This window comes from Papio anubis, chromosome 18 (genome assembly GCF_008728515.1).
Source record: "Papio anubis isolate 15944 chromosome 18, Panubis1.0, whole genome shotgun sequence".
NCBI classification, from domain to species: Eukaryota; Metazoa; Chordata; class Mammalia; order Primates; family Cercopithecidae; genus Papio; species Papio anubis.
The window spans coordinates 72,411,085-72,689,517 of NC_044993.1; the positions used below are offsets into that span (position 1 = coordinate 72,411,085).

Below are 278,433 nucleotides of genomic sequence, written 5' to 3' on the forward strand. Positions count from 1 at the left end.
CACAACCTGCACCTCCTGGGTTCAAGCGATTCTCCTGCCTCATTCCAGAACTTCGGGAGGGCGAGGCGGGCGGATCATCTGAGGTTAGGAGTTCGAGACCAGCCTGACCAACATGGTAAAACCCTGTTTCTACTAAAAAATACAAAATTAGCTAGGTGTGGTGGCACACGCCTGTAATCTCAGCTACTTGGGAGGCTGAAGCAGGAGAATCACTTGAACCTAGGAGGTGGAGATTGCAGTGAGCCCAGATCACCCCGCTATACTCCAGCCTGGAAGACAGATCAAGACTCCATCTCAAAAAAAAAAAAAAAAAAAAAAAAAATTGGCTGGGCACGGTGGCTCAAGCCTGTAGTCCCAGCACTTTGGGAGGCCGAGGTGGGCGGATCACGAGGCCAGAAGATCAACTCCATCCTGGCTAACAAGGTGAAACCCCGTCTCCACTAAAAATACAAAAAACTAGCCGGGTGTGGTGGCGGGTGCCTGTAGTCCCAGCTACTCGGGAGGCTGAGGCAGGAGAATGGCGTGAACCTGGGAGGCAGAGCTTGCAGTGAGCCGACATCGCGTCACTGCACTTCAGCCTGGGCGACAGAGCGAGACTCCGTCTCAAAAAAAAAAAAAAAAAAAAAAAAAAAAATTTTAGTCTTGCTATGGTTCCCAGGTTGGTCTCAAACGCCTGGGCTCAAGCGATCCTCCCACCTCAGCCTCCCAAAGTGCTGGGATTACAGGCCTGAGCGACTGTACCCAGTGTTAGCTGGGTTCTGAAGACAAAGGGTTTCTCAGAAGATGGGAATACAAACCGGGCAGTGGATTTCATCTTTCAGGATCTGGAAGATTCATGGGTAGTGGCCACAGCTGTGTTCCCTATAATAACTCTACCCACTCTCCCACCCGTATACTAGGCCCCTCGACGCTTCCTCCTATAGCAGCAGCTTCTAAAAAGGTCTTTGTGTTGAAACCACTGGGGCTCTGCCCAAGAGGTGACTCATCCTGTGCAGTTACTGAGAGGGCAGAAAACCACAGAGGCGGTGGGAGGGGCAGGCAGGGAGCAGGAGGCAGCAGGAAGGGCCTGTGTTACGGGCATCACATGCAACTTAAGGAAAATGAAGAAAAACGAACACTCCACAGCTGGGAAAACGCATGATTTTTCTGTGCAGCGGCACAAAAAATAAAAATAAGTGGTTTTGAATTAACTGTGGCTACAACTAGGATATGAAGAACACACACATGCTATTAATCGACTGATAAGAATTTTTTTTTTCTTTTTTTGAGATGGAGTCTCGCTCTGTCGCCCAGGCTGGAGTGCAGTGGCGGGATCTCTGCTCACTGCGACCTCCGCCTCCCGGGTTCACGCCATTCTCCTGCCTCAGCCTCCCCAGCAGCTGGGACTACAGGCGCCCGCCACTACAACGAGCTAATTTTTTGCGTTTTTTAGTAGAGACGGGGTTTCACAGTGTTAGCTAGAATGGTCTCGATCTCCTGACCTTGCGATCTGCCCGCCTCCGCCTCCCAGAGTGCTGGGATCACAGGCGTGAGCTACCACGCCCAGCCTGATGATAATTTTTAACAAAAAGTTGTCTGGGCGCGGTGGCTCACACCTGTAATCCCAGCACTCTGGGAGGCGGATGCGGGCAGATCACGAGGTCAGGAGATGGAGACTATCCTGGCTAACATAGTGAAACCCCGTCTCCACTAAAAATAAAAAAAATTAGCTGGGCGTGGTGGCGGGCGCCTGTAATCCCAGTTACTCAGGAGGGCGAAGCAGAGGAATTGCTTGAACCTGGGAGGCGGAGGTTATAGTGAGCTGGGATCCTGCCACTGCACTCCAGCCCGGGCAACAGAGTGAGACTCTGTCTCCAAAAAACAAAACAAAATGAAAAAACAAAAAGTTTCTGTAGGCTGGGAGTGGTGGCTCATGCCTGTAATCCCAGAACTTTGGGAGGCCGAGGTGAGTGGACTGATTGACTCCAGGAGTTAGACACAACATGGCGAAATCCCATCTCTACAAAAAAATAAAAAAATTAGCTGGACACAATGGCGTTTGCCTGTAGTTCCAGTGAGCTGGGAGGCTGTGGTGGGAGGATCACCTGAGCCCAGGAGGTCGGGGCTGCAGTGAGCCCTGAGGCTGGTACCACTGCACTCCCGGATGACAGTGAGATCCTCGCTCTCCTTCAAAAAAAAAAAACAAGGTTTTGTAGAGATAGGGTCTCACTATATTGCCCAGGCTGGTCTCAGACTCCTGAGCTCAAGCAAACCTCCCACCTCGGCCTCCCAAAGTGCTGGGATTACAGGTGTGAGCCACCACGCCTGGCCTTGGTTTTTTTTTCTTTTTTTTTTTTGAGACAAAGTTTTGCTCTTGTTGCCCAGGCTGGAATGCAATGGCACGACCTCAGCTCACTGCAACCTCCCCCACCAAGTGCAAGCGATTCTCCTGCCTCAGCCTCCCAGGTAGTTGGGATGACAGGCGCCCACCACTACGCCCGGCTAATTCTTTGTATTTTTAGTAGAGACGGGGATTCACCATGTTAGCCAGGCTGGCCTCGAACCCCTGACGTCAGGTGATCCACCCGCCTTGGCCTCCCAAAATGCTGGGATTACAGGCATGAGCCCCCACGCCCAGCCTGGATATTTTTTAAAGTAGGTAATTTTATTTCCTGTTATATAAAAAATGAAAAGAATTATACAAACAATGTATGTTTTTGTAGGAAAATCGGTGTTAGGTAAAAACAGAAAAAATTTTAAATTACAAGGCTCTGTCTATAGGGTCAGTTAAAAATTGTGTGACGGGCTTCTGGATTTGTATGTGTGTGCGTAGAGCAGATGTGCGATCATCTTGTACACAGTGTTTGTAACCTGATTTATTCACTGATTTATATTGAAATGCCTTTTAACACCAACAGGCACATTCTACCACTTCCATTTTTGGCAGGTGTGTGTTCTGCTGGGAGTGTGTGGGTAGAGCACAGTTTGCTCAATCCATTATCTCTTTATGGACTTTCAGGTTGCTTTAAAATGTTTGCTATTATAAAAAGGCTAGCCGGGCGCGGTGGCTCACGCCTGTAATCCTAGCACTTTGGGAGGCCAAGGCAGGTGGATCACCTGAGGTCAGGAGTTCAAGACCAGCCTGGCTAACACGGTGAAACCCCCGTCTCTACTAAAAATATAAAAAATTAGCTGGGCGTGGCAATGTGCGCCTGTAATCCCAGCTACTCAGGAGGCTGAGGTAGGAGAATTGCTTGAACCTAGGTTGCAGTGAGCCAAGATCGCGCCATTGCACTCCAGCCTGGCAACAAGAGCGAGATTCTGTCTCAAAAGAAAAACAAACAAACAAACAAAGCTGTGTGCGCATACGTCTTTGTACATCCGCCTGCTGGCCTCCTGCTCTCCAAGGATGTGGTCATGCACTGCTAAGTGACTCTTCAGAGGTTGTCCCAACTTACATTCCCCCTAAAAGGGGGACAGAGCCATTTTGTAGAACTCTCAACATTTCTTTTACACTTTTTTTTTTTTTTTTTAAATGAGGCTTTTTTCCCCTTTACTTTTATTTTTCAATTTTTTTGGGACAGGGTCTTGCTCTGTCACCCAGGCTGGAGTGCAGTGGCACAGTCAAGGCTCACTGTAGCCTTGACCTCGTGGGCTCAAGGAATCCTCCCATCTCAGTCTCCCGGGCAGCTGGGAACACAGGCACGTGCCACCACCACATTGGGCTAATTTTTGTGTTTCTGTTGTAGAGATAGGGTCTCCCTATGTTACCCAGGCCGATCTCAAACTCCTGGGTTCCAGCGATCCCCTCTCAGCCTCCCAGACTGTTGGGATTACAGGCATGAGCCACTGTGCCTGGCTATATTTCAGTCTGTTTCTGAGCCAGCACCACAGGTTTTTAAACTGGTGTTGTGGTGTTACGGTACCTTCTAGTATCTAATATCTGCTCTCCCTCTTACATCTTCCTTTTCAACATTTTCTTGGTTATTCCTAATTTCTCCTTCTAGATTAATTTGAGAATCATTCTGAATCACCTACACACATATTTATTTTTTGGTTATGCAACTCACCTGTCAGAAAGCGCCAGGTCTCTGCCCCTTAGCAAGGGGCCATTTTTTTTTTCCTTTTAAAGATGAGGTCTCAGGCCGGGCACAGTGGCTCACATCTGTAATAACAGCACTTTGGGTGGCTGAGGCAGGAGTGCCACTTGAGGCTAAGAGTTCGAGCCCAGTCTGGGCAATATAATAAGACCTTACCTTTGCAAAAAATCATTAGCTCAGCATACTGTTGCATGCCCATAGTGCCAGCTACTTGGGAGGTTGAGGCAGGAAGACTGCTTGAGATGGGGTCTTGCTCTATGGAGATGGGTCTTGCTCTGTTACCCAGACTGGAGTACAGCAGCATGACCAAGGCTCACTGCAGCCTTGACCTACTGGGCTCAAGCAATCCTTCTGCCACAGCCTCCCGAAGCACAGCGACTACAGGTGAGGAGGCCCAGCCCCTAAGGTTGAGTTCTTGATTTCAGTGAGAAGATGCTCAGGGCTAGACTTGGGGTGACAGAAAACTCATCTTGAGGAAGTGAAGAGTCCTCTGATGGGGCTTTTGGGGCTGGATGCTGAAAAACTCTTATTTATTTATTTATTGATTTTTACATCTTTTCATTTTTATTACTTAAAAAAGTTTCATTTTTTTTATTTAGCTTTCTGACTCTGTGCTTGTGCCTTCAACATTTTCACAACGATTTTCTGCTCCTTGATAAGGAAAGCACGCTTGATCCTGTCACGAACACATTTAGCACACATGGAACCACCATAGGCCCTGATGACATGTTTCTTTGTTTTGGACAATCTCATAAGAACTTTAGGTCTTACAGCACGAACCCCTCGAAGTCTGCCTGGGCACAAACCACGTGCAGATTTTGGTGCTTTCCCAATCTTCTTAGTATAAACAATTCTATTACCAGGGGTTCGGGACAGCCTAGTTCTGTTAGAGGCTGTATTGTAGGAAAGCCTACGTCGGTATGTCAAACGCTGGACCATTCTGAGTACCTGCAGACAATGTCCCCGGAAGAGCGAAAATTCTTATTTATTTGTATTTTTTGGAGACGGCTCTGTTGCCCAGGCTGGTGTGCAGTAGTGAGATCTTGGCTTACTGCAACCTCCATCTCCCAGGTTCAAGCGATTCTCCTGCCTCAACCTCTGAGTAGCTGGGATTACAGGCGCCCACCACCACGCCCCACTAACTTTTGTATTTTTTTTTTTTTTTTTGAGACGGAGTCTCGCTCTGTCGCCCAGGCTGGAGTACAGTGGCGTGATCTCGGCTCACTGCAACCTCTGCCTCCCGGGTTCATGCCATTCTCCTGCCTCAGCCTCCCGAGTAGCTGGGACTACAGGCGCCCGCCACCTCGCCTGGCTAATTTTTTGTAGTTTAGTAGAGACGGGGTTTCACCGAGTTAGCCAGCATGGTCTCGATCTCCTGACCTTGTGATCCGCCCACCTCGGCCTCCCAAAGTGCTGGGATTACAGGCGTGAGCCACTGCACCTGGCCAACTTTTGTATTTTTAGTAGAGACAGGGTTTCACCACGTTGGCCAGGCTGCTCTCGAACTCCTGACCTCAAGGAATCTGCCTGCCTTGGCTACCCAAAGCACTGGTATTACAGGTGTGAGCCACTGCACCCGGCCCAGAGAATATTTTTATTTAAAGATCATTGGCCAGGGGCGGTGGCTCATGCTTGTAATCCCAGCATTAGTCTAGCCCTGAGCATCTTTGGGAGGCTGAGGCGGGTGGATCACCTGAGGTCGGGAGTTCGAGACAAGCCTGACCAACATGGAGAAACCCTGTCTCTACTAAAAATACAAAAATTAGCCGGGCATGGTGGCACACACTTGTAGTCCCAGCTACTAATGGGGCTGAGGCAGGAGGATCGCTTGAACTCAGGAGGCAGAGGTTGCAGTGAGCCAAGATTGCGCCATTGCACTCCAGCCTGGCCAATAAGAGCGAAACTCCATCTCAAAAAAAAAAAAAAAAAAATCATAGGCCGGGCGCGGTGACTCACGCCTGTAATCCCAGCACTTTAGGAGGCTGAGGTGGGGGGATCACCTGAGATCAGGAGTTCAAGACCAACCTGGCCAACGTGGTGAAACCCCGTCTCTACTAAAAATACAAAATTAGCCGGGCGTGGTGGTGCATGCCTGTAATCCCAGCTACTCAGGAGGCTGAGGCAGGAGAATCTCTTGAACCCGGGAGGTGGAGGTTTCAGTAAGCCGAGGCCATGACATTGCACTCCAGCCTGGGCAACAAGAGTGAAACTCTGTCAAAAAAAAAAAAAAAAAAAAAAACACATTTACTTCTGATTTAAGAGAACCAAAAATTTTCAGATGGGCATGGTGGCTCACACCTGTAGTCCCAGCACTTTGGGAGGCTGAGATGGGAGGATCACGAGGTCAGGAGATCGAGACCACCCTAACAAGGTGAAACCCCATCTCTACTAAAGATACAAAAAAGATTAGCCAGGCGTGGTGGTGGCAGGCGCCTGTAGTCCCAGCTACTCGGGAGGCTGAGGCAGGAGAATGGCGTGAACCCAGGAGGCGGAGCTTGCAGTCAGCCGAGATAGCGCCACTGCACTCCAGCCTGGGTGACAGAACGAGACTCCGTCTCAGGAAAAAAAAAAAAAAATAGAGAGAGAGAACTAAGCATTTTCAGTGGTGGGGACTTGGGGAAGAGAGATGAATTTAAGTCTATAAAGCATGATCACAAAATATGAACGGAGCTGAGAAACATAACATTTTAACTATCAGCGTTTTTGTTGAATGGGCCTGCATAGTACTAGGTTATAAAGAAATAAAAGAACTACCCGGAATACAGCGCAGTAGTATCTTGGTCCCCGACCTGCTGAAGGTGTGACGGTAGCAAAGTGAAAGGTTTCTGTGCACGTGCTCGTGATCCGTGCTGCAGGGCAGCGTGTCTTTGACACGACTACCTCTCCAGGCGAGTCTAGTGAAACGCCGTGTGGCAGCCGGACGTGTGAGGCTACCCGTGGGTCACCTTTGAGCATCCCACGGAGCAATGACTCGAGATTACAAAATGAAGGCAAACACGGGTGTCGTTCCTCAGCTGAGACACGAAACAACTCTCACGTCTAGGTACCAATATGCCACAGGATTCCCTTTTTAGACATGTTTTTAAGATGTACTTCCCCATCCCTCCCACGATCGAAGGGCTCTGCTTGAAAATTAAATTCAACTTATGTTTTCAGAATTTGCTTTTCGGTGAATTTCTTCTCTTCTCTTCTCTCTCTCTTTCTCTCTTTTTTTCTTTCCTCCGTCACCCAGGCTGGAGTGCAGTGGCGCGATCTTGGCTCACTGCAACCTCTGCCTCCTGGGTTCAAGTGATTCTCCTGCCTCAGCCTCCCAGCCTCCCAAGTAGCTAGGATTATAGGCACCCACCACCACACCTGACTAATTTTTATTTTATTTTTTTTGAGACAGTCTTGTTCTGTTGCCCAGGCTGGAGTGCCGTAACGCAATCTCAGCTCACTGCAACCTCTGCCTCCCGGGTTCAAGCGATTCTCCTGCTTCAGCCTCCCAAGTACCTAGGATCACAGGCGCCCACCACCACACCTGGCTAATTTTTTTGTATTTTTAGTAGAGATGGGGCTCCACTGTGTTAGCCAGGATAGTCTCGATCTCCTTGATCTCGTGATCTGCCTGCCTCAGCCTCCCAAAGTGCTGGGATTACAGGTGTGGGCCACTGCGCCCAGTCACACCTGGCTAATTTTTGTATTTTTAGTAGAGACGGGGTTTTGCCATGTTGGCCAGGCTGGTCTCAAACTCCTAACCTCAGGTCATTCATCCACCTCAGCTTCCCAAAGTGCTGGGATTATAGGCATGAGCCACCGTGCCTAGCATTCTTGGTGAATGTCAAGATACATATTGAAATAAACGGGCACAGTGGCTCACTCCTGTAATCCAAGCCCTTTGGGAGGCCAAGGTGGGCGGATCACGAGGTCAGGAGTTCGAGACGAGCCTGACCAACAAGGTGAAACCCCGTCTCTACTAAAAATACCAAAATTAGCCGGGCATAGTGGTGCACACCTGTAATCCCAGCTAAGGAGGTGAGGCAGGAGAATCGTTTGAACCTGGGAGGCGAAGGTTGCAGTGAGCGGAGATCGCGCCATTGCATGACAGAGGGAGACTGTCTCAAAAAAAAAAAAAAAAAAAAAAAAGAAATGACCTGAGAGCATAGGGTCTTCCAAAATCTAGTAATCCAAGTCAGGTATTTTAGTATTCCATAGAATGAGATCATCCTTCCTTTTATATGTAAACAAAGTTACACAGTGACTGACTTTTCATGTCAAATATAAAATCAAGACGACAATATTCTGGACTCAGAATGTCAGAGCAATGGCCAGGTAAGTTCTTTCACAGGGCGATCAACAGGCTTTTGGTAACTTTCACAACTCATGGACACTTTCCTGGTGAGTAAAGTAACACATTAAATCCAACAGCCGGTGCAGTGGCTCATGCCTGTAATCCCAGCACTTTGGGAGGCTGAGGTGGGCAGATCACCTGAAGTCAGCAGTTCAAGACCAGCCTGGTGAACATGGTGAAACCCCATCTCTGTCAAAAATATAAAAAATTAGCCGGGTGTGGTGGCGGGCGCCTGTAATCCCAGGTATTCCGGAGGCTGAGGCAGGAGAATTGCTTGAACCTGGAGGGCGGAGGTTGCAGTGAGCCGAGATCGTGCCACTACAATCCAGCCTGAGCAACAGATCGAGACTACGTCTCAATAAATAAATAAATAAATAAAAACAAAAAATCCAAACCTCCCCTCTCATATGTCCGTTAGGCCAGGCTCACCAGCGAGAAACAATTCAGCTCTGGCTGGTTGGTTAGAAACGAATGTCGACACGAATCAAAGATCTCGTTCTTCTGCAATACCGATCAATTTGTTTCCTTCCCTGGGAATGAGGGGGCAGTATGAATTTCCAAGGAAAAAGGCTCATTTTTGGTCTTTTTTTTTTTTTTTTTTTTTTTTGAGACGGAGTCTCGCTCTGTCACCCAGGCTGGAGTGCAGTGGCCGGATCTCAGCTCACTGCAAGCTCCGCCTCCCGGGTTCACGCCATTCTCCTGCCTCAGCCTCCCGAGTAGCTGGGACTACAGGCACCCGCCACTTCGCCCGGCTAGTTTTTTGTATTTTTTAGTAGAGACGGGGTTTCACCGTGTTAGCCAGGATGGTCTCGATCTCCTGACCTCGTGATCCGCCCGTCTCGGCCTCCCAAAGTGCTGGGATTACAGGCGTGAGCCACCGCGCCCGGCCACTTTTTGGTCTTTTATCTTAAGCAGGCAAACAGTTGGGCACTGGGCACATCCCTGGCGGATGCCCTTCACAGCTAGTTCCCAGGTACAGGCAGGGACCTTGCATGGCTGTGGTTACCCAGGGCTGGCAGGGGGCAGTCGGAGCTCCTTCCATTTCCCACAACTGCCCGGCCACCCAGATCTAAAACGCAGAGAGAGGACGTGCAGGGGGTGGCCCTGGAGTTACAAAGCTGCCCCCGAAGCCTGCTGGACGGCACACGGGTGGAGGGAAGGACATTTCTTCATTCAGGTGTTACATGTGGGGCGGAGAGATCCGGACACCAGCTCGGGAATCCAAAAATCAGGTTGAAAAGCAAGGCTTCCTCACGTTTCTGTGAAAGGGACTGCTCGGTTCAGCGTCCACATGAAACAAATCCCAACTAGTTGAATACACACTGATTTTCAAGAATGGGTAAGACAGATGGGGAAATGTATATATATATTTCCCCATCTGTCTTACTAGTACATATACATTTGTATTGGGATATATATACATACACATATACAGATATATATATAAATTTATATGGTTGGTACCAGCGGAAGAAAAATGAAGATAAAACTAAAACCCAACTTAAATGTCCCATCCTATGAAATATCTCCCTGGGAAAAATTATTCTCAAGTAAACTTTTATTCTCTGGGCGCATTCTTAGGAGTTTACACTGGCTTCTGAAACTTCCTAACCAGCCCCAGCCTCTGACTCCCTCTGGTTGCACTGAACGGGGGGCCTGCTAACCGTGCCTCAGTTCGCTCTTCTCAGTAGACAAAGGGTCCTTGCTCTCAAAACATGAATGCTCTAACCTCAGGCAGGGACGTAGAGACACACCTGTGCAAGGGCTCACTGGGACTGTGCATTTATCTGGGAATTCATTTCCTGGGGAGAAGGAAAGGTGATGGGAAGGCTGGCTGGGGAAAGGTTAGGGAACAGGGGCCCAAAACTCCCCAGAGGCCTGGGGAGGAAAGGGCACCCAGAAACTTAAACGAAAGGCAAGTTTTGAATCTGGTTGTTGATAACAAGAATCGAAATGCCTTAGGCCCTGTGTGGGAAACCCACCGCACAGAGGAGCCATCTTGAGGAAAGGCCCTGTCGCATTTCACGTGGCATGCCCCGGATCTCTTGCCCTAACAGTGGCTCAAAAAAAAATGCAACAGGGTAATGATGTTTTGGGCTCTAAGGGTCTCCGCAAAGACTCATCCCCCTCATAAGCAGATTCTAGCCTCTGGGTTTCACCGCCAGCCTATCCCGAGCAGTGCTTGGCCCAACACCCTGCCCCGGGGTGAGCGGGCTTACAAACCGCTCACGTGTGAAGGTTACGTAAAAGCAAGCCGCCCAGCTCCCCTGCAGGCAGGCGGATGGACAAACAGCACTGCTGGGACCCTGCTTGGTCATGGAGAAAGGACACACGGTCTGGGTGAGTCCCCGAATCACTGTACTGAGTGGAGGAGGTCATAGGAAACCATGTATGCACTGCAGGAGGCCATTATGCAAAGCTCTAGAAAATGCAAATCAGGCCGGGCGCGGTGGCTCAAGCCTGTAATCCCAGCACTTTGGGAGGCCGAGACGGGCGGATCACGAGGTCAGGAGATCGAGACCATCCTGGCTAACACGGTGAAACCCCGTCTCTACTAAAAAATACAAAAAAAAAAACTAGCCGGGCGAGGTGGCGGGCGCCTGTAGTCCCAGCTACTCGGGAGGCTGAGGCAGGAGAATGGTCTAAACCCGGGAGGCGGAGCTTGCAGTGAGCTGAGATCCGGCCACTGCACCCCAGCCTGGGCGACAAAGCAAGACTCTGTCTCAAAAAAAAAAAAAAAAAAAAAAAAGAAAATGCAAATCAACCTACAGTGACAGAAGGCAGATCAGTGGTTACCTGGGGACAGGTGGGGCAAGGAGGGGTCAGAGGGGGGTTACACAGGGCACAGGGAACTCTGGGGTCTGGGCATCTACACTGCTTGGACTGCAGGGATGGCTTCAGGTGTTCATACATATTTCAAAACTCATCAAATTGTACTCCTTAAGTATGTACAGTTCAGGGTATATCAATGATACTGCAATAAAATTCTCACCCACAGAAAGAAAAGAAAAAGCAGCCCAAGGCGAAAAAGTCGATCCTGTGCCCTGAGCACAGGCAGTTCTGAGGTAAGACCGATTTCCCACCAGGCTCTTCTTGGCCTTTCGAGAACTTCAGCCCCTCTCTGCTGTTTCCTGTTGCTGGCATCCACTTTCCCATCTCACAATATTTTCTCCTGTCTGGTCTCCTGTATCTGAAACCCACTGCTACGGGATCCCCCCACTTTCTGGAAAATGTTCATTAAACAGGAAACAAACCCACCCTTTAAGCATCTACCTTTCTTGCATGAAGCTGAGTAACTCACCATCTGCCCTTACGCGCAGGCAGCTCAGCTAGACTGCCCACAGCCGCACTGTCCGGTATGGAAGCCTTGGCCACATGTTTACATTAATTAAAATAAAACACAGCCGGGCATGGTGGCATGAGCCTGTAGTCCCAGCTAATCGGGAGGCTGAGGTGGGATGATTGCTTTGGTCCAGGAGTTTGATACCAGCCTGGGCAACATGGCAAGATCTCATCTCTAAAATAAGTAAATACAACTAAAAACCCAGTTCGTCAGTTCCATGAGTCACACCTAAAATGCTCAATGGCCCTATGTGGCCAGCAGCTACTGAAGTAGACAGCACCAAATACAACATTTCCATCATCCCAGAATGTTCTGTCAGACAGAAAGGCTGCTCCGAAGAGACAGTTCTTGACCTTCAGGAACTGCACAGTTCGGTGAGATGTGCGCAGAGGCAGGGGAAGCCGGCTTCCCCTTATCCACACACACAGATGACCAGCATCTCCGGGTGTGCCGAGAGAAACAACAGGCTCAGGCTGAATGAACCAGAGGGTGCCGGCCCCTTGTTGGCAGGGAACGGCTTAAGTTGTGGAAGTTGTGCCAGTTCCCCAGGCAGGGGCGGGCAGGGTGGGTGATGGGGGCTTCTCTGCAGGTGCACTGGGGAGGCAGACACCAGCAAATCAGGCAGGGACGGGAAGTGGCCAGGTAAACCCCGAGAGTGGGGTGGGGGGAGGTGGTCTAGCTGGCAGGAGCTGCAGGTCTGCAGGACGGGGGGCGGCCAGAAGACCAGAGGCAGGTGAGGCTGGTGACAGGTGGGCCGGGTGGGGGATCACCTGGGGGAGACAGCCTCACTCTGTCCACCCAGTGTCCTGGCCCACCTTGTCACTCAGATCCCCTCATGTTATCGGCGTCTGAGACGTCCAGTCTGCCTCAGGAGAGCAATCAGCTAACGCCCCTGCCTGGAATCCAGCGTAGCACTCAGAGACCAGCTATGCTTTATGAGGGTTCTCTGGGCTGGCGAAGTGGCGGGGGTGGGAGTGGCCAGGAGACCCTGGGATGGTGGTGACTGGAAGCAGAAAGCAGCAAAGGAGATGAAAAGTGGGGGCATTAAAGAACTCCTGAGGCCAAAAGAACAGCAGGACCTAGTGGCAGATGGACACTCAGGGTGACAAGGGGAGCTCGGGACCCCAACTTTCTTTCTTTTTTTGAGACGGAGTCTCCCTCTATTGCCCAGGCTGGAGTGCAGTGGCATTGCGATCTCGGCTCACTGCAACCTCCGCCTCCTGTGTTCAAGCGATTCTCCTGCCTTAGCCTTCCAAGTAGCTGGGATTACAGGCGTGCACCACCACACCCAGCTAATTTTTGTATTTTTAGTAGAAACGGGGTTTCACCATACTGGCCAGGCTGGTCTCAAACTCCTGACCTCATGATCCACCCGCCTCAGCCTTTCAAAGTGTTGGGATTACAGGCGTGAGCCACTGCGCCTGGCTTTGGGAGCCCAACTTTCAACAGAGCAAAGGAAAACAAGTCCAGAGAGCCGGCACTCCATGCAGCTCCTGGCGATCTTCTGCAGTGATTTTCATGCACTAATAGCTCATCCTCCCGCCCTGATAATAAATGGGAACCTGGGGAAAGGGACCCATCCAAAAATCATGTGCCCCTCACCTCATGCCCATCTGGCACAGATTAAGGATCTAGCAGGCTCTGCACGCCATGGGTCTTCCTGCTGAGGCCTGAGGACGTGCCCCATGTCTGGTCCCCAGGGCCCATCAGCCAGACCGACGCACAGCTGCAAAGTGACTGACGCAATGGTCAAGGTCACAAAGAGCAGAGAATGAAGGGCCACCGCAGAACATAGGACACAACAAGAACACAGGGACCCCTGAGCCCCTCACACAGCCAGAGAAAGCAGTGTGGGAAGACGCCCGCACTTGGGACGCTGGGTGAGGAGTGTTAATTCTGCAACCTTTCTGGACATTATTTCAAAACAGTTTTTAAAAACTTAAAATTCAAACAGATATTTCATTTAGAAATCTTAATTTTGGAAGAACTGACTTCTCTCAGCTCTTGGCCCCGTCTGACTGCTGCCAGTGTGGTCCAGGAGCTCCCGCAGCAGAGGGGCAGAGGGGCAGGCTGCGCCCAGCAGACTCCAGGCCACTTTGGCCTCTGTCCCGTGTTCCCTCTGGCTAGCAGGTACCTCCTTCTCCATGGTTCCTACAAGTATTTGTTCCACTTTTAGGGAGACTGCTGTACTCCTGGTGAGTGGTGCTGCTACACCAGACCAGCTTTCAGAGGCACCTAGGAAAGGCAGCTCTGGCGGCCCCATTTTGATAGCTTCATTTTAAAAACATTTTTATTTTTATTTTTATTTTTTTGAGACGGAGTCTCGCTCTGTCGCCCAGGCTGGAGTGCAGTGGCGCGATCTCAGCTCACTGCAAGCTCCGCCTCCCGGGTTCACGCCATTCTCCTGCCTCAGCCTCCCGAGTAGCTGGGACTACAGGCGCCCGCCACCTCGCCTGGCTACTTTTTTGTATTTTTTAGTAGAGACGGGGTTTCACCGTGTTAGCCAGGATGGTCTCGATCTCCTGACCTCGTGATCCACCCGTCTCGGCCTCCCAAAGTGCTGGGATTACAGTCTTGAGCCACCGCGCCCGGCCTAAAAAACATTTTTAAAAAAACTGTTCTTAATATCATAACACGGCAGGAGAAGAAATCACACACTCTGGCCAAGCAGTGGTGAATTTACTATTCGTCATATGAAAAACAAGAATAAAAATTCCTGATGCATCTTAATTCATTTATGGAAAAAACTTCCTGCAGATCATCTGGGGCGGAGGCAGAAAAAAAAAAGAGGAAAAAATGGCAGACTGATCATCTCTGTAGAGCAGGATGATGGTATTTGTTTTCTCCAGCTGAATCCTGCCCAAATACTCTAGGAAATGAATGAAATTTATTTATTTATTTATTTAGAGACAGAGTCTCACTCTTGTCGCCCAGGCTGGAGTGCAGTGGTGTGATCTCAGTTCACCGGAACATCCTCCTCCCAGGTTCAAGTGATTCTCCTGCCTCAGCCTCCCGAGTAGCTGGGACTGCAGGCGCCGCCACCACATCCGGTTAATTTTTTTTTCTTTTGTTTTTTTTAGTAGGGACGGGGTTTTGCCAGGTTGGCCAGGCTAGTCTCGAACTCCTGACCTGAGATGAGGAGGTCAGGAGTTCAATGTCAAATGTTGGGAAGCTGAGGTGGGAGGATTGCTTGAGTCCAGGAGTTTGAGACCAGCCTGGGCAACATGGTGAGACCTCATCTCTTGCCTGCCTCAGCCTCCCAAAGTGCTGGGATTACAGATGTGAGCCACTGTGCCCGGCTGATAACTTTTATTTAACTAGGAAAAAGTAAGTTTTGGATAAAACTGTCTTTCCTTGCATCCTTTCCTTACATAGCATCAAATGCTGAATGATCAGCAAACATCATGATCTGGTCTTGTTGAGAGAACACCCGCTCCAGCTGCCGCCATGAGCCTGGGGGCTGTTACCAGCAGCAGTTTCTTTAGGGTTAAGAAGATTTTAAGGCAAATAATGACTCCTAATACTCACATGTCATCGCTCACACCTTATTTCTCCTCTTGTGAGCTAAGCGGTTGATCACTACGGGCTAAGGGCTCTTTGCTGCCCGGGTAAGCACGGCAAACGTGGTGGCTCTGCACAGCCTCCTCTGGAGCTGCACCGGATGGCGCATGTGGAGGCAGCATCTGCTCCTCGCCAGCCCCCACCCCGTTCGGCTGCCGTTTCCCACCTTCTTTTCCACTGAGAAAGAACTTGAGGGATTTAAAAAACTTTGTAACAGAAACTGCACAACCAGAAACTGCACTGTCTGGTAGGTGGACAGCAATGTCCGGTGCCTGCCGTCCACGGTGGCCCTGAGAACCCGTCAAGGGCTCTGCCCTGACTCTGCTACATCTGCCTGCCCACAGTTCTCCAGGCAACCAACAGCCAGTGATGGTGCTTGGATCTTGAGATGAAACTGACTTGCGAAGTCCGCGGCCACTGCAGCCCAGCGAGGGGAAGAGGATGGACCCAGGGTGTATGGCTCCTGAGGGCCGGGCTGACACTCAGGCTGGGGTCTGCAGACTCCACGGCTTGGGTCACTCTCTCGGGAGACCCCACCCTCTCTAGCTCCCGTCACTCCCATACACCCAGCTGCCTGGTCTCAGAGCACACTGGGAATCACTGTGGTTATTACCGGCAAGAAGATGGGAACAGGGATGTCTGCTCTGCTCAGGCTTTTTCAAAACCCTGCAGATTCTGTCTGCTCAGAGGCTGCAGTGGCTCAGGTTACTCAGCTCTGACTAAGCCTTCTTGAGCTGAGTGGCTGGGGACGGAGCTTCTGCTGACAGCTCACCCAGGAGCTCCTCTGCAACAAGACATGCCTGCAGCGAGTGACGTCCCGCTGCCCTCTTATCAGACACACGTCTATGTGATCACAAGTCCCTGCCTAGACAAGACGCTGACCCACGGGGCGCAATGGTCTACAAAGCTGGAAATGAAGGTCTGCTTGATTCAGTAGAGGAGGAGGCATGCCAAATGTTGACAGCATCGAGCCCTTTTCCTTAGTTGTAAGGCCCTCAGGTCTTTCCAAGGGCGCACTATTAGCGTTTAATCACAGCCTCCATGCTGGCCAAGCATTGGTTGGCTTCAGGGCTCCGCTCCGAAGCTCTCCCTGCAGCTTCTCTAAAGAGCTGGGGCAATGGTGGGTCTCAGACTAAAGGCGATAGCTTTGCAAACCGCAAGCACACCCGCCAGCTCAGTCCAGCGGGAGCCCTGGGGGAGGGCAGATGCACTCACGGCAGCTTACATGTGAACCGCACAGAGCTGGGCAGCGCCTATCCCATGCAGAGCTCATTTTTAAGCGGCAAGGTTATAATTTCTAGCCTTAACGTTGTCCATCTTGATTTTCTCCTGTCAGTTCCTTCTCGTCCACTATACTGACCACATAGGTACAAGGTGAAAGAAAAGAAACCCACCTGAAATCTAGGTCAGGCCACTGAGTGTGGGAGAGAAGTGGAGGGCAGTGCCCAGCAGAGCAGGGCAACCACAGCTCCACAGCTGAGCGAGGGGAGCCCTGGCACTCCAGGCTTCTGGGGAGCAACCCTCCGGTGCCTGCAGCTGCCTGACATGGAAGCAAGCACCCAGGCCAGCGTCGGGTTCACTCTGCATCCTGGCTGGGCACTTCTGGGGTGGGTGACCTTGGTTCAGCCCCTCCACTTCTTGGGACAAGTTTCCTTCCCAGTAAAATGCCTACAGTCACCCTGAGCTCCAAAATCCATGAACCCTTGCGTTCCCTTAGGTTGAGAACTTTAACTCAGTTTTGCTGGAACCGCGGCATTCCAATCAACACACAACCGCCTCCCGACAGACATGACCCAAACGCAATAGAAACCGCAGTAAAGGAGGAATGATATAACATACTGTTATTATTTTTATAAACACGCTTTAAATCAAACTAGGCCATAAATCACCTTGGTTTCAGAAAAAGCCAAAATACTGACACCATCTTTTATTTTCCTATTAAAGTCAAGAATGTGTTAATCCAAATTAATTGAAAAGGAATTGAAGCTCATTTCCTAAGACACGTCTATTCATAAGTCAAACAGCATTACCTAACTCCTAGAATGAGGCAATTTCTGGGCTTAGAGATCGGCCTAGTGCAATTCACTCCTTTGATGGAAAATCAAACCCCAGGCAGTCGACAGGCCAAGGTCACAGAGGCAAAGTAGGGATGGGAACCAGCCTCCCTGAACCTGTTTCCCACAAAGGGCGAGGCTCTGGGCCCACACGCAGGCAGGCCGAGCTCAGTATCTGATGGTGAATGAAGGTAGCGAAGTGGAGCTCCCCACAGGGCACGGCTCTTGTAACTGCTTCACAAATAAGCGATTTCCAGGTTATGGAGACATCCTAGTACAGAATTAAACGCTTCCAACTCAGACTTTTAACTCCTCAGAAGCCAGAGTGGTTTCTCAGCCCTGCCTACATCAGCTAACAATCTCGCCAAGCAAGGCACCAAGGGGCAAAGAGATCACCTCCAGAACTCGAGCGTTCCTTCTGCTGACAGAGGAGCAGCCCGCCTGCGGCCTTGTTCTGTGTTTACATCAACCACCCAATTCACCCATGTCACAGACCTTCAAAATGCGGGCTTAGGGACAAGGCAAGGTCTCCAACATCAACAGACGGCTGCAGCACCCTAAGAACACCAAACATTCCTTTTCCAGGTGGGTTTAGAATGGCAGCCGACAGAGGTAGCACTTGGGGTCGGGAAACGGTTTTGACTGAACACACGCACGAAAGCAAAGGGAATTGGCATGCAGAGGTGGGTGGGGAGGGGAGAGTGAGGCCTGGCTTTGAGGCTGAGCTCTCGGGGATGATGCCAGGCACATCGGGTTTGGGGCTGAGCGTTCAGGGCTGGGGGCCCGGAGGAGGGGGCCAGGGCCCAGGCCTGGGCGGAAAAGGGGGTCCCCGGGGATCGGGGTGGGGTCCCGGGGCAGGCGGGGGGTGCTCTAGGGAGGTGTCTCACGGCGGGCACAGGGGGTGGGGAAGTCCCGGGGAGGGGGATGGGGGTCCAGGCGGGTCTCGGGGCGGGGTCTGGGGGTCCGGGGCGCCGGGGCGAGGTCTGAGGTCGGGACAGGTGTGGGTCCCGGACCCGGGGCTGGCTGGGGGTCCGCGACGGGGATGCGGGCGGGTCCCGCGGCCCACGCACCTCCTCCGCCTGCCTGCGCAGCGCCTTCTCGCGCTCGTACTGGGTGAGCAGCTGCTCGTTGTCCTCGCGCAGCAGCTCCAGCTCCACCTCGTGCTCCTGGTTCTCGCTGAGCACCGAGTCTAGGTTCTCCAGCACGTTCACCACCAGAGGCATGAGCTCCTTGACCACCTCCTCGTCGTAGCAGTGGATGAGGCGCTCGAACTCGCGGTAGATGGAGCCCGCCAGGCCCGACACCCGCTCCGACATCACAGAGCCGGAGCAGTAGTCGTCCTGGTACACCACCACGCCGCCGCCCTCGTCCATCTGGATCTCCATCATCGCGGCCACCGCCGCCGCCAGCGCGGCTCGCTATCTGGCCGGCGCGCCCGGCCCTCCCCGGCTGCCTCAGGTCCCGCAGGCCGCGGCCCGTCGCCTCCCGCAGCTGCTGTCGCCTCAGGGCTCAGCCGCCGCCGCTGCTGCCGAGGAAGCGCCCGTCACTCAATCGCCGGAAGTCCCGCCCTCCAGCCAGAGGGGGCGGTGCCCGCGCGCCCAGCCGCAGCCGCGACGCCAGGGGGCGCAGGGGCCGTGACGTCAGAGGAAGCCGGGCTTCGGGCCGGAAGCTTGGCTGAGGAGGGCAGAGGGAGATGTTCTCCAGGATGGTGGGATCCGCGGGGCGGCGGTGGTCGGTATCCCCAGCGCGCGGTACCTTGAGCACGTCTCCGCCACCCTGGGCTTTCGGTGACCTCGGTCGCATCTCCGGGCTCTGCACACGCCGGCGGCTTTAGGTGAAGGCTCAGCGCCTGCGTCTCCACCCCGGCCGCCCTGATGAGCCTGCGTTCCCTACAGCACTGCGCCCCGCTCAGTCCGCGCCCAGCGCCTCCCTTCCCAGTGCCTCCCCTCTCCTAGTGCCTTCCGCAGTCAGCTGGCTCCCCCCGGGATTCTGTGAATGCACCCTCACCGCCCATCTCATCCTGAAACCCAGCAGCGTGGCCTCCTTCCTTTCGCCCACGTGTCCCTAACGCACTGTGTGACTGCTTCAGATTTTCGTGTTTTTTTTTTTTTTTTTGAGATGGAGTTTCGCTCTGTCCCCCAGGCTGGAGTGCAGTGGCGCGATCCCGGCTCACTGCAACCTCCGCCTTCCGGGTTCAAGTGATTCTCCTGCCTCAGCCTCCGGAGTAGCTGGGATTACAGACCAGCTAATTTTGTACTTTTAGTATTTGGTATTTTAGAGACGGGGTTTCGCCATGTTGGCCAGGCTGGTCTCAAGTGATCCGCCCGCCTCGACCTCCCAGAGTGTTGGGATGACAGGCGAGAGCCACCGCGCCCGGCCAGATTTTCGGTTTCTTTTCAGCTATGTGCAATCTGTTTAACCCATCCATTGGGTTATTAATTTCAGCGATTTTTTTTTTTGAGACGGTGTTTCGCTCTTGTCGCCCAGGCTGGAATGCAATGGCACGATCTCGGCTCACTGTAACCTTCGCCTCCTGGGTCCAAGCGATTCTCGTGCCTCAGCCTCCTGAGTAGCTGGGACTACCGACGCGCCATTAACGCCTGAATCTTTTTTTTTTTTTTTTTTTTTTTTAGTAGAGACAGGGTTTCACCATGTTGGCCAGGCTGGTCTCGAACTGCTGACCTCAAGTGATTCACCCGTCTCCCTTGGCCTCCCAGAGTGCGGGGATTACAGGCGTGAGCCACTGCACCCAGCCAATTATTCTATTTTTGTCCTATTTGATTTCTTATATTCTAGCAGTTTTGATAGGCTCTTATACTTCCAACCACGTATTTATCTTTAAGCTTTGTGTGTGTGCCTCATAACTACAGTATCTGCAGCCTTTGCAGGTCTGATTCTGCGTGTCATCCTGGTTGACTCTTGGCTCAGGCTCCCCTTTCCCCCGTTCTGAGCTACTGTCCCCTGGACTTTTGTCTCTGGAAGTGCTTGAGGCCTGAACTGAAAATGTGTTGCTCCGTAAGATTTGCACTTTATTTTGCTGGGCAGGGGGACACCATGAACCCAAGACTTTGAAACTGGGAGCCACAGATGTATTGTGAATTCTGATGAAACCACATCAGTGACTGCTTAATGCTAATAGGAATGGCCACTTACCGTTTTTCACCCACTGAAATGCTCATCAGTTCAGATCCTCTCATCCTAACCTGATTGCACCTGAACAGTAACTCCCGTAGCTGACACCCTACTGAATTTTTTTGGTTCAGTTTTTAGAGGCAGGGTCTCACTCTGCTGCTCAGGCTGGAGGCACTGGCATGATCAGGGCTCACTTGAACTCTTAGGCTCAAGTGATCCTACCTCAGCCTCCTAAGTAGTTGGGTCTACAGGTGTGCACCACCACTGCTGGGCCAATTTCAAAAACATTTTTGTAGAGGAGGTCTCACTATGTTACCCTGGCTGGTCTTGAACCCCTGGCCTCAAGCGGTCCTCCCCTTGGCCTCCCAAAGTGCTTAGATAGGTGTCAGCCACCATGCCAGGCCCTATTGTGTTTTCACATTTTCTCCTTGCAACGTAATTTGCCGTATAGACGTTCAACCATCCCACTAAGAGGTTTCAGTCTCAGATTCCAATTTCCTGGGATCCCAAGTGACTTAATTTTGCCAAATCTCCATTTCTTTTTTTTTTTCCTGAGATGGAGTCTCACTTTGTTGCCCAGGCTAGAGTGCAGTGGCGCCATCTCAGCTCACTGGTACCTCCACCTCCCAGGTTCAAGCCATTCTCCTGCCTCGGCCTCCCGAGTACCTGGGACTATAGGTGCGTGCCACCACACCCAGCTAATTTTTCTAATTTTTAGTAGAGACGGGGTTTTACCATACTGGTCAGGCCGGTCTCAAACTCAACCTCAGGTGATCCACCCGCCTCAGCCTCCTAGTGTTGGGATTACAGGCGTGAGCCACCGCACCTGGCCCCAAATCTCAATTTCTAAGCCTGCAAAACAGCCTAAAATATCCAGCTCATTAGGAATGTCAGCTAATCCATGAAAGGCACATGGCACCATCTCCAGCAAATAACGTGCAATAAAGGCTATGGAGAGTTGTGAGGTTCTATAAAGTGAAAATGACAAGGCTGGGCAAACAGATGTAATCTATAATCCTTCCTGGTGAGTAAGTTAGAGCAAGCTTGCATTCTGGGGGATGTTTAAAGCTTCTGCTTTATACCTTTGAGAAATCTGAGCCCTTTGAATTCCTGAGGTAGCACACTAGGAGCACTGCTACCACAGGGAGAGGCCAACAGACTCGGCCATCAACTCAACTGATTAATTATCACTACCATGATTGGGCAGATTTGTTACTTGAAGTTGGTTACAACAATGAAATTATAACAAGATGATATGCTGGGTAATTCTCGACGCTTATGGAATCATACAGCTGGCCTGCTCCTGAAAGGCGGTGCTGAATCAGAACCTCTTACAGCTGGGCACAGTGGCTCACACCTGTAATCCCAGCACTTTGGGAGGCCGAGGAGGTGAAACCCAGACTCTACCAAAAATAAAAATAAAAAATAGTAATAATCAGCCAGGCGTGGTGGTGCATGCCCGCAGTCCCAGCTACTTGGGAGGCTGAGGTGAGAGGATCACTTGAGCCTGGGAGGTTGAGGCTGCAGTGAGCAGAGATTGTGCCACTGCACTCCAGCCTGGGTGACAGAATGGCTCTGTCTAAAAAAAAAAGAAAGAACTTCTAGTAATAGAGGAGTTGACTTCCTTTCAGATTTGGAAATATTATTTGGGATGCAACTTTTTCTCATTAAAAGACCTTAAAATGTAAGATAGGCTTGTAAAATGTAAGATGTAAGTTTCTAAAATTCAGCTTTAATTTCTAAGTATCTGCCCTAATGCCTGCTAAGAAGTCACACAGTTCCCTGTGATGTTCCTCTCATCTTCGTGAGTTGAGTTTTAGAGAGCATCTTTAGATAGCACTTTGTAGCCACACATAAAACAGGAATATTTCAATGATGATCTTCAAGATGGTAAGGATTATGAGCGCAGAAGAAATTAAGCAGCCAGCACGGGAGGAGGCATCTACACGCTCACAGGGCACACCACAAAGATCATATGGCAAAGTTATCTGCCATCAAAAGAGCCTGTGTATTCCTGGACAAGGCACAGGGCTTGAGGTGGCAACCGTTCAAGGTCTGTTCTTCACACCCTCACCCTGTACCAGGTGGCGCCACCCTGCATCCTTCTAGACTTGGCCAGTGCCAGGCCTCTGGAGACAGAGGAGTTGAGACTCTCAGAGGTTTCCATGCTTGCTGATGGCTTTGGCAGCCGCTAGAAATAGGAAACTTAGTGTGTCATTGCCTAGCCGGGTTCTTGGAATTCGCTCTACACCCTGTAGATGAACAAGTGGAAATGGTGTTTCAGTTAATGCATGTTGGTTTTCTTTCTCAAGCGTTGACTTTAATCTCATCTGGCCCCGATCTAGCAGGCAGAATGGTGTGGAGCCTTCTAGAGAGGGACTCTCAGGCTCACAGTCTGAGACGTTTACCCTGAATCCACATAATGCCTGTAAGGATATTAAGTATGTCTGACGACATATGAAAACAGCTAATACATCAGAAGGAAAGAAACTCAATTTTTTTTTTCTTTTTTTGACACAGGGTCTTGCTCTGTGGTCCAGGCTGAAGTACAGTGGCATGATCATCACTCACTACAGCCTCAACCTCCTGGTCTCAAGTGATCCTCCTGTCTCACTCCGCCTCCAGAGTAGCTGGGACTACAGGCATGTACCACCACACCCGGCTAATTTTAAAAAGTTTTTTTGTAGAGACAGGGTCCCAGTATGTTGTCTAGGCTGGTCTCAAACTCCTGAGCTCAAGTAATCCTCCCACCCTGGCCTCCCAAAGACTAGAGGCCCGAGCCACCATGCCCACCTGTTTTCTTGACAGGACTTGAACATGACAAGCTCTCTGCTTCTCCTCACCTACGCATCGCAAGCCAGGCCAGAGGCAGGTTCAACACTTTAAGGATATGTTAGGACAAGTGGTATACAAGGGGAAAAAAACCCTTCACTTAAGTTACAGAAACAGAAAACAAAACTGGCTTATTCCCCCAATTATTGTACTCAAAGCTTTGAGAAGATTAATTTTGGCATCCTCTGGCTAAATGCAAAACAACAAAACAAACAGGCAAACCCTTTCAGCAAGAAGAGCTGTGGGGGAAGGGACTGTAAGGGACACACGCAACTGACAGCAAAGGCTCTGAGCACATGATTGCTAAGTTTAATTCAACTGTTACACCCCATTCTGCCTTGTAAAAATAACAAAACGCTCCTATCAAAATGACATTGTGATGTGAGTACAGGCTTTTTGTTTTGGTATAGCTCTAGAAAAATGTTGGCACCGAATGCACTTAAGAAAAGTGTTAAGGCTTAATACAAATACAGAGACAAGTCATTTCTCAATGCAGCTTAGAGGGTGAGAACAGGATGCTAGGTTTTTAAACCTTCCAAATACAGGCAGTCCCCAACATACAGACGTACAGAACACCTCCCAAATGCAAATGACAGCCACAGAGCAGGACTTGCATGTGCAGGAACTCCTCTTCTCCCAGTGACCAGACTAAGCACTCTGAATCCCGCCCCACAGCCTCGCAGAGGGAAAGGCGGGACAGATGCGAGAAAAGTAACGTCAGGGGCTCCGTCACAGCTGCCCAGAGGCTTCTGCTAAAGTTCATATTTTCCTCATTCCCATCTCTGGTTTCTCCCATCACCCAGAAGTCCCTGCCAGGGGCAGAAGTAAAGAGTTTTTCCTCTCACCTAGTGGACAGCAGGGGCTGGGAGAATCACAGATCCCAGTACGGTCATGTCCTATTTCTTCCTGGCAATCTGATTTGGAATTCGTGAATCATTTTCTCAATTAAAAAAAAAAGTTATAAATGGTAGTTCATTTCCAGCATTAAACTGTTTCCTTTTAAGTTGCATCAATGACTTTGAAGCTAAACCACGTGAGGTGTATGCAGAGTCACGCAGAGTGTTTCTTGGCTCCAAAGTCTACAGGCAATCAAAAGGGGGAGCTGTCTTTGGTTGACAAAGCCTTGTGCAGACCCCTCAGCGTGCCAGGTGTAGGAAGGGGAGCTTGGCAGGCAGCGTCTGCAGGCACTTAAGCACTGAGGCAGCGTGAGCCTCACTGGACATGGCTGCTGCTTTTCTAAAGTTTAATAATGATGATGTTTCTAGCACCAAGCATTAGCTTTGTAGGCACTCAGAGCAAAGCTGCCACCACCCAGACATTCTCCTCTGTTAACAGATGCCCACCCAAGGAGAGCATGAGAACTGAGCTTGCAGCCCTTTAGGGAGATGGGGAGGGGCTTCTGCCTGAAGATGAAAGCAACACCACCTTTGCCATCCCATTAGCTGAGTGAGCAAAGCTCAGGGAATTGGACAGGTGTGACTTTGCTACTGAACTCTTTCATCTCCTGGCCTAAGGTCTGTAGTCTCTTGCGGAAGCTTGTTTGTGAGTTAGATCCAGAGGTTCTATAAAGCTTTGTAGAGGGTGGCCTACACAGCTCTTCTTCCTCTTTGGTGTACCTGAACAACTGACTTTTTTCTGGAAAGGTGTCAGAAACAGACCAGAGTCAACAATCATTTATGTAAAGCTGGTATTTAAAAATAGCTTTTTAGATATTATTAAAGAATTCCAACCTAAGAACCCAAGGTTCCCAAGCATCTCTTCTTTCCACCAACCAATTAAGGAATAAAGACAGACACAGGAAGAACTTAAATAAGCCACTTACTCATATGTATCTGAATAGATTTGGAAAGTCCCGCAGAGGTCAGTAGGCCTCATTTATGGGAAGAACTGTGGCTTGTGAAGGGAACTGTCTACCTCATTGGAGAACAACAGAGGCCTAGACTTAAGGCTGATAAGAGGGAAAAAGGAAGAACTCACAAGCAAAACTGGCATGTAAAGGACCAAGACCAGCCCTCTGACATGAGATCAGATCAGGCCGAGGTTTCAGATGGCAGGAACTGGGCACTTCAGAGGGTCAGGGCACCAAAAAAATCTTCCATAAAGCAGAAGACAGATAACAACTATTTGGTTTTTTGAAAGCTGCCGAGGAAAAGCAATCAAGATGTTTCAAGAAAAGACTGCAGAACAAATACGCTGGGGGTAAAACAAAGTGGGGACGCTGGATTTAGCAGCCGTGATCTCCAGAATGGAAGCCGTTCTGCTAAGAGGGCAATATACTGTTAGTGTTTCTGCTTACGCCTCCTCCATTCCACAGCAGCGGCGGACAGGTTGTTTTGGTTTCTTTCAGTCATTCCTAGACATCCAGTCAGCTGGCAGACTGTTGATCCAAGGACCATGCCCTGCCCCACCTCCCCACCCTCACCCCCCTTCCAGTTCCTCTCAAACCTGGCCTACACACGAGCGATGGTTAGGGGTGCCCCATTTCATCCCCACAGAGGCACCTCCCAGCCGTCTGGAAGGCACGGGTCTCCAGGCAGCTCTCAAGACGGCCGTGGAGACGCTGAGCAGCCAGGCTCACACACGACTAACCCTCTTCCCACCCCGCTCATTTGGGCAAAAGGAAATGAAAACATTGCTACCCTATCTCTTGAGTTTCTGGTCTGGCTCCGGGTGGAGCAGTGGCTTCTTTTAGTAGAAGGAGATGCTGGATTTGCCTCCCGGTGGGTTTAGGACCTTGTTGTGAGAGCGAGGCCGCGGCCCCAGCCGGGGCTCGTGGCTGTCGACTGTGGGCGTGGGCTCCTGCTCCTTGGCGAGGCCTGCTTCTTTGGCGCTGCCTTTCTCACCTGGCTGTGCTCCAGCTGGGATGCTTGTTGCTGCTGTGGGACACAAAGTTAGCACACCATCGCATTAGAGGCAACCCGTGACCCTGACAGGCAGGCTGTGGAAATAAACAGTGTGTCATAGAGCAACTTGCAAGAAATTCACGCTGTAACTGGGAAAGAGAAGACAATACAGACAGGCTTTTCATCTGGTACCAAAACAACTCACTGCAATTAGCAGATGCAGTTTTGAAATGGGCATAAAGTTGGGGCTTGCTACTGTAAATACTCCTAGATTTCTTCCTAAGTGAATTGTTTCTTCATACTGCTTGTTAGACACCATTTCTTCCATCTCAAGCTCCCTGAGAGTGACCATGAGGAGGAGAGCAAATGTGTCCTAGCCGAGGGCTTAGCGAGGCAAAGGCAGGCCCTGTGGCTGTTACCCTGGACTTTTCCAAGGTGAATGAAATCCCACAAATCTTGGTCATTAGTTAAGGGAAATGGAGACCCACAGGCAGAAACCGATGCCCACGGTCAGGCTGAAGAGCCGCAGGGAGAGTCGAAGTCTGCTGCTCAGCCTGAGCAGTGGCTCGCTCCCCTGGGTGACCCACCATGGAGACACCCGCCTCCCCATCCCCCACCCCTCCCCGGGCCCCTCTCTTCTCGATTAGTTCTGCCAGCTCTGCGCTTGGCCTTGAGTTCACTGTAAGTTTGGGATGCCTGCCCTTCACTACACAGATCCGTTTCTGGGAGACGACCCCATGGCCCTGGGCCTAGGCTGATGAGCAAGACCGCAAAGTCCCAAGGTTTCATCCCAGCCTTCTTCAAATGCTGAATCCTCCTGCAGTGGACACACCCGAGCTTATTTTAATCAGGTAGCCTGGAAGGTGCAGAGAAAGACCCTCATTCTCAGGGGACACAGCAGCAGCTCTTCCAGAAAGAATGAGGCCACTCAAGAGAAGGGAAAGAAAACACAAGCTCACCTGTCAGGTCCGACTGTGGTTCTTCTCCTTCACATAAGAAAACATGATCCTGCAACAGGCAAACCACCGAGTCAAGACTCACTCAGAAAATTTTACCCTCATTGAAATGGACAATGAAAACCAGGGCATATAATCTTTTAATTTACAAAAATGTTTGTGCATCTGACCTCAGTCCCCCCAAACCCTCTACAGATTATTCTGAAACAAATGTGGTATTTCATTTATCCATACATATTTCAAGATGTAGCTCTTAAAACATCCTCTAAAAAATAACAATAACACCCTCAGAACTCCAAATATTAATGATTCCTTAAATATCAAAGTCAATTTTTTTTTTTTTTTTTGGAGACAAGAGTCTTGTTCAGTCACTCAGGTGGGAGTGCGGTGCTGTGATCTCGGCTCACTGCAGCCTCTACCTCCTGGGCTGAAGCGATCCTCACACCTCAGCCTCCCAAGTAGTGGGGACTACAGGCGTGAGCCACCACACCCGGCTATTTTTTGTATTTTTTGTAGAGACATGGTTTTTGCCACGTTGCCCAGCTCGCCTCAAACTCCTGGGCTCAAGTGATCCGCCTGCCTCAGCCTCCCAAAGTGCTGGGAGTATAGGCGTGAGCCACTGTGCCCAGCCTCAAAGTCAAATGTTTAAATACTTGGCATAATATTTTCAAGGTTCATCCATGCTGCAGCGTGTGTCAATGCTCCATTCCTTTAATATTCCACTGTATGGACAGACCACATGTTGTTTACCCATTCATCTGTGGATGGACAACTGAGTCATCCCCGCCCTTGGGCTACTGTGAATAATCCTGGTGCAAGGATCTAGTGTTTGACTCCTTGTTTTCAAGTCTTTTGAGTACATACTTAAGAGCAGAATTGTTCGGTTATGTGGTAATCCTGTTCAACTCTGAGGAACTGGCAGTATCCACAGCCACTGCACGCTTTTCCATTCCCACCAGCAATGCATGAGGGTTCCAGTTTCACCGCATCCTCACCAACTTTTACTTTCCATTTTTACATCACACGATCCAAGCAGGCATGCACTGGCATTTCACGGGTTTCTGATGTGCATGTCCCCAGTTGCTAATGACACTGCATATTTTCAGGTGTCTTTTTGGCTGCCTGTATCTCTTCTTTGGAGAAATGTACATTCAAGTCTACTGCCATTTCTGAATCGGGTTTGTTATTTTGTTGTTGAGTTGTAGGCATTCTTTATATACTCTGGATAGTAACCCCTTATCAAATATGATTTGCAAATATTTTCTCCCATTTTGTGGGTTGCCTTTTCACTTTTTTTTTTTTTGAGACAGAGTCTCACTCTGTCTCCCAGGCTGGAGTGCAGTGGTGTGATCTTGGCTCACTGCGCCCTCTGCCTTCTGGGTTCAAGCAGTTCTCCTGCCTCAGCCTCTCAAGTAGCTGAGACTACAGGCACCCGCCACCATGCCCAGGTCCTTATTATTAGTAGAGATGGGGTTTCACCATGTTAGCCAGGATGGTCTTGATCTCCTGACCTCATGATCCACCTGCCTCAGCCTCCCAAAGTGCTGGGATTACAGGCGTGAGCCACTGCGCTCGGCTGAATTGCTGACTTTTAGGACATTTCTGATCTGGCCAAAGTTCAGCTTGTAGTAAAGCCCCCAAAGATACTTCCCAAAGAGATGCTCTCTTGAAAATAACTCAGACAGCATGGCTGGGCACAGTGGCTCACGTGTGTAATCCCAGCACTTTGGGAGGTTGAGGCAGGTGGATCACTTGAGGCCAGGAGTTCAAGACCAGCCTGGCCAACATGGTGAAACCCCATCTCTTCTAAAAATACAACAATTAGCCAGACATGTTGGTGCACGCCTGTAATACTGGCTACTCGGGAGGCTGAGGCAGAATTGCTTGAACCCGGGAGATAGTGGCTGCAGTGAGTTGAGATCGTGCCACTGCACTCCAGCCTGGGCGACAGAATGAGACTCTGTCTCAAAGAAAACAAACAAACAAAAAAACCCAACCAAACCTCAGCAGAGTCTAACGGGTCCTATGAGACTTTACAATGGAAAGAGATGTCGCTGCAGAGACGCCAGCACAAGAGAGATGTAGGGCAATCTAAACCAGGCTGGCCGCAGTCGACACTCTCATCCAGTCATGTCCTCTCCTTTCTGTTTACATTTCCATTTCAATTCTTCAATGGGCCATCTTCCAGCATATAAACCGGTAAACGTGCAGCAGTTTTCTAAGCTTAAGTAACTCCAGAAATGGTTACGAATTTTATTTTAAGAATTTTCTGCTTTAGGGAACTAGACCATATCTTTTAACCACAAAAAAGGTAGAAAAGTGAATAAACATATTAAAAAATATTGCTAATTATGTTAGTAATAAATCCTGGCCTTTCTTACTGACGAATGGTGGCTGCAGTAAACCCTAGAAATGTTATGCCACCACTCAAACTAATGTCCAAGCTAAGGCAGTGCAGGCTCTGGTCCCAGGGAAGCTGAGACTGGCCTTAGGCAAGCCTTCCACCATAGCCCAGGGAGGCTGCAGATCTAATCAATCCCTGCTAAGGCCATGCCCGAGGTCACATTGCTCAGGCGTTCCTCTCCTTTCCAGGTCACTTATCTTATTCTACTGATGCCATTACTGGGTCAGAGGCGTCAGCTACGCTTTAGTCAAGTGCTGACAATCTGCACAGGTAACCAGTTGAGGACCTCAACTGTGTGGGGAAAAGCCCATCAAAAAAGAACTGTCGCTTTTCCTTTCCAAGATGAAACAGGAAGAGTAGAAGACGGACAGGGCCCGGCTCCTCTGCTGCACGTTCTGTTCCATCTCTTCTCCGTGCCCCACAGCGCTGCAGTGAGGAGCCGCCGCAGCCCGTGGGCAGTGGGCATCCGCCACCGGCACAGGAGCAGCTTCCCCCACGGCTTCAGTCAGCACAAGGCTGGACTGTTTCCTGGGTGACGCAGGGGAACTTCCAAACTCGATGACTAATGCTTTTGCATCCAGGACGATCCACGTCACCCACCATGATTCTCCCTAAAAACATGTCACATCTGCCTTGGAGCCTTTTTGGAAAGAGTACCTGGCATACCTGCTGCTGCTCTGTCATGTCGGAATGCAGTCCATACCTTGGGTTTGTTTGGGTGTGCCAAGCGTGAAGTGGCAGTAACCGGAGACCCAAAAATGTCACTGGTCTTCCCTCCAGGTGGGTTCAGGTGCTGTCGAGTTTGCACGGGGGTTGATTCGTCAAAGATACCACTTCCTTTACCCCCTGCAGAAACAATCACAGAACACTGAGCAGCCAGACGTCCATCGGAGCCCACCCCACACCTGCAGGGCTTTACAGACCTCCTCTCATAGTAACCCCTAGTGCCAGCCCTGAGCTCCAGGCCAACAGGGCAGGATGCTCAGACCGAAACCCCTGAAGATCTATGTCAAAACCATGGCTGTATCAGGGGCCTGCCTGCAGCCCTCATGTCTAGAACTGAGCTGATCTAGGATGGCCTCTAGAGGTGAGATGGCATCAAACTGCAGATTTTCCCTCTAGAATTTCCTTAACTTTGAACATTTCATGCTTTCCTGTTGGTGCTCCTCACAAAACCCATGAAGAGTTCTTCAGTAGATTAAAAATAAACAGCTAAATGTTTAAGTCACACAGATAGAGTTTTGAATTTAATAACATGCCCTATTCAAGGGAAATCTGCCACCCTGAAAATATTTATTAGTCATTCTTCTGACCTCATTCTGGCCGGTACTTCCAGTGACTAGATATGTCTGCAAATTACAGACACGTAACATCTTTGTTGCCAACTGTAAGTGACTTGATAAGCCATAATGAAAGTGTGCCTCTAAGATGTAACTTCCTAGTAGCAGGTGACTAAGGGATAGATGTTCAGCATAAATACCTGTGCCCAACATTCTACAGAAAGATGGCTACCCTGTGGGACCAACGGACCACCTCTTCACTTAGCAAACGCCAAGCACCCGCTTTTGACAAAGTGCTAAACGGAGGTTGGTGTCATTAAAATCATGCCCCTGGTGTACCAAGAACTTACAATCTAAAAGGAAAGATGATGCATTCTGCTGACTTGCTGTGTGATCCTGTGAAAGTTACTTGGCCTTTGTGTGTCCCCCAGTCCTCATCTGTGGAATGGGGTAATAAAAGGACTCCCTCACAGGACTGGAAGAAAGCTCAGTGAGTTACTGTAGCCATATGTCAAATGCTTGCAACAGTGCCTGGCATGGAAATAAACATGTTAACCCTATTTTCTTTTTTTTTTTTTTTTTTTTTTTTGAGACAGAGTCTCGCTCTGTCGCCCAGGCTGGAGTGCAGTGGCCGGATCTCAGCTCACTGCAAGCTCCGCCTCCCGGGTTCCCGCCATTCTCCTGCCTCAGCCTCCCGAGTAGCTGGGACTACAGGCGCCCACAACCGCGCCCGGCTAATTTTTTGTATTTTTAGTAGAGACGAGGTTTCACCGTGGTCTCGATCTCCTGACCTTGTGATCCGCCCGCCTCGGCCTCCCAAAGTGCTGGGATTACAGGCGTGAGCCACCGCGCCCGGCTTTTTTTTTTTTTGAGACGGAGTCTCGCTCTGTCGCCCAGGCTGGAGTGCAGTGGCGCGATCTCAGCTCACTGCAACCTCCGCCTCCTGGGTTCACACCATTCTCCTGCCTCAGTCTCCTGAGTAGCTGGGACTACAGGCGCCCGCCACCACGCCCGGATAATTTTTTTTGTATTTTTAGTAGAGATGGGGTTTCACTGTGTTCGCCAGGATGGTCTCGATCTCCTGACCTCGTGATCCGCCCACCTTGGCCTCCCAAAGTGCTGGGATTACAGGCGTGAGGCACCACGCCCGGCCGTTAACCTTATTTTCTATGCACTCATAAAGAGGTATCTATACGCCCTGTCCAGTGAAAACACAAGGGTGCAAACCATCCATACAGCATGCAATGTTTTCATGTAAAAGCGGGGGGTGTTCTTATTTGCTTTTATATGAAGAAAAGCGGTTACCTACAGGGGATACCGACACGTGTGAAGACACAGGACTGCGGGAATGCAGGGGCTCAACACTGCTTAACACAGTCTCCTTTTTTTGTTTACAGAGTTTTGATCTTTTGCATTTTCTTTTTTTTTTTTTTTGAGATGGAGTCTCGCTTTGTCGCCCAGGCTGGAGTGCAGTGGCGCGATCTGGGCTCACTGCAAGCTCCGCCTCCTGGGTTCACGCCATTCTCCTGCCTCAGCCTCACAAGTAGCTGGGACTACAGGCGCCCGCCACCTCGCCTGGCTAGTTTTTTGTATTTTTTTAGTAGAGACGGGGTTTCACTGTGTTAGCCAGGATGGTCTCGATCTCCTGACCTCGTGATCCGCCCGTCTCGGCCTCCCAAAGTGCTGGGATTACAGGCTAGAGCCACCGCGCCTGGCCGATCTTTTGCATTTTCTGTTCTCGAAAAATTAAATTTTGTAAATTGATTTATTTAACTTAAAGAGAGTTTATTCATGTGTAATGACTGAGGACAGCCCACCTGGAAACACCGACCCCAAAGGAATGGAGTCGGTGTTCTGAAGTAGGGACATTAGAGTTTCATTTATATAGGCAGGGACAGAGGAGCTTTTAGCAGGACTACAACTTTTTTCACACACAGTGTATAGTTAGAGCAATCTGGTTACAGGAAAAAAATACATTTTTAACGGTTACTTCCTAGTGTTAACAATCCACACTGCTCCACAGAAGCAACCAGATGAAGAGCCCATGCCTGCTTGTGTGGAGATGAGGCTCGGCTGGGGGTCTGTGCACCTGCTCATCTTCAGACCCTCCTGAGGGCCCCACTGCGGGGGTGGGGCCTAAAGCAGGGTGGCTTTCTGGGACACCAGTTCTAGGAGCACAGAGCACATTGACAAGGAGGACTGTAACACAGTACAGCAAGTGGGGGCTCGGGCGGGAGTGTGTCTGCCTTTTGCAGGTGATAAAAGAACATCCGGCGACATGTGGGACTCACCCTGCAGAAAAATGTGTACATTTTTCATATGACTTCATGGTGTTTATAAACCTTCTGAACCTCAGCCATGGACCTCCCAGGGACCCACAGTCCCCAAGCTTGAAACCTCTGGGCAGGGAAAGCAGCACAGCACGGTGGGGAGAGTGTCCTGTGGCCAGACTGCCTGGGTCAGAGTCTCTGCTCAGCTGCTCATTAACTGTGAGACCTTGGACAAGTTATGTCAACCTTCTTTCATCTCCATCTTCTTAACTGTAAAAAGGTAACAAACAGTCCAAGTGCGTCGGCTCACACCTGTAATCTTAGCACAGTGGGAGGCCAAGGTGGGAGGACTGCTTGAGTCCAGGAGTTCAAGACTAGCCTGGGAAACAAGTAAGACCTTGTCTCTACAAAAACATTTTAAAATTAGCCTGTGGTCCTGCTACTCAGAAGGTTGAGGTGGGAGGATTGCCTGAGCTCAGAAGTTGGAGACGGTGAGCTGTGATTCTGCCACTGCACTGAAACCTGGGTGACACATTGAGATCCTGTCTCAAAAAACCAACAAAACAAAATAAAGTAAGAAATAATAATACCTACCTAGGGTCACCGGTGAGGCTTAAACAAGTAAATTCAGGTGAAGTGGTTAGAACAGTCCTGGCCTGCTGAGTAAGCCCTTGGCAATGCTGCGGGGCTGTGTCAACAAGCCCGTCAGGACCACGGGGCGGGGCGGAGAAAACTATGTGTGCAACCCCCAGCCCCCACTGCATCGTTCCTGGCTGTGCTACAACAGCTTACTTTTTTTTTTTAAACGTGACTCCAGCTTTTTAAAATAGAAGATAGTTTTTGGCCAAAGACACCACTCATTTAAAAAAAATAAACTGTGAAAGATAACACAGAAAAGTCTGTAAGACATTAACTATCACACATAACTACAGGGTAGACACCAGGTAACCACTGCCCAGGTCAATGAGAACAGTGCCCATTCCCAGAAACTCCTGTGTTCCTTCCCTCTCACCCAAGGTTACCACACGCCTCAATTTTGTGGAAACCACAAACATTTTTACCACGTATACGTGCAACCCTAAACAATGAACCTCTGCTTCTGACCTTCTTAACTAGGAGGTCATACTGCATATGTCTGTTACCATTTTACTTGAAAAATAAATTCAGCTTTGAAGCAAGAAAACATGCCTAAATTCACTAATAATTGAATATAACCTCGAGAGATGTTTTCTCCTCCTGCTAGATTTTCGATTTCCAAGGGCTCTGTGTTATTTTGTTTTTAAAAATATCATTTATTTATTTGGGAGATTGGGCCTCGCTATGTTGCCCAAGCCAGTTTCAAACTCCTGGGCTCAGGCAATCCTCCCACCTCAGCCTCCCAAAATGCTGGGATTATAGGCATGAGCCACCGCACCTGGCCTACAAGATTTGTTTTAAAAAGCAAAACTAAAAGATAAATACTATTGGTGCAAATAAGCACATACACAAGATAGGTAAACACCGGGCAATGCCTTGAAAAACTGGTTGGAAATATCTATCCATATTTTAAACTCATATACCATCTGATCCACCAATTCCATTTTGAAAAATTTATCCCAGTGGATACATTCAGGAGGTCAGTTTAAGGCATGGAATCTGGAGTCAGAAAACCCCCGATTCAAAGGCCAGCTCTGCTACTGACTAGCTTGGGATTTATGCATGCCAGTGACCTTTTCCGAGCCTCAGTATCCTCCTCTGTGAAAGGAGCAAAACCACCTACTCCTAGTTACAGCAAAGACCAAATGAAAAATACACATGCAAAGCACTTAGCACAGCCCCCGGTAAATATTAACAATTCATAGATGTCAGTCATCAATGCTAGAAGAGGAAAAACAATTCACGGAACATCTTTTTTTTTTTTTTTTTTTTGAGACGGAGTCTTGCTCTGTCGCCCAGGCTGGAGTGCAGTGGCCGGATCTCGGCTCACTACAAGCTCCGCCTCCCGGGTTCCCGCCATTCTCCGGCCTCAGCCTCCCGAGTAGCTGGGACTACAGGTGCCCACCACCTCGCCTGGCTAGTTTTTTGTATTTTTTAGTAGAGACGGGGTTTCACCGGGTTAGCCAGGATGGTCTCGATCTCCTGACCTCGTGATCCGCCCGTCTCGGCCTCCCAAAGTGCTGGGATTACAGACTTGAGCCACCGCGCCCGGCCTCACGGAACATCTAAACCAGGCGACCAACACAGAACACAGAGACTACTGAAGATTCACTGAAACACTAAATGGGAATTGGTAAATGTCCGATGGCTATGATGTGGTCTGTTACACACACACTCAGCCTCTGCATACTTTTCTCAATCAGGCCGTGCAACTAGAGGGCTGTGGGGCTAGGTCTGTGTGACTAAGTGTAGAAAGAGGGCAGGACTCCAGATCTCGTTGGGTGGTGACCAGTTTCCCTTTCAGGCTTCCCTTGATAATACATCATAAACTGTCTTCGAAGAACACTGGAGGGATAGAAAAACTTGCAACAACCGTGAGAAGGACCGTGAGAAGCAGGAACCTGGCATGGGGAGCCATGATAGCTGACACCACACACTGTGACCAGGAGTGGAGGCTGGCTCACCAGCTGCAAGGGGCTGGGCTCCCCCCGGGCATGAGACTATGTGGAATGGGCAAAGTAGTACCACCTGCCTTCCACAGAGCGCTCTAGGGACAGCTCCAGACATGACTCTGCTGAGTAGCGGCCAAGTGAGCAGACTCATACACCTGGAAACACCTCAGTTAGGATTCTGTCTTGCATGCGATGTATTATTCTGCTATCCTTTCTAAAAAGGACATGCAGGAGTCCTTGGGCCTAAATTCATAAACCGGAAACAATGAGAATGTTAGTCACTTAATAAAAAACACTCACTTCTCTAACTACATCCAAAAAAGCAACCAAACAGACCAAAAACAAAACAAAACAAAACAAAACAAAACAAAACAAGGCAAGCAGCAAACCTAGCTTCGGCTGGGCACAAGGGTGCATGTCTGTAATCTCAGCAATTTGAGAGACCGAGGTGAGCAGATGGCTTGAGCCCAGGAGTTCCAGACCAGCCTAGGCAACATGGTTAAACCCTGTCTCCACAAAAAATACAAAAAAAATTAGCTAAGCATGGTGGCATACGCCTGTAGTCCCAGCCACTCAGGAGGCTGAGGAAAAAGGGTCACCTGAGCCTGGGAAGTCAAGGCTGCATGCAGTGAGTCATGATGGTGCCACTGCACTCCAGCCGGGGCGACACAGTGAGACCCTGTCTCAAAACAGAAAAAAAAAAAAAGAAAAAACTAGCTTCTGGATCTACTGCTTTTTTTCCTCTACATTTGGTCAGGAAATATTGGTACCCCAAAACTGGGTGAGGTCGGGAGTGGAGCTGGCTCTGATTCAGGACCTGCCTGACACAATGACACCTCAGCATGGCCTCTCAAACCTTCTAAGAATGGAAGAGACCGTGCTTTCCCCTCCTGTACAGACCGGGGAAAGCCATTCAGGTAACCTTCACTGTGCGATTATTCAACTGGACAGTCTATCAGCCAAGAGAAACCTTTTTCTTTCTCTTTTTTTGAGACGGAGTCTAGCGTGATTTTGGCTCACTGCCACCTCCGCCTCCCGGGTTCAAGTGATTCTCCTGCCTCAGCCTTCTCAGTAGCTGCGATTATAGGCATGCACCACCATACCCAGCTAATTTTTGTATTTTTAGTAGAAATGGAGTTTCGCCATGTCAGCCAGGCTGGTCTCAAACTCCTGACCTCATGATCCACCCGCCTCAGCCTCCCAAAGTGCTGGGATTACAGGCATGAGCCACTGCGCCCAGCTGATAAACCTTTTTTTTTTTTTTTTTTTTTTTTGAGACGGAGTCTTGCTCTGTCACCTAGGCTGGAGTGCAGTGGTGCGATCTCGGCTCACCGCAACCTCCGCCACCTGGGTTCACACCATTCTCCTGCCTCAGCCTCCTGAGTAGCTGGGACTACAGGTGCCCGTCACCACGCCCGGCTAATTTTTTTTTTAGTAGAGGTGGGGTTTCACTGTGTTCGCCAGGATGGTCTTGATCTCCTGACCTCGTGATCCGCCCGCCTCAGCCTTCCAAAGTGCCAAGAAACCTTTTTCAAAGAGTCCCTCCCACTGTAACCACCAGGAGGTGGGGTAAATACTGAAGAACTATGTAGATGTGTGCTGGATCAATTCTTTCTTGTTAAGAGTTTCAATCCCACTGATGATCCGATTAAAACACTTTCCCTCCCTAGGAAAAATGTTTAAATGCACAATAATTTGCACGTAATTTCAGGAATCTCAGAGGGGTCGATGGAACAACTGGGAGCGGCTCCCTGGCAGGAACCAGAAGCCCTTGTCCACCTTTGTGTCCTCAGTGCCTGCATTCAACCAGAGTCTCCAGAACAGATGGAGAATTCAAGACTACTCAAGCCACCTTCAAGAGAGAAAGTACAAATCAGAACGTTTTCATTTTGGAAGAACTCTGATGACAAGTAATTACCTGAACCAGAAAATATGGGAAAGGCTCAGTATAAAGAAACAGAAAATATTTTCAAAAGAGAATCGTAGAGGCCAAAGGATTAAGGATTTCCAAAGGCCCATACCTGGAGGATTTGTCCTCTTGGGTATGTTCTGAGGTTCTTCTGTTGGTCCAAAAATATTAGATGCCATCCTATTAGGCCTGCTGGAAGGAGTAGCTTCTTCTGGACTTCCAAAAAGATTGCTCGATTCTCCTCCTGGGGGCTTCATGGCCCTACAAGCACAGAGTACATGCCAATTACTGATGGCAGCCCTGAAAGCTTGTCACTGTGCAAGGATTTTGGCACAGCTACACAGGGTAAAAGTATTTTGTTTTTTTCTTTTTGAGACAAGGTCTTATTCTGTCACCCAGGCTGGAGTGCAGTGACGTGATTTTGGCTCACTGCAACCTCTGCCTCCTGGGCTCAAGTGATCCTCCCACCTCAGCCTCCTGAGTAGCTGGGATTACAGGCACCCGCCACCACAGCTGGCTAATTTTTTGTATTTTTAGTAGAGATGGGGTTTCGCCATATTGCCAAAGTTGGTCTCGAACTCCTAACCTCAAGTGATCCGCCCACCCTGGCCTCCCAAAGTGCTGCGATTACAGGTATGAGCCACCACACCCAGCAAAAGTATTTTCTTAACATCTACTAAGAAATCACACACCACCATTAGTTAATACTGGTATGACTAGTTTACAGACACCAGACTTTTCTTACTGCTCTTCAGGTTCCCTTAAAAGTATTCTTTTTTGTTTTTTTGAGATGGAGTCTCGCTCCGTCGCCCAGGCTGGAGTGCAGTGGCACAATCTTGGCTCACTGCAACCTCTGTCTAGTGGGTTCAAGTGATTTTCCTGCCTTTGCCTCCCGAGTAGCTCAGATTATAGGTGTCTACCACCACACCTGACTAGCTTTTTTGTTTGTTTTTGTTTTGTTTGAGACGGAGTTTCGTTCTTGTTGCCCAGGATGGAGTGCAATGGCGCGATCCTGGCTCACCACAACCACCGCCTCCTGGGTTCAAGCAATTCTCCTGCCTCAGCCTTCTGAGTAGCTAGGATTACAGGCATGCGCCACCACACCTGGGTAATTTTGTATTTTTAGTAGAGACGGGGTTTCGCCATGTTGGTCAGGCTGGTCTCAAACTCCCGACCTTCGGTGATCCACCTGTGTCAGTCTCTCAAAGTGTTGGGATTACAGGTGTGAGCCACTGCACCCGGCTCTTGAATCACTTTTTATTGCAAAACTTAAACTTAAAAACTAATAAGCAATTGCCACAAAGCTCTATTCCCAGAGCACCCTCTACATTCGCAAACCAGTAAAATGCTGAATTCAGAACAACTGGAAAAACTTTTTAAATGCATTTGAGAAAGGCTTACTGAAAGTGAGATTTAAACCAGTGAGTGGCTCATGCTCTTTCACTGTTCCTAAGCGACGGGACTGTCTGTGATCCCAGACGTTTAGAAACGAAGTCAGACCTCTGTATCCACAGGCTCTGCTTCCATGGATTCAACCAACCTCAGATCAAAATGTCAGAAATAAAAGGATGGTTGCATCTATACTGAACATCTACAGACTATTTTTCTGTCATTATTCCCTAGGTAATACGGTATAAGAACTATTTGCATAGTATTAGGTGTTGCGAGAAGTCAGGGACCCCGAATGGTATTATATGTAACCTTGTAACCTAGAGATGATTTAAAAGTATATGGGAGGATGTGCATAGGTTATATGCAAACACTACACCACTTTATATCAAGGACTTACACATCCTTGGATTCCGGTATCCTGGGGGTCCTGGAACCAACTCCCGCAAGATACCAAGGATGACTGTACTTGAAATTACAGGGCTCAACATCACACAAAAACTATGATACGAGGTTAGATCTCACTGGAAAGCTTTGCAAACACTGACCACTCAAGGTTTAGTTAACAAAAATAACACTTTCTCCTCAAAAGAGCTAGAAAGAGCGCTGAGGGCTCCTTGTGATTGGATGTGAATGGAATTCTCAGATCTCCTGCTATAAAGCAGGAAGGCAGAAAGTGCTTCAGTCTCCGCCTGCAGAGACCCATGGGCTGGCTACTCTACCCTAGAAGCCAAGCGTGTGCTGGCGGACCTCTGAAGTGGTGCCCAGGGCCCCTGTCCACTCAGGAGGTTGGGGGAGGTGGATGCCAAACTTCCTGTCAGCAGTCGCCATTTCCTGGAGGATTTGAGGAGGGAGAAAAAAAAGACAGGTATGCTTGAGAAAAATTATTTTTTAAAATACAAAAATTAGTCAGGTGTGGTGGAATGCGCCTGTAGTCCCAGCTACTCGGGAGGCTGAGGGAGGCTTGAGCCCAGGAGGTCAAAGCTGCAGTGAACCATGATTGCATCACTGTACACCAGCCTGGGCGAAAGAGTCAGACCTTGTTTCAACAAAAGGAAAAAAAATAAAGGGTGGTTGCGGGGGGTGGGCGACTTAACAAGATTTTAGGTGAGGTGCTCTGATAGTGGCCATAAGGCCATCTGACTTCCATATCCATTTTTGAATCACACAGCCCTGGTAATTCTGCATGCTTTCTTTTTGAGACGAAGTCTCACTCTTGTTGCCCAGGCCAGAGTGCAACAGCACGATCTCGGCTCACTGCAACCTCCACCTCCTGGGTTCCAGCAATTCTCCTGCCTCAGGCTCCCGAGTAGCTGGGACTACAGAAGCCCACCACCATGCCTGGCTAATTTTTCTATTTTTAGTAGAGACAGGGTTTCACCATGTTGGCCAGGTTGGTCTTGAACTTCTGACCTCAGGTGATCCGCCCACTTCAGCCTCCCAAAGTGCTGGGATTACAGGCATGAGCCACTGTGTCTGGCCTATTTTATTTTTTTGAGATGGAGTCTTCCTCTGTTACCAGGCTGGAATACGGTGACGCGATCTCAGCTCACTGCAACCTCCACCTCCCAGGTTCAAGCAATTCTCCTGCCTCAGCCTTCGAAGTAGATGGGATTACAGGTGCGCATCACCGTGCCTGGCTATCGTTTTGCATTTTTAGTACACATGGGGTTTCACCATGTTGGCCAGGCTGGTCTCAAACTCCTGACCTCAAGTGATCCGCCTGCCTCGGCCTCCCAAAGTGCTGGGATTACAGGCGTGAGCCACTGCGCCCAGCCAATTCTGCATGATTTTTCTTGACTAGTGTAGCAGGTCTAAACATGCGTGGGTCTCTACAGCTCTCTCTTTGGAAATAAGGGATGAAGGTCTGTAATCTTTAGAATTGAACAGAATTTATCATCAAGTCTCATGTGAGCTGAGCATGAGCTATAATTCCTTTTACTGACTTATTTGAAACATGGCTCTTCTCTCAAGCCCTCAAGGTGCCACAAACTGTCAGATCCAATTCCAGGCAGATGTGCCTTGACTGTATGCTCTCTAGGACTCTTTCCTGACCCCACACTCCCTACATTCACAGTCTCCTGTCTCCTCTGCCTTTCACCCTTGCTTCAGTTCAACCTGCACATTTCTTGAGCACCACCATTGGCGATCCTTCCCCAGACGCTGCAGATGGAGTAAAGAGCAAGTCCGCACTCCGGTGGAGCTTCACGTTCAAACAGGAGAGCTGGAGCTATGCGCAGGTGGTTCCAGGCTCCGTGTGAGTGATGTGACAGACACTGGGTGCCATCAGGGCTCCAAAATTCGGAAGAGGTGAAACCCAAATTGAGTCTGTGGCCTCCATGTGGAAAGGGTACCAATGGGCACAGGAGGTGAGTGGTAGTTACTTGAAATGACTAGTGTTACTTTGGGGTGAAAGGAAATACAATATTTAACATTGTTCTATGTGCTTTTCTGAATTTTATTTGAAAACAAGCAAAGAAAAAAAAGTGGTACCAAAGAATGTTTTAGCAGAAATTATGGCACATACAGACCTAGCCCCAGGGAAGGGGCAGCGGCCATCTCAATCACAAAGGCAACAGGTCCTACTGCAGGTTTCACACAGACTGCAGGGCTGGGCTGCCTCAAAGGGGTCTCGGATGAATGGAACTGAGTGTTCAATAGACCTTTCAATCAAAACATCCCAACAACAATGGCGCAGTGTGGCGTTCTCTAGGCTACAGGCACACTTACCACCATGACCCTAGTAGGGGGAGGGGAATGCTAGAACTCACACATTTGGGGACAAATTCACAATGTGGGTGGGGGGTGCTTCCCAATTGTTTTTTGCCTCTTGTGGTACCCCTTCAATATAGTTCAGTGAAGATATTCAAAACACACAACAGAAGCTCAAGCGCACAGGAGAAGAAAAACTTCACACAGCTGGAGTGGACTGCAGCACTGGAGAGGGAGGGAAAACCTGTGTGGCCCTCCTTGGGGGGGTCTCCATGCTCCTGACCCTCTCTAACAGTTCGTCCCCGAGCTTCAGAAAGGATTAGGGGACTGGTCAGTCTTAAAGAGAAGCAGTGAGAAATAAACTCAGATTAAATTCCTTACAAATATAAATGTTACAACTTAAAGGAAGATCTCAGGTTAATCATGGCTAAAGCATAATGCTGTTACAAAATCCCTTTAACACAAGATAATCCCTCAGTAAGAAAACAAGAGATGTAAGGTCTCAAGAGAGGAAAACCTGGCTGGGTAATCTTACAGCCACCACTTGATTCCCTTCACAGCAAAACAAAGTGTGACGCTTACAAGGCACCCACCCTGCAACTCAACCCCGTTCAGATGAATGGCAAACGTGCAACTTCTGGTGGACCCCAAGCAGAAGCTTCCAGTGATATCTCATCATTCCATTTCAGACCTGCTTTCCTTTCTCACCATCCTAAAAGGAAGATCTTTCTCCCTTTCCCAACATCCTGTCCAGAAACGAATCCCCCAAACTAGTGTGAATATGACTTTAGCATGGCACCTCTGCAGCTAACTTCTGGAGTGTGAAAGTCAACATAAAAACATCGGTGTCACTCAGGGTGATAATAAACACCATTATTTACTGGGCAGCCAGTGCCAGGCGGCACAAACAAAAAGAAACGTACTAAATGCACACAACTGGGACAGGGCTGGGGATGCAGTTCCTCACACCACTAGTGTGGATGGTGCAAAACCCTGGCCATCAGGAACCAGAAACCAGAAACCAGATTCGCTCTGAGCACTACAGTGTAAACTTCTGGTCCCACATTGGTGCAGACCTAGGTGTGAGAAATAATCACTGTTACATGGATTAAGGGCTGTTTTTTTTTGAGACAGAGTCTCACTCTGTCATCCAGGCTGGAGTCCAGTGGCGTGATCTCGGCTCACTGTAAGCTCCGCCCCCCAGGTTCACACCCTTCTCCTGCCTCAGCCTCCCGAGTAGCTGGGACTACAGGTGCCCACCACCACAACCGGCTAATTTTTTTATTTTTAATAGAGACGGGGTTTCACTGTGTTAGCCAGGATGGTCTCGATCTCTTGATCCACCCACCTTGGCCTCCCAAAGTGCTGGGATTACAGGTGTGAGCCACCGCGCCCAGCCAGGGCTAATTATTTGGTTACGAGTATTACTGAATACTGACCTAACTCCCTCAAATCTAAAGGGTTTTTTTTTTTTTTTTTGAGATGGAGTCTTGCTCTGTCGCCCAGGCTGGAGTGCAGAGATCATTCTTGGCTCACTGCCACCTCTGTCTCTGGGTTCAAGTGGTTCTCCTGCCTCAGCCTCTCCAAGCAGCTGGGACTACAGGCACACGCCACCATATCCGGCTCATCTTTGTATTTTTAGTAGAGACGGGGTTTCACCATGTTGGCTAGGCTGGTCTCAAACTCTCAACCTAAGGTGATCGCCCACCTCAGCCTCCCAAAGTGCTGGGATTACAGGCGTGATTCACCGCGCCTGGCCAATCTAAAGGGTTTTTAATTTTAGCAAGTTGGAGCAATTCTTTTATTTGGTATTTATTCGATATAGTATTTGTCTTCACTTGATCTTAGCCAAAAGACCGAGAAGCAACATAGTATTTGTCTTAACCCTCAAGGGACCCACATTCTCTTCTACTTCTCTGGCGAGGCTGTGCCACAGAGGGGCTCATCACACAGAAAACCTCAGGCATCGGACGACCCAAACTTCACAATGCAAGCTCACTGCTCCAGTGGACGAAAGACCCTGTAAGCTCTGCTACTCTAACTTATGTGAGTCCCAGTACCCAAGGAGTGCTTTAAAAGTTCAAAAACACAAGAAAAGTGTGCTGAGCGTTCCTGGCTATTAAACATGAGTCAGGAAATCTTTGTCCCAACCCACTTCTTCCTACAGCGAAGCCCAGGAGCGCCGTCCACCTTCCCCGGTTGAAGATTAAAGGAGCTAGAACTGACTTCCCCAGACACCCTGGCACTTTCCAAAGGAAGCGGACTCACATGAACTAGTGGAAGCGCGGTCATGGGCATGGCACAGGCCACACACACACCAGGGACACTTGGCAGGGAAATGGCCACACACACACACCAGGGACACGTGGGCAGGTGGGGAACACGCATACACACACACCAGGGACACGGGCAGGGAACACGGCCACACACACACCAGGGGACACGGGCAGGGCACAGGGCCACACACACACCAGGGACACGGGAAACACGGCCACACACACACCAGGGACACGGGGTGAACGCGGCCACACACACACCAGGGACACGGGCAGGGCACAGGCCACACACACTAGGGACATGGGCAGGCACAGGCCACACACCAGGGGACACGGCAGGGAACACACACACACACACCAGGGACACAGGCAGGAACACGCACACACACACACCCAGGGACACGGGCAGGCACAGGCCACACACACACGAAGGGGGGCACCGCTAGACACACCCCACAAACACACCGCCGCACACCCCTTGGGGACACCTCCCCCCAAGGAACATGGACACGCACCCCACAGACTGGGCCGCACCCACGGGCACACCCCAGCCCCGGGGAACCCCCCACGGAACGCACCCCACGGAACGCGGACGCCCAGGCGCGAGGCAGCGCAGCCCGCCCTCCACACAGCTTTGTTCCCAGAGCCGGGGCGCCCCTCCCCGCCCTCGGCCTCGGTCGCGGGCAGCTCTCCACAGCCCGGGCCTCGGCGAGCGGCCCCTCGGGCTTCGGGCCTCAGTCGGGCGGCGGCGGCGCAGAGAGGCGGGCGGCGGCCCCGGGGGCCTCTGTGAGGTCGCGTCGCCCCCCAACCCCACCCCAACCCCACGCAACTCGTCGAGGCCCAGGGCTCGCCCGCTCCCGCCACGTGGTCGCGCTTCCCGCCTGCCTCCCGCGTGCCCCGCGCCGCACCTGGAGCCGGCGCGGCCGCCCTCGCTCTCCGGGCCCCGGAACATGTCGACCGCCGCCACCCTCAGCTCGCCGCGCGCCGTTCCCGCCCGCCCAGCACAGGTACCCAAGGCCGCCCGCCAGCGCCCATTGGGCGCCAAGACGCCAATCATCCCTCCGCAGCCTATCGGGACGCCGCCCCGTCCCTCACGCCCACCCCCCGACGACTTAGGCTTTGAACGGCCGGCGCCGCGCCCGCAGCCGATTGGGGCGCGACGCTGCCTCGCGGGAGCTGGGAGCCTGCATTGGGCGGTACAAGGGCCCTAGCGGCTGCGCCCGGGAGGAAGCCCGGCCTGGCGGAGCCCGCGCGCCGATCGCGGGGCCTCACCTGGGCCACACCTGCCCACCAGGGACGGCCCGCACAGGTACGTGGCCCTGAAGAACAGGCACAAACGACAGGCCTTAGATCAACATTAGTATGTATTTATGCACAATAAAAACATTTACAAGTTGAACTGGAAATTTAAACAGAAGTTTAACAGCTCTTATTGGCATTGGGGCCAACTAAAACACCTTTATTCCTGAAATTGGTAAAGAATAAATAGCCATAATTTTGCTAATATGGTGGCCAAAAATAACCAGGAAAGGCAGGTGACTTGCTTTATACACATACAATCTTCGTATATGCATATTTATAATCTATAAAACAAATTCACATCTGAAACGAGCGGAGGCCTCGCTATGGCTTAACCGAAAAGGGAGAGAAGCGGGGCGGGGCGCAGGAGGCAGGGCCAGGGGCTTGGCTCCCCACACCTCACCCAACCCAAGGACACACGCAGCCAGTGATGTCACAGAGAGCCGCCTGACACCCGCCGTAAGGGTGCGCTGCGGGCCTCTTCCTGGTTGTAAATCACTCTTCCTTGCTTTTTCCTTGGAGACTCAAGTTTCTGTTTTTGCTGCCCAGGCTGAGTGCATGCTGATCTCGGCCTCACCGCAACCTCCACCTCTCAGTTCGCCAATTCTCCTGGGCCTCTGTGCCTCCCAAGTAGCTGGGATTACAGGCGGCACCACTACTCTAGCTAATTTTGTATTTTTAATAGAGACGGGGTTTCCATGGCCAGTCAGGATGGTTCCTTATACCTCCTCACCTCCTCAGACCCAGCCGGGCCTCCCATGCTGGGATTACAGGCGTGGGTTTCACCGTGGTTGTGGCCTCTTCTTCTCCTTGTTTTCTTAACACAAAGTGTCGAATTTCCTGACAAATGCATCGGCTAGAGCTCAAGGTTTAAAGAGAAAACAAAACTGTCTTCCTCCTCCCTCATTCCTGGTGTCTTATGCCCCACAACTTTCTTTGCAGAAGAAACGTTGAATTCAATGCTGTGATCTAATTAAAGATGCTATTAAACTAAAGAGGTTATCCACCAGAACGAGAGCCATGGGCCTCCTCATGCCTGTGAACCTGGAGGTGCGGGCAGCTAAGGAGGCCAACTACAGTGAAACGCTTCGGGCCAAGACCCCCCACCGGAGCTGGCACCCTACAGCTACAAGATACAGAAGGACAGAACAGCCGGTGGGAAGCCACTAATCCAGGGTATCCCAAGGCGTGCAGTGCCCGGCCACTCATACATCCATAAATAATTCCCCAAGGCCAGAGGACTAACTGCCCTGGACCACAGATGCTCTGTCCCAATCTCCAGAAAAGGCGAATCAGCAAAGATCCCAGACAACGAAAGAGGGATTCGCGAAAGCTTTTTCTAAGAAACTGATCTCATCTTAATTACAGCATGCTCAAATGCACAAAGGAAGCCACTGGCTCACACTCGATAATGCGATCACCTTTCCTGGCGCTGCAGAAGATGCAGGAAGTCTCTGTTTGGATCTTTTGAAAATTCTAGCCTTTAATAGCTGCCTAAGTGTTTGGCAGGCTATTAGTTAAATATTCATTTAGGCCATAGAGAAATGCAATCCACTTGTTTTCTGCAAGAAGAAATGGCTGTTCACTTCCTTTAATGTGCAAGGAAATTTTAGACAACGGCCCAGGTTATTAAATAGAGAGAGCAATCCCTTCTGTGAACTACCGCTTTTATTAGCAGGAGACGAGTCAGCCCATCCTCCCCCTTAACCCATCTCCCCACCGGATGTTAACGCTGCAGTCACGGCTGCTCCTAATTGAAGTTCATCGCTTGGAGCAATTCGCGGTAGGTGCTGTCTAAAGAGCCCATGTGCCAAATCCCACCCCAAAATCAATTCTCCTACCCTTAGCTAAGCAGTGCCTCTGACAAGCAGCCATAAACCCTCCTGTCACTGGCAAAAGCACACGGAGCTCAGTGCTGTTAGGACTTGGCATCCCTGGTCCAGCCTGTGGGAGTATGAGAAAGCTAGCAGTGGTCTGAACTCGGCCTGGTATCCTAACCCTCTAGAGACGCAGCAAAGCCAGATACACAGAGGAGATCTCCTTGTCTTCTCTGGCTCAATGAGATGCTAATTTCGGAAGCTGGTATATTTAGCACAAAACACAAGCGCTGTGGTTCAAACACTGCTGTCTCTCTCCCAATCAAGGGGCACCACGTTTCTTTTTTCACCCCCAAGAGGTTTAGGACTGTTTGCTTAAGATCTCATGCCAAGGTCTGAAGGAGGGAAGCCAGCCTGGTAAGTAAGAGCTCTTAAGAAAACTCTCGAGACAAAAGAAGGAAGCTCTTGCCTGGAAGTCCACTGTCCTCTTGACGTCCTCCCATTGGTGCAGTGCAGGGCCTGCCTGTGGGTCTACAGTGGCTGTGGTGGGCTGGTGAGACTGCAGGACAGAGGGCATCCACCTGCTTGTCCACACCAAAGGCCTTTCCCTCCTCTTTTCACCTTCTCCACTGTGGATGAGGAGAGAAGCAGTGGAGGGACTAGGGCTGGCCTTTGAGGGCCATGGTCGGGAAGGAGGAATGGTAGGGAGGAGGGAGAGTAGGTCCAAGTAGGAAAGCACAATCAATCCTGGATGCCGCGGGGGATGAAATGAGGCAGGAGGGGAAAGATGGCGGCACAGGTATGGCCTGCCCAACACCTCTGTAGCAGCTCCAGGCCACACTGGATGTAGCTGGACGGTGACTCATGTGCTTGGAACTTCTGAGGCTGAGAAGGCAAAGGGGCCCTTGTTAGCTCTGTCCTGGGGAAAGACTGGATGTTGGGCCGTCTGCAGTAGGAATGCTGGCCACCCGAGAGGGCGCAAGGAGGGAGACCACCACTAAGGCATCCATTTGGAGAGGTCTGACCACATCCAGATGTCTGAGCCCTCGCCTGGGTGTCCCAAATGGGAAGGAGACACAGAAGTCTCAAGGCAAAGGGATGCAAGGGACGGAACACGTATGTCTGGCATGCCCACACCAATGCCCGTGAGAGACACTTTCCCTGCAAAGGCAGATTTGTCTCAAGTGCCAAACAGTCACACATCGAATTTAAGGACTTATCGAGAAACTCTTCGCTGTGATCATATTAGCGCTTAAGAGTCAACCCAGGAGGGAGAAATGACACCTTAGATCACCTGGGAGCTTGCAAAGGGACACAGGAAGGAAACCAACTACAGAGGGGACTTCGTTCTTCCTCTTCCATGTCTCCTAATCCTTAAAACACAAGAAAAACGTTTCCAACCACCTTAGCAGGGTCCCATGTAAAGTCCACACAACCTGCATAGTTCAGGACTCTTCCTGCCCCCACTCCCTGGTAAGAGTCCGAACAAAACCTCTAGGGAGGGGAGGCACCAGCCCAGGTCCCCAGGACTCCGCAGAGCAGCCCCTACATCGTATCTTCAGCCACAGCTGCCTTGGGGTGTGACACCACCGGCACGAGCCCAGGCCACATCCAACTGTCCTGCCTGTTACAGTCCACAGAGGGCACAGCTGATGAATGGCACAGGTTTGGCAGAAAGCAAGCAGTAGGGGCTGGGGTCTCCCTGCAGAGAGGGAGATCACAGCTCCTAGTGCACAGCAACTACACCAAGGCACACATACTCCCTTGTCTCAGAAGAAATGCCACCGGAATGTCCAACACAACAATTGAGGCAGAGCACGAGCTGAAATGGGATCACTATGCAGACCCTAACATGGGCGTGAAGAACGGCTCTAGCACCACAGTGATTTCTAACGCTGGCCCTTCCCAAGAATTCTCCTAGTCTCCTTGGATGCCGCTGCCTGCTGCTTGTAGGGAAGCAGCTCTGCGGCCACGTTCCTGCCTGTTGCACAGTCTGGGCTGCAGAGATGCCTCTGTTCAGACCATCTTCTGGGGCTGCTGGGCTTGATCTATTTTTCTCTAGCTCGAAGAGGGCTTTATCTGCCACTGGGACGTGTGGTCACTGGGACAGGTCACTGACAGCTGGGCCGCCTCCACCACCATCAAACAGAGCTTCTCGGCGGCCAGGCTCAGCTGGCGGGGATAAATCCTTGGGCCAGGTCGCTATGAACCGGCGGAAAATGTAATCACGCTGTTTCGTTCATCATGCATACCAGCTGGGAATCCACAACCTGCAGGAAGAGGAGACAGGAAGAGCAAGTCACTGCGACTGGCTGGCCCTTCAGTGGAGGGCGGGTCCCCACACAGGACGAGAAGCTCTGTCAACTCCCGCCATAGGAACCCAGCCATGGATGGCAGCCCAGGGCTCTGTGCAGTATTTCAGAATCACCTGTTGCCTACCCGCACAATCTTAGATAAGCCAGAGAACGCAGGTGTGCCTCCAGCAACACCCTGATGAGCTGGACAGGTGCTGTCCCTCTGCCCGCCTGTAGGACCCTGGCGTGGTTACACCCAACAGGTGGCGTACAGCAGCAGACACAGGGACTGAGGCCAGGCTCATGGAGACAGGACAGAGACAGCAAAGCGCGAGCAGACACAGGGACTGAGGGGCTGCCCGCGAGATGCAGACAGATGAAAAGGCACACAGGGATCTCAGCGCCCGAGACAGGCAGGGACAGACAGTGCGCAGCATGACCACTGGTGGACTGGGGGCGGCCGCAGACAGGTGACAGACAGTGCGTGAGCGGAGACAGGGACTGGGGCAGCCCCATGGACACAGACGCAGAGTGAGGGGGCGGTGGGAGGCTGTGGCAGAAAAGCCTAGGGACTGGGACTGAGGCTGGAGGTGGAACACAGGAGGAAGGAGGGACAGGGGTTGGGACGGAGACGGTGGGACACAAGAGGGAATGGACCATAGATGGAGGGAATGGACCCTTATGGATGTGAGGGCACGTTCCCATCACAGACATGAGGACAGGTGGGGGCACGATCCCGTCCGAGTCCCAAGCACATGGGGTAAGGACACGTTCCCATCGGTCCTGAGGACATGTGGGGAGTATGTTCCCGTCAGAGACATGAGGACACGTGGGGAGAACGTTCCTTTTTAAAGAAGCAACAGGCATGTTCCCTGAGACAGGAAAAGGCTTTGACTGAAAAGTACAACCAAGGTGGTGGCCATGACCCAGTGTGTGAGGCAGCATGGAGCTGAGGAGATGGACGGGAGGGCCTCGGCACCAGGATCTTGTCCCATGAGCAAATACGTGGAATGTGCCGTTTTCACTGCTTATCGTCTGTGTCCTGCTCTAGAGTAGAAGCCTCATGAGGACAGAGGCCATTGTTTGCACACAGTAGACCCTGCGAAAATATTCCTTAATGAACTGCATGACACTGTGAATGCAAGAAGTCTGGAAAATTCTGAGTAGAGCTATGGCGTTAATGAAATTTTATGCTTTCATTATGGGAAATGTCAGACAAATTAACATTTGTTTTCAAAAGCAGAGCAAAGAGTCATTCTCCTTCCCCTGTGTGTCCATCATCAGCTCCCACCCCTTTCATCCCAGGGACACCCAGCTCTACCCCCACCCCTCCCCTTCACACTAGCCCTTTCATCTACAAATGCCTCAGACCATTCTTCCAGAGGACGACGATCAGCTGACACACACACTCACGTTCTGAGTGGAGGGCTCTAGGGAAAATTCCATGCTAAACGCTGACTTGCTCTTTCTGCAGGTGAATACGTGTTTGCATTACTCGCAACGGGCAGCGTTTCACAAATACCAACTGCACCCTTTCTCTGCTACTCACTCCCATGTGCCATCTGTTGCCCAGGATTTCATTAAAGGTGCAAATTCTGACTGGGGTGAGGCTAACACTCTACATTTCTGACTCCAAGGGGCTCCTGTCACTGGGCTGTGGCCCGTCCTTTCACCAGCAAGGTCCTGGCATGCTGCCTCAGGGCTCGTACACAAGGCCCATCTCCACAGAGCCCAGCACTTAGGAACATGCGCACAAACACAGGAAGAGACAGAGACCGGCTTCTCGGGAAACATGAGACTCCAAGGCGTGCTCTGAATCATGATTCTGGGGCCAAACAGGTTTGAGAAATGCCACACACTGTGAGATGGAGATCTACTCTATTAATTGTGTCTATGTGTATTATTTGGTTAAAATTTTCAGTCGTATCGTATCACGGCTTGGCTTGGAATTCTCCAAAGCCTGCCCATGAGTTAATCATCTCAAGAGTCACGAATCTCATTTGGATACTGGGTAGCGGAGGTGTCCGTGAGAAACAGGTGTTTTGAGCTTTTTTGGATCCAGGGTTTCCCTCAAGTATCTGCCTACAAAATCCTCAAGGAACACCTACCAATGTCCCAACATTGTGGGGACTACATTTGGGGAATGCTGCTCCAGGACTTTCACATGGGCTAAGCTCATGTAGGTGACCTCCTGGACCTGGAGTTCCCTCTCTGTCCATAGAGCCCTCACACAGTTGCTCACACACCTGCCACTCTGCACCTTACAACACAGTGAAACGGGCCTGTCTTCACCCTGCAAGCCTGACCTGCCCACAAATGCCACGCAAACCATGTGGTGGAGGTCTTGGGGGCTACAACCAGATGGCCTGGCCAACAGCAAGAGGGACGCTGCACCTGGCCAAAAGAGGAGAGTCACAAACCACGTTTCGCCTTTGCATCAAGAACCTGCCCCAGTGACTCCTCCTATCACTACCCTGGGCGTGGGAGAAGCGTGAGGACAGCAGAGCCCGTCTCAGCTCCCCTGCACCGCAGCTCAATGTGACAGGGAGACACTGCTCAAAGGTCCTGCTGTTAGGATGGGAGCACCGACAACACAACTGCTGCAACCACCCCTTACTCCTCCACAATGGTACCCACACCTCAGCACCTCACAGCCGGTGAAGGACAGGTGACATCCCCACTTGGCTCTGGCTGCCTTCAGAGACCCTGCTCTACACACCAGACCAGGGCTCCCAGTTCAGAGACCTGCAGAGCTCAGCTGTGACTAAGTCTGTCATTCTGCATGGGGGGACGGGAGCCAGCCTAGCATCCCCAGATCTCTCCATTCTCAGTAGTCACGGACCCGAGTGTGTACGTGCTGTTTCCTGATCTTCCACTCTTGGCAAACAGCTCTTACTAACCCACAGGTGTGCAGGAAGAGTGCTGGCAACCCCTGGCACGAGGGGTGGTGGTCAGGTGCAGCTGTGAGGTCAATGCACTCACCTCTGCGACATCAGCCAGGGACCTGGACACAAATGAGTCCCGCGAGTTTCCGTCCAACAAGCTGGGGCCAAGCAAGGAGGTGCCACTGTTGGTCCCAATGGGAGTTGGCAACATCTTGCGGCTCTTCTCTGGGGAGATGAAGCTTGCTGCAGAGAAAAGGCCAGAGGAAAACACCCTCAACCCTGTTTGGTCTGGACCAGTCCAGCAGAAGGGTCCTGAGGCTGGGGGCAGCCAGGCCAAGCCCCGGCCCCAACCCCAGCCCCGGCCCTGGCCCCAATCCACAGACTTGTGCAAAGAGCTTCCGAGAGATTCAACACGCCGTGATGAGCTCTTCTCGTTTAACACGCCTTCATGCATACAGATGTACACCTTTTCCATGAGTCCCACGGTCTCCCATTCTCACTGCCATCCCCACCCCCATCACGGTGTCCCACCCTCACTGCCACCCCCCAACCCCATCATGGTCTGCCACTCTCACTGCCATCCCCCACTCCCATACTGTCTTCTGTGTGACTAGTCTTATGCAGGTTGTTTCCAACTTTAATTTTTTTTTTTTTTTTGAGATGGAGTCTCGCTCAGTCACCCACGCTGGAGTGCAGTGGCACAACCTCGGCTCACTGCAAGCTCCGCTTCCTGGGTTCACGCCATTCTCCCGCCTCAGCCTCCCGAGTAGCTGAGACTACAGGAGCCCGCCTCCACACCCAGCTAATTTTTTGTATTTTTAGTAGAGACGGGCTTTCACCATTCACAGGATGGTCTCGATCTCCTGACCTTGCGATCTGCCCGCTTCTGCCTCCCAAAGGGCTGGCATTACAGGCATAAGCCACCATGCCCGGCCTTTTAATTTTTTTTTGAGGCAGGGTCTCGCTCTTGCCCAGGCTGCAGTGCAGTGGTGATCATGGCTCACCGCAGCCTCAAATTCAGAGGCTCAAGCAATCCTCCCACCTCAGCCTTCCAAGTTGCTGGGACTATAGGCATGCACCACCACACCTGGCTCATTTTAAAATTTTCTGTAGAGACAAGGTCTCTCTATGCTACCAAGGCTGGTCTCAAACTCCTGGCCTCAAGCTATCCTCCTACTTTGGCCTCCCGAAGTACTGGGATTACAGACATGAGCCACTATGCCTGGCCTGTTTCCAGTTTCTCATGATTCACATGTGACTGTCGAAACATCAGCACTGCTACATGTGACAAAAGGAAACACTTGTAGGGTGCTGGGTCCCTCCCAGCACCTCCCAGACCCAAAGTGCCCAATGGTTCAGGGCTGTCAGGCATGGTGCCCATCATGCCGGATGTGCCCAGCCACAAGCCCTGGCCCCGTACAACTGTGGGCGCGAAGACCCCAGACATCTTAACCGGAGCTCTCTCTGGGCAGGCTACAGCAGCAGGTGTGTCTTTGCCTATGACACCCCCTTCCGGCCACACCTGCTACCCAGTGGGCAGACGGACAGGGGGGCAGGACGACGAACACGTCCTCTGAACTCTCCGATCTGTATTCAAGAATGCGCCAGGTGGCAGCTGGACCATCCACTTCTGAATACCTTACTGACCACAGAAAGAGAAGAGCCAAGAGAGTGCCAAGATACCATTTCCTTTTCTGCCCTCGAGAGAACCCTAGTGGGGAGCGGCCAGGCTACCTGAACAGACTGGGAAGGCACACAGAACACAGCATCTGGGCTCACGAGAACGCTCTAGGTCTCCATTGGGTTGTGGGTTACCAGGCTGTACATGCTTGCCACAGCTTGGTGAACTGTACACTAAAAATGTGTACACCCACATGTAAATTACACCCAAAAATATTAACTCAGAAAAACACAAACACTTGAGAAGTGAACAAGCCAACAGTCCTCATGGGAGTTTGAGTAGAATGAGAATCCAGCGTCCCGCCGAGCCCAGCCCCTGCTGCTCTGGGAAAGGAGACAGGAGTCCTGCCCATACACTCACCAAACAGGCTGCTGAGCGAGGAGTCGGTGGAATCACTGGGGTACCACTGGGGGTCGTGGGTGGGAGAGGCGATCCAGTGTGGTTGGGGGCTGCTGGACGGGGAGGGAAGGCTCTTGGAACTGTCACTGCCGTTCAGTTTCGCTGGAGAAAGGGGGACCCCTTCACCTGCCAACCAAGACCCCAGATCAGAAATGCCTTGCTGTGGGCGGTGAACGGCACCTCGCTCCTCCAGCCCACCACGGAGAAGGCAGCAGGGCCACAGGGCTCTGCCCTGCTGAACCAGATAGATGGCATGGCTCTGCAGATAAGGAGCACAGCACCTGCAGAACAGCTCTGCAGGGCGGAAGGGCGCAGCACAGAGTGAAGGCGATAGCAGTGGCCACCACGGATTCCACATGAGTCACCTCATGGCACCCATAGCAGCCCTGGGAGCTGTACCTTATTCTCAACTTACTGCTTAGGAAAGGGAGGTTCAACAAGTTGGGGATCTGCCCAAGGATACATGCTAACACACTGTGAACTCACAACTCTCTGAACCCACAGCCTGCGTCGCACCAGTGAGCAACAAACCACTGCTCCCAGCAGCTTTGTCCCAGACAGCAGGTTGAGACCACAGCCCACAGGCCAGTCCAACTGCTTCATAAGCTGTGCAAGACCCGCAGGCTGCCTGCTCAGGTTCAAGATCAACTAGGAAAATACTGTGTGATCCCCAGGCTGAAGAGTGCCTGGGGGCCATCCCACTGTCTCGCCTGAAGGTCAGGAGCAAGCCTACCAGGCCATCAGCTGCCTCAGGTCCCACAGCTACCTTATCCACCTGCAACGTCCCTGCCGGAGCCAGACAGCACCTTGTAGGTGGCAGGTTTTCAATTCGTAAAAATCACAAACTGGAATATCCCAGGAAGTGTGGCAGACACGGGGCAGGAGATCAACAACTGATGACAGGAAGGGCTGGGAGGCCGCCCTGCCCTTACCGTACTGACCGGAGCTGATGGCGATCTCAATGATGGAGTCGCTAATGTGTGTGGCAGGCTCGCCCTGTGACAGCGCATCCTCAGGCGGGCCGGGCAGGGAGATGTCGAGCAGAGCAGAGACATCTGGTGGAGACAGCCGGGTGCTGCAGCTCTCTGACGACGACAGCGGCGTGGACAGCCGGGCGCTGCAGCTCTCTGACGAGGACAGCGGCGTGGAGACGCCATTCTGGAGAGGGGCCTTAGGCAGCTCAGATAAGGACAGAACAGGCGAGCCCTGCTGGGAGACAGGAATTTTTCAGACACAACCAGGTCTACCAGAACCCATGACAAAGGAGGAAACACCAGCTTAGTCTCCTAGCTTGTGGGCAAATCAATAGGGTGATGAGCGCCGCAGTCACCTCATCCCTCCAACTCAGGAACACACTCGGGGAATGTATTTCTCCCAAAAACACTCTGTATGGCAGAGTCAGAAGGTCAGGTTGCAGTGACCTGGACCTGCTTTGACCGCTGCCAGAAAGAGAGTGGGGGCTGGGGGAGTTACTAGCTGACGGCCTCCTCCTCCCAGAAAGCTGAGCTCTTCCAGAGCTGGGTCTGAAACAGCCTGCCTCGGAGAGGGGAGCAGGGAAGTCTGAGGTGGCGGACAGTCGTATTCTTTTATCCACCCTGGGCAGTTGGCCCGGCAGGCAGAAGAACAGCAAAGCCACCGCACAATCTAGGAGAGAAGCCAGGCCACTGCAAGACTGCAGGTGTCAGCTCACGGCACTGCAGGGAGTCCTGGGGCGGCTGCTTTGCCCAGCAGCCCAAGAGCACACTCTACCTGGAAACCGTCTGCCACTGGTTCCTGCTCAGGCCTCGAAGGGATGCTGACGAACGGGTCGGAGCCCTGCAGGAACAGCACGCCCATGAGCAGCTGCAGGGTGCACCAGATGCCACCCATGCCCTCGCCCGCGACCGGGTTCCAGAAAAAGAGGTGTTCCATCCCCCTGGCCTCCTAACGGCAGAGGGACAGTAAACGGATAGGAGTCTGAGATCGAAAACGCTGAAAGGCGACTTTCAGGTGTGGGTCCTGTACTTGCAATTTTTTGTTGCTTCCAAGAGTCAAGTAAAGTCCTATGAGGAAGTCAACTTTGTAGCAGGCAGGGCTGGGCTCCCTGGAGTCTTAACAGCATCAGCCCACCTCACCCTCCTTGGGGCTGCTCTGAAGTGGCCATGGGAGGCCAGAGAAACCAGGTGCTTAGAGCCTCATAAAGGAGCAATGGCCAAGGCCATGCAGGCTGCTATCTTCCCAGATGAAAGAGATGCTCAGTGTTGTGGGCTTGCTGCTGCCAGCTTGGTTACAGTCACTCTCAGATAGAGCTGCGTTTCCACACCGTCTCAGCTCTGGGTTCTCCAGTGCCACATGGCAAGCCTGACCCCAACTTTCCTTCAGTGGCTCTCGACGCCCCTCCTGCTTTGTACTACACAGAGCTTGCTCACGCCATGGCACCCCTGGTCCGGAGACTCTCCTCCAAAGGCAGAGCTGGAGTCCAGGGTGATCTCAGCCCCATGGCTTTGGTGTCCACACCAGAAGTTGGTGGTAATGCTGAAAAGCCCTTCTAAACATACTCACCCCCACAGCAGGGAGGGCGTCTCCATCCTGGTGAGTTCCAGTGGAGTCCTGCCCCGAGATGGTGCCCGTCACCTCGTCTGAAGACAGTGGAGAGATGCCAGACAAGCCCTCGGTGTCCAAGGCAGGGAGGGGGTTCCCAGAGAGGATGCCGGCACTCGTAGCTGCTAAGTCGATAGCACCTGGCAACAAAAAGGACGCTGCACTTCTCTGCTCTACTGACAACCCATGAGATGTCCCAAGAGGGCTCAGGGAACAGCTTCTCCCTCACACCTCATGTCAATGCAAGAGCCAAGGGCTTAGATGTTCTCGGTGAAGGGTAATGAGACATTATGATTTGGAGAAGAAGACATTCAAAAAACCTGGTCACAAAAACATCCCTCAGAGGCTCACTCAGTGGCTGTGGCCATGCAGGTACAGACTTACTGGCCAGGTGACTCGTGGCCTGGGGTGGAAGGACCTTGGGCACGATCGGCCGAGACAGAGCTGCTTTGGTCAGAGAAGACTGGATGGGCCGGAACGAACCTCTCCCTGCGAGGGCGAGGGCAAAAGCAGACATGTCGAGCCCGCCCACCGTGCCCTCACAGCAGGATGGGGCCGCAGGGGGCTTCCTTTACCGCCACTGTTGGGGGGTGTGGGAGCCGAGCCAAGCTGGAAGCCACTGAACATTCCAAATGTTAATGTGAGGAGTCAGAGGTCACACAGGCCCCCAGCATGACATAAGCTCTGGCACCCACCACTGTGCCTCCCAGGAGCGACTGGAAGGCTGCGGTCACCACTGTCATCCTGTGGAAATGGCTCTTTAAGGGTGACAAGCCCCTGAGCTGAGGTACAGGCCCCGGGGCAGTCAGAGCATCAGATTCTGGACTAAGATGCTGCCACTGCAATTTGGTTTTATCTTGCCAGGCTTTCCACAGTTGAAAACCGACAAGTAGGCAGGAGAAAAAGCAATCGACAGCTGTAAGTGTCTTGTGATAAGTCAGTGAGAGATGTGGAAGTCAACACTGGTAGAAAAGGGAAGTCACAGTATGTGCTTCACTAGAGGTTTCTCCCTGTGTAAGATCTACTGCAAGGAACCAAGGTCCCCACTAAATGTACAGACTGGTGGAAGCATAATCCATATACCCCAAGAACACATCCACTACATAAAATGGCTGACAAGACGTTACGTATACATAGCAGACAAGAGACGCAACTCGAACCAAGCCAAGCACCTCACACAAGGCCATCTGAGGCCACAGACGAAGGGCACCCTTTGGACTAGCCGCCTCGCCCGCCACCGCAGCCTGCGGCCCAGCACATAGGGCACACTAGGTATTTGTCGGTAGAATGAACAAAGGAACGCCTGAAAATAAGCCATGGAAATAAGCACCCATTGTTTCCAAAGCCAGGGCCCTCATGTGAGGAGGAGGGACAAGCTACCGCAGAAAAGCTCAGGGTCCTTACCAGTTACGGAAGAGTTAGACAGGATGGAGAAGGAACAAACGTTGTGGGACTGGTTTTCCGATGGTCTAGGGAGCAGTGTTCTCTGTGGGAAAATGGTAAACAATCAAGGTGATCAAACTCCCATGCCAAAAAATCACTCCCAGTTACAAAGGAATGTCCCAAATAAGAGGGTGCCCACCATAGCCAGGTGGGGCTCTTCTTCCAGAGCCGATGACACAGGGTGTCTGGGACCGTCCCAGACAGTTAGGACCTGTGCACCCCAAGCCTCAGTTAGGTTCTCTCTGAAACAAACCCAGGTAATCAAACGTTTCCCAGGGAAAACTGGAGGAATGTCACAGTGATCCACTTTTTTTTCTTTGAGATGGAGTCTTGCTCTGTCACCCAGGCTAGAGTGCAGTGGTGCAATCTTGGCTCACTGAAATCTCTGCCTCCCAGGTTCAAGTGATTCTCCTGCCTCAGCCTCCCAAGTAGCTGGGATTACAGGCACTCACCACCACGCCCAGCTAATTTGTGTATTTGTAGTAGAGACGGGGTTTCACCATGTTGGCCAGGCTGGTCCTGAACTCCTGACCTCAGGTGGTCCACCCGCCTCAGCCTCCCAAAGTGCTGGGATTACAGGTGTGAGCCACCGCGCCCGGCCTGATCCACTTTTAATCCAGAACTTTCTTCTGGATTTGGCTGGAATGCAACTAGTCATATAAACCTGTTTATAACCACTGGACATGGACTTTTATGAGTGACACTCCCAACTCTGGGCTTCCTCACACATGGGGTAAGGAAAATAAAGTCACTGCTTGTAACACACAGGCACCAAAGGGCATGAAGTGCTCCTTCACAGGGCTTTTGTGTGTGAATAATTAGGCCGAATGTGCTACAGCAGGTTTGAGTGACAAGGACAACATCTGAGAAACCGTGTTCATCACTGAAACTGCTAGTGATCAAGATAAAACACGAACAGAAAAGTGTCTCTCGACCTACAAGTGTCTGAGGCGCTTCGGCCTCTGGGGGTGCCGCTGCAGTTCCCTGACCCTCTGAAATGCCCCAGGACACTGGCATCGGAGAGACTAGAGAGGAGGTGCTACTAGAGACAGCGGTACGCCGCAGCCTAGTAGCATGAACTTTCATTCCAAAGGCTACACTTTTCATAGCAGAGATCGATACATTTTTTCCGTAAAGGGCCAGGTAGGAAATATTTTAGGTTTTGGGGCCATACTTAACCGTATCCGTGTGGAAAACAGTAGATAGTACAGAAATGAATAATCATGGCTGTGTGCCAGTAAAACTTTATTTATAAAAATATGATGTGGAAAAGAACACATATTGTATGATCCCATTTATAGGAAATGCCCAGAACAGACAAATCCATAGAAACAGAAAGTGGAGGCCGGGCGCGGTGGCTCAAGCCTGTAATCCCAGCACTTTGGGAGGCCGAGACGGGCGGATCACAAGGTCAGGAGATCGAGACCATTCTGGCTAACCCGGTGAAACCCCGTCTCTACTAAAAAATACAAAAAAAAACTAGCCGGGCAAGGTGGCGGGCGCCTGTAGTCCCAGCTACTCTGGAGGCTGAGGCAGGAGAATGGCGTGAACCCGGGAGGCGGAGCTTGCAGTGAGCTGAGATCCGGCCACTGCACTCCAGCCTGGGCGACAGAGCGAGACTCCGTCTCAAAAAAAAAAAAAAAGAAACAGAAAGTGGATTTGTGGTTGCCAAGGGCTGGCGGGAGAAGCAACGTGAGTTCACAGGTGCCGGGCTTCCGTTCTGGGTGGTGACGTTCTGGGATTAGACCATGGTGATGGTCGTACACCTTGTGACCACTGAGTCACAAGGTTTAAATGGGCAGACATTACAATACGTGAATTCTCCATCTATAAAGCTGCTTTAAACTAAACAAAACAACAGTCAGGCTGGAAGTAGCCCCTGGGCCATAGTTTCCAGCCCTGGTCTTAGTCTGAACAAAGAACACCCAAGATTTAGCAGGCATCTTTCTTCCCAAGACCGTCCATGCAATCTCTCATTTGTAAATACACTAATCTCAAGGGAGAAAGAGATTTCTAAGAGTCTAACAAAAGGAAACCTGTGGATTAATCCAAAACAACACACATCCATAAATTTCTAAGGCCATCATTATCTCAGACTTCCCACCTCACTTTCTGTATTTTTATGCTTCAGAATGCCAAGCTCTTCTTCTGAGGTGCCTGAGTCCCTGGCTGTCCCCCAAGCTTGCATACGGCATCCTCAGGGACCCGGGGAGCTCATGAGAGGCCCGGGCTCCAGCGGACCCACATGCCCTGGCAACTGCTCCACCGACTAAATGTTTATAAACAGCTGCTGAGAGTCCATGAATACATCCCAATCTGCACATTCTTTGGACTTGAATCCCTGTAACTGTCTTTTTTGCAAGTGGATTTCTCTGTTGTTGAAAGATTACCTTTACTTCTGGGTACCATTAAGTTCCCTGCTATTACTTGCATTTTTACTCTACTCACAAGAGGGAAGGAAGGGGCCGGGATTTCCCCATTTTACACCATGAAAACGCGAGAAAAGGAAGAAGCCCTGTGTCCCGGTTGGCCCAGCCACGAGGCCACATGTTCAGACTTGACAAGACCCTGACCTGGACCACCAGTGGCTTCCGCAGGTGCCGGTTCCGCAGCTTCCGGGGCTTTGGCAGGAAGAAATCCGACTGCATCTGTAAGGAAGCAGCGTCCGGCACCTGAAGGTGCGCTCTCCACACCATGGGGACGCTCGCACATGGGCGGCCCGCCCCACACACTCACGCTGATGGAGCTCAGATGCTGGCGGAAAGTCAGCTCCGCTTCTTTACTGGGAGAGAAGAGCTTCCCATGTCGGCTGTTGGGTGGCAAGGTTGTCGGGACGGCAAAAAGGCCGCCATCTGAGTCATTGCTTCCTGTGCCGGAGGGACCAGGCACCAAGAGGGGTCTTGGAGGGTTTCTCAAACCTGGCAGAGGAGAGGAGAGAATCAATGTGACAGCATTCACCTAGCAACAGGTCCAGGGTCGCAGAATTCTGTTGGTAAGAAAGTCAGAAAGGCATTCTCTCGGCAACCCGTTCGGTTGTCTTGAAAGGAGAGACCTCTATCTCAGTCCCATATAAAGACTGATTTTCTATCCTTCTCGCTGAAATTCTTGTTCCCATTTTGAGCAGACCACTGGTCTCCTGGATAGGACAAAAGCACTTCACCATTTCGCTCAGTGCTCAGGAGTAAAGGCAGATAAGACACCAAAGATGTTCGAGGGCTAGAAGAGCCTTCAGGGTCTCTAGTCAGTCAACTTGCCTCGTGAAGGGCCAGATAACCAATGTGCACTCTGTAGATCATACTGTCTCTGGGGCAACTCAGCCGTGCACTGTAGCACAATAGCAACTACAGACAACATGTGAACAAATGAGTGTAGCTGTGTGCCAATACAACTTTATTTGTAAACAGCAAGCAGTGGGCTGGATCTGGGCTGCAGGCCTATAGCTGGCTGCTCCCTGGTCTAAATCTCGAGTGTTTAGAAAACAGACCCAGAGGTAAAAGAACAGGAAATACGAGCGAGTTAGTCTTGTGGGACCCTGCTACATGTCTTCATCATTGTCAGGGCTGCTGTAAACCACCCTGAGAATTCACGGTAGGCCAGCCTGGCCAACATAGCAAAACCCTGTCTCCTAAAAACAGAAATTAGCCAAGTGTGGTGGCACATGCCTGTAATCCCAACTACTCGGGTGGCTGAGGCAGGAGCATCACATGAACCCAGAACATGGAGTCTGCAGTGAGCTGAGATCATACCACTGCACTCCAGCCTGGGCGATGGAGCGAAACTCCACCTCAAAAAAAATAAAATTCATTCATAGTAGGGACTGGCCCCCTCTCACAGGACCCCTCACCTGGCCCGCTCTGTCACCCAGGCTGGAGTACAGTGGCACAATCACGGCTCAGTGCGTCCTTGAACTCTTGGGTTCAAGTGATCCTCCCACCTCAGCCTCCCAAATAGCTGGGACCACAGGTATGAGCCACAACGTTCAACTACTTTTTTTTATTTTCATATTTTGTAGAGATGAGGTCTTGCTATGTTGCCCAGCCTAGCTTCAAGTGATCCTCTTGCCTTGGTCTCCCAAGGTGCTGGGATTATAGGCATGAGTCACTGTTCTGGGCCTTATTTTACCTTTAAAACTCACCTTTTTTTTTTTTTTTTTTTTTTTTTTTTGAGACGGAGTCTCGCTCTGTAGCCTGAGCTGGAGTGCAATGGCTCTATTTTGGTTTATTGCAACCCCCGCCTTCCGGGTTCAAGTGATTCTCCTGCCTCAGCCTCCTGAGTAGCTAATTTTTTGTATTTTCACTAGAGATGGGGTTTCACCATGTTGGCCAGGCTGGTCTGGAACTCCTGACTTCAGGTGATCCACCTGCCTCGGCCTCCCAAAGTGCTGGGATTACAGGTGTGAGCCACTATGCCCAGTCTAAAACTCACCATTTTCAAACTTAAAAATTTACCACCCTAACCATGATAATCTGCTTTATTATAAAAATACTATGGGTTGAAAGCGAGTGAAACTGATGCCTCAGGAAACTGGTCGTGCTTGTCTTGGAGTTTTATGTACCAGGAACACAATTTATGATCCCTGAATTTAAATTATTTCCTATATGCAGCTGGCAGAGGGGCACACTGGGGACTGGCAGACTGTTCCATCGTTCTTTCCGGGACTTGTGTTCACCTGTTGGCACCTCCCCTAACTGAAGGATTCTCTATTCTGAGGTTTTACATGTAAAGAAAAACAGAAAAATAACAACCTTCTCAGGGACTTCGAACCAACTCAGCACATTAGTGAGGCTTTTGCTGGCACCATAAAGCAGACATCAAAGTGACCAGCCTGGCAAAGGCCGGCTTCTTGCCAGCTTCTACACCCCGGGACCCCACAAGTCCTTCGTGACAAGCCCTGGCGTCGCCCTCCCCATGAGGAGGCAGTGATTCTGTATCTTCACCATGTCAGCTGGACTGTGGCAAGCTGGACAGTGGGGTCAGGCCTAGACACACCTGTGCCCTCAGCTTCGGCACGGCCCCTGAAGCCTGAGAGGATGCCATCAGGGCAGCCCAGGCACAGGGAATGTGGCTGCCACAGCCTCACCTGAGGAGCAGGGTGCCGAGCTGGGCGGGAAGGTCTTGCTGCTGCGGAGGGAAGCCTGGTTCCGAGGGCAGCGGGGGCTGCGAGAGCTGACGGTCACCACCTTCCCTGGGGGCGTCACTGACTGCTCCTCCTGGATGGGCCTCACCGAGGCTGTGGAGACGGCGTTTGCTTCCAGAGCCTGGGGCGGAAATGGGCCAAACAACACCCAAACTCAGCACACGAGAAGCGGCTGCTGCGTGCCCTGGAGTAGGAGGCGAGATCGCCATGGAGCTCAGAGAGCACAGTGTCATGGCGGCAAAGGCCAGGGCCAGAGACGCCCAGCCTCGGTGTCCCCAGGGTCGCTCGGCAGCTTGCCAGTTTTAAAAGTCACTGGTCAGGTAAGTAATGAAAACCACTGCCTTCCTCACAAGTACCTTTCCCCGTGCTACGGTGGAGGTGGGAGGGAGGGGACCAGCCCGAAGTGCCAGCATCGGCTGCGGGAATAGGTGCCGGATGGCAAGTGTTAAGTGTCAAGAACTCAAAGCTATATTAAAAAGTCAGCACGAGACTGCAGCAGCCTCTCTGCTTGTGAGTCAGAGGAAGGAAATACAGGTCAACTTTCTAGAATCAGACACAAGCACAGCTAAAGAGCACTCTGCAGGGATGAAGCCCAACTTTGGGGGGTGTGCAGGCCCACGAAGCCCAACCCCAGGGGATCTGCAGGCCCGTGCCACAGCCCGCAGAGCCTGCTGCCAAGTCCTGGGGTCCCCGCCTGGCTCACCACAGAAATGCCACCACCGCTGAGAAGACTCGGCCAGTACCCCAGCCTCTCGGCTCTCCTCCTCCTCACTCTCCTGAACACCCCACACATTCCACCTGGGGCAACCTCCCTGTGGACTAAGAAGCCCTCCACCCCGTGCTCTCAGCACAGCCCTACCCGTCTGCTCACTCAGAGCCTTCAGCCCCTAGTCCCCATACCCCGGCCTTTCCCCAGGACCCCTCCCACCGCATGACCCTTCCTATGCTGCTCCTTCCACCTGCGACAGCAGCTCAGCAGCCTCCAGCATCTCATCTCTGGGGCTTGGGCCTTTTGGGGCGCTTGTCACAGCTCCACCAGGCAAGAGACAGTCCAGGGCCAGGTGCTGCACCTGGCGGTCTGTCCAGTCTGCCAGGCCCACCCAGAGTCAGCCTCCGTAACTAGCTCCCAGGGGATGGGAATGCCTTTCTACGTGGGATTCCTACCCGCTCTGTGTCCCAGAACTGCTGCCTGAACTCTCAGGAGCCTACCCTGGCCCCTTCCCTGGGGCACCCAAACACAGGCGCTACGTCTCTCCTCAGCCCCTCCCATGAGCCCACCAAAAGCCAAACCTGAAAACCCTTCTAAAGGCACTGTCTTTCTGGTCACCGCTTACCCACCCTGGTGTCCCCCCACCACACTACCCCCGAGCCACTTTCACCTCAGGCTTGGCCTCAGAGGCGCCTGAGGTTCGGGCTCAGTCACCACCTCCCCTGTAAGAACTTTCTTTCCCCCAGCCCCCATGATGCTCCCCAGGCACATCCGCACATTCCTGCCACCTGTTGATGAACCAACTCTCCGGGGCAAGCCCTGCACGGGCTGGTGGGGGCGGGAGTGGAAAACCAGCAGGAGGCATGGGGAATGCAGGCAGAAGTGAGCATCACTTAGAAGCTGCAAGGCGGCCTGTGTGGAGCAGCAGGTGTGTGGGGGCTCATGAGGGCCCAAGTCCCAAGTCCCCCCAGCACAGGCACATGTGAGCCTCACACACATTCTGACCATGAAACAGCACTAAGGGGTGCACAGTGACCTGCAGCTCCTGCCCCAGCCCATCCTTTGAGCCCCTCACTCATGTCCAGCAGCTTGCCAGCCCCTAAACAGGCTGTTTCAGCACGGGCCTGCCGTGGACCTTGCCCTCTAGGACCCGGAGATCCTATTGGACTTGGGGGTGTGGGGTATGATTACTCCTGGGTGCGCCGTCGGCTCCACCAACTGGCCTCCCTGTGGTAAGGGACCCTTCCCCAGGCTCAGGGACCACCCACACACTGCAGGGACCGTCCTGTCTGGTCCCCAGCTCCACTGTTCTGCTGCGGCACCACATCCCTGCTCTTCTGTGACAGCCTCTGACTTTGCCACATCTGCACAGCTGCTGGGGTGGTCTTTCCAGAGCAAGAACGACACCCGTCATTCCCTCAGTGGAAACCTGTTAACAGTGATCAGATGAGCCAGAAGGCCAGCTCGGCTCCAGGCCTCACTCTGTCACCCTCGGTCCTGTGCAAGTTGTCCCTTCAGCTGCACGCTTGGGCTTGGCAGACTCCCAGGAACACAAGGAGGCTCACGAGGTACTGCCTGCCTGTTGGCCGTCCTCTCCCACGCCCCACACAGAAAAGAGCACCCAGGCCACTCATCACTGCACTTCTGGAGCCGTGCACGTAAGTGGGGACACTCAAGAGCCTGAGGATCCCTCCGCGAGGGAGAGGAACGTGGTCTGTGGAGAGCCTCTGTCTCCCGGATCATCTGGGTCCTGGCCTCTCCCCGTTCCTTGAGGTCCTGCGGGCTCCTGACCCCCTGCCACAGGACCCTGTCTCTCTCATCTGGACCCCACCCATGCTGGCCCTAGCTACCCAGCAGGGAGCCCTCCAAGGCTGGGCCTGGCTTCCCTTGGGCCGCCAGAGGGACTGGGCTCCAACCCACTCACCAGCTTGGGGTTGACCTCGGTGGAAATGAGCTTCAGGAGGCAGCTGAGGAGGCGCTGCTTGTGGAGGGTGGTGGGCGGGGAGCCGGGGCGGGGGTCCTGGCGGCCGGGCCCCAGCCAGTCGTACTCTAGCTGCAGCTTGCTGGGCTTGCCCATCATGAGGTAGACTTCGGCCAGCGTGAGGCTTTCGGAGGTCTGCAGGTTCCAGCCCTCCTCACGGAGCTGCTGGGCCAGCCGGCTGGCGGGGACCTCCTTTGGGGGCCTGGCGGCAGGCTGTCCCTGAGGCGGCGGAGGCTCCACGGGGCTCCCCTTCTCCTGGAGCTCCTCTGCGGGTGCATCTGCCAAGTCTTTAGTGCAAACATCCAGCAGGAGCCCGGGGCCGGGCCTTGGGGACGGGCCAGTGGGAGCAAGGTCAGCAGCCTCCTTGCTGACAGGAGCCAGCACCTCAGGGGAGGTCACCCCGCCCAGAGGGGGCTGCTCGCTCCCAGGCCGTGTGTCCGCACAGCGGCACTGCTCGGGGACAATGAGGTCCTGACAGGACTTCAGGTAGCGGGGCAAGGGGTCTAGGAGCGAGAGCTCGTCCTCCAGGTCTGGGAGCTGGCCACAGGCACATGGCAAGGCCCCTGGCTCCCGGGTGGGACTGTCCCTGCCTTCTGCGGGGGTCTTCTCAAGACATGGCCCGGTGTCCTGGTGCCTGGGAGGAGGCCTGTCGGGAGCGTCCGGGCTGCTCAAGCTTAGGGCGGCTCCCTCCCCGGGGGCGCTTTCGGGGGAACTCTCTCCGGAGCTCTGTGAGGCATCAGCCACAGGAGGGGGCCGCCCCACACCCTTGCCCTCAGCTCCACCCCGCGGGCATTTCACCTGGCCCCGGGCAGTGCCCTGCCCACTCTGGATGCCCAGGATCTGGGCTGGGGGCAGCACGTGGGCGTCCTTGGCACTCTGCTTGCACCGGCCACCCTCCTGCCAGTGCACTGTGCAGAAGGCCTTGGAGTGCACCACGCGGGCCACGCCCGGCAGCGGCGTCAGTGTGCAGTTCTCGCCTGGGAACAAGTGCAGTGTCACCTTCTCCTGCGTCAGTGCAGAGCATGAGTCCTGCAGCTGCCGCTCCTCGAGTGTCTTCCGCTGAGTGCCCGTCAAGGAAGGCCCACGCTGGCTGGCACTGAGGTCCGGATGCTTACCAGGCACATGGCTGCAGACACGAGCCATGCTCCCCACTGGCATCCCCCAGGGTATAAGTCATGCCCCCGACCCGGGGCTTTCCTCACACCACTACCCAACAGTGCTGACCTGGGCACTTAGTACCTTCAGGAAATTCACACCTGACATGCACCACGCCTACGTGGGGAGTGGGCAGGGCCAGGAGCCAGCCATGGACATGAAGAAGGCTGGGCTGACCCTTGGTTGTTTTGCTCAACCTGCTGGCAGGAATGCTCCGGCCACACCCCGTGGGCCAGACACAGGCCACTGCCATCGTGGAGGGCTGGCTGGGACTGAGTTCTAGCACTGCAAGGCCACAGAGGGGGCTCCACACCCACGGAATAAGGAGTTCCAGGTTATGGTTCCAGAGGTACACCATGTCACAGCACAGCTGTTCTGCCCGTGGGGACCATGACGATGACAAGCACAGGGAGGCGAGGTCCGTCTCCGGCAGCAGAGGCAGTGCAGCCTGGAGGGTTTGCCGTAGCTGGAAAAGGATACAACTCGCACCTCATGGAGCGCCCACTTCTGCTTCAAGAACTCGATGAGGCTGGAGACCTTTCGATGCAGCTCCACGATCATCCTACAGAGACAAGAGACAGGAGGAAGTGAGGCTCGTAGAACAGGAAGGGAACCATCTGAAGAGCCGCTTACAGCAAGAGGGCGCCAAGAGACAAAGGACCTCCGGAGGGGCACCCGGGAGCGGGCGTCCGCAGTGCCCTTGGCTCCTGTGGCTAAAAACCAGCCTTTCCAGCTGTGATGGCCAGAGAGTCACACGGAACTAAAGGAAACATCTTTGCCAGCAAAAGGTCTCTGCCAGGATGTGGGCGCTGGCGCACAGCCTCTGCCTAGTCTACGAGCTCCTTCTGGCTTCCAGGGCGGGCGGGCATGGACAGCGTTAATACATTCTGAGGGGAAAGTATTCGAGCGGAAGAAATGAAGTACTGGCATGCTATGACGGGTGAACCTCGAACGCATCACGCCCAGTCAAAGAGGCCAGGCCCAGAGGCCTCTGCGTGTGGTTCCATTTCTATGAAACGTCCAGAGTAGGCAAGTCCACTGAGACACAAAGCGGACTGGGAGGTGCCAGCGGCCGTGGGAAGGTGAGCATCGAAGAGTGAGTGCTAAGGTGCACGGGGGCCTCTTCTAGCGTACGAAAATGTTCTGGAGCTGGACAGAGGTGGTGGCCGCAGAACACTGTGATTGTGTTAAATCTCACTGAACTGTACACTTAAAAATGGCTAAATTTGCCAGGCATGGTGGCTCACGCCTATAATCCCAACACTTTGGGAGGCCGAGGTGGGTGGATCACCTGAGGTCAGGAGTTCAAGACCAGCCTGGCCAACATGGTGAAACCCGTCTCTACTACAAAAATTAGCCAGGTGTGGTGGCGGGCGCCTGTAATCCCAGCTACTCGGAAGGCTGATGCAGGACAATCACTTGAACCTGGGAGACGGAGGTTGCAGTGAGCTGAGATTGTGCCATTTGCACTCCAGCCTGGACCACAGAGCAAGACTCCATCTCAGAAAAAAAAAAAAAAGAAGCTCAGGCTGGAGTGCAATGGCGCGATCTCGGCTCACCGCAACCTCTGCCTCCCGCGTTCAAGTGGTTCTCCTGCCTCAGCCTCCCGAGTAGCTGGGATTACAGGTGCCCACCACCACGCCCATCTAATTTTTTTTGTATTTTTAGTAGAGACGGGATTTTACCATCTTAGCCAGGCTGGTCTCAAACTCCTGACCCCGTGATCCACCCGCCTCGGCCTCCCAAAGTGCTGGGATTACAGGTGTGAGCCTCCGCAACCCGGCACCTCAATTTTTTAAAATGTACAAATGGAAAAGAGTCCATTTCCACGGTGGCACCTTGTGCATACGCAAGCCACGAGTCTCCAAGAAGTGGATGGGAGAGGAACAGTATAGGCCTTATTGGGGGACGAGAGGAAGGCTCTGCAGTTCCTCTTCTCACCGCGACATCCCCTCCACCATCCCTGCCCAGGTACAGGAGTGCAGCCCAGTGCTCCCTGGACTCCAGTCACCTCCAGACTGCCGTGTCCTTGTGTGATGACAGAGCATGGGGGTGGACCTGCTTCTCCTGGAAGTTCCTTGAGGGAAACACACACACTGCTTCCAGTCCTGCTCAAGCAGTTGGGACCCCTCCGCATGACAAAGGCCATGGTACCTGAGGCGCGGGTTCTGGGCGAGGCTCTGTACGCGGGCCCAGGCGTGGTTGTTCCGTGGCTGTAGCTCTATAGGGACTTTCAGAGGCAGGCGCACTGGCTTCTGGTCCTCTTCATCACTCAAGCCTGCAATGGAGAGGAACCATGAAAGTTTAGTGTAGGCCAACCTTAAGGTAGAAAACCAAGCGCTTGGCCAGAAAAACCAGTGAAATCAGCTGTGAGCAGATGACCTTGCAAACAGAGGCAAGGACAGTAGAGAAACCCCGGTGAAGAAACTCCAGTGCGGCTGCTCAGGGGTTTGCAAAGGCCACAGACTGGTCCAGAGAGGTCATAGGAGACTCGATCCTGACAACCACCGACCACTCTGCTGACTGCTGCCATGGCTCTGAGCTCAACTTGACAGAGTGGACGTTGGGAGCACTTCAAGTTCAAGAGTGGTCCATGTGCAGCCCTGGGATTAAGCAGGGTCAGACACAAAGCAGCTGTGGCAGCGACGCTGTAGCTCAGCCTGCCCGCCACTGAATGGGATGCCACGGGTACCGCCTCTGGTCCTGGGAGTGCCCATCCACCTACCATCCGGATCGCAGAGCTTCTTCAGGGCCCGGCACATGGGCGCTTTGATCCGCAGGTTCCGCCCTTTGTAGCGCACAGTGGTGGCCCTGGGAAAAGAGTTTTGAAGGAACGCTGAGGCCTGTGAGTCAACAGAAGGACGGAAGGGCCAGCACACAGAGAGGCGCTGAGCCAGGCCAGGTGGGGCCTGGCCAAACGTCCACCCCAGCCTCTCAAGCCCACGTAGGACAGTGGGAGGACACGGTGACAAACAAATGGTGACTCTGCACATCCTGCTACTCTCCTGACCACACTTCAAACTCCAAGGGACAACTGCTGTGTACAGAAAATGTGCTGTGCCCTCCTGCCTTGGTGACTGGCCTGGCACAAGCTGATGTCCCATTCCTGTAAAAGCCACTGTCCTGGGGTCCCCTCAGACAGCCACCCTTCTCTCCACTGCCCCAGCTCTGTGCAGTCCTCCCACTTTGGGCCCTCAGAGCAGAAGCTCAGTCCTCCTCCCCATGACCTCTCAGTCTACCTTTCTGTGACCTCTCAGTCCACCTCCCCATGACCTCTGTGTGACCTGCTCAGTCCACCTCCCCGTGACCTCTGTGTGACCTCCCAGTCCACCTCCCCGTGACCTCTGTGTGACCTCTCAGTCCACCTCCCTGTGACCTCTGTGTTACCTCTCAGTCCACCTCCCCGTGACCTGTGTGACCTCAATCCACCTCCCCGTGACCTCTATGTAACCTCAATCCACCTCTACATGAACTCTGTGGGACCTCAGTCCACCTCCCCATGACCTCTGTGACCTCTCAATCCACCTCTCCGTGAACTGTGACCTCAATCTATCTCTAGGTGATCTCTGTGTGACCTCTCAGTCCACCTCCCCATGACCTGTGTGTGAACTCAGTCCACCTCTCTGTGACCTCTATGACCTCTCAGTCCACCTCCCCATGACCTCTGTGGGACCTCAGTCCACCTCTCCATGAACTGTGTGACCTCAATCCACCTCTAGATGACCTCTGTGTGACCTCAGTCCACCTCTCCGTGACCTCTGAGTCCACCTTTCTGTGACCTCTGTGTGACCTCAATCCACTTCTAGATGACCTGTGTGACCTCAGTCCACCTTTTCGTGACCTCTATGTGACCTCAATCCACCTTTCCATGACCTGTGACCTCTAAGTCCTCCTGTCTGTGACCTCTGTGTGACCTCAGTCCACCTCTCCATGACCTGTGTGTGAGCTCAGTCTACCTCTGTGACTTCTCAGTCCACCTCTATGTGACCTCCCTGTGGGGAGTTTCTGATCTGAGAGAAAAACCAACTTGAATTCCAAGGAATGGACCCCAGTCAAGAAATGGCTCTGGTCAGTGGCCCACTGGCTGGTGAACGACAATGGGCTTGTGTTTTACAAAATGCTCAGGGCATGTGTATCTTGTTTTTATGGCTTTCTGCCTTAACCAATTTTAGCAATTCACCAACTCCCAGTTGCACATGTCAGGTAGGAGAGTTGCTGCTTCTGTATTTGCTATTGCTATTCAATTTCTAAGAAATAGTCTATGAAAAAAGCTACAGAACACATACAGCGTGATTCTAAAGATGTGTAAAAAATTACATTTTCATCTCTGTGTGTATCTATATTTGTACCTGTACAGTTACTTATGTAAATTCACTAAAAAAAAAATTCAGAAAGATATACATGAAATGACTGTAAATGGTGAGCTTTGATGAGATGAGCAGGATGGAGTGGTGAGGAGGGTCTTATATTTTATCTATGTATTGCTGGAAAATTGCTTAAGACTTGTATTTATGTACTACTTGTATAGTTTTAGAAAATCTTATTCCAATACACTGCTGACCAAAATTATCAAAACACGAACGAGCGTCTGAAGCGAGTGCTGCGTGGGAGGGACTCTCCAGATGATCCCTACAGTTTGGCTGGAAGAGCAGCCTCTGCTGAGCACGGGCATCTGATGGGGAGAGCCAGTTCCAGCAACCTCAGACAGGAAAAAGGGTGACACCACAATCTCCATATCCCAGTAAACAAAGCTGCAATCCCCTTCCTTTTAAAAGGGTCCTAGCTCTAATTTCAGCATTATGCAGTCTCAATACCCCACACATTTTACCATCACCCCAAAAACCTAAGGCTTTAATCAAATCTTTAGGGCCAAACAAGCCGGGCACGGTGGCTCACACCTGCAATCCCAGCACTTTGGGAGGCCAAGGTGGGCAGACCAGCTGAGGTCAGGAGTTTGAGACCAGCCTGACCAATATGACAAAACCCTGTCTCTACTAAAAATACAAAAATTAGCCAGGCGTGGTGGCATGCAGCTGTAATCCCAGCTACTCGGGAGGCTGAGACTGGAGAATCACTTGAACCCAGGAGGCGGAGGTTGCAGTGAGCTGAGATTGCCCCATTGCGCTCCAGCCTGGGCAACAAGAGTGAAACTCCATCTCAAAAATAAATAAATAAATAAAATAATAGTGGCTCACACTACTATTGTAGGCTTAGCTCTTTGGGAGGCCGAGGTGGGTGGATCAAGATGTCAGGATATCGAGACCATCCTGGCTAACATGGTGAAACCCCATCTCTACTAAAAATATAAAAAATTAGCCGGGCGTGGTGGCGGGCGCCTGTAGTGCCAGCTACTCGGAAGGCTGAGGCAGGAGAACGGTGTGAACCCGGGAGGCGGAGCTTGCAGTGAGCCGAGATGGCGCCACTGCACTCCAGCCTGGGCAACAGAGGGAGACTCTGTCTCAAAAAATAAATAAATAAATAATAAGACCAAACAAACAGTGAGGTCCCAATGGGCAGAAGGGTGGGGGCAGCAGCTGGGTTTCAGTAGCTATGGAAAGCTCAACAATCCCTCGTGCATGACAGCTACTCTTCCGTCTATCCATTAACCATGCCTCCACCCACCCACTCATGTGTCCATCCATCGATCCACTCACGTGTCCGTCTGTTCACCCACGCGCCCACCCAGCTACTGACTGAGTGCCTTCTGTGCTGGGAATCAAACACAGGATGCCAAAGAACAGAGTTGAGCTTGGGAAAGCCTGACCAAAGAGGCAAGAAGACGGCAGAAAAAAAGCTTCATGCCCTCAACCGCTTTCTGACTGTACAGATTTTCTGTCTTGAGGGATAATTTAGAGAGGATGAGTCCCCAGAGAACAACATGTTCTACTGAGACAAAATTCTTAAACCATCTGAACCCAGGTGAAATACACAGATAAGTGCCACAGCAGTTTTATGAACATTAATGGTGTCAGAGCAGGGCTGCAGCAGAAGGAACCAGGGGGAACATTGGTCAAAAGCAGTCAGTAAGCATGGAGTCAATTCTTTTTTTTATTTTTTATTTTTTTACTTTTGAGACGCAGTCTCGCTGTGTCGCCCAGCCTGGAGTGCAGTGGTGCAGTCTCGGCTCACTGCAACCTCAGCCTGCTGGGCTCAAGTGATCCTCCTGCCACAGCCTCCCAAGTAGCTGGGACTACAGGCACCCACCACCACCCCTGGCTAAATTTTTGTATTTTTAGTAGAGAAAAGGTTTCTCCATGTTGGCCAGTCTGGAACTCCTGACCTCAAGTGATTTGCCAGCCGCGGCCTCTCAAAGTGCTGGGATTACAGGCGTGCGCCACTGCACCCGGCTCAAGTCAATTCTAAAACAATCTCCTCCAATGAAGTGCTCTGGAAACAAATGGACGTTCCCGCTCACCGTTTTTTACTCCATCTGCCCCAAAACACAACAGTAGTAGGCAAGATTTAAACAGCTGGTGGAGCTGTGTCATGTGGCACCTGTGTTTTCAATAATCACATTTTCCGTTAAACTGCTATTTTGTGACTTCCTTTTTTCTTTTTCCTTCAATAAAACTAAGTGCACCCTTCTGCATTCATACGGAACCACTATGAGATTACAATCCTCCGTCTTCTTTTCTCAAATGGAAGTTCTACGACTAACCTGAGGCTGCGGCACTGAACAAGATGAAGAGCCATGTTAAAGTGCGAAAGTCAGGAGGACCCTTAGGCCTGGTCACAGTCCCGGGACATGGTCCACACCTCCCAACCCTCGCACCAGCCTGGAAGCTGTAGGACAGGCCAGGACTTTCCAGACAGGCCGGCACAGGGGTTGAAGAGGTGCTGCCTATAGAATAACCACAAGCTGACCTCTAAGTGAGCCCTCAAACAGCCCTCATACACCCCTGCATGAGTAGCTTTTTTTTTTTTTTTAAAGGCAGACTCTCACTCTGTCGCCCAGGCTGGAGTGCAGTGATGCGATCTTGGCTCACTACAACCTCTGCCTCCCAATCCAGGGCCTTAGGCGATTCTCATGCCTCAGCCTCCCGAGTAGGTGGGACTACAGGCATACACCACCACGACTGGCTAATTTTTGTATTTTTAATACAGATGGGATTTCACCATGTTGGTCCGGCTGGTCTCGAACTCCTGTCCTCCAGTGATCCACCCGCCTCGGCCTCCGAAAGTGCTGGGATTACAGACATGAGCCACCACGCCTAGGTGAATAGCATTTCAGAATAGAAACATCATTGCAGAATAGAATAGCATTTCTGAATCGAAAAGAGTAATTCCTCTATGTACACGGGAACCTGGCTTTCCTTTCTGACAGATTTATTTTCTTCTCTGCAAAGCCACTTGATAAATCTAATAAGCACATGCTAAACTTATGCCTCTGGGTCTGTGAACAACGTAGTAAGCTTCTGTTTTAGGTTAGGCCTTTACTCAATTCATTTAGTCTTTAGTTTAATTTTATAATTCTAAAATCAAAACAAGATTCACAGTTAATTGAAACAGGTCTGCATGAGAGGTAGGGGCAGCAGCAAGTCAAATACCCCAGTCGCCCTGGGGCTGAAATCCAGGGGTGGCCTCCCACAGGCACCTCACTCATTTTCCTGATCTCTCACCTTGACAGGTTTCCTGTTTGTTCATAAATACGAGTGTCTGCTGGTGAAAGAATGGTCACAAAAGTTGACAGAAGAGAAGGTCCAGAATGGACCCACATGGCACAGCCAACTGATGTTTGACAAGGGTGCAAAGGCCACTCAGTGGAGAAGGGACAGTCCTTTCAGATGATGCAGGTTGACACCCACAGGCAAAAAGCAAAGCTCCACCTACACTTCACATGGTACACAAAAGTTAATTCAAAGTAGATCATGGATTTAAATGTAAAACTAGAAAATTTCTAGAAGAAAACACAGGGGGACATCTCTGTGACCCTGGGTTAGGCGAAGAGTTCTTAGATGCCATATTAAAAGCATAAACCCAGAAGAAAACAGTGACAGACCTGACTTCATCAAAGCGAAGGACTTTCACTCTGTGCAAGACAGTAAGTCAACGAAAAGACAGGCCACAGTCTGGGAGGAAGTATTTGCAGATGGAGGATCCAACAGAAAACTTGTGTCTACAATGTACAAAGAATTCTCTAAACTCAAGAAGAAGAGGCAGCACAAGATACGAACGGGCACCTCACCAAAGACCCACAGATAGCAAATAAGCAGGAGAAAGACGCTCGGCGTCATGAGTCATCAGGGAAACACATGAAATCCACAGCACGATGCCACTCCACACCTACTAGGGTGCCTTTAGCAAGACAAACACTCCGAACACGCTGAGTGCTGGGGAGTGTGGGGAGCAAATGCAACTCTCCTGGAAGAGTCTGGCAGCTCCACGTAAAGCCAAACGCACACTCCCACCTCCTCCCCCGGGACCGAAAACCACGCTCAGCTCCATGTAAAGCCGAACGCACACTCCCACCCCCTCCCCCCGGGGCCGAAAACCACGCTCACACAAAAACCTGGAGGCACAGCCTGGTAACTTCTTCACCAACACTAACAAACTGCCAACAGCCCTGGGCACCTCCACTCGGAAGGGATAACAGAGTGCGACATGTCGACACCGTGGAACACGACCCAGCAGGTCAAAGCACAAGCTGCAGCAGATCCACAAGTCACCACGCAAGAGCCTCGAGGGCACACTGCTGAGTGGGGACGCCCATCTCAGAAGGCTGCACACCACGATTCCCTTTAGATGGCTTTCCGGAAAAGGCAAAATTACAGGGAATGGAGAGTGGCGCAGAGTGTGCCCGGGGCAAGGTGTGGGGGAGGGACAGAAGGGGACTTCGGGGTTGCTGGCAGTGTTCCGTATCTTGACAGCGGTGGCAGCTACGCAGATCTACGAATTTGTGAAAACTTCTAGGACTGTAAGTGAAGAGGCCAGTCTACAAAGACTAAGCCTAGGATGATTCCAATGTGACGACGACACTCTGGGAAAGGTGCAGCTAGAGACAGTGAGAGACCAGTGGCTGCTGGGGTGCAGCCAGAGAGAGAGACCAGAGACTGCTGGGGTGTAGCCAGAGAGAGAGACCAGAGACTGCTGGGGTGCAGCTAGAGAGAGAGACCAGAGACTGCTGGGGTGCAGCCAGAGAGAGAGACCAGAGACTGCTGGGGGCACTAGGAAGCAACAGGCAGAGCACAGGATGTTCAGGGCAGCAAACTGCCCCCGTGTGATGCCGGAAGGGTGGGCACATGTCATTACCCATCTGTCCAAACCCACAGAAGGCACAACGCTGAGTGGGCCTGTAAGTAAACTATGGACTCTGGGTGATGAAGAAGGGTCAAGGAAGGCTCATGAATTGTGACAAAAGGACCACACAAATGCAAATAGTTAATAACACCTGTAATCCCAGCACTTTGGGAGGTCAAGGCGGGAGGATAACCTGAGGTTGAGAGTTCAAGACCAGCCTGGCCAACATGGTGAAACCCTGTCTCCACTAAAAATACAAAAAATTAGCCAGGCGTGGTGGTGGGTGCCTGTAATCCCAGCTACTGGGGAAGCTAAGGCACGAGAATTGCTTGAACCTGGGAGGCAGATGGATGCAGTGAGCCAAGATCGCGCCAGTGCACTTCAGCCTGGGTGACAGAGCAAGACTCCGTCTCAAACAAAATAAAACAAAACAAAATAAACCAACACAGTGTTAATAACAGGGGAAATCATGTGTGGGGCAGGGGAGGGGCGCAGCTCTGTACACAATTTTTCTGTAAACTTAAAACTGCTCAAAAACTAAAATGTCTTAAAACAAACTTCCAGAACTGTATGACAAAAACCAAAAAGAAAAAAAGTTAAAATACTAAAGCAACAAATGGGTCAGGTGCAGAGGATCATGCCTGTAATATCAGTGCTTTGGGAGGCCAAGACGGGAGGGTCACTTGAGCCCAGGAGTTTGAGACCAGCCTGGGCTCTTTTGGTTTTAGAATTGTAAAGTTAAATTAAATTAATAGAGGCAAAATCCCACCTCTATTTAAAAAAAAGGAAAGAAAGAAAAATAACGTACACACCACACCACACCACCTCCAACAGCATCCCCATCTCTTCTCCACAGGGAACGAGAGGCACAGTTTTACCCAGAACAAGGGGCTCTCCTGCTGCAAACTCTACACTACCTTCCTGAGACAGTGGGAGCTACTGGAACTCCTCCTGTGCTCAGAGCCAGGCCTGGCCCAGCCCTCCAGCCTCAGCTCTGCACGCTTCCTCTCCCCTCCCCTCCTGAGGCTTCCATGACCCAGTTCCTCCTTCCCACCTTCCTTTCCCTGGGCCAGGTGATTCCCCAACTCTGTGTGTGGCCCCTGCTCGCTTCTTTCTTTAAGACCTTGGCCACCACCTTGGAAAAGCCTTCCCTAGATGCCCCAGGCAGGTTCCCTTCCTGCCAGTTGCCATGTCTGCACCCACCTGCCACGTGAATTTCACGGTAACTTTCATCCCCAGTTACTGTACATGCCTACACCACACACTAAGGTGACCTGCTCAATGGACCTGCATCAGCTGCCACACCACAGCTGTCACCACTGCATAACCAGCACCCATTCTTGTGCCAGGCACACACAGGTACCCAGACATTTCCAGAACCAATGATCACACTACTCAGCAGCCCTTCTGCCCCAGATCTCTCTATGGGTGCAGACAGAAATGTTTCCTTGCTGGTACCATGCTGTTCCAAACTTTTCTCCGTGTCTCACACCTCTCTGGAGGATGACAACACGACGGGTGAGGCTGTGGCCCAGAGAGCCCGGTGAGCGTGGCCAGGTCCCTTAGTGCAGGCTTCCACTCTCGCCGGGGCCTCCCGCAGCACTCTGTCCAGGAGCCAGCACTGCCTTCACCTGCCATTTGCCAAAATCCTTGGCTACACGGGCAAATTCTCCATCAGCGCCCACACCTGAGCCCACCCTTTCTTTTGCCACCTGCCCAGTCTTTTCCAGACAAAATGGTAGCCAGGTGGGCTCCCTTGACACTGGCTTCTGTAAGAAAAAGGGCAGTCAATCTTGCCATCCTGCTGACAGGCCCACCGCCCAGGCCCACACTCAAAGTCATCTCAGGGCCCCTCCACTGCGGGAGCACAGCAGAGGATGACAGCCGACACTCAGCCATGCCGCCTTCTGGCCAGCATGCCCAACATGTGGCCTGGAGGAGCTGAGGACCCACGCCAGTCTCCCTCTTCATTTGGTTCTCAGAGTGGCAGATGGCATGACTGTAAATGGCACCAAGCGTGCTGCGTAAGCTCATGCCACATTTCAATGCCGCTGTCCACGCACCTGCTGGATGAGGCTGGAGGGGCGCTGCTGTACATGCTACTGAGGACAGACATAGCCCAGGCCCATGCCTGCTCCTTGCCCTCCCTCAGCAGAACCACCTGAGGGTTTTTTTTTCTTTTTTTTCCCCCCTCCAGATGGAGTCCTCCTCTGTTGCCCAGGCTGGAGTGCAGTGGTGCAATCTTGGCTCACTGCAACCTCCGCCTCTTGGGTTCAACCAATTCTCCTGCCTCAGCCTCTCAAGTAGCTGGGATTACAGGTGTCTGCCACCATAACTAGCTAATTTTTGTATTTTTAGCAGAGATGGAGTTTCACCATGTTGGTCATGCTGGTTTCAAACTCCTGACCTTGTGATCCACCCGCTTTGGCCTCCCAAAGTGCTGGGATTTCAGGCAGGAGCCACCGCACCCGGCCAACCTGAGGGTTCTTTATACCAAAAGGCACTTCCCCTCTGCACACTTTAGCGAGCACCTCTAGTCCTGCAAGCCACAACCCTGTCATCACTCAGGAAACTACACAGCCCATAATCAAAGCCCCCCAGTTGTCCCTAGAATGCCCTTTGTAAGTATTTCCTTCTCTTTTCCTTCCTTGGTTTTTGTTAAAGGCCCAAGACCTCAACAAAGCTACTACCTGCATTTGTTTGTCAAGTGTCTCTGGGCCCTGGGAACTGCCTGTGCCTGTGTCATCAGAAGGAATCTATTTCTTAAATAAGTTCTCCTGCAGATGGCGCTGCAGATGCCCACCATGCCCCCGCTGAGCAGCACATCTGTGCTATGGCAAAAGGAATGCTCATCGGACAGGCCACACCATGCACTGTCCTCAAGCATAAAACAAAGATCCCAGAACTCTGGCTTCATTCCATGAATCATGGAGGAAACGAAATAAAAGGTGAAGTAAGATTTGCCCCAAGTCCAGATCCTGGGGCAGTGTTTTCCCTCACGGGACAGCCCCTTGCCTACTGGTTAGGTGACATCAGAAACTATCTAAGCCCTGGATCTTGGGCCTTCTGAAGACAGTTCCTCCAATGTGCCCAGTGCTGCTCAGGCTAAGCCAGATACTGCCTGAGGGAGGTAGAGCAGGAGCGAGAGTGGGAAGGAAGCAGGGCTCTGACGCTGGGAGGGGTGCCTGGGCAAGGTGGTGAGCACCCTCCCCATGGCCGGTGGCCCCTGGCTGTACCCTAGACCCACTCTGGGAAGTCTGCTCAGTGTTGGGGCAAGCTACACTTTCTGGTGACTGTGGTCACCCAGTTACAGTCGTTGGCTGCAGGCTGGTAGCAGCTCACACAGAGCCTGGGAATCATGCCCAACACCTGCTGTGCTGGGACTGGACGGAAGGCCTGTGCTGGCCCAGCAGGCACTACTCCCACTGGGCCAAGGAGGGCTCCCAGGTCATCAGACACAAGCCTAGGGGAGAAGGGCCAAGGGGAAAAGCAACCAGAGGCCCAAGGCTAAAGTGCTATGGATGGAAGAGAGATGGGTAAGGGCTTCAGGAGTGGGTGCAAGGGCAGGGCACACCCACAAAGATCGGGGCCGGTTGTGCAGACCCAATATCTGGGGTTCAGTGAACTGGGAGCAGCCAGCCAGGCTGCCGGGACAGCTCTGGTGTGGTCAGTGGGCGGGACAGATCTAAGACGGGATGGCCACCCATGAGGACCCACACCAGGTGAGAAATGCACATGCACAGAACCCCACCAGGCTGTGCATTGGGAACCCCTAGGCTGTGGAACGGGAACCCCCCCAGGCTGAGGAGTGGAGACCTCCAGGCTGTGGAGTGGGGACCCCCGCAAGCTGTAGAGCAGGGAACCCCCAGGCTGTGGAGTAGGGTAGCAGGTCCCTGCCCTGGAGTGCAGCCCAACAGCAGCAACTGGGCAGATGTCGACCGGACCATCAGGGGCCCGGGTGTTTGTGTGGCCAGGAGAGCACGTACCCTCTCGGGAGTCAGGTGTGTGAGGGAAGGAGAGCAGCCAGTCGGAGACAGAAGCATCCGGGGCACGAGAAGGCAAGGAAGCTGTCAGAAGTGGCCCAGAACACGACAAAAATGCAATGGAAAGAAGAGGCCCTAGAAGCTGGGGTCCAGCCCCACAGCACGCACAAAGGTGGAGGAAAAGGAGCACAAAAAGCGGGGCCCTGAGGGCTGCGTCGAGACCACAACGGCCAGCCAGAGACCCTCAGGAAGGAGGGGGCCAGAGAGGGCACTTCCTTCCCTCCCTGGGGCAGGTACAGGCTTCGGGCGCAGTCATCGCTCCCTGGACCCAGCGTCTTTTGTTGGGACTGAGCACGTAACTGACAGGTGATGAGGTTTTAGCTCGGAAGGTCCCCACTGAGAACATTTCAGCTTCTGCATTTTAGAGGATAAACACAAACACCCAGAGAAGTGACGTTTCACACGGAAACTGGGACTTACCCAACCTGAATGAGTTCATTCAGCTTTGTCGCATTCTTGTCATCCATACCTTTAAATGGAAAAAATAAATAAATGAGACCATGATGTAGTTAGGAGCAAAGCCACTGAAGATTCCCATACAATTCTGCTCAATATAGACTCAAATCCCATTACCAAATATAAAGTTCCTCTGGAATAAAAGCCCTACGGTAGCTGCAGCCCCTCCCTCAAAGTCACACATTCGAGTCAGCTGCCCTGGTCGCCCCCTGCTCACCTGAAAGACTAGCACACCCCGGCCTGGCCCCCTCCCCAGGCAAGCCCACTATCCAGCCTCTGCCCTACTGATCTGTCCTCCCAAAAGCTCCCTCCTAGGTCCCCCAGCGCCGGCCTTCCACTCATCCCTATGTGCCTGGCTCGATAGCTGCTTCCTGCAGGCACCACACCTGCCCGCACACACTTCCTGCTGGGCTCGTACTGACAGTGTCTGGTGATGACCCTCCGGCCCACAGTGTGGAACTCCCAGGGCACCCAGAGTCCGCAGAATGAAGACTCTGACACCCTCTGAGTTTCCCAGAGCAGAAGCCCCATTTCCTGTGACCTGCTTGGGACCCTTCACTATCTTCAAGATGTGCAAGAAAGCAACTACAGTACGTTAACGGGAGAAACTTGGTTGTGGGTACTTGGGTGTTCATTGTAAAATTCTTTGAATTCTTCTGCATGTTTTGGTGAAAAAACTCCACAAATGGCCAGGCTGAAAACCAAAACCATAGACAAAACTGTCAAAGCAGCCAGAGACAGACAATGCACCTGGCACGGAGGAATGAGGACACAGATGACCACTGACCCCTCTCATCAGAGCAGCACAGGCTAAGAGGCAGCAGACAACGGCGTCAATGTGATGAAAGAACGAACCCGTTAGATCAGAATTCTCTATCCGGCAAATACATCTTTTAAGAATGAAGATGAAATACAGAGTTTTCAGATAAATAATAACTAAGAATTCACAGCCGGCACAACCACATGGAAAAAAATAAAGGATGTTTTTCAGAAAGAAAGGAAACAAAGCCAGATGGAAACGGAACTTCAGGAAGGAATGAAAAGCACCGGAAAGGGCTCTCGTCGCCAGGCGAGGCACCAAGAAAGGAACCGGTCATGGAAACCGGCCAAGCAAGGCATGCCACGGGGTCACCGTGCCCCACCTCGCCTGCTCCCGGATGAAGGGTTGGAAGCCTGGGAGCAGGGTGCCCCTCACTCAGCAATCGAGTCATTTATTTTCATCAAACTTGAGCATCCTTATGAGGCAGGAGAATAGGGTCTAGAGGCAGGGAACCTAAGGCCAATTCACACTGACTTCCTAGAACTAAATCAAAAGGAAAACCCCAACTTTCACACCTAAGTAACAAAAGGACCAGACTCTACTCCCTTTGCAATTCCCTCCCCTTCTTTCTGCATGCCAGATGGGAAAATGAAAGTATCTCTGATTGGTGGCAGAAAGCAGCAAGCAACCAGACATTTACATAGGAGTGTAACTTTGTACCTTCACTGCAGCCTGATTGGTTGCTTTCAGCTGGGGAAAAAGTCTTCCCAAGACTGGGGCCAAGTCTTCCTTTGCAAAGAAGTGTAACTTTGTAACCAGTTTAGTCTCTGATTGGTTGTTTTCCACAACCAATCAGACGCTTGCATAGGGTGTAACCTTTGTAACTTCACTTAAGCCTCTGATTGCGAGCCACTACTTCATTTACATAGGGTGTACAGGGAGCAAGCCAATGGGAAACCTCTAGAGGGTATTTAAAACCCAGAAACTTCTCTAAGAAGGCTCTTGAGCCCCTACATCAGGGCCCACTCCCACCCTGTGGTGTGTACTTCGGTTTTCAATAAATCTCTGCTTTTGTTGCTTCATTCTTTCCTTGCTTTGTTTGTGCATTTTGTCCAATTCTTTGTTCAAAATGCCAAGAACCTGGACACCCTCCACCTCTCAGAAGCTCTAGGTCGGAAACCAGGAACAAGTAGTGGTGCAAAAGGACCAGGCAACAAGGAGTGGATATGATTAAGACGGCGTTTTCCTTTCTCTGGGGAAGATGAGAGCTGGGAGAGCTGTGGTGTAAACTCCTTGGGGCCTGGGATGCTTCCTTCCCGAGGCTGAGAGAGCGCAGATGAAAGGCAGCAGGAATAGGCATGAGGAGCTGGGACACAAGGCCCATGGACATGGGTGCAGGCTGGGACAGGCAGGCTGGAGGAGGGAAGAGAAGGAGTGGCTGGATCCACAGGGGACAGACCCAGTGGGGAAGTGCAGGAGGGCAGGGCCTCCCACACACAAATGCCACACTAGATTGCAGCAGCCACTCCGCAGGACACAGCAAGGTGTGGAGGGACAGCAAGGGGTCAGAGTGTGGCGCAGGCCGGGCACAGACAGGGCGACTACTCCATATCTGTCCTCTCAGCCCCACCACCCACCTTGAGCTGTGATATGCTAGCTGGCGTGGTGGCGCAGTATCCCACAGAACCTGTGAAGCAGCCCCGTGGGTGTGCACCCCTGCAGTGCCCACGGGACAGCCCAGGCATACTCTCTTCTGTGAAGTCAGGCAGAAGAAGCAGGGCTGAGGGACACTGGGCACAAGCACCTGGTAAGGCTACATGTCCCTACCTAGAGATCATGTCAAAAAAGTCTAAAGGGAACCTGGTCCTGAGGAGACGACTGGAACAAATCCAAGCAAGGCCCTGAGTGAGGAAGGCCTGGGCGCGTCGCAGTGTCTCAGAAGCCCTGGCAGTGCGGCCGCTCTACGTCAAAGACACCGAGGGAGACTCCACAGTCACATCCAGGGCAACGGCCCTTGACAGAAGCCCTGACTGATATTTTGGGATGTTTTAGAAAATCTGAATATGGGCAGAAAATTAGGTAAGATGACTGCTCCTGTTTGGTAAATGCTGAAAGTCTAGGTGTGACCATGGCATCAAGGCTACACAGGAGAAATGTGCTCTGAGGTGAGCCGGTGGAGGTATTCTGGGCTGTGGCGTAACATAGTCGAGTGGAATGCAGAGAGTGTGGACACGTGTGCACGCGAGCACATGTGATGTGCATGGTCCAGGAAGACAGCAAATGTAGCCAATGTCAGCAACAGGTCCTTCTAAGCCAAAGAGCATGGCCGCCATCATATTCTTCACCTCTTCTATTAACATTTTTTCAAGATAAAAGTTAGAGGGAAAATAGAAGCAACTCTGGGCACTAGAGCCCGAAAGTGACAAGGACAGGACGAGCCGTGGGCAACCCCACAGGCAGCGTACTCACAGCCCCCGATCTTCTTGCGCAGCTCGCCATAGCAGATCAGGCCATACAGTTCCTGGGACGACTTCTTCAGGCCTCGAGAGAACACTGAGAGACAAAAGAGAAAGTGGCTTTAGAGAAGGGAACAGGAGGCGCTGCCTGACTCGGGCGTGGGAGCCACGCCGGGCTCACGTGGTTTCTTGGATCTGCTCCCTGTACCCTGGTCACGCAAGCTGTCAACCACAGGGGACACTGGGCAGAGTGTATAGAACACGGTGCTGTGTTTGCAATTTTCAAAATAAAAAGTTAAACCAAAGTGGGGGGTTAGAAATTTACCCCTAATAGACAGAGGAAAGGTCCCCTGGAGGAGAAAACACAACACCCAGAACAGCTGGTTCTCGTGGAGGCAGCGGATGTGGCCAACACTAAACCTGTCATCCATCTCTGCACACAGGTGAGGCCAGCGGCTCTGCAACCTGGATGCTGCCTTCCTGCCTCACCTGTGCCCTCCCGTGACAGTGGATCTACACAGCCCAGGCCCAAGCGGGAAGAGGAGCCAAGGACAGGTGCTCACCCCTGCCTGACTTCTATTCTCCTTCCTCAGTAAGAGGCTCTGTTTTTTGTTTTTTTCTTTTCTTTTTTTTGGAGACAGGGTCTCACTCTCTCGCCCAGACTGGAGTGCAGTGGCACGATCTTGGCTCACTGCAACCTCTGCCTCCCAGGCTCAAGAGATCTCCTGCCTCAGCCTCCCAAGTAGCTGAGATTACAAGTGCACACCACTATGGCCTAGCTAATTTTTGTATTTTTAGTAGAGACAAGGTTTCACCATGTGGGCCAGGCTAGTCTTGAACTCCTGACCTCAAATTATTCACTTGCCTGAACCTCCCAAAGTGCTGGGATTACAGGCATGAGCCACCACGCCCGGCCAAGACCGCTGTTTTATTTGGGAGGCAAACAGGCTGGGACAGGACAGCTGGTTGTGGCTACATCACTGGAAGTAGTGGAGACTTCCAGAAGCCTGCTTGAAGAGCCTGATTTGGGCAGGAGGTTTCCCTTTTCCCACCCCTCTTTCCTCAATAGTCACTGCCTGGAGCTGTCACCAAGGACAGCCAAGCACAAGAACAGGAGGCACCTGGGTCCTGCCTGCCCTGGGCGCCAGCCTCTAGGTGTCTCTGCCACAAGACAGCCAATTCTGAGGCATTTGGGCCACTGCTATTTTGCATTTTGTTACTGTATTACACCAGACCTAATCCTGCTAGGGAAACCAGGTGACAACACAGTCCAGGCCCCTTGGGGTCACTTCACAGAGCAGGGGTGAAGGCCATCGTCCCCTCTACTCTCACAATTATCCTCTCTAGTTCTCTCCTCAGAGACCTGTTCTCAAGGCTCTAAGACTGGTAAACGGAGAAACAGGCTTTCAAGATACGAGGAGGATTCTGGACCATGGTACACTGCTAAGTACAGGCCAGCTGCTCTCAAAGGCTCTTCTGAGAGAAAGACCTAAGGGCTCATCAGACTTTTTTCTTTCTTTTTTTGAGACGGAGTTTCGTTCTTGTTGCCCAAGCTGGAGTGCGGTGACGCAATCTCCGCTCACTGCAACCTCCACCTCCCGGGTTCAAGGGATTCTCCTTCTCCTGCCTCAGCCTCCCAAGTAGCTGGGATTACAGGCATGCATCACCACATCCTGCTAATGTTTGTATTTTTAGTAGAGACAGGGTTTCACCATGTCAGTCAGGCTGGCGTCAAACTCCTGATCTCAGGTGATCCGTCCGCCTCGGCCTCCCAAAATGTTGGGATCACAGTGTGAGCCACCACGCCGGCCTCATCAGACTTTCTTAAAGGAGCCCATGACTCAGGAAGCTTTAAGAGCCACTATTCAGTAGACAAGCAAAATGTGGCCATCCACCCAGTGGAAAATTATCCAGCCATAAAAAGGACTGGCACACACTACACCACAAACGAACCCTGAAACCCAACGCTGAGTGAAAGGAGCCAGGCACAGAAAGACATGTAGCATGTGATCCCATTTCTATGAAACGTCCGGAGTGGAACGATCCAGAGAGACAGGAGGTAAACTGAGGGCTCCCAGCACCAGGGTACAGGGCTTCCTTCTGGGCAGTGGATATATTCTGCAACTAGAGAGCGGCAACGGCTGCATCACCTTGTAAGTACATTAAGAACCACTAAGTTGTACACTTTAAAAGGGTGAATAATATCCCCATTTCTAAAATATGTTTTTAAAAGTCCACTATTTGAAATGACAAAAAGAGAAACACCCACAACCCAGAGAGAAGAAAGCAGCACCAGAAGCAAGACAGTGCAGACGAGCGGCCCCTGGGGAGGTGAGACGTGGGACAAAGCAGGGCCTCTGGCAGTGTCCCTGATGCCCTGCCTGGCCCCACGGCCTCCGAGGCGACACCTCATGTTTTGTTCCACACTCAGGGACAGGAACCAAGCTTACCTCATCCAAATTTTGAGTTTGTGACACAAAATCTCCACCGAGCAATGGACAGCAGCAGGGAGCCGCAGATGTGCATGGAAACCACAGGAGATTAATACAACGAACACACACGCAAGGCCATGGCTCCCAAGCTGGGGGTGGAGTCAGTCCCTTTCACGCTCCTCACTTGCCACCACTCTGCGTCTTACTCCACCCGACAAGTCAGACAAACCCATGATAAAGTGCGCGCGGTGCGCTCTTCCAAACCCCAAAGCACAGGCCGGGCGCGGCGGCTCATACCTGTAAGCCTAGCACTCTGGGAGGCAGAGGCCGGGTGCGGTGGCTCATGCCTGTAATCCTAGCACTCTGGGAGGCAGAGGCAGGTGGATTGCCTGAGCTCAGGAGTTCAAGACCAGCTTGGCAACATAGTGAAACCTCATCTCTACTAAAAAATATAAAATTAGCCGGGTGTGGTGGTGGTGCGCACCTGTAATCCCAGCTACTCGGGAGGCTGAGGCATGAGAATCACTTGAACCTGCGAGATGGAGGTTGCAGTGAGCTGAGATTGTGCCATTGCACTCTAGCCTGGGCAACAGAGCAAGGCTCTGGCTCAAAAAAACAAAATAAAACAAAACTCCAAAGCACGCTAAAAATACATGTAACATAAAAAAGTTGCCACTCTGTTTGATATGCATGCCACTCTGCTTAATGTGACAGTCCATGGGGCCAGTCACTTCACAGTGTCCTGGTGGCCTCCAGCTGGGCAAGTCAGCATCGGGTGCCCCAATGCCGCTGCACGCTGGCACGGAGGCAGGCGGCCCTGCTGAAGAGAAAATCAGGGCCATCAGAGAACTCGGGAGAACAGTGAGCTCAACAAGAAGGTGGCACATCATGTGGGGTCAAGCCAAAGATGCACGAAAAGGAGACACCAAGGCTGCAGGAGCCTGCTGTGTCAGATCAGGAAGAAGGGGAGACAGGGAGAGAGGGAAGCACAGAGGCCCACACGGAGAAGGGGAAAGGACCTGTGTCGTTGGGTGTGACCCCCAGAGAGGTGTGAGGGAGCATTTACTCTTCACCCTAGACGGAGAGAAGGGCCAAAGAGGAATGAGGCCTCCTCACACCAGGAAGTTTAGGATTAGGAGGTTGTTTAACAGAGAAACCACCTTAGGATTAGGAGGTTGCTTAACAGTGACAAAATTAAAAAAGAAATGTTTGCTTTGACTGCCTTCTGAAATAGACTTGGCAGAAAGCTTGGGTTGGCAAGTAGAATGTGCATTTGAACCTCAGAAGAGGAGATGAGTCTACGCCGGGAGTCTGAGGGTCCCAAGACGCTCCCCATCCTGCCCGCCGGTGGTTCAAGCAAAGCACGCTGGACTGAAGCTCCTGGAATCCCATCCCTCTCTCTATACCTCGTCTACTAAATAGCTGCCCAGTCCCCTCCACTGCTGGCCACCTTCCCCGTGGAGAGCTTTCCAAGACCAGCCACAGTGGATGGCAGATCCGCTCTCATGGACTGACTTTTTTTTTTTTTTTTTTTTGCGACGGAGTCTTGCTTTGTCGCCAGGCTGGAGTGCAGTGGTGCAATTCTCCTGCCTCAGTCTCCCGAGTAGCTGGGAGTACAGGCGCGCACCACCACGCCCGGCTAATTTTTGTATTTTTAGTAGAGATGGGGTTTCACCATGTTGGCCAGGACGGTGTTGATCTCTTGACCTTGTGATCCGCCTGCCTCTGCCTCCCAAAGTGCTGGGATTACAGGCGTGAGCCACCGCACCCGGCCTGTTGTTCAAAAGGGCACTAATGAACAGTGCAAAGGACAGACGACACAGGAAGAGGCTGACAGTGAAGTCAGTGCTGCGTGCCACTCTGGAAGGCACGAGGCCACTCACCACAACCTGACATTAATTACAACAGTCTTGGATGACAGGATCCAACCAGTGCTGAGATTTCAAATCAACAAGTGAGCTGAACATGAGAAGACCAGCATAGGCATCAAATATAGGACAAAACGGAATTGATGTGCCATAAATAGGTGAAGTCAGCAGAAAATCTTACGTTAATGGTCACACGGATACAAAAGCAAACAAACAAAACCACATCGGCAGCAGACCCGAATCAAGGGGTGCCCCTAATGTGCAGAGACTAACAGCCGTTTCCATGAATCTCCAGAAATAGCAACAATCTCCCAGTGAAGGTTCTTCAGTGGAGAAGTTGTGTGGTGGGCAGGGAGTGTCTGCGGCCCTCAGGGCTCTGCCCAATCACACAGGGGAGCTGGGTCCTGGCTCTTCCCAAAGCTCTGGGCAATGATGATGCACCATGGTCAAGATGCCATAACCCACCCAGAGGACACCACACGAATGGCCAAGGCAAGTACTTTAGGTCACCACGAGGCATAAGCAAGGGCACAAGGAGTGGCAGCATGGCCACAGTCCAAGTACCCCGGGTCAGAATGTGAGATATCTGAAAGAAGGGTCAGAAGGCAGAGGGGTGTCCTGGGGGTGCATCTGGAAGGACCATGCTGTGCGTGAAGCTGCAGGAATGAAGAGCAGGGCCCAGCACAGGTACGCTGCTGGAGACGTGGTTCTGATAGGCAGAGGCAGGAGGCGGCTAAGCCTTCCGGGGACAGAGATGGTGATGGACAGAGCGTCATCCCGAGAAGCCACCAGCAGCCAAAGGGTGCTCTGAGCCAGAAGCCAGAATTGTACCTGGGGATGACTTGGTCCCGTGACTAAAGAAGGGCCTGCACAGATCTGGGTCCCAGTATAGAGGGCGAGAGGCCTAGGGAGGCTGGCCATTCCCCAGGCAGACCAGCGCCAGGCACGGTGCCTGCGGCCCAAGCCCCTCGCCGGACCATGGTGCTATCATTTGCAGTGGAGACCACAGGCTTCAAGTGAGCCAGGGACCCAGAACTCACACACACACAGAGCCACTGGAAACCCACAGAACATAGCTCAGAAAAGCAGTGGTAAGAACCCTGGAGCACAGGATGCCACTTGCTGACAACTTGGTTTGACTTAGACGGCACATGATCAGTCAAAGCTCTGCAAGGCAAGGAGCCCCACGCCGAGTGGCTGGTGAGAAAATGCCAGAAAGCAGGTCCGGCCGGCTTGCTGGAAGCTGCGCTCTGAGCAGAAGCTGGCCCTGCCTGTGGGCACCCCCAAGCCTGGCCCGCGGCGCACTCACCGTGGTCAAAGTCGATGTACTTGGTGATCTTGTGCCAGGTGCGGTAGTAGAAGTGGCGGACCTGCTCCTTGTTCTTCACCATGCTGGCTGGCTTGCCTTTCTTCTTGTACTTCAGCGCAATGTTGTTCTGAATCGCTTCAAAGTCTTTCCCATGCTGGAAAATAAATTCCATGATAAATGTAGAGGGGTTAAAACAATGTAGCTTTCTGTGCGAGCTGGACCCTTTCCAAGGTTCCAGGAAAGGAGAAAGGAGGCAGGCTGTGGACCAACAAGCTGCCCTTCCCAGCTCTTATCTGTGTATGAACTTCAACTTCGATTCCCTAGAACCTTAGGTTTTAATCAGGATAAAGGAGCAATGGGACCAGGAACAGAAGTATCAGAGCACAGGGATACCAAAGAGGCAAGCACCCTAGACAGGAGAAACATAAAGCTCATCACTTGGACAAATGGCTTAATGGCTAGAGTTCTTCAGAGACCATGAAATGAGACACCTCCATGAAGAAAAGCTCTGGAAGAGAAGCAATGTAGTCATTACGGCATCTTAAAGAACATATCGGAAACATCCTCACTGCTTTAATCCGACAAAAAATATTCCATATTCAAACAAGGACAGCAAACGTGAACATTTAGTAAGTGAACTGCACAGAATATACTGATTATACCTGGAGGCCAACCCTTCTTTAAATACTTCTGTGCAAAAGCTGCGTGTGACTTAGACTTTCAGAAAAGAACTTGTGTTCCACAGAACAGCCTCACCTCAGTGCTGCTTCAGGCACTGCCATAGAGAACCGAGTGTCTGATCATGTCATCAAAGCCAAGCTCCTAAGCACTGGCAGGGCTCCGCAGCAACCAGCACTCTCAGCGCCCAGGCCTTGGTTTCTAAATACCACTTTGCAAAGGGAAGCTGGGCTCCCAGGAGAAACAGCCGACTGCACAGCAGTGAGCAGCCACTGAGTCTGCAATGCCTGACGGCACCAGCACATGAGAATACACTGGTAGGCGATGGGGACGTGAGAAGAGGACATGGGAGCCAGCACGAGGCTCCCAGTGGCCAAATGGGGTACCAACAAAGTGAGAAAGCCAACAATGGCATGACGGATCATGACCCCCAGAAGAAAGCCAGCATCTGCCAGTCTACACGGTGCAGGTAACAGAGTAACTACACATGTGGGGGAGAAGACAGGGCTCTTCTGGGCACAGGACTCCCACTCAGCAAACGCAGAAAGAATAAAGGAAACAGAAGGTCCTCACCGTGAGCAAACACCACAGTAACAACTGCTTCGGGGGAAAGCCAGCGACGGCCGCTGAAATCAGTGGGAGCAAAGAATGATGAGAAACACGGTATTTACACAGCCTCAAAGCCAACCCAGCCATGGTGAGACCTGGCGGAGGCCACCTGAGGGCAGCGACCACGGCAAACACCACTGGGACGGAGACAGAAAGAACACAATGGGCCGCCAACTGGATGCGCCAAGAGGGACACAGTATCACTGTTGTGGAATTCTTGATAGAAATGTGTAACACGGAATCATGAGGAAACGGCAGATCAACCCAAACTGACACAAGGGACATTCTACAAACCAACACGCTGTGAGTCTCCACAAGTGTTGAGGTCATCAAAGACAAAAAAAAAAAAACCATGCAAACAAAAAACAAAAACCCAGGAGCTGTCCCAGGTTACAGGAGACAGAGGAGTTTGGGCAGCCGAGTATGGTGCAGCGTTCTGGCCAGGCTGGACCTGAGTGGGACCCTAGTTACTCTGAATCCCGCCTGCAAAGGAGCAGGGAGGGCCGTGTCTGTGCTCATATCCTCACTGCGGCCGCCGTAACGCTGTGGAGGCAGGGTGGAAGGGAACTGCTTTGTGCTGTTTTTGCAACTTTTTAAAAGTCTGAAATGTTTCAAAATGAAAAGTTAAGGGAGCCAGGTAGTGGCTTGTGCCTGTAATCCCAGCACTTTGGGAGGCTGAGGCAAGGGAATTGCTTGAGCCCAGCAGTTTGAGACCAGTTTGGGCAACATAGTGAAACCCCATCTCCACAAGAAACTTAAAAATTAAGCCAGGCATGGTGGCACATGCCTGTAGTCCTAGCTACTTGGGAGGCCGAGGCGGGAGGATCATCACTTGAGCCCAGGAGGTCAAGGTTGTAGTGAGCTATGGCACCCCTGCACTCCAGCCTAGGTGACAAAGCAAGACTGACTCTCAAAAAAAGATGTTTTTTTTAATTAAAAACAAAAAACATGCTGATTAAGGGGTAGTAACTGGGGAGTGGGATCCTCAGGGAAATGGGAACCTGGGGACTGGCAGGGGCTGGCCCCCAACCCTGTCCATCTCAGAAGACTCTTGGCAACTGGGGGAGCGTGAGGTGACTGGAGGGGCCGGAGGGGAGGCGGCACTGTGCTTGGCACATTGACACATTTTAGGATCTGTAACGCCCAGCAACACAGGCTGGACGGGGTGAAGACGGAAGCTGCTGTGGGCTGGACGGTGGGCCTGGAAGGCTGGCACCTCAGTCTGGGTGCAAAAATGAAATGAAAAATTAAAAACTTTAGAAAAAGTAAAACTTATTCATTGTTTTCAAAAGGAATGGCAGGTAAAGCATAAAGAGGCGAAGCAGCATGAAGGGCTTTCCTGCAGGGTCCAGGCAGGCCCAGCCCTCCCCACACTCCCTGGGCCTTGGCGAGAACCATGATGAAGCAACTTGATGGCTTCTGCATGTCACTGCAGGGTCGTCTACTCAGAGGTTCCCTGAGAACCCGGGTTCCAGGCCTCCTGCTCGCCTGTTCTTAACCTCTGCGGCCTCCTAAAGTCCCAGGGCATCTGTGTTGCGCCTGCCGTGTGTCTCCAAGGCAGCAAGCCCCACCAGACTTTTTCTTATTCTCAGTGTGACAAGACTGCTCTGTCCTGAGTCAGGAACCAGATACATAGATGCTAACAGCAATGAGAACAAAAGACAGGCAGGGCTGAAAGTCTGAGGAAGCTGTCTGGGGTGAAGAGACATCTGCAGTGTCCACAGAGCTGTGGAGATGGTAACAGGCTGAGGATGCCCCCGGCTGCCTGTGCACAGACGGTGAAGGCGTAGGTGGGGACAGAGAAGGGGAGCACCACGAAGCACAGAGGCCAGAGCAGAGGCCGCAGTCATTGTGCAGACAGTGAGAAGGAAGCACAGGACGCTGGCTGTGTGGCTGTCAGGTAGGAAATCAAGAACTGTATGGCAAAAACAAGCACGGACGATGGACGGATATAAGCAGGAACAGGAACATGAAATGAAGTCCGGGCTGGGTCTGTGCAGACCTGCCACAGAAATGGAAGGGTATTCAGAGGAAGGAGGCCAGTGCCCTGCCACAGGTGAATGCCCTCCCTGCCACAGGGAGAAGTCTGGACGGGCTGTAACTGGACAGGCGCCAATCTGAGCATGCCCAGCACTGCCCAAAGTAGGGTGGGCAGGGGCACCACTCTCGCCTGAGGAGCAGCTGAAGCAGGAGAGAATTCAGTCCATGATCAGGAGTGACCAACTGAGGCCCAGTGACGGCCGTGGGGTCCCTGCATCCAGTCGGGCCCCAGCCAGCCTAGCTGCACCCCTCCCAGGGAGGCATCAAAAAGGCAGCAGTGGCCATGACAGCATGGCAGGAGCCGCACTTCTCAGAGCAGAGGCCTGTGCCCAGCCACCGTCACCCCACAGCTCCAGGGTTCAGTCACACCTGCCACTGGCCAGTCAGCCATACATCAAGACCCCACCAGAGGCCCACATTGTTTTGATGAGACTCACAATGCAGAAATAAAACGTGTTAGGCCACATGCAGTGGCTCATGCCTGTAATCCCAGCACTTTAGGAGGCTGAGGTGGGCAGATCACCTGAGGTCAGGAGTTCAAGACCAGCGTGACCAACATGGTGAAACTCGGTCTCTACTAAAAATACGAAAATTAGCTGGGCATGGTGGCAGGTGCCTATGATCCCAGCTACTCGGGAGGCTGAGGCAAGAGAATCGCTTTAACCCGGGAGGCAGAGGTTGCAGTGAGCCGAGATTACGCCACTGCACTCCAGCCTGAGCAACAAAAACAAAACTCTGTCTCAAAAAAAACAAAAAACAAAAAACAAACACGGTCCTCTCTCTTGCCCTCGCTCTTTCTCACATACATACTCAGATACGGAGAACCCATAGCAGAAAGCATTACATGATCAGAACAGCCAATTATTAATTATTATTACTAATTCAGGACTTCAGAACTCCTCAAAAAGCATCTGCCCGACAGAAAAACTCTAATGAGCACCTTAACCCAATGGGAAGGAAACGAACTAAACTGCTTGAATAAAGGTAAACGGGGGTCATTAACAAGGAACTCCTCCTCTGCTACTTTTTTTTTTTTTTTTTTTGACGGAGTCTCGCTCTGTCGCCCAGGCTGGAGTGCAGTGGCCGGATCTCAGCTCACTGCAAGCTCCACCTCCCGGGTTCACGCCATTCTCCTGCCTCAGCCTCCCGAGTAGCTGGGACTACAGGCGCCCGCCACCTTGCCCGGCTAGTTTTTCGTATTTTTTAGTAGAGATGGGGTTTCACCAGTAGTAGTAGAGATGGGGTTTCCTGGCTTCTACTTAGCCAGGATGGTCTCGATCTCCCGACCTCGTGATCCGCCTGTCTTGGCATCCCAAAGTGCTGGGATTACAGGCTTGAGCCACCACGCCCGGCCTCCTCTGCTGCTTTTAATGGACAACCACATCTCCTGCTCCCGGGCACCCAGACCTTCTTACAGAGGCTACAGTCTTGCCAAGGAGGAAAGGCCACGCCACAGGAGTAATTGTTTCAGGCAAGAATCAGCAATGGTTGCTGATTCTGAAAATATTCCAGGAATCGCAGGTCCTCCAAGACCAACAAACAGCTTAAAGGCACGACTTGGGGCTAGAATCTATACAAAAACAGCCTCCTTGCTGTACTCTAGAATCCTCAAAGGGAAGAAAAGGAACACACGAATGTGTTTAAATGACTTCATACCTACTGAAACGGGACTCATGCACACTACTCTTCGGACAGTCAGAGTCAAGCCACACTGTCACGGCAGTCGGGTCCACCTGGCGTGGACAGAACCTAACCCCCAGGGCGGGAGCGACCCTGGCCACGGCATGCACCGTAGTCAAGTCTCACGCCCACGTTTATGGGTGTCTCCTTTTCTAATGCCTCTCTAAACACCTCATTCCAGAGCCTCCATTTCTTTCTTGAGCATTCTGGTTCCCAGGCTTGACAAGACTTCTCCATCACTCCAATTAATTAGCTACTAAAAGAATAAGGCTCCTGGGAGGCCAAACTAGGCAGACTGCCTAAGCTCAGGAGTTTGAGACCAGCCTGGGCAACAAGGTGAAACCCCATCTCTACTAAAATACAAAAAATTAGCGGGCATGGTGGCCTGTGCCTGTAGTCCCAGTTACTCAGGAGGCTGAGGCAGGAGAATTGGTTGAACCCAGGAGGTAGAAGTTGCAGTGAGCCAAGATCATATCGCTGCACTCCAGCCTGGGCAACGGAGCGAGACTCCGTCTCCCCCAAAAAAGGACAAGGCTCACTGATCATGAACCTACTTCTAATATTGTATGCCAAAGAAGCAGTCTGAAGTATGAAACGTGCACACAGATGTTTACCACAGAGTCACTTGCAACAACAGAATCTGGAAGGATCTCAGTCGTCCTTAACCACACAGGAATGGCCAAGCAGAGCAGTGGCTGGCCAGGGCCTCGAGGGCCACCCTGTCCGGTGTAGCTCTTCAACTCTGCACTGCGGTGGCAGCAGCCGCAGACAGTACATCCACCCTGGCCATGGCTGTGCCCCAACACGATGTTTTTACAAAAGCAAACAGTGAGCACACAGGCAAGGAGAACATTTACAGGCGTTAAAAAAAATACAGAGCAAAAGAACTATGAAACACCATGAATAATGCAAGCAATGGTAATTAAAAAGTATGCTCACAATAATTACAAGGATTTAGAAAACAATAATGCAGGTGAAACTGGCCAGCAGGGAGCACGGGCATTCACTGGGCAGTGGGGTCAGAGAGTGACTTCTCTCCATTTTTAGGACTTTCCATTTTGTCTCAAGTCAGCGGCAACATCTCGTGAGGTTTCTCAGCTACGCTGGCCCCCGAGGCAAACACTCCCTTGTGCCTCCCCTCAGAGGCCATCCCTCCTAAATCAGCCCACTCAGCACAAAGGGAAGGCCCTGAGACAAGAGGGCCTTCAGTCAAGAACATCTCTGAGAGACAAGCGGTGAGAATATCCAAAAGGAAATGAAGGAAACACACAAAAACACCTCCTCACAGACACCTCACCAGTAATAGCTTCTAAAATCTCAGTGAGGAGATAAAATGGCCAAGGTCAGTGGGCAGGGCCTGGAGCCCACACCAGCCTCGGCCACTGCAGGGGTCCCCCAGGAACCTGCGTTCTAGAATCTAACAGCAGAGAGGAAGCACGGGGAGCGGAGGGCAGGGCTCTGAGAGGGATGCCCAGGCTGCCTGGCCGTGCCTCTACAGCCTACTCACCTCGTACAGCCCCTCGAAGAAGGTGTTCTTGTCCTCTGTGCTCCACGACTCCCACTGCCGCCGGACCTTTTTGCCTTCTTCCTTCTCGCCACCAGAAGACCCTAAGTTCCGGGAGGAGGAGCGCGAGCCCCCTGCAGGGGCCGCAGGGGCAACCCCAGACACATTTCCAGACGATGATCCACCACCTTCAGCTCCTTGGAGAGAAAGCACCGTACAGTGATCTGTTCCCGAAAGCTGGCGGGCCGGGCAGGACAGAGGGCCAGAGGGAGGGAAGGGCCCACTGCCCTGAAGTCCCACTCCACACTCCTCAACTGAGGACACTGGCAGGCAGCACCCAGGACCCACGGCGCCAGCGAGGCTGCTCAGGACTGCCAAGATCTTTACCTGGCCAAATGACCCTCAAATGCTTTTACAGTTAGAAAAGGAGCACGATTCTATGTGAAACCGTGTACCAGCACGACACTGCAGCTTAAGACACACTGTCCACAGTGCAGACAGAGATCTCTTCCATCTGCAAAATGAAGCCTCACGTCACATTTCGTGCGTGTTTCTTTTGCAAATGAGGTTTTTGGCTGAAATATTCTTACTATCTTTTCAAAAAAGTAGGTTGAGATTCAAGCTCAAGAAAACATTTAAACGTGTACAACACCACCTTCTTTTAGATTAAATCAGTGCTTCGGAATATGAACCATTTAATGCCTAAGAATCTTTAGTCTTAAAACTCCTTATCCTCAATCAATGCCCACCAACAAAATGTACTGTTCTCAGAATGACCTGGTAACCTTGCAAATCCTACTACAACATCAGTCCCCAATCTCATGCCGAGTCCTCTGAGACCAGGCAAGGAGGGAAAAGCCCAAGACGACCCCAAGGAGGTTTCAATCCCCAGCTGTGAACTGAGAACCCCGGCCAGGCTCCGCCGAGACCGCGGGCAGAGATGTGGCAGGAGTCAAAGACCGCAGATGAAAACTTTTCATGGCCTGACACACTCCTCCCACCCATCTCAGTTCCTCCTCACACTGGGAGCGGGAACTGTCAGGGTATCCCTGTGATAACCAGGGTTCTCTTTATATGGAACTGCAGGACCACAAAAAGTTGGGAAACCTTCAAACTCTGAAACAAAAACGTTTAAAAATCAAAAGCCAGCTGGGCGTGGTGGCTGACTCCTGTAATCCCAGCACTTTGGGAGGCTAAGGTGGGTGGATCACTCGAGGTCAAAAGTTCGAGACCAGCATCCCCAGCATGATGAAACCCCATTTCCACTAAAAATATAAAAATTAGCCAGGCGTGGCCAGGTGCAGTAGCTCACGCCTGTCATCCCAGCACTGTAGGACGCTGAGGTGGGTGGATTACGAGGTCAAGAGATCGAGACCACAGCAAGACTGTGTCTTCAAAAAAAAAAAAAAAAAATTAGCCAAGTGTGGTGGTGCGTCTATAGTCCTAGCTACTTGGGAGGCTGAGGCAGGAGAATTGCTTGAACCCAGGTAGTGGAGGTTGCAGCAGACCAAGACTGCACCACTGTGCTCCAGCCTGGATGGCAGAGCGAGACCCTGTCTCCAAAAAAAAAAAAAAAAAAGGCAAAAGCCAAGCAAATGTAGATTATTGTAAAAATGCTTTCCTAAGGAGATAACCACAGGCTCTTCCGTCCAGATCCGCTTGTGGGTCGACCCAGAAGTGGGCCGTGCCTGGACAGCCACATGCAGGCTGGAGGCTCAGTGCCTCACCCGGTGGTGGTCTGTCTTCAAATTTGGAGGCGGAGGTTGCAGTGAGCAGAGATCGCACCACTGCACACTAGCCTGGGCGACAGAGTGAAACTCAGGATAAAAACAACAAAAAAAGAGCTTAAAAGAGAAAAAAACCTCAGCCTCTCAGTCGCGCCAGCCCCATTTCTGGTAGTCAATGTCCGCATGCGGCCATCATTGCAGAGAGAGCTACCAGACGGTGCTGCACCTGAATGTCCAGTATTCACAGCCCGCTGGCGTGGAATAAACAATGCGTTCCAAGCGTGTTCCGCCCAGCCAGCTTTCCGGCTGCTCCATTCCCATCCTGCACAGACAACAGAAACAAAACTCAGGTATGCAAACGCTCTGCGCTACAAACTAGGTTAATCAAACGCCTGACATGTTATCTGGCCCTGCTCATTTCTCACCAAACCTGGACTTAATCAACCTGGTGCTTCCCCAGAACCTGGGGCTTTCACAGATGATGGACAGGTTCAGATGCCATTGGAAACATGACTCTTCAGTACAGGAGCGTGGATTCCTCACGTGGAGTCACTTCTGCAAGGACTGCCTGTCCACCTCTGCACCACCCACAACAAAGGCTTGCAGAGCCATTTTCAGGTTCCTAAGAAACACTCGCCAAACTATATTTTTCCAAGACCACAACTTGCTAACCGGCTCTGCCATTACATATCAGGTTTATTTTTGCCAGCCCATGTTGACATTAGGTATATTTGAAAAAGTAACAGACATAAATTTCCTAAAATTCCATAATCCAGATGTCTTGCTAAATCTTACTGGATCACAGCACTGGTGATCCAAGACAAGGAGAGTGAAACAGTAAACACTAACAGAATGGAGTGTCTGAGCTGGACGGGTTCTCAGAGGTAGAGAGGAGGCAAAGGCACACAGAAGAGGTGAAAAGAAGGCACAACAGTAAAGGCAGCTCTGACGAGGCTGGTAAAACAGCACCCATTCCTCAGAGGAGCAGGCCACCTCCCAGCAGCCCGAGGCAGGTGCGAGGTGCTCACCCTTTCCTTCTGATGTTTTAAAAATGACACATTCTCAGTAGAGAAAAGTAAAGAAAGATGTACATCCAGAAAAGAAGGCAGGCCTGAGGTTGGGAGTTCAAGACAAGGCTGGACAACATGGTGAAACCCTGTCTCTACTAAAAACACAAAAATTAACTGGGCGTGGTGGTGGGCGCCTATAATCCCAGCTACTTTGGGAGGCCGAGGCCGGCGGATCACTTGAGGTCAGGAATTTGAGATCAGCCTGGCCAATATGGTGAAACCCCGTCTCTACTAAATATACAAAATTAGCCCCGTGTGGTGGCGTGCACCTGTAGTCCCAGCTACTCCGGAGGCTGAGACAGAAGAATCACTTGAAATCGGGAGGCAGAGGTTGCAATGAGCCGAGATCGAGCCACTGTACTCCAGACTGGGTGGCACAGATTGTCTCAAAAAAACAAAGCAGATTGCCAGGCGTGGTGGCACACACCTGTAGTCCCAGCTACTTGGATGGCTGAGGCAGGAAGACTGCTTAAGTCCATGAGTTCAAGACCAGCCTGGGCCACACAGGGAGACCTTGTCTCTACAAAACAAAACAGACAAAAAACTCCCAAAAAACACGACAAGAAAGCAAATCGCCCCAAGTACATTATTCTAGACTTGGAATGCTTTTTTGGTTGTTGTTGGACAAGGAGTCTTGCTCTGTCACCCAGGCTGGAGTGCAGTGGTTCAATCTTGGCTTACTACAACCTCTGCCTCCCAGGCAGTCAATTCTGGCACCTTAGCCTCTCAAGTAGCCGAGATTATGGGCACACACCACCACACCTGGCTAATTTTTTGTATTTTAGTAGAGATGGGGTTTTACCGTGTTGCTCAGGTTGATCACGAACTCCTGAGCTGAGACAATCCACCGGCCCTGGCCTCCCAAAGTGCTAGGGTTACAGGCATGGGCCACTGCGCCCGGCCTAAACTTGGAATGCTTTTTAAAAAAGAATCACAGACTTCAAAGCAGAAATGGACGGTGGCCTCTGGTTTACCCCTAAAATTTCAGATGCAGAAGCGGCTTCACTGCTTGACCTCGGCTCACTCAGTGACTACAGCTCAAGCGAAATGAAAATAGAAAGTGAGACCAGAGACACCTGGTGGAATACAACAATGGCAACTTGGGCAAGGTCACCCTCAGCTCAGAGAAATTCAGATGAAAACAAAAGGTGATGACTGAAGGAGAAGACAAAGAAGCAACAAGAAAAATGAGAGGAGAAAGGCAAGACATGGAAAGAGAAAACGACGTAAACAAAACTAGGTGGGCTTCTCTGGGTGCAGGACACCCAGCGAAAAGCAGAAGGCCAAAGCCAGGTCCATCTGTGACTGTTGTTGAGACCACAGAGGCTGAGCATGGTCTGCACAACGAGGAGAACCATCGAGAAGCCTGCAGGAAGTGGGGTGCAAAAGCAGGATCCCCAACAGTGTGCTCTTTGAAAGCAAGAGCCGTGTGGGACTCTCCCATGCCCAGGCCTGGTCCCAGGCCTCACACATGGCAAGTGCTCAGTGACAGCACAGGGTCCCATGGAGCCCAGATAAAGGGCCTCCCCATGCTCCCTCTGCCCCTGGGCAGCCCCAGACAGCACATCCCAGGCTGCTGGGACCCAGGTTCTCCCAAACGGAACCTGCCTTCCTGTTTAGTCCACGTCAGTGCCACAGTTCTCCAGAGGCCACACTGCTACCTAATTTCCCCTTCCCATCTGCACTGCGTACTTCTCAAGCCAGCTCTGTGCTGCCCAAGTAGACAATTTCAACAGCCTCTTCTTGGGGCTCCCAAACCCCAGCACCTGCCGAAGCCTGCTGTGCAGAGTGTGCAGTGAGGACACAGCCATGTGGCCCCAGTGCACTCTCCCAGCTGCTGACCCCTCTACCTAGCTCCAGACAGGCCCTACCACCTGCTCTTTGCAACACGTCCTCTTCCCCATCACATGTCCTAGGTTGGCCTGGAATGCCACCACCTTTACCCCTTCATATCACCTTAAAAAGAACAATTATCCATATCTTTCAACTGGGGAAGCTGAGGCACGGGCTGAGTAGGTCACCCACAAAGCCACACGGCTGCTCAGTGCCCAGCAGGCCTGGAAGTAACAGAACCTGCATTTAAATGGCGCCTTTAAAATGCATTCAAATGCCCTGCTTCTTCCTGTCCTCGCAATGTCCTGTCCTTGCAATGTGTAGCTATCTCCATCTTACAAATGGGGAAACTTTCACAAGTTATTAATAGCGATATGTCATTTAAAAAAAAAAATGAAACAGGGAAACTGAGGCTTTAAAAGCCCCAAAGTCAGTAGTCAGCAAGAACCCGGCAACCTTCTCACTCGAAATCCAGGCGTTTCCCATGCCGTGCCGTCAGAACAGCTCCGAAAGCCAAGCAGCACACACTGTCCTGTCACAGAGCTGGAGGATCAGGGTCGTGGTGCGGGGGACACCGACCTCAAAGTCCCTCCCTCAGTCTGGAAAAGGCGAGAATTAAATGACTTGCCCAAAGGCACGCGGCTAACAGACAGCCAGAGCTGGGCCTTTGGAAGATGTCTGTCTCTGGACGTCAGAGGTCAGACGCAAAAGCCCAGTGACACCCTGTCGTCGTCTCTAACATCAATTCACTGTCCTGGAGCACTCTTTCTGTGGTTTGGTGAACTTCCTTCCGAGGGTTAGGAACAGTAAAATCAAGAGTGACAGAAGACCCACTAACTGCGAGGAAGTCAGTGACTGGTCTGGAGGTGAGGGGACTGCAGTGAACACACACATCTCCCCCAAGCTTCACTCATTCTCAGCTAGAAAGGCACTGGCGACACCCGCTCGTGGAAGGGCATCTCCAGACTGGACCACACCCCAACCCCAGCACAGGGACACGTCCTCACGGCCTACGTCTGCAGCATAAGAGTGCAGGGACCCTTCCCAGGAGGCCAAGGATGGCGCAGAAACTGCAGAGGTCCGACGCATCCACCTCCAACTCTCCTGAGGCATTCTGTGCCTCTCCTAACACAGGGCATTGCATCAGATGCTGGTGCCGGCAGCTCCGGTCTTGGAGCTGGAGTTGTGGCTGAAGGCTTTGTGGACACCATCTCCACCAAGGTCACACGGCAGGATCCTTCAAGCAAGCCAAGTTGCAGGCAAGGTGTCATCTCAGATGAGTCCTGAGCCTCCCCTACCCGCCCTATCGTCATGCATGCGCAGTGCTGTCACTCCATCCTATACGACAGGCAGTCAGTGAGCAAACGGGGACCCCTCCCGACCTCACATCATCCCATCAATCTAAAGATCTGGTCCACACTCCAGGCGTGCCTGCAAGAGCCCTGGTCAGGGTCGCCCGACTCTGAGATGTTCTCTTTCAGGTTCTGAAGCTGACCTGAAACCTGATGGTCTCCACAACACCCCCTGGGAGTCACTCACACTGTCCCCCTCTCTGCCGGGACTCCCACCCTCAATGCCTGCAAAGCTCAGCGTCCTCCTGCAAGCTCCGACCAGTACCGTCTCCTTGAAGATTCTCCCCTTCCACAAATATTTGAAAGAAACACAACTATAACTCCACTGTTTCTATAAAAGCGTATGCCCTCTTCATCAAACACCAGAAGATTTCTAATTGTATCCTGTAAATATTTCACGATATCCCAACGAAACCGCAAACTCCTGGAATGTCTCATCTTTTCCGCGTCTCTAATGCGGTTCTTTAGTGTTAAAAATGCTGCTGTGCCAGGCGCGGTGGCTCACGCCTGAAATCCCAGCACTCCAGGAGGCCAAGGCGGGCGGATTGCCTGAGCTCAGGAGTTCGAGACCAGCCTGGGCAACATAGTGAAACCCTGTCTCTACTAAAATACAAAAAATTAGCCCAGCGTAGCAGCGTGCGCCTGCAGTCCCAGCTCCTCAGGAGACTGAGACAGGAGAATTGCTTGAACCTGGGAGGTGGAGATTGCAGTGAGTCGAGCTCGCACAACTGTACTCAAGCCCAGGCGACAGAATGAGACTCCGTCTCAAAAACAAAACAAAAACAAAAAACAAAACCCCGCTGCTGTTACCAATGTGACAAAGAGCTTCTACACACCACTTTATACAACGTTAATTTTCACATTTCTGATTCAGATATCTGGAAGCATCTCCCTGTTATCTCGATATCCTTATACAACCCAAAACAAGACACAAAAATGAAAATCGAAAAGTCTACTTCATTAGACAACTTCACAACAACAGACACCACAGAAACTAGTTTTAATATCAAAAGTATATAGGTATTTGAAAAGCAGCTCAGCCTTCAAACCAATGTTTAAACGTTGCCTTACCTACTTTATCTTTTTTAGTTTTGTTTTGGTTTTGAAAGAGGGTCTTGCTGTGTCACCCAGGCTGGAGTGCAATGTCCACAGCTCACTGCAGCCTCCAACTAGCAGCCTCAGGTGATCCTCCCACCTCATACTCCTGAGCAGCTGGGACTACAAGTACAATCTTTTATAAGACATCTTTTTGAAATATCTAGAAACTACAATCAGTACACAGATTATACAAAATATAAAGAGCAAATTGTGCACAGTTGTTTACCGATTCCTACACACAAATGACTGTCACTTCAGACTACACTACCCTATTTTGGAGATGGTGCATTTCCCCATCCATGATGGAACTGCAGTTCTTCGGAGTGAGTGAGGGGGGCTAAAATAAGCAGAGGCTCTCTGTCCCCACCCCCAGTGTTCTCTCATCCCATCTGCCCCAGCAGAGCACCAGCATTCCTGGACTTCTACTCACCCCACAGGTAGGCCCCTTACCCCGCCAGCCTGTGCAGCCTCCTCCTGCAGTCCTGTAATCTTGAAGCTGCATGCATTTTTCATGGCAGAAACACCAGGTGCCTGTTAAACACCTTATGGCTTAAGGCAGGTGTTTATTTTTATTTTTATTTATTATTTATTTTGAGACGGAGGCTCGCCCTTGTTGCCCAGGCTGGAGTGCAACAGCGCAATCTCGGCTGACTGCAATCTCCGCCTCCCGGGTTCAAGCAATTCGGAGGCAGGTGTTTATTTTATCCCAAAGATGGACCAGTTTGCCCAGGGCCAGCCGGACCACGAACTGGCCAAACAGGGAAAGGTATGAGGACCCTGTCTTGTGACCGACGTCTTTCAGATGATTTCTGCGGCTCTGGGCCAAAATCTCCCGTGTGTCCCAGGGTCACGTGGATGGTGTAGTAGACCTGAAGGAATGTCTGTTTTGGGATTTCTGGCCTGCAGCTTACCTTCTGCTTAGGTTGAGCACGTGACTTAAACAATCTACTTCAGGTTCTGCACTCATCTAAAAGCGAAATTACAGAGATGCAAGATGCCTGGCACACAGGCACTAAATCACAGCTACCAACCCTTTATCAACGCAAAAAAATTTAAATTTGAAATTGTACTAGGAAAAAAAAGCATTTTGCATTGGAGCCAATAAACAGTCTCTTCTTACAGAGAAAGAAAACACACTCGCATGCACAGAAGTCAAGCAAGGAGAGACTTTCCTTTACTCCACAAGTCCTTTCTTCCAGATTCACTGTGAGAGTCTCCGGCCCAGAGATTGAAACTGGCAAGGGCAGTAAGTAATCAACCAAAGGAACTGCCAGTGATTGAGCTATGTATTCCTTAGGCATAATCGAAGTTACATCATTTCCAAGTGAAAAATTGAAAAATGAAGTATTGATCGTTTCCTCACTGAAAGATGCTCACCACTCCAGATGCAGATTTCTCCAGAATGTAAGAGGATTCTCCCCTGAGCATTGCTCTGAAGGTGAGCTAAAGAGTGTTGCGTGGCAACTGCCACCACCCGGCCTTCTTTTCTGACGGGTAATGGAAGTGACGACTGAGCAGAGGTCTCTCCAAAGACTGGTGTCAGAGGCTGTCCTGGGCAGTGAAGTGCCTCCCAAGGCACCGAGGAACCTGAAAGCAGAGAGCAGCGGACAGGCAGCCTTCCTTCCTGGGAAGCTCCGAGGCAGACAGCGGCCAAGAAGTTCTGAGATGCAAAGGAGACCCACTTCCTACTCCTCTCCCAAAAGCCACCATTACAGCTTAGTTTATTATTTGCTTAAAGATATATTTGCGGCCGGGCGCAGTGGCTCAAGCCTGTAATCTCAGCACTTTGGGAGGCCAAGACCGGCGGATCACAAAGTCAGGAGATCAAGACCATCCTGGCTAACACGGTGAAACCCCATCTCTACTAAAAAATACAAAAAACTAACCGGGCGAGGTGGCGGGCCCCTGTAGTCCAAGCTACTGGGGAGGCTGAGGCAGGAGGAGAACGGCGTAAACCCGGGAAGCGGAACTTGCAGTGAGCTGAGATCCGGCCACTGCGCTCCAGCCTGGGCGACAGAGCGAGACTCTGCCTCAAAAAAAAAAAAAAAAAAAAAGATATATTTGCTTGTGGCCAGGTGCAGTGGCTCATGCCAGTAATCCCAGCACTTTGGGAGGCCCAGGCGGGCGGATCACGAGGTCAGGAGCTCGAGACCATCCTGGCTATCACAGTGAAACCCCGTCTCAACTAAAAGTACCAAAAAAAAAAAAAAAATTGGCCAGGCATGGTGGTGGGCGCCTGTAGTCCCGGCTACTTGGGAGGCTGAGACAGGAGAATGTTATGAACCCGGGAGGCGGAGCTTGCAGTGAGCTGAGATCACGTATCTGTACTCCAGCCTGGGCCACAGAGCGAGACTCCATCCCAAAAAAAAAAAAAGAGATTATTTGCTTGCTAAAGTGGGATAATGGATATGTCAGGAGGAGAACAAATTCTAATAAATTTGCATCTTATTAATATTAAAACATAATGAAAAGTCCCACGCTTCTCTAAGCCACACAACGGGACAAGAAGCAGAGAAAGAAGTGCCAGCGACCTGAGCGTGAGCCAAGCTCAGGAAACGTTCTGCACTTTAGCAAGCCACTCTCAACCATACAAACAAAAGCAAGCCTCCCCTCATCCCAACTGCCAAAACTCTACCTGATCACTAACGTCTTAGCAGCACTTCACTTATTCATACTAGTAGCCACGGACACGTCTGAGAGTGCTTTCACACCAACGCGCCATTTCATTTTAGCAGCTGCACTTCAAGGGGCTGAAGCAGCTGCTCTCGTTCCTTGTCTCACAGGTGAGCACACCCGACAGAGAAGCATCTCCAAGAGGGTGAAGGGGCAGAGCAAGGTTGGAGACCAGGGCATGGGGGACGAATGCCGGCTGGACTCGAGGTCCAGGGCTTCTGAACCATGAACAACAAACCTTTGAAGGAACCATGGAGCTTACGTGAGCTTAGACATACCTGTAACTAGCAATAAAAAACTAGTAACAAGCAAAGCCACTCATGTTTGCCAAATTGATCAGCAACTTTCACACCAAAATAAATTTATATGAGGCAAGTTTTAAATTCTGCAACGTGCTAAGTTACCTTATATTTACATCTCTAAATAAGTATACTTATGTCAGAATTCTTTACCAATGTGTAAGGCCATGATTCCGGAGGCCAGCCTTCTTTGGTTGAGAATGAGGCAGGAGAAGTGGGCTCAATGGAACACACTTGGCACACATCTCCAAAGCAGGTTCTCCATTAGTTCCTAATATATTTCCTTTCCAAAACTACCAGGACCATTCACGGAATTTAAACGAACATTTCCCAAGGAAGGAAGTGAAAGATTTTTTTTTCACGTGAAACTCACTGGAAGTTGATGTTATATTTGCTATTTATACAAAGTGCTGCACATGTGGTCGGAAACAAAAGGAATCAAAGAGCCATTCACCTGTGTAAGGAAAAGCACAAGGCTGAAATAGAAACAAAAGCAGACAACAATGAAGTACTGGCACATGGAGAACAAAACTAACATGTCGTTTTCTTACTATCTTGGTAGAGACCCCAGCTAAGTAGCAACATTCGCCATCACCTCAGAATACAAGGGCGAACACTACAAACTGTTGCTTGTTCACGTCCATCGTTTTCATCACTCTTTCCTTTCTTTGGCACAGAAGTAAACTCCAGTTGCAACTTAAAGGGCCCCATCTCTATGCCCTTCCTACTTTCAAGCCAGGAGCTCTTGAAGAAGAGGACAGTGAGTCCAAGTCAGACCCCAATGATCCTTTCTCCGCTTCTTACCCATCTTCCCCCAATGAGTTTCAAAAGCCTGCTCCTTTAGTGCATTGCCACCGCCTGATGTCTGGGAAAGAGACACAGCAGGTACTTTTTTCTCTTCCCCTTTCCCAAATATTGTCCGCTGTTTGAAACAGACAACCATAGAAAACCATCAGTGATCCTTTGGGAAGGAAACAGCTTTAAGGGATATCTTCACTCCCCCCAAGAAAGGATATTCACTGCCTCTTCAAAGAGTTTAAATACAGAAAGTCGCAGCCTCTTCGAAGGAGAGAGGGGACACATGCCTGATAAGTGCCACCCAAAGTGAGGGCCTCAGTGCAGGCCGCGGGATGGGTGAGCTAGGGTGGAGCCCGGCTGGGGCGATGGGTTCCTCTCCCCCGCGGCACACCCCGGAGAGGGGCTGGGGTCTCCCAAGGTGACGGGTCGCCCTACCTTTTCCGCGGGGCCCCGAGCCACCGGCGTTGCCGCTCCCCAGGGCGCTCGGAGGGTCCTTCCTGGGCCTCTTGCTCTGCGGCCGCACGCTGGACCGGAGGAAGTGGTGCTGGTCCTGGGGGCTGCCTTGCGGCGGGGAAGACGCCTGCGGCGCGCCGGGGGGCGCGGGGGCGCCGTCGGCGCCGGCCCGGGGGGTCTTCTCGTCCCTCTTTGTGCCGCTGCTCTCCTCGGCCGCGTCTGCGCCGCCGGCCCCTTCTCCTTCCAGGGACTCCTCATCGGCCGCCCGCTTGCCCAGCTTCTTGAGCCCGTCCTCCCCGCTGCCGCCGTCGCCCAACTTCACTGTCATCCTGCGGCCGGGAGAGGGGAGGCGGCCGGTGAGGCGGGCGCAGGCCGGGAAGTTTAGCGGCCCCGACGCGCTCTCAACATGGCCGCCGTTGTTTGTTCCAAATCCCCTCTCGGCGGCTCGGCCCGGCCCGCCCGAGCCCGCCCGAGCCCGCCGCGGCCCCTGCCGCCCCCACGCCGCCACCCCCGGCTCTGCCCACCGGCCCGGGACCCTGCCGGGCCTCCCCGGACGCCCCCTGGCCGAGGCCCGCGTCCAGACGCCCAGGCCGGCGGCGGGAGGGCGCGACAGGTCGGCGGACCCTGCCCGGCCCCGGCCCCGGCCCTTGGGGCTATGGGACCCCCGGAGCGGGCGCGAGTCCGGGCACGGCTGCGGGTCCGGACCGCCGCGCCGCCCGCAGTCACCTACCCGGCGGGGCCGCGGCTCATGGCCTGGCCCTAAGCGCCGGCCTCGCTCCCTGCGCCGCCTCGGCCGGCCGGACCGCAGCCCCAGCCCTAGCCCCTCGTCCCACCCCCTCCCCGCCCCCCGAAAGGCGCGGGGCTCCCGGGCCCCGCGCACCTGCCCCGCGCGCTGGTCCCCAGGGTTGGCCCTAGAGGAGGGCGGAGGAGGCCGGATCCACCCTGGGACGGGAGAAGCGCGGGCTCGCCTGCCCGCACGGGGAACTCCATGGTGGCCCAATGCCGCCGGCCCGCCTGCTTATTTTAAAACACACGTAAAGAATAATCAGCTCCGGGTCTCCGGGAATCTTCTTCCCAGGGTGGGAGATGTGAGCTGCTGCGAGGATGTACCAGTCAAAAATGCTTTTGCAACAAAGGAGCCTGTTGCATGGAACAGGTTGGAACCACCCGGGAAAGTGACAGCCCAGTTATGTCCGGGTCCAAGTGCAAGAAGCGGTAGAAGACATGGGTGTGAAAACTCTTGGCAGCAATTAATAAAATTATTACATTAACTTTGCTACCCACTGCCCTGTAAAATGTCAACAACAAAATGCAGTGACTAAAAATGCTGCAGCCCAGAAAGCGGAGCCATTCAAAAATAAACTCAGAGAATCAGGTACACACCAACCGCTTCAGCCCAGAAACAGTCCGGGACGGGCACGTGTGAGGAAGCAAAAAGGCTGAAGATTCCTCAGCAGATACTGACCCTGCGTTCAACACAGCTGATGAGAACGGGGGCATTTCCACTTCCAAGGAACACACGATCGAGGCACCACCACTAACCACGAAATACAGGGACGCGGGCGAGGACCTCTCTTTCCCAGAGATGGGGAAATGGCTTCAAAGTCGCACTGATGCCCCCACCCTGAGGTGCAGATCACGCAAGGATCCGTGGCCGTTTTCTCCTGTGGGAACTGGTCTAGCGAATCCCTTGAGTTCACGCTAGTTTGTAAAAACTCTGCCAAAGAACAAAACCACCCACGACAAACACCCCAACTGAAGGCACTTCGTGGCACAGGACTTCCCACTCTTCCTCCTCAGCCCACCCCTTTCTACTCAAGAAGCCCAAACCCCCAAAGACCTCTTCTCGGGCTCCAGAGAACCCCGCTGCCCAGGGGCCTGTCCGCCCGCACGCCACGCGCGACCCAGGCAAAACCAACTGGGCCCCCAGAGTGAACTCGCCCGCTGGCCGGGCTCCACTCCCAAGACGCCGACCGAGCACGGGCACGCGCTCTTCGCCGCCGAAAGGACCGACGCCGTCCCGATTTTACCCTAAGGCCAACGAGCACGGGGATGGCCTCCTCTTCGCGAGAACCTCCAACCAGACTGGACCGTTCTCGGAGGCGCAGTCTCCTCGAGCCCCGTCCCGCTCCGCACCGGCGCGCGTCTCGCGATGGGGACGCAGAAGCCTCCTCGCCCCGAGGCCGGTTCTGGCTGTACCGCGCGCTGTGGAAGCGACGCCTCCCCCGCGCTCTCCCGCGCCGCCCCAAAGGACCCCCTGGCCCGGCCTCGCCATGACAGCCCCAGCGCCCAGCTTTGGTCACCTTTTTCATCAACGCCGAGCGGCAGCCTGGCTTCCCGGGGCCTCCCCGGGTGCCCGCAGAACCAGCCGGGCCGGGCAGCCCCGGCCCCCGAGCGCCGGCTGCAGTGAGGCGGCGACGCCTGGCTGGTCGTCTGCCTTGGGAGCGACTGGCCGAGCGGCGCTAGCCCCGGCACGTCCCTTCCGCGGGCCGGCGCGCGGTTGACGGGGCTGCGGGCGCTGATACCGCCGCAGCTCAGCCTAGCAAAGCCGGCCCGCCGCGTTCAGCAGCAGTTCCGGCTACGGCGGCCGGTGGGGGCCGCACGGACTGCGCGCGGGGGCGGGGCCGGGGCGCGCGGGCGCGCGGGGCGAGGCGACGAGCGCGGGGGCGAGCACGCCCAAGGTTTCTTCGGGCGCGTCTCCGCAAAACGGCGCCCCCATTGGCTAGGTCTGGGCGGGCGCGCTCGCCCGGTGGGCGTAGGGGGCGAGCCCACGGCGCGAGTACTGTTGTGACGCCAGTCTCGCGACCTTGCGGACTGTGCGTCTCTTCGGATTGGTGGACAGGCAGCCAATAGGCCAGGGCTCGTGCTGTGATTGGCCGCAGCCGTGTTGACGGATGCATGAGAAGAAAACGCCGTGGTAGCTCGGAGTGTGGAATCGGGCGCGAACCCGAGTTCTGAGGAGAAGTGTGGAAGCGCGTCCGAGGCAGTTTCGCGCACCCTTTCCTGAGTGGGGTGTGTGCTTCTGCGCTACGTTAGCGTGGCCGAGCGGTGCTGGGCACTTGGTCATTTTCTTCATAGCAACAAAGCAGAGGGGTGTTTTTCAAATTCTAGTGTGGTTTTTTTTTTCTTTTTTTTTTTTTTAGACGGAGTCTCGCTCTGTCGCCCAGGCTGGAGTGCAGTGGCGCGATCTCGGCTCACTGCAAGCTCCGCCTCCCGGGGCTCAGGCGATCCTTCTCCCTCAGCCTCCTGTAGCTGAGACTACAGGCGCCACCGCACCAGGCTAATTTTTGTAATTTTTTAGAGACAGAATCTCGCCATGTTGCCCAGGCTGGTCTCGAACTCCTGGGCTCCAACGATCCGCCCGCCCCGGCCTCCCAAGCGCTGGAAGCCCAGGCGCGAGCCCCGCGCCCGGCCGCCAGCTGCTTTCTGGGGGGCGCTCCCTGCCTTGCTCCGTTCTGTGGAGTCCGGGGCCCGGCAATGGACACAGGCGCTCAGTCACCCAACAGCTCAGGACACTGCCGAGCGCATCGACTTTCCCAGAAACGCCTGACCCACGCCCTCCACTCCCAGACTAGAAAAGCGGAGCGCAGCGAAGGCCTGGGCTGAGACCGCCCGGCGCTGGAAAGGGCCCGCCTCGGGATGCACGGGAGGGGAACACGCCCAGGAGGGGAGGATGCCGCGGTCGATTGGGGCTGTGACAGCGCGCCCTCAATACGAAGGGGACCCGGACGCCGGCCCTGCGCCGCCGTCTCTCCTAAAAAAAGCTCGTCCGGCTTCTCTCTTGCAGAACGGAATAACCCGGCCCCCGGCGCTCAGACCTCGGAGCCGCACGTGCGTGCCCGATCGCCTTCGGCTCTTTCCGGCCGCTCGGGGCGCTTCGGGCGTCCTCGGGGCCGCCTCGCTCACCTTCGGCTATTTCCGCGTTCCTGGCGCGCCGTTGTCCCGGCAACGCGCGGCGGCTCAGCGGCCTGGCAGAGGTGAGTGGCCTCAAGGGCTAGGGCGGCCGACCCAGGTCCTTAGGAGCCAGGCGGGGGTTTGGGGCCGAGGATCTGACCGGTGGCGGGCGTCGGGACCCTCCTGTCTCCTCCCACGATCCCGTCGCCGCCGAGTCCCCGCGGCCCCTCGCGGGTGCCATCGAGGGTCCCATCGAGGCTGGGGCGGGCTTGGCGCGGGGTCCAGGTCGCCCCCGCACGGCCTCGAATCGCGGCTGATTCCGGTCGCTGGGAGAGTCCCTTTGGAATGGGCGGGGTGGGGAGGTGGGCGGCGCCATCACATACCCCAGATGAAGCGGGACTAACGAGAGGAGCAAAAAAAAAAACATTCTATGCTTGGTCACACGCTGGGTCGGCTCTGAGGGTCGCGTTGCATCAAACCGCCAGCGCATGGCTTCTCGATACCGTCCGCTGGATGCAACGAGGACCCTGCGCAGACCGGAGGCTCTGGATTGTGGCCCGGAGAGCGAGGCTTTGTAGGGTGGTCCCGGGTGCCTGCCCCTGAGAGTCCACCGTGGAGCCCCGTCCAGGGGTTCCCTACTCGGCGTCACAGAGGAGGAAGGCTACTCAAAGCCCTGTGGCCCTGTGACCCCGTGCCGCTTAGCTGAATGGGCTTAACAGATTATTTCCAAAAGCTGGTTTAATGGAGGCACTTGTAGAGGCTCTGGAGACGCTGGACGCCTAAAAGTGAGAGGAGTACATCAGTTAGAATAAATACAGTTTTTCTCTGGTTCCCCAAAGTTGATACATCTCCCAGTTGTATGTTCCGGAGACTGGGACTTTGTTTCAAGGAAAGGAAGGGTACTTGTTTCTGAACTAACGCTATTGCAGATTGTCATCAAGTACGTAACTATTTTATTGGTAGCCATCTCTCCTCCTCGTGTCAACTTTTATAAATTATACTGATAATACTCATTTTGGGAACTTGTTAAAATGCAGGTGAAAGGAACTATGAAGAATTATATTAATGCATTGTGTAAAAATGGAACTCATTCAGTCAGGCCTGCAACCCGTTTCTTATATTAATATCACAACAGGAAGAATCTCTCTCCTTGCTAATACGCAGCTTCATCCGCGCAGGGCCTGTTCTGTGCAAGGCACTGTTCTGAGAAGCTGGGAATACTGGGTGCCTCCGGCTCTCTGGGAAAGATAATATGGGGGGCAGTGTGTGAGCAGCGAAACTCACATTTACAGTAAAGTCTAAGTGCAGCCACGGAGAAGCCCAGCGTTGTGTGGGGACACTGGGCAAGAAGCACAGGACAAAGGCAAAGCCATCAAGCCCTGAGAACTCCCTTACCCAAAGCCGGGCGGGAACCTTGAAAAACCCCAAGCGGGAAAGCAAGTAATTAGGACCATTTGCCTTCATAGTTAGTACAGAGTGTTGTACTAACGTATCACTCATTTTTCAGAGAAATATTTTCACCGAGTAAACTTGTTAGATACTAATTTCCCATACCCCAGGATTTGTAACCTTGGCTGGCTGCAACATGTTAAAACTCTTTTTTTTTTTTTTTTTCCAAAACCGAGTTTCGCTCTGTTGCCCAGGCTGGAGTGCAGTGGTAAGATCTTGGCTCACTGCAACCTCTGCCTCCTGGATTCAAGCGATTCTTGTGCCTCAGCCTCCTGAGTAGGTGGGATTATAGGCAGGCACCACCACACTCAGCTAATTTTTGTATTTTTTAGTAGAGACGAGGTTTCACCATGTTGTCCAGGATGGTCTCAATCTTCTGACCTCGTGATCCACCCACCTCAGCCTCCCAAAGTGCTGGCATTACAGGTGTGAGTCACGGCGCCCGGCCAAAACTCATTTTAAGAGGCAATTCCAGCTACTTGGGAGACTGAGGCAGGAGGATCACTTGAGCCCAGGAGTTCAAGGCTACAGTGAGCCATGATCACACCACTGCTCTCCAGCCTGGGAGCCCTGTCTCTAAACAAAATACATATTTTTTAATTTAAAGGTTTCTTTTGCTGTTTTAAATTGCCCAGGTTTTGATCTAGAATGTGTGTTTGTTTGTTGTTTGGGTTTCTTTTTTTTTTTAATTTATTTTTTGAGACAGAGTCTTGTTCTGTTGCCAGGCTGGAGTGCAGTGGGGTGATCTCAGCTCACTGCAATCTCTGCCTCCCAGGTTCAAGCGATTCTTCTGTCTCAGACTCCAGAGTAGCTGGGATTACAGGCGTGCACCACCACAACTGGCTAATTTTTTGTATTTTTAGTAGACGGCGGCGGGGGCGGCGGTGCACGTTCTCCATTTTGCTCAGGCTGGTCTTGAACTCCTGAGCTCACACAATCTGCCCACCTCGGCCTCCCAAATTGCTAGGATTACAGGCATGAGCCGCCGCACCCATCCTGAATAATTTTAAATGGTGGCAAACATTTCTACAAATATGCTCTTCTCTGCCAGTTAACTTCTCCAAATTGACTGAGGTGTAAAAAAGTGAGAGTAACCAGACTGTCACTTCATGTATCACCCTAACCTTCCTGAAAAGGGACAATATGTATATCTTTTCCAGATCTGAGAGGAAGAATGAGAGCGATTAAGTTCACTTAACTGATCAAGCTCAACTTCTCACAGCTGCTGCAGCTGTGTATTCCTGACTCTCTAATGGAGGAAGCCTTCTGTCTTCTACCACCTGTGAGTCAGAGGTAGCGGACAGTCTGATTTTATGCTTTACTGGAAATTAAGTACTGGTTTTTTTCTGTACCAGTACTCTCTTCTGGAGCAGTTTGCTTTTATCTTGTTTGAAAATGTTGTTTAAAAGGCAGCGGTGACTCACAGCTATAATCCCAGCACTTTAGGAGGCCAAGGCAGGAGGATTACCTGAGCTCAGGAGTTCAAGACCAACCTGGGCAACATAGTAAAACTCTGTGTCTACACAAATTATTTAAAAATTAGCTGGCCATGGTAGTGCATGTCTGTAGTCCCAGCTACTTGAGAGACTGAGGTGGGAGGATCACTTGAGCCCAGGAGTTTGAGGCTGCAGTGAGCCGTGATCACACCACTGCACTCCAGCCTGGGTAACAGAGCGAGACTTGGTCTAAAAGGAAAAAAAAGGCAACTACAGAAATAGAACTTGTCCTTATTGTGACTGGAATGAAAGTTACTGAGGATTGCATGTGTAGTCTAGGCTGCAGGGCTTTTCTTTCTTTCCTTCTTTGATGGCCATGAGTTGTATTCGTCTCTGTCACACAGCCTGGGTGATTCCGAGTCTAACTACTTCTCGTCTGCATTTCTCCCTGTTGGAGATCTCCTCGCATCAGGTTGTCTGCTCAGTCCACAAGGCATTTTCAAGTTGCCGATGGTCTTCCAATGGTAGCTTTGGGATGCTTCCCTTTTGTCATTCCATGTATAGTCATTTTGTTTGTTTTATTTAAAACTGATTGGACTTGGTCATTTTTTTCCCTGCAGGTTTCAGCGCTGAGCAGGCCTGAGTTCTGTCATGGCCCTCTATTTTGACCACCAGATAGAAGCCCCAGATGCAGCGGGGTCACCCTCACACATCAGCTGGCACCCTGTCCATCCATTCCTGGCAGTTGCTTACATCAGCACAACCTCAACAGGCAGCGTGGATATTTACCTGGAGCAAGTGAGTGCTCAGAAGCAAGGAGCCTGACTGTGGTAGCTTCGGGCCCACGTTGTTTGTGTTGCTGTTGTTCTCGTGTATGTGCATCTGTGAGTGTGTGCACACATGTGTGTGCATATGGGTATGTGTGTGCGTGTGTGTGTATATGCGTGCATCCCTATGTGCGTGTATGTGTGTTGGTGTGTGTATGTGCATATCTATGTGTGCATCTGTGTATGTGTGCGCACACGTGGGTGTGTGCATATGGGTGTGTGTGTGCATCTGTATGCGTGTATGTCGGGGGGTGTATGCGTGTGTATGTGTGCCTGTGTGTGTGTGTTCAAACGAACTCTACTCTAGGTTATTCATGAAGAAAACAACATCCATCAGGCTGGGCACAGTAGCTCACGCCTGTAATCCCAGCACTTTGTGAAACCAAGGTGGGTGGATCACTTGAGGTTGGGAGTTCGAGACCAGCCTGACCAACGTGGAGAAACCCCATCTCTACTAAAAATACAAAATTAGCCGGGCGTGGTAGCGCGTGCCTGTAATCCCAGCTACTCGGGAGGCTGAGGCAGGAGAATCGCTTGAACCCAGGAGGCGGAGGTTGCAGTGAGCGGAGATCACACCGTTGCACTCCAGCCTGGGCAACAAAAGCGAAACTCTGTCCCCCCAAAAAAAAGAAAGAAAAAGAAAACAACATCCATCATCAGTTTTCACAGATGTCAAATCCCAGTATTATGAAAGCCCTAGTACGTGGGCAGTTCTTTCACCCTAGCTATTTTGGTGGCCTGGGGACGTGTTTAGGAATCCTTAAGGCTCAGTAGCATTAAGCCACTATCAGTTCATGGTCACCACCAGAAATGGCCCCACAGTGCTGTTTGTGGATGCTGAGGCATCCTCCTCTGTCAGCACCCTCCTTCATGCTCCACAGTGGCCATTTGGAACTCCAATCATTTCCACAAACTGGGTGGCTTTAAACAACAGAAAGGTGCTCTGGCAGCTCTGGAGGCCAGAACTCCAAAATCAGGTGTCAGCAGGGCCCGCTGGCTCTGAAGGCTGAGGGGAGAGTCTGCCCTAAGCTGCTGTCCTGCTCCTGCTGTTCCCAGCAAGCCTAGTGCTCCCTGGCAGGCAGATGCACTGCTCCAGCCCTGCCTCTGGTGTCATCCGGCCTTCCCTTCTGTGTGTCTGCATCTCTTCTCCTCTTCCTAAAAGGACACCCGGCATATGTAACTAGGGCCTGCTCTAATGACCTCACCTGAGCTTACCCACATCTGCAAAGACCATGTTTCCAAAGGAGGCCACGTCACAAGGACCAGGGAATAGGACTTCCACATATCTTTGTGGGGACACAGTTCACCCCCAACAGAAACTTTCCCCAAACTCCTCAGACTTCCATAACCACCCTCTCAGTGCCCATTGCACTTCCTACTCCACAAAGAAAATGAAGTGCCGGGGGCGGTGGCTCACGCCTGTAATCCCAGCACTTTGGGAGGCTGAGGTGGGCGGATCACACGGTCAGGAGATCGAGACCATCCTGGCTAACACGGTGAAACCCCGGCTCTACTGAAAATACAAAGAATTAGCCGGGCATGGTGGTGGGCACCTGTAGTCCCAACGACTCAGGACGCTGAGGCAGGAGAATGGCGTGAACCCGGGAGGCGGAGCTTGCAGTGAGCTGAGGTCGAGCCACTGCACTCCAGCCTGGGAGACAGCGAGACTCCGTCTCAAAAAAAGAAAATGAGGCCGGGCGCGGTGGCTCAAGCCTGTAATCCCAGCACTTTGGGAGGCCGAGACGGGTGGATCACGAGGTCAGGAGATCGAGACCATCCTGGCTAACACGGTGCAAACCCCGTCTCTACTAAGAAATACAAAAAACTAGCCGGGCGAGGTGGCGGGCGCCTGTAGCCCCAGCTACTCGGGAGGCTGAGGCCGGAGAATGGCGTGAACCCGGGAGGCGGAGCTTGCAGTGAGCTGAGATCCGGCCACTGCACTCTAGCCTGGGCTACAGAGCCAGACTCCGTCTCAAAAAAAAAAAAAAAAAAGAAAATGAGGTTTCCTCCTCCACTCACTCTTCTGCAGGCTCCCTGTTGCCACCACAACTCCACCCAAGCAATGACAGTCATCAGTTGCTTCTCGGTGTCACCGCCTGAGTGTTTCAGGGTCCTTGTCTGTACCACATTCCCGTGAAGTCCTCTAGGAAACATGCCTGAGAGCACAGGGGTGGGGTGTTCCCTGCCCGACCTCCATGGCTTTGCCAGCTCTTCCTCCATTTCCAGCCTGTGAACACCATGGCCTTCCTCTCTGTTGGTCAAGGCTTCTCTCTGTTTCTTCCTCCTGTGGTCTGAGCATCCTCAGTGGCTTGCAGACACACATCTCCTGCCTCGGCGTTCCCTCTGAGCAGTAAGCTTAGAGACCCAGCTGCCTTCCTGACATCTCTAGGATGTTTCAAGGAGATCTCAGACTACACAAGACTGAACTGAAATTGTCCCCCACCCCTCCCCTGCCTCATATCTCTTGCTTACTGAAATGGGTACCTCCTATCTCAATGAAAGGTACCTCCTTTATCCTGGTTTCTAGAACAGGGACCTGGGTGTGACTGTTGACATCTCCCATTCCCCTACCTTGTAACCCGTCACTAGATCCTCCCAGTTTCTCCCCCGGAACCTCTAGCGAGTCTGCCGCTTCTTGCCCTCCCAATCACCCTTCCCTCCTCCAGGCTCCCATCCCCCTCTCCTGGACACCAGTACAACTTCCTACTGCTGCAGCTGTGCCCTCACAGGCCTCCTCTACTGTACTCCACACGGCAGCCAGGCCTGGCCTGTCCTGGCATCACAGATGGAATCACTCCCTGCTTCCGCCTCACCTGCCCCGCGCTGCTCTTTGGGTGAACATGGAGTCCCTGATGTGGCCCTCAGCACTCTGCCATCTGTCACATCAGGCTCACCTTCTTTGATGCCAACACAGCCTTCCACAGCCTTCCTCGGCCTTCCAGCCCTGCATGTGCTGTGCCCCCTGCATAGAAGGCGCTCCTTCGTCCATTTGCGTAATTAATGCATTAATCCTTCAGGTGAAAGTGGCTAAGCGGCCTCTTCCTCAGGAACTGCCCCCCACACGCACATGCCCTTGTGGCCCGGTGCAGCGCTGGTCTGCAGCTTCCTTGTTGCTAGCAGGCTCCTCCGTACACTGGCAGCTATGGGAAGGCTGTGGCACCTTTAGGGCTTAGTCCAGCCCCAGCACCAACCCCAGTTTTGCCCATGTTTTTGGGTAGATTCTCCCTTGCAGGAGCCTATAACATGTATTGTAAATGGGATTCTTTTTTAAAATATTATTAAATTCCAAAGTTATAGCAATTTTAGATAAAATTGTTTAATTTAGAAGATCTGAAGCATACTATTGTAAAACTAGTTAGCAGCATATTTCTGTGCTTCCAGTTGGCACAAGGAAAACTTCAGGATTTCAAAATAACGATCTATCGGACAATGATGAGATCACAGAAGATGGCTCCTAAGCCCAGTGGAACAACTGGGGGCAAACCAAGTTAATCTCTGAAAACACGCATATCTTCCCCAAAGCTGCTGCTTTAGAAAATTTTAGAAAACAGCACATGGCCGGGCCCGGTGGCTCACGCCTGTAATCCCAGCACTTTGGGGGGCCAAGGTGGGCAGATCACGAGGTCAGGAGTTTGAGACCAGCCTGGCCAATATGAGGAAACCCTGTGTCTGCTAAATATACAAAAAGTAGCCACCATGCCTGGCTAATTTTTGTCTTTTTAGTGGAGACAGAGTTTCACCGAATTGGCCCGGCTGGTCTCGAACTCCTGACTTTGTGATCTACTCGCCTCAGCCTCCCAAAGTGCTGTAATTACAGGAGTGAGCCGCCATGCCCAGCCTAGACAGAAGTTCTTAAAAGTAGCTGTCGCTTTCTGAACTGTGGGATTTTGCCTCTTGTCCAATGCAGGGGGAGTGTGTGCCAGATACACATGTCGAGAGGCCATTCCGAGTTGCTTCCCTGTGCTGGCACCCGACGCGGCTGGTGCTGGCTATGGGCTGGGAGACTGGAGAAGTGACAGTGTTTAACAAGCAGGACAAGGAGCAGCACACGATGCCCCCGACACACACAGCCAACATCACCGTGCTCAGCTGGAGCCCCAGTGGAAACTGCCTGCTGTCTGGGGACAGGGTGAGTCAATGCACGTGAGACGCTGTTTTCAGATCTTGGCCTTTTCTGACCATGCTCAAGAGTATGAAAGATAAAAATACGTGAAACGTGTTGTTGCCAAATTCAGTTGATCTTGTCAGATGCGATTGTAGATTTTGTTTTATATTGGAAGCAAGGCTTGAAAATTTGCCGCTCTGTGGCAAAGGTGTGTCTGCACCTTTGTAAGTGAACTTTGCTAGGAAATACATTCGTAAAGATGAGATAAGCACCCAGATTCTGTCACTTTTCCCAAAGCCTGTTTGTCTAGCCCAGGGCTTCTTAACCAGGGTTGATTCTGTCCCCCAGGGGACATGGGGCAGTGTCCAGTCACATTTTCTGTTGTCACAATTTGGGGGGAGAATTCTGCTGGACCCCAGTGGGTGGTGGACGCTGCCCACCATCGCACAGCGTGCAGGACAGACCCACAGCAGAGTGACACAGTGCAGAGCCACTGAATCACAAATGTATGGCAGAAATGTTATAATGTGTTTACTTAATTAACCACAGGTAACACATTCACATGTTCCAAGATTCAAAAAGGGTAACAGGCATCCAGAGTGAAGACTGAGCCATGTCCTGTCTCCTCAGTCCCCTGGCTGCTGCCTTCCAGCACACACGGCTTCTTACCACCTCTCCTGCTTCTTCAGGCACACACAAATGCATTCTTTCTCTCACTTGAGATTTTGGAGTTTCTACATTATGGGAGGAATTGAAAGAACAGTGCAAGGACACGCATCCACCCTCTGTGTCTATTCGCCAGCCATTCCCACTGCCAGGTCTGCTTTCCCTCTTGCTACACGGGTATTTTTCCTGAGTATTTGTGAGTTTATCACAGATATGATGCTTCAGCCCTGCATATTTAGACATCACTCTCCTAAGGCCTAGGGCATTCCCTACACAGCCACAGTAGAGTTCTCACACTCCAGGAAATGAAACAGTGACAGTGCTCACATCCAAGATGCAGTTTATATTCACATTTCTCCAGCTGTCCAAGGAATGTCCTTTAGAGCAGGATCCAGTAAAGGCTCATACATTGTATTTCACTGTTATTTCTCTCTAGTCTCTTTTTTTTTTTTTTTTTTTTTGTGACGGAGTCTTGCCGTGTCGCCCAGGCTAGAATGCAGTGGCACATTCTCAGCTCACTGCAACTTCTACCTCCTGGGTTCAAGCAATTATCCTGCCTCAGCCTTCTCAGTAGCTAGGATTACAGGCGTGCACCACCACACCCAGCTAATTTTTGGTATGTTTAGTAGAGATGGGGTTTCACCATGTGGGTCAGGCTGGTCTCAAGCTCCTGACGTCAAGAGATCTGCCTGCCTCGGCCTCCCAAAGTGCTGGGATTACAGGCGTGAGCTACAACATCTGGCTAGTTTTTTTAAATCAAGAACAATTCCCTGGGCAGTCGATTGGTTAGTCTGCCTGCATTCCTTCCTTTTTTCCTCCCTTTCTTTTTTTTATTTTCTTTTTTTGGTCTTTAGTGAAATTGACATTTTGAGGATGTAGACTGGTTGTTTTATAGACTGTCACTCAAGTTGGCTGTGTTTGTCTCCTCATAATACTTTCGTTTCAAACATTTTTGGCAGAAATATCGCATAGAGGACATTGTCTTCTGATTTCCTCATTCTTTTTCACATAAGTGGTGGCGTCCTGTGCACACTGTCATGTTTCTTGCTTTTTTCATTTTACGGCGTATCCTGGTGATTCTTCCATATGGGTAAATAGTGAACTTCCTTGTTTTCTTTAAGCCGGTTCTTCATTAGATGAATGTTATAATTTATTGAACCAGCCCCTATTGACTAACATTTCGGTGGTTTTCAATCTTTGCTAATTAGACAGTGGAGCAGTGAGTAACCTGGTGCTTTTGCCATTTCGCACACGTGTACATTTAGAAAAGCACTGAGAAGGGGGTGCAGATGGGTCCAGGGCATGCCCTGTGGCTTAGCAGATGCCCAAACCACTGTCCTCGGGGCCTGGACCAGCTCATAGTGCACACCAGCCTCTCCCTAGAGAGTTGCGTCTGAGTAGCAGAACTGCTTAGAAAAGTAGTATCTCGGAGTGTTTTCATCCAGAACAGTTCCCTGGTGGGTCTAAGTGTTTCTTAGAATTCTCATTTATGTTTCTCTTGCTATCAAGGATGAATATCATTTATAGGAGCCATTTGTGTTTCTATTTCTGGTCATATTATTTGCCGATTTTTTTTTTTTTTGAGATGGAGTCTCGCTCTGTCGCCCAGAGCTGGAATGCAGTAGCCAGATCTCAGCTCACTGCAAGCTCCGCCTCCCGAGTTTACGCCATTCTCCTGCCTCAGCCTCCTGAGTAGCTGGGACTACAGGTGCCCGCCACCACACCTGGCTAGTTTTTTGTATTTTTAGTAGAGACAGGGTTTCACTGTGTTAGCCAGGATGGTCTCTGTCTCCTGACCTCGTGATCCGCCTGTCTCGGCCTCCCAAAGTGCTGGGATTACAGGCTTGAGCCACCGCGCCCGGCCATATTAGCCGATTTTTCTATCAGGTTGTTCCCTTTTTCTGGATGACTCTTCCATTTTTCTGTTCAATTCCCACCTAATGACATTGGCCTGTCCCCAGATTTCTACTTCCTTGGTGATCTTTCCTACTTCCTGCAGTGGAATCGTCTGCCAATCCCACATTAGTATAAAATAACTCAGGATCATTGACTTTTGTAATTCTCAGCTTGACTGTATTAAACAACTAAGCCAGGCATGGTAATATGCACCTGTAGTCCCAGCTACCTGGGAGGCCAAGCCAAGAGGATCACTTGAGCCCAGGAGTTTGAGTCTAGCCTGAGCAACATAGCAAGTCCCCATCTCTTGTAAAAAAAAAAAAAAAGAGAGATAGAAACAGCTAGCAAAATAGATCATCCAGGCATAAAATGAAACCCAGGTATCAGTTGATCAAGTCTTGTGAGTCAGAATATTTAAGAGCAGAAATGCCTAATCCTTCTAAGAAAATCTAAGATTGTGCTGGAATTAATTTAATAATGAGTTCAAGCAGGAAGAGAAGTAATAACGAGGGAACAACACTCGGAACTCCACACCGCAGAGACATCTCTTCCCCAGACTTGATACAAGGGGCTTCCCCTTCGCTCTTCCACCAGAAACCCTGTTGTGGTTACCAGTGGAATCAGCCCAGACCAGCTGAAGTTAGAAGTGCACTTAACGTGAGGCCACTGGGGTATCCCACAGTCTCCCAGGAGAACACGGCCAGGTTAGGACGGCCTGCTCCTGCTCCCTGTCCCAAGTCCAGACTCAGGGAGGGGCCCCAAAGTCCAGCTCGGGCCAAGTGCCCACAGTGCACCAATCAGCAGTAACCAGGGAGGCAGGCGATCCCTAGAAAGGGATATCCCCCTGAGCGTCCTCAGAAGTCCCATCAGTAGAGAAGAGGAGAGCATGTTAAAGGGGCCAGGCCACTCATGCTTTCTCGGGAGCTCCTGCGAAGCCAAGTCTGAGGGTCAGGTAAACCCTCACCTGATTCACACCCTGATGTGGGGCCAGCCAGCCTTTAGCAAAGCTTCTTCCCAGTGACGTGCCGCTGGAGAACCAGCACTTTAACTCATGCTTTGATACCATGATGCGCCCCCAAGACGCTCATCCACGCACATCACTTTCCCATTAGTCCCTTAGTCTACTTAACTCTGGCTCTTCACAAGGAGAAGCTGGTTTCTCACCTTTGGGGTAGCTTTTCTTTAGGGTCTGACTGTATAAAATTATACTGTGTGAAATAATGTAGAATTCACAGATGGTGGAGAGACGCCCCTCAAGAGTGGTGAGAGGTACAAAAAGTGAAGGCGGAGAAGACCCAAGGCTGGACTCCGGGGCAGCTCAATGCTAGAGTCAGGGGTGAGGAGCAGAGGGTGCAGCCGAGGAGGTGGAGGTGCCTCAGGCTCAGTTCTACATCTTGTACTTCATGCTCATATTCCAGGATCGTTGGGCAGAAACCTAAGGATCAGGAATATTTGATTCATTGTGTCCTGTGACTTCCCTTCCCCTGAGTTGGTGGAAGTTGAGCTCTTGATAGTAGACACCCGTCCCTCTCTCAGACGGAGGGTTTACTTTCATCAACCTGAGCAAAGATCTCTGCTTTTGGGTGCAGGTGCTCTAAACATTTGCGTCCAACAACCTCTTCCCCCAGAGCAGCAGCCTAGAAACTTGGACATTCCAGGTGGCAGCCTAGAAACATGGACATCAGCCTGTCTGATGAGGTTCAGAATGCTGGTTAAGTGGTCAGCTAGAAGCTTGTGTGTGCTGATAAAGATCTCTAAAGTCACTTGTGCAAAAAAAACAAAACAAAAAACTAGCAGATGACACGTGAAGGGCACAGGAATGAATGCCCCTGAAGATGTGGTATACATAAAATGCTTTGCAGACACGGGAGCCACTGCAGTCCTCAGCTCCAGGGAGGAGGCTGGGAGGGGGATGGGGGATCATTCATTTTCATTTCTATCGTTAGGTGGGGCTTTTTCTCAATATGCAAGCATTATTTTTAAAATATTTTTTAAAAATTTACTAAACACAAAAACACCAATAGTGGGTTTTTTGTTTGTTTTTTTAAGCACTGTCACCCAGGCTGGAGTGCAATGGTGGGATCTCAGCTCACTGCAAACTCTGCCTCTTGGGTTCAAGCGATTCTTGTGCCTCAGCCTCCCAAGTAGCTGGGATTACAGGCGTGTGCCATCACGCCCAGCTAATATTTGAATTTTTAGTAGTGACAGGATTTCGCCATGTTGGCCAGGCTGGCCTCAGACTCCTGACCTCAAGTGATCTGCTCGCCTCGGTGTCCCAAAGTTCTGGGATTACAGGCATGAGCCATTGTGTCTGGCCTACCAATTGTGTTTTTATTCTTGTCTTCATCAAGCTGTTAGTCAAGAATCATATAATATACACTGTTTCTATGACGTGTACTTATATGCCATATGCTATTTTAGATCTTGCAAAACCTTTCTTAGAGGTTTCTTGTGTAGGTTTCCTTTTTTTTTTCCTGAGACGGAGTCTCACTCTGTCGCCCAGGCTGGAGTGCATTGGTGCAATATCAGCTCACTGCAACCTCCTCCTCCCGGGTTCAAGTGATTCTCCTGCCTCAGCCTCCCGAGTAGCTGGGACTACAGGCACGCACCAACATGCCCGGCTAATTTTGTGTTTTTAGTAGGGATGAGGTTTCACCATGCTGGCCAGGCTGGTCTTGAAATCCTGACCTCATGATCTGCTGGCCTTGGCCTCCCAAAGTATTGGGATGACAGGCGTGAGCCACCGAGCCCAGTCTGTAAGTTTCCTTTAAATCTGACATTATGTGAAAATCCTCTTCCTGTGTACAATAAAAACCATGTTATCCAGCATTTGGGGAGATTGGAGTCAGTGCTGCCTGAAAGGGTGGTGGGAAGAAGAGCATATTGTGGGCTAAAGTGTCCCCCAGTTTTGGGCCAGGAAGCGTCCCCTGGGGAGTCGTTGGCATCAGAGCAGAAGAGCCATGCACATGGACTCAGATTGAGATGCTGCCCTTGGGCACCACCTAACTGCATCCCCCAGTCCTGGGAGGCCCCGCCAGCTGTCCCCATGGAGCCATCTTCCCCTTCCCGGATCTTCACTCGCACTTGTCTGTGCCGCGCATTTGCGACTGTGATGATTTTAAATTGAGTGTGCAGTGTACACGGCACGAGGACTTCGCTTCTGACCACATTCTCCAGTAAACAACCGCGGCTCCTTGGAGAAATGGCTGATTCCAGGGCTGGAACAGAAAAATGAGCCTAGGCCAGGTGCTGTGGCTCACACCTGTAATCCTAGCACTTTGGAAGGCAGAGGTGGGAAAATTGCTTGAGCCCTGGAGTTTGGTACCAGCCTGGGCAACATAGTGAGACCCCATCTGTTTAGAAAATACAAAAATTAGCTGGCTGTGGTGGTGAGCATCTCTATTCCCAGCTACTTGGGAGGCTGAGGTGGGAGGCGCTCACTGGAGCCCTGGAAGGCGGAGGGCTTCAGGATGGAGTGATTGCACCACTCCATTTCAGCCAGGGTGACAGAGTGAGACCCTGTCTCAAAAAAGAAAAAAAAAATTGAAAAATGAGCCTAGGTAATCTTAGGGCACCAGAAAGGAAGTGCTCACCAAACCCACGTGATGGGGGCACATCAAAGTGACACAGAGGCCAACTAGAGAGCTTAAAGCTGGCACGTTGTGAGCAGCAGAATATACGAGGCAGCCTTGGATGGTAACCCAGCGTGGAAAGTAAATACCCATGTGTCCACCCTGATGCAACACAGGATTGAATGAATGAGTTAATGGTGGTGAAGAGGCAAATCTCTCGTGCTGAAGAAGCCCAGGTGGTTTACATGGATGCTACACCCCAAGGGTGGAGTGTGACTCCCAGCCCTCAAGTGTGCGTTGCAGAGAGTGACTTCTTTCTGAACAGTACAGGATGGAGGGGGAGCCAGGGAAGAGCTGCTTCACAGTTGAGAGACCCCACAAGTACAACCTCCACCAGGTGGTCAAGGTCAATGCCGGCAGTGACAAGTCATGGGGATGCAGCATGCAGAGAAGGCGCCTCAGCTTTGTGTTCCTCCTCCCCAAGCCCTCCACCCCAGTCAACTATGAGGAAAACTGTCAACAATCCCAGTGGAGGGGCATCCCATGATATACCAGGCCAGCAGGTCTCAAACTGTCCAGTGCCTTAAGATAAAGAGCCTGAGACGCTGTCATAGCCCAGAGGAGCCCGAGGAGACACGGCGGCCAGATGTCACATGGTATCCCAGCCTGGCCAACATGGTGATACCCTGTCTCTACAAAAAAATACAAAAATTAGCCAGGTGTGGTGGTGGGCACCTTTAGTCCCAGCTACTCAGGAGGCTGAGGCAGGAGAATTGCTTGAACCCAGGAGGCGGAGGTTGCAATGAGCTAAGACTGCACCACTGCACTCTAGCCTGGGTGACAAAGTGAGACTCAGTCTCAAAAAAAAAAAAAGTTTATTTTAAAAACTTGAATATATAGCAGTTGCTATCTCTAGGCATGAAGATGTGTAGATATTCTATAGGAGTTTCCAGTTCTTTGTTTAAAGACTTGAATAGTTTGAAATTTTTATGGTATATACACAGTAGTTTTGTAATTTTTTTAAAAAGAAATATGCATCCTGTTGCACAGTTTAACATTTGCCTCCCACCAGTCATTCTGTCAGGACACCTGTCCTACCACGTGGTGTTGGGTCTTTCCAGCTTGGTGTCTTGCTCTTGTGGAGGTTGGACCAAAGGGGCCGAGTGCAAGGGACGCCCCTGCTGAAACATGAGTATGGGAAACCCCTCACGCACTGCATCTTCCGGCTCCCCCCTCCTGGCGAGTAAGTGTGGGGCTTGCACCATGACCCGTGCGTGTGTTTACATCAGGGGGAAGCGGGAAGCGGGCTGCTCCTGACCCAGGAGGGACCCCAGCCCTGAGTCGCTGTAGGAGAGGCGGAAGAATCTTGACTTCGTGTCATGTTTGCTTTCAGGGACCTGGTTCAGTTGGCAAAGGCAGCTGTGAGCGGTGATGAGAAAGCCCTGGACATGTTTAACTGGAAGAAGAGCAGCTCTGGAAGTTTGCTGAAGATGGGGTCTCAGGAGGGGCTGTCATTCTTTGTCAGTCTAATAGATGGTGAGGAACTTTGGTTGTGATTCTCAGGGGTCCTAGTGTTTTAGGGGTATCTGGTAGGGATTTTAAACTCACAGACGGTGTTTCTGCATAGAACAGTAATGGTCATAGCTGCAGGCTGCACAGAAGGATGACGTGTGCTGGGCGGAGTCACAGCCGCTCTCTCAGCCATCCGTCTAGTGTTGAAATGTTGCCCTCACTTTGTTCTTATCGATAAGTTGAGCTTTGCTTGTGTTTGAAGGGTTTTCATGAGGAGGCTTTTAATCAGCAGTTACAGGCTGACTGCATGGCACCAGGGACAGTTTTGGAAAGATTCTTTGGTGGCACCCCTGGTGTTCAGTCTGTGTAATTATCAAGTACCTATTGTATGCCAGGTACTTGGCTAGGGTGTAGGAATGAGGTGTGAGCAGGACAGGGGTTTCACTCCAGCCTACAGCCCTTGGCCAGCCTTCATGGGGAGGTCAGCGCTGGGCACCGTGTGTCTGGTGTTCAGCCTGCTCTTCCTCACTGTACGAGGGGGACAGGCTACCTAGCCAAGGCTGGAATAAATGCAATATGAAGTTAAAAGAAAAAGTGCATCTCTTACAGCCATGTGACGCTGGCCCAGGTGTGTCTGTTGCTGGCGCGGCTGAGGGGATGAGAGCCACCCAGAGGTGGCCGGGTCTCGGGAGAAAGGAGGCTTTTGCTGTCGGTTTCAGCAAGCAGCCAGATCTTGACAGGAAGAAGAGAGCAGATGAGAACAGATGGGGCTGTGTGGTTTTTGTAATTTTTAAATAAGGGAAATCTTTCATTTTAGAAGGTGAAGGGATAGAGCTAATGGAGGGAGGACATTGAGAAGATCCCAGTGGGGACATCCGAGCGGGCACAGCACCATGAGATGGCAAGGAGAGGGCATGCCAGGATAGGGCCCCCCTAGGAAGGCTAATGAGAAGGGGGTGTAGGGATGAGGCCCACAAGGAAGAAGCGCTGGTCACCTGGAGGAGGGGGTGTGTGCCAGGGAGGAGACCGGCTCTGGCAGCACGTGGGCTGCGAATTTCTGCCCGTTGTCCGGGAGCTGTAGGCTTTGGGGGTGAGTTCATCGCTGTGCCTCATGTCCTTTTGTGGAAAATGGGGATAATACTGGTGTCTACCCAGTTATCACCGGGGTAGATAAAGATGCTTAGAACTGAGCCTGCCACATACTATGCACTTATTAAATACTAGTTGGTGTCCCAATTCACCTCTAGATAAACTTGAACTCTTCAGTTGGATGAGAACTTGTGCTGGGTATGGTGGTGCGTGCCTGTGGCCTCAGTCACTTGGGAGGCCTCGTTGGGAGGATCACTTGAGCCCAGGAGGTTGAGGCTGCAGTGGGCTATGATCATGTCACTTTACTCCAGCCTGGCTCACACAGTGAGAACCTGTCTCTTGAAAAAAGAATTAATAATAAAAATAAGAACTCGTTGTCCGTGGGGAAAAGATGAGAAGGGAGGGACAGGTGAGAAGGCGCCCAGAGGAGTCTCCTGCAGAGCAGCAAAAGTGAGCCCGAGTCCCCAGGCTCACACAGGGCCTTCAGACAGAGTGGCTGGCCAGCGCTCGAGCAGGCTCAGGCAGGGCAGGAGGAGGGGATTCCAGGCTGGGTATAGTCGAGTCTGTAGCTTAGACCAGGAGCAGCTTGTGGAGGTTGACAGAGGGTGGTCCAGAGAGAGCCTGGCAGGAGGCAGATGGCACAGCAGTGACACCCGGGGCAGAAGGGTCAAGGAGCGGTGGCCACAGAGAGAGCTTGTCATTTAGGGCCTCAGCATGTGGAGGGTATGAGATGGACACAGAGCTCCGAGGCTGCCAGATCTGCAGGGTCAGCAGTGTGGACATGAAACCCACCAAGCCAGGGGCAGAGAAGGGATCAGTAGAGACAGCTTGAGGCCGAGCTGAACCCATGAAGTGGAGGTTGCAACCTGTAAGGTCAGGTCACATGCTTCATTTTTAAGTTCTTTTTTTTTTTTTTTTGAGATAGAGTCTCACTCTGTCACCCAGCCTGGAGTGCCGTGGCGTGACCTCGGCTCACTGCAACCTCCACCTCCAGGATTCAAGTGATACCCGTGCCTAGGTCTCCCGTGTAGCTGGGATTACAGGCACACGCCACTACCTAGCTAGTTTTTGTATTTTTAGTACAGACAGGATTTCACTACGTTGGCCAGGCTGGTCTTGAAATCCTGACCTCAGGTGATCTACCAGCCTCGGCCTCCCAAAGTGCTGGGATTACAGGCATGAGCCACTGTGCCTGGCCCATTTTTAAGTTCTTATACTGAAGATGCTTTGTTTTGAAAATGTCCTTAAGTTGATAGAAATGGCTGCCGGTGAGGGTCATGGAAGCGGATAAACCAGGGCCTCCTTGTGTAGTGACCCCATGTTTGCCCCCAGGGACAGTGCACTATGTGGATGAGAAGGGCAAGACCACTCAGGTGGTGTCCGCAGACAGTGCAATTCAGATGCTGTTCTACATGGAGAAGAGGGAGGCACTGGTGGTAGTCACGGAGAACCTCCGACTGTCCCTGTACACAGTGCCTCCTGAGGGCGAAGCAGAAGAAGTGATGAAGGTGAGTGGGAGTGGGCTTGGGGGCTCACGCTGGGGAGCTTGGGCCAGTTTCTCTCTGGCCTCGTTGACGGTCCTTTGTCTTTTGGATAGCAAGACTGAATAAAAGCCCATCATCTGTGTTAGGGCGGCTAACGTAGCTAGCGATGTCATTATTTATCATACCACATTCAGTTGATAGGTGAAGGAAACAAAAGAGATGGAGATTTTCCTGCTTCTCTAGGTGGATGTGGGGCCTGATGGGAGACAGCCTGGGCCCACCCGCAAGCTGCACCCCTCATGACCTGGGGCGCAAGTAAGAGAGTCACACAGCCTCTCGTTCCACCTGCAGAACTCAGCAGGCAGGCGACCGTATCCCCATCTTCCCGCTGATTTATTCCACAGGAATCCTTGCTCCTTGGAGGCCACTGAACTTTCCCTAAAGATGCTCTTGCAGATGACAGAGCTGACTTTTCCTCAGTCAGCCTTCATTCGGTCCTTTACACACCCTGTAAGGGCAGATGAGGACACAGGCACTGGTCATGGGGACCTTGTCACAGGGGCCAGCTTGGGCCACCGTAACAACCTACCACAGACTGCGTGACGTGACAACAGACATTTGTCACAGTTCTGGAGGCTGTGATGTCCCACGCCAAGCAGCCTGCAGAGGCCTCTTCCCAGTGTCCTCACAGGGCAGGCAGGGAGAGTGAACACCAGCTCTGGTGTCTCCTTCCACGGCCACAGCCCTGTCAGGCCAGGGCTCACCCACCTCATGGTCTCATTAACCTTAAGTACCTCCTGAAGGCAAATACAGTTGCACTGGGGGTTGGGCTCCCACATACGAGCTTGAGGCATGCAGTTCAGTCCATGGGCCTGGCTTTAAATACCCTGCTCAGCTTCTCACTGGCTGGTGGGCCCTGGCCAGGTTTGTTCTCTGCACAACAGGGATGATAGGCCTGCCCAGAGTGTGTGGTTGGATGAACAGGGAGCACCAGCTCAACCTCATGATCATTCCAGAGCGTGTCCACCGATGGCCACCTGCCCACGCTATGCACTCAGTAGCCGTTATTTAATGTGTGAGAGTAGTGGTTTGCTTCGGTCCATACATCTCAAAACCCAAAGCCACCTTGCAGAGTCTCCATCATTTGTCCCCGCATTTGCCCCGCTTGGTGAGTCTCCATGGAGTCACTGTGGACCAGAGACTCCAGGCTCCTGAAGCCGGGACAGGCCTTCTCGGCAAGCACAGTGCCTTTCCTTACACAGGTCAAGCTGAGTGGGAAAACTGGCCGCCGCGCAGACATCGCTTTGATTGAAGGCAGCCTTCTCGTGATGGCCGTCGGGGAGACTGCCCTCAGGTGAGAGTCTGCCTTTCCAGTGGCCCTTTTTGAGAGTTCTCTGAGGAACAGGCTCTTCTAAGTCGGCTTTGTGTTGGAATGTAGCATATATACTGTAAAATGCACGTATGGGGCCGGGCGTGATGGCTCACGCCTGTAATCCCAGCACTTTGGGAGGCCGAGGTGGGCAGATCACGAGGTCAGGAGCTCAAGACCGTCCTGGCTAACACGGTGAAACCCCGTCTCTACTAAAAAATACGAAAAATTAGCCAGGCATGGTGGCGGGTGCCTGTAGTTCCAGCTACTCGGGAGGCTGAGGCAGGAGAATGGTGTAAACCTGGGAAGCGGAGCTTGCAGTGAGCCGAGATCGCACCACTGCACTCCAGCCCGGGAGACAGAGTGAGACTCCGTCTCAAAAAAAAAAAAGAAAAAATTGCACATATGATGCTGACTGCTCACACACTGGACATACCCATTCACCAGCTCCCAGACTGAGGAGCTAAGCATTGAGGGACCGCAGGAGTCCCTGCCCACTCCACTGCGCTCCCTTGGGGCTCCCCTTGCCTCCAGGTGGCCCTGCCCTGGTGTCTGCCCGTGGAATCTCTTTGCCTGGTTTTTCGGAGTGTGGCATAACTAGAATCGGTCGTTCTGGTCTCTCTGCTGCCTGCTGTGTTAGCTCCGTGTGCTCTCCGGGGCCGTCTCGTGCTCTGCGTGGGGTTGCAGTTCCTGTGTCTCGTGGTGACCTCCTGCCATGTACATACCATCTTCTATCGGCAACTGCTTTCTTTGATTATAAACAGGACATAAAATGTCCTAAGTGTAATAATAGTGTTCGTTTTCATATCAGGAGTCTGATGAACTCTGTCTTTTTCCTGACTTTTAATTTTGCTCCACAGGTCAAAAACCCTTCAGAGGGAAACACCACTAACACAGGCCCTCCGTGGGGCTTACTCTCTTCTGTTGTAGATTCTGGGATATAGAACGAGGAGAGAATTATATACTGAGTCCAGACGAGAAGTTTGGCTTTGAGAAAGGAGAGAATATAAACTGTGTTTGTTACTGTCAAGTCAAAGGTGAGGCTTCCTGGCCTGGCACGAGAGAAACAGAACCAACCACAAGCATTGTGCTTGGGCTGCAAAATAATTCTAGTGAAATGTGGAGGCTACTTAAACAATGGTAACTCGATAACTCACAGCCATCAAATAGTCGGGCAAGCAAGCAACAGCAGAGCTTTGTGGTCCCACACGAAGGCCAAGGGGTTTGATCAGAAGCATGACAACCTGCATCCCAGCACTTTGGGAAGCTGAGGAGGGAGGATCACTTGAGCCCAGGAGTTCGAGACCAGCCTGAGCTACATAGTGAGACCCCTGTCTCCACAAAAAATACAAAAATTAGCCAGCTGTGGTGGTGTACAGTGGTGGTCCCATCTACTCAGGAGGCTGAGGTGGGAGGATTGCTTGAACCTGGGAGGTTGAGGCTGCAGAGAGCTAAGATAGTGCCAGTGCACTCCAGTCTGGGTGACAGAGCGTGACCCCGTCTAAAAAGAAGCATGGCACACCAATTCCATGCTCACTTATCTCTGTTCTCTCCTGAAATGTCACAGGAAAGACAGTGCAGGAAGTGTGTGTGCAAGTGTGTGTGTGCATGCACATGTGTGTATGTGTGCATATGCACATCCAGAGCACAGGAGACTAGGAGGTGAGTCAGAGCTGTGTCTCCAGTGCCTGCTGAGTGCTGAGCACAGGGCAGACCCAAGCCAGACCGACTGGCCTCTAGGAAAGCTGGGAGGGCAGCGTTCCCCACCACCCCCGCACCAGCACTGTGAGGTCAGGGTGGCAAGGACCTGGGCAGGAAGATCCCCCACCACCCCCGCACCAGTACTGTGAGGTCAGGGTGGCAAGGACCTAAACAGAAGGACGCAGCCAGGGATGAGGTGAAGAGGCACTGGGCTGGGCGAGGACTGATGCTTTGAAGAAGGGAGTCAGAGAACAGAGCTTGTTGCTGTTTTAGTTCCCTTTTTTAACTCTGTTCACATGCGGTTTGTTTCTACCTGTAGGTCTTCTGGCCGCTGGTACCGACAGAGGGCGAGTAGCCATGTGGAGAAAAGTACCAGGCTTCCTGGGCAGCCCCGGGGCAGAGGGCAAGGACAGGTGGGCCCTTCAGACCCCTACCGAGCTCCAAGGAAACATCACGCAAATCCAGGTACAGCCTACAAGGGTGTTTGGTGCACTCATTTTCTGCTGCATGAAAGTGGAGGCCGTGGCCGGGCGCGGTGGCTCACACCTGTAATCCTAGCACTTTGGGAGGCCGAGGCGGGTGGATGATGAGGTCAGGAGATCAAGACCATCCTGGCTAACACGGTGAAACCCTGTCTCCACTAAAAAATACAAAACATTATCCGGGCGTGGTAGCCCCTCCAGATTGTAGCCTGTGTCAATACTTTGCTCCTTTTCATGGCTGAATTACATTATCTGCTGTGGACAGACCACGTTTTCTTTCTCCATTCATCAGTTGATGGATATTTGAATAATGCTGTTATGAACACTTGTGTACAAGTTTTTGTGTGAGGATGTTTTAGTTTCTCTTCAGCATTTGGTTCTTTCTTATGATTTCTCTCTGTTCCCATTCTCTACCTGATGAGACACTGTCATTATACCTTCCTTCACTTCACTAGGCATGGTTTCCTTCAGTTCCTTCAGCGGGTTTCTGGTGGCTCCTTTGAAGTCTTTGCTAAGTCCAACATCTGGGCCCTTTCATAGCAGTTTCTGATGTCTGGGTTTTTTCCTATATGGAATTTATACTTTCCTATTTTGCATGGCTCTTTATTTTTTTTAGATAGATTTAGAAGTTTAATATAAAATTATGAAACCAACATTTTGCATCAGCAGAGGAAAGCTAGATAATTTAATCCATTGTATAAACTTCCTGTCTGTTTATAAAAAATATAAACATCCCTATGTCACACTCAGAAAAGTGAGTCACACTCAGAAAAGTGAGTCACACTCAGAACTCTAGAAGACACTTTTCCCATCAGAACAGACATACAAGTGCTGCCTGTCCAATCACAACTCTTGAGCATCAGTATCTTTTATTTATTTATTTATTTATTTATTTATTTATTTTTGAGACAGAGTCTCGCTGTGTTGCCCAGGCTGGACTGCAGTCGCGCACTCTCGGCTCACTGCAAGCTCTGCCTCCCAGGTTCACGCCATTCTTCCACCTCAGCCTCCTAAGTAGCTGAGACTACAGGTGCCCGCCACCACCCTCGGCTAACTTTTTGTATTTTTAGTAGAGACGGGGTTTTACCATGTTAGCCAGGATGGTCTCGATCTCCTGACCTCGTGATCCGCCTGCCTTGGCCTCCCAAAGTGCTGGGATTACAGGCTTGAGCCATCATTCCCGGCCCGAGCATCAGTATCTTAAAGTCTTTCTACACAGCACACACTTTACCTTTATAAAACATTTTTTCTCTTTTTTTTTTTTTTTTGAGACGGAGTCTCGCTCTATCACCCAGGCTGGAGTGCAGTGGCCGGACCTCAGCTCACTGCAAGCTCCGCCTCCCGGGTTTACGCCATTCTCCTGCCTCAGCCTCCCGAGTAGCTGGGACTACAGGCGCCCGCCACCTCGCCCGGCTAGTTTTTTGTATTTTTTAGTAGAGACGGGGTTTCACCGTGTTAGCCAGGATGGTCTCGATCTCCTGACCTCGTGATCCGCCCGTCTCGGCCTCCCAAAGTGCTGGGATTACAGGCTTGAGCCACCGCGCCCGGCCCTATAAAACATTTTTTGAGATCATTTTTTAAGTCCAAAACAATGGTGCTTAGAAATGGTTTCTGAGTTCTCATGTGTATAAGCGTTCTCCTGACTGCATCTTTCTCCTGCTTTTTTCGCACATCTGGTTCTTTCTCTTGCAACCTGGAAATGAAGTGGGGTTCCAGGAAGAACCTGCTGGCAGTGAACAACGTCATCTCCGTGGCCATCCTCAGCGAGCAGGCCATGTCGTCACACTTCCACCAGCAAGTGGCCGCCGTGCAGGTCTCCCCGAGCCTGCTGAATGTGTGCTTCCTGTCCACGGGGGTAGCGCATAGCCTGCGCACCGATATGCACATCAGTGGGGTGTTTGCCACTAAGGTGACTGCCGAGGGGACCCGCGGGTCGGAGGAGGGGTCTTCAACACAGAGAAAAGAACTGCCCCATTGCCAGGTAGTTCAGGGCAGCAAGGGTCCCAGATGGTAGGTTAGGCCACTCTCAGTTCCATCCTAGATTCTCTTATTTCCTGGATATCTATGTACATCATATTCATGAAGAAAATCATAATGAAAATATAGGCTGGGCGTGGTGGCTCATGCCTGTAATCCCAGCACTTTGGGAGGCTGAGGTAGGCAGATCACTTGAGGTCAGGAGTTCAAGACCAGCCTGGCCAATATGCTGAAAGTCCTCCGTCTCTAATAAAACTACAAAAATTAGCTGGGCATGGTGGTGGGCACCTGTGGTCCCAGCTACTCAGGAGGCTGAGGCAGGAGCATTGCTTGAAGCTAGGAGGTGGAACTTGCTGTGAGCCGAGATCGTGCCACTGCACTCCAGCCTGGGCAACAGAGTGAGACCCTGTCTCAAAAAAAGGAAAATAATAATAAAAATATATACACCTGCCATCTACCCTTATAAATTTAAAAAAAAATAGGCCAGGCGCGGTGGCTCAAGCCTGTAATCCCAGCACTTTGGGAGACCGAGGCAGGTGGATCACGAGGTTAGGAGATCGAGACCATCCTGGCTAACATGGTGAAACCCCGTCTCTACTAAAAATACAAAAAAAAAAGAACTAGCCGGTGCGGTGGCGGGCGCCTGTAGTCCCAGCTACTCGGAGGCTGAGGCAGGAGAATGGCATGAACCCAGGAGGCGGAGCTTGCAGTGAGCCGAGATCGCGCCACTGCACTCCAGCCTGGGCGACACAGCGAGACTCCGTCTCAAAATAAATAAATAAATTAATTAATTAATTAATTAATTAAAAAAAAATTAAGTTAAAAAATAAATTTGGCCGGGCGCGGTGGCTCAAGCCTATAATCCCAGCACTTTGGGAGGCCGAGACGGGCGGATCACGAGGTCAGGAGATCGAGACCATCCTGGCTAACACGGTGAAACCCTGTTTCTACTAAAAAAAAAAAATACAAAAAAACTAGCCGGGCGAGGTGGCAGGCACCTGTAGTCCCAGCTACTCGGGAGGCTGAGGCAGGAGAATGGCGTGAACCCGGGAGGCAGGGCTTGCAGTGAGCTGAGATCCGGCCACTGCACTCCAGCCTGGGCGACAGAACGAGACTCCGTCTCAAAAAATAAATAAATAAATAAATTTAAAAAGTAAATAAAGGAAAGAGAGGGATGCTTTCTTTGCCATTCCCCATACCTTAAATTAAAAAAAAAGAAAATAATCATAATAAAACCCAGGGATGTTTTATATAACGCAGAAAACAGCCTTAACCCATGTTCACAGAGGACCCAGTGATCTCATAGTGTTAGGGTGTTGGAGCAGCAGCGTTCGGAAGTGTTTAGAGGAGGAGAAGGAGGCTTTGGAAGTGCACCGTGGGGTGTGCAGTCTGCACCTCACTTTTCCTGCCCTTTGCCTTGAATGTCCACGATTCTTTTCAGGATGCTGTCGCAGTCTGGAACGGAAGGCAGGTGGCGATCTTCGAACTTTCTGGAGCTGTGATGCGAAGTGCAGGTGGGTTCTTTTCACCCCAACAGAGGCACTCCCACTACCTGGCTTTATTTTCTCCCTGCCTACTGAGAGGGCCACTGTGGTGCAGTTGAGGACTGGCATAGGGGCTGGGGAGACCCTCGTGCCTGTGCCCGCATTTCCAGTGCCAGGGCTGCGGCTCTGGCCCCGTGTTGTCCGTGCATCCTGGGGCCTGGTGTGTGGGCGTAAACAGCCACAATGCTTTTGTGGGTTCCTTCCAGGGAGGGGGTGGCTACCTCCCATCTTCTGAAGTGTTTCCAGACCATGCACAGCCGTGAGACCTGTGGTGTCTTGACCCAAGGCCAGCCTCTGCCTGAAACTTCAAGGTGTCTCTTCAGAGATGCTCCATTAATCTCAAACACCCTTCTAGGTCCCCAAGGTCTCTCCAGCTCTCTGCAGTTAGTTTGGCCATCATTGTCCAGGCTGGAGTGCAGTGGCGTGATCTCATCTTACTGCAACCTCTGCCTCCCAGACTCAAGCAATTCTCCTGCCTCAGCCTCCCCAGTAGCTGGGATTACAGGCGTGCGCCACCACGCCAGGCTAATTTTTATATTTCAGTAGAGACGGTTTCACCATTTTGGCCAGGCTGATCTCAAACTCCTGACCTCAGGTGATTTGCCCACCTCAGCCTCCCAAAGTACTGGGATTACAGGCGTGAGCCACTGTGTCCAGCCTTGGCCATTGTTTTCTTCCTGCTCTCTTAAGCATGTCTATGGGAGTTTCCTGGGATGGCTGTAGCAAAGGACCACAAACTTGGTGGCTTCAGAAAACGGAGATGTGAGAAATGTATTCTCCCGTGGTTCTGGAGGTCAGAGGTCCCAAATCAGTTTCACTGGGCAGAAGTGAGCACGTCAGCAGAGCCACGCTTCCTCTGCAGTCCCAGGGAGAACTATTTCAGCTTCGGGTGGCTGCCAGCAGTCTTCGGCTTGTGGTCACAAACCTCCCGTCTCTGTCTCTGTGGTCACATTGCCTCTGGTCTGAAATCTGCCTCCCTCCCTCTTACAAGGACACTGGTGACTATATTTAGGGCCCACCTGGATAACCCAGTATAATCTCCCCATCCCAAGACCTTTCCATCTTCTGCCATATAAAGTAATATTCACAGGTGCCAGGGAGCAGGACCTGACGTCTTCAGGGAACGTTTCCCAGCCCACTGCAGTGGCCCAGCCATCAGGATGTGCTCCTCAGCTCCTCGCCTTCCACAGTTATCACCTTCACCAACCCTGCCCCTCAGCCGCCTGCCCACACAGGAGGCCTCGTGTCATGCCATTCCCAGGGCGGTTGCCCCCTCATTTGTTTGAACATCCCCGCCTCTCCAGGCACGTCCTTCACTAGTTTCCGCCTCTCCCTTAGATCTTTTCTCCGTAACATTTTGTTGCCTAAAGTTCTCTCATAACATTTTTCACACTCTGTCCCGAATTGTACTGACACTTCACATCTCCTCTCCTCTGTAGACTCCCTAGGAGCAAGGGTGAACTTCTTATTTCCCCCAGTAGGACCAACACAGCAGGTGCTGGGATATTTTCTGTTTTGTGTTTATTATCATCTCCCTAACTAGATTTTTTTTGAGACAAGAGTCTTGCTCTGTCACCCAGACTGGAGTGCAGTGGTGTGATGGTGGCTCACTGCAGCCTCTGCCTTCTGGGCTCAAGCAATTCTCATGCCTCAGCCTCCCAAGTAGGTGGGATTGCAGGCATGCACCACAATACCTGGCCAATTTTTGTATTTTTAGTAGAGATAGCATTTCACGAGGTTGGCCCGGCTGATCTCAAACTCCTGACCTCAAGTGATCCACCTGCTTCAGCCTCCCAAAGTGCTGGGATTATAGGTGTGAGCCACCGTGCCCGGCCTCTAGATTCTTATCTATTATGTTGGTGCAAAAGTAATTGTGGTTAATGGCAAAAACCACTTTTGCACCAACCCTAATAGTTAGGTCCAGGAACCAGGGCTTGTGGCCACCAAAGTTCCACCTAAAATGAGCAAACACTTGCTTAAATGGGTGTGTTGTCATAGATGGTGTGCTGCTGGGAACGCGAGCTGCCAGATGGGAGGGGTGCAGGGCAGGGAGCCCAGAGCCCGGCATGGAGTCTCCACGTCAGCCCAGGGCCTGCACACGCTGCCACTGCTAGCTGTGGCCGCGGCCGTGGCCGTGGACAGTTCCCTGTGCCTCAGAGCCTCATTTTCTTCATCTGTGAGGTGCAGATAGCACACCCCTATGAAGCTGTGGTGAGACCGAGATTAATTGGGGATCATGTGTGGGAATGCTCCTGAAACTCCGGGCAAGTCTGGCGGATGAGCGGCCTCCTTCCTGATGTTCGTCTTTCATTTTAGGGACCTTCTTATGTGAGACGCCCGTGTTAGCAATGCATGAAGAAAGCGTTTATACAGTGGAGTCAAACCGAGTTCAAGTGCGAACCTGGCAGGTAAGTTGCTGCTCCACGGCAAGAAAACTAGAGCAGAGTTTGAAATCCTTCCTCTCAATTGAGCCGAAGCCTGTTTATTGATTTCACCTAGTTTATTAGTCTGTTCTCACACTGTGTAAAGAACTACCTGAGATGGGTAATTTATACAGAACAGAGGCTTTGTTGACTCCCATTCCTACAGGCTCTACAGGAAGCAGGCCCAGGGGCTCAGGAAACTTACAGTCGTGGTGGGAGGCCAAGGGGAAGCAGTGCCTCCTGCACAACCGGAGCAGGAGGACGAGAGGGCGAAGCGGGAGGGGCCACACACTGAACAGCCAGATCTCGTCAGATCTCTATCACAAAACAGCACTAGGGATAGTGAGAAACCACCCCCCTGATCCAGGTCACCTCCCCCCAGGCCCCACCTCCAACACAGGAGATAAAATTCATCGTGAGATTTGCACGGGGACACGGAGCCAAACCATATCACCTTGCTAGATTGGATTTCCCGTGTCAGGTGCTTGATGGTGAAAATGAATCCTGGGACAGCTGTTCAATGTATGGCTGTCACTTCAGAAATCGGGAGACAGGGCAAGGGCCTTTTGCCTGTGAAAAGGATGACTTTGCAGGACTTCGAGTACATGGGGCTATGAAAAGAAAATAAATCCTTGCAGGGCTTAATGTACACCCCAGCAGCTGGCTGGGTGGCTCCAGTTCAGTTAAGGACATAATGTCCTTAACCAGGCTGTCCCCTGCATGTGTCTTGTGGGAGGGCCAGGGCGACCTCCAAGAGGTTCCCTTTTTTTTTTTTTTTTTGAGATGGATCCTCACTCTGACTCCCAGGCTGGAGTGCAGTGACTTGATCTTGGCTCACTGTAACCTCCGCCTCCCAGGTACAAGCGATTCTCCTGCCTCAGACTCCTGAGTAGCTGGTACTACAGGTGTGTGCCACCACACCCGGCTAATTTTGTATTTTTAGTAGAAATGGGGTTTCACCATGTTGGCCAGGCTGATCTCGAACTCCTGACCTTGTGATCCACCCGCCTCAGCCTCCCAAAGTGCTGGGATTACAGGCGTGAGCCACCGCACCTGGCCAAGAGGTTCCCTTCTGAGTAGAGTCAGGCACCCACTGCCCTGTCTGCATCCCACACACACTGGCTAGAACCTGGGGGCAGACACGGTGTGTTGATTTCCTGTGGCTGCCTGAACAAATTACCACAAACCGAGGGGCTTCTGGCACAGACATTTATTCTGTCACAGTTCTGGAAGCCAGAAGTCTGTCATCCAGGTGCTGTCCAGACTGATGCCTTCCGGAGGCTCTGAGGGAGAACCTGCCCCTGCCTCTTCCAGCATGAGGTGGCGCTGGTGGGCTTTGCTGTTCCTTGGCTTGTGCACTTGACCTTGAACCACAAGGTCTGAACTGCAGGGGCCACTTAGATGCAGATTTCTTCTGACTCTGCCACCCCGAGACACCAAGATCAACAACTCCTCTGCCTGTTCAGTGTGAAGATGATGAGGATGAAGAGCTCGATAATGACCCACTTCCACTCATAAACAGTAAACATATTTTCCCTTCCTTACTATTTTCTTAATAACATTTTCCTTTCTCTAGGTGACTTTATTGTGAGAAACAGTATATAATACATAGAACATATACATATGGGCCGGGCGTGGTGGCTCAAGCCTGTAATCCCAGCACTTTGGGAGGCCGAGATGGGCGGATCACGAGGTCAGGAGATCGAGACCATGCTGGCTAACACGGTGAAACCCCGTCTCTACTAAAAAATACAAAAAATTAGCCGGGCGAGGTGGCGGGTACCTGTAGTCCCAGCTACTCGGGAGGCTGAGGCAGGAGAATGGCGTGAACCCAGGAGGCGGAGCTTGCAGTGAGCTGAGATCCGGCCACTGCACTCCAGCCTGGGCGACAGAATGAGATTCCGTCTCAAAAAAAAAAAGAACATATACATATGTGTCAATCAACTGCTTACACTGTTGCAAAGTCTTGTCAACAGCAGGCTGTTAGTCCTTATGTTTTGGGGAAGTAAAAGTTATATAAAGGCTGAGTGCAGTGACTCACATCTGTAATCTGAGCACTTTGGGGAGGCCAAGGTGGGAGGACCACTTGAACCCAGGGGTTTGAGACCAGCCTGGGCCACATATTGAAACCCATCTCTTAAAGAACAACAAAAAAAATTGGCCGGGTGTGGTGATGCACGCCTGTAGTGCCAGCTACTCAGGAGACTGAGGCAGGAGGGTGGCTTGAGCCTGGGCAGTCCAGGCTTCGGTGAGCTATGATTGCACCACTGTACTCCAGCCTGGGCAATGGAGCAAGACCTTGTCTCAAAAAAAAAAAAAGTGTCATGAGGATTTTCGACGGCAAGGTGGTTGGCCCCTCACAGCCCTGCATTGTTGAAGGATCCTCTGTGAATGCCTTGCTCCAGCCTCTGCGCTGTCCTCATGTGGCTGCCTTCCCCATGTCTGTGTCTTCTCTTCTGTGTCTTATGTTTTATCTTATGTACTTGTCACTAGATTTAGCTCTCATCCTGAACCAGAATGATCTCATCTCAAGATCCTTAACTGCAAATACCCATTTTCCAAATAAGTTCATATTCACACATTCCAAATAGACATATCTTTTTTTTTTTTTTTTTTTTTGAGACAAAATCTTGCTCTATCACCCAGGCTGGAGTGCAGTGGCGTGATCTCGGCTCACTGCAACCTCCGCCTCCAGGGTTCAAGCGATTCTTTTGCCTCAGCCTCCCAAGTAGCTGGTATTACAGGCACCCAGCTAACGCCCAGCTAATTTTTGTATTTCTTTTTAGTAGAGACGGGGTTTCACCATATTGGCCAGGCTGGTCTTGAACTCCTGACCTCATGATCTGCCCGTCTTTGCCTCACAAAGTGCTGGGATTACAGGCGTGAGCCACCGCGCCCGGCCATATCTTTTTTTTTTTTAAGGGGCAGGATCTCACTATGTTGCCCAGGCTGGACTCAAACTCCTGGCTCAAGTGATCCTCCCGCCTCAGCCCTGCAAGCATCTGGGGCTACAGGTCTGAGTGGACATATCTTTGGGAAGGGCACCGTTCAGCCCACTGTGTGCAGCAAGGTTCTGTGGCCAGGTTGAGAGCTTTTGTCACGAGCCTGATTTTAGCTACCTTTGTGATTTTTATCCATCTCCAGGTTCCTTCTTGGGACCCAGCGTCTAATTGCCTGGGGCGGCCACATTCCTGTCCTTGTACTTCACGTGGTGCTCGTGTGCTCCCATCATGGATTGTCGATTCTCATTGGCATCCAGACGGGAGACAAGTCAGCAATAAGTGCCAAGGAGAAGTTGGAAGCGGGTGGGCCCCTCTGTGGGGGACTTCTGTCTGAATCAGGTGGAGGGAAGATGTGGGGAGAAGCCACATGGCTGCGGTGCCAGCTGGGAGAGAAGTACGGACAGAGGGAGATGCCGACACCACATGTTTTCCTGCAGCCTATTGGGTCCGAGGGGAGGCAGTAAAGCTGGAAGGGAGTAGTCGAGAGCCTTCTGGGCATCCCAAGCCCAGAGCAAGCACACCTTTGTCACTGCCATCCCTGCCCACCCCTCCATCTTTTTACCTATGCCCCTCTGACTCCTCCCGTTGCATGTGCGCATCTGTTGTGGATGTAAAGGGAGGTAGAGCAAGGCCTTTTTTTTTTTAAGTTGGAGTTTTGCTCTTTTTGCCCAGGCTGGAGTGCAATGGCACGATCTCAGCTCACTGCAACCTCTGCCTCTGGGGCTCATGCAATTCTCCTGCCTCAACCTCCCTAGTAGCTGGGATTACAGGCGCCCACCACCATGCCCGGCTAGTTTTTTGTATTTTTGATAGAGACGGGGTTTCACCATGTTGATCAGCCTAGTCTTGAACTCCTGACCTCAGGTGATCCACCCCCCTCAGCCTCCCAAAGTGCTGGGAGCCACCACGCCTGGCAAGGCTGTGTTCTTAAGGACAGATGAGGGGCAGCTGCAAAGACGACCCTTGAGCAATGCAGGCGTGGGGGTGGCAACCACCTGAGCAGCTGAAAATCCACATGTAACTGTTGACTCCCCCAGAACTTCAGTACTCGCAGCCTGCCATTGACTGGAAGCCTTACCAATAACATGAACAGTCGACTAACACCTATTTCATATGTTCTATGTATTACATACTGTATTCTACAGTAAAGTAAGCTGGAGGAAAGAAAATGTTACTAAGAAATCATGAGGAAGAGAAATACATTCACAGTACTATTCTGTGTTTGTCGATACCCTAAGTCTACAGGATGAATCATCTTTCTGAAATGGTGGCATCCACAGGTAGCGTCCACATCTGCAGACCTGAATCTATTGTCCGTATCAAGCAATTCTACATTCTCTTGTAATGTCACGGCTTTCCCTTGCTTCTTGGGAGCACTTCCAGCATCACTAGTGGCATTTCACATGGGTCTCCCTGGGGTTAATCGGTGTTTACAGTATTGCATGAAACACATGAAAAATCCTCTAGAACTGTGAGAGGTCACTTTTTACTGTGATGTGCATTTTACTGGAGAGAGGAGCTGCCCACTCAGAGGTGATTAGCACTGCACAACATTTTAAGGGGATCCTCGCAACACTTGAGTGAAATTCAGCACAGTGCGAAGAGGAGGCAGCTGTGAAATGACTAGAGTAGCACAATGTGGGCCACAGTTCCCTGCGTGTGGTTGTGATTGCTGTGGTTGCATACCGTATCGTTCTGTTGGTTTACACTTCGCACAGCTGCACAGGGTGCCACCTCTGGAAGTGTGTGCAGATTTGTGTATGCTTCATGGACGTGACTGATAAAAGACGAGTATCTACCTATATTTTATGCATTCATGACATATCTGTTAATTTTTTTTCTTTCTAGGCTATATGGTTTGTCTGAGTTTTCTCAAATAGTTACAAATCTCCAAAAAAATGTTAAATATCTTTTTGTTATTGTTTGAGATGGAGTCTCACTCTGTTGCCCAGGCTGGAGTCCAGTGGCGCGATCTCAGCTCACTGCAAGCTCCGCCTCCCGGCTTCATGCCATTCTCCAGCCTCAGCCTCCTAAGTAGCTGGGACTATAGGTGCCCGCCACCACACCTGCTAATTTTTTGTATTTTTTTAGTAGAGATGGGGTTTCACCATGTTAGCCGGGATGGTCTCGATCTCCTGACCTCATGATCCACCCGCCTTGGCCTCCCAAAGTGCTGGGATTACAGGCGTGAGCCACAGTGCCCGGCCCTTTTTTTTAAAGTATTTATTTTAAGACAGAGTCTCGATGTGTTACCTGGACTGGAGTGCAGTGGCATGATCTCGGCTCACTGCAACCTCTACCGCTTAGGTTCAAGCAGTTCTCCTGTCTCAGCCTCCCGAGTAGCTGAGATTACAGTCATGCGCCACCATACCTCGCTAATTTTTGTATTTTTATTCGAGTTGAGGTTTCACCATATTGGTCAGACTGGTCTCAAACTCCTGACCTCAGGTGATCCACCTGCCTCGGCCTCCCAAAGTGCTGGGATTACAGGCGTGAGCCACCATGCCTGGCCTTTAAATATCTTTATTGAAGAAAAAAAAAAAAGTGCATGTAAGTGGACCCTTGAAAATCAGACCTGTGTTATTCAAGACCTGTGTTTGCCAAGAAAAGACCTCCAGACGTGGGGCTGTGCGGGCACCAGTGGCCTGCGGGGAAAGGGCCAATGGCATGATGGGAAAGGGTGAATGGCCTGCTGGGAGAAAGCCAGTGAGAGGGCCAGTGGCATGATGGGAAAAGGGTGAATGGCCTGCTGGGAGAGGCCACTGGTATGATGGGAAAGGGTGAATGGCCTGCTGGGAGAACACCAGTGGCATGATGGGAAATAACAGTGGGCCCACTGAGAAGTCCTATAGCAGTGGGCCCACTGAGAGTTGGGAAAATGCCTAACAACAGCTGCCATGGAGTTGGGTCCTTTTATTCCTCTGTTAATTTTTTCTTTTCTTTCCTTTTCGTTTCTTTTCTTTTCAGAAATAGGGTCTCACTTTGTTGCCCAGGCTGCATTGCAGTGACAATCATAGCTCACTGCAATCTTGACCTCCTAGGCTCAAGCGATCCTCCCACCTCAGCCTCCTGAGCATGGGACCACAGGTGTGCGCCACCATGCCTGGCTAATTTTTTATTTTCGTTTTTATTTATTTTTTTATAGATAAGATCTCATCCTGTTGCCCAGGCTAGAGTGCAGTGGTGCCATCATAGCTCGCTTGCAGCCTCACACCCCTGGGCTCAATTCATCTTCCTGCCTCAACCTCCCAAGTAGCTGGGACCACAGGTGCCAATCACCATGTCTGGCTAATTTTGTTGTTGTTATTATTATGTTTTTGTAGACATGGGGTCTCACTATGTTGCCCAGGCAGTCCTTGAACTGAGCTCAAGTGACCCTCCTGCGTCAGCCTCCTGAAGTGTTGGGATTACAGGTGTGAACCATCATGGATGGCCATTAATTATTAAGTTACAAAAGGAATACGTGTCAGTTGTAACTAGTAAGGTGGTGCTGGCGTGAGTAAGGGTGGGTTAGTGATCCCTCACGACCCTTGTTGGACACCCAGCATGTCCTCCCAGGACACTATCCCTCCTCAGGACGTAGATGCATGGCTGCTGTTAGTGTTTGTGTCAGGGATGCAGTGACTGCAGACACTTAGGAACTTCCAGTCCTTAAAAGGACAGCTTCCGGCCGGGCGCGGTTGCTCAAGCCTGTAATCCCAGCACTTTGGGAGGCCAAGACGGGAGGATCACGAGGTCAGGAGATCGAGACCATCCTGGCTAACATGGTGAAACCCCGTCTCCACTAAAAAATACAAAAATACTAGCCGGGCGAGGTGGCGGGCGCCTGTAGTCCCAGCTACTCGGGAGGCTGAGGCAGGAGAATGGCGTGAACCCAGGAGGCGGAGCTTGCAGTGAGCTGAGATCCGGCCACTGCACTCCAGCCTGGGCGACAGAGCGAGACTCTGTCTCAAAAAAAAAAAAAAAAAAAAAAAAAAGGACAGCTTCCTAGGCCAGAACTTCAGGGCCCCAGCCCTGTGTGTGTTTCAGGGAGTCACGTCTGCCCCACAGAGGACCCGAGGGGCCTCCCATGCAAAGGCCAAGTGCCATGGAAGGGGGTGGTATGTGGGACCAGTGGTGGTGGGAGGTGGGAAGGGAGGCAGGAGGGCTGGTTACCTGGATCCTCACCCTGAAGGCAGGTGGGGTTGAAGCCAGGAGTGATAGGGTACATTTTGTTGACTAAAAAGAAAGAGGCTGAAGCACAAAATGTGATTTAAACAGTCTACTTGGCCGGGCACGGTGGCTCATGACGGTAATCCCAGCACTTTGGGAGGCCCAGGTGGGAGGATTGCTTGAGCCCAGGAGTTCCAGACCAGCCTGGGCAACATAGTGAGACCTCGTCTCTACAAAAAAATACAAAACTATTAGCCAGGCATGGTGGCAAACCTATGGTCCCAGCTACTTCAGAGGCTTATGTGGGATGATTACCTGAGCCTGGGGAGGTTGAGGTTGTAGTGAGCTGTGATTGTACAACTACACTCCAGCCTGGGCAACAGAGTGAGACCCTGTCTCAAAAATAAGTAAGTAAGTAAGTAGTCTACTTGACCCAGGATACGGGCAGTTGCCCAGAAAACTCAGCCCCAAGGAACACTGGGTCTGGGCTCCATGTGACCTTTGTTCCAGGCAGGTTTTTAAAGGCCAAGAAGAGGGAGTGGGCACAGGCTGATGTCAGGCTGTTGGTTGGGAATCCTCTTTGGTTGATGGAAATACCGTTGATTGGCAGCAGTGGGCTGAGCACTCATGCGGGTATTGTCTGCGGCATCTTGTTAGGTTAGTTCTCAGCTACCTGTGGCGGCAGCAGGCAGTTTCCAGAGATGAACACAGCTCATGGGGAGAGCAGGGCATGGCTGCTGCCTCATTTGAGGTCTCTGGGGGCCTGATCCCTGAAAAGGACTTACCTTCCTCTGATAAGTTCTTTCGTTTCCCCAATTTTGACTTATTTTCTTGACTTTGCGTCGTTTTCTCGCTAGAAAGTAACTTCTGTGCCAGCGTAGTGGGGAACCGAGGTTAAGGGTGGAGAAGAGTGAGGCTGTGGGAGACACTGCAGGAGAGCAGCTCGGCCTGGCCCCAGGCAGTGGCCACCGACAGAGCTGGAGTAGAGCGGCACCATGGGTGTTATGAGGGGGGTGACCAGTTGCATGGTGGGTGACTACAGAGAGTGGAGAACTGAGGATGTTCTGACTTTTCTAACCTGGGAGATTGGGTTTGTCGTGGCACCTTTAAGACAGGAACTCCAGAGGCAGAGCTGGAATAGGGGGCAGGGCAGGATGCCAGTTCCAGGTGCCTTGGAGAGCCCTTAGGGGTATCCGAGAGACAGTTGGAAATACAAGCTCTGGAGGTCAGAAGCTGGGTCAATGCCCTGAAGCCAGTACTTTGGGAGTTGGGAACTTATTGACATAGAGATGTTAGCTGAAGAATGTAAAAGAGGTGAGCTCAGATCTGAACCCAGGGCCCAGCAGGTAAGGGGCGGGCAGGAAGTAAGCTCACCAAGGAGCCTCCAGTGCCCTCTGTCATCGTTAATAGTGTCAGCCCTGGCCCCATCAGCTAGTCCACTCCCCCTGCTCTCTTTTTTTTTTTTTTTTTTGAGATGGAGTTTCGCTCTTGTGGCCCAGGCTGGATTGCAATGGCGTGATCTCTGCTCACAGCAACCTCCGCCTCCCAGGTTCTAGTGATTCTCCTGCCTCAGCCTCCCAAGTAGCTGAGATTACAGGCATGCGCTACCATGCCCGGCTAATTTTGTATTTTTAGTAGAGATAGAGTTTCTCCATGTTGGTCAGGCTGGTCTCAAACTCCTGACCTCAGGTGATCCACCCACCTCGGCCTCCCAAAGTGCTGGGATTATAGGCGTGAGCCACCGTGCCCAGCCTCCCTGCTCTCTTTTTTATCCTGTGTTCAAGCAGCCACTTGCTCATTCGATAAGCATTTATTAGGCTCCCACTGGATACATCAAAATGAAGTGAGCTTCCTCAGTGTGGAATATTCCCTCCCTGACTCCAGCCATCCATCCCTCACCCTCAGTTTCCTAAACACGCTGTGCAGGCTCCTTTACTGGCTTTTGGAGTCTTTGTTGAGAGTTCCGTGCCCACTAAGTTCTCCTGCAGCTCTGCCCACCTTCCAGCCTGCCTTGCCACTCAGACTCTGTGCAGCTCCCATGCACTAGATCTGTGCCTTCCCTGCTGCCTGTCTTGGCCCCAGGATGCATTCAGCCATTCGCATCTGACTCGCTGCCCCCACGTGGAGCACCCCGGGGCAGGGTGTAGGCATTCACTGGGCATTGGTTGAATTGAGCTAAGAGCTTCACTTTAAAACTCAGAGGACTAAGGTTTAGTCCCTAAAAGACATACCACAAAGCATGAGGTCTGCTCCAGCATGACTGTGGGGTGACTGTGGGGCATATGCTTTCTTTTTTTTTTTTTTTTTTTGAGATGGAGTCTGGCTCTGTCACCCAGGCTGGAGTGCAGTGGCACAGTCTCCACTCACTGCAAGCTCCGCCTCCCAGGTTCATGCCATTCTCCTGCCTCAGCCTCCCAAGTAGCTGGGACTATAGGCACCCGCCACCACGCCCGGCTAATTTTTTGTATTTTTAGTAGAGACGGCGTGTTTGTAACGTGCCAGACTGGATGGGGTCGATGTTCTGTAACGTGCCTGACTGCTGGGGTTACAGTGTTTGTAACGTGCCGACTGTGGGGCGTGCTTTCTAATGTGCTGGAAAGGCCAAGGTGATTCTTTGAAAATATAAATGATACGAAATCACTTCCCAGCTCAAAACCCTGCAGTCTTCCAGTTTCACTTAGAACGAAATCTCATTCTTCCCCTTAGCCTCCTGGAACGCCCCTGTGGCCTCTGCCCACCTGGTTGACTTCTTAAACATTTCACTGAAATACCCACACACACAGAAAGAGTGGGTGTTGGCCGGGCGCGGTGGCTCAAGCCTGTAATCCCAGCACTTTGGGAGGCCGAGACGGGCGGATCACGAGGTCAGGAGATCGAGACCATCCTGGCGAACACGGTGAAACCCCGTCTCTACTAAAAAATACAAAAAAACTAGCCGGGCGAGGCGGCGGGCGCCTGTAGTCCCAGCTACTCGGGAGGCTGAGGCAGGAGAATGGCGTAAACTCGGGGGGCGGAGCTTGCAGTGAGCTGAGATCCGGCCACTGCACTCCAGCCCGGGCGACAGAGCCAGACTCCGTCTCAAAAAAAAAAAAAAAAAAAAAAAGAAAGAGTGGGTGCGTCGTGCCTAAGTGTACAGCGCAGGGGCTTTTCCCAGGCGGGACGTCCCAGGATGTAACTAGCATCCTTCCTCTCACCCACCTCCTCACCCCAAGGTAACCACTCACATGACACAACATAAGAAGTATTCCTGGGGCTTTCACATGACGCCTCCACAGACAGGGCCCTGCAGAACTCCCCAGTGGATGGTATTCGCCCTCTCTCCATGCCTGGGACTTTCCTAAGATCCCATTCTTTACCTACATGGCACTCACTCAGCTGAGATGACATGTATATTTGTTTGTCAGCCGCTCTGCTGTCTGTTATCCCCTCTAGACTGTAGGCACCAGAGCTCTCCCGAGGACAGGGCCCGTCCTTCCCCTGCAGCACTACCATCTAGCAGAGTGCTGCGCACACTCGGAGCCATCAGTAAACACTGAGTGAGTGCGTGAGTGGAGTGTACAAGGTTATCTGTGCACAATGTTCAGTAACAAACATGAAATATATCCATTTCTTGTTCCTTTCTTTTCCTCAGGGGACAGTCAAACAACTCCTCCTTTTCTCGGAGACTGAGGGGAACCCATGCTTCTTGGACGTCTGTGGGAATTTCCTGGTTGTAGGGACAGACTTGGCTCACTTTAAAAGCTTTGATCTTTCCCGAAGGTAAATTTTTTTTTCAAATAGAAGTGGGAACTTGTTTTTAATCAGTCAGGAGACAGTGTGATAGGTAGAAAGTGAGTTAGGAGCCAAAAGACTCCGTAGGTGTCCATTTCAACACCGACATGCCACTCGTGCTCTGGAATGCCTCATGTTGGGGCTCACTTCCTAGCCTTTGCCTGGTGGTGGAGCCGTGTGGGGGAGGGGAGGCTTGAATAGTTGAAGCACGGGGAGTGGTGGGGGTGGGGAAGCTTCTATATGATGAGTGCATGACATTGTACATCTGTTGGAAATCATAGCACTTTATGGTGCAAAGTGTGAACCTTAGTGTATGCAAATGTTTAAAAAATCATTCAGGCTGGGCAGGGTGGCTCACACCTGTATTCCCAGCACTTTGGGAGGCCAAGGCGAGAAGATTGCTTGAGCCCAGGAATTTGAGACCAACCTGGGCAACATAGTGAAACTCTGTCTCTACAAAAACTTTTAAAAATTAGCTGGGCATGGGGGCACGTACCTGTAGTCCCACCTACTTGGGAGACTGAGGTGGGAGGATTGCTTGAGCCGTGGAGATTGAGGCTGCTGTGAGCCCTGGTTGTGCCACTGCACTCCAGCCTGGGCCACAGAGAGACCCTGTCTCAAAAAAAAATCACTTAAAATGTTAGAGGACCCCAGGATGGAACACAGAAGGTAACAAAACAGTCTGACTGTGTTAACAAATGTATGAAACAGCTTCACTAAAGGGTATGGGGGAAAAGTGCTGACCTGAGTGACTCTGGGAGTGAGGGAGGCCCTGGCCAGCACTTAGGCCAAAAGAACTGCACAGGAGCTCAGCTCTGTAGTTGAGAATCCTGCTCCCCACAGGGGTTGGGATGAGCAATGCTGATCCTGTAATGCGTGTGCACTGGAATTGGACAGTTGAACAAATGGAGGGTAGATGGCAGGAGCCTGGCATCGCACAGCGGGAGTGGGAGTTACAGATTAGCAAGGGGAGGGACCAGAATAAGCCCTGGGAGAGTAGCTCAGAGGTAGAGGTGTCAGCATGAACAAATGCCTGGCGTCGCGTAGGTAGGGATGACTCCATACACAGAATCGCAGGTCTGTGTCGATGCACCCGTTGGTACACACATATTTCCTCGCTCTGTCAGCTGAGAGGGCCTAGAAGCAACAACCCTGTCCCAGAAGCCACACCTGGTGCCCAGACCTTGGTTTCTACCACCATCCTCCAATAAAAGAGCTATGGAACCTTGGAGAGATGCTGACTCTAGGACCAGGGCAGGAAATGTACGAAGGAGCTGGCAGCATCTGTGCTGCCCGAAAGTGAGGAAGTGCTAAAAACAAAGCAAACCAAAAAGCTTCATAAAGATGGCAGGGTAGGGGGTCACAGAGACACGGAACCCACCAAAAGAGGTCCTAATAGCCAAAGCTGGAATAATTGGAGCAACAAAATAAATAAAGCAGACCAGATGCAGTGGCTCATGCCTGTAGTCCCAGCATTTCATTTATTTATTTATTTATTTTTTCTGGGTGGCCCATTCATCCTGCAAGTCCCAGCACATTGGGTGGCTGAGAGAGGTGGGTTGCTTAGGCCCAGGAGTTCAAGACCAGCCTGGGCAGCATGGTGAAACCCAATTTCTAAAAAAAAAAAAAAATTAGCCAGGTATAGTGGCTTACATCTGTAGTACCAGTTACTTGGGTGGCTGAGGCAGGAGGATCACTTGAGCCCAGGAGGTCAAGGCTGCAGTGAGCCAAGATCACACCACTGCACTACAGCCTGGGCAACAGAGTGAGACCCTGTCTCAGAGAGAGAGAGAGAGAGAAAAGGAAGAGGAGGGAAGCAGAGGGGAGGGAAAAAGGAAGAAAGGAGAGAAGGAAGGAAAGGAAAGGAAGGGATGGGGGAGGGAAGGGGAGGGGAGGAAAGAGGAAGGGACGGGGGAGGGAAGGGGAGGGGAGGGGAGGAGGGAGGAAGGAAGGAAGGAGGGAGGGAAGAAGGAAGGAAGGAAGAAAAAAAGCATTGAATTATATCCCAAAGTAAAAAAATAAATATGTGTGAGTCCGAATGATATGAGTAAGTCAATAAACAGGGGAGAAGAGACAGATCTCCCATAGAAAAGAATTCCACATGATTTCTGTGGCCCCTCCACCCTCATGAGTGGGACAAGCCAGGACTCCCCACTCCTCAAGGGTGGCCGGTGCTTGGTGAGTCCCATGCAGAGAGCACAGTATAGGAACGGGCTGTCTCCACAGTGGAGAGGACACGGGACAGGATGGGAAGGACTCCACAGTGGAGAAACTGACAGACTCCCCTGCCAGGTGACCAGGTCAACATCAACAGTGGTAGACAGCATCTACCCCTGACATGACCTGATGCAAAGGGCACCTCACCTCTGTGTCATCCTCCCAAACACCCAGAGCCGCAGTCTAGTGAGAGGAGCACCAGGCAGATCCCAGTGGAGGGTGGCCTGCAGTGACCCTGACCAGCACTCCTCAGACACAAGGGAATCTGAGAAACTTACAACTGAGAGACACCTATGTGGCCACGGCCACTGAGTGTCACATGGAATCTGGGATGGGATCCTGGGACAGGAAGGAGACATTAGGGAAGAGGACATGTAAATAAAATTTTTTAAAATAACAATGAACTACCACTATATACTTTGTATTGATTATGTCAGCAACAAACTAGAAACAACTAAATGTCACTGGCAGGGGACGAGTTAACTAGCTCAGTGTGTCCCTATGATGGGAAACTGTGCAGCTGTCACAGAGGGTAATGAAGCAGTCCCCATGTGCTATGAAAAATCGCCAAAACAGAGCATAAGGCACAAACTCCAGGTATAGAACAGCTTACAGCAGCGTTGTTTTGTTTTGTTTTTTTTGTTTTTTGTTTTTGAGATGGAGTCTCACTCTGTCGCCCGGGCTGAAGTACAGTGGCATGATCTCGGTTCACTGCAACCTCCGCCTCCTGGGTTCAATCCTCAAGTAATCCGCCTCCCTCAGCCTCCCAAAGTGCTGAGGTTATAGGCATGAGCCACCACGCCCAGCCTAGAACAGCATTTTTAATAAGCTACTTGAACAAGAGGAAGGGGATGAAGCACTCATATTCATATTTGTTCGTAAGAGCACCTGAGGTGGAAGAACTCACCCTGTGTTTTGCGTTTGCTCCACCTCATGGTGCACACGTACCACCCAGGGTGAGAAGCAGCCGAGGAGCTGTGCGGCAGTCAGCCCGTGAACAGAGGTTTCAGGGCGGGCGGAGAATGGGAAACTGGGCCTCTGGCTGGCACTGAGGTCCCTCTTCCTCCCTGCAGAGAGGCCAAAGCACACTGCAGCTGCAGGAGCCTGGCGGAGCTGGTCCCCGGGGCGGGGGGCATCGCTTCTCTGCGGTGCAGCAGCAGCGGGAGCACCATCAGTATCCTCCCGAGCAAGGTGAGGCTGCCCTTCGTCCACTCGCCCTCTCCGCCTCCTCACCGCTATCCTCCCAGGCTGGGCCTCCTGCCTGCTCGTGCCTCTCTCCTCCTGTGTGGATCTTCCTGTCCCATGTTCTGTTCAGCCCCACCCTCCTTCCCTCCTCTCCCCGGGTCTCTCCCTCCCACCTTCTCCGGGGACCTCCCCAGCATGGTCCTCACCCAGCCTCTGTCCCTCCCCCACCTGCCACCTTCTGTCCGCTGCCTTTCTCCAAGTCTTCCTTCGTCGGAACAGTCATTTCCTCATCGGAGAGTTGCTTGCTTCCTCTTCATCCCTGCCTTCATCCCACTCAGTTCTCTTTGTCATGAGAGGAAGGACAGGACTGTTAGAGAGTTCTCAGGTGTACTGCTTAGAGAGGCATGGTGATGTTGGTGTGTGAGGGGGCTGGTGGCAGCCACGTGGAAGGGTCTGGCAGGGGTGGCAGGGCATGGCAAGCTGTTTGGAGCCAGTTGGTTCCTTCCTTGGTTCCTTCCCTTCTGCTGGTGCCAGTTCCCTTGTTCATTCGCTCGTTCAAGGGCCACAACTGGTCTCCTGCTGTGGGCCAGACGCTTTGCTAGGCACCATGGACACAGAGGTGCTCAGGTATGCACAAGGACCCCACCCACCACCTGTGGATGAGCAGGGCAGGAGGCATGTGTGCTTAGAGGGTGTGGAACTGCACAGCATTGCGCTGCTATGGAGCTCGGGCCAGGCCTGCTGAGGGGGTGATGGCCCAGCCAAGGTTGAGGCAAGAGTGAGCAGGTGAGGACAGGTGGGGACAGCAGAGGGCAGACGGCAGAGGCCTGCGTTGGCGAAGCCTGTCCTCATCAAGGGTCTGCACTCGTGGTGAAGGGCAGGGCCGAGGCTGATGCAGGTGGGAGCTGACTTTGACCTCAGGGCAGAAGGATGAGGATAACATCAATATCATATTTCTAGAGGGTTGTTTCTAGAAGATGGATCAAGGGGTTGGTGGGTGGAGATGCCTATCTGGTCCCTGTGGCAGCCACTGGAGGGCTCGAGCAGCCACAGTGGGGCTTGGCGATGGACTGGCCAAGGGGTAGGGCAGGACAGGACTGCAGAGGTGTTTCTAACCCTTGCAGCCAGGTAGGAAAGGAAACGTTTGCAGCGAAGGTGGATGAGCAGAAGGGCAGGTGCCTGGGAGGCAGCTAGTGGGCAGTCCCACACCTGGTCAGAAGGGAGGGCCAGGGCTGCAGGTGGAGCACAGGGACAGGCGAGAGGATGTCCCCAAGGAGGAAAAACGGTGGCCACTGTGGCCCTGAGAACCCAGATGGGGCCTGGGAAGCCAGGTGAGCAGGTGCCGCCAGGGAGGTGGGGCCACTGGGAGAAGGAGGCAGCCAGGAACCTCAAAAAGGTCGAGGGTGTGTTCTGAGGGGGTTAACACTGATGGGAAGACCTGAAAGAGAGGGCAAGCACAGGGTCCCGGAGGTGCCATAGGGGAGAGCACGGGGCTGGGATGAGGCAGGGGCTGGAGCAAGGGGCCTACTCGACCATGGCAAAAGGAAACAGTGGAAAAGTTCAGCTGTAATCAAGGAGTTTCAGCCGGGAAAGGTTATCGCGCACCGCACCTGCAATCCCAGCTGCTAGGGAGGCTGAGGTGGGAGGATCACTTGAGCCCAGGCGTTCGAGACCAGTCTGGGCAACATAGCAAGACCTCATCCCTACAAAAATATTTTAAAATTAGCTGGGCACAGTGGCACATGCCTGTAGTCCCAGCTACTTGGAAGGCTGAGGGGAAGCATCTCTTGAGCCCAGGAATTCGAGGCTGCAGTGAACCATGATCTCACCACTGCACTCCAACCTGGGCAACAGAGCGAGACCCTGTCTCAAAAAACACCAAAACCAGCAAATTGCGAATGCTGAAAGCATGCTAGTGCTTGGAAGCTGAGCGACCTGTGGACTTGGTGGCACTGGGTGTGTTTCTCTTGGCATGTGCTGCGTCAGTCCCTGGCATAGTCCGCAAGCCCGCCGGTCCGGGCAGGCGTCGTGAGCTTTCTGGTTTTCTCTTCTAGGCTGACAGCAGCCCCGATTCCAAAATCTGCTTCTACGATGTTGAAATGGACACAGTGACCATCTTTGACTTCAAGACTGGACAAATTGATCGGAGAGAGACACTGTCCTTTAACGAGCAAGAGACTGATAAGTAAGATTGTGGTTTAGGAGGATTTTGTTGGAAAAAATGATGTTCAGTTACTTCTCAGCTTCTGGGCGGGTTGTCGTTAAGGTACGCGCCAGACTTCACAAGGCCCCAGCAGGCACCAGTGGGAAAAAGAAAGAGGAAAACAGAAGCACACTCGGGCAGTGGGTAGATTTGAGTCCTTAGTCTCTGTCCTCCAGGTGGAAGGTTCTGGAGTTAGCTGAGTGGAAACTGCAACTTCTGGAAGGGCTCTGGCCGGGCGTCTGTAGAAGTGGCCCATGAGTCACTGCAGGGAGAGAATGGGGTGGCCTCAGACCCATCTACGTCTCTGATGTTGGGGGGCATCCGCACCTCTGATGTTGGGGGCATTTGCCTGTTTAAAGAACATACTTCTAGGGAGAATAATTGTCTGTGTTCACTATATCTGGAGTTCCTTCTGTGACTGAGTGCGCGTTTGGAGAACTTTGAGTGCTGATGATAGTTCACTTGCAGTTAGTTCATGGTTGATTCTGCACAAAGTAAGGCGCGAAAGAAAAGTGGGCTGCGGAGCTGAGCCCGCCGACCTGTGTGAGCCAGGCCCGCGGGGCAGGAAAGCAGGACGGGCGCCCTGGGGCCTGCGTACGCTCACAGAGGAGCAGAGCAGTTACACGGCTGAGCTCGGAGCTGGTTTTCTCTCTTTTTTTTCCCCTCCTCCATTACTTGACCACCCTCAGACACACCCCTTCTGTCCAGCCTCCCTGGATTCCCCCTGCCTCTCTCTCCCACACACCTTCTGCCTCAGATACAGTTCTGGAACCTTCTTTCACCTGGTGGCCTCATTTCATCCCTCTGCTGGTGACCGCCTGTGGAACTCTGCATCTTCACAGCTCACCGAGTGCAGGCCCCATTCTCCCGCCTCAGACGATGACGCCTGACTCGGCCAAGTGCCAGCTCTCCCCCTACTGCCACTGTTCTTGGGCTGCTCCTTGAACCTTTCCTCTAGTCCCCACTGCCCGTTACCCAGGTCCGCAGCTTTTCTCATACCAAAATGTCTTTTCATTCATGCTTTTCCCTCTCGACTCTGCGCCTGCCATGCGTGGCTTCCCGTGGGAGCTGTGGGAGCTTCTGAGGGCATTCAAATCTTGCCCCCTTCCTTCTGTCCGTTCCTGTCCTGTGCCAGCCTGGTCTCGCCTCACGGGAACCAGCTTATGTCCCCGGGCTCTGCGGGCCTCAGAGCTGCCTCATCTGGATCATGGCACTCACTCCTCTGCCCTGCTTTCTGCTCTGCTCTGCACTGGTGCCAGATGTGGCTGTGAGGGTACCTCCATTGTTGGGTGCAGCAGCTTCCTGCGGGATCTGCATGTTCTGCAGCACCAGGTCCTGTCCTTCTGTAGCCACTGTGGGTCGTGCTGCCTGGCAGGGTCCCACTCCGCAGCCTGGGCTCGTCACGCCCTGGGGGCGGCGAATGAGGCTCATAGGCCTCCTCTCCTTGGGCACCTGCTCTCTCGAGACCTTGTGTGTCCTCTGCCGGCACGTCATTGTGTTTCCCCACAGCATTTTGTTGAGTTCTGGACGCATCCAACATGGAACTTTAGAGATGGGAGGGACCTGGGTACAAGGGGCAGCACAGCACAGGGAGCGGTGGGGACCGGGAACCCGGCATGACCATGGAGCCAAAGCCTCGACCCCGCCCACCAGGGATGCCATCCCACCTCGAGGTTGGCCTGCTGGTCCTGGAAAAGGAAAAGGGTCCCTTTTGCTTTGGGGATTCTTCTGGGCCCCCCATAAGGCCTCCAGAATCAAAGCATCATCTTTCTGTGGTCCTTTCAAACCGGGCTTTGCTTGGACCCTTAGCCCAGCTGTTAAAATCTAAGAACACGTTCCAGTAGGGCGCATGGCAGTGAGGCCCCAAAGGTCCTCCCAGAGCTGAGCGTGTGGACTCCATGGTCTGGGACAGCACCTGGAGGCCTTGGGAATGTGTGTGGGAGGGAGACTGGTAGCAGGAGTGCCCTCCTCGGGGTTCAGACGGGTCTTCCTTTGTCTTTTAGGAGCCACCTCTTTGCAGATGAGGGACTGAAAAATTACGTCCCCGTGAACCACTTCTGGGACCAGAGCGAGCCCCGGCTGTTCGTGTGTGAAGCCGTGCAGGAGACGCTGGGCTCCCAGCCTCAGTCTGAAGATGGGCAGCCCCGTGATGGGCGCGCTGGCCCTGCGGTACGCCCTGCCTGTTGTATTGGAGTTGAGACATGCTCAGTGGCCGTTTGCCAGACTGAAAACCTTCATGGGTCGGGCATGGTGGCTCACGCCTGTGATCCCAGCGCTGTGGGAGGCCAAGGCAGGAGGGATCGCTTGAGCCCAGGAGTTCGAGACCAGCCTGGGCAACATATTGAGACCCTCGTCTCTAAAAAAGAATACTAAGAATTAATTTAAAACGTCTTCCTAGCATGGGGTCTGGGAAAGGGGTCCTGAAAATTCGTTCATGTGGAGTAGAGCATTTGCCTCATGGCTCCCACTGACGGCAGCATCACTGTAACCCCAACACCACCCTCTGTGGAGTTGCCATTGCTAGGTCTGTTTTGAGCTATGCAGAGAAGCCACGGTGTGTGGTGTCTCCTCTTTGAGGTTTATGCCTGTGGGCCAGCTCCACACTTACTGTCTGACTCTGACCTGAATGGCATTTTTTTGGTTCTCTTGTTGTCTTGACTGCTACATGTGCTTCTCTAGGAAAGAAATCTTTGTTCGTTTGTTTGTTGTGTTTGTTTTTTGAGTGTCTCTCTGTTGCCCAGATTGGAGTGCAGTGATGGGATCTCAGCTCACTGCAACCTCCACCTCCCAGGCAGAGTGAGCCGGGATCGCACCACTGCACTCCACCTGGGTGACAGAGCGAGACTCCGTCTCAAAAGGAGAAAAAAAAAAGAGTTATCTGCAGTCAGTGTTGCGACCCTGAGTTCAGAAGCAAATCCATCCTTGGTTCTGAGGCACTGAGTGGGAGGACATGTCCAGGTGGCATCTCTACCACCAGAGTGGGGAGAGGAAGACATTGCCAGAGGCGCCACTTCAAGACAGAGGCTGTGGGGTGGCCTGGGCAGTCAGGAGAACGGGTGGGCTGGCACCTGGGGAAGATGAAGGTGTGGCAGGGCGGTCTCCTGGCAGTTTGATCCTAGGACTCTTTGTCTGCTCTGTGATGATGCGCCCTTGGCTAAACTCACACCAGGTAGCAAGGAAGGGCTTTGCCTTCCCTCCACCTCTTCTGGTTTCCTGTGCAAAGCAGCTGCAGGTGCGGGCACATGTCCTGCTTCTGTGCAGCAGCCCACAGAGCATGTGTTTCTGTGTTGCATGTTCCCTGTTCCTCGGAAGCGGGCTCTTTGTTGGTGGTGCCACTGTTGATTTTTTATTTATTTATTTATTTATTTATTTATTTATTTATTTTGAGACGGAGTCTCACTCTGTCACGCAGGCTGGAGCGCAGTGGTGCAATCTCGACTCACACAACCTCTGCCTCCCAAGTTCAAGCTATCCTCCTGCCTCAGCCTCCCGAGTGGCTGGGACTACAAGCGCCTGCCACCATGCCCAGCTGATTGTTGTGTTTTTAGTAGAGACAGGATTTCACCATGTTGACTGGGATGGTCTCAAACTCCTGACCTCAAGTGATCCACCCGCCTCAGCCTCCCAAAGTGCTGGGATTACAGGTGCGAGCCACCACGCCCGGCCTATCACTGTTGATGTTTAAATCAGAGTAAAGCAGCCAAAGGGGGAGAACTTTTAAACCATGAAAGCTCTTTTGAGTTGCAGTCACCAATTCAGGGTGGGAATGATGAGCCTTTGCTGCAAGAAAAACAGTCACTCGGGAGAGTCCAGTGGTCGCAAACTGGACGAGGTGCGTCCTTCTAGTAGACATGTTGGTTTTTCCCAGGTGGAACAGATAAAAGATAGTATCATCCGAGCAGAGAACCCGACTGCACCGTGACGCAGCATATGTAGCAAAATGGCACTTGTACCCCAGAAATTTATGTAAGTTAAAAAAACACAACAGAACAGAACTTTTCTTTCTCTACTAGGCAGATGTTTTGATCCTGTCCTTCTTCATTTCCGAAGAGCATGGCTTCCTGCTTCATGAGAGCTTCCCCCGGCCTGCCGCCTCCCACAGTCTCCTGGGGATGGAAGTGCCTTATTACTACTTCACAAGGAAGGTACGAAGCCACAACATCTGCGCAGGTATCTTCTGATCTCTCCCCTTGCCTGGCTGGGCTCTTGCAAGCGTCCCAGGGAGCTGAAATGTGACTTAGCCCTCACGGCTCTTCCAGGCTTCCCTTTCCGTAGACAAGGTCAGCCATCCAGTCTAACTTGTCACCTGCAATTCCAGCAAACACTGTGGTCTGTTGGGAAAAGTGAAAGTGGTTTTGCTCTCAGGATAGAGAGAAGTCATGCTGATGAGTGGTATCTCCAGGTGAAGGAGCTCTCGCTCAGGACTCAGGACTCAGGACTCTGCACCCTTCCCCCTTGACTTTTCCCTGAATGCTCAACACCTTTTAGCTTTTCTGTCTTTCTAAAATTCTAGCTGCTTTCTTAAAATCACGCATTTCTACATTGACTGTAGGGATCTTAGGAACTACAAACAATGAAGTAAAGACTCAAACAGTACAAATCTCCGTAATCCCAGCCTGGAGGTGGCCACTGTGGGCAGGCTGGTGGCTCCTTTCAGTAGGGTTCTGGCTTCTGGACGCCCATCCGTGTGTGACTCATGCATGGACATGTTTTTAAATTATTGCGAGAATGGGATCGTCATCAGTACACACACCCCAATAGGTTCTTTTGAACAAGTTACTTACTTCTCTGCAACTTGGTCCCCATGTCTCCAAGGTCCCTTTTGGACCTGAAACGTTCTCTGCTTCTGAAAGGGCACGCTGATCAAAGGATTTGCAGCTTCTCTGCAGAAGAGCAGCCTGTGTGTGCCCCAGGAGCATTCTGGGGCCCAGTGACTGGAGCGCCTGAGCCTGACTCTCAGGGAGCTGCTCCCCTCGCTTCACTGACCTGTTGTTCTCAGCCTCTGGGAGCATCCCGAGTCACGTGTGGGGATTTTTCAGAGTGGAGCCTGGCTGACCTAAGGCTCAGACTCATGTCCCAGCTGGCACCAGCCTGTGAGCCCCCTGAGGGATTCTGCAGGTGGGAGGCTGGGGGCCACCAGCTCCCACCTTTCAGGACCTAGCATGCCACCAGCTTCTGCTGCTGCTTTTATTTCCATGAAACGTGGAAGCTTCTCTCCTGTTAGATACACTCCTTCAGCAAACATGTACATTTTCTTCCCTACCACTTCCTGTTTACTGTCACATCAGAGGAAGGACTAAACTGTGTAGACTCTGACCTGGATTGCTTTTGGATTTTCACAATCAGTGGCTTATCAACGTTAAGAATGAACTCTGTACTTTTCTAATTTTCTTCAGTAAGCCTGTGTTACTTTTATAACCCAAGGTGGGTTGAGGGAGCATTTAAACTGGGACAGAGGGAGCATAGACCCCAGAGGGACATTCCGGGAAGGGGAAGGACAGGCAGCCCTGCATGGCCACGGAAGCCAACACAGATGCTACTGCACCAGCAGCCACCACGGTGGACCACAGGCGCACCAGCTCCACGCACACCCCCGAGCTGGTGTTCACCTTCATAGGACCTGGCATAAAGGACATGGTGGTGGTGGGGTGGGGCACTTCCTAACTTGTGACAGTGACATGAGCAGGTGTGTGCTGGCCTCTGGTCCTCGGGCTCTGCTGGAACCTTGTGTGCAGTGATGGATTAACAGCATTCACACAAATGCGAACCTGGTTGCAGTTGGCGGCTGTGTTCCCGGTCACCACGTAGAGCCAGGCTGCACAGCCAGCAGAGACTGGCATGGTGCTGGTTTGTGCGTCACACTGCTCCCTGCGGTGGAGGCAGTCTAGCTGCATGAAGACTGGGAAAGCATCGTGTGATCTGCCAAATCGAGGGCTCCCTGCTCTGTCAATGCGTGTTTCCTTAATTCCTGTATTTTAATAGACAAGTGTCACCAGCTTGGCATTCCTCCGAATTCCATGCTGGCTTTACGTTTCTCACGTGCTTTAATTTCTCTTTGATTTCAGAACTCAAAGCGTTAACAATGTTTTACATTATTTCTGTTGAGTTTTTCCCCGTTAATTTTGCATGGTGGCATTTCTGTCTTGCGCGCACTCACGCGTCTGTTCTTTTCTCTCTCGTTTCTCACTTTCCCGCATGCGTCCGCTCCTCGTAGTTGTTGTTCCAGAGAGCAGGCGTGTATGACGCAGTCGTAAGTACAGACACCCAGGTCATGTGTCGCTTGCTCCCCCAGGTTGTTTTCCTGAGGTCCTTTTCTTCCCTTGTTTTCCGTACAATTGTCTGTGCACTGATGCCTTCTGCTTAGCTTGCATGTTCACTTTTACCGAGGTCTGTCGTAAGCCTGAGACACTCAGCGTCAGCTGTCTTTATTTGAGCCGGACACCCCTCACCTAGCAAAGCTCATCAGGAGCCCGCCAGCTGTGGCCATGGCTGGGACGTGGGACACAGCTCTTTCCTCTGCTGTGTGGGACACAGGAAGAACTTAGTTTACCAACATTTGTAATAGAGGGAGTTTCCGTAACTCAGCCTTTCGAGTCTCACTTTCCAGTGAGGACTAGCCATGAGGTCTTTTGTCTGTTAACACTGCCGTTGTTCACATTTTCAAATGGCTCAGCCTAGTTTCTCCAAGGTATGAGGGTGGATCTGGGTCCAGCAGCCCTTAGGACCCTGCCCCTGCACGGTGTGACTGGTCAGCTGTGACTTGGGATTGACAGTCCCTCCCTCACAGAGCTGTGAGCAGGACATAGTGAATGATGAGAATTCACATTCACACAGTGAACCAGGTACCCATTCGGTCCACACCAAGCTGCCGTTGTTATCAGAGGTGAGGGCGCTTCCTTGCAGTTTGTTAAACCACAGCAGGCAGGAATTCCCTGTTGTTTTTGCGCGTGTACGTTTTCGGACAGTTTCCACTCAATGCAGAAGCAGTCCAAACCCTTCGGCACTCAGCACCCTGCAGATGGGCCCCAGTCACTCCATCCTCAGGCCCTCCACTCCAGCGCCTCTCTGTGGGGCCTCAGGGCCTTTGCTTATGCTCTGCACTGTGCCAAGAAGGGGCTCCCCATCACAACTGGGTCTGACAAATCCCCCAGATTTCTTTGAGACCCAGGCCAAGTGCCACCTCGCCTGTGAGGCCTACTCACCAGGACTGCAGGTCAGCTTCTGTGGGAGCAGTGAGCTGATGGGAGCAGAGCTGGGGAGGCAGGTGGCTGGAGTCACCCTTCAGGAAGTCACACAATAGCAGCAGATGCAAGACCAGGGAAGCCTGACCCAAGAAGGGTATGAGGTGATCCGTTTCACGCAGGGGAGTGCGTGTGCTCTCAGAGAAACGGGACCCAGATGAGGGGCAGGGCTAGAGCCCAGAGAGAGCGTGCGGAGCCCCTGCCTCACGGAGGAAGCGACCCATGATTAAAGACGAGGCAAGCAGTTGGAGGGGCTTGTGGAGGGTCAGTGGTCCCTCGGGAGCGCTGATTTCCAGGAACTGGGTATGAGAACATGCTCAGGCGAGGATGGGGCTCCAGCAAGCCATAGCAGTGTGCTCCCACACTGGGCCCAGAGCCGCGTCCCTCCCTGGGCCATGCAGGGCCTCACTGCCCAGGACACTGGGCCCACAGCCACATCCCCCTCTGTGCCATGCAGGGCCTCACTGCCCAGGCTGAGGGCTCTCTTGAAAAACACCCATAGAGGGTACACAGCCTGTCCAGGTTATTGTTTTGGAAAATTCTACCTGAAATCATGCTTCTGTTACTTAATTTTAAGAGAGTTTAAAAAACAAATTCATGCACGGGCAGCCTTTGCTTACCCATTATCTGAAGCCAGAGCCAAAAGCTCTGACCATTGCCAGTGACCCTAAAGGTTTTCAGTGCATCTGGCAGGGACTTGACCTGTTGCTAAATATCTGTGTCTGTCTGCGGAGAGATTTCTTCCCCATAACGGAGCTAAATCTAGAGGACGAGATCTGGGCGAGGGCTTCAGCTCTACATATGAGTTAACAAACACCTGGGTCCTTTGTCATTTAGCCAGAAGAAGCAGACAGAGAAGAGGAGAGGGAGCCTGGGTGCCACCACATCCCTCAGATGGTGTCCAGGAGACCCCTGAGAGACTTCGTGGGGCTGGAGGACTGCGACAAGGCCACCCGGGACGCCATGCTCCACTTCAGCTTCTTCATCACCATCGGAGACATGGACGAAGCCTTCAAATCCATCAAGCTCATCAAAAGGTGAGGATCCCGCCCACCGGGATGTCGGGAGATGGCGCGTGCTCACGGCTCTTTCCTTTCCCCACGTCTTCCTTCTTGGTTCGCCTGTTGAAATAGTTAACTTCTCGTGAGTGCGTCGTGGTGTATTTCATCGTCTTCCCACTCGATGAAATGCTGTCCAGCTTGCGGGAGCCACATGGGAAGCTCTCAGCCTCTGTGGCGCTGGGAGCCTCTCGGGCTATTTAGTTGCTTCCTAGTGGAAAGTTCTGCCGTTCCTAAACATCCGTAATACCCATCCCTCTGGGAATAATTGCTCCTAAACAGAAGTTTGGACAAGTAAACGCTAAAAACAGCCAGGTGGAAACACAATTACAGTTGCTCTAAAAGAGGTTGTCAATCAAGAGCTGTCTGCAAGCACCTTCTTCTTCATTCTGCAGAGAATCTAGAAATCCTTTCCTCTTCACGAGAGCGTTTCACAGATCTTAATGTCCAAAGGGTAGAAAATCAAAGAAGGAAACTAAACAGGTAAAAGAAGGGTGTGGCTTTAGGTTGCCTGGAGCAAGCTCTCCGTCGATGTGCCGTGATGATGCCTGTCACACAGGTGTCCGAGAGGGTGCAGGACCCCGGCCCACTGTCCTAAAGCAGGATGGCCAATCCTTCATTCCCCATGCCAGACCTTCCACACTAGCCGTGCAGATGAGCAGCACTGCCCGGCCCTCCTTGATTGCTTTGACTTAATATAAAGGTAGTTGCAGACCATAATTGACCTTGTGGCCAGTTTAAACCTTCCATGTGGCCAGGCGCAGTGGCTCACGCCTGTAATCCCCGCACTTTGGGAGGCTGAGGCAGGCAGATCACCTGAGGTCGGGAATTCGAGACCAGCCTGACCAACATGGAGAAACCCCATCTCTACTAAAAATACAAAATTAGCCGGGCAGTTGTGATGCGTTCCTGAAGTCCCAGCTACTCAGAAGGCTGAGGCAGGAGAATTGCTTGAACCCAGGAGGTGGAGGTTGCCGTGAGCCAAGATCAGGCCACTGTACTCCAGCCCGGGTGACAGAGTGAGACTCCATCCAGAAGAAAACAAAACAGAGCAAAAAACCAATTAATTTCAGCATATGATTGGAAACAAAAATTCCTTGTCAGAAAAAAAGTTGAGCAGGGAAGATAAAAGCCAACTATCCATGCTAGTGTGTACCGTGGACGTGAAGCTCGGATTTCCACGCTGTGCGCTGAGTGTGTCACGGACGGTCAGTCCGTAAATGCTTTCCAGTCTTTATCAGTTGAAGACCAATTCCTGGAGCAGTATGGGCCTCAAAATCCAAACTGATCCCCTCAGCTCGCTGGAAGGCCAGAAGCAGCCAAACTAAACATTTATATTAGCAGCGGGTGGCCTGGCGGCCCGGCCCCGACTGTACACATCGCAGCAGTTTCTCCTTCCGGCCGATGCCAGCAGGGAGCTCTGCCTTCAGGTGGCCATGGGGCCAAGCAGTGCCGCACCCAGGCAGAGGAGGCACCAGGACTGTGGTTGCAGTGTGGCCAGGCAGCCTTGGGTTCTGGTTCTGGGGGCTGTGGGCCAGTTTTGACCCCTCAGATACAGATGTTAGGTGTTTTCTGCCCAACTCAAGGACTTACGGCTTGTTCCTCTCTTAACAGATTTAGGACACGGGGTTGTTTGGACCCAGTGCAGCATCATGCAGGCATTTTGTAGCCCACCAAGCATTTCACTAAAGATAGGCTGAAGGTTTCTTGTTTTTGTTTTTGTTTTTTGAGACAGAGTCTCGCTGTGTTGCCCAGGCTGGAGTGTAGTGACGTGATCTCGGCTCACTGCAAGCTCCACCTCCTGGGTTCAAGCGATTTTCCTGCCTCAGCTTCCCGAGTGGCTGGGACTACAGGCACCCACCACCATGCCTGGCTAATTTTTTTTTCATATTTTCAGTAGAGACAGGGTTTCACTATGTTGACCAGGCTGATCTCGAACTCCTGACCTCATGATCCACCCGCCTCGGTCTCCCAAAGTGCTGGATTACAGGTGTGAGCCATCACACCCAGCCTGGCTGAGGGTTTTTAAGCAAATAGACTCCTTCGCTTTTATTCTACCAGTTGTTGATCAGAGAGTCTGTAAGGACTTGGGCTTCTGAGACTTGGTTGAACAGAAGTGTGGATCAGGGTGTGTATGCCTACGGGGTCTCTGAAAAGGTCGTTTTGACCCTTAGTGTGAGCCCCCAAAAAATCACAGAAAAGTGGATCAAATGTTTTTCAGCCATGTCGCAGTATAGATGGATAGAACACAAGTTATAGACAGAGTTCAGAGACTTGCATTTATTTAATTTAGGAAAGGAATCGAGCAAAACAGGCATGAACACGATTCTGTCTGAAACCATCACTAGCCGGCTATAGATTATGACTCACTCAAGGAATATTGTGAATATTTTAAGAAAATTTTCCTTATTGGTCTGCTTTACAAAGTGTAAGACATGACTGGGCTGCCCCTCTCAGCAGATGCAGAATAAATTAATCCCAAAGCAAAGCGGAGCGCAGGGCAGCCTCACGCCACCTAACCTGTGTCTCAGCTTCCAGCCTCCACCCTGAAGCACGTGTGGCCATGGAGCCGCGTTGCGCTAACCAGGAAAGCTGGAGGCAAATGAGGTTGGCCCACAGCACGTATAGACATATGACCGACATAACAGTAAACACGCACGCGTCTCACACGCATGGCACAGAGGTCACCCAGACTCATCCCGTGCCTCTGCACAAGCAGGGGAAGTGACTTGGTGGTGGAGTCCCTTGGTTTCCAGGCTTTCCATGATAGCAGGTGCACGTCGATGGAGTCCTGAGAAGGGCGACTCAGCATGGTGACTCCACGTAGTCATTGTCCAGCCCACGGCGAAAGCGCGCCGTCAGGGAGCGGCTGATGACAATCACTCGGGGCGCCATGCAGTCCTCCCTCTTGTGGAGAATGTTCCAGATGAGCATGGCTGCCGCCAGCGTGGCCAGAAGGCAGGCACCAATGTTCAGGTAGCAGGACCAGGACAGGTTGGTGTATGGGCCAATTCTGTAGAAAGTCACTAGTCCGATAACCAGGACAAAACCTGCAGATGAGAGAGAAGGGTTGAGAGGCCTTATCTGAGAGGAAGGCAGGTTCCACTCCTTCCCCAGCCCTCTGTCCTAGAGCGGGTTCCAGCCTGCTTTACCCTTCCCCAGTCCTCTGTCCTAAAGCAGGTTCTTGCTTTATGGGGCAGCCGCCCCGGTGTTGAGCCACCTTGTTGTTTTTTTTTTTTTTTTTTTTTTTTTGAGATGAAGTCTCGCTCTGTCGCCCAGGCTGGAGTGCAGTGGCTGGATCTCAGCTCACTGCAACCTCTGCCTCCCGGGTTCACACCATTCTGCTGCCTCAGACTCCCGAGTAGCTGGGACTACAGGCGCCCGCCACCACGCCCGGCTAATCTTTTTGTATTTTTAGTAGAGACGGGGTTTCTCTGTGTTAGTCAGGATGGTCTCGATCTCCTGACCTTGTGATCCACCCGCCTCGGCCTCCCAAAATGCTGGGATTACACGCGTGAGCCACCGCGCCCGGCCTGAGCCACCCTGTATTAGCCCTTCTGTGGCTCTTAGGACTTTAGGCTCTAGCGGCTGTGGAGGGTGGTGTGTGTCTGCTTCCTTCTGTCCTGGCATGCTGCTCCTGTGACCTTTCCTTCAGGTCAGCACTGATGCTTGCAACACAAACTTGGGGGGCCTTTCCTAGCCCCCCAAACTCAGCAGTAATTTTGTGCTAAATCCATCTCTGACTTTTGTAAATGCTTAATTCGTTGAAAGTGAAAGTAAAAAGATATTTTCTAAGTCTCATCTGAAAACAGGTCAGTTTGGTGCTCATCGTGCCCAGAGCTGTGCTCCTGACAGTTTCTCGCTCCTGGCCTTTGCTCTGGGAACTGCAGATGGCCTGGCATCTGCGGCTCGGGCAGGGCAGAGATGGGGCCAGTGCCTTGTCTGGGGCTCCTTGACTATGTCTGGTGTCTTCCCTCAAAGTCAGTGCTTCTCGTTCTAGACCCTCCCTACTGCCTGGCGGATTTTCCTTCCATGCTTTCCCCTCTTTCCAGAGCCTGAAACCAGAGAAGGAGAGGTGGACCATGAGCAACCCTCGGTTGGCTCAGCTTGTTCCCGTCTAGTTAGTTGCTGATACCACAGTCACTTATAATTTTATCTTTAAGGAGCTCCACAGACTTTTTTAGTTCTTACAACAGGAAAATCAGGGTTTCATGCCTGGAATCTGCCAACTAGGATAACAGGATACTGTGGCTGCACCGATGGAGCTGGGTGTCCTTATCCAGCTGGAAACATAGGCTCTGGGATGGAGAGCCATCCATGTGGCCCTGCCCCTCCTCATCGCCTACAGCCATGGGGACATGGCCACATATTGTCCTGGAGGCCATGGGGCCTCCAGCCAGCCTTTAGCCCCAGTCCCACTTCTGCCTACCCAGCACCCCTCCCTCTCTGTTACAGTGACCTGAGTGGGTCTATTTCTTGTACCCAAAGTGCCAGAGACTCTCTGTAACTCACACTGGTCCAGATTAAACTCTCCAGCCCCTCTTGCCCACGGGGGACTCGTCCATGTTTCTCCCCAGGCTCTGGCCGTGCCGAGCCCCACGGCTGTCCCTCCGCCTGGTCTGCGTGTTGACACCTGTGTGTCTGTTCACGCCGGTCTCTCCACTCCCAGCCGCCTCCCCTGCATTCCTCAGGAAACCAAATCATGTCCTGCCCTGTGTGGCCCCAGCATCGAGAGAGGACGGGAGAGAAACAGACACAGGGACAGAGACACAGAGAGACAGAGACCAAGAGAGATACAGAGAGACAGACACAGAGACAGACAGAGACAGAGGCATAGGGAAGGAGAGACAGAGCGAGAGATGGGTAACCAGCCTTGTTTTTCCTAAACACACAAGCATTATCTTCTCGTCATCACTGTACCCTCCGGAAAGTATGAATTAAGCATTTATCTATCTCCATTTTGTCCTGAACAATGACAGTGACTGGTTTCTGTGTTCATTCTTTATAATACTTCATGGAGCTTTTTATACGTAGGTAGCTCCTGGATACTTCTGTTTTATTAAAAATAACATTCTAGGCAAGGCACAGTGGCTCATGCCTGTAATCCCAGCACTTTGGGAGGCTGAGACGGGTGGATCACAAGGTCAGGAGTTCAAGACCGGCCTGGCCAAGATGGTGAAACCCATCTCTACTAAAAATACAAAAAAAAAAAAAAATTAGCGAGGCATGATGGCACATGCCTGTAGTCCCGGCTACTCAGGAGACTGAGGCAGAGAATTGCTTGAACCCAGGAGGCAGACGTTGCAGTGAGCTGAGATCAAGCCACTGCACTCCAGCCTGGGAGGTGACAGAGCAAGACTCCCTTTCAAAAAAAAAAAAAAAGCATCCTATTTGTAATGAAAACTAACAAAGGAAACTTCTGGCATTTCTACCAGTGTTGAATGTGCCCTCTGCTCACGATCGTGTGGTATCAATGCTTGTGTTACTGGGCTGAAGGAATGAGCCTGTGTTGTGTGTGATGAAAATGAGAGCACTTTGAACAGTGTCCTCTCGTGTTCACAGTGTCTAGCACTTTCTGCCGGTGGGGGATGGGTTGTGCTTGCGTCAGGGCTCAGAGGAGGTGGCCCTGGAGGCAGGGCACGCACAGTGGGGAGCTCAGGACACCTGGGACAGAGGCGAGCGGGAAGGGTGGGGCGCTCTTGGCAGGGGCAGTGGGAGCCTTGGGGAGAGTCCCGGCCCAGCAGGGGGCAACGCTGGAGGACGGGAGGTTATGCCGGCAGCAGCTGGCCTTCATGAGGCTCCAGCCCACTGTGGCCAGAGCCTGTTTCTCCCCCTTACCAGGCTTCCTTTCTACTTGCGGGTGTTACAGAAACATGTTTAAAATCTATGTGGCCTCCAGTTCCACACATCATTCATCCAAATGGAACAGTGGAAAGGGATTGGGCCCCCCATGGCTTCCAGGGTCAACCTCCCTCACCATCTGTGGTTGTCGTGGGGGTCAGTTTCCATACAGAGGGGACCTGGAGGTACCATCATTGAGGAAGTGTGAGGGATGAGAACTCAATCCGGAGGGCTGACCCTAAGGCTTTTGGAATGGATAAGATGCACTCACTTCCTGGAATGAGCAAAATGAGAAAGGGAGAAGCACCGACTGGTGCGGCTGCAAGCGGAGGGGCTGCCCCTCGCCCAGGACTGCGCTGGCGCTGGCTGCTCTGGAAGCCGCTGCTGCCCTGGGACCCGCAGCCCTACTCCCAGGAGGGCGAGTGGACGAAGCTCAGCACGGCAAGGCCCCGGGTCAGCCGCCCTCAGAGCGTGGGCAGACGTGCTCTGGACGGCCCAGCATTAGACAGTGGTCCAGTGGGGAGGAGGGGCGTGCAGGGGGATGGCGTGGGCCACACAATACCAGGGGGAGCCCCGGGGACGTCACCAGGGACACACCCGGGAGGCTTCTGAGTGCACAGCTCGGCTTCACAGCGGCTTTCTAGGAAAAGCTCGGGAAGAAAGCTCTAAGGAAACATGGGGCAACCAGCCTGGGGAGCATGCCCCGCAGAGTTGATCTTGCTGGGTCTGCCGGACCACGCGCGTGTGGTGTGGCCTCCTTTGTACAGGTAGCTCCCAACAAAGCACAGTAGAAGATTGAAGTGCCGCGGATCTTAGGCTCTTCCATGAACAAGCACGTCCCGAAGTTGGGTTCGACAGTGAGGGATGTGCTGGGTGTTTCAAGGTGTCTGCGGCTGTGCTGGGTGACCTTGCTGGGGACATTGATGCAGGCGGCCCTCCCTCCAGTGCTGCACCCTGATCTTTATCAAACTCATATCCTGTCTCCCCAGCACTCAGCACCCTTGTGGTTCTCATTGCCTTAGGATCTCCCCTGATACCTGCGGCTGCCCCTCTGCCACCTGTGGTCACACTGGCCCTTTCCACCCCTCTGAGTCACCAGGTCCACCTACTCTGGGCTTCTCCTTGTGCCACTGTCCCCAGATTGACTGGCCCCAGGGAGGAGGGGCCCCTCCTGCTTCTGATCCTTCGGGCCTCGGCTTAGAGTTGCACCTGCCCCCACCCCCGCCAGCTGTGGTCATTGTGTCTTTACTCATGGATGGCTCTGGCCGCTGTCCCCCGCCATAGGGCAGGCTCCCCGGGGCCAGAACTTGCCCCATCATTGACCACAGCTTCCCAGGAGTCACTCCACAATTACTTGTTGAGTGAATCATTTGAGGAAATCAAAGTGGACATAAAACAGAATAGAATGCAGTGTGGGGCCGGGCGCGGTGGCTCAAGCCTGTAATCCCAGCACTTTGGGAGGCCGAGACGGGTGGATCATGAGGTCAGGAGATCGAGACCATCCTGGCTAACACGGTGAAACCCCGTCTCTACTGAAAAATACAAAAAACTAGCCGGGCGCGGTGGCGGGCGCCTGTAGTCCCGGCTACTCGGGAGGCTGAGGCAGGAGAATGGCGGGAACCCGGGAGGCGGAGCTTGCAGTGAGCTGAGATCCGGCCACTGCACTCCAGCCTGGGCGACAGAGCAAGACTCCGTCTCAAAAAAAAAATAAATAAAAATAAAAATTAAAAAAAAAAAAAAAAAAAGAATGCAGTGTGGACCTGCGGGAAAGGCGAGGAGGGACAGCAGCCTTGGCATTTTAGTGACCAACACCCCTCAGAGGGACAGGACCCTTTGGCCAGATCACATGGATGCCGCTACACTGGTGCCTTCAAATGCTCACGGAGGGGCACCATAATTCCCAAGGACCCGCTGGCATCGGCTACATGGCCCTGTACTTAGCAGGCCTGTTCAGCCGCCACTGGCATGCCGGGGACCACACTAGGGTTAGCATCAGCCACAGAGACGGCTAGGGCACTCTTGACTTGTCCTTGGGGGACTGGCATTCCTTTTAGAGAGATGGGGAAGTCATTAATCTCGTTGTCCCCAGAGGGTGGCATTTGGCAGGGCCTCGCCCTACCTGGTCAAGCTTGTGGGGAAGGCTCTCCAGGCTCTCAGTTAAAAGTGGAAAGACCAAACCATGGAGGAAACCACAGAGCGGGCGGCAGGACCGAGTGCCGCCTCCTGCCCCAAGGCAGTAATCAAGGTGGCAGATCAGGTGTAAACAACAAGCCTAACAGGCAGGGACCATCACAAAGCAGGAGGGAGCAGGGCAGGCCCCACCCCAGAGTCATGAGTCTAGAAAGCTGTTTCTTGAAAATCTAGCAACAAGTGACCGGGCGCCGTGCCTCACGCCTGTAATCCTACCACTTAGGGAGGCCGAGGCGGTGGATCACCTGAGGTCAGGAGTTCCAGACCAGCCTGGCCAACATGGTGAAACCGCATCTCTACTAAAGGTACAAAAATTAGCCAGGCGTGGTAGCGGGTGCCTGTAATCCCAGCTACTCAAGAGGCTGAGGCAGGAGAATCGCTGGAACCCGGGAGGTGGAGCTTGCGGTGAGCCGAGACTGCCACTGCACTCCAGCCTAGGCAACAGGAGCGAAACTCCGTCTAAAAATAAAAATAAAAATAAAAAAATAAAGAAAAGCACCCAAGGTGCGTCTGGAGCCGTGTTCTGGGAGCTTCATTCTGGGAGGCGCGTTCTGGGAGTCCAGTTCTGGGAGTCGCACTTCGCTCGCTGGTGGGAGCCACATTCTGGGAGTCCAGTCTGGGAGCTGCGTTCTGGGAGCCACATTCTAGGAGCTGCGCTTTGCTCGCTGGTGGCACAGCTCCAGGGCTGGAGCTTACTTGGCATATTTATCACCACAGAAGCAGAAGGGAAAATTCTAAGTCTGTACCTTGTGTGAAAAAAAGGCTAAAATTTTGCATTTACTTGACTTCTATGTGAAGACCAGTGTCGGCTTTTGTTTGTCTTTGGTTCTGTTTAGAGCACATCTAGATAGAGAGGGGTTTGTAAGGTTAGAACCGTGCTCTCGGTCACCAGTGAGACCCGGAGGCGCCACCAGGCCCCAGACCTCCTGAACCTGAGCAGCCCTAGGCATGCTGTGAAAAGGGGACATTGCCCTCGTCCTAGCACCAGAGCAGGCAGGGGCACCACTGCTGGAGAGCGCCGGTGGCTCCTGCGGAGGACGGTGGTCCTGATCCTACCCTGACGGAGAAAAGTTTATGTCATGAACAGATGCTTGGCGTGAGGGAACCTTCCATGTGTTCCACGTGTCAGCAGTAAAAAGCTAACAAATACACGGAAATGCAGAGGCGCCTGTAGCCACACACCTCACTGCACTGCTCTAACCTTGGCCTCCAGACGCTGGTAAGAAGGTGACTGAGTCAGCTGCATCATCACACGGTGCTGTGGATGCTGTTCCGAAGTCAAGTTCGCCATTTTTTTTTTTTTTTTTTGAAACGGAGTCTCGCTCTGTCGCCCAGGCTGGAGTGCAGTGGCCACATCTCAGCTCACTGCAAGCTCCACCTCCCGGGTTCACGCCATTCTCCTGCCTCAGCCTCCCGAGTAGCTGGGACTTCAGGCGCCCGCCATCTCGCCCGGCTAGTTTTTTGTATTTTTTTTTTAGTAGAGACGGGGTTTCACTGGGTTAGCCAGGATGGTCTCGATCTCCTGACCTCGTGATCCGCCCCTCTCAGCCTCCCAAAGTGCTGGGATTACAGGGTTGAGCCACCGCGCCCGGCCAAGTTAGCCTTTTACTGCTGTCCTTTCCACTTCCCTACGTGGGGGGATAGGAAGGGGTGGAAGGAGACAGGGCTGGGGCTGGCCCTAAACCTTTGAGTTTTCCTTTCTCACACCGTCTTTATATTAAGATTCCCTCTCTCCTCATTGTCCTGTTTCCTGAAGAATTTTCCCCCAAAACTTTTCAATGATGTTCATCAGTTTGTCTAGAAACAAATGTAAGGGAAGAGTTTTAGCAAACATGAGATTCTGCCCGTGGAATCAATTCCATTTCATGAAGTTGTGTTGCCAAAGCAAACAGCCTCTTCCTGTGAGCCGCCCGGACGGTGTGAATTACAGCTCCGAGGCCCAGCCAGCCTTTCCCCTCTCCCTTCCTTCCTGCGGCTTCTTGGGGCTTCAGCTTCTGTCACAGGCCTTCCTTTTGGAATGGCTGTCACACAGGCACGCAGGTGGCAGAGTGGAAAGACCCCGGGGCTGACCCCGATGCTCTTCGGACAGCTGCAGAGCTGGCAAACTGGGTGCCCTTGGCTCTAAAGAGAATCTGCGGAGCAGACGGCTGCCTGGCCACTTCAAGGCCCTGGTGGGGGCTGGAGTTTCCCACCTGTGAGCAACAAGATGACGGTGACCCAAACGATCCTCTCTAGAGGGAGAGGCCCTGGGAGGGAAGAACGAGAGGCTCCAAAGCTCTCAACAGCCACAGTTGGAAGAGAAAGAAGAGATGAAGGGGACACAAACTGATGCCTGGGGAGTGGGCACCAAAGACAGGCAAGTGAGCTATGCAGACCAGGCTGACTGCAGCGGCCCACGCCTTCACCCTAGCACTTTGAGAGGCTAAAGCAGGAGGATCACTTGAGCCCAGGCGTGTGAGACCAGCCTGGGCAACATGGCAAGACCCCATCTATGCTTTAAGAAATAAATAGATGAGGCCGGGCGCGGTGGCTCAAGCCTGTAATCCCAGCACTTTGGGAGGCCGAGACGGGCGGATCACGAGGTCAGGAGATCGAGACCATCCTGGCTGACATGGTGAAACCCCGTCTCTACCAAAAATACAAAATTAGCTGGGCATGGTGGCTCATGCCTGTAGTCCCAGCTAATCAGGAGGCTGAGGCAGGAGAATCACTTGAACCTGGGAAGCGGGACTTAATATTGAACCCAGATTGCACCACTGAACTCCAGGCTGGGCATTGGAGTGAAACCTGTCTCAAATAAATAAATAATCCTGACCAAACAAAGAACCAGGTTATTGTAAATAACAAGAAAGTGTATATTTCCATGAGAAGATTCCCAAGTCTAGGAAAACAGCAGACTTTCTCACCAGCGAGCAGGATTCCAGGTCAGTGACTGACTATCAACCCTGCTGACCGTTTAAGGACTGATAAAGTCAATGTCTCCAGGAAAACCTGAATGCCATTGTGAAGGCAGTTCAGAATAAAACACCAACAGCTGACTTCTACACGGCAGCTTCTCAGCATGTCATGGGGCATCGGGATGGACCAGTGCCATCCAGGGTGCCCTTTCTAGTGTCCTTCTGGTGCCCCGATGTCATGTTCGGGGAATTTGGGGTTATATGCCACCATTTTCCAAAAAGGATCGGAAGTCATTTATACAAATTACAAGGTAATGCGGAGTCGGGGGGAAGAGGGATTGTTTCGAGGAAGAAGCAGGCGAGAACCCATCTCTCTGGCAACAGAACACGGAGAAACCCAGCTAAGCCCAGCATTCTTACAGCAGAGATGCCACAGGTTCCCACACGGACGCAGGGAGTGTCATGTGAGCACCGACGGGGGACGGTGGGGACTTCACTGGCTTCACCCCAATATGTGGCCATGACCTCCTCATGCTGGCCCTGGTAAGACAGCAGCTGCTCTGGGCTCCAGCGATGGCTGAGGAGTTGCCCTTTGAAGATTCAACCCAAGTACAGAGCTCTGCAGGGCTGCTAGATCGAACCACCGCAAAGAATTCTCTTCAGGCTCAGGACAGGACAGGACAGGACAGCAGACCCTGAGGCCCAGGCCCCGTGTGAAAGCCAGAGCTGCGGGCGGGAGGGCCCTGCTCCATGAATCGATCCTGGCGGCATTCTTGCCAAGAGGACAGTTTGCCCCCCGGAGGGGGACAGGCCTAGGTGGGGGTCACAGGTGCTGCACCAGGGAGCATGTGGGCTGCGCTTCAGGCCTGAAGCGTCTCACTGTGCGTGTTACCCAGCAGGGCTTCAGAGAGACGCTGGAAAAACAGCTGGGAGCATTGCTGACGATGGCACATCTGTGGGCTGGAGTGGTCACTCTCCATTGCACAGATCACACCAGGGGAAGGGGGACTCATCCAGGGACTCACGGCTGACCAGGGGCAGAGCCAGGAGCAGAATCCAGGCCACCTGCTCTGGGCTCCCGCAGAACCAGCCAGCGCTCCAGCCGGGAAACACCTGAGGCCTCGGGGCATCCTCAGGTACCTGATTGTGCCAGGGAGCCTCCCGGCCTAGACTGCCTGCAGAAGTCGCCCTCAGCCTTGTGCTGCTCAGGCATCAGGTGCCAGGGTCACGCCGTGGCCGCAGCCATCAGAGGCCGTAATGAACTTTTACCTTCCATTGGCCACTTGCCCTGACCCCCTTCAATACTCCTTTCCCTCTCTGCCCGTGCCTATCTGCACAAATCAACAAGACCACAGACCGTGAAAGAACAGAGGTGCCGTGCAGAGAGAAGAGGCTACAAGGAGGAGGGGGGAGAATCAAGGGGTCTGTGGAGTGAGCAGAACACAAGCTCTGAATAGAATGCCAAGGGTGGTGGCCACCAAGCCAGGACAGTGGGTTCCCTCAGCTGCTCTCTCTGGGTGTCAGAGCAGGGAAGAGGGAGCCTTGAGGGGCGAGGAGGGTGGTCCCTTTGCAGACCCAGGCGTCATGCTGAGCATGGCACTGGGCCCAGAAACATTTATGGAGTGAGAGCAAAAGCACAGGCCCTGTCACCTCTCTCTCGAGCTGACGAGCAGCCCTCCTTTCAGTGTGTTGCACTCTGGCTTTCGAGGGTGTTCCAGCCTCCCCATTATTCCATGTAGTTTTCCTCCTTTCATGAGCATCTTCTCTCCTCACTACCCGCCCCACCTCTGCCAAGCCCTGAGATCGAGGTTCACTTGCATAACAGGTAATAGCAGGCGTTTCCTTGTCCTGTGACAGGACATCCTGGCGCCCTTCAGTCTCTCCCTGACTGTTTAAAACAGACGCGAGCACAGGAAAAAAACCCGACTCTAAAATTAGCAGCATGATAGAAGAAAGGCACATAGCTGCTCTCTGTCCTGTTTGTCAATGAAACAAGTCTAAACAGGGCCAAAATGCATTTCCTTTTTGGGCAAAACAGACCCGTGAGGGGTGATGGTTGGACACTGAGGGGGAGAGGCGGCCTGCGGGGACAGGAGAAGCCGCCAGAACACCAAGGGCCCTCTCGGTGCCGCTGGCCCTCGCCCTGGTGCCCGCTGTTCTGGCGCTTGTTGAACAGAACCTGGTCCAGCCTTGTCAGAAGTTGTGCCGGAGCACAGTCGCTCCCCCGCCACCACCCTCCTGACCAGGACAGGCCTGAGGAAGCCCCCAGCCTGTCCCCCGGGAGTGCTGCAGGGCAGCTCAGCGTGGTCCGTCAGGCTGCTTGCCCCCGTGTGTGAGTTTTTAAGATAAATTTGGAAACACTATCTTGTCCTGAAATAAGATTTTGTAGGAAGTAAGCTGTCATTTTCGACATGACAAATCCACAGTAGTCCTAATAATTCTAAACAAGAGTTTCAAGGAGATTTATTAAGAAATGCAGTGATCTGGGCCGGGCGCGGTGGCTCACGCCTGTAATCCCAGCACTTTGGGAGGCCGAGGCGGACGGATCACGAGGTCAGGAGATCGAGACCATCCTGGCTAACATGGTGAAACCCCGTCTCTACTAAAAATACAAAAAATTAGCCAGGCGTGGTGGCAAGTGCCTGTAGTCCCAGCTACTTGGGAGGCTGAGGCAGGAGAATGGTGTGAACCAAAGAGGCAGAGGTTGCAGTGAGCAGAGATCGTGCCACTGCACTCCAGCCTGGGCAACAGAGTGAGACTCCATCTCAAAAAATGTAAAAAAAGAAAAAGAAATGCAGTGATCTGGCTGGGCGCAGTGGCACACGTCTGTAATTCCAGCACTTTGGGAGGCTGAGGCAGGTGGATCACCTGAGGTCAGGAGTTCGAGACCAGCCAGGCCAACAATGGTGAAACCCCATCTCTACTAAAAACACAAAAATTAGCGGGGCATGGTGGCACATGCCTGTAATCCCAGCTACACGGGAGGCTGAGGCAGGAAAATCACTTGAACCCAGGAGGCAGAGGTTGCAGTGAGCAGAAATTGCGCCACTGCACTCCAGCCTGGCCAACAGAGCAAGACTCCATCTCAAAAAAAAAAAAAAGAAATGTAGTGATCCATTGGGTTATCCTACTCGAAGGAGTTATTTTCAGAATCAAAAACTATTGCTTTTGCTTTCTGTATACCACTAAAATATCTTTATTCTGACCCAGCATTTCCAATTACATTTTCAAAATCTTCCATTTCCTTCTTTAAGCCACGGGGTTGCCAGTCTTTGCACGCGGTAGAGATTGGCCATTTCAGTGAGACAGGAAAACCACTTCTCTGTTTTATGGCCCTCGGGTCAGCAGAGGGCCCCGTGGGAGCTTTCCTAGCCTGGGCACCTCGTTGAGAGTCTCGTGTTTTCCCTGCAGTCATGCAGGAGGGGAGGAGGCAGAGTCAGTCCTCTGTCCCACGTCCCTGTCTCGTTCGTTCTTACAATCAGCTGGGTGGGGGCAGAAATTACCCTTTTCGAAATTGGGCACGCGGAGGCTCATGTTAGCTCAGTAATCTGCCCGACCCCACGTCGATAGTGATGGAAACAAGATGCAGCTTCAGTTCCGGGCTCCACGCCCTGTGCTCTTCCCCTGAAGCCTGGAGGCACCCTCCCTTCCCACCCTGTCCGCCAGGGGAAGTGACTTGTCCAGGGCCACACCATGCTATCACACCATGCTATTAATAGCGCCCAGAGAGCCGGCCTGACTCACCCGGGGCACTTTCCAGCGCAGGAATACCTGCCCCCACAGTCTGTCAGCCTCATTCTGGAAATTGTATTTCTTAAGAAAGATAAGGGCCCAGGATCGTTATTCCTAGAATGATTCACTCTGGACTTTCTGCCACTTCCTCTGTGGGAGCTGCAGGGCAGCCTGCAGAATGCCACACTGGCCCGAGGAGGAGGAGGAGGTGCGGGCAGCTCCGTGCTGGCCACGCTCAGCCACAGGCTGACATGCTCGCTTTCTTTGTGTCCCTGTCTCTGCAGTCACCAGACTGACTTGTCCCAGTGAGCAGCAGGAGACCTGAGCCTGCCCCAGGTGCCCGCGGTCCTCACACCTCTCAATCAGCCACGGAAGACCAGCAGAGCCCCTCGGGTCGCTGGGGGTCATGGCTGGACACTGCTGTGGCTCCACCACTTGTCTAGAACGCCGCAGGACCATTCCATAGGTCATTTACGACGACCGCATCACTGTCACCCTCTATGACACCAGATCTTCTCAAGCTCTGTCCCAGGGTGTTGGGTCTAGAGCGTTGAGAGGAGGCTCTGAGCAGCGATGGCCCCCTTGCCTGCAAGGCCGGGCCTCCTCCCCCACTCGCATGGCAGCTTGGGGAAGCCAGGGTCCTCGTGATGGTCCTGCCATCTGCATCTGTGTCCAAGCCAGGCACATGGCATGTGCTTGTGCAGGCCCCTCACCATCGGCTCAGGCCATGTGGAACGTGCTAGCGTGTTCTCCTCACTCTGTCTTGTCCCGCTCATGGAAAGGGCCTGCGCTGACCCCAGGCGGGTCCTAGGAAGCTGCGTTTATAACAGAGCACGGGCTTTGGCCTCCCTAGGCCTGATCTGCTCTAGGCCTCTTAGCTGGGAAGGGGCACAGGGCAGGGCCAGGCGTGGGCCCTTCTGCCTCTGCCCAGGGGCTGCTCCCCGCCAGCTGCCTCAGCATTGAGGAAGGGGCAGGACCCAGGCCACCCCATGTGGGCTGCACAAGGGCCAGTCAGCAGTCAGACCCCACAGACTCAGGAAAGCAAAATGCCTCGGCCTTTAAAGTGGAAAAGGGCATGACAGACACACCAGGCCGCGCCAGGTGGTGGCGGCCTCCCTGCTCCTTGGCCTGGGTGTGCTTCTGTCATTCATCATTCTTGCCCACAGCAGCCCGTGGAGAGGGAGGATGCCCCGTGGGGCTTCTCAGTGGTCTGTGGCCACACATTGAGAGGTATGGCCTGCAGCTTCCCCTCAGGCCACCCAAGGCCCCAGAACCCTCCTGTGACACCAGAAGGCCACAGGGGACAAGGACGTGGTGGCCCCGCCCGCCCGGGTACTTACTTGCTAGTTGGAACGCGGCGGCCATGGCCTCCTCCCAGCACGGGGCGTCGGGTGACAGCAGGGGCAGGCCCACCAGCCCCAGGATGAAAGTGAGCTGGCCTGCGGTGAGCGCAGCCGTGGCCACCAGGTTGCAGGCACGCATCATGTCGAACTGCACTGTAGGCCAAGAACAGAGAGACAGTGGTGAGCGCAGGTGGGCTCCAGAGGCCACGCCGGCCGTCACACCACTTTCATGGTCTGTGTTTGCCTTGGAAAGGACAGTCGGCACGGGCCGTGCCTCCTCTGGGCAGAGCCTTCTGGAAGCATCACGCCCTCCCCCTCACCTGCCTGCAAGCCCTGGGTCCCATGTCTTCCTGATCAGAAGGGTGCATCCCAGCCGCCAGGCCTGGTTGCAGTGGTCGTATCACTGCAGGGACGGGCGCTACGCTGCTGTTTCTGTCTCCCTGAGACAGCTGCTCCTCTCTGCTTGACTTGACCCTTGAAGACGATAGCATAGGGGTGGAGGTGGCAAGGGGAAGCCCCACCAGCAACACCAGCTTCCCTGTCTGCCTCACAGGCCCCTCACTAAACTCACAGCATGCAACACAAGGGTGCTGCCTGACCAGAGCCTCCGTGGGGGGCCAGCTCCTCAGGACTGCTGTCCTGTGTGGTCAGTTTCCCGACCCCCAAGCGGCCCATGGTTGTGTTTCCTCCTCCCAGCAGCTGGGGGACTTGGGCCCAAGGAGAAGCCCCTCTTCTGGGCCCCTCATAACCAGCAAGGAGCTGAGCAGGGGTCGCACATGGGTCTGAACCAGTGCCCCCCACCTGACCCTCTCACCCCCTGGGGCCCGGGCACCCCCACCCCATACACCTCCTGCCACAAATCCTTCACTCAGCGGCTAAAGTCAGGACCTGCTTCCCCACTCACAGTAGGTCTGCGCCTAGCCTTCTCTGTCCCCCACCTATACCCTGGTTGCAGGAGCCAGGCAGGCAGGGCATATGGACGCGTGGTCAGGGGAAGACAGAGCCTTCTGTGGATGAACCTTAGAGGGAGGTGCATTTGTTGCCCTTGGGGACCAGGGCTTGTCACATTTCTGTAGCAGAGAAATGTTCTCCCACAAATAAAACCTTACACAGAGGCCCAAATGAGGTGATGGTGAAGCAGTGTGTTCCCAGGCCCCGGCGTGCTGCAGAGCAAATAGTGTGTGTGTGGGTGGACACTCAGCCCAGAGTTAGGGGCTGCACGTGAAACAACAGCCCCACGGAGTCCCCAGCCTGTCATCGCCGTGCCTTGTTTTCGATTGAACAATATTTGGGAAATTCAATTCCCAAAGCTAAGTCGTTGCAAACAGTTGCACCTTTTTAAACGGCTTGCCTTGAAATTTCAGGGCATCTTCAGGTAACTGATGCAGGAGTCTAAGAGGGAAGCAGCCTTGCCAGTCAGGAGCAGGTCCCCGTGCCTGCATCCATCACAGACACCAGAATCGCTCAGGAGCGGGTCCCCGTGCCCGCATCCATCACAGACACGAGAATCGCTCAGGAGCGGGTCCCCGTGCCCGCATCCATCACAGACACGAGAATCGCTTAGGAGCGGGTCCCCGTGCCCGTATCCATCACAGGCACCCGAATCGCTCAGGAGCGGGTCCCCGTGCCCGCATCCATCACAGGCACCCGAATCGCTCAGGAGCGGGTCCCTGTGCCTGCATCCATCACAGACACCAGAATCGAGGGAGCAGCAGAATCTCCCAAGAGTCCTGAAGGTGCTGGCCTGTAGGGTGACTGCTGTGTGTCCTGGGCGGAGGCTGAGAGGGGGATGGGGAGATCCTCAAGCTGCCTCCTCAGAGCGTGCCTGTGGGAAGCCAGCCCGGCAGGGGAGGCTGTCGAGGTTCACGCATGCACGGGGCAGGCACGCTGGCATCAAGGCTCGGGGTGGGGGAAGGGGTACGGGCTGCTTTACTTCGCGAGTGTTTACGTGGTTAGAAGTATCCGTTGGAACCACTGTAGGGGGTATTAGCAGTTCCACGTGGTTCAACCTCAACATTTATTGAAATGCAGTCTGGATTCACAGAATAACCTCAAAGCTCCAGAGCCGAGGCATCTGCTTCCCAGCTGGCCCTGGCTCCCGGGCGCTGCCCAGCACTCACATCCCACCCTGGCTCCCGGCTGAGCTGGTGTCTGGGATGGTCTGTCTAGGCTTTCGGCATCCCGGTGTCCCTGGAGGCGCACTGCTCCTCGCCACGGAGGGCCCCCATCCTACCCACTGTATTTCAGGCTGCTTCCCTCCGCAGCACCCCCTCCTGTCACTCGGGGCGGAGGGAGCTCTCCTTCCTGGGTGCCAGGCTTTTCCAGCGTGCCCGCTACAGCCTGGGCGGCACCCCCAGCCCTGAGGCCTCCAGGGCATGAGGGCACTGCACAGGAAGTGGAGGCATGGAGGACCCTGGGGCACGGGGGCCCCCAGGCTGCTAAGGAGTCTGAGCAGCTGGTACGTGGCACCATGAGCCTTCCGCCAGCAAGGGGGAGAGCCAAACATGCTGCCAGCCCGTGGACAGGCGGGCACTACTGACAGGGCAGTGGGAAGCGGCAGCGGCTTCTCACTCATTTTTCTCGCAGCAAAACAGACGCCCCAGTGAGCGTCGCTGCCACGTAACTGAGAGCTCACGTTCTTTCATCTTCAAAGTAACTGCAGAGTTAGAAACCATAGCACTCCCGCAAGGTTCTCTCAAAAGAAGAAACAGACGCGGGGGCTGAGAGCCAGCCTGGTGGCCAAGGGTCCCCCGTAGGGAGAGCGGGAAAGCCTGGCAGCAGGTGAGGATCTGGCTCAGCGTGGGCACAGGCAGCCGTGGGGCCAGAGTGCTTGGAGGAAGGGGCAGAGCCCAGAGCACTGGAAATGCCAGAGGACGGCAGAGATGTGCTTGACCTCAACCTGGCACCGTGTGGCTTGCTGAGGCCTGAGGCGTGGGGTGGCATTGGCACTGTGTGGCTTGCTGGGGCCCAAGGCATGGGGCGACATTGGCACCGTGTGGCTTAGTGAGGCCTGAGGTGTGGGGCAATGTTGGTACTGTGCGACTTGGTGAGGCCCAAGGCGAGGGGCGGCGTGGCACTGTGCAGCTTGGTGAGGCCTGAGGTGTGGGGTGCCTTTGCCCTGGGTTTCTTACCTGCCCCAGGGCCTCTGCAGGTGGGACCAGCAGGAGCCAGGGTTTAGGCAGACACTGCCCCGGCAGACTGGCAGGACTTTCCTGACTGCTCCCGCGGGCTCCACAGCCAGCCCCGACCAGTGACCATGTGCAGCCTGCAGGGACCGGAATGAGGCCTGCATTTTGAGGGCGTCCTGTCGACGCGTTAGGGATGTGTGTGAGCTCTGGAGGTCCCTTCCAGCGGGATCTGTGGCACGGTGCTGTGCCATCTTTGCTCTTAACTGTCTTGGCAGTGATTTCCGTCCAGAAGCCTCTGCTTCTCTAAACATTGCAAAACGAGGGAGGCACTAAAACATCAAGCAGGTTATGTTTGAGGGAGGAGCAGCTCAGATTCCTGGCCCAGGGCTCTGAGCTCTGCCGTGGAGGGGAGGAAAGACCGGAATGAAGCGGGAGGAGGGGTACAGGGCTGCCCCGGGAGGAGCATAGCCCGGAATGGCATGACCGAGGTGGGCCTGAGCACGAGGCACAGCTGCACGCGTAGTTGTGAGGCTGAGTGACCGAGGCTCCTGGGAGCTGGGCATGTGCAGACGCACCCCTGACCTGTCCTCCCGCCCTCAGCCCCTGGCCTCCCAGCCTTCCTTCCTGGCAGCTCCAGGCACACAGCCCTGTGCCACACACCATGGCAGGGGCTCTGTGCAGCAGCCACACCCCACAAGCCACTGTGCAGCCTCCGAGTCCCCAGGGTGCGTGGCTCACCACAGCGGTACCCACAGACCCACCGCCCTGCCAGGAAGGAGGCACTCCTGACCGAGCCTTCCTGTCTGAGCCACGCTCCCGCCTGCCCCAAGAAAGCTGTTTAGAGCTGCCGTTCACAGCTCGGGCGTGTTACAGGTTCCTGTGGTGCTGCCTGTGTGTGTGGCCCCACGTGGTGGCCTCTGACTTTTAAAGATGTTGGTGAGAACGTGGTTCATCTGGGTCCTGGCCGAGCAGGGTTGAAGCCCGGGAGCTCTGTCCTCCAGCTGTACTCAGGCAGGGTCTCACGTGCCCATTTGATGTGTGGCGGGGCGTGCGTGGTGACGGAGACACGTGGAGCCACCGGAGAGAGGGGTGGGGCTCCCCTTTAGCGCCAGGCTCCAGCTCACCTGCATCAAGATTCAATCATACTGTCATCTGTTCCCGAGCCACCTTGTTGCAGATGCCTGACAGAACGCTCGAAACACAGAGCGAAGAAGTAAATGTCCAAAACGAGACGAAGTGAGGAGCAGAAATTGAGACCCGCGCTGGATATGGCCTGTGAGGTGGACCTCAGGCCTCCCTGGTCCCCCAAGCTCTCACAGAGAAAGACAGCCCCTGATCCGCAATGAAAGTCCCACTCACCACAGGCCACAGAACACCCCAAGCAGGGGCACAGGAGGGCCTGAACCTGGATGAAGTCGAGACCAGGCCCCTCTGCCCTGGGCCCAGCCCTGTTTGCCCTGATCAGAGTTCAGGATGTCCAGGGCGCATCTCCCATCCCTCAGGCAGGCCCCTGCTGATGTTTGCAAGTGACAAGCACTGGATGATTTTGACTCTGTGTGTTCCATGGGGTAGGGCCTCGGGGCACAGAGCCATCCGGAGACATCCACGCGGACCTCAGCGACATCCAGAAACCCTGAGGATGGCCTGGCCTGCGTGAGGAGACACGCGGTGTGACGTTGCCTTCCCTGGCTTGTGTGAGGAGACACGCGGTGTGACGTTGCCTTCCCTGGCGTGTGTGAGGTGACACGCGGTGTGACGTTGCCTTCCCTGGCTTGCCCCTCCCCAACCCTAGACTGGTTCTCGGGATGGAATTGTGAGCAAAGCAGCACCCAGCCTCACAGCACAGAGGGTCGCAGCCCATCATGCGTGCTGGGTGATTTTACAAGGAACGCTGGCCGAGGCATGAAGGAAGATGCTAGGAGCTGGCCGGACTCAGTGGGGTGGCCAGGCTGGAGCTGCTGCCCCTCGCCAGGGCTTACTTCCAGGCCCACCTAGGTTATGGGCAGGATTTTGCAGGCTTGACGTGCGGCGGTGGCAGGTAGCGGCCCCTCACCAGGTTGGGGACACGGGTGCACGTGAGTGGGGGCAGCAAATGTTGCTGGGCTGTGTGGACAGAGGGGCCACCCCGTGGGAGAACAGCACGTGGGCTTGGAGAGGTGGGCACCAGTGCAGATGGACGTTGGTGAAGGAGAAGGCAAGAGAGGCAGGAGGAAGACACCAGCACGGCCAAGGGAGACGCTGGGTGCGTCCCTGTCTTGGGGCCTTGGGGGATGTGGTGGCTGCACTCCAGCCTGGGTGACAGAGCAAGACTCCGTCTCAAAATAAATTTAAAAATGAAAGAAAAGTTACCCATCGAGCCTGTTCCTTTTCCTGAACTGAGTCTCATTCACACGGAGCTTCCGTGACGCTTCCCTCATGTGGACAAACCTTCGCTGCTCAGGTTCGCTGAGGCTCAGCCACCTGCAGATGCCGTACGAGTTGCAGGAGGATGTTGTAAATATTGTCCAAGGGGCTGACCAGGGCTCAGGGAGGAGCAGTAGACGCAGGCAGGTGAGCAGGAGGCTGTCCAGGGGGCTCTGTGAGGGGCTCGTGTGTCCTGCTGGCCTGAGGTGACCAGGCCTAAGCAAGTGGACAGCCGGGGACCTGGGACAGATGCAAACGACGCCCCAGAGGCTACACGTGGCCCTGTGACTGGAGGAATGCAAGAGGTAGCAACAGGGAGGGGCGCCAAGGCTCCCAACTGCCTTGAGACTGGGCTGCCTGGGCCACATGTGGGTGTTGGTGGCAGCAGTTAGGAGGCCTGGAGGTGCGCAGCTGCAGCCAAGGGCCGGCAGGGAACTCCCTCCCCTGGTGGGGGGTGCTCTGGGCTGGATGCCAGTGATGGTCCCAAAGCACACGAACACCCGGCCCCACCTCCAGGGCCTGCGAAACCGCTGCCCCCGCGAGAGGCTCGGCACAGTCACGGGGCTGCAGCTCCTTCAGCAGAGCAGGCAGAGTCTGGAAGAAGGGCGCCTGGCCTGAGTCACGCAGAGACCCAAGTCTCGGGCTTTCCATAAGACACCGGGTTCTGAGAGCCGGTAGAAGCTTTGAAGTTATTCATAGGCTTTGATCTTTTTAAAAGACGGCTGTTGGTCCCTGCTGGTGAAGGACGTGAGAGGAGGTGCCCAGTCCAGGCTGTGCAGCGCAGCTGAGGGCCTTCGAGTGGACAGAAGGGCGTTGAATTCCCTCGTGGGACCTCATCCTAGCCACATGGCTTCTGCAAAGCCTCGGTTTCTTTGCCTGCGAAATGGGGATGACGTTCCCCGCTGAGGGTTCTGAGTGCGGCAGGTTGAGGATGGAGCTGTGTGGTTGAGGCACATGTGGTATGTGTTACCCCAGGACTCCGAGACTCCCTCCAGAGCCTAGAGCAGAGGCACTGCCTCAGAGACCAGCATTGTCTTCAGAGCAGAAGGTGCGTCCAACCCTGAGCCTGGGACGCTCTGCAGCAGAGACTAGGGTGTCTGCGAGTCAAAACCTTGCCGGCAGTTTTAGAGAGTTGGCCTTTGGGAGACTTGCGTCCCCAGGCCGTGACTGCTGAGATGACCGTGGCTGTAAGCGCCTTCCTATGTATGCAGCCCCACACCTGCCACTCAAACCCCACAGTGTGGTGGCATCTTTCTGAGCCCCTTCCTCTCCCCTGCAACCACTCAGCATCCCTGTCCCCTTCTGAGTGTCCCGGCCTCCCTGTCCGTCTCCTTTCCAGTGTCCCATCTGAAACCCATCCCTGGGGATCTCCTTCTGCCGCTCTCCGCCTCAAAGACCCCAACAACTGTGAGAACAAAGCCAGAACTCACCCGTGCATTTTTAAACTTCTGTTTATTTTACTCATTTCTTGTTCATTTTACTCATGAGTAAAGAAACCGTATTTTTTTTTTTAATTTTTAGAGACAGGGTCTCTTACTATGTTGGCTAGGTTGGTCTTGAACTCTTGGCCTCAAGCAATCCTCTTGCCTTGGCCTCCCAAAGTGCTAGGATTACAGACGTGAGCCACTGCGCCCAGCCATAATAATTGTTTTCAACCAAGGAAAAAATGCCTTTCCTTGATTTGATTAATATACCCGTCTCTTAACTATGCGTAACTGCAGAAAGGCCACCCAAATGCCTGAGATGAATTCCTGTGTAAAAGAGCTGGAGGCAGATTCTGCACTGAGCAGGAGGGGTGTGTGGGGCTGCCTCTGGCCAGGGAGAGGGGGCTGTGGGGCCTGGTTCCCTGGGAGACCCAGTGCCCGCTCCTGCCTGTCCAGAGGCCACGCTTGGGGCAGAGCAGGGGCCAGGCCTCCCCACCCACTCACCAGGTCCGCGCCTGGCGTCTCCTGTGTGCCCTCGAGCCTCGGCCACGCTGAAGGCATCAGGAAAACAAGTGGACTTACGTTTGACGGTGCCTCGGGACTCCTGGAAGCCGGTCGCCTCAGAGCCCCAGCCCAGCGCCTCACAGTCACGTGCGTCCACCTGGCTGGCCCTGGCCCCAGGGCTCAGCCCTCCCCGGGCCCTGTCCACCAGCCAGCAGGACCTCCACAGCCCCACGCTGCGCCTGCGCCCGTCCTCCAGCGTCTGGCACACCCAGTTGGAGGTGAAGGCCGCCACGTTGTTGAGGATGAGTGAAACTAGGGCCACCAGCACGGCCGCAGCCACAAGTCTCTGCACAGTCATCGCTGTCACCAGTGCCGCCACTTATCCGGAGAAAGCCAAGTCCCAGTCCGCAGCCGCACGTCCAGGGTCCAGGGAGAGCCGACGCTGCTAGGGGTGGCTAGAGGACATCACCGCTCATCCTCGGGGTGGCGCGGGCGGAGGCCCATGGGCCGGTCCAGGTGAGCCGCCTCTCGGCCCGGCCTTATCCTCCTTCCTGCACCTGGAGCAGGGCCAGGCCTGTGCTGAAGCCGCTCGCCTCGGGGCCCATCCCAGGGAGGAGAGGGTGGGCAGCAGCAAGAACCCAGGGCCGGGAGTGCGCCGTCTTCCTGGGAAGCGGAGGCCGGCCTGCGCCGTGCGTGCCTCTTCTCGCCTGCAGCAGTGGAAAACAGAGTCACTCGGGAGGCCGGCAGCAGTGGGAGTCGAGCCGGGGCCACGCTTCTTAGCACCGGCCCGCCGTGAGCACCAGGCTCCAGGCAGGGTGACCAGCGTGGAGCACGTTCACAGCTCCTCTCTACCGCCTGGGCCCCTGTGCAGATGCCTCTAGGGCAGTTGGCTGGTCCTGGAAAGCGAGTGGCTGCCGCAGGGACGCCCGTGTGCGCGGAGCTCGCCTTCCCTGGCTCTCAGCAGAGAGGAAATGGTTGTTTTTGAGGCTGTTTTTGGTGAGCCGGAGGGCGTAGCCAACCGCAACAAATAGCGGCCCTGCCGCGGCAGCCAGACACCAACAGGATGTGCTTCCTGATGGGAAAGGCCGGGAGACTTCTGAGGCCCTGCTCCAGGCCCACCCCCTGCTGCCCCTCCCCACCTTCCTGTCCCAGAGGACAGACCAGGGATGCCAGGCGCGGGCCAGACCCCTTGTCTCGCCTGTTGCTTTTGAGCCTGGTGGCCCCCGGGGCCTGGAGGCCGGTGGGTACTGGGGGACTGTTGCCTACCCTGGGGACTTCACACCCCCCAGCCATCCAGTTGCCCTGGGACCATAGATACCCCCAGGACCATAGGTACCTCTCCCTCGCCCCCGTGTTCCCAGCACCATAGGTACCACAGCCGTCCCCCACTCCCACACCCGTGTTCCCAGGACCATAGGTACCACAGGCCTCCCCACGCCCCCATGTTCCAAGCCTGTCCCCATCACGGAATGCTGCCCTCAAAAGGGGGGCAGATATCACAGGATTGCTGGGAAGGGGAGAGACCCGTGTGCCTGGAGGGAGCAAGTTCACCCAAACCTGCGGGGCCAGGGACCTGTACTTGGAGGACCTCGGGGCCAGGTCATTCTTAGGTGGCAAGAAGGGCAGGATTCTGGATATGCCAGGTGGGGCTCTCAGTGGGGCCTGGGACAGGGCGAATGTCACGTGGGGCCTGGGCCGCCTCTGCTATTGATGGGAACGGTCACCCCCCACAGCTGGGGACGGGACTAGGCAGGTCACCTTGTAAGTGGTCAGGCTCTCACGCAGAGTTTATGCTGCCAGAGAGCTCAGAAGCGTCTTCATCTATTCTGCTCAGAATTATTCTGCCCTGCTGGGCAGACACCGCGAGAGGGTCTCATACTCTGTCCCGTCTCCGGAGACCCCAAACCCGGCGTGGGATTCCCACCCCACCCAGGCTCCAAAGCTTCGTGAACGCAGGTGTCCCACATCCATGCAAACCGTTCACGGGCACACGCCCAAGACAGTGCTGGGACAGAGAGTCCTGTTCCTAGCCCATGGTAACAGCAGAATTTGACCGTTTCCTGTCCGTGCACTGCCCGTGCGTGGGGCCCAGGCTCAGGGCAGTTTCGAGAGCTGCCATTTCCTGGGAGCAGTCTCGGTTCACAGGTTGGCGTGTGGCTCTGTATATCCACAGGTGAAGCAGCGTTCCCCACACACGCCCCGTGTCTGTTCCAGAAAGGCAGCAGCTCCGTCCTCTCCAGCCCGTGGTGCGTGTTGGGTCCTGAGACACGTTTCTCCAGTCACTTCCTCAGGGACTTTGCCTGTGGTGGGATTTTCCCCGGGGGTTCGCTGCAGATGCGTCCGTCGGGTTTCTGCCTTCCCTTCTTCCTTGGCTTGTGCCCAGGGAAAAGTTGCTGTTTCTGTTTCTGTTCTTGGCCCCCGGAACCTGATGGGGCATGCGGGGCACGTTGGTGCTGGCAGCCTCCACTCTCCTGGGTGGCTCAGAAGGCCCTGGGGGGATGTCCCCAACCCTTCCTGCCTGTACCCTGCTCCTGGGAGGTGGACGGGGGGTGCCGTGTCTCAAACACTCAGTGTTCCCAAGCACACAGTGCAGAATGGTGCCTTGAAAGGAAAGTTTCCCAAAAGTTTCCATGGGGGAAGAATTTATTTCCTCCTTAATTAACTAAACCATTTATCTTTCGGGAGTCTTCAAATGGCTAACCTCCAACGAAAAGCCAGTGCTGGGTTTCAGAGCCCAGAGGACACATTTGATTGTCTCAGCGGCCCCCTCTGGTCCTTTCCTCAGGTTGAGTGGGGAGGAGGCCACGGCCATGCTCCCACACGGCGGCAGCACCCCCGGAGGTCCTGGTTCGCAGAGGCCAGCATCGGCCCCCGCCCTCCTGGCACTTCTGGGGTGCCCCAGGTCCCTGTGCCCTCGGCCATCACGCTGCTTCTAACCCCTGGCGCTATGGGAGGCTGGGCGCAGGAGGGCGGAAGGCCTGGGAGTAGCATTTAAGAGCGACCCTCCTGGGAGGATCTGTGGCTCTCGGGGGCGACTCCCACTAAGGGGACTCCCAGCTGGGCCGTGGGCTTCCCCCCAGCCCGTCATGCCCTCCTGCTCTCCCTGTTGCTTGGGGTCTTGGTCGCGGTGGAGTCCCATTGCCCCCTCCCGCATGTGTGTCTGCGGCTCCCAAACCCAACAGAGCGGGAGCCCTAGCACAGAACAAGGACACGGAGGGATGGGGCGGCCTCAGCAGGCGCGATCGTCAAGCCGCTGTTCCACCAGCCGCCCTCATCCTGACACAGGGTGGTCTCAGCAGAGCTTCTGCAGGGCCCTTTGAAGGCTGCGTCCCTGCTGCCCATCTGCTTCTGGTTCCAGCGCCTTGCGGGGCTGATGAAGTGCAGATGTGGGTGACTCCACAGACTGGCCGGGACAACAGGAAATTCTCAAGACTTGGATGGGAACTAAGAGGGTGTTTACTTCTTGGAATTTATGTCAGATGCACAAACCCCAGAACCCCACACCGGAGTCGAGGTTGTCCCGAGAGCCCTGGCCGGCCGTTGTAGAGAGGAGGCAGGAATCACATGGGGCTGGTGCCTTGCTGGGGGCCAGAGCAGGAGGCTTGCTGTGGAAGGAGCTTGCAGAGAGTGCCTGGGTCTGGACGTTTCTGGCGGGTCTGCGACCGCACTTCCCATGGGTTTTCCCAGCAGCCTCGGCCTGGCAGGCAGGGGACTGTGGGAGGGTGTGTCCAGCTTCCACTGGCAGCCGCACGTCCAGCACATGCTTCTCCAAGCCCCACGTGGTGCAGACTTAATGCCTGGGACAGGGCACATGGAAGTGCAGGCATCTGGTGGTGTGTTGGCTGGGTCCTCGGTCACACATGGGTCCTGGGAGCCAGAGCAAAGCCAAGGCTGACCTGCGGGTTCTCTCCCGCTCCCACAGGCGGCCTCCACATGGGGGAGACGGGGCGCTTAGAGCACAGGGGAGCCCAGCTGAGCCCCAAGTCGGCTGCCAGTTTCCTCTGCTTGTTTGTGATTTTCCACCACAATTGGATGTGGACAGAAGGAACCAGTTGTTTTCAGGACAAGGGAGAGGAAAGGAGCCACGCCTGGCAGGTAAAGGCAGGTCCCAGCCCTGTCTAGCCCCACACGTGGGCCTGGGGACAGGGTGTGCACAAACAGAAGATTTTTTAAAGATTCCAGTTGTGAGCCGGGCGCGGTGGCTCATGCCTGAATCCCAGCACTTTGGTAGACCGAGGTGAGCAGATCACAAGGTCAAGAGATCGAGACCATCCTGGCCAACATGATGAAACCCGTCTCTACTAAAAATACAAAAATTAGCTGGGTGTGGTGGTGCGTGCCTGTTGTCCCAACTACTCAGGAGGCTGAGGCAGGAGAATTGCTCGGGAGGCAGAGGTTGCAGTGAGCTGAGGTCGTGCCACCGCACTCCAGCCTGGTGACAGAGTGAGACCCCGTCTCAAAGAAAAAAAAAAAGATTCCAGTCGTGAAATCTTTTGGGACAGGAGAATAAAAAAGACTGCATGTCTCACAACGTGCTGTTTATGAAGCAGCCATCACGCCTCACACACTGAGGCCCCAGTGCCACCACCAGCCAGATGTTAGAGAAATGAGGAGTCTGGGAGGAGCCACACCTTCCCTCCGGTCTGTAGAACTGACTGAAGCCTTGCGGTGAGAACACAATGTTTCTTTTCAGATTCGGATGTGACCCCTGCACTCCACGTGCATCATTAGCTGATGGGCGAGGCCCAGCAGCGTTTGGGGGAGCCCTGGACCCCCAGTCTTGAAGCATGTCTCAGCATGGGGAAGCTGTGTCTGAGCCGTTTATAAACCAGTTTTACACCCATGGGTCCTTCCCCGTGGACTTACCCAGGACCTCAGGATGGAGGAGGAAGACAAGCCTTGGTTTTCTGCTGTTTCAGTGTGAAGATGTGACTTCTTGCCTGGAGCTCTGGAGGACCGAGGGCAGCACAGTCTAGGGGTAGGTGGGCTGGGTGCTCAGGCCTCTCCCTGTGCTGCTGTTGGTGGCAGGAGTTCTGAAGCCAAAAGACTGAGGAGCGTGAATCGGAGATCAGGACGCTGCTGCCTGGGGCACCTCCCTGAGGTCCCATGCGCCCGGCGTCACCTTCACCACAGCGCCGACCGAGTGGGTGCACCCAGGCGCTGCGAGGAGCCCCACGCGAGGCCATCAGAGGACACGCATGTTTTACACCCATGGGTCTAAATGGCAGTGGCAGGGAGGCAGGCTCACTTCCCAGCCCCCCGGATGCTTGGCACCCCCATGAGGACCTGGCCCGTGGGTTTGGACACACCATCTCCTGGCTCCAGGCATGACTGTGCCACGCGGCAGGGGCCCTGGGCTGAGCTGGCATGTGTTGCCACATAAACCTACGAGCAGGGGCTGCCTGGGCCGGTTGCTGCTAAGACACACGCACCTCCCCACCCTGCGTCCCTGGGTGGTGGAACACATCCATGGAATTCACCCAAGTACATGTAAAACCAGGCACAAAGTACCCGCTGGCTTTCAGGAGTGGGCACCTGGGTATGCAGCGTTGCAGCCACAGGCACCACCACAGGGCCTGTCCCAGGAACCCGCCTCCAGCCCCCAGACTCAGACGCAAGTGCGCTGAGCCTGCCCGGGGCTGCCATCTCGGAGCCATTTGCCCTGTGATTCCGTGAGAGCCAGGGAACCCGAGATGTGGGTAGCCCACACCTCCTGGAGACAGAGGCACCATGGTGGGACTGGGCTCCCTGGATGTCCTCCTGGGCCCCTCCTCCTCACGGGGGCAGGGCCATTAGGAAAATGCCCGACTGCACGCACCCCAGCCCCTCTTACTCACCAGGACAGTGGGCTCGGGGCTCTGTGGGCATCTGGTCCCTCCAGTCCTGAGAGTGGCCTGTGGCTGTGCCAGCAGGGAGGCTGCAGGGCTGCTGCCCTGCTGAGACTGTGGGCTGGGCTGAGGCTTATCTGCAGGGAGCAGCCTGGAATGCGAGGGTGGGCCTGGGTGGGGATGCTCCGAGGCCACTCGCGGGGTGTGCTGCCTGTGCTTGTGGGAGTATCTGCGTGTGTGCGCATGTGTGTGTTCCTGCGTGTGTGTGCACAGGCACGCGCATCCGTGTGTGCGTGTGCATCTGTGTGCGTGTGCGTGCATGTGTGTGCGTGTGTGTGCATCCATGTGCATGTGTGCGCGTCCGTGTGTGCGTGTGTACGTGGCTTTGGGGGGCTTGCAGGGGAGGTGCACGTGGGAGAGGAGAGAGATTCAGGAAGTGACCAGTGCGTCCTCTGCCTGTCCCTGCTCGGTGACCACATTGAGCTGTGGCTTGGAACAGGACCTTTGTCCAAGGCCCTGAGCCCACGTCGGGGCTGAGGCCGCAGGCCAGCCCGGCCCCAAGGGCCCTTGCGGAGGGGTCTCCCTGAATGGCCTTGGACCCACCTCCCGCCCAGCCCCACCAGGTGGCCTGGCTGAGTGCCCCCCTCACATGCGGACACACAGTTGTCATGCAGCGTCGTATCCCCCCAGGGTGGCCATCATCAGCCTTTGCCTTCCCTGGAGCCGACACAAACCAAGGCCTCAGTCATTTCTGGTCCTGCCTGGATCAGTGCCAGCAGGGGAAGAAGGCAGGAAGCCTCACGAAGAGGCGGGGGGCCGGGCGCGGTGGCTCATGCCTGTCATCCCAGCACTGTGGGAGGCCAAGGCAGGTGGATCACTTGAGCTCAGAAGTTCGAGACCAGCCTGGGCAACATGGCGAAACCCCGTCTCTACAAAAAATAGGAAAAATTAGCCGGGCGTGGTAGCCCACACCTGTGGTCCCAGCTATTTGGGAGCCTGAGGTGGGAGGATTGCTTGAACCCAGGAGGTCGAGGCTGGAGTGAGCTGTGATTGTACCACTGCACTGCAGCCTGGGCAACAGAGGGAGACCCTGTCTTAAACAACAAAAAAACCCAAAGAGGCAGGGTGACTTCCACCATCCCTGCACCTGTGCCCTGACGCAGCTGCCTACTCGGCACCCTGTTCCTTCACACACACAAAACTCACTGCCCGAGAGTGGGGCATAGGGCTGGCGTGGAAGGTGCTGTCCCCTGTGTCCCACTGATCAGCCTGTCTGCAGGCCTGCCCCCGGGGCCCTCTGCTTGGCAGACCTCCAGGGCTCTGCAGAACCCTGCATGGGCTGGGTCACCTCTCCTGGGGAGACAGGCCTGGCTCCAGGTTCCAGGGCTGAGTCAGGGTCTGGGCCCTGCACCCCATCCCCCAGGCTCCACCCTGTGGCTGCCAGACTGTCAGGTGAGGGCCCCTGCTGTGCAGGGCTGGTTTACCAGGGGTCCTGCAGTCCCGGGCCCAGGTGAGAGCAGGAAGCTCTGTCTCAGAACAGGTCCTGTGTGTGCAAGCAACACAGGAAGGCCACATTTCCTGATCAGACAGCCGCTTAGAGCAGGGGAAAAGGAGGAGGAGCTTGGTGACCTGCATAAGGGGTCCTTCTGTCTCTTAGTGGGACCCGGTCCCTGCCTCTTGGGGTTGGAGAGGCCGTGGGACTCGTGACAGGCACCTCTCTGCATGGCCTGCAGTCTTGCCCAGGGATGGAGCTGATGGGTAAGGCCCCTCCTCATGCCCCTTTGGTGGATGTGCCTGATGACTGCTTGCCCCAAGAGAAGGGGCCGTAGGGCCAGGGGGCCCTGAGGTGCTGGGCAGGAGCCTCACAGACCGCCATCTGTCCGCAGTGAGGCCGTCTGGGAGAACATGGCGCGCATGTGTGTGAAGACCCAGCGGCTGGATGTGGCCAAGGTGTGCCTGGGGAACATGGGCCACGCCCGCGGGGCCCGAGCGCTGCGCGAGGCAGAGCGGGAGCCGGAGCTGGAGGCCCGCGTGGCCGTGCTGGCCACACAGCTGGGCATGCTGGTGAGGGGCGCCCCATGGGGTGGGTGGGAAGGCACCACGCCTACCACAGCCACAGCCCCCTGGGGAAGGAGGAGGCACGCCCACCGGCCTGAGCCTGCCGTGTTGAGGGCAGAGCCAAGAGGCATGGCCCAGGAGAGCTGGGCAGACAGCGGCGGTGGAGGTGAGGCAGGTGGAGGTGAGGCGGGTGGAGGTGAGGCGGGTGGAGGTGAGGCGGGTGCCGGCTCTCCAGGGTGTGTGCCTGTCAGGTATGTGGGTCTGGAACAGAGCGCCCAAGAGACCCCCAGGTCAGCAGGGCTGAGCACGGGACTTCTGTGGGGGGCTCTGGGAGGTGGGGCCACCCCTTGGTGGTGCATCTCACTCTCCAGCCATGGGACAGGGATGCCCTGTGGGGGTGTGGCATTTGCTTTGCCCGTGTCAGCCCCGTGTCAGTGTGTTTGGCAGTGTGGGAAGGCGCGGTGACCGGTGGCCTGGCGTGGAACAGTGTGTTTGAAGCATGGGTTTGCGGAGGCTGCACGACACCTGCCCATCCTCATTCCTCAGGAGGACGCCGAACAGCTGTACAGGAAATGCAAGCGCTACGACCTCCTGAACAAGTTCTACCAGGCTGCAGGGCAGTGGCAGAAAGCCCTCAAGGTAGCCGAGTGCCACGACCGCGTGCACCTGCGCAGCACCTACCACCACTATGCCGGGCACCTGGAGGCCAGTGCCGACTGCAGCCGGGCCCTCAGTTAGTGAGTGCAGCCCTCGCGGCCTCTTCCCAGTCTCTCTGGATGGTCCTGGCTCCTGAGGCCTCTGTGTGTGCTATGGTGAGGTGGCCAGGGAGGTTCTCAGAGGAGGCATCTGTCTCAGGGAGGTGGCGCCTTCTCGGCAGGAAGCTTCTGGATGTGGGGTTGCCCCCTCTGTTTTGGGCCACCCGGGTTTCAAGGCAGGAGAAGGACGTGTGTCCTTCGGTTGCCGAGCACAGATGGGCTTGGTATCTCCTGAGGACAGACAAACCCACGTCACCCTCTCCAGAGGAGGAGCTGCTCTTAGACCTGTTCCTGGGATACGGATGGGCGACCCGCCCCCCAGGCCCCCATAGCGCAGGAAGTCCCCACTGCCCCTGGCCATGTGTGCTCAGGCTCCGCGGAGCTGCAGGCTGGGAGCCCACACCCCAAGGGCCGCCGCTCTGATGCATTTCACCGACGCTGCCTCTCAGCCCATCTGGTTCCGTGGGGCTGGGATGGGAGGGAACCAGGACCTCTGTCTCCTCTCACAGCTACGAGAAGTCAGACACTCACCGCTTTGAGGTGCCCAGGATGCTGTCGGAGGACCTGCCATCCCTGGAGCTCTATGTGAATAAGATGAAGGATAAGTGAGTGTTCCTACCAGGGCTGGCAGGACCGCACTCCATCCTGGAAGTTTGCGGGGATCCCAGGGCTTGCTCAGGCAGCTCCCCTTCCCGTGCTTCCTGCATGAGTGGGCAGCATCCCCCGGCTCCTCAGAAGTATGCCAGGGCCCTGAGCCGGGCCCTCCCTTTGGACAGAGCCCAGGCTCCTCACTCTTGGCCCAGCCTGTTTGCAGGTCCAGTGACATGCACTCTAAGAGTGGCACAGGGGCAGGGTGGGGGCCGTTCCGGGTTGGAGCGGGACTCGGATGGAGAACCTACAGCCTTGGGGCTGCCCACAGGACCCTGTGGCGGTGGTGGGCGCAGTACCTGGAGAGCCAGGGCGAGATGGACGCCGCGCTGCACTACTACGAGCTGGCCCAGGACCACTTCTCCCTGGTCCGCATCCACTGCTTCCAGGGCAATGTCCAGAAGGTGAGGGCCCTGCCAGGGAGCCAGCCAGGCGGACGTGAGGCAGACACAAGGCCACCGAGTCTCTTCTTTGTGTTCTTTGTGTTTCTAGGCTGCGCAAATCGCCAACGAGACAGGAAACCTGGCGGCCTCCTACCACCTCGCACGCCAGTACGAGAGCCAGGAGGAGGTGGGGCAGGCGGTGCACTTCTACACCCGGGCGCAGGCCTTCAAGAATGCCATCCGCCTGTGCAAGGTACCACGGGGCTGGAGTGGGCAGCCAGCGCCTCTCGAGGTCCTCTGAAGACAGCTTCAAGTGGAAAAGTGGACTGAGAGAATCGTGTCAGCAACACGTGGTCTGGCCGGTGTCTGCCACTCACTCCTCACCCTGCCGCCCCACCCGCCTACCCCTGGCCGCTCCCATCTGACATTGGTTGCAAAGCATTGTCCCCTGATGCTTCCCAGGCTCCAGGGCTCCTGAGCCGGTTGTGAGGCTGGCTCACGGCCTGTGGACTTGCAGACAGCAGACCCTTCCTAGAAAGCTGTTGGGCATTCTGCACCCACACAAATGTCCCAGCCCGGGCTCTCGCTTCCAGAAGCATCTCTCCTGCCAGGTATTTCTTGCAGTGCTCTGTGAAATAGAACCCAGAGCATCAGAAAATCCTTATAGACACACCTAGTAAGTCATTAACTCCTTAAAACCCACAACCGCAGAGATCGCTGAGCAGTATATCAAAGTAAAGGGGTGGGTTCACACCCAGCCACATTCCAGAATCTCAGCGGGCCTGGGGAAGCCAGTGGGAGCCGCTTCAGGGCCCTGCCTCCCTCCCTGCAGGAGAACAGCCTGGACGACCAGCTCATGAACTTGGCCCTGCTGAGCTCCCCCGAGGACATGATCGAGGCGGCCCGATACTATGAGGAGAAGGGCATGCAAATGGACAGGGCGGTCATGCTGTACCACAAGGTGAGGGCCGGCCACTGGTGGGGGCTTGGGGAGGGCAGCAGGCCAGGGGGCCTTTGCTTGTGCGAGGCCTCCGAGGTGTCGGTCCCCCAGGCCTTGGGCAGCTGCTCAGAGCCCCCACATCCGCAGGCTGGCCACTTCTCCAAGGCCCTGGAGCTGGCCTTTACCACCCAGCAGTTTGTGGCCCTGCAGCTCATAGCAGAGGACCTGGATGAGACCTCAGACCCTGCGCTCCTGGCCCGCTGCTCCGACTTCTTCATCGAGCACCGTCAGTATGAGAGGGCAGTGGAGCTGCTGCTGGCCGCCAGGAAGGTACGGGGCCAGCGGGGCCTGGGCTCGGCTCCACACAGGCTCCGTAGCTCAGGTCCCCTGTCCCCAGGGGCTGCGGGAATGGCTGCTTGCTCGGTTATGAGTTCTCGAGGAAGGCTATAGTGCCCTGGATTTCATGTACAGCACACCCAGTAGGTCCATGAGTGTAGACTTGCCATCCTTCATGCTGGCATCAGATTATACACAGGGAATTGCACTCACCTATGGTGGGGAGGGGGTGGTAAAAATACACATAACACAAAATTTACCATCTTAGCCTTTTTTTTTTTTTTTTTGAAACAGTGTCTCACTCTTGCCCAGGCTGGATTGTGGTGGTGCCATCTTGGCTCACTGCGGCCTCAACCTCCCGGGCTCAAGCAACCCTCGCTCCTCCTGTGTAGCTGGGACACAGGCGTGGGCCACCATCCCCAGCTAAGTTTTTAACAGTTTTCACATAGAGTCAGGGTCTTGCTATGTTGCCCAGACTGGTCTTGAACTCCTAGGCTCAAGCAATCCTCCTGCCTCAGCTTCCCAAAGCACTGGGACTGTAGACGTGAGCCCTGTGACTGGCCAGGAACAGTTTATTCAAATGGAAATACGGGTGGTTCCCAAATATAAAATGCTTCGCTTTATTCATGATAGGAATACAGATCAAAATTCACAGAGATGCCATTTTTTACTGGGCTATTAAGGGTGAAAAGGTGAGAAAAACTACTAGATTATCACGGGAAGCAGATATACCCAGGCCCTGTGGAGCACAGCAGGCAGAACCTGTCACAAGACAAGGTCTCCCTGTCCCAGCCTCCCCTTCCCTCGAGAGTTCATCCTGACAGACACGTTGATGCACGTGTGAGTGGCGTGTGCACAGGGCGTGCTCGGCAGAGGGTTTACGCAGCAAGGACACTGGCCCTCGTGTCTGTCACCAGGCCGGTTGAGTCCCCAGGGCTTCCTCAGCACTGTGGACGTCTACGCAGCAGAGAGCATGTGGCAGCCCCCAGGGTACTGAGATGGAAACGCCTCCAAGACAGAATTCTTTTTCTTTTTTAGGCCGGGCGCGGTGGCTCAAGCCTGTAATCCCAGCACTTTGGGAGGCCGAGATGGGCGGATCACGAGGTCAGGAGATCGAGACCATCCTGGCTAACATGGTGAAACCCCGTCTCTACTAAGAAATACAAAAAAAAAATAGCCGGGCGAGGTGGCGGGCGCCTGTAGTCCCAGCTACTCGGGAGGCTGAGGCCGGAGAATGGCGTGAACCCGGGAGGCGGAGCTTGCAGTGAGCTGAGATCCGGCCACTGCACTCCAGCCTGGGCGACAGAGCGAGACTCTGTGTCTCAAAAAAAAAAAAAAAAAAGAATTCTTTTTCTTTTTTCTGAGACGGAGTCTCACTCTGTCACCAGGCTGGAGTGCAGTGGCGCAATCTCAGCTCACTGCAAGCTCCACTTCCTGGGTTCAAGTGATTCTCCTGCCTCAGCTTCCCAAGTAGCAGGGACTACAGGTACGTGCCACCATGCCCAGCTAATTTTTGTATTTTAGTAAAGATGAGGTTCCACCATGTTGGCCAGGATAGTCTCAATCTCCTGACCTCGTGATCTGCCTGTCTCGGCCTCCTGAAGTGCTGGGATTACAGGCGTGAGCCACCGCACCCGGCCATATTCTTTTTTTTAATATAAATGTGTTATTACTTCATATATATTTGTGGGTTATTACTGTTTTTTTTTCTTGTGGAAATGGGAGTCTCACTATGTTGCCCAGGCTGGCCTCAAACTCTTGGGCCCAAGTGATCCTCTCACCTTGGCCTCCTAAAGTGCTGGAATTACAGGCGTGAGCCAACATGCCTGGCCTAACACATATTCTCAAGAATATAAAAAAATTTTTTTTTTCTTGGAGACGGCGTCTCGCTCTGTCACCCAGGCTGGAGTGCAGTGGTACCATCTCGGCTCACTGCAAGTTCCACCTCCCGGGTTCACACCATTCTCCTGCCTCAGCCTCCCGAGTAGCTGGGACTACAGGCGCCCGCCACCACGCCTGGCTAATGTTTTGTATTTTTAGTAGAGACGGGGTTTCACCGTGTTAGCCAGGATGGTCTCGATCTCCTGACCTTGTGATCCGCCCGCTTAGGCCTCCCAAAGTGCTGGGATTACAGGCGTGAGCCACCGTGCCTGGCCAAAATTTTTCTTAAAATGAGAGCTGGGCGTGGTGGCTCACTCCTGTAATCCCAGCATTTTGGGAGGCCGAGGCGGGCAGATCACCTGAGATCAGGAGTTCGAGACCAGCCTGACCAACATGGAGAAACCCCATCTCTAGTAAAAAAAAAAATTACAAAATTAGCTGGGTGTGGTGGCACATGCCTGTAATCCCAGCTACTCAGGAGGCTGAGGCAGGAGAATGGCTTGAACCCAAGAGGTGGAGGTTGTGAGCCGAGATTGTGCCATTGCACTCCAGCCTGGGCAACAAGAGCAAAACCCTGTCTCAAAACAAACAAAAAAATTCTTAAAATGTTGAGAAAATCAGGCCGGTGCAGTGGCTCGTGCCTGCAATTCCAGCACTTTGGGAGGCTAAGGCAGGCAGATTGCTTGAGTCCAGGAGTTCAAGCCCAGCTTGGGCAACACGGCAAAACCCGGTCTCTACTGAAAATACAAAACCTGAGGCGGGAAGATCACCTTACCCTGGGAGGTGGAGGCTGTCGTGAGCTGTGATTGCACCACCGCACTCCAACCTGGGTGACAGAGTGAGACCCTGTCTCAAAATTTTAATTTTAAAATTTAATTTAAAAAATTTAGACTTATAGAAGAAAATTACCAGTTTTCTTTTCTCCCAAACATAATATTCTTTTGAGCATATATCACTGGAGACTGTTGTTTCCTTCGTTCCACTCTGGAATGTTAACAGCGTGAGAAAGTCACGTCAATGACTAGGTTGGTGAGGCGCGGGGGGAGACATCCTTGTCCCCTCCATACCCACCCCAGCTAGACAGAGGCCGCCACTGAGCCGAGGGGCCTGGTTTCCTCTGAAGCGGTGGCAGATGAGGGGCGCACTTCGGGTCGTGGCCCCCTCGGCAGCCCCGTGGCATCTCTGCACCTCTGCAGTATCGCGAAGCCCTGCAGCTATGCCTGGAGCAAAACATGAGCATCACCGAGGAGATGGCGGAAAAGATGACCGTGGCCAAGGACTCCTCGGACCTGCCTGAGGAGTCTCGGCGGGAGCTGCTGGAGCAGATAGCAAACTGCTGCATGCGCCAAGGCAGCTACCACCTGGCCACCAAGAAGTACACGCAGGCCGGCAACAAGCTGAAGGTGAGCACCGGCCCCTCTCCCGGCCCCAGCCCGCGGCTGCTTCCCAGGCAGTTAGGCTGGGGCCCCCTGCGTGCATCTCCATTTGCCTTTGTGACTCCCCCGAGCCAGGGCTGAGCCTTTCTGGCTGGGAGGAGCATGACCACTAGATCTCTCTACTGGGAAGCCCTGAGCCCCTCTTCTTGTGAGAGCTCCTGCTCGGGGTCCCTTGTGCTTGTCCTGGCCCAGCCCCTGCTTGCCTGAGCCTGGCCATCTCTCTAGGCCATGAGGGCGCTGCTCAAATCCGGAGACACAGAGAAAATCACGTTCTTCGCGAGCGTGTCCAGGCAGAAGGAAATCTACATCATGGCTGCCAATTACCTGCAGTCCCTCGACTGGCGGAAGGAGCCGGAGATCATGAGGAACATCATCAGCTTCTACACCAAGGGGCGGGCCCTGGACCTCCTGGCCGGCTTTTACGACGCTTGTGCCCAGGTGCAGGCCCTCCCTGGGATGCCAGCGGGGCCCCAGGGAGGGCTGTGGAGCCCAGCAGGTCTTGATGGGTCTCATCCGTACAGGTGGAGATCGATGAATACCAGAACTACGACAAAGCCCACGGGGCACTGACCGAGGCCTACAAGTGCCTGGCCAAGGCCAAGGCCAAGAGCCCCCTGGACCAGGAAACCAGGCTGGCGCAGCTACAGAGCAGGATGGCACTGGTGAAGAGGTTCATCCAGGCCCGCAGGTGCGCCCCCGGGGCCAGCAGGGCCAGGCCGGGGCAGATGTGACTACAGGGTCAGGGCTGACCACAGGAAACCGCAGCCAGCAGAGGGGCGGGACAGCAGATGGGAGCTCGCTCGGGACAGCACTGCTGCTGAAGACACACCCCGCCTCCTCCTGGGGCCCTCAGGGCCGGGCACAGCCTTGGGAAGGCCTTCTGGAAACCCCAGAGATGCTGAGAGAGAAGCCTGGTGGGGAGCGGGAGGAGGCGGCGGATCTGGTACAGGAGAGGTGTGTCTGGGGAGCCATGGACCTGCTTAGGGTGTGCAGGGGCCGGGCAGGGGAGTCCTGAGTGAGGGCCGCTATGTGACCTGGGGTGGCGGGGACCAGGGTGGCCAGCGGGCTCGTGCCTCTCCACAGGTCAACTGCCACCAGTTCCAAGCTTGTGGAGAGGAGACCCAGGCAGCCAATCGTCTCGGTTTTCAGGAGAGGCCGAGATTCTAAGTTTATCTGAATACCTCCCCGTCTTTATGTATGGGCAGTGACTCAGCTTTTCAGACAGCTGCGGTGTGGACAGCACGGTGGGCATTGGCCCGAGCGCTTCAGGGCCCAACCTCTGTCTCAGCTGGCAAGGGCGCTTCCTTATCTGAGAAGCTTTTCCAAAACGAGAGTTCCAGAAGTACTTTGAACAATGTTGGACCTTTGGAAGGGCACGGTCCGCTTGCGCACATTGATTCTGGGGTGTCAGCGTCTCACAGGTGTCTGCCGAGCTGAGGCCACAGGAGGCAGGAGAGGAGGAGAATCGATAGCAGCTGGTCGTCAGGGATAGCACAGGACGTGGGTGGAGGGGAGACAACGTGTGAGGGCCGGGGTGGGCAGCCTTCTACGTGCCAGGGGTCAGAGGGCAGGCCAGGCACCTGTCTGGAATGGCCGAGTCGGTGGGTGGCCAGATGGGCCCTAGACCCTCCTGACATTGGAGCCTGAGCTCCGCACGGCTCCAGTCACCTGCTCTGGACCACACTGTGTTCCAGCAGGCTCACCTCCCTGGTGTCGCCCCAGCTCCCAGGCCACACACCCTGCCCTGCCACAGACCCTCACGCCAGGCCACACGCGCAACCTGTGTGCGGGCCAGCCTCTCTGCTTGGAGGGTTCTTCCCAGCGGCCTCGAGCAAGGGCTGCTGTGCGCCTCTCCACACACCCTGTCCACACGCAGCACGTCCCCTCTGGGTCACACTTTGTCCGGAGGTTTCTAGCCCCCTCTGGACTATTCCATGGGGCAGGAATAGGGTCGCAAGTCTTTGGTCTTCATGTCCAAGCCTAGGACCCAGCATTCAAGTGACTTGTGAGAGTGTTAAATGGGTGAGTTCATTTATGAATGAACAAATTAAGGAATTAATGAATTAACTTCATAGAAAGTTTCCTCCTGCCATTCTGGAGAGCTCCTCTTACAGGCCAAGAGTCTCCTCCGACCTCAGATAGCAGTAGGTATTCAGGGCTTCAGGGTCCAGGCCTCATCTCTGCTCTCGGCAGGACATACACGGAGGACCCCAAGGAGTCCATCAAGCAGTGTGAGCTGCTCCTAGAGGAACCAGACCTGGACAGCACCATCCGCATCGGGGACGTCTACGGCTTCCTGGTGGAGCACTACGTGCGGATGGAGGAGTACCAGACGGTGAGGCCTGGGCGCTGCTCACTAGCGGCATCCCACTACGCAAGGCTCCTGAAACGAAGGCTTAAGAGCTCAAATTGGCCAGGCGCGGTGGCTCAAGCCTGTAATCCCAGCACTTTGGGAGGCTGAGGCGGAAGAATGACTTAAGCCCAGGAGTTCAAGACCAGCCTGGGCAATATGGTGAAACGCCATCTCTACAAAAACAGAAAAAATTAGCCAGGCGGCCGGGCGCAGTGGCTCAAACCTATAATCCCAGCACTTTGGGAGGCCGAGACGGGCGGATCATGAGGTCAGGAGATCGAGACCATCCTGGCTAACATGGTGAAACCCCGTCTCTACTAAAAAATACAAAAAACTAGCCGGGCGAGGTGGCGGGCGCCTGTAGTTCCAGCTACTCGGGAGGCTGAGGCAGGAGAATGGTGTGAACCCGGGAGGCGGGGCTTGCAGTGAGCTGAGATCTGGCCACTGCACTCCAGCCTGGGGACAGAGTGAGACTCCGTCTCAAAAAAAAAAAAAAAAAAAAATTAGCCAGGCATGGTGGCACATACCTGGGGTCCCAGCTGCTTGGGAGGCTTAGGTGGGAGGATCACTTGAGCCCAGGAGGTTGAGGCTGCAGTGAGATCTGATGGTGCCGCTGCACTCCAGCCTGGGGGACCTGGGTGACAGAGCGAGACCCTGTCTCAACAGAGAAACAAAATTGTCAGTAGCAAAAGGTAACAGTCTCACCTGTTGCTGGCTGTTACTAGTGGTGCCACGTGGAAGCTACAGACTTACTTTGTGAAGAAATGTCTGCATGTACCCAAGTCTAAATAACCACAATTTCTTTTTCAGGCATTTTTACAAAAAAAGAAAACGGTGTTCCATTTTTTAGTCGCTTTATTATTTTTTAATTTTAGAGACAACACATTGTCACTTTAAAGTGGCAGGCTAATAACTTATTTAGCTGCCGTGTTCGATGCTGTTCCTCATCTCCACCAGCATTTGATCATTCTTTCTAATTTTAGCCTTCCTAGAGCGTGAGTAGTACCTCGCTGTGGTTTAAATTTACATTTTCTGGATAAATAGTGATGTGGAGCACCTTCTCATGTGCACATTATCCATTTACACATCTGTGAAGCACTCAAGTCTTTTCTCGTCATTTTACTGGGTTTTCTTATTATTATATTCTTTATATATTCTACATACATTTCCTCGATCAGGTATGATTTACAAATATTTTCTCCCAGTCTGTGAGGAAGTTTCCTTATTTTTATTTATATATTTATTTATTTATGCAACGGAGTCTTGCTATGTTGCCCAGGCTGGAGTGCAGTGGTATGATCTCGGCTCACTGCAACCTCCACCTCCTGGGTTCAAGCGATTCTCCTGCCTCAGCCTCCCGAGTAGCTGCGACTACAGGTGTGCGCCAGCATGCCTGTAGAGATGGGGTTTCACCATGTTGGCCAGGCTGCTCTTGAACTCCTGACCTCAAGTGATCCACCCGACTCAACCCCCCAAAGTGCTGGGATTGCAGGCATGAGCCACCACGCCTGGCCGCAGTTCCCTTCTGTTCCTTTTTCCCTCTGCTTCTGAAATTCCAGTGACTTGTAATACAGTACCATCCCCTCATCCCCTCGCTCAATTGATGCTCTTCTTTTCTCCCCCCAGGAATTTTTCTGTTTTTCATTTTAGGGATTTGCCATTCCTATTGCTTCAAGTTTACCAGCTTTCCTTCTGCAGTGTCTCCCTCTGATGCTAATCCAATCCATGTTTTTCATGTCAGTTTTCTACCTGTCAACTTTTTCTACCAGTTTTTATTATTGTTCCTTTGAACCTTCTTTCCTGCCTTCTTTTTAGTTGAATATTTTTTACAATTTCATTTTAGCTATCAGCTTCTTACCTCTACTTTTCACTTCTTTCCCCATATCTTTCATGTCTGTATTATGCTTACACTTAGCTCTACCTTCTTGAGCATATGAAGCATATTTATAATAGGGGTTTTAACGTCCTTGTCTCCTAACTCAGTCTGTCAATTCTGGATCTGTTTCTGTTGATTGATTCTTCTTATTATGGTTCATTATTTTCTGCTTCTTTGGATGTTTGATCATTTATTATTGGATTCCAGACATTGTGAGTGTTTTAGGTTGTTGGGTGATGGAGTCTCTCTCTCAGTGTGTGTGTGTGTGTTCTTTTAAATATTTTTGGGTTTTGTTCTGGGACAAGGTTAAGTTATTTGGGAATAATGTGATCATTTTGCAGCTTGCTTTTTAGCTTTGTTAGTGGGGTCTAGAACAGCCTTGAGTCTAGTGCTAATTTTGTTCCACTATCCAGGCAGTACCCTTGTGCGGGCTCTGCTCTTCTCACTGACTCCTGTATTGGGAGGTCTTTCCACTCTGGCCGGTGGGAGTGCAAACAATTCCCGGCCATGTGTGACCACTCTGTCTCCAGCCACGTGTAACCACTCACTGTCCGGCCATGTGTGATCACTCTCTCTCCGGCCATGTGTGATCACTCTCTCTCTGGCCATGTGTGATCTCTCTCCAGCCATGTGTAACCACTCTCTCTCTGGCCATGTGTGATCACTCTCTCTCCAGCCATGTGTGATCACTCACTCCACGGCCATGTGTGATCACTCTCTCCCCGGCCATGTGTGATCACTCTCTCCCTGGCCATGTGTGATCTCTCTCTCCAGCCATGTGTGATCACTCACTCCCCGGCCATGTGTGATCTCTCTCTCCCCGGCCATGTGTGATCACTCACTCCCCGGCCATGTGTGATCACTCTCTCCCCGGCCATGTGTGATCACTCTCTCCCCGGCCATGTGTCATCTCTCTCTGGGGATTGTTCCACCTGATTATTTCCTACAGTCTTTGACTGGCCTCAGTTGCTTTCGTCACATGTGTGCACTATTCAGCACTCAGATAAGACTCGGATAGAACCCTCTGCAGGACTCCGAAGTGCTCTCTCTCTCTGTTCTCTCCTGTCCAGTACTGTATCCCACCAGTTCTGGCCACCTGGGCATCCTCAAACTATGAACTTTCTTCTCCTCAGCATAGGGAGACTGCTGGCTCTGTTACCCTCTTCTGCACTGTAGCCTGAAAACTCTCTCTTGAGGCAGTAAGCCGCGAAGCTGAATTTATATTTGTGAAATGTCCCGTTTATCTCGGGTAATTGTCTTGAGATATAGCAAATCTAACACTGGTATAGCTAGTCCTGCATTTTATGCTGTGTTTTGCAGGGTTTTTCTTTCCTTTCACCTTCTGCCCATCTGTATCATTGTATTTAAAGTATATTGCTGATAGCACAGAGTTGAGTTTTTCTAGATTTCTGATAATCTCTGCCTTTTAATTGGAATGTTTTGTCCATTTACAGTTAATATAATTAATATGGCTTGATTTTAGGCTACCATTTTTGTTTGGTTTGTCCTACCAGTTTTATTATTGTTCCTTTGAGACGGAGTCTCGCTCTGTGGCCCAGGCTGGAGTGCAGTGGCGCGATCTCGGCTCACTGCAAGCTCCACCTCCCGGGTTCACGCCATTCTCCCGCCTCAGCCTCCGAGTAGCTGGAACTACAGGCGCCCGCCACCACGCCTGGCTAGTTTTTTTTTTGTATTTTTAGTAGAGACGGGGTTTCACCATGTTAGCCAGGATGGTCTCGATCTCCTGACCTCGTGATCCACCCGCCTCGGCCTCCCAAAGTGCTGGGATTACAGGCTTGAGCCACCGCGCCCGGCCTCCTGCCTTCTTTTAAGTCAGTTGAATACTTTTTTCAATTTCATTAAAAAGCTGTCAGCTTTTTATCTCTACTCCTCTCTTTGCATTATATTTCTAGCGTTTGCCCTAGGGATTACCAAAACATACTTATCACATTAGAGTTAGCAGGTAGGTCCATTTACCCACCCACGTCCCTACCTATATGTGTCAAATGTATAACATTGAAATGTATTATAAACACAATATAGTGTTATAATTTTTGCTTTCAACAGTCGTATGTTTTAACGAAATTAAAAGGAGGCTGGGTGCAGTGGCTCACGCCTGTAATCCCAAAACTTTGGGAGGCCGAGGCAGGTGGATCACGAGGTCAGGAGATCAAGACCATCCTGTCTAACACGGTGAAACCCCATCTCTGCCAAAAAAATACAAAATAATTAGCCAGGCGTGGTGGTGGGTGCCTGTAGTCCCAGCTGCTGGGGAGGCTGAGGCAGGAGAATGGTGTGAACTCAGGAGGCAGAGCTTGCAGTGAGCCGGGATCACGCCACTGCACTCCAGTCTGGGTAACAGAGCGAGACTCCATCTCAAAGAAAAAAAAAAAGAAAGAAATTAAAAAGAAAGAAACAGTCTTTTACATTTACTTACATATTTACCATTTCTGGTGTTCATTTTCTTTTTTCTTTTTTTTTTTTTTTTTTGAGGTGGTTTCACTCTTTGTTGCCCAGGCTGCAGTACAGTGGCACAATCTCGACTCACCACAACCTCCACCTCCTGGGTTCAAATGATTCTCCTGCCTCAGGCTCCTGAGTAGCTGGGATTACAATCATGCACCACCATGCCCAGCTAATTTTGTATTTTTAGGGGAGATGGGGTTTCTCCATGTTGGTCAGGCTGGTCTCGAACTCCAGACCTCAGGTGATCCGCCCGCCTCGGCCTCCCAAAGCACCATTTCTGGTGTTCTTACTTCTTCCCAGTGATTCAGCTTTGCCTGCGGTGTCATTCTTCTTCAGCCTGAGCTCCCGTTAGCATTTGTTCAAGTTCAGGTCTCCTGATGAGTTGTCTTACTTTTCATTAACCTGAAATGTATTTATTTTGCCTGTATTCTTTAAGGTTGTTCTCATCAGATAAAGAATTCTGAGGCCGGGTGCGGTGGCTCACGCCTGCAATCTCAGCACTTTGGGAGGCCGAGGTGGGAGGATTTCTTGAGGCCAGGAGTTCAAGTCCAGCCTGGGCAACAAGTGAGACCCCATCTCTGAAAAAAACAGCAAGGCACGGTGGCACACACCTGCAGTCTTAGCTGCTTGGGAGGCCGAGGTGGGAGGATTGCTGGGCCCAGGAGGTTGAGTCTGCAGTGAGCTGCGAAAGAACCACTGCACTCCAGCCTGGGCAACAGAGCAAGGTCCTGACTCAAAAAAATCCTGATTTGACAGGTTTTTTTCCTTTCAGCACTTGAATGTTTTCTCTATGTCTGGGCCTCCATTGTTTCTGGAAGAGTCAGCTGTGGGCTGTCTCTGGGGCCCTTACGTGTCACATATCTCTCCATCTCCCACCACACTGGCTGCTGTCATGATTTTCTTTTTGAATTTGTATTTCAGCAGTGTGATAATGATGTTGCTAGGTGTTTTCATTTTATTTATCCTGGGCTTTTTGGATTTATATTTGTGTTTCACCAAATTTGGGAAATTTGCTCTTTTTTCCTTCTGGGACTCCAGTTAAATGTTAGGTCTTCCATATCTAGTAGACACACATTTGCGATTACTGCTCATTATTTTCTGTTTTCTGTCCTTTGGACTAATTTGTATTTACAGACTTTCTTTAGCTATCTTCAATCTGCTGTTAACCTCTCCAGCAATTTTTTTAGCGCTTATATTTTTCAGCCCTAGAATTTACACTTAGTTCTTTTTTTTATTGGCTAAAATTGCCTATGTGTTAATTTGTTTAAAATATATTTTCCTTTATATCCTTGAACAGAGTTGTAACTGCTGCTCTAAAATCTTAGCTACCAGTTCCAATATCTGGGTCATGTAGGATTGATCTCCATTACTTGCCTTTTGAGTATGGATCTAATTTTCCTGTTTCTTATGTCTAGTCATTTTTTTGTATCATGGACATTTTGGATAATCCATTGTAGAGACTCTGGCTTCTGTTACATTCCTCCAAAGAGTTTTGCTTTTTTTGGTTCGTTTTATTAGGCAATCACCTTTGCTCAGCTCTGAGTAGAAACTCTTTCCCCTGTGGTGGATAGCAGCTGAAATCCTTGCTGGTAGCTTGAGTTGGCCATCTTAAAGTCTGCGCCTCCCCTGCCTCACATGTAGTGTGGGAGCAACTAGTGATGAGGGCAGGGTATGCCCAGGATTTGGGCTCCCCTCTATGACCTGCTATATCCCCACATTTCCACCTTCACATTCCAGCTGCTGTGGTCAACAAAAATCTTGATTCTGGTTCTTTAAGCCTGGAAAAGGGTAGGCTTCTATGTGGCTCTCTGATCCCCACACTGGCCCTGACTTCTACCCTGAGGCAGAAAGTTGTGAGAAGCGGCTGGGTGCGGTGGCTCACGCCTGTAATCCCAGCACTTTGGGAGGCCGAGGCAGGCAGATCATGAGGTCAGGAGATGGAGACCATCCTGGTTAACACGGTGAAACCCCGTCTCTACTAAAAGTACAAAAAATTAGCCGGGCGTGGTGGCAGGCACTTGTAGTCCCAGCTACTCGAGAGGCTGAGGCAGGAGAATGGCGTGAACCCGGGAGGTGGAGCTTACAGTGAGCTGAGATCACGCCACCGCACTCCAGCCTGGGAGACAGTGAGACTCTGTCTCAAAAAAAAAAACAAACGAAAGAAAGTTATGAGAAGCAGGAAGCCGGCCCAGTGCCACCCGCTCCCAGCATCAGCCTGCTCACAGCTGCCCCCAGTGCCTTTCCACGTGTCTGTCGTTGTTAGAGGGGGGCTGCTCTCATAGGAGACGTGCTCCTGTTGTCAGAAGCCTCTCTTCTTATTCTTTTTCTTTTTTTTTTGAGACAGAGTCTGGTTTTTGTTGCCCAGGCTGGAGTATAGTGGTGCGATCTCAGCTCACTGCAAGCTCCGTCTCCCGGGCTCAAGCAATTCTCCTGCCTCAGCCTCCCAAGTAGCTGGGACTACAGGTGAGTGCCACCACACCCAGCTAATTTTTGTATTTTTTTTTTTTTTTGGTAGAGACGGTGTTTCACTGTGTTAGCCAAGATGGTCTCGATCTCCTGACATTGTGATCCATCCGCCTCGGCCTCCCAAAGTGCTGGGATTACAGGCGTGAGCCACTGTGCCCGGCCTCTTTTTCAACCATAATTCTATTGTAGCCAACATACAGAATTCCACACACCTGCCTGTGTCAGGCCCTGCAGCTTTGCCGATGCCTGCAGGGCCTCCGCAGCCACCAGTTGTGTTGCCCTAGCAGATAGTTCCCGGGGCTCACAAACTGAGTATTGAGAAACGAACTTGAGAAACATGCTGGTGACTGTGTGGGCCTCACTGGACTGCAGTCTCCAGAATTCACAGAAAAGCTCCCCGGCAGTGGCTTTTCCTCAGGGCTGAAGGGTCAGCCCCGTGAAACACAGACTCCCTGATCCAGCTGCTCACGCCCCTCTGCGCCCTTCCACTTCCATCCACTGGCCCCTTTTGCTGCTGGAAAAACAACTCAGTCTAATCCTAACAAGGTTTCTTTGTTGTTGTTGTTTGGTTTGGTTCTGAGACGGGGTCTTGCTGTGTCACCCAGGCTGGAGTGCAGTGGCACAGTCACGGCTCCCTGCAGCCTCAGCCTCCCAGGTTCAAAGGATCCTCCTGAGTGGCTGGTGTGCACCACCGCGCCCTGCTCCAGCAGGGTTTCTATTTCTAGGAGAACTATAGTTTTACATATAAAAGCAAAATTGGACTATAGAGATGCCCAGACTGCTATATCCTCAAAATTAACAGAAAATCCACATTTTAAATATTTCACCAACTTCTTTATTGTCTCTATGGTTGCTTGAAGCCTATGGGATTTAGTAACTCGAAATGCAAAAGAAAAAAGAAAGAAACCAAGAAGGCCAGCTAAACTGAGAAAGGCCAGGCACACGCTCCCTCACGGCTGCTGTAGCACCGCCCGGGGCCACGTGCACCACCTCACCCGGCCACGGCTCCCACGTCCGCTCAGCTTTCCCGCCATCATCTGAGCACAGCCCGCACACACTCGACGCTGGAGACTGGCAACACTCCTGTCACCCTTGTCCTGCCCACCACCACCCCTCACCCAGCTACGCCACCCGTCTTGACCCCCACCGCCCCTCACCCACCTACGCCACCCGTCCTGACCCCCACCACCCCTCACCTGCCCTCCGCACCCTCTGCCTGCCTTCTGGAAACCACTTCGTTGCCTTCTCCAAAGCTAGCTCTGCACACAGAGCAGTCACACACGCTAGGCCCTGGTTGCATCAGGAGGACACTGGCCCTTTCTGACCACAGGGTCCCTCTTCGACCCTGGCCAGCTCCTTCCTCTCCCTCTCTCCCTGTGCTGACCCTTCTCTGAATTCTGCCACTGCAGGACCTCAGCCTGACCTGGACTCCCCGCTACAGCATTAGCCAAGCTTGTTCTCCTGTGTCCTTATGTCCTGTGTCCCCTGTGTCCCCAGCACAGTGCCCGGCACATGGCAGAGTGGTTTGTCAACATCTGAGGCAGCATCTTTTCAGTTGTAGATGTTTGCCCTCACCCTCTGATTCGAGACTGCGTGAAAGGCTTGCACTCCACCAGCGCCCACCCCAGCTGAGGCCTTCCTTAAATACAGGTCCGCTGCCGGGTGATGGGAGGGGCCATCCAACAAGCTTATTATATCTTCATAGCTGAGACTCCACCTCAAAACAATAATAATACCCAAGACAAACCACTAGATATTGCTGCCTGCCCTCCAGTCTGACATGCATGTCCACTCCCAAGACTTGAGTGCAAAACACAGGGCCTCTGCCGCCCCGGGAGGCTCTGCCCGCACACGCAGGGGGAGCAGGCCTCTGTGCACAGCTGCTGAGGACTTCCCAGGGCCCTGGCTCTGCATTTCCAGCTGAAAGGCCAACCGAAGCTTCCTGTTAACCGTCCACACATGGCACACGTGCGGTCCGTGGGCACCGCATCCCCCCATCACCACTGGGAAGCCTCAGTGCACTGCGTCCTCTAGCAGGGAGGCACCCCACCCGCCTCCAGGGGCAGCAGCATGTGCCTGGCCTGCGGGCAGAGAGTTGTGCCCGGTTGTTGAGGAAAGCTGAGTAACATCTGCTCCTCTGCCCCAGGCCTACAGATTCCTGGAGGAGATGCGGCGGCGGCTTCCCTTGGCCAACATGTCCTACTACGTGAGCCCGCGGGCTGTGGACGCCGTGCACCAGGGGCTGGGTCTCCCGCTGCCACGCACGGTGCCGGAGCGGGTCTGCCACAACAGCATGGAGGACCCCAGGGAGCCGGACGAGGAGGTGGTGGAAGAGGCAGACGACGACCCCTGACGGGCCTGGGCCCCAGGACCAGCGTGCGGCTGCAGGAAGGCACCTTCTGGAATTTTCCAGTCAGCTGCAGCAAAGCCAGCCTTTTCACTGGGAAAAAACACGTCTGTGATGGAAGACGCAACAACAGAGCTGGGCAGGAACGCAGCGGCCCGGGCCGGCAGAGGCTGTGCCCCATCTGCACCTTGCTGCCTCCGGGTGCCGGCAGCTCCGTAGATTTGTGGATTCGTTCCTTTAAAGGGAGTCGGGTTCACCCTTCCATCATATTCTCCCAACTACACACTGTAAAGCCTGAGAAACTTGTAGAACCTCAGTTAGGAAGCTGCAGCTGGAGGGCTGGGGCACCTGCCCCCACACATCACATCCCCCCACACTCCTGCAAGACCCACGGCTCCTGAGCAACAGCTGGGACACCCGGGCCCTGGTGGCTGCACCCTCCACTAGGCTCTGCCCACCGGCCACCAACACTCCTGCAATTCCAATAAAGTAGTTTATTTTCTGGGAGCCCGTGTCCTGTCCACCCGCCCCACAAGCCCATCCAGGAGCCACACGCCCTGCCTGGGCCGCAAGCACGATTCTCCTGGTGACACGGCGCTCAGCCCAAGGGACCTGGGACAAGAGCTGCTCTGTCCTGCTTGGTGGCGCTCACAGGAGTGCCTTGGGGGCTCTGAGTAGCAGGTACACTGTCCTCCCCTCCTGCCAGCCTGGTTCTGCCCTCACTGGAGGAGTCAACCCCACCAGCAACGCCCACGGCCCTGGCCACAGCCCCACGTCCAGGCTGCCATGTCCCGGCGGGCAGTGCCCAGGCCCAGTGTATTTTTAGCAGACTTGCTGCACTATAAATAGCGGCAGGCCGGGCCTTCCTGCATCTGCACTCTCCGAACCGGATGCTGCCGCCGACCTGACCTCGCTACAAAGCCTGGCTCCGCTGCTCCAGGCCGCTGCTCGGCCACCTTCCTTGCTGCCGGCGGGGGTGGTCCTGGGGAGGCCTCCAGGGACTAGGGAGATGCGGGTGGGAGGAGCCTGTTCTTGAGTCTCTGCAGAAGCAACAGGGCCCTCAGTGCCAGCGTCCTGCAGTCCTCGTCCGGGTCTTTCTCAGCCACGTCTGCCGGAGAGTGACAAGCAAAGCTGAGGCAGCATGGAGGGCATGTTCTCCCTCCTGTCTTCAGTCTGCCTGAACCGCCCCGCCAGGCCTGACTCCACGGAAGAAAGGGGGCTTGGGTCTGCAGTGAGCCCGGACCCTCCCCAAGGCCACGTCCTGCGTGCCACAGGCTCTGTGCACGCAGCACTGTACACGGAGGGCTGCCCTGAGCTGTGGGACAGGCAGCCATGGGAAGGGGGCCTGGGGTGGGGCACACAGCCCGGGAACACCCGAACACTGCAGGGCCTGCTCCGTGCTGGACAGCAGACATGGGCTGCGGTCAGAGGTAGAGACCCTAGGAATCCGGGTGGTGGGCGTCGGGAAGTGCCCCCTGCCTGTGGGGAGGCCTCTGGGGTGTCTGGGACTGCACACTGCCCGCCCCCCAGGTCGGAGCCAGAGTTCTCGGCTGCCCGCAGGGCTGGGCCCCTCACCAAGGTCTCCTGCAGCCTGGAGCCTGGTGAGCCTTGAGGGCTCTGCTGGCCGCAACTACTCCCCAGACTGGCTAGAATCGCAGGGTGAGGAAGCACCTGTACACCCCTGGGAGAGGTGCCTGTGAAAGGAGAATACCCTGCCCGGACCCCACCAGCCCTGAGTGGAACGGGATCGGCCGAGGGACAGAGCCCCCCTGCTCCTCCTGGTGCTTCAGGTCCCCAAAGCCCCCAGACGATGACGTGGCAAGCACCAAGTCTCTGGGGAAGGAGGTAGGCTGGGGACTGCAGGGAATGTGCTCGCCCACCCAGCCCTGTCAGTGGCTCCACCGGCCAAGGGGGAACCTCTCCTCCTCCAGGCAGGGCGAGTGGGCGAGAGCACACTGAGGAGGGGCTGCGCAGCAGCTCCAAGAGACCGGTGTCTGGGGCACCGCACCCCCCTTGAAAAAAGCAAAGCCCTGCACAGGCTCCCTGCACTTTCGGCCCAAGACCCTCCAGCTGCTCCATGGGAAGATATTCACAGCCACCCTGAGCACAGGGCCTGGGAGGGGACAGGGCAGAGCTGGGCCCGCCCTTCCCATGTCCATCGGTCCCATGCTCTGCTCCTCAGCCCATCCCCGGGGACTCATCAGCTCCATTCCTGTGGGAAACACCCGTTCACACCCAGCAGACTGGCACTGCGCCCAGGTGGGGAGAGGGGAGACGGCTGGGGCAGAAGAGGCACACAGCCCAACCCCACGGGAAAGGTGACCTCACCACAAGCATCCCCCAGCGTCCCCCAGCACAGAGGCCTGAGCGCAAGTCCCTGGGAAGGACCCACATCACCCAGGAGCCTCCTGACAAACACATGGAAACCGAGGCTGGTTCAGGGGCTGGGCTGCGAACCCACCCTAAGTGCCCCACAAACCAGTCACTGGACCACAAGGGCAAGCAAACAACAAAAGGTGCTGGGACTGTACCAGCCAGAGGAGCCCAGGGAGGCGGGCGGGCAGGGGCTCAGAGGGGCCCAGGGAGGCGGGTGTGTGGGGGCTCAGAGGGGCCCCAGCAGGGTCCAGGATCAGGCCAGTGCGGGGGTGGCTGCACCTCCGGCCTGCACACTCTGCCTGTGTGGGTCCCAAGGGGTCATGGCAGCCTGTCCTTAGGCCCAGCTCAAGTACCAAAAGGCCAAAGGTCACAACGTTCACGATTGACTTTTACAGGGTCCAAGCGCAGTGGCTCATGCCTGTAATCCCAGTACTTTGGGAGGCCGAGGTGGGAGGACTGCTTGAGCTCAGGAGTTTCAGATGAGCCCAGGCAACACAGCAAGACCCCATCTCTACAAAAATTATTTTAAAACCTAGCAGGCTATGGTGCTGTGCACCTGTGGTCCCAGCTACTCAGGAGGCTGAGGTGGGAGGATCACTTGAGTCCAGGAGCTCAAGGCTGCAGTGAGCCAAGATCGTGCCAGTGCACTCCAACGTGAACAGCAGAGCAAGACCCCTGTCTCAAAAAACTACATAAACGTTTTAAAAATAAAAAGAACATAAATGGAGGGAGCCAAGTGGCAAAACGTTCCCCAGGTGAGCCTGAGGGAGGGGCTCTGGGCTTGCAGGGCTGTCCTGGTGGCTTTCTCAGAAGGAAGCCCATTTGTGGAGGGAGGTGTCTTCCCTCGTCTCCCCTGCAGGATTCCACAGCGGCCACAACAGGAACCAGGCACTGGATTCCCCACACCGGGGCCACCACGTGTCTCTGGATGTCCATGAGAGGGATGTGCCCCCCAGATGAGAGGCCCGGCTCCCAGCCAGCTGGCCCCGGCCCAGCCTGCAGGAGCTGCACCACACACACACACAGAGCCTGGGCCGACACTTACCCGCCAGCCAGGACTGGGCTTCCAGCAGCTCGTCCAGCAGGTCCTCCAGCAGGCGCGCGGCAGGCACGCTGAGCAGGACGGAGGAGACGGCCGACAGGAGCCCCTGGCGCACATAGCTGCCAGCAGAAAGGTGGAGGCTGAAACCGGCAGGGACCACGTCCCAGGCCACGGAGACCTCCCACTCCCCCAGTGCGGTGGACCACCCACGCTGCGGCCCTGCCTGGCACATTTCCTATTTGGGAAGTACCAGGCCAGGCTGCCTGTCAGTCACCTCGAGGCTCCATGGGGCCCCCACGATGAGACCCTTGTGTCTACCTGCACCCCTGGCCTGGCCCAACCCCACAGGCCACTCACGCGTCGACGTGGAAGCGAAGGGCCCACACGAATTCCAGCAGGGCCTTGCCCATGGCCACAGCCACCTGGACACCAGCAGAGAGACAGTCAGCGGGGTCCCCACGCCGTCCCCACATCCCAGCACCCACGGGCAGCTTCCGCTGCTGGGCAGCAGCAGGGACAGGGCCTGCCTGACAGCCGAGGGGATGCTCCCGCTGCCTGGGGGCCCACACAGGCAGCTCCTCCCTCAGACACCCATCCCCAGGCGCAGGTGAGGCTGAGGAGCACTCCTGATCCACGGGCAGTGCAGGCCAGCGCCCAACAACCTCTCCCGGCTCACCGTGGTGTTAACAGCCAGGTACATCAGGGCCCCTAAGGTGTGCGTCAGCCTTCCGAGAACCAGCTGGTCATCTCCCAAGAGGTCGAAGGTCACCACAGGCCTAGAGCACAGGGTGGAGCCCAGGGTGCAGGGGCGCTTCAGGGCCAGGTCCCCAACATCCTGGGCCACCGCGGGAGACTGAGGGAGCCCCACACAGCCCCTCCTCCTGTGCCCACCACCTTGCCTGCACTGAGACCGCAGGACCGTTCCCGGGTGCCCACTCCCCCTGCAGGGCTGTCTGGCACAAGCCCACCTGGGCCAGGAGCTCCCAACGCCGAGACCTCCCACCCCTGCTGCACCATGACTCAGGCCCCACACTTCTCTGCCATCCCGAGAGCCTCACGCCCTGAACCTGGGGCCAGAGCAGCACCGGCTGAGGCAGGAGGCGGTGAGGAGGGCCCAGTGGCTGGTGGCGTCAGGCACATGCAGGCAGCACTGCCGGCCATGCCGCAAGCCCAGCATCAGAGCAGACGCCTGGCACCTCACAGCAAAGCTCAACCACGGAGGAACCTTCCAGAACGTTCCCTGCCACTTAACACAGGCTTACAAAAAGCCACAGCAAAGCCGCAACCCTGTTCACACCCAAGCCCACTCAGACCCCAGCCTGGAAACCTCTTGGCCACAGGGGTACATCCAGGGTCCCTGTCCCCCACATCCACAGGCCCACAGAACACCCACTCACCTGTCAAAGTGATGAAGGAGGGGGAAGAAGAAGTGGCCAGCCACGGAGCTGAATCTGCTGGGGCCACCTGCTGGGCCCTGCCTCGGGCCACCCTGCCAGACACACATGGCGCTCACGGAGGCACAGGCCTCTGGGCAGCGGGCACAGCACCCCTACCCCGAGAGGATCCCACAAAGCAGCGTGGACCCCAGCCTCGCCTTGCCTCCCTGGGCCACTCCTCCGGCCCCACCCAGCTCCCAGGCCCCGCGGGGTTGGTGACGGGACTCGGGCTCCACGGCCAATGCCTGGGCAGCAGACCAAGTCTTCCCGACCTTGCAGGCAGGACGTTCAGGGCTGGAGGAGCGTCATGGCGGGGCCGCCCTGGGCACTGCAGGATGCCCCCCTGGTCTCCCCCACCGCCAGCGACAACCAAAAACATCTCCAGACGCTCTGAGGACAGAGCGCCACCAGGGCACCTGTCTCGTAGCACGTCCCCAAGCCCAGTCTAGGTCCCCGACAGCCAGGTCCAGTTCCTCGGCGCGAACCATGGACCTGCCTTTCCGGAATCCCGGCACAGGCACCATCCCCTGCGAATGCGGCCGCCCCTCGCCGTAGACAGCGCCTGGAGGTGTGTGACCGCCCCTCCCGCCCACCCGCGGTCCCCATGCCCGTGAGCTGACCAGGCGCCCAGTAACCTTGGAGATCCGCCGGGTCTTGCTTCTGATCCGCTCCTCCACCAGCACCCGCCAGTCGGATGTCACGGCACTGCCAGGCTGAGAGGCGGCTGCCGCTGGCAGGCACTGGGTGTTGGGACTCGGGGAGCCAGGCTGGGGAGCCCTCCCGAGGCACCCAGGCCTAGACAGCTCCTGGGCAGCCAGAGTCAGCACCTGGAGGGAGACAGGCCCGAGGCAGTCGCCACTGCTCCAGGGAAGAACATTTCCCAAGAGTCAAGTCATCAGCCAAAGCCTCAGACACGGGCCCAGGGGCCCTCGCCGCCCGGGGGAAGGTGCGTTCTGGGAACAAGGAGAAAATCACTTCCCCGTATCTCACAGCGACCGCGTCCTGGGAGCGGGAAAGTGGGGAAGGTGGGCTCTGTGCTCCAGGAAATGAGAACGTGCCCAGCGCCCAGCGCAGCCTCATCCTAAAGCCACGCAGTCCCGCCACACCACAAACGCATGCCCTTCTCCCAGGAACCCGGCCCCACAGCAAAGCCAACACCGCGGTGGCACATGCCACGGGCGGGTGGACCTCAGAACACGGCGGAGGAGGCAGCACTTACGTCCAGGATGTCCATGCGCTGCCGGAGGCTGTAGTTGAGGGCATAGAACTGCGAGGTCAGATAGTCAGCCACCTGAGGGCACAGGGGAAAGGCTGCTGTGGTCCGGGACCTGAGGTCTGCCCAGGGCGACCTCCAGGCACCTCACAGCCAGCTCCAGCATGGGACCGAGCCTCAGGCACTGCAGCTCCCAGCGCTTCCCGCTGCGCCTGCACTGGCCGGGGCCACGGGTGCGGGGACTCACCCGGGCTGGGTCTGTGACCGTGACAGCCACCAGGGCTCTCTGGCGCAGCCCTGCAAATCCCACCACACAGGTCTTCTCCTCCAGATGCAGAAGCACCTTGGCCAGCTCCACGCTCACCTGCACACAGGGGTTAGGGCTGGAAAAACTGCTGGACCCAGCCACCCGCCCTGAGGCCTCACCGAGACTCACAGGGCCTGAGCCACCCACCCCGGCAGAGGCCCCAGGCCATGGCCCTTCTGGGAGAGGCAGCAGCCCTGAGTCACACAGGGGAGCCAGATGTCACCCTCAGTGGCCAGGACACAGACGGCATTGAGGGAGCTACCATCTTGGGCCTCCCCACCCATTCCCGCCCCCCACTCACCTCCCGAGTGGCTGTGGGGCTCCTGTAGACCAGGCCCTCAAGGGCCCGCAGGGCCGCCTCCCAGCGCTCTACGTCCTCAGATGTGGTCAGGGCTGCACAGAACCCAGATAGGCCTCGGTCAGCCTCAGCCCTGACCCAGATCCTGAGCCCGTGAGAGCCAGCAGCACGGTTGCCACCCTGGGCCCAGGGCTTCCTGGTGACCCCTTGAGGCAGAACCAGGCTGTGAGCGAGACCCATGCCCAGCCCAGCAAGGCCCTCCAGGGGCCTGTGCCCACCTTCCACACAGTCCCGGACGTAGGCAGGAGCCTTGCTGCTCTTCAGCTCTCTGTCCCCCGACATGTCATAGGGCACAAACTCATCATCGCTGGGGGAGGGCAGAGCAGACACAAACAGCCCACGGCCTGTGAGAGGAAGTGCCCAACGGCAGAGCCAACCCCTCACTCCACCCCAAGATGTGGACCTCACACCTCAGCCCCTGCACCTGCAGCAGAGCTGGGAGCTGAGAGCCCTCCCATGAGGACAAAAGAGAACAAGGACAGAGCAGGCAGGGAGCCCCCACTGGGCGCAGGTTGGAGCAGGCAGGGAGCCCCCCACGGGGCCACAGGTTGGAGTGTGAGGGGTTCGCCTCCTGGCCTCCTGCACGCTACCCACTGGGGTGGCAGAGCCGCTACCTGTCCAGCTCCGAGTCAGAGCCTGCCAGCTGTGCTTGGGGGCCGCCGCCATCCACGATCTCTGTGGGGGTCTCTGCAGGGGGCTCTGCCGTGGCTGGAACGAGGGAGGTGCTTTAAGGAAACAAGGAACAAATCATTTAGATTCCGCTCAAGCCTCTGGTCTCAGGACTCACAGGACCAAAACAAAGGCTTTCACCCGCTCCCACCCGGCAGTGGAATCCTCAGCAATAGCGGTGGGGTCCCGGGGGTGCAGAGACCCTCACCCCGCCTCCGAGGCGCCGTTACCCACAGGCTGTGGGGAGGCCAAGGCCAGCAGCTCAAGGCTCAGTTCATCCTCTTCATACTACAGCAGGGGAGCAGGCTCAGCGGCATCTGCCAGGCTGCAGCGCCCCTCCCCAAGACAGGGCCCCCCACCCAGACAAGGCCCCTCCCCCAGACAGGGCCCCTCCCCCAAGACAGGGCCCCTCCCCCAGACAGGGCCCCTCCCCCAGACAGGGCCCCTCCCCCAGACAGGGCCCCTCCCCGAGCGGGAGCCACTCCCCACTGCGGCCTCCCTCGCAGCCCGGTCTCACTCAGTGGCTGGGCCCTGGACAACCACGTGTCTTTTCAAAAGCGACTTTCTAAGGTTCCACCTCAGGCCAACGGTAGCACTGGGTGTGCTCAAAGGTGGGGGCCGTGGTCCCTCCCGAAGGAGCGGGGCCTCCCGCCAGGCCAATGCCCCAGAGAGATTCCAGGGTCTCAGCAGATGAGAGGACAGGCGATCACCGCCACAGCCTGAAGGCAGACAGGGCTCCTCCACGGCCAGGTAGCCGCCCACAGCAGACGGCAGGCAGCAGAGAGGCGCTGACACCCGCGCCCACCGACCACACCCGCGCCCACCGACCCACAGCGACCTGGCTGCCCTGCAGCCCGGGCCAGACGAACCACAGCGGGTGGCTCCCTAACCCAGCCTCCCCCAGATCCCCATCTGAAGAGAGTCTGTGAACCTGTGCAGCCCCCCCCGGGGGCCCTGTGCTCACCCGACCCTGTGTGGCCCCAGGAGCTCAGGGCTGAGAGCCTGCCGCAGCTTCCAGCCTCAGCCATGCGAGAAGCCAACACAGACACTCCCCAGGTCTGGACCCCGGGCAGAGGCAGTGACCCTGGGGCTAGAGAGGCAGCCGCTCAGAGACCCGGGCCAGCCACACAGGGACATGGAGGAGACGGCCCGCTCACCTGGAATTTTAGGGGAGGCCCCTCGGGGTGGATCCTGGCGCTAATGACCTCGGCCACAACCATGCCCAGGCAGCGCACGGGGGGCAGGCTGCTGTCCAGGCGGCACTTCACGCCTGCCATCATGCTGGCCAGCAGTTCTACAAGCACCGGACAGGCCCCCTGAGCATCTCGGGGTGCCCAGGGCCGGGGGGAGCCCGAACCACCCGCTCACCATCCCGGCTGTCGCGCAGCTCCGGCTCCCTGAGGTGCGCCAGGCAGATGAGGACGGCCTTGCTGACATGGCGCTGCTGCGGCAGGGGGGTGTGGCGGATGGCACTGCTGCTGCCCCACGTCTCCAACAGCTCCTTCAGCACCTGGCAGGTGGCATGGCCCAGGACTGGGTGGGGCTGGGGGCCAGGCTGTTCCCGCCAGGCCCACAGCCACTGAGAGAGCTATGGCGCCAGCCCAGCCAGCCTCACCCTGCCTGCCCCCAAGGTGGGCCCCGCACAGCTCTTCTCCCAGGGCCTCAAGGGGATGGAGAGCCAAGAGGCTCGTACCTGCAGCAGGAGTGGGCGCCGCTGGCTGTCCATGGCCAGATAGCCCAGCAGGCTCTGCAGCATGGGCGTCTGCAACAGAAGTACATGCCTGTCCACCAGGCCGAGGCCGCCGCCTGGCCAGCCCGGGGCTCCCAAGGCCAAGAGCCGTGCCAGGACCAGGACCGGACTGAGGGCAGCAGACAGACAAGAAGCACAGGGGCGGCCGCTGCCTCCTGGAATGCGGGACCCTCCCCTCCTGCAGAAGCTGCCCCCTGGGCTCAAGTGACCCACCCGCCTCTATTCCTTCGAACTGAACGTGATAAAACGGTCCCATATAAAAACAAGGGATGCAGCTGCTGCCGTGCTGGGGTGGGGACTCGCCATCTTAAGTTCTCGTGTGAGCAAAGGAGGAGGGTGAAGCAAGAAGTGACCGGGAATCAGGGGCCCTGGCTCACCCACTCCGGGCTCAGGCCATGGGGACGGGAGTCACAAGTCCGGGAAGTGCACGACCTCCTCTGTGACCTGACCTATCCCCCCCCCCCCCCCCCCCCCCCCCTCAAGCCCCTGTCACAGAACGCAGCTGGGGCAGGTGGCTTCTCGGGAGTCTAGAGGATTAAGAGACATGAGAAGCCTCACTCAGCGCCTGTCACAGCAGGGTCTGTCATCGGGGCAAGGAGGCACCCGCGGCCTCGCCAACTCCTGCCGGCCACCGCCAAATCACGGGCAGGGTCTCCCAGGCAGCAGACCCCTGCTCCGACCCCATGTTTTGCAGCGATTCTTGCTGTGCTGGGGCAGCCAGCAGCCCGCACCCTCCGTGGCGTCCTCACCGTGAGCCGGGACTGTAAGAACAGAAGCTTCCGGGTCATCACAAACTGGGCTTTCTTGTTCTTCACCACTAGGTTCCCCAGCAGTCGCGACAGGACCTCAGGCCTGCAAGACAGAGTCAGGGGACCAGAGATGCAAGCCGGCCTGGAGGCAGGAAGGAGTGAGAGAGCATGAATTCTGATGCCCACAGACTCTGGCTTGATTCTGGGCCTGCCAATTTCTAGCCGAGAGCCTCTGGTTCCATCCTCCGACTGCCTGAGCTGGGCCTTCATCCTCCCTTCTCCAGGGCATAAATGCGACAACCCAGATAGCACCTGCGCCCCAGCCCGGGCGTAGGCGGGTCCGCGCCCCATGGCCTCCTTCCCTGCGCCCCAGCCCGGGCGGAGGCGGGTCCGGGCCCCACGGCCTCCTTCCTGGCTGACCCAGCCCAAGGTCAGTGCCTCATGTGGGGCCGGGGCAGAAGCTTTTCTGTAAAGGGCCAGAGCCTACGTGTTCAGGGTTTAGGGGCCACACAGCCGTGTCACAGCCACTCCACGCTGCCACTGTAGCCAAAAGCAGCCAAATACGTAAATGGGACGAACGTGACTGGTGCCAAAAATACGTTATTTACAAAAACACGCAGCGGGCCAAATTTTGTGCAAGTCGCCTGCAGACCCCCGGTCTAGACTGCGAGAGTCCTCCCAGTGAGAGGTTATGGGTCTCCAGAAAGAGCCCAAGTCTCTCCAGCCAGTGTGGAAACAGATATGGCGGGATTTCTCCCTCACTCATCACTTACAATTCCACACAAAGACGTAACAGTTAAAAAAACATTTGGAGCCGGGCGCGGTGGCTCACGCCTGTAATCCCAGCACTTTGGGAGGCCGAGGCGGGCGGATCACAAGGTCAGGAGATCGAGACCACGGTGAAACCCCGTCTCTACTAAAAATACAAAAAATTAGCCGGGCGCGGTTGTGGGCGCCTGTAGTCCCAGCTACTCGGGAGGCTGAGGCAGGAGAATGGCGTGAACCCGGGAGGCGGAGCTTGCAATGAGCTGAGATCCGGCCACTGCACTCCAGCCTGGGTGACAGAGCGAGACTCCGCCTCAAAAAAAAAAAAAAAAAAAATTTGGGAGGCCAAGGCAGGAGGATCACTTAAGGCCAGGAGTTTGAGACCAGCCTGGGCAACAAAGTGAGCCCTGTCGCTACAAAAAATTTAAAAATTAGCTGGGTATGAGCGCGCGCACCTATGGTCCTGCTACTCAGGAAGCTGAGGTGGGAAGATCGCTGGAGCCCAGGAGGTCAAGGCTGCAGTGAGCTATGATCGCACCATGGCAGCCTGGGAGACAGAGCAAGACCCTGTCTCTAAAAACAATCACCCCCAACAACAACAACAAAACTGTAAAATAGAATGTGATTATATGATTATACAGTTCACAGAGAAAAGAATACAAACGCCTTGAACACGCACGCCCTCACCCAGAATCAAGAATGCAAAGTCAGCCGGGTGCAGGGGCTCACGCCTGTAATCCCAACACTTTGGGAAGCCAAGGTAGGTGGATTGCTTGAGGCCAGGAGTTCAAGACCAGCCTGGCCAACATGGCACAACCCCGTCTGTACTAAAAATACAAAAATTGGCCGGGCGTGGTGGCGGGTACCTGTAGTCAGTCCTAACTACGCAGGAGGCTGAGGCAGGAGAATTACTTGAACCCAGGAGGTGGAGGCTGCAGTGAGCCGAGATCGCGCCACTGCACTCCAGCCTGGGCGACAGAGCCAGACTCCACCTCAAAAAAAAAAAAGGTCAGGCACAGTGGCTCATGCCTGTAATCCCAGCACTTTGGGAGGCCGAGGCAGGTGGATCACCAGGTCAGATCGAGACCATCCTGGCTAACATGGTGAAACCCTGTCTCTACTAAAAACACAAAAAATTAGCCAGGTATGGTGGTGGCGCCTGTAGTCCCAGCTACTCGGGAGGCTGACGCAGGAGAATGGCATGAACCCGGGAGGCGGAGCTTGCAGTGAGCCAAGATCGGACCACTGCACTCCAGCCTGGGCGTGACAGCGAGACTCTGTCTCAAAAAAAAAAGAAGAGGAAACACTTTGGGCAGAGACAGGTGCGTCCTCGCACACGTTGGGGGTAGGGGAGACGTCTGAAGCAGGCGAGCTGGCAGGGTTTGTGGGGGGCTAAATGGCTGGCAGTCCTGCTTCCAGAAATGCAACCTTGATTCTCCTGCACAAAGACGTTGGGAAGTGAGTCACTGCTCGTCACCATGGCAGAGCCTGGAGGTGGCGCATGTGTGTGCAATGCGGGACCACAGGCGCAGGACGGGGTGGGCGCCCCGAAGTCCGGTGCCTTTAGGCCTGTAGGTAAACAGCTAGGCTGTTCACAGCATCGACGCTATTTCATAAGAGACAGGGACTCTCTGATGCAGAGGCCACCATCCGCACGTGCAGGAACTGAGAGGGCACCACTCACACCCTGTGGCTCCGACATGGGGGTGCCAGCCACAGCACGGCGCCCAGGAGAAGCAGCGTGAAGGAAAGGCAGCCTCTGGCGGTCCAGACCCCCAGAAGCCAGCGCAGCGGGAGGAAAGCCCAGCTGCTTACCCCGGCGTGGCCTCCACCAGCCCGGTCAGCACCGCCTCCATGGCCCGGTCCGGAACTTGCTCCACCAGGCGCCAGCAGACGCGCTGGTGCAGGTAGCTGCCCTGGGTGAGCACTGCCAGCCGGGGCACCAGCACGCCCAGCATCTCCTCTGAGGGGACAGACGGAGGACCTGAGCCTGGGGAGCTGCACCTGCCTCGTGTCCGGGGGCTGTGTGGGTCCAGCAAGGACAGCCCCACAGCTCCCCAGTCAGCACAGCCGAGCCCCAGACCCCAGGGGCCCAGGACAGCACCGGGCAAGGGGACCCCGCAGAGGGCCGGGGTAGGAGGGATTCTCGGCCTTCTGCAGACGGCGGACGGCGTGCGCGGGCCGGGGCAGGGCGGGCAGGAAGGGCGGCTCTACTCACGCTGCCTCCCGTGGACGCAGGCTTTCCCGAGGACCTGAGCCACGAAGGACACGGAGGAATCCAGGCCACCTGGGACAGAAAGGGAGGCCTGATGAGGAGGCCGGCGGGAAGGGCACAAAAGAACATCTAGGTGTGGGGGGAGCTGCTCTCGGTCAGGCGGACTCCGACGGACAGCGAAACTCACTCACAACAGCGGCCGGCACACGTCAGCCCCCGAGCAAATCTCAACAGGAGTGTGCGGGACGTGACAAGCAAATCACAACCCTTTCAAACCTTCACCCGCCTTAGCCCGCTTCACCGTCACGACAGTTCTAGGAGGTCGGGACGGGCATGACACTGCCGAGGAAGGAGAGGAGGCACCAACCGGGCCCGGCCAAGTTGGGTCGGCCACGCAGGGTAGGCCTGGGCCCTGAGCCGGGCATGAGACCCTGGAGCAGCACCACCACCGCGGCCGCCACAGGGAAGGAGTGCACGCCAGCGAACGTAGGGAACCAGGAGGGCCGGGCCGTACCAGCCCCACGGGAGAGCTGGGGTGCGGGGGGGTGGCAGCCACGGAGCTGCGTGGGGACCAGGACGGCCCCAGCCAACCCCAAACGTATGTCCTGGATGTTCCCAAAGCCTCCTGAACACATCGGCCCCGCAGAGCAGCAGCTGCAAGCCCGGGCTACGTTCGGAAAGGACAGGAGGGCTTGGGAGGCTGCTGCGGGAACCCCCAGGGTGAGACGAGGGGGCTTGGGCCACACAGGCCCCACGCAGGGACTGGAGGGTCCCGGCTCCCTCCTGGGCTCTGAGGGGGCGCTGAGCTGCTCCAGGACCCCAGGGTGCCCCTTTCAGAACAAGGTGGGGGCTGCATGTGGAGCGGTGGAGGCCGGACCCAGGTGCTCGACCGGCATCTGAACTGTCGCCTGGAGCTTGGGAAAAGCGAGAGAAGGGCTGGGCGCGGTGGCTCAAGCCTGTAATCCCAGCACTTTGGGAGGCCGAGACGGGCGGATCACAAGGTCAGCAGATCAAGACCAGCCTGGCTAACACGGTGAAACCCCGTCTCTACTAAAAAGTACAAAAAAATTAGCCGGGCGAGGTGGCGGGCGCTTGTAGTCCCAGCTACTCGGGAGGCTGAGGCAGGAGAATGGTGTGAACCCGGGAGGCGGAGCTTGCAGTGAGCTGAGATCCGGCCACTGCACTCCAGCCCGGGCAACAGAGCGAGACTCCGTCTCAAAAAAAAAAAAAAAAAAAGCGAAAGAAGTAAGGGGTCACCTTGCAGGGACAGGCAGACGCTCTGGGTTCTATGCAGGCCCCCGGCCCAGCCTCCTTCTCGCTAGTGAAATGCATGCTCGCGGCGGCCGCCTTCTGACGCCCCAGGGAAAACAGAGCAAGTATGGGCGCTCACGGGGCCCTGCAGCCCAGCGGTGGGTGAAGCCGTTCCCACAGCACCCGCTCTCCAGGGCACCGCCAGCATCTGCCTCCAGACCTGAGAGCCTCGAGATCCCCCACCTTGCCACCGCAGCACAGTTGGGCCCCGGAAACCAGCAGTGACTGCAGGGACAAGAGAAGCCCACGTGGAGGGCAGCGGACTTCAGCCCACAGCGGATGAGCCCTTCCAGTCAGTATTGTGTGGGACAGGGATGTCCCCACCTGCCTGACGACACCACCCAAAGACTCCCAAGTCTCCAGAGGCCGTGAGGCACCAGAGGGTGGCAGGGGACGACGGCCCAGAAAGACGGGTGGCGAGGGGGTCCCCGAGGCAGGGCTTCACCTTGGAGAGAGTCCGCGACCGCCTGCAGCACCTGGACAACCTCCTCGCCGAGCAGGCGGAAGTAGTTCTGGGGGAAGAACTCAGCCAAGTTCTCCCGCTGCAGGCGGTTGCCCAGGTGATCAGGCAGGGCCACCACCTTGCCCAGCAGCGTCTCCCGGAGCAGGGGGAAGCCGGGCTGCGTCTGCTGCCGACACTGCACCTCCATCAGCATTGCCAGTCGGCCCTCGCGCAGGAACCTGGCCAGCAGCCGCGCCATCTTCATCAGCCGGAAGCTGGGGCTGAAGACATGGGCATGTTGGGCAGAGCCCCCAAACCCCATCCTGGGGGCCCCCTTCCCGCCACAAGGAACCAGCAGCCCGGATTACACAGGTAGCCCCAACAACATAACCAGCGCGAAGTCCAAAACCACAAGCCAAACGGGAACATCTGTTAATCCATTCCTAAATATCTGCAATTACTGTGTGAGAGCTCTCAGGGTCCTGAGCGGCTTCCCCAACCTGGAGTCTCACTGGACACCCCTCCCCTGCTGCTGACGCGGATAACTCGGGGCTTGCTTTGATCACAGCAACCTCTGAAAACCCAGCTTCTCAAGGTGCAGCGTCCTGGCAAGGACTGCAGTGTGATCTGAGGCTGAGCCTGGGAGCCACCTGGGGCTGGGAGTCCACATGGGACACGTGTCAGTGATGACAGCTGTGCTTCCCCTAGAAAACCTGGAACGCCCCCAGCTGGCAGGCTGCCTCTGCCACCTGGGATGTGAACAGTCCCGCCCCATCCCTCTCTGACACAGCCGGACGAGGAGCAAGCGAAGGACTTTGTGAGACACGGCAGGTACCTCCTGTCACCAAGGAGACAGACACAGACCGCTTCTTCTGTTCAGAGGTTCAGCCATACGCAGGCGCTCTCTCTAGTCCCTCACAGGAACCAGAGAGGCTCTTGGTCCAGTCCTTTAAACCACTCTCATCACTTCTGAGGCTACCGGCAACCCCGGAATGGGCCCAGTTCACTCACCCGGCAGTGCCCTCGATGGTCTCCATCAGCACCAGGAAGGCTTGGTCCGCCGGGCCCTCCAGGAAGAAGCTGGCCCACAGCTCCTCCAGGCGGCCGTCCGGCAGCAGCTCCAGCCAGGCCGGGCTCAGCCTGCTGGCAAGACATCTGAGGACAGGCGAGAAGTGGGCCGAGGCAAACTCCTCCTTCTCCCTGGGGAGCGCTGGAGGCTCCATCACACTGAGATACCGCTTCAGGGACTCCAGGGTGCTGAAGATGTGGCCGCCATCCTCCGAAGATGAGAGGGTCTGAATGGCTTCCCGGACGGCCAGTCGGACCCCTGAGGGTGCTGGCTCCATCCTGCAGGACAGTCCTGGGCGGCACGGGAAGGCAACCTGTGGCATGGACACGGGGCTCAGCTTGGGGCAGGGAAATAATCCACACACGCTCAGTAAGCCCCTCTCTGAGCGCCCCAGGACCCCACACCCCTCACCCCTGGTCCCACCCAACCCTGCCCCGCCTCCTTCCCCTCCAGTGCCTGACGGTTTCCACCCAGAGTTCGCTCCTCCGCTGGGACCCCCACGCTACCGCCCACTGCAGGGCTTCTCAACCCGGGCCACTGTGCCCAGGGGACATTCAGTTGTCACAAGCGGGAGTGCCACTGGCGCGACAGGGAGGTGGAGGCCAGGGATGCTGGTGAGTGTTCCCCGGGCACAGGGCGGCCCCACGCGTCCTCGCACCCAAGGCGGGAAACCCGGCCCACGGGAGCTGCAGGCCCTTCTGGCTGCCTGAGCGGTGACGGGTGGCTCCCGTCGCCATTCCTCCGCCCCTTGGAAACCAACAGCTTGCGGGGAACACGGGTTCGGGGCTAGAGGACCCGCACGCGGACCCCGCCCCCGACCCGGGCCCGGACCCTGACCGGACTCCTCCCCGACCTGGAACCGACCCATCCAGAGCCGGAGCCCAACCCGACCCAACCCGACCCCCGACCCCCGACCCCCGATCCCCGACCCCCAACCTCCAACCCGACCTGGACCCGGCTCCCGGGTGACTACAGCGCGCTCAGGCCCCGCGCGCCACCGATTCGCTGCCGCCGATTCCCCACGGCCGCCGCGGCCCCGGACGAAACGCAATCGTGGCCCAGTCGGTTGGCCCAGAGCACGAGCTCCTGGGTCCGGGCGAAGCTGCCGCGGGTTTTTTTGAGCCTCTGGGGCGGGTCCCTGCGGGCCTCGCAGCACGAATCTGCGGAGGACGCCGAGCGGCAGGGCGCTTCTGCGCCTGCGCTGCGCCGGGACGGGGCGGAGCCTGGATGGGGCGGGGCCGGTGGGACGGGCGGGGCCTGACGTGTGGGTGGGGCTTTGCGTTGGGCGGGGCCTGAGGACGGGGCCGCGCCTCCCCACGTGGCTGCGTGCTGGGTTCGCTGAGCCAGGGTGGTCGGTCCTCGCCTCAGTTTCTCCCATCCCTGTCCTCCCTACCCTGCAGTGATGTCAGCCGTCCCTTCCCTCCGCCCCGGGTCCCACATTGTCTCAGAACGCCGAGCGTTCGCTCTACGGCAGATGTTTACCAAGACAGGCCTGGCTCCTCTTCTCCGAGTGTAAGGCCCTGCTTCCAAGGGTCAGAGGCCAGTAAGAGAAACACGGAGCACAAGGAAGTAAAAGAACGATTGAGATCACGTCAGATACGAACAAATGCGGCTCCGTGAGGCCAGTTCGTGGAATTAAAACTGCGACCAGTCGGTAAGCGCTGGACGCATGTGGCTCTGTAAATTAACCGAAGTTAAGTAAGTCCAGTTCCTTTTTTTTTTTTTTTTTTGCGACGGAGTCTGGCTGTGTCGCCCAGGCTGGAGTGCAGTGGCGCAATCTTGGCTCACTGCAAGCTCCGCCTCCGGGGTTCCCGCCATTCTCCTGCCTCAGCCTGCTGAGTAGCTGGGGCTACAGGCGCCCGCCACCGCGCCCAGCTAATTTTTTGTATTTTTTAGTAGAAACGGGGTTTCACTGTGTTAGCCAGGATGGTCTCGATCTCCTGACCTCTTGATCCACCGGTCTCGGCCTCCCAAAGTGCTGGGATTACAGGCGTGAGCCACCTCGCCCGGCCATAAGTCCAGTTCCTTACTGGCCCTAGCCCCATCTCAAGGGCTCCGTACTACCTGTGGCTGTGGCCGCCAGCCTGGCCAGCCGGACACTGAACGTTTACAACATGCAGTGCCTTCTGTAAACTGCACCAGAGTGTTGGGGAGCTTCATCTTTGTGGAGGGGGGCAATCCAGGAAGACAGCCTAAGGAGGCACCATTTCAGCAGCGATGAATGTGGGAAAAGCTGGGAAACAGTTATCCGTTTGTTCAACAAATATTGATTAAATGCCTGCTTGGTGCACCAAGCCCTCTGAGCAACAAATGATGCAAAGTTCCTGCTCACCTATCAGAGGAACAAATAAGGTACATACGAAATATGCTAGGTGACAGGCCTGGAGGCAGAAAAACTGGCAGAGGCCAGGCCCAGTGGCTCACGCCAGTAATGCCAACACTGGGAAGCTGAGGTGGGAGAATCATTTGGATCGAGAAGTTCAAGACTGGGCAAAATAGTGAGACCCTGTCTCTACAATAAATTTAAAAATTAGCCAGGCACGGAGTCATGTGGCTGTGGTCTCAGCTACTAGGGAGGCTGAGGTGGGAGGATAGCTTGAGCCCGGGAGGTTGAGGCTGCAGTCAGCCATGTTCACTGCCACTGCACTACAGCCTGGACAACAGAGCAAGACCCTGTTTCAAAAAAAAAAGGAAAGAAAATAAAAAATCGACAGGGTAAGAAAATAAGAGCCAGTGGCCAGGCGCAATGGCTCACACCTCTAATCCCAGCACTTAGGGAGACTGAGATGGGTGGATCACGAGGTCAGGAGATCAAGACCATCCTGGCTAACATGGTGAAATCTCGTCTCTACTAAAAATACAAAAAAAATTAGCTGGGTGTAGTGGTGGGCGCTTGTAGTCCCAGCTACTCAGGAGGCTGAGGCAGGAGAATGGCGCAAACCCAGGAGGCGGAGCTTGCAGTGAGCCGAGATCGCGCCACTGCACTCCAGCCTGGGCGACAGAGCAAGACTCCGTCTCCAAAGAAAAAAAATTAGCCAGGCATGGTGGAAGGCACCTGTGATCCCAGCTACTTGGGACACTGAGGCAGGAAAATCGCTTGAACCCAGGAGGCAGAGGTTGCAGTGAGCAGAGATCGTGCCATTGAACTCCAGCCTGGGTGACAGAGCGCGACTCCTCCAAAAAAAAAAGAAAAGAAGAGCCAGAGAGCAGTGGGTGCTGTCTTCAATACGGTGAGAGCTCTGAACAGAAGACATTACAGCAGAGCCCCGAATGTGGTGACAGCCAGGGAAGGAGTCTCACTGGCAGGAAAACGGCAGGTGCGAATGCCTGAGGCCGCAACTGTGGCCCGGGAGGTGGAGCCGAGGGAGGCAGATGGAGGGGTGAGGCCTGGAGGGAGAGAGGCCGTGGGCCAGGCCACAGAAGGCCCTGGCAGGGACTGAAGATTTTGCTTGTGTGGCAGGCAACTCCTAGAGGCATTGAAGGCACGGGTCCATGCTGGTTCACGGACGCGGGGAGCAGGTGGCCGTTGTGGGGATGGGCTTGGGGCGGAGTGGGAGTGTGGAGAAGCAGCTGAGACTCAGGGCATGTGTCTGCAGGCAGAGCCGATGGATGGGATGTGGGGCGGGCAGCATCCCACCATCGCGGAAACAACTCCTCCATCCGCTGCTGGGTTCCAGCCCTCGCCAGTGCCCATGGCGGCTTTGCTTTTTCCTTTTTTTTTTTTTTTTTTTTTTTTTTTTGAGACGAGTCTCATTTGCCTTCCAGGCTGGAGTACAGTGGCCGGGATCTCAGCTCACTGCAAGCTCCGCTCCCTGGTCCACGCTTCATTCTCCTGCCTCTCAGCCTCCTGAGTAGCTGGGACTACAGGCTTGCCACCTCACTTCTCTGGCTGTTTTTGTTTTTGGTATTTTAGTAGAGACGGGTTTCACTGGTGTTAGCTAGGATGGTCTCGATCTCCTGACCTCGTGATCCACCCTGCCTCTGCCTCCCAAAGTGCTGGGATTACAGGCTTGAGCCACGCATCACCTGCCTGCCTTTTTTCCTGAAGTTCGCAGATCCAACAGTGGGTGCATGGAAGACAAATTTCTCAAGCCTTTGTGTATCTGAAAATGTCTTTATTCTTTGCTCTGTCATCCAGCCTGGAGTGTAGTGGTGCGATTTCAGCTCACTGCAACCTCCATCTCTCGGGCTCAGGCGATCATCACTCCTAAGCCTCCCAAGGAGCTGGGACTACAGGTGCACACCACCACGCCTGGCTAATTTTTGTAATTTTAGTAGAGACGGGGTTTTGCCATGTTGCCCAGCCTGGTCTCGAACCCCTGGACTCAAGTGATCTGCCCACTTCAGCCTCCCAAAGTGCTGGGATTACAGGTGAGAGCCACCGCACCCAGCCTGGACCCACGACTTTAAATGGAAATCAAGTTGGCTCAGTGGCTCATGCCAGTAAACCTAGCACTTTGGCTAGGCTGGGGTGGGAGGATCGCTTGAGCCCAGGAGTGTTTGAGAACAGCCTGGTAACATAGCAAGACCCCGTCTCTACTGCAATAAAATAAATACATAAATAAATGGAACTTATTTTCAGTTGGAAGCTGCAAGATCCGCCGCTCTGCATGTGGCACCAGCGTGGCTGTCATGGTGGCCACCAGTCCCCCGGGGCCTAAGGTCCCAACCCCGTCCACATGCCCACGATTTTCTCTCTATGCTTTTTGCATCTTCTCCATGCCCATGGTGTTCTGACATTTGACAAGGGGAGCCTGAGGACCACCAGTGGTTCCCTGGCCTGGCACCCACTGGGCTCATGCCACCTTGGGAATGATGGGTGCCCTCACTGGGACAACTTCGTGGATGATCTTATTCCCGTGAACTGGGTGGCTTGAAACAAGGAAATGAATCCTATCACAGTTCTGGGTGCTGGAAGTCTGAGGTCAAGGTGCACACTCCCTCGAAGGCTCCGGAGGGGCCGGTGTCCCACTTTACCTCTCCCAGCTTCTGGGGGCTCCTCGTGGCAGCGTCACCCCAGTCTCTGCCCCGTCTTCACAGGCCATGTCCTCTGTACCGCCTCCTCTGTCTCTTATAAAGACTGCTGTCATCGGCCTTAGGGCCACCTGGATAGTCTCATCTCAGAATCCTTCGTGACATCTGCAGAGACCCTTTTCCACGTAAGGCCTGCCTGGGTCTTATCCAAGCCAGTACGCAACCTGTAACCAAAAATACCAGCCTGGCCCACGTGGGGCACCCCTGTCTCTACTGAAAATACAAAAATTGGCCAGGTGCGGTGGCTCACGCCTGTAATCCCAGCACTTCGGGAGGCCACAGCGGGTGGATCACCTGAGGTCAGGAGTTTGAGACCAGCCTGGCCCTCATGGCAAACCCAGCTCTACTAAAAATACAAAAATTACCCGGGTGTGGCGGCACACACCTGTAATCCCAGCTACTTGGGAGGCTGAGGCAGGAGAATCCCTTGAACCCAGGAGGCAGAGGTTGTGGTGAGCCGGGATCGTGCCCTACACTCCAGCCTGGGTGACAGAGCGAGACTGCGTCTCAAAAAAATTAATTAATTGGCCAGGTGCCGTGGCTCACGCCTGTAATCCCAACACTTTGGGAGGCTGAGGCAGGCAGATCATGAGGTCAGAAGTTTGAGACCAGCCTGACCAACATGGTGAAACCCCGTCTCTACTAAAAATACAAAAACTAGCTGGGCGTGGTGGAGCGTGCCTGTAATTCCAGCTACTCGGGAGGCAGGAGGCTGAGGCAGGAGAATCGCTTGAGCCTGGGAGGCGGAGGTTGCAGTGAGTTGAGATTGCACCATTGCACTCTAGCCTGGGTGACAGAACGAGACTCCATCTCAAATAATTATAATAATAATAATTAATTAAGGTGGCAGCCAGTCATATTTCCATTGCTTTACTGAGAGAGGCGGGGCCTCCCAGGATGCAGCCGTGCACAGCCTGGGTGACGGATGTCCGTGCAGACCTGGCTGTGTTGACTCCCCGGCCCCCGTCGGGTTTCCTGTCTTGCTTCGACTTCGTGGGAACACAAGTCCATGTGCTCCTGTTAAAGCCATCGCCTCCTGCCCGCGGGCTTGCACCCAGCTGAATTGATTCTTCAAAGAAACTGTTTGCATCTGTTTTAAGCCTGTCTCCTTGGGAACCTGCAATTCTCAGAGCCCACTGGCTTGAAGGCAAATGCCTTTCATGGAGGCGGCAGGAAGAAGCTGACATCCAGCCAGGGCCAAAGAAGGAAAACCACTCAGTGGGAGAGCTGGGGGGACAAGACACGAGACAGACCCACAGTGCCACCTCCACCCTCTCCTGCGGCCGGGAGGGAGACTGCTGGGGCCTCGCCGTCTCTCCGGATGGGTTGCTTGTGGAGGAAGACCTTGTCTTTCTTTCTTGTTTTTGTGACTGTATATCTACATGGGGCTTCATCGCAAGAAGCCGCCCCAGCGGGGCCCAGGAAACCGTTTTTCGAGAGGCTCCGTAGACTGGAGGAGCAGGCAAGTATCCCCCTGACGTGGCGCAGTCGGGTTTTTAAATTGGCAGCAGCTGGAAGACGGATGTTACAGAAACAGAGCGGTAAACATCAGGGCTTGGCGGACACGGACATGGCGTGTGACGCTCTTGCCATCCGTGAACGTTATTTCACCTGCAGTTGGACACCAGGGAAAAGCTGAGCTGGGTTCACACCAGACACAAGCCTCATAACATGTGGGGGTCAGGAGCTGGGCTCCGCTCACACCGGACGCAAAAGCCTCTTATCACGTGGGGGTCAGGTGGGGCCAGAGGCTAGAAGGGGGTCTGGAAGCGAGTCGGGGTAACTGGGGGCCATGGGAGCCAGGCAGTGTCATGGGGAGTGGAAAGTGGGAGGTCACAGGTCCACCTTGAGGCAGAGGGTGTGGACGGCCTCCCGGACTCCCACGCGGGGTCCTCGGACAGTTCCGGAGTGCTTGGTGCCTGGCGGGCCTGCGCCGGGTGCTTCCTGTTTGGGCCTCGTAAAGCACTCATGAGGCCACCCTGCCGTCCGCTGCTCACAGGTAGGAGCTGGGGTCACGGGGGAAGTGACTTGCCGGTGGTTATGGGGCGAGGGGCGGGGATCAGAGCCCCGGCTATGGGCCTGGAGTCCACGCCCCACATGGTGCAGCTGCATGGCCTGGGGTCGGTCCCTGGCACCCACGACATCTCACGGCATCGCAGTGGGGATCAGATCAGTGGGCAGATAGCCAGTGCTGACTGTGGGCCGGGCATGCGGCCGCTGCTCCCAGCGTGAGAGGGCAAAGCCTTTCCCATCCCTCCCAGCCGGCCCGGACCATCATCACCGTGTCCTCCTTACAGTTCCGGAGATTCCAGGCAGTGACCTTGACGCACCTGCAGAGCGTCGCCAGCAACTACAACGTGTCCTACAACGTTGATGTCCGGTTCCGCAGCCTGGCGGAAGAGAGCCAGGCCGTGGCTCAGGCGGTCAACCAGTCACAGGCCGTGGTGCAGGGGGAGCTGGTGCAGCTCAAGGCCTGGGTGAGGAAGCTGCAGCGCCGAAGCCGGAAGATAGACATGCGGCTGCGGGCCTTGGACCTCGCCCTGGGCGAGAGGAGCCAGCAGCAGGCCCAGGAGAGGAAGGCGCACGAGGCCCAGGGGGACGCCCTGCAGGACTCACTGGCACGCCTGGAGGGCCTCGTCCACAGTCAGGGCGCCAGGCTGGCTGCTTTGGAGGGGTGGCTGCCCGTGGCCCACCCTGGCATCACAGCCTTGGGGCCGGCCCTCGTCCCAGCCCCAACCCAGCCTGGTCTGCTGGGCCCAAGCTCCCTGAAGCTTCAGAGGGACAGGCAGGAGCTGCAAGCTGCATCCGAGCACAGGGGCCCCCGGCAAGACTCCTCGGCCCCTCTCCAGGGGACTCGGGAGCCCCCAGGCTCAGGCAGCCATCGGGTACTCAATGGGACTGCCACGGCCCCAAAAGATCCTCCACGGCAGGCATGGTCCCCCCGGGGGCCAGGAGAGAGTAAGTACCACAGGCTCCCAGTTGATGGCCAGGCTTCCCTCCAGCTCCTCCTTAGACCAGGCCCCCCGGAAAATCTCCCCTTCTCAAAAGAGATTCAGTTACGGGCCAGGAGATGGGGAGAGGGTCTTGGATCATCCGGGTGGGCCCACTGTCATCACAGGGCCTTTCTAAGGGGAAGCAGGAGGAACACAGTCAGAGGAGGGCATGAGGGCGGAAGCAGAGATGGTGGGATGCACAGACGAGGGGGCCCCACGCCAAGGGGTGCAGGTGCCTCTGGAAGCTGGAAAGGGCAGGAGATGGTTTCTCATTGAGCCTCCAGGAGAACTGGCCCCTGCCTCCACGCCTGATTTGAGCCCTGGGAGACCGTGTTGGCCTTGTGACCTTCAGAAACGTGAAACTCTAAACTTGAAAGCATAGGAGTCAGTGAAATTTGCAGAGACTCCCTGGCAGAGAGGGGTGCTGGCTCAGCTGGGTGGGCCGACAGCTAGGGCTCCCATACTCCCATACTTCCGAGTATGGCCCTCATGCTCAGTCTTCCCACCCGTGGAACTGGGGTGATCCCATCAAGAGGGTGAAGGAGACGCTGCAGGGGAGCCATCGGCAGGAGCAGTGCAGAGTCAGTGCTCCGTAAAGGGTGACAGCCGGGAGCGGGAGGCCTGGCGCCCCCAGCACATGTGCTTCTGGATGCTTCTGCACGGCCTCCTGCATGGAGCTGACCCCTCCCTCCTCTGTTTCTAGTTTGCGGCGTGGGCCCCACCCTTGTTTTTCCGAACGCCTCCACCAAGAATGTGGTCTTCCTCAGCCCCGGCTTCGTCACTGCCCTGCGAGCCGTGTCCTTCTGCAGCTGGGTCCGCACGGCGTCGGGCCGCCTGGGCACCCTCCTGTCCTACGCCACTGAGGACAATGACAACAAGCTGGTGCTGCACGGCCGAGACTCCCTGCTGCCCGGATCCATCCACTTCGTGATCGGGGACCCGGCCTTCAGGGAATTGCCCCTGCAGCCGCTGCTGGACGGCCAGTGGCACCACATCTGTGTCATCTGGACGTCCACTCAGGGCAGGTACTGGCTCCACGTGGATCGCAGGCTGGTGGCCACCGGCTCCCGCTTCAGGGAGGGCTACGAGATCCCCCCTGGAGGGTCCCTGGTGCTGGGCCAGGAACAAGACAGCGTGGGGGGCGGGTTCGACAGCTCCGAGGCCTTCGTGGGGAGCATGTCTGGCTTGGCTATCTGGGATCGGGCTCTGGTTCCCGGGGAAGTTGCAAACCTTGCCACTGGGAAAGAGTTCCCAACAGGTGCTATCCTGACGTTGGCCAATGCTGCACTGGCAGGCGGATTCGTGCAGAGGGCCAACTGCACCTGTCTGGAGCGCTGTCCCTGAGGCCAACCGCACAGGGGCCGAGGCCAGCGAGAGGAGCGTGCTCCCATCCACGTTCCGCCATCGCCCCCTCCCCCAGCACATTCTACAAAGGCCACCCCACCCGCCCTGGCTGTGCACACCTGCGCCCTCACATAGGGGTGCCCGTTCCATCCTGGGGGGTGGGGAGGTGGACAGGGAGCGAGCAGGAACACAGCAAGCCTGGGGTCAAGGTGGCCCACAAGCCCATGTTTCTTCTACCACCATGGAGTTCTTACTTCCTGCACTTTCTTCCTTTCTTTTCTTTTCTTTTTTTTTTGAGATGGAGTCTCACTGTGTCTCCCAGGCGGGAGTGCAATGGCATGATCTTGGCTCACTGCAACCTCTGCCTCCTGGATTCAAGCAATTCTTGTGCCTCAGCCTCCTGAGTAGCTGGGATTACAGGCACCCGCCACCACACCCAGCCCCTTCCTTCCTCCCTCCCTTTCCTTTCCTGTTCCCTCCTGCCCTCCCTCCCTTTCTTCCTTCTTCCTTCGTTCCTTCTTCCTCTTTCTCTCTCTCTCTGTCTCTCTCTCTCTCTCTCCTCTCTTTCTTTCTTTCTGACAGGGTCTTACACTGTCGCCCAGGCTGGAGTGCAGTAGCACCAATCATAGCTCACTGCAGCCTCCACCTCCCGAGCTCAGCTGATCCTCCCACATCAGCCTCCTGAGTAGCTGGGACTATAGGCACACACTACCGTGCATGGCTGAAAATTTTTTATTTCTTTTTTCTTTTTTAGATGGAGTCTTGCTCTGTCGCTCATGCTGGAGTGTAGTGGTACAATCTCAGCTCACTGCAACCTCTACCTTTTGGGATAAAGCGATTCTTCTGCCTTACCCTCCCAAGTAGCTGGGACTATAGGTGTGCACCACCATGCCTAGCTCTAATTTTTGTGTTTTTAGTACAGACGGGGTTTCACCCTGTTGGCGAGGCTGGTCTCGAACTCCTGACCTCAAGTGATCCACCTGCCTTGGCCTCCCAAAGTGCAGGCATGAGCAACTGTGCCCGGCCCAGGCAATGCTTTTAAAACAACTTTATTGACTTGGCGCGGTGGCTCATGCTTGCAATCCTAACACTTCGGGAGGCAGAGGTGAGTGGATCGCTTGAGTCCGGGAGTTTGAGACCAGTCTGGTTAATACGGCAAAACCCCGTCCCTACTAAAAAAAAAAATATACAAAAAAATTAGCCAGGTGTGGTGGTGTGTGCCTGTAGTCCCAGCTTCTCGGGAGGCTAAAGTGGGAGAATCACTTGGGCCTGGGAGGTTGAGTCTGCAGTGAGCCGAGATCGTGCCAATGCACTCCAGCCAGGGCAATCAGAGTGAGACCCTGTCTCAAAAGACAAAACAAAACAAAACAAAACCTTATTGAGGTAAAGTTTACCTATCATAAAATTCACCCATTTCGGCCAGGCGCGGTGGCTCACGCCCGTAATCCCAGCACTTTGGGAGCCCGAGGTGGGCGAATCACGAGGTCAGGAGATTGAGACCATCCAGGCAAATTCACTCGTGTCAAGCGCATAGTTCAAAGATTTGTAGTGAATTGACCGAGTTGTGCAGCCATCGTCACAACCCAGTTTTAGGACCTTTCTGTTCCCTTCTTAAAAAAGTGTAGCAGTCACTCCTGGCCCCCGCCCTGCACCCTCCCCAGCCTCTGGCAGCCACCCGTCTGCTTTCTGTCTCTGTGGATTTGCCTGTTCTGGACACTGCATACAAATAAACCAAACAGCAATTGTCCGTTTGTGTCTGGCTTCTTTTAATTAGCACAAGGTTTTCGAGCTTCGTCCACGCTGCGGTGTGTCTCAGCGTTTCATCTGTGCGGTTGCGTTGTTTGGACGGACCACACTTCGTCTCTCCGTTCATCTGCTGGTGGGCCTCTGGGCAGTTTTCAGTCGGGGTTACTGCGGAGAAAGTTGGTCTGAGCATTCTCAGACGCGTCTTTGTGTGGACGTTTTTCCCACTTCGGTGGATACCTAGGAGTAGAATTACTGGGCGTATGGTAAGTTAATGTCTAGGCTTCATTTTTTTTTTTTTTTTTTTTTTTAAGACAGAGTTTCACTCTTGTTGCCCAGGCTGGGGTTAATGGTGTGATCTAGGCTCACTGCAACCTCCGCTTCCCAGCTTCAAGCGATTCTCCTGCCTCAGCCTTCCAAGTAGCTGAGATTACAGGCGTGTGCGCCACCACACCCTGCTAATTTTTGTATTTTTAGTAGAGACGGGGTTTCACCGCGTTGGCCAGGCTGGTCTTGAACTCCTGACCTCAGGTGATCTGCCTGCCTCGGCCTCCCAAAGTGCTGGGATTCCAGGTGTGAGGCCCCATGCCCGGCCCATGTCTAGGCTTTCAGAGAAACTGCCCAACTGTTTTCCAAAGTTGCTACATCATTTTTCATTCCCACCAGCAATCTATGAAGGCTCCCGTTTCTCCACATCCTTGTCCACACTTGGTTTTGTCTTTTTTTTTTTGAGACAAGAGTCTCACTCTGTTGCCCAGGCTGGAGTGCAGTGGCACAATCTCGGCTTACTGCAATCTCCGCCTCCCAGGTCCAAGCAATTCTCCTGCCTCAGCCTCCCGAATAGCTGGGATCACAGGTGCCACCACCACCATGCCCGGCTAATTTTTTTTGTATTTTTAGTAGAGGCCAGGTTTCACCATGTTGGCCAGGCTGGTCTTGAACTCCTGACCTCAGGTGGTCCACCCGCCTCAGCCTCCCAGAGTGCTGGGATTACAGGCATGAGCCACTGCACCCATCCTCTCCTTTTGATATATATTTTTTTGCATTCCAAATCATGGCAGGGTAAAAAACAAAACTTGCATTGACCACTAGAACAGACTTGTATTTAAGTTTCAGTCTGACGTAAATTGACTTCATGATGTTGGAGATTCCCAGAAAAGGCCCAAACACAAGATCTCCAAGAATCAGAAAGTCAGCTGGTGCAGACAGGAGAAAGCGGGGCGTGGCGTGGCGTGGGGTGGGGGCAGGGGAGGGGCCCAAAACCGCGGAGCAAGCGAACAGGCCTGGTTCTCAGGATTCGCCAATCCCTCCCGTTCTCCCTCTTCCTATCTGAGAAGTGAGGAGACCGATGAGAGATCCCACACCCTTCAACAGCAGACCCAGAAGGGGCCCGAGCCCTCCACCCCGTGCATAGGGGGTTTCAGCTCTGCAGACGCCTGGGCCCTGCCCAGCTGGTCCCATGGGGAAGGTGCCCTAAGTGCGTCCCTGGAGTCCCCTAGCAACGTGTCTGCAGAGCAGCCTGTGGACCCCAGCAATTCTGGGCTTTCAGGTCACGATCCGCCCAGCCCGCCTCCCCCAGCGCCACCTGCGTGTGAGTCAAGGTCAGAGGTGGAAAGCCCCGCGGACACTGGCCTGACGGCTCCCTGAGTCACTCGCTGAGTTCTGCTTCTGCACGCCGGTGTCTGACTCCACGGACGGCTGCTCCCTCCCAAACCTCTTTCCTTCCCCAGCCTCCTCAGACACTTTCGGAATGCCCTTGCTCCACCCCGCTGTGCCTTTGAGGATGGAGCCATAGGATGTCGTTTTGAGTCACAGGTATTTCTTGTGACAGTGATGTCCTTAGCACAGTTGTCTTGCTCAGGGTCCTAAGAAAGTGAACTGGGGCAGGACTTTGAGACAAAGGCTCTAGTGGCCCCCAGATGGGTGCAGACGTGGGGCGGGAAGGAAGCTTCCAGGCCCTGGAGTTCCAGCCCCTCCCCAGCTTGCAGGTGCTTCCAGAGCCCTGGGGGACCAAGATGTCACCCGGGCCACAGTGGTATTCAGTTGCGTGGCCACAGAATCTAAGCCTCAGGGACTCGACAGAGGTGGGCATTCAGGATGCTCCACGCAGACGGCTCAGCTCACTCCAGGTGGGAGTACAGCAGAGCGAGGGCTTGGACTTGGGGGCTAGGGGGGCAGCTTGGGGACGGGGGACATTTGGGGCCTGTCTAGGGTTTGGAGCAGGACTGTCTGGGCATCCATCTCACGTGGCTCAACAACCCTGCTGGGAGCAGAACAAAGCCACCTGCTCATTTTTTTTTCCTTTCTCACTGTGTTTTTTCCTTTCTCACTGTGTTTTTTGCTTTCTCAGCAGAATCACACCCGTGCATTTTGAGGTGTGAACGACACCCACCTCCACGGCCACCGAATCCTACCTTTCACCAAGTCTGTTGTGTTTCTGGGTGAGGAGGACAAACCACACAAAATACAGACAAAAAACCCACAGGGGCCCTCATGTTGGTGGGGAAGTCAGTTCCTGACAAGGAGCCCCTCCCCCCAGCCCATTCCTCTTCTGAAACAGCCACTTGTCCCAGAAAAGGACACACTCAGGTCCCGGGCTGAGGGATGGCCTTTGGGTCCTGGCTCCTCCTCCCCAGCATGACCCCTGCTTCCCCAAACTCTGTTCAGCGGATTCTGCATGCAACCCCACCATGCCCAGCTCCCTTTACTCTGCTCAGCTCTCTGCCCCACCTGGGTATCTTCATCAAGCCTCTCAACCCACAAGACCCAAGTCCACCCATTCAGTTCAATCAACAATGTCCTGCACTGCATTTGTGTCCAGGCTGACGCGGTGCCCTGACCTCTAGGGAGCCTGGGGAGGACCTGTCCCACCTCTAGACCCCGGGGAACTTGCTGTCAGCCCTTGACTCAAAGCATTTGAGAGCAAGAGTTTGAAATCAAACCAACCCAGGTTCAATTCTGCTGCTTGTAGGAAACCTTGGAAAAAGTCAGCTTCATTCTCATCTTTAAGCTCTCCATTTATGACTTGGGGGTGCAGTGCTTTTGTCCCTCAAAGGGCAAAGCCAGCCAGGCATAGTGGCTCAGCCACCCTGTCTCCCGCTTGTGGGCTGGGGGCAGGTGGATCACTTGAGGTCAAGAGTTCAAAACCAGCCTGGCCAACATGGGTAAAACCCTGTCTCTACTGAGAAATACAAAATTAGCCAGGCGTGGGTGGTAGCACCTGTAATCCCAGCTACTTTCCGGGAGGCTGAGGCAGTAGAATTGCTTGAACCCAGAGGCAGGTTGCAATGAGCTGAGATGGCGCCACTGCACTCCAGCCCTGGGCGACAAAGCAAGACTCGATATAACAATAGCAAAACGAAACAAAAAAAGCACAAAGCCAGGGCACACCCATGAGGAAAACCACCTTTTTCTTTTTTTTTTTTTTTGAGGCCAGTCTGGCTCATAAGCCCAGGCTGGAAATGCAGTGGCGGATCTCAGCTCACAACTCCGCCTCCTGGGTTCACACCGATGTCACTGCCTCAGCCTCTGGTAACAAGACCTAAGCCATATCGCCCGGCTGAATTTTGTATTTTAAATAGAAGACAGGGTTTTACGTAGCCAGGATGATCTCAGTCTGCGGCATGTGGGTCAGCCTCAGTCACTGGGATTAAACTTGAGCCACAAAAACACTGCTTTTCAAAGAATGTTGTTCAGGGTATTTCAGAAAAAGGAAATGTGTAGTGTAATCACTGGGGGAATTCAAAACCCTGTTAGATTTCCTTCCCTCTGGCTGGGTTCTAAAAAAAGTTGCAGATGAATACATTGCACATCACATATATTTATTCTAGACTCTTCAAGTGTTAGTTTTATTTATTATTTTTAAACTTTTATTTTAGGTTCAGGGATACATGTGCAGGTTTTTTATATCGGTAAACTCACGTCATGGGGGTTTGTTGTACACATAATTTCCTCACTGGAGTACTAAGCCTGGTACCTGATAGTTACTTTGTTTTGTTTTGTTTTTAAGATGGAGTCTCACTCTGTTGCCCAGGCTGGAGTGCAGTGGCACCATCTCCGCTCACTGCAACCTCCACCTCCTGGGCTCAAGAGATTGTCGTGCCTCAGTCTCCCAAGTAGCTGGGACTACAGGTGCGTGCCACCACTCCCAATAATTTTTGTATTTTTAGTAGAGACAGGGTTTCACCATGTTGGCCAGGCTGGTCTTGAACTCCTGACCTCAGGTGATCCGCCCGCCTTGGCCTCCCAAAGTGCTGGGATTACAGGTGTAAGCCACCACACCCGGCCCAATATTTTGTTATTTTGTTATTTTTCTGCTCCTCTCCCTCCTCCCACCCTCTACCGTCCAATAAGCCTCAGTGTTTTTCCTCTTTGTGTCCATGTGTTCTCATCGTTTAGCTCCAATTTATGTGAGAACATGCAGTGTTTGCTTTTCTGTTCCTGGGTCAGTTTACTAAGGATAATGGCCTCTAGCTCTATCCGTGTTCCTGCAAAGGACATGATCTTACTCTTTTTTACGGCTGCATAGTATTCCGTGGTATATATATATCACATTTTCTTTATCCAGTCCACCGGTGATGGGCACTTAGGTTGATTCCATGTCTTTGCTATGGTGAATAGTGCTGCAACGAACATACACGTGCGTGGGTTTTTGGTTTTGCTTTTTTTCTGAGAGAGAGTCTCACTCTGTCACCCAGGCTGGAGTGAGGTAGTGCAATCTCAACTCACTGCAACCTCCACCTCCTGGATTCAAGCGATTCTCCTGCCTTAGCCTCCCAAGTAGCTCAGATTATAGGGGCCTGCCACCACACCTGGCTAATTTTTGTATTTTTAGTAGAGATGGGGTTTCACTAATGTTGGTCAGGCTGGTCTTGAACTCCTGATCTCAAGTGATCTACCTGCCTCAGCCTCCCAAAGTGTTGGGATTACAGGCGTGAGCCACTGCACCCAGCCTGCATATGTTTTAATGATAGAATAATTTATATTCCTTTGGGCATATACCCAGTAAGAAGATTGCTGAGTCAAATGTTAGTTTAGTTATCAATATTCAAAGTCTGATTTTTTTTTTTTTTTTTTTTTGAGACTCTCACTCTGTCTCCCAGGCTGGAGTGCAGTGGTGCGATCTCGGCTCACTGCAAGCTCCGCCTCTCAGGTTCACGCCATTCTCCTGCCTCAGCCTCCCAAGTAGCTGGGACTACAGGCGCCCGCCACCATGCCCAGCTAATTTTTTGTATTTTTAGTAGAGATGGGGTTTCACCGTGTTAGCCAGGATGGTCTCGATCTCCTGACCTCGTGATCCACCTGCCTCGGCTTCCCAAGTGCTGGGATTACAGGTGTGAGCCACCGCGCCCGGCCCAAAGTCTGAATTTTAAACAGGTTGTTGGGCTGGGGGCTCATTTCCATCAGCTCATTCACGTTTAGCACCGGCCTCATCCCCAGTCGCTTTTCCAGGACAGTGACCTTCACCACAAAGCTTGAGTTTTCCCAATGCAAGCCTGGGCTTCTCCAGCATTTTTACTTTTCTAAGGCAGGCATCCTGGAGCAGATACCTGGATAGACTGGGGAACCTTCTCTGTGTCTCTGCCAGTGCTGTCTGGCATCAATTCATGGGCCACTTCTTTCGAGTAATTGGTCTACACCTCTTGGGCCATGATTTCCACCATCTTTTCTGGATTTGACGGGCCTGCTGGGGTTGCCTGTGAGAGGTCGTCCCAATCTGCCTGCTGCACTGTTTTAGTAAAACCAACACAGAACAGATGAGGCAAATGACCATCTGTAGTTCTCACAATCATATGAGCTTCAGTCATGGTCTTTTTTTTTTTTTTCCATGAAAGCTGGTCAGGCTGTTTTTGCACTGAACATCCTCAGTAATTAGCGTGAATTTTGCAAATGCAACGTCATCATTCTGCAGATCGGCAGGACTCACCTCAAACACATGGCCCTTGAGGTCATCAGGTGCAGTTTTGGTTCCTAGCATCCCTGTGCCTGTTTTCCATACTCCTTATGCCAAACACAGCTGGCACTTTCGCCTCATGCCAACCTCTCTCAGAGAACGGACCAACCTCTTTCTTCTTGGCTCCCTTCCTGCCACTTCTCTAAGGCGCTTGTTCTTGTCCGCTGCATGGTGGTGCAGAGAGCCAAAGGCCAGGTGTTAACATTGCCATTTTCCCTCCCTCTCTGAAGACTGCTACTCATTATGATTACTGCCAGATTTTGAACTGTCCGAGAGTATGTTGCAGACATCACATCACAACACAAGCTCCCAAGCATCTCAGTATGTATCTCCTAAGATCGAGGAGCTTCCTGACGTAACCGCAATATAATCATCATGCGTGGGAGACTTACGATTGCTCCAATACTGTTAGCTCACACAGTGTATGTCCAATCTTTGCCCATTGTCTCCATCATGCCAGACCCACATGGGGCCTTTAGGTTGTCTCCTCAGCCTCTGTCTCTTTCACAACACTGACACTGTGGAAGAAGACTGCCGAGATGTTCAGGAGGCTGCCCCTCAACTCGGGATTATCTGGTGTTTCCCCTTTATGAGTGGACTCAGCGTGAGCATGTTTTGCAGGAAGGCTGTGGCAGGGACGTCGTGTCCTTCCTGGTGCATCACCTCATCCCATCACCAGTGATGCTGAACTGGATTGTGGTTCAGGTGGCGCCTGCTAGGTTTCCTTATTCCCTTCACCATTAAGAAATGCTGACCCTGGGCTGGGCACGGTGGCTCACTCCTGTAATCTCAGCACTTTGGGAGGCCAAGGTGGGTGGATCACCTGAGGTCAGGAGTTCAAGACATGCCTGGACAACGCGGCAAAATCCTGTCTCTATTAAAAATACAAAAATTTAGCCAGGCGTGGTGGTGGGTGCCTGTAATCTCAGCTACTCAGGAGGCTGAGGCAGAAGAATCATTTGAACCCAGGGGTGGACACTGCAGTGATCCAAGACAGCACCATTGCACTGCAGCCTGGGTGACAAGAGTCAAACTCTGTCTCATTAAAAAAAAAAAAAAAAAAAAAAAATGCCGACCTTGGCCAGGCATGGTGGCTCATACATATAGTCCTAGCTACTCGGGAGGCTGAGGCAGGAGGATCCCTCGAACCTAAGAGGTCAAGGCTACAGTGAGCTATGATCTTGTCATTGTACTTCAGCCTGGGTGACAAAGTGAGACCGTGTCTCAAAAACTAAAAACTAAAAATAATATCAACTTTTAAAAGGAAGAGGATGAGGCACAAAATATGATTTAAAGAGTTTAACTACTCTAGAGGCTCAGGTGAAAGGATCATTTGAGGTCAGAAGTTTAAGAACAACCTGGCCAACACACTGTGACCTCCACAACAAAAATTAGCCGGGTGCGGTGGCGCAGGCCTGTGGTCCCTGTCACTCCGGACGCTGAGGCAGGAGGATGGCTTGAGTCCAGGAGGTCAAGGCTGCATTGAGCTGTGACCGTACCACCACACTAGCCTGGGCGACAGAGCGGGACCCTGTCTGAAACAAATACATAAATGATCCAAAAGGTGGGGACAGGGTGTGGGCTGATGTAACGTCGTCAATTCTCTTCGGTTTATGGAAATACCATTGATCAGTGATGGGCTGGGTACTGGGGCGGGTACAGGGTCCGGGCGGCGTTATTTGGCTAATTCCCAGCTATCCGCGCAGTAGCCGGCAGTTTCCAGAGGCGACCCTCCGGTACCGTCTCTGGGGTCTGATCGTCAGAGACCACTCGCCTTCTGTTTTCTCATTAGGCGGGAGGACCCTCTGGGGCTGCCTGGAGGAAGCCTCCGCTCTAATCCTCGCCCGAGTCCCTACGGCAAGGGCGGATGCATACCGGGGGACTTCTAATTTCATCCTTCACATCTTTAGCGGCCACCTACGGCAAGGAAGGGCCTGCCCTCGCCCCTGCCTCCCTCCTCCCCTCCCCACCGCGGCTCCGTCACGATCGGCGCGGGAGACCGGGACTGGGGCAGCCCCTCCAGCCGGCTCCTGCCCTCAGCCCCCGGGCGCCTCCCTCGCCCCGATTCCCGGGCCCTGGGTCCCGGGAGCGGCCATTCGCTTCCCAAGCACTCGGCGCTCAGCCCAACGGGGCCGCCTTTGCAGTCGCGTGGGCAGAACGCCGTCCTCGGGGTCAAGGCAATTCTCTCGCGCGGGCGGCGCCACGACCCGCCGGGAGCGCGGCTCCCAGGAACCCCCGCGCGCCCGGGCCTCGGCGGTTGCCGTCGCAGGTCACGTGGTCGCCGTCGCTCATCACGTGGTCCCGTCGCGCGTCACGTGGCTGCCATCGCCTGTCAGGTGGCCGCCGGCGCGGGTCACGAGAACAAACACGGGGGCGGCCGGCGCTTCCCGGCCGGTGTCGGTCCGCGGCGGGCCATGGCCAACGTCTCTAAGAAGGTGTCGTGGTCCGGCCGGGACCGGGACGACGAGGAGGCGGCGCCGCTGCTGCGGAGGACGGCGCGGCCCGGCGGGGGGACGCAGCTGCTGAACGGGGCTGGGCCCGGGGCCGCGCGCCAGGTGAGGCCGGGCAGGGCGCAGGCGGGGAAACTGAGCCCCCGTGCGCCCCGCACCCCGCGCCCTCGTGAGCCTTCTGGCGGCGCCGCGTGTCGCGGTCCTGGAGGCGGCAGAGGCGCGGTGGACTCGGGAACGCGCCCCGGGGCTCCTCGGCGGGGCCGGTTGGCGGGGGCGCCTGGGGTCTGGAGTCTTCGGAGGCAGCGCCGGGCGCGGTGGCCGGGAGGGCCGGGGGAGCAGGCGGAGCTCGCCGGAGCCCGCGGAATGTGGGGCGCTGAGGGGCGCCGGGGCAGCCGTGGCGCACGTTCGTTCCCTCCGGCGTCCCCCAGAGTGGCCCTAAGGGGGTGCAAGTGGCTGTCTGTTCGGGTGATTTTTAAAAATTGTCATCCTACAGGAGCAACTAATTTTATTTGCTTGCTTTTTGAGCCCCCGGGAGATGGGAACGGTTAAGATTGCAGCCGGTTCTCTTTCAAGTGAGAATGACTGAGCGCCTGTATCTGCCATCTTTCTGTGTGGGGATCGGTCCCAACTTTCAGGTGATCTTGGGAGCGAGGAGCATCTGTACTCAGTCTCCCTTAGCACCGAGTTGAATTTGGAATGTGCAGGCACACACAATAAGCAGCAAGTCAGAGGTTGGAATGCGTTCCGCATGTCACCCTGCAGCTTGCGTCTGAGCAGGGTTAAGGTCTGGAGAACCGTTTCGGTTACATTTGTTTCCCTGTCTCTGTATTATCTTAATTTTTTTTTTTTTTTTTTTTTTTTTTTTTTGAGACGGAGTTTCGCTCTCGTTGCCCAGGCAGGAGTGCAATGGAGCGATCTCGGTTCACCGCAACCCCTACCTCCCGGGTTTAAGTGACTCTCCTGCCCCAGCCTCCCGAATAGCTAGAATTACAGGCGTGCGCCACCACGCCCTGCTAATTTTATATTTTCAGTAAAGACAGGGTTTCTCCATGTTGGTCAGGCTGGCCTCGAACCGCCGACCTCAGGTGATCTCCCGACCTTGGCCTCTCAAAGTGCTGATGTTGCCGGCGTGAGCCAGTGCGCCTGACCGTATTGTGTTACTTTTGAGTTAACCGTTTTGTTGATCAGTCTTAATCTACTTTGCAGTTATTTACATTTTCTCTTGTCTAGTCCTTTGTCTTGTGCTTAAAGATTAGGAAGGACGGCCGGGCCGGGTGGCTCACTTCTGTAATCCCAGCACTTTGGGAGGCCGAGGCAGGCGAATCACGAGGTCAGGAGATCGAAACCATCCTTGCTAACACGATGAAATCCCGTCTCTACTAAAAATACAGAAAATTAGCCGGGCGTGGTGGCGGGCACCTGTAATCCCAGCTACTCCGGAGGCTGAGGCAGGAGAATGGCGTGAACCCGGGAGGCGGAGCTTGCAGTGAGCCGAGATCGCAGAAGACAGAGGTTGCAGTGAGCCAGGGTCTTGCCGCTGTTCTCCAGCCTGGGTGACAGAGCGAGATTCCGTCCCCCCCCGCCCAAAAAAAAAAGATTAGGAAGGACACGAAAATCTGGTTGTTTCCATAGAACCTATATTTAGGTTTTCCCAATTCCTTAGAAATGCACCAGACAAAGAAGGTCGAAGTCTGCCTTTTGCTGATAAGAAGCAGCGGCTCAGCTCCCTTTGAAGTGGGCTCTCCTGCTCTCCGTGCTATAGTTTGGATGAAAAGTGATCTGAAGGGGTTAATTTGAAGTGGTGGGGCCCTGGGTGGTTAGTTATTTGTGTGTATGCCTGTGTATGTGTGTTTCTGTTTTAAAAGAAGCTAAGGCTGGGAGTGATGGCTCATGCCTGTTATCCTAGCACTTTGGGCGGCCAAGGTAGGGGAGGATCACTTGAGCCCAGAAGTTCAAGACCAGCCTGGGCAAAATAGTGAAACCCTGTCTCTTAAAAAAAGCAAAATTAGGCAGGGATGGTGATATGCATCTGTAGTCCCAGCTACTCACTCAGGAGGCTGAGGCGGAAGAGTCATGTGAGCCCAGGAGGTCGAAGCTGCAGTGAGCTGCTATTTTTTTGAGACAGGTTCTCACTCTTTTGCACAGGCTGGAGTTTGATAACCTATCTCAAAAAATTTAAAAAAAAAATTTTTTTAATTAAATCTGAAGTTCACAAGGTAGAAGGAATAAACCAACTTTAAGGGCTGACAGGTAAAGAGTGGGAGCCTTGATGGAGGTTGAATTTGAGTTTCTTTTGGGACTGAATGTGCTTCGGGTTTCCTGTTTGTCTTTGCAAATAGAAGAGTTGATTTTTTTGGGAAATAATCTGTTGATCTCTTAACCTTAGAAAGTTTTCCTGGCCGGGCGCAGTGGCTCACACCTGTAATCCCAGCGCTTTGGGAGGCCGAGGCGGGTGGATCGCCTGAGGTCAGGAGTTCTAGACGAGCCTAGACAACATAGTGAAACCCCATCTCTACTAAAAATACAAAAATTAGCTGAGTGTGGTGGCAAGCGCCTGTAATCCTAGCTATTTGGGAGGCTGAGACAGGAGAATTGCTTGAACCCGGGAGGCAGAGGTTGCAGTGAGCCAAGATTGCGCCATTGCACTCCAGCCAGGGCAACGAGCGAAACTCTGTCCCAAAAAAAAAAGAAAGAAGAAATATTCCCTTAAAAGTCCTTGTAAGCTTATTTATTTGTTTGCATTTAATAACCGTGGATCCCCTGCTTATAAGCAGTTAAAAAGAGTAGTCTATTGTGCACTTGCTCTGTGGCTGCCTAGGACACAGGCGCATGAAGCTGCTTCCTTCCTGCCGGAGACAGGCCCAGTGCCCTGTGCGAATGGTCTGCAGGGCCCCTGGGGCAGGAACAGTCACAAGGCTGGGACTTGAAGAGCACAAGATCCTCAGGCAGACGGACGGGTGGGGAAGGACAGAGGGAGTGTGTGTGTGGGATGCGCTGTGGAGCGTGGAGGTCAGCCCTGCTGTGCACATGAGCAGGCTTTGAATTTGGCTCATCTCTCGGGGAGCCCGTGGAAAGCTAGGACCCCATGCCTGAAGGATCCCCAGCCTTTCCCTGCAGGGAGACAGACTGGAGAGGTGGAGTCTAGAGGCTGAGGCGCCACCTCTTAGGCCAGGCATCCTCGGAGGCCTTCGTGCACTTAGCACCGGACTCGTCAAGGGTCTCCTGCAAGGCCTGTAGCCTCCCTCTGCCTGGTTTTTCCGTCAGCAAAAACGTTAACGCACAGCGCTGAGCACAGCACCTGTCGCAAACCACGCTCTGAAGAAATGTGAGTTGTGCCCGGTCGTGTTAAAACCAGCAACACGAGGGATTCGTGTTGGATGTGACTTTGCTGCCCAACTTCTTGAGCAGCTACTGGGTTTCTTGGTGCTGTTTTTGTAGGGGTGGGTCTGCTCTGACTGGTGGGCACAGTTCATAGGCTCAGGCACACCCCGGTGTGGCCGCAGATGGGGTTCTGTAAGCTGCCCTTGGGTTCAAGGCCTCCAGGGCTGTTCTGAGCTAAAATATCAACCCAGGCCATCGCCTGCTGACAGGACTGTTCCAGTGAACGTGAGAACTGGCCCTAGCTGCCTCCAGGCTCTTTGGGGTTTGTTGCAGGATTTTCAGGTTGGTTGGTGGCGTCATTGCCACCTCAGTGTGGGCACAGCTGGCCAAACACTATGAGGTGGCTGCCCTGGGCAGGGCAGACTGTGGAGTGGCTTGTTGGAGGCTGGGCACCAGCTGAAAGCCCAGGCCCTTCAGAGCTGCCTGTGGGTTGCTGTTCCTGTTCTCAGGCCTGTCTTGCTTCGTGTGGCGTGGTGGTGAATAGACCGAGCCAGTCACTGCTCATCTGGTGGTGGTGGGACAGGGCGAGGGTGAGGTCAGCAAGCCCTGGCGGTGTGTGGGCGACAGGAAGCAGAACTCCTTGAGAACTGAGAGAGGGAAAGCAGCTGGAGCCAGGAACACTTGGGTGTTGGGGACGGTGAGGGGAGGTGGGTATTTGTAGGACATTACTGGGAACTCATGTTGGGACGCTCCACCTAAGACCCTGGCAGGGCAGGGGTCTGGGTTGGTGTGGGAGTGTGTCGTGCCTGGGAACCTGGAGCCAAAGACCACAGCCTGAGAGCGAGCTGTGGGCGCAGTGAGGCCGTGGGGGAGGGTCTGGGGTCGTCCCCAGTGGCCCCTTGAGCTCTGTTCTACCTGAGGAAGCGCCCCTTGGTTCTTTTCCGGCCTCCAGGAAGTGCTCTGCCTGCCTGGGAGGGTCCCCTGCTGCCCCTGCCCCTCCCTGCCCGCCAGCATTGCTGCTCTGTGTCTGTCTTGCTTTAGGTCTGTGCCTCAATGCCATGGGGACAGCACGTGTACAGCCAAGGCCTCCCCTTGGTCTCTGTGGCCTTTGTGTGTCACCTCGTTTCCTTTGACTGTAACCCCCACCCCCGCGGGGCAGCTGCTGGATCCTCTGTGCCTAGCGTCTAGCCTGGTCCTGGCAGAGGCCTGCTGAATGTTAGACGCAGCGCAGGCCGAGCAGAGCAGCAAATGGTCTTTAATATTGCTTTAATGTTTTTTTTTAATTGTGGTAAAAAAAAAAAAAAAAGCACATGCCATAAATTTACCATTTTAAGCCAGGCATGGTGGTGCACGCCTCTCACACCAGCTACTTGAGAGGCCAAGGCGGAAAGAGCGCTTGAGCCCAGAAGTTTGAGACCGCCTGGACAACATAGCAAGACCTTGTCTCTAAACAGTATTTTCTAAATGACCGTTTAATCATCTGTGAGTGCAGTCGGTAGGGTTGAGCATGCTCGTAGTGTTACGCAACCACCCCTTGCTGAACTGAAACCGCACCCATTCAGTGCTCTCCCTTCCTCCTGCCGCCCAGCCCCCACGGTGCTGTGTGCCTCCGCGGACCTCGCGGCTCCAGGGACCTCATGCTAGTGGACCCCTGCGGGAGCTGTCTTTTTCTGACTGGCTTGTTTCACGGAGCATAATGTCCTCTGGCCTGTCGCGCTGCAGCACAAGTCGGTGCGTCATTCCCCTTTATGGCTGAATTATTCCAGCAGGGAGAGGCTGCATTTCCTTGATCCACTCATCCATCGGCGGACACCGGGTGCTTCCGCCTTTTGGTCATTGTGAACGGTGCCGCTGTGAACATGGTGTACAGATGGGACTTTCAGACACTGCGTTTTTATGTTGGTTTTTGGTTTTTGGTTTGTTTGTTTTTGTTTTTTGACGGAGTCTCCCTTTGTCGCCCAGGCTGGAGTGCAGTGGTGTGATCTCAGCTCACTGCGACCTCTGCCTCTTGGGTTCAAGTGGTCCTCCTGCCTCAGCCTCCCAAGTAGCTGGGATTACAGGTGCCTGCCACCACGCATGGCTCATTTTTGTATTTTTAGGAGAGATGGGGTTTCACCATGTTGGCCAGGCTGGTCTTGAACTCCTGACCTCAAGTGATCCAGCTACCTTGGCCTCCCACAGTGCTGGGATTATAGGCATGAGCCACCTCACCTGATCCTGAGTTTTTTATGTATTCTGAATGTTAATCGCTTATGAGATATTAATTCCTTATCAGTTTGCAAATATTTTCTAATTTCATAGGTTATGTTTTGCTCTGTTGTTTTCTTTGATGTGTAGAAGTTTTAAAGTTTGGCCGGACACGGTGGCTTCCGCCTGTAATCCCAACACTTTGGGAGGCTGAGGTGGGCGGATCACAAGGTCAGGAGATGGAGACCATCCTGGCTAACACAATGAAACCCCGTCTCCACTAAAAAATACAAAAAAAAAATTAGCCAGGCGTAGTGGCGGGTGCCTGTACTCCCAGCTTCTTGGGAGGCTGAGGCAGGAGAATGGTGTGAACCTGGGAGGTGGAGCTTACAGTGAGCTGAGATCGCACCATTGCACTCCAGCCCGGGCAACAGAGCGAGACTCCGTCTCAAAAACAAAAAACCAAAAACCAGGAGTTTAAAAGTTTGATGTTGTTCCCCTTGTCTATACATTATTTTGACTTTTATGTATTTATTTATTTGAGACAGAGTCTCACTCTGTTGCCCAGGCTGGAATACAGTGGCATGATCTCGGCTCACTGCAGCCTCCACCTCCCAGGTTCAAGCAGTTCTCCTGCCTCAGCCTCCTGAGTAGCTGGGATCACAGGTGTGCACCCACCATGTCCGGCTAATTTTTTTTTTTTTTAAAGTAGAGATGGGGTTTCTTCATGTTGGCCAGGCTGGTCTTGAACTCCTGACCTTAGGTGATCTGCCCGCCTCAGCCTCTCAAAGTGTTGGGATCACAGGCATCAGCCACTGCGCCCGGCCGTTTTTTGACATTTAAATTACTCTGGATTCACAGGAAGCTGCGAAGGTAGCACAGGGAGCTTGTGTACCCTTCACCGAGTTTCCCCCAACGTTTTCCTCTCCGTAACAGCATGGCACCAAAACCGAGAGAGTGTCATTGGTACAAGGCCTGTAGATCCGCATAAGCGCCAGGAAGGGGGTGCAGGCCATTCTCAGACCCCTGTTTCTAGTCCCACCCACCCCAACCCTGGCGACCTGGCCTCCCCGCCGGCCCGAGTTCCGCCTCTTGGGGGTGTTGGCTCACGTGTTCCTGAGCCTGGCTGTTTTCAGTTAGTGTCCGGCTCTTGGGACTGTGCAGATTGCCGTGTGTGGCGGGAGTTTGAGGAACAGCATCTAGTGTTTAATTTATAAGAGCTTGCATTTAAAAAAGAAAGTAACTGCACAAAATGCATCACTAAATGTGAAGTAAGCGTCATGTTTTTCCATTACGAAAGGTACCTTCTCAAAGCCCTGGCAGTTAAGGAAAGAGATGCTGGGAAGGGAAGGCGCCAGGGCCCCATCCTTTCACTCCGGGCAGGGGCGGCTGATGCCCTGCGGGGGGGATCCCCTCACCCTTCACCCCTCTCGAATCTGCCAGGGCGGCAGCAGTGGGAGTGGCCTGCTGGTCACGTACTGCAGCTTGGCCTGACCACATTCACAGCCAGCTCTGCCTGCCGCTGTGGGACGGTGCTGTTGCAGTGTAGACGGTGGCTCACCTCAAGGCCTTCCAGGCCTGGTGCCCAGGATGCGTGACTATGGCTGTTTCGTTTTGTTTGGGTTTTTTAAAATTTAATTTAATTTAATTTTATTTTATTTTTATTTTTTTAGTTTATTTTTTTTCAGACGGAGTTTCACTCTTGTTGCCCAGGCTGGAGTGCAATAGTGTGATCTCGGCTCACTGCAACCTCCGCCTCCCGGGTTCAAGCAATTCTCCTGCCTCAGCCTCCCTAGTAGCTGGGATTACAGGCATGCACCACCACACCCGGTTAATTTTGTATTTTTAGTAGAGACAGGGTTTCTCCATATTGGTCAGGCTGGTCTTGAACTCCCGATCTCAGGTGATCCGCCTGTCTCGGCCTCCCAGAGTGCTGGGACTACAGGTGTGAGCCACCACGCCTGGCCTTTTTTTTTTAAATTTTAGAGATAGGGTCTTGCTGTGTCGCCCAGGCTGGAGCGCACTGTAGCCTCGACTTCCCAGGCTCAAACAATTCTCTTGCCTCAGCCTCCTGAGTGGTTTGGACCACAGGTGCACACCACCGTACTTTGCTAATTTTGTTTTGTGTAGAGTCAGGGCCTCACTGTGTTGTTCAGGTCGGCTTTAAACTCCTGGGCTCGCCGGGCGTGGTGGCTCACGCCTGTAATCCCAGCACTTTGGGAGGCCGAGACGGGCGGATCACGAGGTCAGGAGATCGAGACCATCCTGGCTAACACAGTGAAACCCCGTCTCTACTAAAAATACAAAAAACTAGCCGGGCGTAGTGGCGGCGCCTGTAGTCCCAGCTGCTCGGGAGGCTGAGGCAGGAGAATGGCGAGAACCCGGGAGGCGGAGCTTGCAGTGAGCCGAGATCGCGCCACCGCACTCCAGCCTGGGCGACAGAGCAAGACTCCGTCTCAAAAAAAAAAAAAAACAAAACTCCTGGGCTCAAGCCATCCTCCTGCCTCTGCCTCCCGAAGTGCTGGTATTACAGGCATGAACCACCACGTCTGGCCAGAATGATCCATTATTTCCAGCAAGGAAGAGCCTGAGAAGCCCAGCAGGCCTTGAGTGGCGTTTGGAGAGACGTCTTGAGTGATGGGGAGAGTGGCCCTGTGGGCAGGGTGTGTCCCATGGGGTACCCATTTGGACGTGGGGTCCCCTCCTGATGGTGAAATGGGTCTTTTGGCTTCCATGGTCTCTGGGGCAGCAGGGCACCTGTCCACCTGGATCTGGGGGTCAGAGACCCAGTGCCAGCCACAGGGCTGTGTTCTGAGAGACCTGGAGTCTGGGGGCTTTGGTGTGAGCGTGAGCGGGAGGGAGGGGCAGCCAGCCAGGCCACCGTTTCCATCATGCCTGGACCGTGGCACCTTCCTCCTCCCGCCCTGTCAGCCTGTGTGGCAGGAGACTTAAGCTGAGTTTCACCTGTGACTGGGGGCTCAGGGAGAGCCACTGGTGTGTGGCGAGGCTGGGGGCAGAGGAGGGGCGGGTGCCCTGGGACTCAGGCCTCTGTCCAGCAGGACCAGTGCACTCCAGCCCCTCCCACACTCTCCCCTGGGCGTGGAGGTGCCATGGCAGACACCTGCGGGTCTATCTGTCCCTCTGGTCTCTGCTCCTGGCTTCTGATGGTGATGGCCTGGGGGTTGTCTTTGCCTGGGGAGAGGAGGATGCCCTGACTGGTGTCTGCCAAGGGCCAGTGGCACGTGCCCAGGTCCCCCCCCACCCAGGGCCACTCACTGGGTCATCAACATGGCAGGGGGGTGCACACCAAGGGCGATGGGGGCTGGGAACAGGACGATGGTTGAGGAAGGGGTCCCTGGAGGGCAGTGGGCTGGAAGGTCAGGTTCACGTTCTTTTTTTTTTTTTTTTTTTTTTTTTGAGACAGTCTTGCTGTTACCTAGGCTGGAGTGCAGTGGCGCGATCTCGGCTCACTACAGACTCCACCTCCCGGCTTTAAGCAATTCTCCAGCCTCAGTCTCCCAAGTAGCCTGGCTAATTTTTGTATTTTTAGTAGAGATGGGGTTTCCCCATGTTGGCCAGGCTGGTCTCGAACTCCTGGCATGAAGTGATCTGCCCGCCTCGGCCTCCCAAAGTGCTGGGATTACAGGCGTGAGTCACTGCACCCCACTGGGAAGGTCCAGTTCTGAAGGCAGTTTTGGGGATGGCGGTTTGGGGAGCCCGTCTTTTCAGGGGTGAGCACTCCAGAGAAAGCAGGACCCCCACCCCTGGCTTGCAGTGACCTCAGATCCCAGACCTTCTTTCTCTGCGTCCGTGTCCCTACCTGTGTGTGGTAATCGTGATCCCTGTGGGCAGGTGTAGGTTGAAGGAGAATCGGGCCCCAGTGCAGGCCGTTCCTATGCATCTCCCTGTCCCCACCTCGGCCCAGTGGGCTCTTGACGTCATCACGTGCAATTCTATCACCAAGAAGCACTTACAGGCCCTGCTGAAACCTGGTGTGGGAGGTTGAGCCCAGGGAAAGTGGAGGGAGAGGTGGGGGATGAGGAGGGGACGGCGTTGGGGACCAGGAGGGCTGCTCCCAGGGAAGGCGGGTGGCAGCCTCGGTGGTCTTCCCGCGGCCGGTGCCAGCCATTGGACGCCTCTGCCGACACGTTCCTGACAGGCGCAGGGGCTCTCTGATGCAGATAGCGGGTGCCCTGGGCATGGGCCCCTCCACCTGGGAGGCGGCCCTTCTTCCCTTCGCACCCCCAGATGTGGGTAAAGATTCAGGAGATAGGGGAAATCGGAGTTGTCTCCCAAGGATCTTTTTGAGGAAAGGAGGCTGAGGTCTTGGCTCCCCCTAGCCTGGCCTCAGCGCCTTGGCTCTAGCGAGGTGCCGGAGACGGGCGGGAGCTCTGTAGGTCACATGTGCACCACGCCACCCAGGGCCCGCTGCCCTGCCCCTGCCCTGAGCTGGGGCGGCCACAAAGCCTTAGGTGGCCGAGAGCCCGCCCAGCTCTACCTGACAGCTGGGTGTCCTGTGGTGAGGGCAGCGTGAACACTGGGGAGCCGTTTGTGTCTCAGGACTCAGAGAGGCCACAGTGGAGGTGACTCTGGAGGTGGCAGGAGGCTGAGCAGGGCCTCGGGAGCAGGGCTGGGCGGGATGACCTGGGCGCTGTGGCGGGCACTGCGTCGGTGGCAGCGTGTTCTCCAGCCCTTCTTTCCTGGTGGGTGGCAGGTGCCTCGCCTTCAGTCTAAAGCAGGGAGCTCACTCCCTGGGCTCAGGGGCTGGGCTTCTCGTTGGCAGGCCGAGGGGCAGCCGGAGCAGTCCTGCTTCCAGCGCCCAGGGAGGCCCACCCTAGCCCTGCTGCCCCCACCCAGCAGGCAGGCCTGGCCTGGCCCGTTCCTGAGCTCCCGGGCAGGGTCAGGTGAGGCCGGGCTGCGGCGGTGGGAGTGAGAATCCACGGTGCAGAGCGTGTGACGCCTGAGCGTCCTCATGATTTCTCTTCTGCTTTTAGTCACCACGTGCTGCGCTTTTCCGAATCGGACAGATGAGCAACGTGGAGCTGGATGATGAGCTTTTGGACCCGGTGAGTTGGGGGTGCTCCCTGTCCTCCCGCGGAGCTGCATCTTAGCAGAGGGTGACCGGGATGGGCAGGGGCCGAGTGGCAGGGAGATAGTGGGACCCAGAGCCGGGGCTCAGGGAAGACTTCCCCGGGGGGACGCAGCCCCCGAGGCCGAGTGAGCAGAGGCAGCTGGACCAGCAGCCAGGCGGAAGTGCTCTGAGACGGAGGAGTGCAGGGCGCCAGGGACCTGGACAGGGGTGAACGGGCTGTGCGGGGCCAGGAAGCCAGTCAGGACGGCAATGGCAGCATGGGCAGCGAGGGGGCTGGACCTGGCTTTGGGACAGGGCAAGGACAGGGATCTTGGGGGAGCAGTGAGGAGTGCCAGGAGAGTGAGAGGGGGCTGGACGCTCTCTGACTTCAGAGGGCAGGGTTTAGATGTTCCCGTGCCAGTGGCTGCCCCGGGAGTCCTGAGCTCAGCAGCATCCTTCCCCTCGGGGGCATCTCCCGCCGGCCTTGGTTTGTGCCTCAGCCACCGGTGAGGCTGGGAGTCCTCCGGTGCTGGGAGCCATTCGCTCATCCGCTCATCATCTCTGGGGAGATGTCTGTGCGGATCCTGTGCACGTGCGTTTAGATTAGCCAGTGGAACTTCTGTTGAGATGATCCTGATGTTGGCGACACACTAGGCACCCTCCTCCTGCCCATCAGGCCCCATCCAGCTCTGCCCTGGGCCACGTCAGAGGCTGAGGCGTCTCAGTCCACCTGTCCGGGTGTTCTTTAGCCTTGCGTCCCTTTGAGCTCTGCTGCTGCAGTCGCCCCGGAGGCTGGCGCCGTGCTCAGACGCTGTCCTGCACAGCCAGCAGCCCCTCTCCCGGGGCTGCCCTTCTGATGTGTTTGTGCTGCCTTTGGAGTCCCAAGGCCTTGGGAAGATGTGTTTTGTGGCCGTGGATGCCTTCAGCACTGCCTTTTTGGACTTCAGAGCCTTTGCTCTGGTGTCAGCTTTGGGAGGAGCAGGAGTTAGGAGACAAGGGAAAAATTGAGCATGTGAGATTCAGCAATCGGTCACTTTTGGCCTCAGGCGCTGGAGTGGGTGCCCAGCCGGCCACACATGTGTTGGTTATGCCCCTTTTTATTTATTTATTTTTTTTATTTTTTTATTTTTTTATTTTTTTTTTGAGACGGAGTCTCGCTCTGTCACCCAGGCTGGAGTGCAGTGGCCGGATCTCAGCTCACTGCAAGCTCCGCCTCCCGGGTTTACGCCATTCTCCTGCCTCAGCCTCCCGAGTAGCTGGGACTACAGGCGCCCGCCACCTCGCCCGGCTAAGTTTTCATATTTTTTTAGTAGAGACGGGGTTTCACCGTGTCAGCCAGGATGGTCTCGATCTCCTGACCTCGTGATCCGCCCGTCTCGGCCTCCCAAAGTGCTGGGATTACAGGCTTGAGCCACCGCGCCCGGCCGGTTATGCCCCTTTTTAAACTGAGTTTGTTGTGTTTGTACATGAGCTGCAGGGGTTGTTTATATATCGATGTAAATCTCTCATCCAGTACATGATTTATAGAAGTTTTCTCCCATTCAGCGGGTTTTCTGTTCACTTTCTCAGTGGTGTCTTTTGATGCTTAAATTTTTTTAATTAAAAAAGTTAGGCCAGGCGCGGTGGCTCAAGCCTGTAATCCCAGCACTTTGGGAGGCCGAGATGGGCGGATCACGAGGTCAGGAGATCGAGACCATGCTGGACAACACGTGAAACCCCGTCTCCACTAAAAATACAAAAAAATTAGCCGGGCTAGGTGGCTGGCTGCCTGGGGTCCAGCTACTTGGGAGGCTGAGGCAGGAGAATGGCGTGAACTCCAGGAGGCGGAGCTTGGCAGTGAGCTGAGATCCCGCCACTGCACTCCAGCCTGGTGATAGAGCCAGACTGCCTCAAAAAAAAAAAAAAAAAAAAAGCTATGGCCGAGCGAGGTGATTCATGCCTGTAATCCTAGTAGTTTGGGAAGCAGACGGATTGCTTGAGCTCAGGAGTTCAAGACCAGCCTGACCAACATGGTGAAACCCTGTCTCTACAAAATATATAAAAGTTAGCTGGGCCTGGTGATAGGCACCGGTAGTCCCAGCTACTTGGGAGGTGGAGGTTGCAGTGAGCTGAGATGGTGCCATTGCACTTCAGCCTGGGTGACAGAGTGAGACCCTGCCTCAAAAAAAAATTTTTTTTTTCTGGTCAGGTGTGGTGGTTCACACCTGTAATCCCAACACTTTGGGAAACCAAGGCTGGAGGATGGCTAGAGCCGAGGAATTCGAGATCAGCCTAGGCAACATAGTGAGACCCTGTCTCTACAAAAAAAAAGAAAAAAGAAAAAAAAAACAAAAATTAGCCAGGTGTGGTGGTATGTGCCTGTGGTCCCACCTACTCAGGATGCTGAGGCAGGTAGATTGATTGAACCCAGGAGGTTGAGGCTGCAGTGAGCCATGATCACACTGTTGTACTTCAGCCTGCATGACAGGACCCTGTCTAAAAAAAAAAAAAAAGTAATAATTATTGTTTTTTTTGAGATGAGGTCTCACTGTGTTGCCCAGGCTGGATTTGATCTCTCAGGCTCAAGCAATCGTCCCGCCTCAGCCTTCTGAGGAGCTGGGACCGCATGCGCTTCATACCCAGCATGGGTTGGATTGCTGAAGTTCAGTTAATCTGTTTTTTCTTGTGTTGCTTGTACTTTTGGTGTCGTATCTAAGAAACCATTGCCTAACCCAAGAGTATGACGACTGACCCGTGTTTTCCTAAGAATTTTACGGTTTTAGGTGTTTCATCCCTTTTGAGTTAATTTTTGGATGTGGTGTGAGGTAAGGGTCCAACGTCATACCCTCCCTCCCTCTCTCTCTCTCTTTTATTTTTGAGACAGGGTCTCACTGTCACCCAGGCTGGAGTGCAGTCGTGCAATCTTGGCTCACTGCAAGCTCCCCCTCCCAGGTTCAAGGGATTCTCCTGCCTCAGCCTCCCAAGTAGCTGGGATTACAGGCACCTGCCACCACACACAGCTAGTTTTTGTATTTTTAGTAGAGACAGGTTGTTGTCCAGGCTGGTCTCGAACTCCTGATCGCAGGTGATCTGCCTGCTTCGGCCTCTCAAAGCGCTGGGATTACAGGCGTCAGCCCCCACGCCCCACCTGCAGTTCTCTCACTGTATCCTCGTCCTTGGCGTTGGGATGCTGACGGCCTTGTGTGTGAGCTGAGAGGGGCCTCTCTCCTTGTGGCCTTGTCAACCATGCTTCTCTCTTTGCCTTTTTCTGCCACAGGATATGGATCCTCCGCATCCCTTCCCCAAGGAGATCCCACACAACGAGAAGCTCCTGTCCCTCAAGTATGAGGTGGGCGTCCTCCTGTTCTCCCTGACCCTGAGACCTGGCCTCTGTCCCCTCCAAACCCATTCCCTGTCTCCTGTGCCCGCACCCGGGGCGTCGGGTCGGTGCTGAGTGCTGCCCCTGCTGTCCCGGCCTGCAGAGCTTGGACTATGACAACAGTGAGAACCAGCTGTTCCTGGAGGAGGAGCGGCGGATCAACCACACGGTGAGCTGGACGCCGCTCCCTGCGGGGTCCCAAGGTGCAGGCGCTGGTGCTGACTGGGCCTGGGTCTGCGACACGCCTCCTCCATCGTCCTCTGACCCCGCCTCCGAGGCCAGTGGGTTCCTTTGGTTTCTGGAGACAACGGGAGGGTCACGGTCACCGTAACCGAGAAGGCTGCTCCTACCGCCGCCAGATGCAGTGCCCAGCATAGCAACCACTGGCGGTGAAGTTGTTGGGAAGTCGCCCACTTCCCTGAGTCACCCTCAGGCCCCGGGTGTGCTTCGGATGTTGGCCAGAAACTGCCCTTTGTGGGACTCAGCGCACAGTGCACGCTGGGACCTTCATAATCCCAGGGCTTGCAGGTGGTCTGGGCAGTCCTGCTGCTGCCAGAGCGACCTGCGCCGGGGCCCTGCTTGACCCTTGCCCTGACCGCACCCCTGCAGGCCTTCCGGACGGTGGAGATCAAGCGCTGGGTCATCTGTGCCCTCATCGGCATCCTCACGGGCCTCGTGGCCTGCTTCATCGACATCGTGGTGGAGAACCTGGCCGGCCTCAAGTACAGGGTCATCAAGGGCAGTATCCTTCCCAGCATGGCGGGTGCAGGTTGGGGGCGGGGCGTGGCCTGGGCTCAGTCCCGGGCAGAAGTTCTGAGCCCGGCGTGTTCCAGTGCAGGTGGAGGTGGCCTGGCCAGGCTGGCTGCATCCCTGTCATGGTTGGGCTGTGAGATGTCTCTGGGATGTCCAGGGAGCGTCATGGTTCCACCAAGCAGAGTGGTGTCTGCCAGGTTGGGCCATGGGGCAGGGCTGGGGTCCAGGGTGGTTGGTCCTGACGGGGAAGCAGCCAGCCCTCCTTGATGAACCCCAGATATCGACAAGTTCACAGAGAAGGGCGGGCTGTCCTTCTCCCTGTTGCTGTGGGCGACGCTGAACGCCGCCTTCGTGCTGGTGGGCTCTGTGATCGTGGCTTTCATAGAGGTAGGTGCCCCAGCCGTGTCGGACCCCACGGAGGATTGGGGGGCTTGGCGAATGGGCGGGAACCTCTGCAGCTCACCCACCCCCACCATCACGTAGGCTGAGAACCTGGGCACTTTCTGGAATCACGCGGTCCAGACTCACAGCCTCAGGAGGAGCAGACACACCAGGGTCTCTTCACCCCCAGAGCCCCGGGTGCTGCTCCTAACCCAGCAGCACAGGCCTGGGCACCGTCACCCCGCTCCGCCCCTCCTGGAGCCTCCTCACTCCGCCCTCCTTCCATCTCCACCTCCGCCCCCACCACGTCCTTGATCTGTGCCTGGGCTGGGAAGAGTGAGAGCAGCTACCCGCACGACATGAGGCCCCTTCCCTGAGGCCCTGATGTGTGTGCTGAGCTCCCCGGCTCCTGGGGCTCCTGGGCCTGTGGGGCTGGGTCTATCTCAGCCTGGCCGTGACCCGCTCAGCCGTGCTTCCCGTTTTTCAGCCGGTGGCTGCTGGCAGTGGAATCCCCCAGATCAAGTGCTTCCTCAACGGGGTGAAGATCCCCCACGTGGTGCGGCTCAAGGTGAGGGTGCGGTGGCCCTGGGTGGGGGGGGGCCCTGGCTGGGGGGGGGGGGCGGGCCCTGGCTGGGCGGGGAGGCACCAGCTCTTTGCTGGTTCAGGAGCAGCTCTCTTGTCTGCCCGGCTTCCAGAACTGGCCTCGGCCACCTTGTGTGCTGGTGGGCTGGCTGGGTGTAAAGGGGTCACCATGTTTTTTTTGAAAGTGGTAACAGCTGGTATGTGCGCATATTAAATTACGTTAAAAACGAGTAAGCGGTGCCGAGATGCTCGTCTGGTGTGTGTACCGCCACAGCTGTGCAGTGCGTCTGTGACTACGGAATGCATGGCGGCGACTGACCGTGGACGCTGTCGTCGTAGTGGGCGTGTAGCGTTGTTTCCTGCTCTCGGTTTGCCTCATGCTCGTTTACACTTGGTGTTATCAGAGCGTCTGGTTCTGGAGGTGCTGGAGCCCTGACCCGGTTCCACCCAGTTCCGCTGTGGTTGCTTCTGTCGGTGCTGCCAGCGTTCCTTAGCCTGAGACTTGCCGGAGCCCCGTCCCATCTGGGGAGGGGTGGGCAGTGTGGCAGCCACCCCCTGGGGGTGCTTCCGGGGCCTGGTCCCCATGGCCAAGGAGTGGGGCCAGTGTGTCCCCTCTGGTGAAAGCTCCCAGGCGACCTTGGGGTGCCCTTGCCCCGTGGTGGGAGACCAGGTTTACTGGAGCAGCTGGGAGTGGCGACCGGCCTGTCACCCACGCCAGGCTGGCCTGAGCCTTCTGGGATGTTGCTCTGTACCTTTTGTTGGCTGAGGGTTGCGTTTGCTTTCCTCAGCGTCTTTAACATAACATAGAGCCCTCCCCGACACCCCACACGCTCAGCGCCCTCACGTTTGGGGTCTGCGCCCTCGTGGCTTCTGGCCTGGGGCGGGGAGGCTGATGATAAACACCTTACACACCACCTCGGGTGGAGAGGATGAGGCCCCCGGGGGCGGGGAGCGGCTGGGAGGGCCATCGTGGAGCTGCAGGTGACCACTCTTCCTGTGCCGGGGCATATGAGGGGCCTCGGGGCCTCGCTAGGCGGGGCTCGCGGGAACACCTCCCCTGTGCTGGCCACGCTGGCCGAGGCAGGACACGCCTGTAGGACGGGTCGGGCGACCCAGCTTTGCCTCAGGAAGGAAGGAAAGGAAAGAGCCCCTTCCCTGCTGAATGCCGAGGCCGCAGAGGGCGGGACCCCCAGTGAGTGTGGGGGCCGCTTGGCTGCTGTTTAGCGTCCACTGTGGCCATGGGAGACCCAGCCCTGGGCGTGCCAGCCCCTTCCTGGATGTCCCATGTCCCAGCCACCCTGCCTGATCGGGGCTGTGCGTGCTGTTTTATGGCTCAGGTCCAAAGACGGCACCTGCCCTTTCATCAGAGGCCGTGCGTCTCCCTGTGTTTCAGACGTTGGTGATCAAAGTGTCCGGTGTGATCCTGTCGGTGGTCGGGGGCCTGGCCGTGGGAAAGGTAACAGAGTGCCCGTGGCCCCGCCAGCTGGAGCCTGAGGCCACCGGGCCCGCGAGGGCCGCCACAGCCAGCTGTGTCTCTGAGCACAGGTCCTTCTGGTCTGCAGGAAGGGCCGATGATCCACTCGGGTTCAGTGATCGCCGCTGGGATCTCTCAGGGAAGGTCAACATCACTGAAACGAGATTTCAAGGTGAGTCCTACTCTCTCCACCTTGTGTGGGTGGGCTCCAGATGCCACGGGCACAGGCACGGGCGCCACTCCGGGAGATGGTCTTCCCTCAGCACCCCCTGGCCGGAAGCCCCAGCCCTCTCTGAGGACAGCCTGGCCGGTGGCTCCCAGAGCCAGCGGGCACAGTCCCTGCCCGGCGAGGCCTCCGCACGGCCCACTGCTTCCCTCCTTGGGTCCCCTGCCACACGCGCATTTGTGTTTCCCGTGGGAGGGGTCTGTGGCTCCAAGCGGCTGAGTTCTCAGAGGAGCATAGAACCTGAAAGCAAGTGTGTCCACCTGATGTTTATTTGTCAGGACACACTTTGGAACACTATTTCCCCCAGAAGTCCCCACGTTGGTGGGGATTGAGCTGCATTTGGATGTGAATGTATTTTTCTTTCTTTCTTTCTTTTTTTTTTTTTTTTGAGATGGAGTCTTTCTGAGAATCTGAGGATTCTCCTGCCTCAGTCTCCCGAGTAGCTGGGATGACAGACGCCCGCCAGCACACCTGGCTAAGTTTTTCGTTGTTTTAGGAGAGATGGGGTTTCACCATGTTGGCCGGACGGGTCTCAAACTCCCTGGCCTCAGGTGACCCGCCCGCCTCAGCCTCCCAAAGTGCTGGGATGACAGGCGTGAGCCAGCACGCCCGGCCGTGTGTGAATTTAGAGGTAGGCAGCGTTCCCACAGTACAGACAGCAGCAGCAAGGCTGGGTTTCCGTCCGCGCGGTTTTCGGTGGAGGTGGAGGCGCTCAGAGCCTCCTGGCTGGGTCTCTGTGTTTCCCTGGACTGCCGCTGGCTGTGCCGACCCTGCTGTGTCTTGCCGTGGTCCGCAGCGCGGCGCTCTTCAGGAATCAGAGCTGGTGACTCGGTCGTCCTGAAAGCCCCTTCCCCTGCGCAGCCCCTGTCCTGGTGGCCGCTCTGCCTTTCTGAGAGCTGAGCCCTCGAGGAAGCTGCCCCAGCCCTGGGTCTGTCTCTGTTGCAGATCTTCGAGTACTTCCGCAGAGACACAGAGAAGCGGGACTTCGTCTCCGCAGGGGCCGCGGCCGGAGTGTCAGCGGCGTTTGGAGCCCCCGTGGGTGAGGAAGGCTGTGCCTGGTCTGGAGCTTTGCCCTCACCCTGTGTGTTGGAAGAAACGGTCTCCTGTCTGTAGGCCCAGTACCCGCTGAGGGTGGGCAGAGGCTCGGAGTCACAGCCGGGGCATTTGGAAGCGGCCAGCAGCGGCTGGCAGTGTGCTCGGGCCTGGCCCTCGGACCTCCCTTGGGGTTCCTCTCTGTGTGGCTGGGGCCTACCCCAGTAGCTTCTTTCTGACATGGTCTGGGTTTCCTGGAGCCTGGGGGCGGGAGTTGGTGGTGGGCATGGTGCCCTGTGTCCAGCTGGCACCTGATCCGGCCGCCTGCCTTCCAGGTGGGGTCCTGTTCAGCCTGGAGGAGGGTGCATCCTTCTGGAACCAATTCCTGACCTGGAGGATCGTAAGTGCCTGCTGATGGCTGCCTCCCCGTCAGGGCGCATGCTGCACTCTCAGTCCCCACCATGGGGTCCGCCCTGGGGCCACCCATCAAGCTGCGGCTGGACCTGGACCCCCTGTGGGTCTGTCAGGCCCTGGCCCTGCCCAAAGCGGCGGTCGTGCCTTTGCTGCCCAGTTCGCCCTTGGTCCTGGGCACCATTGCCAGCCCCAGGTGGCTCCCGGGTAGGGGATCAAACAGGCAGGAACCCAGCCCTGCTCCACCTTCCCCTCATGCTCTCCAGTGGCAAGTTCAGAGAGGGCTGAGCCCCTCCTTGCCCGGCACAGTGCGCCCGCCCCTCGCTCCAGCCCCTTCCCTTCTGCCTTGGGCGGGGTCTGCAGACTCCTGGCCCCCCGGCTGACAGGAGGGGTGATGGTCCCTGCTGGTCCGTGGGCCCTGGGCTGGGAGCACGGCTCTGAGGGCGCTGGTTTCTGCTCTCTATCGCAGTTCTTTGCTTCCATGATCTCCACGTTCACTCTGAATTTTGTTCTGAGCATTTACCATGGGAACATGTGGGACCTGTCCAGCCCGGGCCTCATCAACTTCGGAAGGTTTGATTCAGAGGTACCTGTCCCATCGCCCACCTCGCCCACCTCGCGTCCTGGGCCAGGACCCTGTTTGCTTAAGGCCCAGGTTGAGGATTTGGTCCTTTAGAAAACTGGCTCACAGCTGTGGAGCCAAGCTCTTGCGCGAGCTCCAGGACCCTGAGGGGCTGCAGGAAGACACCCCAAGCTGCCCTCAGGTCAGGGCGCCATGTGACCAGCAGGGCACCTGGGATGTCACACAGTTGCTGCATGAATGGGGCCTCCCATGGCCTGGGGGCACGTGCAGCAGCCGCTGTGGGGGCAGGTGGGCTCAGGCAGCCTGGGGCCTGGGCTGGAGAGCCTCCCCGTGCCATTGACAGGACGGCTCTGTGCGCAGGAAACTGGGGGATCACGGGCTGTGTTCCCAGTGCCTGGGGCCCTCCCCGCCCCGGGTGCTGAGGGTGGCAGGGTCTCTGAGAGCTTCCCTGGCCGCCACACCAGGCAGAGGCCAGGCCTGCTCAAAACACCCAGCGTGTTTCCCTTGTGTGGACTTCCGCGGCCTGCATGGAAGGGCGGGAAGGCGCTCTGTGGCTACGGCTCTCTTGCGATGGTGGTCCTGAGTTTCAGCAGAAAGGAGCTGTGGGCCTTTTCCCTCACATCCTGTGCCTTCTCCCTCTCTCTGCACAGAAAATGGCCTACACGATCCACGAGATCCCGGTCTTCATCGCCATGGGTGTGGTGGGTAAGAGCTGCCCCCAGCTCTGCAGGGACGGCCTGTGGGCCTGGCTCGGCTGGACTAGACGCCGTGGTTCCCTGGAGCCTGCCCTCATGCCAGGGCCACCTGGGGGCCTGCTTCTTCAGATTTTTCCATGGGCAGCACGCTTGGGGGTGGGGAGCCAAAAGCTTCGCTTCTGTGGCTTCCTGTTGTTTATCTCTCTGTTGGCACAAACCACAGGGCTGCAGGGATGGATGGGTTTTCCTCTAAGAGGTAGAATTGGTCCCACCAGCGTTTATTGCTCTGCACGACACCTTTTCCCTGAAGAAAGGCGGAGCCTTTGAGAAACAGCGCCCCCAGCCCTCAGGGTGTGACGATGGGGAGGAAGCATCTTACCTGGACCCCTAGCCCCCTGCCGTCCTCTTGCCTTGGCAAACCCTCGAGTTTCTGCTGCCATCTGGGAGCTGGAGGGCAGAGGCCTGCCCCTTTCCTCCCGTGTCGCTGACTGGCCTTTCCCCTGTCTGCAGGCGGTGTGCTCGGAGCTGTGTTCAACGCCTTGAACTACTGGCTGACCATGTTTCGAATCAGGTGAGAAATCGCGTTGCATATCGTGTTGGCAGGTGTGGTCACACAGGCCCTTTGAAAGCGGACATGGTGGCGTGGGGTTGACACTCCGAGGCCACAGCCGAAAGAAAGGCTGTGTGTGCAGCCTCCTGCCTGATGGTTTCCCGGTGGAGCTGCTCAGGGGAGATGTGTCCTGGGGCCTGGAGGGGACGGACTGGCCCGAGGCTGGAGCGTGAGGGCTCCGGGAGGACAGCCCCTGGGTAGGAAGTGAGGCCCTGCCTGGGATTGGGCCTGGGCAAGGCATGCCCAACCTTCGCCTGGCTCTGCCAGCTGTCCTGCTCCCGGCCTCTTCCTTCTTGGTCTGTGCCAATTTCAATGCTATTGGGTGCAGCCGGGGCACGGGGAGCGCCACTTCCCACGTGTTGGGAGGCGTTGCTGCTGAGGAGTCTTTACCCCAGGGAAGAGGACGAGCCCAGGACATTCAGGCGTCTGATTGACGATTAAACACCGGCCTGGCCCAGCGCGGTGCCTCATGCCTATAATCTCAGCAGCACTTTGGGAGGCCGAGGCAGGCGGATCACCTGAGGTCGGGGGTTCCAGACCAGCCTGACCAAGATGGAGAAACCCTGTCTCTACTAAAAATACATAAACAAAATTAGCCGGGTGTGGTGCCAGGTGCCTGTAATCCCAGCTGCTCGGGAGGCTGAGGCAGGAGAGTCGCTTGAACCTGGGAGGTGAAGGTTGTGGTGAGCCAAGATCGCGCCATTGCACTCCAGCCTGGGCAACAAAAGCAAAACTCCGTCTCCAAAAAAAAAAAAAACCCCTGCCCCCCCAGTGTCCTCCATCAGGGACTTGGGTTGCCATGGGAGCTGCCGAGGGGCCGCACTGCCATCCTGCCTGCCATGCAGCCTGACTCTTGATTCCAGGTACATCCACCGGCCCTGCCTGCAGGTGGTCGAGGCCATGCTGGTGGCCGCCGTCACGGCCACGGTCGCCTTTGTGCTGATCTACTCGTCGAGGGACTGCCAGCCCCTGCAGGGGGGCTCCATGTCCTACCCGCTGCAGGTGGGAAGCCGGGCCCAGGTGGGGTCCAGCAGGCAGGGCAGCCACAGGGCGGCCTCCAGGAGCCTTGCTTAGGCCACGGGAGGAGAGCTGCCCACCCCACCAAGTTCCAGAAGTGCACAGGCTGGCAGGTCTCAGAGAGGGTTAGTCCTGTCCACCCAGATCTGAGGAGGCCAGGTGTCTGCCGAGGTGCCAGGGGAACAGGCGATGGTGTGGCAGCCAAAGGCTCCCCCCAGTCCTCTTCCCAGAATGGCAGCCTCATGGGGCGAGTCTCAGAAGCCTGGGGACACCGTAGATGTGAACCCGGGAGAAATGCAAACCTCCGTCCACAGCCGGGCCTGTGCCTGGTGCTCCCGGCTTACCACAGTCCGTGTGTCCGTCTGCACTGTGACACGGTTGCCTGTGCCTGGTGCTCACGGTTCACCACAGTCTGTGTGTGTGTCTGCACTGTGACACGGTTGCCCTGGAAAGCACCGTGCTTAGAGGAACCACACATGAGGTCACGTGACGTAGCCCCGTTAACGTGAAACATCCACAACGGGGAGAGCCTAGAGGCCCAGCAGAGCAGTGGGTGCCGTGCCGGGAGTGGGCAGGGCGGGGTGAGCTGACGGGACAGGTGCGAACCATTAGAGGCGTGGGAGGCTGGGGGCTGTGGGGTTGACCAGCCTTGCTACACTCTGCTCCAGCCCCGTGGACAAGAACCCCAGTGTTGCTGGAGCCTGGGAGGCTCTGGGCCTGGGCCTGTGTCACTGGGGCACCGACAGCCTCTTCTAGGAGCTTGTGAGCACCTGGGCCCACCTTCCCCAGCTCCAGGGATGGACAGCCCCCCAGCCCCCCAGCCCAGGGTCCTGCTGACCCACCCCCACGGCTGGACATGGCTCTGGAGCCCTGCTGGGCCTGGGCCGTGTGTCCTTCCCCTCCGTGACCGTGGCCCACCCGATGTGTCCTCCTTCCCTCTGTGACCGTGGCCCACCCGATGTGTCCTCCTTCCCTCTGTGACCGTGGCCCACCCGATGTGTCCTCCTTCCCTCTGTGACCGTGGCCCGCCCGATGGCGGGGCCGTGTGGTCTTGCCCCGATGTTGGCCAGGCACAGAGTACACGGCCTCTTCACGGCCCCGCCAGGTCTGTGCCTGCGACCCAGCGGCCCGTCTCCCTCCCAACACGCACTCTCTCCTGACCCCGCAGCTCTTCTGTGCAGATGGCGAGTACAACTCCATGGCCGCGGCCTTCTTCAACACTCCGGAGAAGAGCGTGGTGAGCCTCTTCCATGACCCGCCAGGTGTGTGTGGGCAGTGCCGCCGGGCAGGCCCCGGGACCCGGGCATGGGCGATGCCTTCTGGCTGAGTGTCCCCTGTGGGCCGAGGTCGCAGCCCCGGGCTGGGGGGTCATTCCTAGCATGGATGATAGCAGGGACTCGCTCCTGTAATCCCAGCACTTGAGGAGACCAAGGCAGGAGAATCGCTTGAGCCTAGGAGGTTAAGACCAGCCTGGGCAACTTAGCGAGACTCTCTTTGCCAGAAAAGCAAAACTACCCGGCCACAGTCGTGTGCCCACAGTCCCAGGTACTCGGGAGGCTGGGCCAGGAGGATTGCTTGAGGCCGCAATGAGCTGCGATTACATGACTGCATACCAGCCTGGGTGACAGAATGAGATCCTCTCAAAAAAAACAAAGCCCAGCCTGGTGACTGCCACACCAAGGCCACGGCTTGGCCTCGCCCGACCACAAGGGTTTCATGGAAGCGTAGCCCGTGGCCTTGGAGTGCCGGCCTTTCACCTCTGCGATGGTGTCCCCTGGCAGCCTCGCCCAACCCATGCACAGTGCAGTGCCAGCTGCTGCAGGAAGGGAACACCAGACTGTAGGGGGCACCCTCTTCCCAGAGCCAGGCTGCGAGCTGCACCATAGTGCCCACCATGGAGTCTAGACCCGGCTCTACTGTGTGTCCGGTGCCTGGGCTGCCCACCTGGACACGGCTCCTGCTGCTGCTGGCATCAGGGCCTCGCAGAGCCTCTTGCCCTGTGGTCTCACGGATCGTTGCAGCCTCTCTGCTTCCCAGGGAGGTTGAGAACAGGGAGCCTTCTGGGGACCACTGGGCTCGGGAGCTCAGGTTGCTGGGCTCCTGGAAGGTGACTGTGAGGCCCAAGACTGGGCAGCGGGGCAGGGCGGTCCTGCGGAGGGCGCGAGTCATGTGGAGGTCCCATCAGCCCCTCTTCTTTTCTAGGCTCCTACAACCCCTTGACCCTTGGCCTGTTCACACTGGTCTACTTCTTCCTGGCCTGCTGGACCTATGGGCTCACCGTGTCTGCTGGGGTCTTCATCCCATCCCTGCTCATCGGGGCTGCCTGGGGCCGGCTCTTTGGGATCTCCCTGTCCTACCTCACGGGGGCGGCGGTGAGTGGGGCTGGAGGGGGAGGCTGTGGGGCCCTGCAGCGGAGCCAGGTCTTGCAGCCGTGCGGACCGGAGCAGGGGTCCCAGGGCAGGACAAAAGCATCGTGCCTCGCGTTGTTCACGGGCCGTGAGCGTTGTCCTGCTGTGGTGACAGCACGTGTACTGTGGCAGCACAGCCTGTGTGGAGTCTGAACCAGGCAAAGGTTGGGGGTGGAGGCTTATGTCCTCCTTTTTGAGAATGTGATAAAAAGCATGGGTGATTCTGGGCTGCCATAGAGCTGTTTCTAGGCTCCATGGGGTGGACGCCCGCCCAGGGCTGCTCTCTGGGAGGCCGGGCGCCAGAGCCGCATCCGCTGCCCGCCAGACCTTGGCCTCTGCGGGCCTTCCTTCTCTGCCTGCCTCCGCTGGGGCTGGGTTCCCTTGTATGTCTTCTGTTTCTCATGTCGGTCGCTTAAATAACACTGAACACCTGTAAGAGGCCCTGGCAGGAAGCGCCCTCCGGCTGCCCAGGCCTGCGCGCTTTGCCCGTCTCCGGCTGCCCAGGCCTGCGCGCTTTGCCCGTCTCCGGCTGCCCAGGCGTGCGCGCTTTGCCCGTCTCCGGCTGCCCAGGCCTGCGTGCTTTGCCCGTCTCCGGCTGCCCAGGCCTGCGTGCTTTGCCCGTCTCTGGCTGCCCAGGCCTGCGTGCTTTGCCGTCTCCCTGCACACAAGGATCTGGTTTGGTTTGTTTTGCTTTTTAAAATTGAGACATGATTCACATACCATAAAACTCAATCGGACGGGCGCGGTGGCTCAAGCCTGTAATCCCAGCACTTTGGGAGGCCGAGACGGGTGGATCACGAGGTCAGGAGATCAAGACCATCCTGGCGAACACGGTGAAACCCCGTCTCTACTAAAAAATATAAAAACCTAGCCAGGCGAGGTGGCGGGCGCCTGTAGTCCCAGCTACTCGGGAGGCTGAGGCAGGAGAATGGCATGAACCCGGGAGGCGGAGCTTGCAGTGAGCTGAGATCTGGCCACTGCACTCCAGCCTGGGCGGCAGAGCGAGACTCCGTCTCAAAAAAAAAAAAACTCAATCGTTTTAAAGAGGACAATTCAGCGGCGTTTCTCACATTCATGAGGCAGTGCGGCCATCGCTGCCGCCTCTCGGACGTTCCTAATCCCCGGCTTGGAACCCTTTTGCCCCTTGCCCGGGTTGCCCGGTTTTCCCTGGCCCCCAGCCCTGGCAGCCACCGGGGTCCTCCGGTCTCTGGCTTTGCCGCCCCTGACGTTGCCTCTACGGGGAGTCGCCGTCTGCAGCCTCCATACCTGGATTCCTTGGCCGAGCCTTGTGTTCGCGGGGCTCTCCATGTCCTGTGTGCTGGAGTTTCGCTCCTCATGCTGGGCGGCGCTCCCTAGTTGGCCTGGGCTGCTGCGTGGTGACCGTGCCCTCTGCACCCTCCATGCCTGCCACTCCTCTGTTCCTCAGGTGTCGAGCGCCTGGTCCAGGCCGAGGGCGCAGCCTCCGCAGCAGGGTGTGCTGTGCTGGGTCGCTCTGCGTGTGTGTGCCCAGCCACAGGGTTCTTTCTTGGGCATGCGGCTGCTGGGCCTGGGCAGGGCCTCCTCCGTCTGTGTGTCTTGGTCGGTTTGGGCTGGGGTCTAGGCAGGGCCTCCTCCGTCTGTGTGTCTTGGTCGGTTTGGGCTGGGGTCTAGGCAGGGCCTCCTCCGTCTGTGTGTCTTGGTGGGTTTGAACCTGCCACCGCACTGACACCTTCTCCATGTCACCTCCCGCAGATCTGGGCGGACCCCGGCAAATACGCCCTGATGGGAGCTGCGGCCCAGCTGGGTAGGTCCCAGCTCTTGCCCAGTGGGTGGGGGGCTCCACAGGGTCTGGAGGGGGCCGTGGCTGTCCTTGCGGGGTAGGGTCTGGGGGCAGGTGGATGGTATGGGTGCTACACAGAGAAGGTGGTGGCCACGTGACCCTGAGCCAGGCGGGTGGACGTGCTGGGTTCCTGATGGCCCCACAGGCGGGATCGTGCGGATGACCCTGAGCCTGACGGTCATCATGATGGAGGCCACCAGCAACGTGACCTACGGCTTCCCCATCATGCTGGTGCTCATGACCGCCAAGATCGTGGGCGACGTCTTCATCGAGGTGCCCTGGGGCTTCAAAGCCTCACCCTGAGCGCGCGGGTGCTGCCGTGGGGGAGGGGCCCTTGTGAGCCTCCAAACAGCCAGTCCCCAGGGGGTGGGCTCGGGTTTCCAGGGCGGCCTCTGGTTTCCTAGGGGTAGGCTCGGGGCTCCAGGGGTGGGTGTGGGCTCCTCAAGGCCTGTGTCGCGCCCCGCCCGCAGGGCCTGTACGACATGCACATTCAGTTGCAGAGTGTGCCCTTCCTGCACTGGGAGGCCCCGGTCACCTCGCACTCGCTCACTGCCAGGTACAGCGCCCACGACAGCTGTGGGTGGGGAGGGTGTCCAGTGGCCTCTTGTCGCACGGGGGCAGGGTGCACGGCTCGCGGGCTGTGGCTTCACACCTCACCAGCCCGCGGGGGTGACGTGGGAGTTGGTGGCGCATGATGGGCTGTGTGGCGGGGCTGCTCCGGCAGGGAGGTGATGAGCACGCCAGTGACCTGCCTGAGGCGGCGTGAGAAGGTCGGCGTCATTGTGGACGTGCTGAGCGACACGGCGTCCAATCACAACGGCTTCCCCGTGGTGGAGCATGCCGATGACACCCAGGTACCGGCCACCCCGTAGACCGGGTCCCGCCGATGACACCCAGGTACCGGGCACCCCGTAGACCGGGTCCCGCCACGTGACCGCTGTCAAGTGCAGTGGTGGGAAGCACACGGCGAGGTTCGCAGGACAGGGAAGCTGCATGTTTGGGTGCACTGTTGATTCTAGGAGTGCTGGGAGCTGAGAGTGCGGCCGTGGGGGGCCGTGTGGACGATGAGGCTGGGCGGGGCTGCGGCCTGGCAGGGTCCTGTGGTCCGAACCCAGGCTGGACTGAGAGCCGTGGCTTTGTCAGGAGGCCCTGACAGGATGCGCAGCTTGGCTGCTGCTGTGTGTCCCTTAGATGTGGACACTGGAGGTTTGGGGTTGGTTTTTATTGGGACCCAGTGGGGCTGCATCTGCCCTGCAGCAAAGCCACCGTCCCTGGGCCCTTGGCTTTCTGCTGTGCGTGGTCAGGCCCCACTGCCCTGGCACTGACCCTTGGGTCCCGTGGCATTGTGCACGTGGAATGCCATGGCGAGGCTGGTGTGAGCAGGTAGCCGCTGACACGGGGCTCATGCCCAGATGGGACATCTGGCTGGAACAGGGTCAGAGGGGCCCGACACGGCATTGCAGCACAGCCCCCCACCCTCGGGCCTGTCACCCTGACCGCAGGCCTCTCTCGCAGCCTGCCCGGCTCCAGGGCCTGATCCTGCGCTCCCAGCTCATCGTCCTCCTAAAGCACAAGGTGCGTGCCAGGCTCCGGGCTGCCGGGTGGGTGGGGGCCCCAGGGGGTGCTGGCTGGGCGCCTGATGCAGGGCCCTGCCGCCCGCAGGTGTTTGTGGAGCGGTCCAATATGGGCCTGGTGCAGCGGCGCCTGAGGCTGAAGGACTTCCGCGATGCCTACCCGCGCTTCCCGCCCATTCAGTCCATCCACGTGTCCCAGGACGAACGGGAGTGCACCATGGACCTCTCCGAGTTCATGAACCCCTCCCCCTACACGGTGCCCCAGGCATGTGCAGGGCATGGGTGCAGGGGGTGGGGCCGAACAGCGCGGGTTGGGGTCCAGAGCCTCGTGGAGGGGCGGCCAGGAGTCGGTGACTTTGTCTCCTGTGGAGGGGCCTGGCAGGCTTTTAGGCTTCAGGCCGCAGAGCCGAAGTCAAGGGGCTGAGCAGGCTGGCCAGATAGGCGTGGGGGCTCAGGACGTGCCTGGACGCCGTGGTGGGGGCCCAGGGAGCCTGCCGTGTGGGCGGCACTGACGGCTGTGCATCTGCTGCAGGAGGCGTCGCTTCCCCGGGTGTTCAAGCTGTTCCGGGCCCTGGGCCTGCGGCACCTGGTGGTGGTGGACAACCGCAATCAGGTGAGCGGGGGCGGTGGGGGTGCGGGCGTGCCGTGCAGGGCTCCCCTCTTTCTCCTGCCCACGCTTACTCTCAGTCCCGGCAGGGGACACTGAGGCACAGGACCCAGCACCGAGTCGGCCCATGCCCCATGGCCACATCCCTCCCCAGCCCTGCGCTCAGCTCGGGGGCTGTGTTGAAGCCCCCAAGGCCCCAGCCTGCACTGCCCCAGCCACACACAAGGCAGGGCGCTCCACAGGCAGGCGGGAGCCGACCCGTGGGCCACTGTGGCCTGGCCTTGTCCTGCAGGTTGTCGGGTTGGTGACCAGGAAGGACCTCGCCAGGTACCGCCTGGGGAAGGGAGGCTTGGAGGAGCTCTCGCTGGCCCAGACGTGAGACCCAGCCCTGCCCATGGTGGGCACCAGTGCTGGCACCCTGGCCCCTCCACACTTCCTCCCGGAGTCACTGGTCTCTCGGGCCAAACCATGCTCCCCAGCAGTGGCAATGGCGAGCATCCTGCAGCTGGGCGGGCAGGCGGTGGGCACAGAACTGACCCTCTCACGGGACTGACCCTGTGTGGGCAGTGGTCTCCTCCCTTGGCACCTCCTTGCGCACGCCCAGTCTCCGCTCTCCTCGTCTAGGTTTCTTTATTTCCAGGGATCAGCTGTGTGTGTGTGACCGCCCTACTGGGCTGTCAGCCTCTTGGGAGCTAGCGGCAGGGCCGGCACCCGCGTGCCTGTGCCCATGTGCGTGAGACAGAGCCTTCGACCCTGCTGCTGCCGCAAGGGCTGCCTGCCCTGGAAGGGCCCCTGTGTCTCCACACCTGTGGAGTCTTGGAGACTTGGGAGCTGGCCTGGCCCCTCAGCCACAGGCTTGGCCTCGTTTTCAACCGTGAGCAGACAGCCTGTGGTCCCTGGGCCTCAGCCGTCGACTCGTAGCGCCAGGGTTTGGAGGCTGGGACCGCCCTGGAGAACAATCTCGCGCTGGCGCCACAGAGGAGCCCGGCGCCCTCCCCAGCCTGCATCCGGCTTGGGTACACGGGCCCAGAGGACTGGGGTGACGGGCCCCGTGCTGTGGTGTCGAGAGCTGAGAAAAACCACCAAGGCCCTGAGCCCCACGCCCAGCCCTGCTTTGGTCCCTGAGCCTCAGAGCAGTGGAGTTGCTGCCCTGTGGACACGGGCTGGGAAGGCAGGCTTCCCCTAGCACGTGGGGCCTTGGGGGTGGCCTCCCTGCCCCGCCCCTGCCGGTCACCAAGTGCAAGTGCAGCAGGGGCCTCAGAGGACACCTGGCCCAGCACGGGGCTAGAAGGGCCGGTGGACACCGGAGCCGAGAAGCCCCCCACCTGCCCACCTGAGGGCCCCTCAGAGGCTCCTCCAGCCAACCTGGCTGGGCCCCCTCTCACAGGGCGTTAGAGGCAACTTCAGTGTCCCTGTTAGAGCAACATGGGTCCCTCCATGGGGGACTGGGGGCGGCTCCCTGCTGTGTATTTCCTCCCCAGGGAGTGGGGCCTCCCCAGGAGCTGACACCACACCCCCTGCTTAGCCCTCACGGGGCCCCAAGGCATCTGAGTGTGTCGGGTCTGAATGCGCGGAATAAAGAAATCCTCTCAGCCCGCCTTTGCCAGTGTCTTCCCTCCCACCCCGCCCGGACCACATCCAACAGCCTGGGACTTGCAGGGCCCTGGGGTTAGTGCGCCATGTGGAGTGATAGAGGCGTGAAGGACAGCAGCTGTGGCCACCTGGGGCACCAGCCACATCCTCTTCCTCACCCCCGCCCCTCGCCTCCCTCCTGGAGGCCTCTGGGTCCTGGCAGGTGGGTCTGGGGGACAAGGCAGAGGCACTCCGGGTGGAGGGGGTGGGGCTGGGGGGCCTGCACTGCACTGACGCCAGAAGAAAATTCCTGGACCTCAGAGTTTCGGA

The 278,433-nt window shown here is 54.5% G+C and overlaps 8 protein-coding genes, 1 long non-coding RNA gene and 1 pseudogene across 34 annotated transcripts in view; 3 read left to right on the top strand and 7 right to left on the bottom strand.

The window, feature by feature from the left end:
* Positions 1-18,926, bottom strand: part of MAPK8IP3 (mitogen-activated protein kinase 8 interacting protein 3) — a 62,533-nt gene extending 43,607 nt beyond the window's left edge. For all 13 annotated transcript variants that reach the window (XM_017953067.2, XM_017953061.2, XM_017953059.2 and 10 more), the window contains exon 1: positions 18,438-18,926. In XM_017953067.2, coding sequence (XP_017808556.1) covers positions 18,438-18,755 — 318 coding nt within the window. In that variant the 5' untranslated portion in view covers positions 18,756-18,926. The remainder of the gene's footprint in view (positions 1-18,437) is intronic.
* On the bottom strand, positions 3,743-5,151 carry LOC116271340 (annotated as a pseudogene). Its single transcript, XR_004179909.1, has one exon. The product of XR_004179909.1 is annotated as a 60S ribosomal protein L34 pseudogene (transcript).
* A 4,692-nt stretch (positions 18,927-23,618) lies between the features above and the next one.
* JPT2 (Jupiter microtubule associated homolog 2) lies at positions 23,619-44,970 on the bottom strand. The gene is made up of 5 exons (XM_003916340.4): positions 44,867-44,970; positions 37,694-37,842; positions 30,238-30,380; positions 27,134-27,182; positions 23,619-26,207 (listed from the first exon to the last, which is right to left on the bottom strand). The coding sequence occupies exons 1-5, from the start codon at positions 44,908-44,910 to the stop codon at positions 26,020-26,022; spliced, it is 573 nt and encodes a 190-aa protein (XP_003916389.1). The 5' UTR covers positions 44,911-44,970; the 3' UTR covers positions 23,619-26,019.
* A 3,447-nt stretch (positions 44,971-48,417) lies between these two features.
* CRAMP1 (cramped chromatin regulator homolog 1) lies at positions 48,418-109,952 on the bottom strand. Of its 5 annotated transcripts, none has more exons than XM_031658603.1 (21): positions 108,594-109,950; positions 107,696-108,042; positions 96,414-96,607; positions 89,900-90,053; positions 84,304-84,387; positions 81,039-81,087; positions 70,064-70,149; positions 69,493-69,616; positions 67,819-67,900; positions 66,127-67,242; positions 63,437-63,614; positions 61,093-61,274; positions 60,930-61,004; positions 58,318-58,399; positions 57,298-57,402; positions 56,875-57,053; positions 56,083-56,148; positions 55,275-55,542; positions 54,295-54,459; positions 52,351-52,496; positions 48,418-49,344 (listed from the first exon to the last, which is right to left on the bottom strand). In XM_031658603.1, exons 1-21 carry the CDS (start codon positions 108,701-108,703, stop codon positions 49,300-49,302), a joined length of 3,837 nt encoding a protein of 1,278 aa, XP_031514463.1. In that variant the 5' UTR covers positions 108,704-109,950; the 3' UTR covers positions 48,418-49,299. The 5 variants fall into 5 exon arrangements, with proteins under 5 accessions (XP_031514463.1, XP_031514462.1, XP_031514465.1 ...); XM_031658602.1 differs by having other exon boundaries at positions 55,266-55,542; positions 108,594-109,949; XM_031658605.1 differs by lacking the exon at positions 57,298-57,402 and having other exon boundaries at positions 55,266-55,542; positions 108,594-109,951.
* On the bottom strand, positions 70,773-72,303 carry LOC103880249. Its single transcript, XR_641170.4, has 2 exons — positions 71,201-72,303; positions 70,773-71,168 (listed from the first exon to the last, which is right to left on the bottom strand). It is a non-coding gene; the product is annotated as an uncharacterized LOC103880249 (long non-coding RNA).
* A 651-nt stretch (positions 109,953-110,603) lies between the features above and the next one.
* On the top strand, positions 110,604-213,710 carry IFT140 (intraflagellar transport 140). 4 transcript variants are annotated; one of them, XM_021931632.2, is made up of 32 exons: positions 110,604-110,725; positions 111,501-111,690; positions 114,217-114,349; positions 115,113-115,290; positions 119,227-119,448; positions 126,680-126,801; positions 126,952-127,094; positions 129,492-129,667; positions 130,906-130,997; positions 131,943-132,049; positions 133,033-133,178; positions 134,901-135,104; positions 136,614-136,686; positions 139,033-139,124; positions 149,925-150,052; positions 153,355-153,472; positions 155,521-155,651; positions 157,673-157,838; positions 159,683-159,814; positions 163,748-163,947; positions 195,145-195,322; positions 195,863-196,053; positions 196,581-196,676; positions 196,991-197,123; positions 197,212-197,355; positions 197,935-198,063; positions 198,190-198,372; positions 201,456-201,662; positions 201,921-202,133; positions 202,217-202,383; positions 203,889-204,030; positions 213,003-213,707. In XM_021931632.2, exons 4-32 carry the CDS (start codon positions 115,144-115,146, stop codon positions 213,207-213,209), a joined length of 4,389 nt encoding a protein of 1,462 aa, XP_021787324.2. In that variant the 5' UTR covers positions 110,604-110,725; positions 111,501-111,690; positions 114,217-114,349; positions 115,113-115,143; the 3' UTR covers positions 213,210-213,707. The 4 variants fall into 4 exon arrangements, with proteins under 4 accessions (XP_021787324.2, XP_021787322.2, XP_021787325.2 ...); XM_021931630.2 differs by lacking the exon at positions 114,217-114,349 and having other exon boundaries at positions 213,003-213,710; XM_021931633.2 differs by lacking the exons at positions 114,217-114,349; positions 134,901-135,104 and having other exon boundaries at positions 213,003-213,710.
* Positions 166,225-188,507, bottom strand: TMEM204 (transmembrane protein 204). The gene is made up of 3 exons (XM_003916336.5): positions 187,509-188,507; positions 179,969-180,124; positions 166,225-167,018 (listed from the first exon to the last, which is right to left on the bottom strand). The coding sequence occupies exons 1-3, from the start codon at positions 187,786-187,788 to the stop codon at positions 166,774-166,776; spliced, it is 681 nt and encodes a 226-aa protein (XP_003916385.1). The 5' UTR covers positions 187,789-188,507; the 3' UTR covers positions 166,225-166,773.
* Positions 213,683-230,098, bottom strand: TELO2 (telomere maintenance 2). Of its 5 annotated transcripts, none has more exons than XM_031658609.1 (22): positions 229,854-230,098; positions 228,848-229,218; positions 227,840-228,117; positions 226,087-226,155; positions 225,684-225,831; positions 223,104-223,206; positions 222,298-222,366; positions 221,973-222,114; positions 221,762-221,898; positions 220,813-220,892; positions 220,550-220,660; positions 220,154-220,242; positions 219,879-219,970; positions 219,518-219,634; positions 219,277-219,348; positions 218,693-218,884; positions 218,019-218,110; positions 217,298-217,397; positions 216,979-217,043; positions 216,625-216,740; positions 214,779-214,915; positions 213,683-214,311 (listed from the first exon to the last, which is right to left on the bottom strand). In XM_031658609.1, exons 2-22 carry the CDS (start codon positions 229,180-229,182, stop codon positions 214,264-214,266), a joined length of 2,592 nt encoding a protein of 863 aa, XP_031514469.1. In that variant the 5' UTR covers positions 229,183-229,218; positions 229,854-230,098; the 3' UTR covers positions 213,683-214,263. The 5 variants fall into 5 exon arrangements, with proteins under 5 accessions (XP_031514469.1, XP_031514467.1, XP_031514468.1 ...); XM_031658607.1 differs by having other exon boundaries at positions 218,678-218,884; XM_031658608.1 differs by lacking the exon at positions 229,854-230,098 and adding an exon at positions 229,412-229,837 and having other exon boundaries at positions 218,678-218,884.
* Positions 230,099-234,699: 4,601 nt separating this feature from the next.
* On the top strand, positions 234,700-238,629 carry PTX4 (pentraxin 4). Its single transcript, XM_017953051.3, has 3 exons — positions 234,700-235,401; positions 236,237-236,897; positions 237,636-238,629. The coding sequence occupies exons 1-3, from the start codon at positions 235,261-235,263 to the stop codon at positions 238,274-238,276; spliced, it is 1,443 nt and encodes a 480-aa protein (XP_017808540.2). The 5' UTR covers positions 234,700-235,260; the 3' UTR covers positions 238,277-238,629.
* Positions 238,630-247,758: 9,129 nt separating this feature from the next.
* CLCN7 (chloride voltage-gated channel 7) lies at positions 247,759-278,126 on the top strand. 2 transcript variants are annotated; one of them, XM_003916331.5, is made up of 25 exons: positions 247,759-248,527; positions 258,925-258,996; positions 262,258-262,329; positions 262,463-262,528; positions 262,969-263,101; positions 263,390-263,499; positions 263,981-264,061; positions 265,469-265,531; positions 265,638-265,721; positions 266,721-266,814; positions 267,143-267,207; positions 267,688-267,804; positions 268,452-268,506; positions 269,007-269,067; positions 269,970-270,108; positions 271,292-271,385; positions 272,326-272,495; positions 274,263-274,314; positions 274,496-274,623; positions 274,821-274,906; positions 275,075-275,204; positions 275,866-275,925; positions 276,013-276,189; positions 276,457-276,537; positions 276,824-278,126. In XM_003916331.5, exons 1-25 carry the CDS (start codon positions 248,387-248,389, stop codon positions 276,908-276,910), a joined length of 2,418 nt encoding a protein of 805 aa, XP_003916380.1. In that variant the 5' UTR covers positions 247,759-248,386; the 3' UTR covers positions 276,911-278,126. The 2 variants fall into 2 exon arrangements, with proteins under 2 accessions (XP_003916380.1, XP_021787321.1); XM_021931629.2 differs by lacking the exon at positions 247,759-248,527 and adding an exon at positions 251,135-251,747.
* The last annotated feature ends 307 nt before the right edge of the window (positions 278,127-278,433 follow it).

Bases quoted from the DNA above. Each gene is read 5' to 3' on its own strand.
- JPT2 (XM_003916340.4), bottom strand. From the start codon at position 44,910: ATGTTCCGGGGCCCGGAGAGCGAGGGCGGCCGCGCCGGCTCCAG. The intron at 37,843-44,866 runs GTGCGGCGCGGG...CTGTGCTTGTAG, and splicing joins GGCGGCCGCGCCGGCTCCAG to GGCCATGAAGCCCCCAGGAG. The intron at 26,208-27,133 runs GTGAGCTTGTGT...TGTGTCCCACAG, and splicing joins ACCACAGTCGGACCTGACAG to CAGCAACAAGCATCCCAGCT.
- CRAMP1 (XM_031658602.1), bottom strand. From the start codon at position 108,703: ATGGAGTTCCCCGTGCGGGCAGGCGAGCCCGCGCTTCTCCCGTCCCAG. The intron at 70,150-81,038 runs GTAAGTCCCAGT...CTCTTTTCCCAG, and splicing joins AATGAACTCATTCAGGTTGG to GGCCACCACTGTGCGCTACA. The intron at 67,901-69,492 runs GTACCATGGCCT...TTGTCTCTGTAG, and splicing joins GCCCAGAACCCGCGCCTCAG to GATGATCGTGGAGCTGCATC.
- IFT140 (XM_021931630.2), top strand. From the start codon at position 115,144: ATGGCCCTCTATTTTGACCACCAGATAGAAGCCCCAGATGCAGCGGGG. The intron at 157,839-159,682 runs GTACGCCCTGCC...TTTCTCTACTAG, and splicing joins ATGGGCGCGCTGGCCCTGCG to GCAGATGTTTTGATCCTGTC. The intron at 202,384-203,888 runs GTGCGCCCCCGG...TGCTCTCGGCAG, and splicing joins AGGTTCATCCAGGCCCGCAG to GACATACACGGAGGACCCCA.
- TMEM204 (XM_003916336.5), bottom strand. From the start codon at position 187,788: ATGACTGTGCAGAGACTTGTGGCTGCGGCCGTGCTGGTGGCCCTAGTT. The intron at 180,125-187,508 runs GTAAGTCCACTT...CTTGGCCTACAG, and splicing joins GTCCCGAGGCACCGTCAAAC to TGCAGTTCGACATGATGCGT. The intron at 167,019-179,968 runs GTAAGTACCCGG...TCTCATCTGCAG, and splicing joins CGCCGCGTTCCAACTAGCAA to GTTTTGTCCTGGTTATCGGA.
- TELO2 (XM_031658607.1), bottom strand. From the start codon at position 229,182: ATGGAGCCAGCACCCTCAGGGGTCCGACTGGCCGTCCGGGAAGCCATT. The intron at 217,044-217,297 runs GTGAGCCGGGAG...GCTGGTGTCCAG, and splicing joins ACCTGGCTGTTAACACCACG to GTGGCTGTGGCCATGGGCAA. The intron at 214,916-216,624 runs GTAAGTGTCGGC...GGGTCCGGGCAG, and splicing joins AGCCCAGTCCTGGCTGGCGG to GGTATTCTCCTTTCACAGGC.
- PTX4 (XM_017953051.3), top strand. From the start codon at position 235,261: ATGGGTTGCTTGTGGAGGAAGACCTTGTCTTTCTTTCTTGTTTTTGTG. The intron at 235,402-236,236 runs GCAAGTATCCCC...TCCTCCTTACAG, and splicing joins TCCGTAGACTGGAGGAGCAG to TTCCGGAGATTCCAGGCAGT. The intron at 236,898-237,635 runs GTAAGTACCACA...CTCTGTTTCTAG, and splicing joins CCCCCGGGGGCCAGGAGAGA to TTTGCGGCGTGGGCCCCACC.
- CLCN7 (XM_003916331.5), top strand. From the start codon at position 248,387: ATGGCCAACGTCTCTAAGAAGGTGTCGTGGTCCGGCCGGGACCGGGAC. The intron at 248,528-258,924 runs GTGAGGCCGGGC...TTCTGCTTTTAG, and splicing joins GGCCCGGGGCCGCGCGCCAG to TCACCACGTGCTGCGCTTTT. The intron at 263,102-263,389 runs GTATCCTTCCCA...GATGAACCCCAG, and splicing joins GTACAGGGTCATCAAGGGCA to ATATCGACAAGTTCACAGAG.